General features: G+C 36.8%; 17 protein-coding genes and 1 long non-coding RNA gene across 77 annotated transcripts in view; 10 read left to right on the top strand and 8 right to left on the bottom strand.

The window, feature by feature from the left end:
- The window catches only part of snrnp40 (small nuclear ribonucleoprotein 40 (U5)), an 8,935-nt gene extending 2,946 nt beyond the window's left edge, over positions 1-5,989 (bottom strand). The window contains exons 1-4 of the mRNA XM_048201714.1: positions 5,734-5,989; positions 2,666-2,795; positions 2,473-2,566; positions 1,127-1,292 (exon numbers count right to left, since the gene is read on the bottom strand). Of these exons, the coding sequence (XP_048057671.1) occupies positions 1,127-1,292; positions 2,473-2,566; positions 2,666-2,795; positions 5,734-5,844 (501 nt within the window). The 5' untranslated portion in view covers positions 5,845-5,989. The remainder of the gene's footprint in view (positions 1-1,126; positions 1,293-2,472; positions 2,567-2,665; positions 2,796-5,733) is intronic.
- Positions 5,990-6,062: 73 nt separating this feature from the next.
- zcchc17 (zinc finger, CCHC domain containing 17) lies at positions 6,063-11,421 on the top strand. Of its 2 annotated transcripts, none has more exons than XM_048201715.1 (8): positions 6,063-6,272; positions 6,373-6,499; positions 8,655-8,712; positions 8,802-8,902; positions 9,054-9,145; positions 9,232-9,332; positions 10,846-10,967; positions 11,134-11,421. In XM_048201715.1, the coding sequence occupies exons 2-8, from the start codon at positions 6,374-6,376 to the stop codon at positions 11,290-11,292; spliced, it is 759 nt and encodes a 252-aa protein (XP_048057672.1). In that variant the 5' UTR covers positions 6,063-6,272; position 6,373; the 3' UTR covers positions 11,293-11,421. The 2 variants fall into 2 exon arrangements, with proteins under 2 accessions (XP_048057672.1, XP_048057673.1); XM_048201716.1 differs by having other exon boundaries at positions 6,065-6,272; positions 6,420-6,499.
- A 250-nt stretch (positions 11,422-11,671) lies between these two features.
- Positions 11,672-23,293, bottom strand: fabp3 (fatty acid binding protein 3, muscle and heart). Of its 3 annotated transcripts, XM_048201718.1 has the most exons (6): positions 23,226-23,293; positions 21,962-22,014; positions 19,904-19,945; positions 12,523-12,695; positions 12,138-12,239; positions 11,672-11,958 (listed from the first exon to the last, which is right to left on the bottom strand). In XM_048201718.1, the coding sequence occupies exons 1-6, from the start codon at positions 23,276-23,278 to the stop codon at positions 11,905-11,907; spliced, it is 477 nt and encodes a 158-aa protein (XP_048057675.1). In that variant the 5' UTR covers positions 23,279-23,293; the 3' UTR covers positions 11,672-11,904. The 3 variants fall into 3 exon arrangements, with proteins under 3 accessions (XP_048057675.1, XP_048057676.1, XP_048057674.1); XM_048201719.1 differs by lacking the exon at positions 19,904-19,945; XM_048201717.1 differs by lacking the exons at positions 19,904-19,945; positions 21,962-22,014; positions 23,226-23,293 and adding an exon at positions 14,365-14,549.
- On the top strand, positions 21,999-32,810 carry dclk3 (doublecortin-like kinase 3). Of its 2 annotated transcripts, XM_048201709.1 has the most exons (6): positions 21,999-22,117; positions 24,275-24,420; positions 27,871-29,342; positions 31,016-31,148; positions 31,275-31,442; positions 31,686-32,810. In XM_048201709.1, the coding sequence occupies exons 2-6, from the start codon at positions 24,357-24,359 to the stop codon at positions 32,141-32,143; spliced, it is 2,295 nt and encodes a 764-aa protein (XP_048057666.1). In that variant the 5' UTR covers positions 21,999-22,117; positions 24,275-24,356; the 3' UTR covers positions 32,144-32,810. The 2 variants fall into 2 exon arrangements, with proteins under 2 accessions (XP_048057666.1, XP_048057665.1); XM_048201708.1 differs by lacking the exon at positions 21,999-22,117 and having other exon boundaries at positions 23,350-24,420.
- A 2,900-nt stretch (positions 32,811-35,710) lies between these two features.
- cyhr1 (cysteine/histidine-rich 1) lies at positions 35,711-47,281 on the top strand. Its single transcript, XM_048201713.1, has 4 exons — positions 35,711-36,702; positions 39,582-39,820; positions 42,003-42,214; positions 45,554-47,281. The coding sequence occupies exons 1-4, from the start codon at positions 36,397-36,399 to the stop codon at positions 45,943-45,945; spliced, it is 1,149 nt and encodes a 382-aa protein (XP_048057670.1). The 5' UTR covers positions 35,711-36,396; the 3' UTR covers positions 45,946-47,281.
- An 812-nt stretch (positions 47,282-48,093) lies between these two features.
- arpp21 (cAMP-regulated phosphoprotein, 21) lies at positions 48,094-66,710 on the bottom strand. Of its 3 annotated transcripts, none has more exons than XM_048201710.1 (20): positions 66,569-66,710; positions 61,122-61,376; positions 60,979-61,014; positions 59,399-59,467; positions 59,031-59,136; positions 57,802-57,880; positions 57,666-57,725; positions 57,443-57,580; positions 57,272-57,371; positions 57,049-57,147; positions 56,280-56,317; positions 55,450-55,506; positions 54,738-54,910; positions 53,923-54,033; positions 53,642-53,790; positions 51,325-51,405; positions 50,396-50,623; positions 50,228-50,306; positions 49,783-49,898; positions 48,094-48,776 (listed from the first exon to the last, which is right to left on the bottom strand). In XM_048201710.1, exons 2-20 carry the CDS (start codon positions 61,251-61,253, stop codon positions 48,549-48,551), a joined length of 2,079 nt encoding a protein of 692 aa, XP_048057667.1. In that variant the 5' UTR covers positions 61,254-61,376; positions 66,569-66,710; the 3' UTR covers positions 48,094-48,548. The 3 variants fall into 3 exon arrangements, with proteins under 3 accessions (XP_048057667.1, XP_048057669.1, XP_048057668.1); XM_048201712.1 differs by having other exon boundaries at positions 61,122-61,382; positions 66,569-66,669; XM_048201711.1 differs by lacking the exon at positions 51,325-51,405.
- Positions 66,711-75,803: 9,093 nt separating this feature from the next.
- Positions 75,804-93,563, bottom strand: LOC125275048 (programmed cell death 6 interacting protein). 2 transcript variants are annotated; one of them, XM_048201706.1, is made up of 18 exons: positions 93,266-93,563; positions 90,934-90,982; positions 90,782-90,851; positions 88,478-88,605; positions 88,238-88,391; positions 88,059-88,159; positions 85,832-85,963; positions 85,486-85,708; positions 85,231-85,354; positions 84,095-84,272; positions 83,526-83,637; positions 83,143-83,312; positions 80,831-81,079; positions 80,529-80,663; positions 80,351-80,445; positions 80,144-80,264; positions 78,680-78,876; positions 75,804-76,541 (listed from the first exon to the last, which is right to left on the bottom strand). In XM_048201706.1, the coding sequence occupies exons 1-18, from the start codon at positions 93,469-93,471 to the stop codon at positions 76,367-76,369; spliced, it is 2,619 nt and encodes an 872-aa protein (XP_048057663.1). In that variant the 5' UTR covers positions 93,472-93,563; the 3' UTR covers positions 75,804-76,366. The 2 variants fall into 2 exon arrangements, with proteins under 2 accessions (XP_048057663.1, XP_048057664.1); XM_048201707.1 differs by having other exon boundaries at positions 85,832-85,948.
- Positions 93,564-96,669: 3,106 nt separating this feature from the next.
- Positions 96,670-124,607, bottom strand: ubp1 (upstream binding protein 1). Of its 2 annotated transcripts, none has more exons than XM_048201704.1 (16): positions 123,816-124,607; positions 114,422-114,573; positions 114,264-114,340; positions 111,365-111,470; positions 111,111-111,217; positions 106,367-106,585; positions 106,126-106,236; positions 104,518-104,631; positions 103,479-103,585; positions 103,342-103,396; positions 102,529-102,622; positions 101,953-102,043; positions 101,720-101,841; positions 99,505-99,647; positions 98,375-98,426; positions 96,670-98,280 (listed from the first exon to the last, which is right to left on the bottom strand). In XM_048201704.1, exons 1-16 carry the CDS (start codon positions 123,929-123,931, stop codon positions 98,243-98,245), a joined length of 1,704 nt encoding a protein of 567 aa, XP_048057661.1. In that variant the 5' UTR covers positions 123,932-124,607; the 3' UTR covers positions 96,670-98,242. The 2 variants fall into 2 exon arrangements, with proteins under 2 accessions (XP_048057661.1, XP_048057662.1); XM_048201705.1 differs by having other exon boundaries at positions 106,433-106,585; positions 123,816-124,571.
- Positions 124,608-127,557: 2,950 nt separating this feature from the next.
- clasp2 (cytoplasmic linker associated protein 2) lies at positions 127,558-192,301 on the bottom strand. Of its 50 annotated transcripts, none has more exons than XM_048201653.1 (44): positions 191,433-192,301; positions 188,517-188,595; positions 186,748-186,851; positions 186,401-186,492; positions 185,291-185,366; positions 181,783-181,880; positions 171,697-171,767; positions 165,354-165,494; positions 162,173-162,249; positions 161,919-162,011; positions 159,287-159,432; positions 158,937-159,072; positions 158,782-158,852; positions 156,941-157,000; positions 156,774-156,851; positions 156,529-156,696; positions 156,401-156,438; positions 154,928-155,092; positions 154,122-154,142; positions 153,406-153,510; positions 151,866-151,892; positions 151,274-151,300; positions 150,023-150,190; positions 149,773-149,814; positions 148,970-149,077; positions 146,534-146,596; positions 145,931-146,037; positions 144,398-144,421; positions 144,037-144,284; positions 143,846-143,909; positions 143,035-143,091; positions 141,084-141,086; positions 138,905-139,068; positions 138,465-138,543; positions 135,530-135,673; positions 135,249-135,392; positions 133,550-133,656; positions 133,259-133,418; positions 132,653-132,854; positions 132,372-132,565; positions 132,149-132,277; positions 129,525-129,731; positions 128,703-128,819; positions 127,558-128,622 (listed from the first exon to the last, which is right to left on the bottom strand). In XM_048201653.1, exons 1-44 carry the CDS (start codon positions 191,628-191,630, stop codon positions 128,536-128,538), a joined length of 4,689 nt encoding a protein of 1,562 aa, XP_048057610.1. In that variant the 5' UTR covers positions 191,631-192,301; the 3' UTR covers positions 127,558-128,535. The 50 variants fall into 50 exon arrangements, with proteins under 50 accessions (XP_048057610.1, XP_048057611.1, XP_048057613.1 ...); XM_048201654.1 differs by having other exon boundaries at positions 144,037-144,281; XM_048201656.1 differs by having other exon boundaries at positions 133,268-133,418; positions 191,433-192,300.
- Positions 192,302-193,861: 1,560 nt separating this feature from the next.
- On the bottom strand, positions 193,862-209,701 carry fbxl2 (F-box and leucine-rich repeat protein 2). The gene is made up of 14 exons (XM_048201652.1): positions 209,335-209,701; positions 208,681-208,742; positions 205,995-206,049; positions 205,822-205,896; positions 205,490-205,584; positions 204,217-204,381; positions 202,718-202,844; positions 201,422-201,496; positions 201,182-201,312; positions 201,035-201,095; positions 200,876-200,920; positions 199,145-199,201; positions 198,782-198,994; positions 193,862-196,044 (listed from the first exon to the last, which is right to left on the bottom strand). The coding sequence occupies exons 1-14, from the start codon at positions 209,608-209,610 to the stop codon at positions 195,937-195,939; spliced, it is 1,545 nt and encodes a 514-aa protein (XP_048057609.1). The 5' UTR covers positions 209,611-209,701; the 3' UTR covers positions 193,862-195,936.
- On the top strand, positions 209,654-211,306 carry LOC125275040. The gene is made up of 3 exons (XR_007186373.1): positions 209,654-209,845; positions 210,692-210,735; positions 210,948-211,306. It is a non-coding gene; the product is annotated as an uncharacterized LOC125275040 (long non-coding RNA).
- Positions 211,307-215,151: 3,845 nt separating this feature from the next.
- Positions 215,152-231,213, top strand: susd5 (sushi domain containing 5). The gene is made up of 5 exons (XM_048201651.1): positions 215,152-215,279; positions 218,927-219,125; positions 227,811-227,920; positions 229,172-229,360; positions 229,515-231,213. The coding sequence occupies exons 1-5, from the start codon at positions 215,204-215,206 to the stop codon at positions 230,966-230,968; spliced, it is 2,028 nt and encodes a 675-aa protein (XP_048057608.1). The 5' UTR covers positions 215,152-215,203; the 3' UTR covers positions 230,969-231,213.
- A 5,497-nt stretch (positions 231,214-236,710) lies between these two features.
- Positions 236,711-242,831, bottom strand: LOC125275037 (cartilage associated protein). The gene is made up of 7 exons (XM_048201650.1): positions 242,067-242,831; positions 240,598-240,747; positions 238,882-239,053; positions 238,658-238,786; positions 238,259-238,404; positions 238,081-238,164; positions 236,711-237,204 (listed from the first exon to the last, which is right to left on the bottom strand). The coding sequence occupies exons 1-7, from the start codon at positions 242,523-242,525 to the stop codon at positions 237,154-237,156; spliced, it is 1,191 nt and encodes a 396-aa protein (XP_048057607.1). The 5' UTR covers positions 242,526-242,831; the 3' UTR covers positions 236,711-237,153.
- Positions 242,832-244,578: 1,747 nt separating this feature from the next.
- fkbp9 (FKBP prolyl isomerase 9) lies at positions 244,579-255,638 on the top strand. 2 transcript variants are annotated; one of them, XM_048201648.1, is made up of 11 exons: positions 244,579-245,006; positions 245,685-245,830; positions 247,627-247,816; positions 250,081-250,110; positions 250,214-250,359; positions 250,439-250,628; positions 250,703-250,848; positions 251,580-251,766; positions 251,934-252,079; positions 254,911-255,074; positions 255,173-255,638. In XM_048201648.1, the coding sequence occupies exons 1-11, from the start codon at positions 244,804-244,806 to the stop codon at positions 255,347-255,349; spliced, it is 1,725 nt and encodes a 574-aa protein (XP_048057605.1). In that variant the 5' UTR covers positions 244,579-244,803; the 3' UTR covers positions 255,350-255,638. The 2 variants fall into 2 exon arrangements, with proteins under 2 accessions (XP_048057605.1, XP_048057606.1); XM_048201649.1 differs by lacking the exon at positions 250,081-250,110 and having other exon boundaries at positions 244,581-245,006.
- Positions 255,639-257,655: 2,017 nt separating this feature from the next.
- On the top strand, positions 257,656-267,930 carry sytl1 (synaptotagmin-like 1). The gene is given in 17 exon segments (XM_048201647.1): positions 257,656-258,278; positions 259,374-259,516; positions 259,601-259,719; positions 259,722-259,742; positions 259,830-259,995; positions 262,710-262,764; positions 262,854-262,884; positions 262,971-263,035; positions 263,115-263,204; positions 263,289-263,455; positions 264,565-264,667; positions 264,783-264,846; positions 264,849-264,943; positions 265,023-265,101; positions 266,162-266,261; positions 266,341-266,540; positions 267,107-267,930. Coding segments are annotated over 16 exon segments (1,614 nt in total). The 5' UTR covers positions 257,656-258,278; positions 259,374-259,400; the 3' UTR covers positions 267,250-267,930.
- A 1,159-nt stretch (positions 267,931-269,089) lies between these two features.
- Positions 269,090-271,370, top strand: LOC125275033 (counting factor associated protein D-like). Of its 2 annotated transcripts, none has more exons than XM_048201646.1 (7): positions 269,090-269,126; positions 269,602-269,649; positions 269,732-269,830; positions 269,921-270,093; positions 270,262-270,511; positions 270,604-270,799; positions 270,892-271,370. In XM_048201646.1, the coding sequence occupies exons 1-7, from the start codon at positions 269,105-269,107 to the stop codon at positions 271,016-271,018; spliced, it is 915 nt and encodes a 304-aa protein (XP_048057603.1). In that variant the 5' UTR covers positions 269,090-269,104; the 3' UTR covers positions 271,019-271,370. The 2 variants fall into 2 exon arrangements, with proteins under 2 accessions (XP_048057603.1, XP_048057602.1); XM_048201645.1 differs by having other exon boundaries at positions 269,090-269,129.
- A 3,895-nt stretch (positions 271,371-275,265) lies between these two features.
- On the top strand, positions 275,266-279,584 carry LOC125275030 (counting factor associated protein D-like). The gene is made up of 7 exons (XM_048201642.1): positions 275,266-275,311; positions 275,761-275,808; positions 275,891-275,992; positions 276,083-276,252; positions 276,329-276,578; positions 276,671-276,866; positions 278,387-279,584. The coding sequence occupies exons 1-7, from the start codon at positions 275,287-275,289 to the stop codon at positions 278,502-278,504; spliced, it is 909 nt and encodes a 302-aa protein (XP_048057599.1). The 5' UTR covers positions 275,266-275,286; the 3' UTR covers positions 278,505-279,584.
- A 1,757-nt stretch (positions 279,585-281,341) lies between these two features.
- On the top strand, positions 281,342-285,063 carry LOC125275031 (counting factor associated protein D-like). Its single transcript, XM_048201643.1, has 8 exons — positions 281,342-281,360; positions 282,174-282,220; positions 282,625-282,684; positions 282,767-282,868; positions 282,959-283,119; positions 283,418-283,667; positions 283,760-283,955; positions 284,376-285,063. The coding sequence occupies exons 2-8, from the start codon at positions 282,196-282,198 to the stop codon at positions 284,470-284,472; spliced, it is 891 nt and encodes a 296-aa protein (XP_048057600.1). The 5' UTR covers positions 281,342-281,360; positions 282,174-282,195; the 3' UTR covers positions 284,473-285,063.
- Positions 285,064-288,358: the final 3,295 nt, after the last annotated feature.

Here is a 288,358-nt window from a genome sequence, read left to right as displayed (position 1 = left end):
GTATACTGGTTAAAAGATCTAGGCCAAAATCTGGGGCAAAGGTACAGAAAACCTCATAGGGATGATACAGGATTATAGCTGAAGTGCAGTTATCGTACCACACAAACAAAAACTCTTTGCCTGTGGTAAACCAATCTGCAACTGCCAAATGGGTGATTCTGTCATCATTTGCTCACCCTCATGTCATTCCAAACCCGTAAGACCCGTCAGAACACAAATGCAGGTTGTTCTCGTGTCACACAAGCACATTTGAGCTTCTGTGTTGATCATATTTGATGTGCTCTATGTATGTGCGTTGATCAATTACAGTATATAAAAGTGTAAATTAAATCAGTTCATCATGAAAAGCAATCATTTCTCTTCAGAAGACTTGGAATTAAACCGCTTGATTCATATGGATCACTTTTACCATGTTTTTTGTACTTTTTAAAGCATGAAAATATTGGTTGCAAGGACTTTCATTGGATGGAGATTATTTAAAGTGCCCCTATTATGCTTTTTCGGATATTACCTTTTATGTAGTGTGTGATATAGCTATTTGTGAATTTAAAGGCTCTGCAAAGTTTCAAAGAAAACATTGTATCACTGTATCAAGAGCTGCGGAAGATCCAGAGCTGACATTCAGATAAGCGCTGTAAGCAATGGACCAATCACAACAGACTGGGTTGTATGACCAATCAGAGAAGAGGAAGCTCTCAGATAGGCGGAGTTTAGAGAGACCAAATCCTTTATCAAATAATTTCAGACACTGACAGAAAAGAGCTTATGCTGCAATGTGTTATGAGAAAATTAAAGTGTTTTAGACATTGGATGCATGTAAACCTAATGTAGGAGACCTTCAAAACTAAATAAAATAAACATAGTATAAAAGGGGCACTTTAAAATATCTTACCCCAAATTTGGACAACTTATGGAGCTTGAGGGTGAGTAATTGATGACTTTAATAATATAGCCATGTCGTGTTTACTTTTGATATATTTAATGCTGCAAATCATTGTCCACTATATCCTGAGCCAGACTGAAAAACGTATTGGAGATTGTTTAAGATTCATAAGGTCGAGACGTGTCGCAGACGTCTAACGGGTTTCCAGTCTAGACTTGGTGGGTTGAATGGTGTCATGTTTACCTTTACAGTTCCATCATCGCTGCCCGTGCAGGCCAGCTGTGGGCCACGCCGCGCCGGAAAACATGAGTTCACAAAGGACGTGTGACCTTTCAGACGCTTCACACGCTCCCCTGTCTCACTGTCCCACACGCATACGGTCTTGTCCGTACTGGCTGAGAACAGCAGACTGGAAGACACAAACACACACTTAGTATGTGATATATACTATATGCATTATTCTTGCAAGTCTAAAATAACAGTGTACACTCTTAAAAATAAAGCTGCTTTATTTGCATCTTTGGTTCCATGAAGTGCATTAATCGGGTTCCCGGTGCATCTATCAACCCAGAAAATGTGAAAAAGGGCAACCTAGTAACTTTGTTTTGGCAAACCTTTCTCTGCAAGCATGTGAAAAACCGAGCCGCTCAGATTTCGCTTCCCTTGTGACGTAGAAAGGGGATCTTATTATAATATCACCGCCCCTTAATCTGCACGTTTTGACCCACGGCGCCACCATTTTGTTTTCCCAGTTCTAAGGCCATGGCAAAAATTCGAGCCAAGCATGCTAACTGTTCTGTCATTGGCCGTACAGACGAGCACTGAACAATATTTAGAGTCTCGTTAGCTTGGATAGCCTGCATGTTGACCCTGGCAAGCTCGATTGCTAAAAAAGAGCATTTTTGTCCGAACGATATTTTAGAAAAATATTACAGCATTTGATAGCAATCATAAACGTTAGCCTGGTGTGTATGGCTCTGTTTGGCAAACAGGAACACTATGTATAGTGGGCGTCCATATGGGTTTTTGCACAAAAGATTAACATGACGGCACATGCTAGTGGATGAGTTGAATCAACTCCACAGCAACTACATAAATTTATCCACTAACCGTTCAGAAACATCCAGTTTCATTCTAAAAGTTGTAACTTCTTCCTGAGTCTCTCCATCAGTGTCGACTCCGGTTTGAACAATGTAAGGCTGAACACCGTTACTGACAATCCTGATTTTGGCTGTGTGAGATTCTCCAGCTTTGTTGTTGTTGAGCTGTTAAAGCTCCGCCCTCTTCTGGAAAGGGGGCCGGGAGCAGAAGCTCATTTGCATTTAAAGGGACACACACAAAAACTGAGTGTTTTTGCTCACACCCAAATAGAGGCAAATTTGGCAAGCTATAATAAATTATCTGTGGGGTATTTTGAGCTGAAACTTCACAGACACATTCTGGGGACTTATATTACATCTTGTAAAAGGGTCCACTTTAACATCCATGGAATCTTTCCATTGCACAAAAGGTTCTTTGGAACCTTTATTTTTAAGAGTGTAAATGCTACAGGAAGCTTTTTTAGAATATTATCTGTTACACAAACTCACCTGCCATCCGTATTATAATGAAGCTCCATCACAGCTCCACTGTGGCCTTTAAGCGTGGCATAATTCTCACATTCTCCATAGACATTCCACATCACTACAAGATAATCAGACATCAACAAATGCAAATCAATACTTCGACACATAAGCTACACATCAAAAAATTATATAAAACAGTAAATGTCATGTGACTCACAGATGAGGCGGTCGTATCCAGAAGAGGCTAGTGTGGCTCCATTGGGGTGAAACTTGCAGCAGTAAACTTCACCTTCATGACCGGAGAGCAGCATTATGGGAGCCTGCAGACTGGAGCTGCGTGGGGGGCCCTGATATTCACACAAACAGATTATTGTTTATTCAGGTGCTGTTAGAAATACTCATAGATGATGAAGACCTTTGACTGTAATCTGTTTTGAATTCTGAAATCAACCTTTCAAGTGAACGAATCCTTCTCGTTCGCTTACAAGCACTAATTTAGTTCACTGTAGTCTCTGCTTGTTGAAGCATGTGACGGTTCTTTATTGTTGTTGTTATCTGTGAGGAAAGTGTGTATGATTCTTAAACGCATGGTAGATTTGTATACACACAGATTGCAAAGCAGTGTTGGGTAAGTTTCTCTAAAAAAAGTATTTAATTACTAGCTACTAATTACATCTTCATATTACTAATTACTCTCTATAAAAAGTATTAGATTACTAATTACTTTACAAATCCAATAATAACTTCAACCAGTTGAACAATACAAGGATAGACATGAAACTGCACTTTTGATTCCTTAAAATAAATAATATAAAATTGCATAAATTATTCTTGAACTGACCAAAGCATTTAAAGGGAGAAGGACATAAAATTTGATGTCAAATCCACCGTTTTATATAGAATTGTTCTATTGTCTATACAGTATTTAATGCAATTACATCAAACGTAACTGTAATTAAAGGGACAGTTCACCCAATATATGAATATTCTAAAGAGATGAAATTGCTTTCATTTAATTTGTTTACTTATATTTTTGACCAAATTTCACATTCATGAATTAAAAAAAACAATTTTATGGTTTTGTTGACTAAAGTAATATCATAGACAGTATTAGAGACTCTTTGAATAAGAACATTTCAACATTTGTTAGCTTTACAAAATATTTGTTTGATATTTTTATACAGGCTTATAATAAAGGATTAGTTCACTTTCAAATTAAAATTTCCTGATAATTTACTCACCCCCATGTCATCCAAGATGTTCATGTCTTTCTTTCTTCAGTTGAAAAGAAATTAAGGTTTTTGATGAAAACATTCCAGGATTTTTCTCCATTATAATGGACTTTCAATGGAGCCCAAACGTTTGAAGGTCAAAATTACAGTTTCAGTGCAGTTTCAAAGGGCTCTACATGATCCCAGACAAGAAATAAGGGTCTTATCTAGAGAAACCATCATTCATTTTCAAAAAAAAAAATAGTTTTAACCATAAATGCTCATTTTGAACTAGCTCTCTTCTTCTTCTCTATTTGAATTCCAGCAGTGTAGACACTGATAAGTGTATTACTGCCCTTCACAGGTTAAAGTTTGAACTAATTGTTATATACTTGCACTAGCATATTGTATGGCCCTGTCCCAAATGGTGCACTTGATGTGGACTTTCGGTCTCGTGGACTTAAATTGCGCATGCTCGCCGAGTCTACGAGTCCGTAGGCCGTCCCATTCAGCATTTTAACGCTCTGAAGTGTGCTCAGCAGCGCCCCCTTTGTACCCTTGAAGCGGTCTTCGGCAAAGCCCGCATAGATGCAGGCTCCGCACACTTTAACTACCCAGGAATCCTTGCGAAATGCCAATCAGACAACGGATGGGAGGAGATTTCGCTCAAGAGCAATTGATGACATGGCTGAGAAGAAAATATTTAAGTGTAGGTATCATTATGGTTTTTATGACCTAGGTGTACATTTTACCAGTTGTTACCTACAGTTTATACAAACATTATGGTAATCGACCAGTGGTTGATATCTCAAACATAATAACAGCGCGTTGAATAATAATACGTATGCATTATGATTCATTAAATAAATAGAACCGTCAGGGGTTAGAATGTCAGGGCTTTACTGAGTCATATGTAAACCTAGTATTTATGTTTAAACCTGTAAATTCATCTGAAACTCACGCACATGTTTATTATGTGTATTATTTACTTAATGCACTAACGACTTTTGACAGGTTATAACGTTTAGCTACAAAGTCAATAACTTTTATTTCCTTACCCTTTCCACCGAGCATAACATCAGCATTTGTATGCACGAAAAATAATCTCGTCTTCTACTACGACGTCGGAGCGCAAAAATATGATTTCTCTGCATGGCAAGCCATCTTGCAAACACAATGGTAAAAACAACAACAACAATAGGCAGCATATTCCCCGAACCTGCAGCTCCTGTCAAAAAACGTTATTTCCAGCGTGACGATCGATTCTGTCCCAAAAATACCTCTCAATGCGCCCTCATGGACTCGCGCCAAGGGCCCTATAGGTCTGCGCTACATGACGTCAAAGTGTGGACTCTGAGGAAGTCCACGAGTCCGGAGTGTGCCATTTGGGACAGGGCCTATATGACAATTAAGTTCAAACTTTAACCTGTGGAGGGCAGTAATACACTTAGCAGTGTCTACACTGCTGGAATTCAAATAGAGAAGAAGAAGAGAGCTAGTTCAAGATGAGCATTTATGGTTAAAACATATAAAATTTTTCTTTTTTTTTTTTTTTAGAAAATGAGCGATGGTTTCTCTAGATAAGACCCTTATTGATCTGAGATCGCTGTAAACTGTAATTTTGACCTTCAACCGTTTGGGCTCCATTGAAGTCTACTATATGGAGAAAAATCCTGGAATGTTTTCATTAAAAACCTTAATTTCTTTTCAACTGAAGAAAGAAAGACATGAGCATCTTGGATGACATGGGGGTGAGTAAATTATCAGGAAATTTTATTTTGAAAGTGAACTAATCCGTTAATACAATCCCTGGTACTTCTTATTTCTTTGTACCTGTAGTAGATATTTGCTCTAGAACGAAAGTTAATGTATAATGTCAATGTTTATTCAATAACAAAACACTGTAACGTTGTAACCTGCAGAAAGATTCACTGAACGAATCACCTTGTTAAATTGATTCAAAAGATTCGAATCAGTGGGATGAATCAAAACCCCGCTACCACAACATATGCAGCATATATATTCATTTATGAGCAACATCTAGTGTTTTTATCTAATTCAGCTCTCAGTTTACCATAGCAGAGAGTTGTTGGGACTGCGCTGCAGCCACCAGCTCTGTCCGGGGCCGCTTCACACCGACGGGAACGACTGCCATGTCTGCAACGCGCTTCTTCGGTTCGATCATTGTTGCGAAAAATACTCAAATCCCCAAAATAAATGAAAAAGTCTCAAAACTACGAGCTCTTGTTCAAAATGAATGAGTTTTCAAGACTTCCCACCACCATCGAGCGACACACGTTCGACAAGTAAAACACATCCGGTAACACGAAGCCTTCTGATTGGCTGGCTCGGTTACTGTTAAATCTCTGAACCGGAAGAAAATACCCTCACGGAACTCACACGCATGTTTCACCCAAATAAGATGTGTTTACGTTTTGCGATGTGATGTTTTGCAGTGCTTTATGTCTGTCAGTATTTACATTTCACCCTATTTTTTTATCGAATTAAGATTTTTGGAATTTAAACTGTGACAGTGTTAGCGCGTGCATATTGCAGTTTTCTTATAGATTACTTTCAAATTACAGTAAAGTGTCCTCGACCTGATCCCATCTGGTAAGTTCATTCATTTCGGCATTTACTCATTTGGAAAGCGTTGCACTAAAATGCGTCTTCAGATGCAGCAGTCAAAGACTGGATTTGTTTTATTCTTCAGCATGAGCAGTGACAGACAGATGGCTAACCATATGTGTACCTCTGCAGGTGTGATGGACGAGGAGATGATGAGAGAGCCAGCTGGTCTGGATGGACTGCCACCAATGTACAGCATTCTGAAGGGAGAGGTCAGATCTGAAATCACTTAGAAATACAGTTGCAGGAAAAAGTATGTGAACCACTTGCAGAATCTGTGAAAATGTGCAAAATTTAAACAAAATAAGAGAGATCATACAAAATGCATGTTATTTTTTATTTAGTACTGTCCTGAGTAAGATATTTTACATAAAAGATGTTTACATATAATCCATAAGACAAAAAATGGTTTGTGAACCATTGATTCTCAATACTGTGTGTAGGTTACCTGATGATCCACGACTGTTTTTTTGTTTTGTGATGGTTGTTCATGAGTCTCTTGTTTGTCCTGAACAGTTAAACTGAGCTCTGTTCTTCAGAAAATTCCTCCAGGTCCCAAAAATTCTTCATTTTTCCAGCATCTTTTGCATATTTGTACCCTTTCCAGCAGTGACTGGATGATTTTGAGATCCGTCTTTTCACACTGAGGACAATTGAGGGACTCAAACACAACTATTAAAAAAGGTTCAAACATTCACTGATGCTCCAGAAGGAAACACGATGCATTAAGAGTCGGGGGTGAAAACTTTTGAACAGGATGAAGATGTCAATTTTTTTCTTATTTCGTTTAAATATCATTGTTTTTCATTTAGTACTGCCCTTCGGAAGCAACAGAAGATACTTGCACGTTTCCCGGAAGAAACATTAAGTACAATTTACCTTGATATTTGAATTCAAAAGTTTTCACCCCCCGGCTCTTAATGCGTCTTGTTTTCTTCTGGAGCATCAGTGAATGTTTGAACCTTTTTTAATAGTTGTGTTTGAGTCCCTCAATTGTCCTCAGTGTGAAAAGATGAATCTCAAATCATACAGCCACTGCTGGAAAGGGTTCAAATATGCAAAAATGCTTGAAAACTGATGAATCTGCAGGAGCTGGAGGATTTTTCTGAAGAACAGAGCTCAGTTTAACTGCTTAGGACAAACAAGAGACTCATGAACAACCATCACAAAACATAAAAACAGTCGTGGATCATCAGGTAACCACACACAGTATTAAGAATCAATGGTTCACATACTTATGAATGGGGTTATTTTAATAAATTCAGCAATTTTTTTCTCTTGTGGATTATATGTAAACATCTTTTATGTAAAATATCTTACTCAGGACAGTACTAATTAAAAAATAACATGCATTTTGAATGATCTCTCATTTTGTTAAAATTATTCACATTTTCACAGATTCTGCAAGTGGTTCACATACTGTATCTGTGATTTTTATTGCTGTATTTGGGTCATTGATGAATAAGGTTTTTTAAAAGTGTAAAAAAACAAGTTTTATTAAGTGTTAACAATGAAATTATATGGTTTTTATAATCATTTAACACTGCTTTTGTCATTTTTCAAAAGATTGTTACCAAAAAAGTCATTTGGTTTAACTAAAATTTCGGTTTTACCAAATGACACTTTTGGTTATACCGAATGACGATATTTTTAAACAATTCTAACAGGCTGATATCTAGCTAGCTAGCAAACATTTTATATTTAGTAAAGTTTTTAAAATATTACAACATTTTCCATATTTTATAACAGTTGCACCAAATGACCTGATGTTTCGGGACATGCGTATGAGTGAAAACATGAATTTTTCGAATAGTTTAGAGAGAGTTAGTTACTTTGCTTCATGACCATGTGGTCCTTTGCAGGTGTCTGAATGATGTCACATCCTATCACATGATACTGACTGTATGACTTGATCCAAAATGGTCCCTTTATATCGGTTACTCCGATTGACATCAATTAAATTCATTTTTCCGGACATTCTTTCTCATAACAAAGCAACGACTTCTAAACATAATTTTAATACTATTTTGCACTATACTATTGATATATGATGTTATAAAATCATGCCAGAATAAAAAAAATATACATTTATTACATTTTAAGATATTTTAATCACAAATGAAATGGCTGTATTGGCCTTTGTACGGTTAAACCGAATGACCTTTTGACACTTCAAAATCTTTAAAATACCTTTATATGAAGCAAAATATAATTAAAACCATTGGATTCAGTAAAAGAGTTCTAGTTGTACTACCTCACATACTTTAGATGTCATATCTTTGTTTTTTATTATTATTAAGGCTTTTAGACAAAAAAATGACCTGTCACGTCATTGACCCATTTACATTCTTCTTCTTATTTACTCAGGTAGTGTCCGTTACAACATACGGCGCTTTCGTTAAGATTGCAGGATACAGAAAACAAGGTGAAGTTGGAGAGTTATCGAGATCTGTGTTCTCATTTAAAAATATGCAGATCAATATACACATATAATAACTTTGTTTATATCATCAGGTCTGGTTCATAAGAGTGAGATGTCAGCCTGTCGGGTGGATAACCCGTCTGAAATAGTTGATGTAGGGGAGCAAGTGTGGATAAAAGTCATTGGCAAAGAGGTACATTCCATTTGCATGTATGCTTGTCATTGTATACTGATTTACCAACACTAAAAGTGACATTTATACTATAATTTTACATGCAACAGTGTCTTTTATAATACAGTTACATTATTTTAATATTCCATTTTGATTTCCATCCACTGTCCAGATGAAAGATGATAAAGTCAAACTGTCCTTCTCTATGAAATCTGTCAATCAAGGCACTGGCCGGGACTTAGACCCCAACAACGTCATGGCAGAGTAAGTGGGTTTATTGTGCAAGAGTGCTGTACTTATAGTAGGCTAAATTAAGTAATAACTATATGCTTAAATAAATGTTCACTCAGACAAGACGAACGTCGCCGGAGACAGTTCAGAGATCACACCGGGCAGAAGATCACATTGGAGGCTGTGCTCAACACCACATGCAAAAAGTGTGGCTGCATTGGTATGAAACTCCAGGTTGTGTCAACCTGACCCAATTCTAGTGCACATTAGACCTTTGAACCCTTTACAGACTGTCGAATTTTATCACAAGCTCAACTGAGATGCTATTTCAACAAGATTCAGCAAATGAAAATCATCAACATACTTTGACTTAAGTACATGTTTGGGTAAAATAAAGATAAATCTACTGAAAAACTACTATAGTTTAGATTATATGAAGGACGATGTTAGTCGTGATGTGACTTTAAAGGGTAAGTTCACCCAAAAATGAAAATTCTGTCATTAATTACTCACCCTCATGTCGTTCCACCAGTAAGACCTTCATTCATCTTCAGAACACAAATTAAGATATTTTTGATGAAATCTGAGAGGTATTTGACTCGTCCATAGAGAGCAATATAATCACCACTTTCAAGGTCCAGAAAGGTACTAAAGACATCGTTAAAACAGTCATGTGACTGCTGTGGTTCAACCTTGATGTTATGAAGAGACGAGAATACTTTTTGTGTGCAAAAATAACGACTTTATTCAACAATCTCTTCTCTTCCCTTGCATTATCTTTAATGAAGTAATGAAGGCTTCCATGTTTATGTCCGAATGCCAGCTCAGTATTGGTTAAAGCTGATCACGTGATCAGCACAACACATGCGTGTGATGCTGATGCAGGCGCCGGCCAATAATGAGTCAGCGTTCTGACGTAGAACCTGGAAGCGCTGGATGTAAACAACGTATGAGAATAACACAGAAGATTAGATATTGTTGAATAAAATCGTTATTTTTGTTTTGTTTTTGCGCCCAAAAAGTATTCTCGTCGCTTCATAACATTAAGGTTGAAACACTGCAGTCACATGACTGTTTTAGCGATGTCTTTAGCACCTTTCTGGACCTTGAAAGTGGTGATTATATTGCTGTCTATGGATGATTCATGTACCTCTCGGATTTCATCAAAAATATCTTAATTTGTATCGAAGATGAACGAAGGTCTTGTGGAACGACATGAGGGTGAGTAATTAATGACAGAAATTTCATTTTTGGGTGAACTAACCCTTTAAAAGTTTGTGGTCTGCAAGAGTTTTTGAAAGAAGTCTCTTCTGCTCCCCAAGGCTGATTTATTTGATCAAAAATACAGTAAAATTTGAATATATTTTAAAATGTAATTTATTCCTGTGATGCAAAGCTGAATTTTCAGCGTCTTCAGTGTCGCATGATCCTTCAGAAATCATTCTAATATGCTTATTTGCTGCTAAGGAAACATTATCAATGTAGAAAACAGTTGTGTTAATTGTGATAAATTTGTTCAGGACTCTTTAAAGCATTTATTTGAAATATAGAAATTTTGTCTAAGTGTAACTAGTGTGTATTTCAGCAAACACTTTTAATTGGATTTCATACACAATCATTGAGTGACATTTTCAACTGTCTTCATTTGCAGATTGTATGTTTAATCCTGTTAACACCTGTTATGACTGTGTTTAGTTTCTAAATAATGACATGTATGCATGTTTGCATGTAAGGTCACTTTGCAAAGGACTGCTTCTCTCAGGCTGGACTGCAGTACAGTTTAGTTCCAGAAGAGGAGGAGGAGCCGCCGACCAGCAACCAGAACACCCAGTCAGAGCCTCAGAAGCGTAAAAAGGTACAGACACACCCCTTCGACGCCAAAATGATTGCGCCAGATGACAAATTGCCTGCAAGTGGTTGTGCAACCTTGCTCACTTGTTGCCAAATTCTGCAATAGTGCCCTACTCTTACAGACAAATTTATCTTTCATTTGCATGCTCACAATGCCTATTTTTCTGCAGGAAAAGAAGGCAAAGAAAGAAAAGAAGAAAAAGAGAGAGAGGAAGAGAGAGAGCTCTTCATCTGATAGCAACGATGAAGATGCAAAACGGCCCCGGCATTCTCACACACACTCAGACAAGAAGAAAAAACACAAGAAACACAAACACAAGGCGAAGTGATTTTGGTTTGCAAAACTTGTGCATGTCGTTGCATGCGTTGGCAGGTTTATCCAGATTAAATGCATCTTATCAGTTTTGGCTTGTATTTTTTTGTTCATATTAAAGTTGAATTTAATTTAACCACTAAAAGTGACTGGCTTCATGTGTGAAGGTTAAAAGGTTCACTGCACAACCTCTGAATGGCCCTTCACCCAGAAACACACAGACCCGTGCGCTCGATTTAGAACACAAGCACGTCAGCCAGCAGACACTGGAACATGCTTAAATTAGAAAGACCTCACGGAAATATAGGCGTCATGCGGAGTTCTTCTGAAAAATCAAAACACACACACACTGTACAGCACTTGAAATGTTGACAAAATAAATTGCACAAGGTGAATTTGGAGCAAATGTCATATTTATTGTAATCCAAAGGCATATGACGTAACACTGACTGCTGAAGCATATCACACACCCAGAATGTGATATCACATACAGATAGCTGGAGGTATGAAGTTGGAATTTTATTCAGTGTTTGAGGACCGGTGCAAATGAAGAGGATGAACACCACAGAAAACACTTCGGAAATGTACATAACCATTGATGAGGACGGGCTGCGATTGAGTTTTCCCTTTATTCCGCCTTGATATAGTGCCGTGTGGAGACAACATCGCCAAGTGTCAATGTCTGTTAATAAAAGAAAGAGGTTGGTCTGTTGATATATTCATTCATGCAGTCAAACACCCATAAATATTGGCATAAGTAATCACTAAATGGGCAGCAGAACCTGTTATGCTTTTGCTGACTGTTCTTATAACTCTGTTCTCAGCCAAAGAGGCACTTACTATAGTACACACAATACTGACCAGAGTGAGGCTGTTGTCACTGACTTCTCGGACCAGGGTCGTCTCTTTACCGTCCCATTTCTGAACATGAACCAGTTTGTCTCCATCTAAAGTTATCAAGGACTGAACACAAACAGAGTAATAAGACAAACAGTCCTTGCTTGGGAAAACAATCTCATTTTTTCTCTCGCTACCGAATGACTGGCATTTCTAAGCCTACATTAATGATTGACCCGATGAAGGTCACGGGACAGGTCAATCTCTCATTGGGGCTTCTAAGAAGCCCTTGTTTGCCATCAACAAGACCCTATTGTGTTATCCAAGACATTCAATTCACAATGTGTCTGTTGTGAAATTATAGCAGTCTCAAAGCACAGGACTACTGAAAGTGTGCAGATTTTATCACCTTGACTTTACGGTCATCTGCAGTGGTCTCGTCGAACTCCTCTCCCAGTTTGAAGTTGATTTCTGTGCTTTTGAAAGTGCTGACAGTCTTAAGTGTGATGACATCTCCCTCCTTGGAGATGATGGTTGTAGGTTTGGTCATACTGCCAACCTGACGCGTGGCAAAGCCAACACCTGATGAGTAAACAAACTTTGATAAAGAGGTATGAAGCCATTTCAACAATACTCATGCAGAAGAATTCATATGAACAACATCAAGAGCCTAAGATACTTTTAAAGATTGTAATGTGCTCTACAGAAGCTAATATCTGTATATAGAATTACAAGCAGTTGAATAAATTGCTCTGAAGACATTACAGCTCAATTAAAGTCCGTCAATATGAATTTTTTAAAAACATTTTTATTTTGAAAAAAAAAAAAAAAAATCTAAATGGCTTAATTACATCTCTTAAATATATTTTAAGAAATAAAGTTACTTTTAAAAATGGCTATGTACTCAAAAGAAGCTGAAAACAAAATGTTGTAATTTAAAAAAAAACGTTTTTTAAAAATAATTTAAAGTCTAAAGGGCTTAAATAAAGTCCTTATATATAAATATAAATAATTTTAAAACAAAGAAAAAAACATTTTAATAGGGCTTAAATAAAGTCCTTAAATATAAAAATATTTTAAAAATAATTTTAAAACAGAGAAAAAAAATTCTAAAGGCCTTAAAGTCCTTAAATATAAAAATATTTAAAAAAAAATTTAAATAAAGAAAAAAAAGGGCTTAAGTAAAGTCCTTAAATCTAAAAATGTTTTTTAAAAAAAAAATAATTTTAAAACAAAGAAAAAAATTCTTAAATGTATTTTTTTTTAAATATTACAATTAAAAATATTTCTAAAAGGCCACAATTTATTTGCAAAAAATGCTAATGAGGAAAGATCATCTGCATAGCTTAAGGGCATTACAGTAATAATTAAACAAAGATTGCATATATATATATTCAGTGGTTAGTCACGATTGAACACATCTCTGCAAATAACCAAACTCTGGAACGGTCAAAATGGTCAAATCAGCAGCACACGTACGGTTTTGGGAGAATGCAGCAATAACTATCGATCTGTTCAGCAAATACTGAGAGTGAATAAACGCAGACGTGGTCTTCTTTGACCACAGATAAAGAGCTGAACATCAAGGTTCATTGCAGTTCACTTGAGAGTAGCGAATTTGAAACAAGTTGAACGGAAGGAAGAGAGAAAAAAAAAAAGAAAAATCAGAAAAATCACCCTTGGTCTCACCCACACTTTCCTCCCTCTATTCCTTTAATACAGATGCACATGAATTGATTTTACCCCATCTTCCTCTTTTAAGCCACAACTTGCTCAACACTACTTTATAAGTTACAAAATACCATGTCTGACAAGCATCTAAAACATTCTGTTTTGGAATAGTTCACATACATCAGGCAGTATGCACTAAATGAGTTCGATGGCAAAATAAAGGGCTCATTGTGTTTTCTACAAGACAACAGCAGTCGTTCTATATAGTCACACGTGGTCATGGCATGAATGTGGTTGTGCATGTGAGAGCACGTGTGTGCGAGGTTCAACGCGAGAGACCCTCCCTGCACCACATGCACTCCACCTTAAACACACCCATACACACACACACACACACACACACACACACACACACACACACACACACACACACATGCACCTTGCAAAGTAAACACGTCTCAAATCACCTTTCCTACAATCAGAAACACACACCCAAATTACATGTGCTTACTTGCATCAAAAGGCACACCCCACATTAGCTGTAAAGCATACACACACCGCACATCCACATCACACTCACCGAGGGCTTTCATGTAGTCATCGAAATTCTTGCTCTCCTTTAAGTTCCATGTGCCAACAAAAACGTCAACCATGTTTGGAGCTGAGTGAGAGAATAAGAGCAAGAGCAAGAGCAAGAGCAAGAGATGGTGAAAGAAGGAAAGCGTGAGTGAGAGAGAGAGGAGGGTAAGACAAGCACCACTGAGCTTCTGCAATCTTACTGGCTGATTTATAACTGCTGTTTGTGATGTCATCACTAGCAGCTTGGGGGGTGGAGGAGGGAGGAGCAATGCCAGGAGAGGAGATGAGAGATGACTGACAGGCGGGAGGGGGGCCAGAGAGATGGGGAGATGGGAATTGTAGGACAATGAATTAGGAGCAATAGAATAAAGAAAGGCAAGGAAGTCGAGGAACTATGCAAGATTAATGCAAGAAAGACACTGACCCCCAATTTGGACACTAAAGAAATGTAAATTTTGGGATGCACTGATAATAATCACAGATTAGCCAGTACTTATGTTAAAATCAATAAATGCATGATTTTAAAATTCTATGCTATTTTGTGTAAATAAATTAAAAATAATTTTAAATACTACGAGTGAATTAAGGCATCACAACATTATAATGTACAAAATTTAAAATGGATGTTCATTTTGAGATTTGCTAAAAAATTACATTTAACGCCGTTGAAATTTTTAAAAATTAAATTTTTAGTGTTTTAAAGATTAACTTTAAGTGACGGCAGATGTAATCTAAATGTAAAAATAGAGGAAATATGCATGTATATACAATTAAATATCCAAAATTGACCCATATTGTTAGCTTAAAGGGATAGTTAACCCAAAAATGAACATTTTGTCATCATTTACTCAACCTCAAGTTGTTCCAAACCTGTATGAATTTTTAAGATATTGAAGATATTTTGAAGAATATGGGTAACCAAACATTTGATGAACCCCATTGACTTCCATAGTATGGAAACAAAATGGGGTCCATCACCTATTTGGTTACTGATATTCCTCAAAATATCTTCAATATCTTATAAATTCATACAGGTTTGGAACAACTTGAGGGCAAATAAATGATGACAGAATTTTCATTTTTGGGTGAACTAACCCTTTAAAAAATGTCTAATATCATCCGATACCTATTATGATTGTGCATCCCTAATCTACTTAAAAGTGTATTTAGTTCATTTTTAGTGGTGTCTTTAATTTTAAACAACATATTGCTTGCTTTGTAATTTAAAACCAAATAAATGTCTTTTTGAGAAATATTTTGATTGAAAAATGTGGTTTGGTTTGATATTTTGATAGTTACATTTAGTATTCATTCATTTAGCAGATGCTTTTATCCAAAGAAACTTACAAATGTGGAACATCACAAGTCTTATCTAGTGGAAAGACATTCATTCATTTGCTTGGAGAGTGAGAGAAAGAGAGAGAGCGCAATGAGGAGGGGCGAAGGAGTGATTGATATGGGGACTGGGGTCAGGCCATATTCTCTCTCTCTTTTACAAGCCACTGAGGACATGACCCTATGTCAGAGGACTCGTTCTTCCCACCCTCTACACTCTTTGACTGATTGTGTTTGGCCGTTCTGCTCAGTAAGAGGCAGTGAAGATCTAGTCGTGTCATCTGCTGTTTGTACAATAATCACTAAATCGTTGCACCAGTATCGCTAACATTTTCCCCGGCTCATCCTCTGAGCTGCAAATGTTTGCAAGAAAGGTCTGAAACGGATGATTGTTCAGGATTTGCACGCAATAAGGTCTAGGGTTAATGCTGAACTCTTGAATTTTTTATAGTTTGTAACGTGAGCAGCTGTTTTATAGTTCATGAACATTAGACATCTGGTGCACACAGATTCTTCTGATAAAGAGCTTTTAAGAAAAAGCCAGAGAATTCATATTGTATAGTGAGAAACATTAAATTCATGTTACGGAGCCCCTAAAGGGACATGGTGATGGGAAAAAATGAGATGGGAGGAAAAATTATATGTTAATGCTTTGTGTTCACATGCAAAACTTTAGAGTTCTTTGCCAGCGAATGCAAAGTTTCTCAGGGAACGCAAAAGCATTGAAATGTTTTTTTTTTCTCCCATCCAATATTTTTTTTCCACCACTATGTCCCTTTAGGGACTCCATAACACCTTTCAATAAAACTCAAAGAAAAATTTTAGACTGATTAGATTTACAGAAATTATTTTCAGTAGCTGAAATAAAACTGAAATGAAAAATATTGGATAAAAATTTTTTTTTTAGAAAGGTTTCCTTTGCAAATAAACGAAATAAATATTTTGAAGTTGAAGTGCATAAACTAAAACAATATATTAAAGCTAAATAATTTAATGATTAAGGGTACGTTTACACGACAACGATGTAGTTTTTTTTTTGTACAATTGACAACGTTATCAAAACTCTCCCTGCTCACACGGATCCACGCACACGGCTAAAAACGCTGTATTACGCATGCCAGACAAGTAGTTGCCGATGTCACTTTGTAAAGAAAGACTACGCGCCTGCGCATACGCATTCTTTTACAAAGCACTCGCGCCAAACGTGCATGCCTATCCACCTTATTTTTTACAGTTTACTGCACTTTGATATTCTTCTCGTTATTTCCCAATAGCAACTAATAAATCAGGAGACTCGCACATTCACAGAAAACACTTTATTTCTGCATTGAAAAATAAGGTGGATAGACTAAACACGTAATATGCATGTGCATGCCATCACCGTTTTCACAGATTCGCTTTTTTTTTTGCAGTTTACATGGAGATAATAACGGTACCGTTTTCAAAAACTTGAAACTTTGAAACCCGTTTTCAAAAGTTTGCGTTTTCAGGCCACCAAATCGCCGTTGTCATGTAAATGAACAACCAAAAAGCATAAAAAGTTTTCCGTTTTTAGTTGAAAACGGTGTTGTGTAAACAGCCCCTGAACTGTTTTCAACTAAAAATGGAAAACTTTTTATGCATTTTAGCTAACTACTCGTCTGGCATGCGTAATACAGCATTTTTAGTAGTTTGCGTGGATCTGTGTGAACAAACGGGGATAGTTTTGATAACGTTGTCATCTGTACAAAGAAAAAACTTTTCCGTTTTTACTACATCATTGTCGATGTACGTTACCCTTAAAAATAAAGGTTCTTTATTGATGCCCCGTTTACACTAGTGCGTTTCCGTTTTAAAACACATAAGTTTTGCTATGGTAACGGCTGTCATTTACACTACGCCGGCATTTTCAAACCTCGAAAACTGAGACTTTTCAAAACGCTGCAGACTCCATTTTAGTTTGAAAACACTTGGGGTTGCATTTCAGTATAAACAGACCAAAACTGAGACTTTTAAAAACGATGGCATTTTTGTCATTTTTAGCAGCCATTGTGCAGTTAAACTCTGCATTTTTTTAAATATTGTAGCTGCCTACATGCGCAAGAGGCAACCGTTTACACTTGTACGCGCATGCCCAGTGTGCATGAACGGTCATGTGACATGCGTTTTCGGCTGTGTGGTGTAGACGGAGATCGTTTCTGAAACACTGTGGAAACGCCAGTGTAGAGAAGGATCGTTTTCGTTTTAAAACAAAAATGCACTATTGTAAATGGGGCCTGAATCTATGGTTCCATGCAGAACCTTTAAAGGTGATAGAGAGGATTTTTTCGTCGACTGAGAATCCAAAGACTGTTACTGAGTTTTTGAAATGAGCGCATGCGTAAGAACAGCCCCCCTCCTTCACAGCTCATTTCAAGAGAACGCCTCCCAAAACTCGTGCACAAGTATTGGAACACGAGTGTTTACCACCGGCATTCGCTGTGTCGTGTTAGTGGATTCATTATGTCGGACTCACAGTCAAAGACAGTTTCAAGTAATATTGCAAAAATGTATAAAACAAAACATCCTCTTTAGCACCTTTAACATCCATGGAATCTTTCAATTGCACAAGTTTCTTTATAGTGGAAAAAGATTTTTTAGATTATTAAAATGTGCTTCACACTAAGAAAAAATGGTTCTTTTAAGAACTGTTCACAGAAAGGTTCTTTAGGGAACCAAAAATGGTTCTTCTATGGCATTGCTGCGAAAATTCTTTTAGAACCTTTATTTTTAAGAGTGTAACAAAATGAATAAAACTTCTTAAACCAAAAACTAAAATGAAAATGGAAAATATAAATATAAAAGGTCATTCAGTATAAATAGTATTCACCTAAAATAACACTGGATTTCTTGACAATTCACTAACAACAACCTCTACAATTGACAGAACCCAGTTCATTTCTTTAGAGGATTATTTGCAGGAAATGTTCCAGGATTTCTCCATTTGTCCTCATCATTCTCCTGTGGGAACATGATGTGATGTACGCACACATATTCTTTGAAACATGCACCTGTTTGAGCATGTACAAATACACACAGACAAACACACACCCTTCGCTGTCACCTCTCCCAGATATTTGCATTTATATTTCATTATCTTTATAGCTATCATAAAATAATCTAATCTCCACATTATTATCAACTGATCAATTACAGCTGAATTGTATTATAACTGCTAGATAAATCTCCCATAAGTGTAGGTGTGTCCTGTGGTGAATGATATTATTCAGATGGTGTGTGTTATAAATATCCTCTAAAAAATATTTGTGATAAGAAATTTGGTAATTTATAGTTTAAATCCCAGATAAAATACTCAATACAGTGAGAGTATATTATAGTGATCTAAATGCATTACTGAAATTAATTATTTGGTGGTTAATTGTGCTATTATAAGTACTCTATTCCTGCTCTCCCAGATTTTCCCGTTGACTTTGGAAGCTTGTATTAACCATGTAAACCACATGTTGTGAAATACAGTCCAGTTCTTTTAAAAGGATTGATGATATAACCTTGTGTTGTATAACGCCTCTTCTGGGATGATTTATAATATGTGGGATTTTCACCTTTATATGCTTGGTATTTGAACACACACTCACACTGCCATGTGTCTAACTCAACACAAATGTGTGACTAAACTTGGTATGCAGAGTGCATGTGTTTGACGTTTAACACGAACAGGTGGTGGAGAGAGACAGGGAAAGAGAGCGAGTGAGAGAGCAGATTTAGAGAAAGAGGTGAGATGTCAAACCCCTTTTTACTCAGATCATGAACTCAAAGTCCAAGTTTTAAACACACAAAACACGGGTCAGAAATCCAAATTCTGTTACTGCATGCATGTTGTAAGTACAAACGTGTCTTGTTGGCATGTCTGTTAGATTCTAGTCAGGAGCATTCGTGTAGTCGTCAATAATCAGTCATGTGTTCAATACGGGGGCTTTTAATTGTTAATAACTATTTTTAATGAAAAACAAAAACATGCATTAAACGAAAATACAATGATTTTCAACGTTTTAAAAGATCTGTCGTGTCGAGGTTTGTCACGTCACGGGTGTCATAAATGTCGTGTGGCGCACAGCACACTTAGCTAAATGGTCTAATATCTTGTTTTAAACAAAACAAAATGTTTTTGTTATGTATTTATGATATGTAAATCTATAATAAAGTGATACAAAAAAGATAGTACTTACTGTGCGATGCTGAATGGAAATCGCTCGCGCAGCATACTGTTGCTAGGGTTACACCGGCAGACGAAGGGAAAATTACAAACATCGTCATTGGCGCGGTATCCTTTTTTTTTTTTTTTTTTAATCATCTTTGTACCTTATTTAGCCCTAAAGAGTGCCTATTAGCACCTGAAGTGTACGAATTATTACCTAAATGGTACTTAACAGTATCTTTTGAAATGGAGTGACGACTTTTGTTCCATTCAGTGTATTTATCAAGCGGCAACCTCCCCCAGTTTCTCTCAGGGATGACGCGTTTTTGTAGGCCAACCCGGAAGTTAGCGGCGCACGGGTTCCCTCGGTTGAAAGCCTATGCATTTTTCCCATAGACTTTTGGAAAATCGCAGAAAATAAGCTCTGTGTTTAACAAAGGGTTATGACACTTACACGTTTTGTCTATCAAGATAATCTTTACAAGTTAAAACTACATAAATATATTTTGAAGCCTTAATAAAGTCGTCAGATATAAAAAGCTAACAGTAGGCTATAAACGGACTACAGCACACCATTGTCGCGGATCAACGTCGTCACCACCAAGCTTCTTTAAACTGTATTTAAAAAACAATGTTATTTAAAAACATGTTCACTGATTATGATCTGTCCTGTGTATGAATACTTATACACTTTTTCATGAGAAATGCTGTCCAAATGTCCTGTTTATCATGATGACATCTAAAGTCCCCGCCAAAGGAAGTAGTCCCTTTTAGCAATTTGTTAGCAACCGCCGTTTTTAAGACACAGTAAAGGTTTAAAAAATCACAAGCGGGTTATAACTGGTGTGTTTTATGTCATAGATCAAAACGTGAAAATATTTAGAGGCTTTGTTAACCACAGACATATTTCAGGCGATTTAGCAAAAACCCATTCAAAAAAACCCATAGACTTTACAGCGTTGGAACCGGAAGCCCTAAAATGCTAACTCGCTTCCGGGTTTTGCCTACAAAAATGCGTCATCCCTGAGGTACTTTATACGGAAGTGACTTGAACTGCGATTCATCGACTGGCCGCTAGGGACAGGCTGCAAAAGAGAGCAGAATCTCATTGACCTCCATGTTAAAACGGCCAAGTTTACAGCAGAAAAAAAACATGTTTACAGCCTGGTTCAAATTGTGGTTTTGGTCTTTATAGCTAATTTTGCCCTTCATGACAACTCTGAGGGGGGTAAATTTTTTTATAACTCATCCGTTTAAATTATATTAATCCTTAAAGTACACATGAAATCAAAATTGACCTTATGTATTTTATCTCAAATTGCTAGTTTTGTGGTGAACAATTAATCCGTGCAAGTCAATCCACGCAAAAAAATTGTTTGGCTTCCTAATATTTAATCAAAATCTGAAAATGCTCCTCCCCTCTGCAACGGTGCCCCTTCTCTAATGACATCAGTTTGACGGCTTGGGTTGAAAATGCGTAAACCACTCCCCTCCAACCGTTAGTCTGCTATGAGCTGGTGATGGAGAGGAGGAGCGCTGAAATAAAACTCTGCCCTCTATTCAATATTCCGTTTCACTTGGAAATACGCCACAACACTGGAGAAAACTTGTTTGCAACTTCCGGTTCATGGGGACTTTAAAGTTCTGCCTAATTAAGGGCGTGGTCACTTGAGTGACAGGTATGCAGTTGCTGTCTGTGAGCCCTCATGTTACCTCAGCAGCTAATTTCAACCACTGAATTTGGCATCTCAGCTGTATTTGCGCTTTTTTCTGGATTATTTTATAAAATTATCAAATATGGCTTGCTGCATTAATATTTTTATAAAAACATTATATTTAATATTTTTTTTACAGTCTATGGTATTTATGTGTAATTTAATAACGTAAATTTAATCTAATTAATTATCTAACATTCTGCTTAATATTTCATTATTGTCCATCCAACATTAAAACGCATTATGTAGATTTAATTGAAGCACACAAGTACAATATCGTCTAATATCTTGTTTTAAACAAAACAAAATGTTTTTATTATGTATTTATGAAGTGTAAATCTATAATAAAGTGATACAAAAAAGATAGTACTTACTGTGCGATGCTGAATGGAAATCATTCGCGTGGTGTACTGTTGCTATGGTTACCCTGGCAGACAAAGCGGAAAAAATACAAAAATTGTCACTGGCCGGTATCCTTTCAAAAAAATCATCTTATTTAGCCCTAAAGAGTGCCTGTTAGCACCTGAAGTGTACGAATTATTACCTAAATGGTGTTTATTTGTATCTTTTGAAATGGAGTGATGACTTTTGTTCCATTTTTTCCGAGTGTATTTATGCACGTAAATTTCATCTAATTAATTAACGTTCTGCTAAATATTTCATTATTGTCCATCCAACATTAAAACGCATTATGTAGATTTAATTGAAGCGAACGAGTATGCGATATGTCAGCATCATAGAAAAATAAGTAAATACGTTTTATAAAACGGATAGTTCAGGTCCTTGATTCTGATTGGTTGAGCCGCGTTCGAAGCCGTTGTACATGTGACCTCATTACATCAGTATTACTGCGCCACTGCGTCTAAATGTTATGTTTTTATTGACTAACCGTTTATTATTATTTTTTTATTTTATTTTTTTAAAAGCAATCCGGTTGTTAAGTCTGACGTCACGCGGCAGCACTTCCGGGTCCAAACGCTCTATCTCATACCACAAGAAAACAACAAATGGTGCTAATATACACACGTAATACTACAAAAACATATATAATCATAACCTTTATCTCCATACCAATATTCCAGATGGCCAGACAATGATTCATCTTTTATAAATCGTTAAAATATTAATAACTTTGACGCTGTGAGCACGGAGACTGTTGTGTAGACTGTAAGTATTTAAAATGTTTAACTTTTTAAAATGATTGATGTTTAATTTGAATAAATATCGCTCATAAACGGCCGTCGATGGCATTTGCCAGTTAAACGAGTTGAGGCTTGGACCCGGAAACGGCGTTCCTTACGTCACGACTTAACAAGCGGATAGGCTAGCCCCGAGAAGCCGCGTGTGCTTAACATAATTTAATCATTTAGCTTTTTATCCAAGCGACTTACATATGAGCATGAGCAATGCTGTGACTAGTCCCAGTTAGCCTAGCACAGTACACGCGAGAAGGATTTTTGTAAATAAAAAAGAAATAGATATACAAAATTGAATTGTAAGTGTTAGTATTAATGGGTCAAGTGTCTAACACCCCTTAGTCGTTCTAAATTCACTGTAAACCACGGCTTTTTGGGGCTTATTGCTTTAATCTTGGTACTTTACGCATGTTTTGTCACTGTGTCTGTCATGAAAACCTACCTAATGAACCGAATCCGCCTGCATATCACCCCAAGGCAAGCTCCTCCATCCATGCCCCTCTACCGTCTAACACACACTGCCCTCTAATGGACATGTTTATGCAACACTTTTACAGCTGCACAAACAACACACACACACACACACACACACAGCCAAACGTAAACATAGACACAAAGCTGGACTGCTGTGTTAACAGTAACCATGGTAATACAGCCATACTGAGAGACCTGCGAAGACAAAGTAAAAAGTCTCTAGGAAGTTTAATTATATCTTAAACCACGGTAAGGAAGGCAACAAATAAAGGGCTGAGTGGGTGTGAAATAATGAGGCAGAAAATAGGGAGAGAGAAAAAAAAAATACATCATGTGATGTGGGAATAGCTGTTTGGCTTTTATTGAATTCATCAGAATTTCTTTCTTTCATTGCATCAAATTCACCACTGAAATATTTACAAAGAGATGCTGCGATCAGCATCATACTCACTATAAACATCACTACTCTGTTATGTCTTAATCTCATTCAAAAAAAAGTACAAAATAAAGGTGCCTGTAATGCCAATAAAAATATATAGGCCTATATTAAAACTATAATTTGTTAAATATAAATTTAATAAAACAATAAATACATTTTCTTTTATAAAATGCCTATTTTATTTATTTTAAAATTAGTTTTTTAAAAATAATAATTGTGTGAGTGTTCAGGTTTTGCTATTCTTCTGAGATTCAAGTGTGTGTGTGTGTGTGTGTGTGTGTGTGTGTGTGTGTGTGTGTGTGTGTGTGTGTGTCAGATCTCTGTGTGTTACCGGGGAGACGCGCTTGCAGCAGGATGCGGAGTATCCGGTAACGCGCTCGTAGCTTTTCCAAAAGATGCGGTTTCTCAATATCCCCATGTTACCTCATGTCTGATTGAAAACTCTCTGTGTGCGCACTGTCCGATTCACTGTCCTGTAAATTTAGCGCTGTTTTAAACTTTCATGATTCCTCAAGGGCTTGTTTAGAGGTGCGCGTTGATTTCATCATGGTTATAGACTTTTTTACTCTTTTGTGAAGCCGCCGGACATCTCTGGGACAATATGGCCAGTGAATCAGACTCACGGGTTTATACTGATGATACTGCGAGCAGTGGAACAGAATGACACCGGTGTGGAACCAGCGACCGGGGCGAGAGCCACCGAGACCCAGATGGGGACTGACAGGTGAGTTCGGATGATTAATAAATAAATGCATTGAGAGAAATAGGGCAGTGACTAAAAGTTTAACTAGGTAAATTTAACCAGTCCACATTTGCAGAATCTTACCGTAACGAGTAGCCTATCAGGTTATTTCGCTATGATTGTGTGCCATTACATCTATTCTTATGTTGAATAAACAAACTAAATAATATTATAGAATTATTATTACTTGGATAAATAACATTAGTTATATGATATTCTAATATGTCATTAATAAATGTATATTTTTCAAAGCATAAAAGACATTTTTCACAATTCAAACTTAATTAAATTTAAAAATAGTTTACTCCCAGTTTTAAAACTAAAATACAAGTTTGAGCTGTTTTAACTGAAAGCAACTTGCACTGACATATCTTAAAATATTTCAGTGCCATTGTTTTGTCTCAAGATGTACACCAGTCATGTTTTTTTTTTTTTTTCTTCTAAGGCTCTAAAAATAACATTCTAAAAAATCTTGGGTTATTTTTTTCTACCCAAGTCCTGGGTTGAGCCTTTTGGGTCATTTTTTGGGTTATTTTTCCAGTGTTTGGGTAGTTTTTGTGTTGCCCAGCTCCTGGGTCAGACGTAACTCATTGTTTGGGTAGTTTTTGTGTTACCCAGATCCTGGGTCAGACATAACAACCCAGTGTTTGGGTAGTTTTTGTGTTACCAGATCCTGGGTCAGACGTAATAACCCAGTGTTTGGGTAGTTTTTGTGTTACCCAGATCCTGGGTCAGATGTAATAACCCAGTGATTGGGTAGTTTTTGTGTTACCCAGATTCTGGGTCAGATGTAATAACCCAGTGTTTGGGTAGTTTTTGTGTTACCAGATCCTGGGTCAGACGTAATAACCCAGTGTTTGGGTAGTTTTTGTGTTACCCAGACGTAACAAACCAGTGTTTGGGTAGTTTTTGTGTTACCCAGATTCTGGGTCAGATGTAATAACCCAGTGTTTGGGTAGTTTCTGTGTTACCCAGATCCTGGGTCAGACGTAACTCATTGTTTTGGGTAGTTTTTGTGTAACCCAGATCCTGGGTCAGACATAACAACCCAGTGTTTGGGTAGTTTTTGTGTTACCCAGATCCTGGGTCAGATGTAATAACCCAGTGTTTGGGTAGTTTTTGTGTTACCCAGATCCTGGGTCAGATGTAATAACCCAGTGTTTGGGTAGTTTTTGTGTTACCCAGATCCTGGGTCAGATGTAATAACCCAGTGTTTGGGTAGTTTTTGTGTTACCCAGATCCTGGGTCAGACGTAACTCATTGTTTGGGTAGTTTTTGTGTTACCCAGATCCTGGGTCAGATGTAATAACCCAGTGTTTGGGTAGTTTTTGTGTTACCCAGATCCTGGGTCAGATGTAATAACCCAGTGTTTGGGTAGTTTTTGTGTTACCCAGATCCTGGGTCAGACGTAATAACCCAGTGTTTGGGTAGTTTTTGTGTTACCCAGATCCTGGGTCAGACGTAATAACCCAGTGTTTGGGTAGTTTTTGTGTTACCCAGATCCTGGGTCAGTCAGACGTAACAACCCAGTGTTTGGGTAGTTTTTGTGTTACCCAGATCCTGGGTCAGATGTAATAACCCAGTGTTTGGGTAGTTTTTGTGTTACCCAGATCCTGGGTCAGACGTAACTCATTGTTTGGGTAGTTTTTGTGTTACCCAGATCCTGAGGTCAGACGTAACAACCCAGTGTTTGGGTAGTTTTTGTGTTACCCTGATCCTGGGTCAGATGTAATAACCCAGTGTTTGGGTAGTTTTTGTGTTACCCAGATCCTGGGTCAGATGTAATAACCCAGTGTTTGGGTAGTTTTTGTGTTACCCAGATCCTGGGTCAGACGTGTTTGGGTAGTTTTTGTGTTACCCAGATCCTGGGTCAATAATAACCCAGTGTTTGGGTAGTTTTTGTGTTACCCAGATCCTGGGTCAGATGTAATAACCCAGTGTTTGGGTAGTTTTTGTGTTACTCCAGATCCTGGGTCAGATGTAACAACCCAGTGTTTGGGTAGTTTTTGTGTTACCCAGATCCTGGGTCAGATGTAATAACCCAGTGTTTGGGTAGTTTTTGTGTTACCCAGCCCAGCTCCTGGGTCAGACGTAACTCATTGTTTGGGTAGTTTTTGTGTTACCCAGATCCTGGGTCAGATGTAACAACCCAGTGTTTGGGTAGTTTTTGTGTTACCCAGATCCTGGGTCAGATGTAATAACCCAGTGTTTGGGTAGTTTTTGTGTTACCCAGATCCTGTCAGTCAGATGTAACAACCCAGTGTTTGGGTAGTTGTTTGTGTTACCCAGATCCTGGGTCAGACGTAATAACCCAGTGTTTGGGTAGTTTTTGTGTTACCCAGATCCTGGGTCAGACGTAACAACCCAGTGTTTGGGTAGTTTTTGTGTTACCCAGATCCTGAGTCAGACGTAACAACCCAGTGTTTGGGTAGTTTTTGTGTTACCCTGATCCTGGGTCAGATGTAATAACCCAGTGTTTGGGTAGTTTTTGTGTTACCCAGATCCTGGGTCAGACATAAATCATTGTTTGGGTAGTTTTTGTGTTACCCAGATCCTGAGTCAGACGTAACAACCCAGTGTTTGGGTAGTTTTTGTGTTACCCTGATCCTGGGTCAGATGTAATAACCCAGTGTTTGGGTAGTTTTTGTGTTACCCAGATCCTGGGTCAGATGTAATAACCCAGTGTTTGGGTAGTTTTTGTGTTACCCTGATCCTGGGTCAGATGTAATAACCCAGTGTTTGGGTAGTTTTTGTGTTACCCAGATCCTGGGTCAGATGTAATAACCCAGTGTTTGGGTAGTTTTTGTGTTACTCAGATCCTGGGTCAGATGTAACAACCCAGTGTTTGGGTAGTTTTTGTGTTACTCAGATCCTGGGTCAGATGTAACAACCCAGGGGTTGAGTTATTTATTGCTGGCTTTTTGTAGCTTTGTCTTATAACATTAGGTTTATGACTTCATATACATAGTTCACAATAGCTTTGCTTTGGTAATAGCTCTTTCAAAAGATCTTTCTTAAGTGACTTAAAAGTGAAACAGCATCTTTGACTGCTTTTGGTGCTCAATTTCTTAATGCCTCCTGCATCCTTCCACTTAAAGACGTTTGTTTAGGGCGTGCATGGAAAGAAAGAAAGACAGAGAGAAAGAAAACAAGCTGCGCAAGCTGAGTAAAGTGATCCGACATGATCAGATTTGATCCCTTTCCGTTACCCCTGGAGCATGAGGTGCAATTTGAGAATCTGCATGTCTCGGCATTGCTCCTCAATACACACCTGCTCTTAATTATTAATGTTGCACACTTCCTCTTTAATTCGCCTGTATAAGCTTCCCCCCTCCAAAATCTGATCAAGCAATTTTACATGCTGCGCTCTTGATGAACAAAGCATTTCTTTGGACAAGTTGCTCTACTAACAAAAAAATATGTGTGTTTCAGATCAAAGGATTAAACTGCCAAAATGCCCAAATGCTGCCCCTCGGCAACCTCTTCCCTCTTACCTGCACAGATCAAGACTCCGAAGGCCGCCCACAGACTTCGGACCTTCAGAAAGCCCCGTGTGTCATTGGGAGGAAGCAGGAGTTCCCAAGGCGAGTGGCTACCATGCCAGGCACGCAGAATCAAGCCCAGTGCGGCCACGAATCGTGACCGTGGTGCGACCGTGTGGAAAGGACAGCGTGCGGAAGATCTCGCTGCTGTTAAACCGCCGTGCAGTGCAGACGTTCGAGCAGCTCATGGCAGATGTGTCCGAAGCGCTTGGCTTCCCCTGCTGGAACAACGCTCGAATACGCCGCCTCTTTAGCCCTTCCGGCCGGGAGATCCACAGCCTTGCTGACTTCTTCCGCTTTGATCATGCCTTCATGGCCTTTGGAAACAGCCGACCGTCGCTTGATGATGTAAGTGCAGCACTGGATGAGCTGTATCCGGAAAACCCCGGACACTGCGAACACCTGCTGAGGGTATGGGAGCGTATCCTTAGGCCCAAGGCCACTAAGGCGGATAGTGGTTTCCATGATGATGATCCTGGGGCTGAGGTGTCCTTACCTGCGGTACATGATCAACAGGTAAACCAACCACCTGTCAACAACCTGCAGCCTGTTGGAAGGCAAAAAGAAAAGGTGAGGAGAGAAAGGCAAAGAGAACTGTGGAGGAGGAAAGCTGACCTGCAGAAAGAAGATGAGAAGGAGGCGAAGAAGGAGGAAAGAAAGAGAGATGCTGTTTACTGCCGGAGCTGCCGAGGATGCGGTCCTCCTATACCTCCAATCAGAAGCAGTCGATGTTCGGACAAGCCAAATAACCCCAGTAATAAAAGTACTTCTTCTCAAAACAACATGGTTTCTTTAGAAAAAGCACACTGTAGACCGCTGAAAGCCAATGCAAAATCTGTTCCTCAAAACGCTCTTAATTTAGAGACGATAACTGAGTGGGACATTAATAAGCAGGAAACAGTGGAGCAGAAAGACTTGCAGGGTAACATACCACCTGATGGTGCAGAACTATCGTTGGAGGACATCGAGCGCTGCTACGACATGGGCCGCGTGGTAGGAGATGGGAACTTTGCGGTGGTCAGGGAGTGCCGTGTGAGAGGCCTGGCCGAAACCTTCGCCATGAAGATTGTGGACAGCGCAAAGCTCCAGGGACGCGGTCACATGATCCAGAACGAGATCGCTCTGCTGCGTAGTCTGGAACATCCTCGGCTAATCCAGCTGTTTCGTTCTCATCACACGGACACACATGTTTACCTGCTGATGGAGCTGGTCACCGGTGGAGACCTGTTTGATGCTATCACTCAGAGCGGAAGGTTTACTGAGCCAAGTGCTGCATGCATGATCACAGACATCAGTCAGGCTCTGGAGTACATCCACAACAAGAGCATTGCACACCGAGACATCAAACCTGAAAACCTACTGGTAATGTTACTCAAATTCAGTCTTAAAGGGATAGTTCACCCAGAAATGAAAATTCTGATGCCATTTACGCACCCTCAAGTTGTTCCAAACCTGTATACATTTCTTTGTTCTGCTGAACACAAAGGAAGATATTTGGAAGAATGTTTGTAACCAAACAGATCTCACCCCCATTGACTACCATAGCAGGAAAAAAATACTATAGTAGTCAATGGGGGTGAGATCTGCTTGGTTACAAACATTCTTCCAAATATCTTCCTTTTTGTACAGCAGAACAAAGAAATGTATACGGGTTTGGAACAACTTGAGGGTGCGTAAATGGTGTCAGAATTGTCATTTTTGGGTGAATATCCCTTTAAGGCCCGTTCACACCAAGGACAATGACTCTAAGGATAAAGATATAGTTCTAAAAATCATTCTACAGAAGAATAGCAGAGTCCACACTATAACTATAACAGCACAGAAACAATAGCGGTGGAATCACTTTCAGAACAATCTTTCTTTCCAGCCAATAAATGATAAAAACATTGACAGCCAATCAGAATCCATCCTGCTTTAAAGAGCTTGAGCATTTAAAGTGGCAGACCACAAAACTGTATTGCGCGATTAAAGTAAACAGTGCATAATTGACCCTTCGCAAAATTTTGTTTTAGCTTATTTCAATTACCGAAATGTTTTTAAATAGTTTTAGTTAACACTAAAATACAATATGTTAAACAAAATATTAAGCATAATTCCATACACTGCCAACATTGTTTTAAATTATAATAGAATCAAATAATATAAAATTACTACTAAATACAAGAACATTTACATAGGTGAATATCTGTTTATTTACATAAAATATTTACATACATATTTACATCAATAGAATGAATCGGATTTCCAATACTACAAATGAGGACCGTTTAAGACGAACCGATCTTAAAGGGTTAGTTCACCCAAAAATGAAAATAATGTCATTTATTACTCACCCTCATGCCGTTCCACACCCATAAGACCTTCGTTCATCTTCAGAACACAAATTAAGATAGTTTTGTTGAAATCCGATGGCTCAGTGAGGACCTGCATAGCCGCCAGCAATGACATTTCCTCTCTCAAGATCCATTAATGTACTAAAAACATATTTAAATCAGTTAATGTGAGTACAGTGATTCAATATTAATATTATAAAGCCACGAGAATTTTTTTGGTGCGCCAAAGTGATGGCCGATTTCAAAACACTGTTCATGAAGCTTCGGAGTGTTATGAATCTTTTGTGTCGAATCATGATTCGGATCGCGTGTCAAACTGCCAAACTGCTGAAATCACGTGACTTTGACTGCTGATTCGACACAAAAGATTCATTACGCTCCGAAGCTTCATGAAGCAGTGTTTTGAAATTGGCCATCACTATACTTTGGTGCAATGACATTATTTTCATTTTTGAGTGAACAAACCCTTTAAACAGCATTTTAAATCGCACTTTTTAACGCTACGGGACCGTTAGATGAGCACGTGCCATTATTCCCTCATCTCGCTCAATAGCGCCACTCGTTGGAAAAAGTAACTCATTACATGAAACAAGCTGCAGTAGGCTACTATGCAACCACTTTTGTATTGCATTGGACATGCATTTAAAACAGTGAACAATACAACATCCATCTGATGGCATCTCTTTTTTTACTGATTCTAAGGTACAGCGGCATGGCAATGGAAGTTTGAATCTGAAGTTGGCGGATTTTGGATTAGCCATGGTGGTAACGGAGCCAGTGTTCACAGTTTGTGGCACACCTACATATGTTGCTCCAGAGATACTTGCTGAGACAGGTAAAGTCTGAACTCACTCAGATTAGCTGAGCAAAATCTCAAACAAGAAGTACACTGATTAAAATACATGATTGGTGTCAGATATTTCCAATGATCAGCTATGCATGTCTGTCTATATATGAATAGGTTACGGTGTTGGAGTGGACGTTTGGGCGATGGGTGTTATACTGTTTGTGCTGCTCAGTGGGTTTCCTCCGTTCCGCAGTCCAGATCGTAATCAAGAGGAACTATTCCGTCTCATCCAGAAGGGAGAAGTCCACTTTCTGTCCCCTTACTGGGATAATGTGTCCGAGGGTGAGATCTTTAACTCCAACATTTTACCCTGTGCAAAAGGGTTAGTTCACACCAAAATGGAAATGCTGTCATCATTTACTCAACCTCATGTAGTTTCTTTCCTCCAAGATGCTCCATTCGTGCACTACATTCTCAGGTGGAGTAAAATGAGAGAATTTTCATTTTTGGTTGAGCTGTTCTTGTAAACCCTTCAGATCTACTGTAATTTAGATGCTGTGAAGTGTTGATGTCTGTGTTTTCCAGGGGCTAAAGCTCTAGTCAGGGCTCTGCTGGAGATCAACCCGAAAAGGCGTTTGACAGCTAGTCAAACCCTGCAGCATGACTGGCTTCAACATACAACAGCACAAAAAGACCATAAGGGGGCGACAAAGGCCACAGCTGAGAGGCACAGCCAGCAGAAACTAAGCAGACAGTTGGAAATTAATAAGAGAGATTCTCACAAACCAGAGATGCTGGCAGAAAAATTTCATGCTGCACAAATTCACGAGAACATACTGAACAATAACTATGAACTAGATATTAACGCACATGCCAGAGACCAGCAGATTGAAGAGATTCATAACGTGATAAGCAACCAACAAACTTCATCCCATGCTGAAGACACCACAACAAATACGCAAAATACCACAGATCAGCATGTACCTGAGAAACCAGCACAGCAAGAAGACACGGACACAAAACAAGAGTTACCTGCTGACTAATGAGTTAGTGAAGGCTGAAGAAGCCAGCATAAACAAGAAGAAACCAATGATATATGACAAGACCAAAAGAGTCAGGACAACACAGGCAAAAAAGAGGGGCAGTACAACTGACTGAGGCAAAATTGAACACTATGATACAATGTAGAACCTACACATATACTCTAAGCACTGATACTGACTGATTTTGCACTGATTTTAACATTCCTGTACTCATTTTTGATGGTTATATGAGTGCACTCTTCTTTCTAGCTTAAGGTATAATCAATATTTAATAAACAAATACGAATTCAGTGTAAATTCCGTGCGAGCCTACAGGTCACTAAATGAAATGACCCAGGACACTGAAATAACTATTATTATTATTATTATGGGATTATTTACTGACTAGAGGAACAAGGGCCATTTATGTTGTATTATATAATGTTGTTTTTTTAGCTTCTAATTATATATTTTCTTCTTTATCTGTATTTAAAAAGAAAGACTGCAAAAAGACACATTGGTAACACTTTATTTTAAGGTGACGTAGTTAAACGTTACTACATGTAGTAATAACAGTAAATTAATTATGCATAATTACAAGTAACAAACCATAACCATACATGTAGTTTACAAGATGTAATATAAGTCTCTGGTGTCTCCAGAATGTGTCTGTGAAATTTCCACTCAAAATACCCCACAGATCATTTATTATAGCTTGTCAAATTTGCCCCTATTTGGGTGTGAACAAAAACACAGTTTTTGTGTGTGTCCCTTTAAATGCAAATGAGCTGCTGCTCCCGCCCCCTTTCCAGAAGAGGGTGGAGCTTTAATCAGTGTCCGACTCCGGTTTGAACAATGTAAGGCTGAACACCGTTACTGACAATCCTCATTTTGGCTGCGTGAGATTCTCCAGCTTTGTTGTTGTTGAGCAACCGAAGCTATTCATCAACAACAAAGCTGGAGAATCTCACGCAGCCAAAATGAGTATTGTCAGTAACGGTGTTCAGCCTTACATTGTTCAAACCGGAGTCGACACTGATGGAGAGACTCAGGAAGAAGTTACAACTTTTAGAATGAAACTGGACGTTTCTGAATGGTTAGTGGATAAATTTATGTAGTTGCTGTGGAGTTGATTCAACTCATCCACTAGCATGTGCCGTCATGTTAATCTTTTGTGCAAATCCAGCGTTGAATTGACCCTCGTTTGTGAAGCAGTCTGGCGTAAAATGACGGCGTGACAACAACACTACTACAACAACTCTTCCTCTTCTCTAAAGCAGCCCAACATGGCCTCACCCCCTTTGTTGTGTGTTCTTGGGGGCGGGGTTTATGTAATTTTAGGGTTAGTGATGTCACCAACCTGGGAAGAAGCTCATTATAGTCCCTATCAGCCGTTTCTTATAATCCTTACACAGAGAAAATATCTCCCTTTGCATTGAACTTTGAGCGTCGTAACTTTGCAGATGTTGTTTATGCTCAAACAGCAACTTCTCACACTAACTAAAGTTAAAAAAAGTGAAATCATAATCAACCACCCCTTTAATATCACTCAGTAGTACTAAGTGCAATGTAACTACGTCACCTTAAAATAAAGTATAACCAAAACATTAAGGAAGCACTAGTTTTGTTTTTTAAGAAGCATCAAAAATGAATCGGTCCAGCTCGGCCTCTATAACTTGAGTGCCAATGTGTGTGGGAATGTTAGTTGGGTATACTAGCCTAGCAATAAGCTAAAAGTATTTAGTATTATTTGTCTTCCTTTGTTTCATTTCATAGCACATTTGTTGTAGTCTTTTTCAGCCTTTTTATTAAAGTTATTTAGCCTCTTTGAAACATTATGAGTACTGTGTAAATGTTTTAGACTGTAAGATAACACAATTAAACTTTATTAGCTGTTCGGATACACGTTTCTATAATTTGGTGAGTAAAATAATGTTTTTATGATGATAAAATGTCTATTAATCTTTGTTCAATTCACATTTCAATTACAAAATTACACACTTTTATAACACATATAAGGAATTTAAAGGGTTAGTCCACCCAAAAATGAAAATAATGTCATTTATTAATCACCCTCATGCCGTTCCACACCCGTAAGACCTTCATTAATCTTCAGAACACAAATTGAGATATTTTTGTTGAAATCCGATGGCTCAGTGAGCCCTGCATAGGGAGCAATGACATTTCCTCTCTCAAGATCCATTAATGTACTAAAAACATATTTAAATCAGTTCATGTGAGTACAGTGGTTCAATATTAATATTATAAAGCGACGAGAATATTTTTGGTGCTCCAAAAAAAACAAAATAATAACTTATATAGTGATGGCCGATTTCAAAACACTGCTTCATGAAGCTTCAGAGCATTATGAATCTTTTGTGTCAAATCAATATTCAGATTGCATGTCAAACCACAAATCATTGAACTGATTTAAATATGTTTTTAGTACATTAATAGATCTTGAGAGAGGAAATGTCATTGCTCCCTATGCAGGCCTCACTGAGCCATCGGATTTCATCAAAAATATCTTAATTTGTGTTCTGAAGATGAACGAAGGCCTTACGGGTGTGGAACAACAAGGGTGAGTAATAAATGAATTATTTTCATTTTTGGGTGAACTAACCCTTTAAAGTATCGCCAAAACAAGAACAGTTTGAGTTATTGGTAACTCCAATTTTTAAAGATTAATGCATACAAATAATCATATTTTTGTTGACGGTATAGTATAATAATCATATAAATACATTTTCATAATCGTTAAAATATCTGAAATACCAAGAGGTTCAGAGGTAATAATTAATGAAGAAAGCCTTTGTCCTTGTCAGGTGACTTTATTCCTTCAACCTTCATTGTAAATGTGGTATTTTAAGTGTACTGTTGTAATGTGCATACAAACGCTGCTTTAATCTCAGCATCATTACTAATACCTTCTGTATTACATTGCTATATGCTTATTATTAATATATATTTTAATCTATAATCAGGAAACACTCCCATCCCCCCCATGCAACACACAAAGCTTATTCAGGTTGGGCAAGCTGGACTGACAGCTGTCTTGCCCAAACTAGTCCATCATAGACCATGTTATTTGATTGGCTGAGACCATTTCCCCTCCCCCTCAGGGGTCTCTCTGGTTTCGGGTCAAAAAAATAAATAAAAAAACTTGAAAAGGTGACAAAAATAATAAATTATATTTTAAAGTAGCTTAAAATGTATATTTATCCAATCAAAAAAATAAAGTATTCTTCCATTCATCATTCTGTCAAATATAATAATTTACATGAATGACAATCCAAGATGACGTTGCCATTTTGTCGCATATGAGGAGTGTTATGGGGATTTTGACCATAGTATGCAAAGGTTTGGTCACCTTTTTACTCTTTCAATTTACAATAATACGACAAACTAGCACAATAAAATATAACAAACAAAAACCAAGCATCACACTATCCAAATTACAAAAGTTTTTAATCACCTTTCTCTTAAAAAAAGCTTCAGCCATGACCCGCAGGAGGCCGGTGCGCATGCGCAAGACATCGCTCTTTAAATATCCCCAGTCATCTGATGAAGCACAACATTTGTTGCAGCCAATCAGGGCGCGCGAAAGAGAAGGGCAGAGCGGCCATCTTTACTACTGGCAGCGCGTTCGCTGACAGTTCAATAACGCATAACAGTATTCGCTGGTTCGTCACCTCGCGCTGAGTAAACCGTCCTCGGATTGGCTGAATCGGAAACGGACAAGCGGACAGGGGGAGAGGAGGAGACAGACAGGAAAAAAACAAAGATGGCAGTGTAGATTAAGGGAAGGACTATCGAAGAGACTCTGCAGCAAACTGATAACTTTTAAGCTTTCGGGCGAATCCGGATCGTGTCGGAGTGGCTCGGTTGGAATCGGAAGGTGAACCGGAGGGAAAGAGCCCGGTCAGGTCGCGGAGAGTCGCCGTGCGCGTGCTGTCACGGCGGATAACGGCTCTAAACAACAGCCTGTTGTTTTGTTGAGTCTTAGCTGTTTTTTCTCTCTCTTTACAATACCTGAGATATATCCAGAAATTACGGTCCAACCCGCAGTAAAACACAGATGAAATTATATTCACTGTCCCATAACCTAGTATCATATTACCCTAAATTAACCTATTTGAACTGACGCTTGATGGTTTAAAACTGAGAGCTTTGTTGGCTGTCCAGACCCCCATTATTAAAGGCCAACTAGCTTGAAAATCTCACCCTGACATCCAGCGGATCCTGCGCCCAAATATCCCCCGTGACTCAGTCGGATGTCTTCGATGGAAGAGCGGATGGAATTAGGCGTCGCGGCCGCCCCGGGCTCCTCATCATCGGGTCTGGGTGTCGGTCCTGTGGGGGGCGCCCTGGATGCTGGTCCGGGGAGCGCCGGACTGGCAGGTATCCAGGAGGAGTCCGGTGTGCGGAGAGACGGTTCGGCTACCGAGGCCGACCCGGACGCGCCGCCCAAGAAGCGAGTGAGGCAGCAGGAGGGAGAAGCGGGGAAGCTCGAGGAGCGCCTGTACTCGGTGCTGTGCTGCACGGTGTGTCTGGACCTGCCTAAAGCCTCGGTGTACCAGGTAAACAAAGCCATTATGGAGCTTACAGTGCAGAAAATCCTTACGCATGATATGGGCCTACATAACCTAGCAGCATCCTGTTGGAATGCAAACAGATATGTTATTATAGTTATGACACAAAGGGGGTTATCTTTTTGTCATTGTGATTGTATTTACTGATTACACACTGTCTTGTGACTCTAATAAAATGCTTGCGTTCACATTTGCCATTGCAGGTACATGTTTTTTTTATTTTTTTTTTTATTTTTTGAAGGTTTCAGATGTTACAACGTCATGTGATGCAGACCTGAGCAGCTGTTTTTTGCCTTCAAAGGCTAACATGACAATCAGGTGGTCACATGACCTGTTTAACCCAATCACTGCTGGGCTCTTCTGATCACCCCTCCCCCAAATATGCACCCCATATAATCCCTCTGAAGCCACAGGCTGAACCAGCAGTAAAAGAACTTCCTCTCATGTTTTCACACTTTGTCCACACGTTTGGCGTGTGATTTAGATGTGCATGCATATCCTCTTTTATATTTTCACAGGTGTCCGTTTAATGACATAATGATGTTTGGATAAATCCACACTAGAGTGCTCATTTTTTTTTTTTTGATGTGATGTCTGTTGTGCTGTATTAAAACTAGAGAGGAAATATTAGACACAGAGCATGAGAAAACAATGACATCCTCTCACACTGACCCCTAAATGTATCATGTGATTCGGGGAGGAGGTGTCGGAGCGCATCAGTGCTATTAAGCTCATGCCGTGTAATCCGTTTATTACAGAATCAGGGTTTGAATCCTATCAAATGAGACGAACATCTGCAAGTCCTGAAGCAAAACAAACAAGCCAGGATGAAAATCAACTGCCCACTGAATTAATCAAAAGCAGACTCTACAGACTTTACCTCCTCTGAAATAGATCAGCTGGTGAATTAGTAAACCAGTAACAGAATTATTCAAATGAAACCTAGAACTAATCATAAAGTTAGAATATTGCATCAGTGTTATTATTGTTGCTAACTAAAACTATTAGAATAATTTCTGTTAATTCAGATAAGCTGAAATAAAATATACATTTTATATGAAACATTTTAAATTAAAAACTAAAAAAAAAATAGAAATGTTGCTTTGGCAACTAACCGATATACAATAAGTTGAAGTGCTAAAATGATTAAAGCTTATATATATATATATATATATATATATATATATATATATATATATATATATATATATATATATACTAATAGCTAAAACTAAAAAGGAAATACATGACTGAAGTACATAACAAAAATTACTCAACTTTAAAACTGAAAATATAAAAATAAAAGGTAATTCAAAATAAAATATTAAAACAAAGCTTTTTTTTGTCATAGAATTATTTTTTAACATAGTTTTAAAATCACATTTTTATGTTACATGTATTTGTGACCATAAATTTGGGTAACACTTTTATTTGGTAACACTTTATTTTAAGATGACGTAGTTACTTGTTACTACATGTACTTATGAAAATAACAGTTTATTTGTACTATGAAATAACAGTAAATTATGCATAATTGCAAATAACTAACCCTAAACCAAGCCCTAACTGTAACTCTATAGTAAGTACATGTAGTAAATGTAGTAATTTGAGTAAGTACAATATAACTACATCACCTTAAAATATAATGTAACCCTTTATTTTGCAGTGTCCTTGTTACACATATTTAATATATATGAATGTAATGCATAATTACATGCAACTAACCTTTACCCTATAGTAAGTTCATGTTAATTAATATTACTCAGTACTTCAGTGTATATTTGTGATAAGTGAGATGAAAGAAAAGACAAATTGAGTACATTTTTATACGAGGAATGAAATTACAGGTTTTTTAACACCCCTTTCTTACTATAAAGGAGTCATATATTTTTTATTATTAATAATTATTATTCTTTTTCCCCATTAATATCCACTTACAAATCAAAAACTGAAACTTACTTTGCATATGAAATGAGGATTTTTTCTCCCATTTTCTTTGCGCTGAAATGCTTTGCACATACTGTTCAGACTGAAATGATCAGGGTTCTTGTTATAAACAAACTTCAGCTACCTAATCTTGGGATCAGGTTTGGGTTGCCAGGTTTTCACAACAAAACCCATGCAATTGCTACTCTAACCCAAAATTATCGCATTTCAGGGGGTTTCCCCCAGTAAAAATCATGTTCCGGTTAGTAAATTCCATGTTTTTGGCAGGGTTCCCCTGGTAAAATTCACATTCCAGAAGCTAAATATCATATAATTTTGGTGTCGCTTCAACCCGCGGACATGAAAAACAATCCGCGGCAACAGTGTTAAAGTAGCCCGATTCCACGGGAAAATTACGGACTTGGCAACACTGCTTGGGATCCTTATAAAAAGGATAAGTATGAAAAGGAATTTATACCTGTAAGATATTATGCTGTACCCACATTGGACCAGCGGTTTGGAAAACAGATGGATGGATGATTCAGCTGCAGGCGCCATCTTCTGGCGAGACGCTCGCAGTGCGTCTATTCTCTAGTCATCAGTTGTGAACTCGTTATTGAGGTGCATTATGGGATTGAATGAGTGCACTCGATAATGTCCACTATGGCTTCGGACACCACTACAAATGGCTGTCCCCTCAAACAGTGCCTTATTTTAGGGTATAGAGGGTGATTTCGGACACAGCCCTTATTTAACCTCATAATTGAGCTTACTTATTTCCCCTTAAATCATTCAGGAAACTACCGCTCTGTCTCATTTTGAGGAAAATGAGGAAACACCACCCTGCATCCTTGTGTTTTGCATAAGAATCCCTGTGAGATGGTTTGAGCTCTTGTTGTGCTCTGCGCCGTGGGCTGAAGATGTGTGCTCTCATTTCACAGTGTACAAACGGGCACCTGATGTGCGCAGGCTGCTTCATCCACCTGCTTGCTGATGCGCGTCTAAAAGAGGAGCAGGCCACGTGTCCTAACTGCCGCTGTGAGATAAGTAAGAGTCTGTGTTGCAGGAACCTGGCGGTGGAGAAAGCCGTGAGTGAACTGCCCTCTGAGTGCAGCTACTGCCTCAAACAGTTCCCTCGCTCCAGCCTCGACCGCCATCGAACAGAGGAGTGCCAGGACAGGTACTGCTGCACCAATTCACAAAACAGACACCTGAATGAGCAAGATTACGCTCAACACGTATGTAAAGCCATGGGGGGGATTTCACTAAACACTTCTGCCACTCCACTTGTATTCTTCTGCACAATTGCTATTTAAATTCGTTATGATTCTTTTCAGCACAAAACGCCACCTTTGTAAATGGAGTGCATTAGAGCCTGCCCACTTTTTCAGCAGCCTCAGTATTTTTTCCATTCATTTTTCCCATTGGGATTGTTAGTGTTATAAGCCGTGATTCAAACGAGGAGCATCACAACATTACAAACTTTGATTTGAAGCAAAAAATGTATTTGAAAATACATTTAAGACCTTTGTTCATCTGCAGAACACAAATTAAAATATTTTTGATGAAATCCGAGAGGAACATGACTCGTCCATAGACAGCAATTTAACGACACTTTCAAGGTCCAGAAAGGTACTAAAGACATCGTTAAAACAGTCATGTGACTGCAGTGGTGCAACATCTTCTCTTCTGTGTCATTCTCATACGTTGTTCATGTCCAGCGCTTCCAGGTTGTATGTCAGAATGCCGACTCATTATTGGCCGGCTCCTGTGTCTGCATCACATGCTTGTGTTGTGCTGATCACGTGATCAGCTTTGGCCAATACTGAGCCGGCATTCGGACGTAAACACGGAAGCCTTCACTGTGCTTAATGCGTCAGCTGCGTATGGATAATGACAGGGAAGAGAAGAGATTGTTATACATATATTTGCTTGTTGCACTCTGATTAGTGGAATTTTCTATACAGAATCATGGGTTTCACCATTAATTTCCACTGTTTAACATGATTATTTTAGAAATAAGTTGAAATAATGTGGACTGACGACTTCAACAAAAGCATATAGTATTGATTAACTACCACATAGTGCACAGTAGGTCTGTTTTTAATGGTTTATAAATTGTCATTAAAAATCAATTTCCATGTGGATAAAATGAATGGACTTTTTAATTATTGCACTGTGTTGGGCTTTTTATGGATTGTGCCATATTCAAAGTCTTTTTTTCTTTTTTTAAATAGCCCAGTGCAATTAAAGTCATCCAAATATGGAAATCACAACCGTCTTATTGCTTAGATGGTTGTCGTTTACTAATCGCTACGATCGTTTCCTGTGAGTGACAGGTTGCTGGAGGGGAAGAATTGAAACTGGCAGTTGGACAACCTTATTTCCCAGCCCTCATCAGAGAAGAGACGACTTTACGAGGCAACGAGAATGTTACTGTTTTTGATTAAATACTATGAGGGCATATGTTTTTTTTAAAGAAATATTGATGTGCACAGATTATTCTTTTATAATAAATACTGCAATATTCCATTAAAAAATAAGAATTGTCAATTTTGATTTCATGGTGACTTTAATGTTGGGCTATTACAACAACAAAAAAAGTTGGATGTTTTTGTCCATTTTCTTGTGAGAATTTATTGTAACCGGGCACAAATCCAGGCGTGTAGATGAACATGATGATTTTTAGTCTTTACTTCAGTGCTTTAGCATCACATATAAGGCCACTGTGATCAAATGTGTCTTGTGGGTCAGTGGGCGCAATTTGTGTTTGTGAATCCTCCCTATTCTCTCATCTTATTCTAGTCTATAAACATAGACATTTGGCTTGGACTATACATGCATTCACTCACAAAAAATAAGTCTCTTCAAATTTTATATAATTTTACATTCAATCAGCCAGCAAACTGAGATACAATGCAAATGATTCAAGTAAATTTTATTTGTATAGCGCTTTTCAAAATAAACATTGTTTCAAGGCAGCTTTGCATACTAGAGCTGGACAGTAGTATAGTTTACATTTTGCAAAGATGTATACAATCAAGCAGTATAGATTTGCTATTTACTAGTTGCTTATTATCATGCATATTATTAGGATATTGGCTGTTTATTAGTACTTATAAAAGCACATATTAATGCCTTATTCTGCATGACCATATTCTACATCCCATAATCCTACCCAATACCTAAACGTAACAACTACCTTACTAACTTAATAAGCAGTAATTAGGAGTTTATTGAGGCAAAAATCATAGTTAATAGTGTCTCGTCTAGTATGGATGCAGGTAAAGTATATGCTGTGTGATGATACAGTTTTTGTTGGTCATTTCTTTCAAATCTTTATTTTGTACTTTTGGAAATAGAGTGACGCAGTGCAAGTACAAGCGGATTGGCTGCCCATGGCAGGGGCCGTTCCATGAGCTCAGCGCTCATGAGGCAGAGTGTTCCCACCCATCCAAGACCGGCATGGAGCTGATGGGCATCCTGGATGAGATGGACCAGAGCCATCGCAGAGAGCTACAGCTCTACAACAGCATCTTCAGCCTGCTGTGCTTTGAGAAGATCGGTTTTACAGGTACATAGAAACCTTGAGTCTCATTTCATTGCATATTTAGACCCTTCATATGACTCTTCAAATGAAGCTTGGCTTATTTTGGTTCTTTGACATATGGAACTTGAATACTACGGCCATTTACTTACCCTTCCAAACCCATAAGATTTTCATTCATCTTTGGAACACAAAGATATTTTTAATGAAATCTGAGAGATTTCTGACCCTCCATCAAAAGTCTATTTACCCAAATCTCTGATGCTTTAAAACGTTCATAAAGGGATCAAAAAATAAATCCATATGAATTGAGCTGTTTAATCCAAGTCTTCTGAAGAGACACAATCGCTTTGCCAGTTCACACTGCACCGACAGACGGCAACAGACAACATGATGAATCAGCGTTTGTTGGGTCATGGAATGTCTGAGAAGTGACAGGTCTGTAATCTGGCGATTGTCTGCGTCTGTCAGTGCAGTTTGAATTGTTCTTTATATGATGAACAGATTTAATTTAGGCTTTTATTCACATATAAACATTGATCAGCTAACATAAACAGAAGCTCAATTGCATTTGCTTGACATGCGAGAACAAACCTCTTACAGAAGATCAAATGTGCCGTGTGATACACGAGAATGAACCTCATTGGTTCTCACGTGTCAAGCAAACATTCTTGAGCTTTGTTTGCTAAAACTGATAATCTCTTGTGTTCTGAAGAAGAACGAAAGTCATATGGGTTTGTAATGACATGAGAATGATGACAGAATTTCCATTTTTGAGTGAAATCCCTAAATGCTGTAGATGTATTGTTCATTGTTAGTTCATGTTAACCTATGTAGTTAACCAATGTTAACATATGAAACCTTATCGTAAATGTTACCCCTCTGGTCCTATTCGCCCCGCTCTGAGCGGGACTCGAACCAGCATCTCCGGCATGGGAGGCGGGTGCGCTAACAAGGACGCTAAGGACCGCAGTCTCTAGTTGGCCTCTGTCACATACACCCCCTAAATCTTACTCCCATCCAGGTCACGGCACCAGTGTAACCCCTCCGGTCCTATTCACCCTGCTACGAGCTGGACTCAAACCAGTATCTCTGGCATGGGAGGCAGGTGCGCTAACAAGGGTGCCAAAGACCCCGCAGTCTCTAGCGTTAGTCCACCTCTTGAGATCAAGGGAGTGAGATTTATCTGCACAGCTCTCTCTAGCTGGCCTCCGTTACACTCACACCCCCTAAACCTCACTCCCATCCGGGTCACAGCACCAATGTAACTCCTCTGGTCCTATTTGCCCCACTCTGAGTGGGATTCGAACCAGCATCTCCAGCATGGGAGGCGGCTGCGCTAACAAGGACACTAAAGACCGCAGTTTCTAGCTGGCCTCCGTTACACTCACAGCCCTAAACCTCACTCCCATCCGGGTCACGGCACCATTGTAACCCCTCCAGTCCTATTCGCCCCACTCAGAGTTGGCATCTCTGGCATGGGAGGTGGGCGCGCTAACAAGGGTGCCAAAGACCCCGCAGTCTCTAGCGTCAGTCGTTAGTGCACCTCTTGAGATCAGGGGAGTGAGGTTTACCTCCTGCACAGCTATCACTAGCTGGACCCTGTTACACTCACCCCCCTAAAACTCATTCCCATATGGGTCATGGCACCAATGTAACCCCTCTGGTCCTAATCGCCCCGCTCTGAGCAGGATCTGAACCGGCGTCTCCAGCATGGGAGGCGGGTGCACTAACAAGGACGTTAAAGACTGCAGTCTCTAGCTGGCCTCCGTTACACTCACCCCCTAAACCTCACTCCCATCCGGGTCACAGCACCAATGTAACCCCTCCGGTCCTATTCACCCCACTCAGAGTTGGCGTCTCTGGCATGGGAGGTGGGCACACTAACAAGGGTGCCAAAGACCCCGCAGTCTCTAGTGTCAGTCGTTAGTGCACCTATTGAGATCAGGGGAGTGAGATTTACCACCTGCACAGCTCTCACTAGCTGGGCTCTGTTACACTCATCCCCCTAAGGGTCATGGCACCAATGTAACTCCTCTGGTCCTAATCGCCTCGCTCTGAGCAGGATCTGAACCGGCGTCTCCAGCATGGGAGGTGGGTGCGCTAACAAGGACGCTAAAGACAGCAGTCTCTAGCTGGCCTCCGTTACACCTACCCCCTAAACCTCACTCCCATCCGGGTCACGGCACCAATGTAACCCCTCCGGTCCTATTCACCCCACTCAGAGTTGGCGTCTCTGGCATAGGAGGTGGGCACGCTAACAAGGTTGCCAAAGACCCCGCAGTCTCTAGCGTCAGTAGTTAGTGCACCTCTTGAGATCAGGGGAGTGAGATTTACCTCCTGCACAGCTCTCACTAGCTGGACTCTGTTACACTCATCCCCCTAAGGGTCACTGCACCAATGTAACCCCTCTGGTCCTAATCGCTCCGCTCTGAGCAGGATCTGAACCGGCGTCTCCAGCATGGGAGGCGGGTGCGCTAACAAGGACGCTAAAGACCGCAGTCTCTAGCTGGCCTCCGTTACACCTACCCCCTAAACCTCACTCCCATCCGGGTCACGGCACCAATGTAACCCCTCCGGTCCTATTCACCCCACTCAGAGTTGGCGTCTCTGGCATAGGAGGTGGGCACGCTAACAAGGGTGCCAAAGACCCCGCAGTCTCTAACGTCAGTAGTTAGTGCACCTCTTGAGATCAGGGGAGTGAGATTTACCTCCAGCACAGCTCTCACTAGCTGGACTCTGTTACACTCATCCCCCTAAGGGTCACGGCACCAGTGTAACCCCTCTGGTCCTAATCGCTCCGCTCTGAGCAGGATCTGAACCGGCGTCTCCAGCATGGGAGGCGGGTGCGCTAACAAGGACGCTAAAGACTGCAGTCTCTAGCTGGCCTCTGTTACATTCACCCCCTAAACCTCACTCCCATCCGGGTCACGGCACCAATGTAACTCCTCCGGTCCTATTCACCCCACTCAGAGTTGGCGTCTCCAGCATGGGAGGCGGGTGCGCTAACAAGGACGCTAAAGACTGCAGTCTCTAGCTGGCCTCTGTTACATTCACCCCTTAAACCTCACTCCCATCCGGGTCACGGCACCAATGTAACCCCTCTGGTCCTACTCGCATCGCTTCAAGCTGGACTCGAATCGGCGTTTCTGGCATCGGAGACGGGGCGCGCTTACAAGGATGCTAAATACCGCAGTCTCTAGCATCAGTTGTTAGTCCACCTTTTGATCAGGGGAGTGAGGTTTACTTGCACAGCTCTCACTAACTGGCCTCCATTACATATAGTGTTACCTAAAATCACTTAAAGCACCAAAATGTGTTGTGAAGTAAGTTGATAGCCTGAAATCTCATGTGTCTTCTCTCCAGAGGTGCAGTTCCGGCCATACCGCACCGACGACTTCATCACGCGACTGTACTATGAGACGCCGCGCTTCACCGTGCTCAACCAGACCTGGGTGCTGAAGGCGCGGGTCAACGACTCGGAGCGCAACCCCAACCTGTCCTGCAAGCGCACGCTCTCCTTCCAGCTCATCCTGAAGAGCAAAGTGAACTCTGCACTGGAGTGCTCCTTCCTGCTCCTGAAGGGCCCGTATGACGACGTGAAAATCAAACCCGTCATCCAGCACCACGTCTTCTCCAATGACGCCAACGAAACCGAGTACGCCCTGCTGCCCATCAGCGACAGCGTGGAGTGCAACAAGCTGCTGGCTGCCAAAAACATCAACCTCCGCCTCTTCATCTTTCAGATCCAGAAATAGAGGCACGGGACGACGGGGGGTGGAAGAAACAGATCAGACGACGGGAAGAGGAGGAGGGGATGGCGTGAACAAAGGTGAAGCGAAGAGGGGAGACGAGCACCACTGAAACACAGATACCTCTACGGGAGCAAAAGAAGGATGAATACGGCCCATCAGTACTGCAGTAGATTGTTTGTTTGTGTGTGAGTGTGTGTTGTTGCTGGTAAGCTTTCAGACCCTCTACAGCCAAAAAAAAAGTCAACAATTTCACCCAACACCCTGCTGATCTCTCATTGGCAGAGCAGGACGGGCCTGAATGAACAACACCAAGAGTCTGGGACTGTATTTGTGTGTTTTTGGGCCTGTTTGAATGGATATCAGTCAATGATGACCAATAAGAAGAGTGTTTTAAGGATTGAGATTGAATGAGTGCTAGAGATAGAGACAGGTGTAGTACAACCCATCATTCAGGCAGCGTTCAACTCTGTGTTTGTGTGTTTTCACGCGGTTTTCAGACCTTCCTCTCGAGGTTTACACACACAGACGCTGCGGCCGCAACTGCTTTAAGTGTATTTTTGTATGTGAAGGTGGCCATTTTCATTAAAGCGCAGCAGTACAGTCAGGCTGAACAAAATGGCTGCCGATCCCACAACCTGAAAGATGCGATTTGCATGTTTTTAGTTTTTCCGTGTGCTCTCTGGAACGCACACCTTTAGTTGCATAGCATCATAGCCTTGTAATCTAACTTAAGTTTGACCTTATTAACACGTTTATTTAAGAACCTGTGAATCTTGCCCTTTTTTTCCTCGCATATCTTGTCCTCTTTTAACTCCCTCATTTTGTGAACACAGGTACATTTCTCACGTCATGATGTCATTGGGTCAAAGATATTTATATTTATTGCTTTTATTTAACCTCCATTAAGGTAACAGACTTTTCACACTCACTCAACACTGCTAAACTGGAAAGATCTGATTGTGAGCCAGTGTTACCGACCCCTTCCCTTCTTCCACCCTCATCCACCTACACGAACACAAACACACACACAAATGACCTTCTTTCATACCTTCATTAAAAACGCATGGGCACGCACACACACATACACACACACACACAAAGCTGGGGGTACAATAGAGCCAATGGGGTAATCGGATCTCAGTTCAGATGAACGCGGCTGTGACTTAGTTTTGACATACTTGAATTCATGAACGACAGAACAAGCAGTTGAGCTGATCCAGCAGAGACTGTCACTTCTGATTAGAGGAGTTTAGTTTAAAACTGTTTCTGCATTTAAAAGCTTTTAATTCTCACATTCTGGCTGTATATGTGCCTTTCTATTAAAGCTCATTTAAACTTGTGGCACTGCATTCTTTCTTGTCTAGATGAGTTGACAAGCGCATATTTTATACTAAAAACCTCATTATTCTCCGATAAATGCATGCTTGAAACAGTAATTTACATTGTGATGTTCCACCTGTTCATGAGGAACAAAAAATTTGGCAGTCTGAATGAATCAAACTGAATCTTGAACAATTTCAGCCCTTTTTGGCTCTTGATTCGAAACAGCTGATAGAAAACACATGACATGATTGCCAACATTATCAAGGAAAATGATTCTCACGTCGGTAATTGGAGATTATTGACCTGAGAATAATTTTCCATGATAGTAACTAATTAAAATATTATCAATATTAAGTATTATTAACTGATTAAAAGGATTATAAGGATTAATAAGTAATGTTTCAGTGGGGTGAGGTTCGTTCTGCAGTACATGTTGTCTATCGACGCACTGGCAATTCACGTTAAAATCTCAAGGTGAATTCAAAATTCATGGACAAATCGTTATTTTGAGTCGTATCTTTTTTTAATGAAGCGATTCATTCAGTCTGAATGATTCGTTCATGAATCTAAAATCCTAAACCTAAAGAAATTAATGCTTTGTTATTGTAATTCTCTTTTATAGCCAACAGAGGGCGTTTTATTGTTTTCTTATCTGCATCTTGATCATAATCTAAACTAAATCAAAATAATTTAAAGGTCCAATAATGAAATATATAAATAATGAAAAGGCCAACACCAACGTGAAATGTTTGCAAAACCTTAAAAACGTCCATGAGAACATTGACTGAACCTGTTATGAATGCAAGTAAAACATACAAGTAGCCATCAAACAGTTTACCAATTAAAAGGCCATATATATTTAAGAAATGCCACTTAGATATATTCCAAATCTGGTCAAATGTTACATCCTAATAAAATATAGTAAAACAAACAAACAAACAAAAAACATAACAATTTTAAAACGGTTCTACATTGACATACTTTGTTGAATCTAGTTTCATTCTTCACTCATGTAATATAGCCGTCTATAAACAAGATAAATATAGTATCATATACTATTCAAATATATTTTATGGATATTAAGCAAAAACACAATAATATAAATAGTATAAATTATGCTCTAACAGCAATTTAAACATGATGCTATCAATCTCCATGTAAAATAAAATTCAAAACAAGTTTCTGACAAAGTAGAAAAGGATGCTACCAGACTCGAGTTAGCTACAAATACTGAATATGCATAAGGGTTTATAACAACACTATGTGTGAATACATAGCGTCCTTTAGTACCAGCACTGGTTCTGATTAACGTTACAGCCATTTTTGCAGCTACTTGACTGGAAGGAGACCCCCATCATGTTGAGTGGTGGAGGGGGAGAAGAGGCCAAAGAGTTGCAGTATACTTGAAGTCCAGCAGGGGGCACCAAACACTGTGTCTGCCCGCCTTGTCCTGACACCAGCATTGCAGATGGATAAGACTGATGTTGTTGCTGTTGCTGCTGCTGTGGTACCTTGTTAGGAGAGACAAAGCACATGTACATACATTTTATTAAAAATTATTATTTTTATATTTCATATATTATATATATATATATATATATATATATATATATATATATATATATATATATAAAATGTGTGTGTATATGTGTATAGTAAATATAATAGAAATTAAAATAATAATTATAGATGTATTTTACAATATGTTATTATAATTGTTATTATTTTAATATTTCTATGAATATGAACTTTATATATTTTATTTATAAATAAAATGAAAAATATTCACATATTAATAAAAATATTAAATTAATTAGATATATTTTTTAGAATGTTATTATAATTGTTATTCATTATTTTTATATTTCTATTAATAAATTAATATTTTACATATATTTTATATATGTATATTTTAATATTTTTATAAATTAATAAAATAAAAATATTCAGATTAATATAAATATTAATAATTAACAATAATAATTATATATATACACACATTTTTAGAATATTATTATTACTTTATTAGTTTTATTTAATATATTAATATTTTAAGTTTATACATTTGTATATTTTTTAATATTTTATATTTGTATATTATTGTATCATTTATATTATATATTAAAAAATATTTTTAATTTTTAAATATATTATTATTATTATATATATTTTTATTATTTTTTTAAACATTTATTTTAATTTAATATATTATGTTTTTAGTATATTAGAAATATTTGGATAACATAATATTGAGAAAAATAATACATTTTTAAAACAGTATTATTATTTGTATTATTAATAATTATTGTAACATTTCTTAATATGATTTAAATATTACAAATTATGATTTGTTTATTATAATAATTTTATTATTATTTAAATTCTATTTATTTATTTTTTACATTAACCTATCAATAAAATTATGTGCATGGACTGGATTTCAAAACTACATTTCAAAACTGGATTTCAAAACTACAACTACAAAACTCAGTGTAGCTTGTTTATTTGCATCAGTACCTGATAGGAGGAAACGGATGGGTAAGGTCCCATAATGCCTTGCTGTGTTTGGGGTAGAATCTGATTTCCCATCATGCCTGGGCAGCTTTGTTGGTTAGATATCACAGGTGTGTATCCTGTTGAGAGAAATGTTGACAAGTATGTGTGAGATTTTATTAACTGTATAGTGATTGCAGACTCAAAATGACAGCCAAATCAAAGATGGAGTAAATTTAATGTTTTTTCTTTCTTTCTTTCTTTATTTATAAATGTTTTTTTTTTATGCATGTATACAGAACACAAGAATCTTGAACGTCTATTTCTCTGTCATTTGAGAGCTGATATGAATAGCAGGAAAAGAGACCGGTTCACTGTGAGACCAGCGACACCATCTCTTACAGTGTAACGGCCCCCTCTCCGACTACTGTGAGACTCGGGCGTAAGAGACGCAGGCCTTCATGTGTACCTGTTTGTGTGCTGTAACTGCCCGCTGCGTATTGTTGAGATGCACTGGGACACTGAACAGGGTAACTGTACACTGAAACCTAAGAGGACAGACCAGAGTTGACTCATAATTAGACATACAGTATGACATTACATCGTATCTCATGACTCATTGATGATGATGAAGTACCTGGCCGCTCTGCTGAGTCTGAGGGGGTGGGACTGTGGGAGGAGCCAGTGTCATTCCAGGACTCATGTAACTGTCTGAATGGTGACACGGAGCGTAACTCTGGTGAGGCGGAGCATAGCTGTGTGTGGGCGGAGCTCCTTGCATGTAGAATGACGACATATCTGGAAGATCTGCTGATGACTGGCGACTCAAAGTCATGTGACCAAACTTAGCGCTAATGTCTTCCCTCTAAGAAGAAAAAAATAAGTAAGTTTGTCATGTTCTGTTATCTATACTACTGATAAAGCTGTAATATTGAGCAATATTAATGTTTTTTATTTTAACATATTTGAAAATGTATGGCTGCTGAAAATTCAGATTTTATTATTATATTTCTATTAATATGAATATTTTTAATATATACACACATAATTATTCATATATTAACAGAAATATTAAATAATTAATTATATATACACATTTTTAGGATGTTATTATAATTATTATTTTATTATTTTTAGTTTCTATTAATATATTAATATTTTAATTCTATATATTTGTATATTATTTTATATTTATATATTATTGTATAATTTATATACTAAAAATAATATATTGAGAAAAATAATACTTATAATATTGCATTTTAAAAATGTATATGTATTATTAATAATTATTGTAACATTTAATAATAATATTAATTTAAATATTACAAATTATGTACATAATTTTACTGATAGGTCAATATATTGTGTGCATGGACTGGAATTCAAATATATATTCTCTGTAGTTTGTTTATTTGCATCAGTACCTGATGGGAGGATATATATATATATATATATATATATATATATATATATATATATATATATATATATATGTGTATGTATGTATGTATATATATATATATATATATATATATATATATATATATATAAAATCTCACTTACAGTCTGTTCTATTGGGTGTTGCTGAGAGGTAGAGATGTTTAGCTGCTGAGGAGGAAGGTACGTCACCGAGGAGTACTGAACCTAAACCAGAAATGAGAGCACAGCTTGTACATTTTGCTGATTTTATATATTAAAAAAAGGGGAAAATGTTCTCTGTGACTGTATTACAGAAACCTAGTATCTTAATTCTATACTTGAAGAGTTCATTTGCAAAAAACGATAAATGCCACTGCTGTGCCTTATTCTCCACATATAGCAAGTTCCGAACCCTAAGTACGTTTTGTAAGAAAAGCTGGTATTGTCCACTGTCAAGGCATCACGAGTTCACGTTTTACATCAGAAACTGACAAGCACCCTTGTTGTTTGTGTACATAAGTCTGTTTAATTTTGTAAGTTACCTGTATTTTTGGAGTTATAATTACAACTGCAGTTTGATTGATATTACTTGGAATGCACAATAAAAAAAAAATGATTTGTGAGAATGAATAAAAACAGAGTTATCTGTTTTTGCAAATGAACTCTTCACTTAAGATTTGAAAAAAAATATATATACATTTTCAGAGTGAAATCCCTATGGTTTCTAAACAGACATGATAGGATGTTTCTGTTACAGTCTCAGAACATTATAATGTACAGCATGAGAAATGGATGGTCATTTTGAGATTTGCTAAATATTACATTTAACTGTTATTAAACTATTAGTGTTTTTTTAAAGATGACTTTAAGTGAGCATTAGTTGAACGCAAAGGTATGGTGGCCCAGTAGTGCACAACACAACAAAATTAAAAAAAGCAAACACAAGTTCACAACACAACGAAATAAAGCCACAACACAACAGAAATGCTCCCGACCACTAGGGGGCTCTCAGAGCTCGTTAATATTAGCATTATGTTCTATAAAGTCGACAGTTTTACAAAGATATCAATACCATGATTAGTTTTAAGTATGTAAATGTTGTATATCGACATGAAATATTAATTCAAAATCACTTGAGTGCACAATAGCTTCATATTTATACCTGTGAATGATTTGACGCTCTACCACGGATGAAGGGAACGTCTAACAATTCCACCAAGTGGTTAAAACGTATAATTTGTATTCATTAAAATTACTTTTAACATTTAAAAACAGACATGTTCAAATTCCAAAGCTTGTTACTTCCTGTTGGTAAGACTGACAAGCTTTGTAATTTGAAAATGTCTGTTTTTAAATGTTAAAAGGTATATCACAGGTATAAATATGAAGCTATTGTGCACTCAAGTGATTTTGAATTAATATTTCATGTCGATATACAGTGGTTATATACTGTTGAAACTAATCGTGGTATTCATATCACTGCCGACTCTATAAAACATTGGCAAGGAATACTAACAATACCGAGCTCTGAGAGCCCCCTAGTGGTCAGGGAGCATTTCCGTTGTGTTGTGTATTGAGTCAAATTAATGCCTTAAAGTTTTGCACAAAAATAAAGTTTTGCAAAACACAAAAAAGAATTGAGCAATAAAAAAATGTTTTGCAAACAAAAATAAAGAATTGCAAAGGAAAAATAAAGTATTGAGCGGAAAAAAATACGTTTTGCAAACAAAAATAATAAATTGCAAAAGTAGTGCAAAAATATAATCAATTACAAAAATCAATGACAGCTGTAATCCTATTTTATCTTTGCCACATATTTTTCATGCTCAAACCTACTAAATCATTTGCAACGCTCATTTTATTCTGCGTTTCAGTCAAGCGTGCGCTCACGATACCGGTTTTCTTTTGTGCTGCACTTTTCTGTGCGGTTCTCTTTATGGCACTGGTTTGACGTGGGGGTGGAGTCAAGAAACGGGGGCACGCCCCCACGAAATTCATTGGAGGGGAACGTAATCGGCGACAGGTGAAATAATTCTTTGACATGGTTAAAAATAATGAATGGTTTGTTTTTGTTGGTTTGCAATTTATTATTTTTGTTTGCAAAACTTATTTTTTTCCACTCAATACTTTATTTTTCCTTTGCAATTCTTTATTTTTGTTTGCAAAACATTTTTTTATTGCTCAATTCTTTTTTGTAAAACTTTATTTTTGTGCAAAACTTTAAGGCATTAATTTGACTCCATAGTTGTGGCTCGATTTCGTTGTGTTGTGAACTTATGTTTGCTTTTTTAATTTCGTTGTGTTGTGCACTACTGGGCCACCGTACAAAGGTAATCAAAATCTAAAAACAGGACAAATGAGCATAAACAATAAATTATACAATATCAACCAACAAAATCAGACAACCATTATGGTACCGATATAATGTACACCACTAGTCTCCAATATATGTTTGACTTACCTGTGGGACACCATGGCTTGCTATTGGCTGCTGCTGAGGTGGAGGGGGCGGGGCTTGTGACTGTACTGGGTTAAGCTGGTTACTGGGCTTCTGACTTACTGGTGGATTGTAAACAGCTGGAGTTCCATCAGGATTCAGAAATGGCTGCCCTAAAGGACATATTCATTGTATTCATTAATGAGAGAGATTATTTGCTGTGTACACTTACAGGCAGTTTGAACTGATGAGTCATCTTCGACTTAGTGGATTGTGGGTGTGTATTGTTGTGTGTGTGTGCGTACCTGTATGTGGATTCAATAAGATGCTCCCAGGAGGTATTGATGACTCAGCAGGAACGATAATGTAAGCCGGGCTGTTGTTGGGTGGAGCGTATGATAGAGATGACTCAGACACTGTTTGATTGATCAGACAGAAACAACAGCAGAAACATTATGAGGGATTCTGCACTATTTCTAGGTCACTATTCAAATAAGGACATTTGTGACACTGATCATGTGACTCTTTGTGCAGCACAAAGATGCTCTTTGGATCATCTCAAATAATGCTGAAGAACATGATCATCAGGTTTCATACATAAAGTTCATGCAGCTTGTGTGCTACTGTAATTAAAGGCATTCACATAGAATCTTTCAATGCTCTACTAATAATATACATCGGCATAAAGACACATATAAAAGTGCATTATTAACTAATGTTATAGGTACAGTACAGTGTCACATGATTTCTGAAGGATCATGTGACACTGAAGACTGGAGTAATGATGCTGAAAATTCAGCTTTGCATCACAGGAATAAATTACTTTGTCAAATATATTCAAATAGAAAATAGTTATTTTAAATTGTAATAATATTTCACAATATTACTGTTTTTTACTGTATTTTTAATTAAATAAATGTAGCCTTGGTGAGCAGACGAATCTTCTTTTAAAAACATTAAAAATCTTAGTGGTTCCAAACTTTTGGACTGTACTGTACATCTTTTGCTCCTAAAAATTTATTAGTAAATGTAAATTAGATTAACTCATTATTAATAAATGCTGTAGAAGTACTTTTCATTGTTAGTTCATGTTAACTAATGGCTGATATTATTTTTGCACCTGGTTTGCAGAGTTTGGAGCTGCTGTCTGAACGAGTGTGTGCAGATTTCGATGTCCATGTTGGGCTGTCTGAATCTGTGCTGCTCCAAGGTCGAGGGTCATTCCAATGAGAGTCCAGCTCAAAGCTGCTCTGCCTGCTGCCGGACAGCCAACCTGAACCATCCCTGTTACCCCTTATCGTAATAAATTGAAGAAAGAGGTTTGAGTTACATTTCCTCAGTTCAAGATTAGGTTAAGAAAAGCATTAAAGAGGATCTATTATGCCCTTGACTTTGATTTTCACTACTAACTCACTCAACCAGGCCCCGCCCCTTTATTTAGCATATGCCTTGGGTGGGAATTATTTAAATGAGGAATATTGTGACGTGTAGAAAACTCAAGACTACAATGGAGGTGTTTCAGGGAGTTCAGTGACACTGATAGAGAGAATAACTCCTGCTGGAGGGACTTTGCAGACATTTTTCATGCTCAAACAGCAACATTACACACTAAAGAAAGATGAACATGTAAAAAAGCATAATAGGACCCCTTTAAAGATGTTGAAAGTGATTTTCTTTGGAATACCACACATAAATTGTTTATGAAATACTGTAACTGAAATAACACCTGTATGTGTGACAACATTTGAGTCAGAGGAGCAGCTTTTTTAGCCAATCAGACAAGCTTAGCCTATCAGAGAACACTCAAATTATAAAGAAAAATAATTTCTCACCTAAAGAGCTGGCGTCTTCTCTGGGTCTCACTGACAATACTGCTGTCATCTAGACCTCTAAAAACAGATATACAAATATAAATGAATGAAGAGAATAGTTGAAGTGCAGCCAATTGATTTATTCAATTGATATTCATAAAAAATTACATATTTTTTTGAAATAGTTACATGGTTTTCAAAATACTGATAACTTTGTTTTGCTTTACACTACCGTTCAAAAGTTTAAAGAGTCGATAAGGTTTTTTAAAGAAATTAATACTTTAATTCAGCAAGAATGCATTTATAAAGAAAAGCATTTATAATGTTGCTAAACATTTTTATTTAAAATAAATGCGGTTCTTTTGAAAATTCTATTTATCACAGAATTCCAAAAAAAAAAATAGAGAGAAAATGTTTCTTGAGCAGCAAATCATCATATTCAAATAATTTCTGAAGGATCATGTGACACTGAAGACTTGAGTGATGATGCTGAAAATTCAGCTTTGATCACAGGAATAGTTATAATATTGCTGTTCATACTGTTATTTTTAATCAAATAAATGCAGAATTGATGAACATAGACTTTCAAAACATTTTCAAAAACATTCTCATACAAACAAACCTCATATTTTTGAACGGTATTACATTATTATTATTATTATTATTATACTAAAATCATTTAATTTAATTAATAGAATTATATAAAAATAATATTATATTTATTTAAATATTTATTTCTATAAATAATTATATTTATTGTGTCTGTCTATATATATATTTTTTTTTTCTTTTTTTTTTTTAATGCAACATTTCATACATTTTTTTAATATTGACTATTAAGAGAGATTTACCTGGTCTCAATATAAACACTCTGCGAAAGACAAGTGGACTGAAAAATAAAAGAGCACAAAATCAAACTTTAATATACTACCAAAGACAGTGTACTCATATTACTATAGGTGCATCCCGATTTGCATACTTATGTACTATTCTATGACATTTTGTAGTATAATTAGTGCGACTAGTGTGTTCAAATTGAAAAAGTGCACTTAATTACCCGGATGATGCACTTAATTAACCAAAAAATTAAGTGTGGAATGTTGGACACTTCATGCACTCAACTGTTGCAGCTTTAATAGGCTTATAAAATTCATACAATACACAGTACATAGTACATAGTGTATAAGTACATAGTTTATAGTGCGTCATTCGGGACACAACTCATGAATGGTAGAATGTGCAACAGTATGGTGGAATAAGTCCCGCCTTTTAAATAAAAGAGCCAATCGCTGATTGGTAAAGTCATTGCATCACTGCAGCCGCCTTTAGAAGCTCTGATTGCTAAAGAACATGTGCATTGGCTGATCCATCCTGAAAAAGGCAGATTTTTATCATGATTTGAGCGTTTAGAAACAAAATTTATGAGACAGCTGTTGTCAGATTTCATTGGTGATTTCAAATATGAAATTTTAATCATAAGCTTGGTGAACAGCATTGGAGAATTTGATGTTTCCCCATTCAAAGTGATAGGAGCTGTACACTGCAGGACTGAATAGCTGCCAGAGAGGTGTTTCAAAGATGGCCCTAAAGGGAATGTGTGCATTTTCAGTGTTTTCTTACATCCTGTGAGAATATGCGTTCTCGGACTCTCTGATACTCCTCCTCTCTCTCCTCTATTGACTTGCTTCTCATCTGCTCTTTGAGAGATGGAACTCTCAGCTATAAAAAACAACAGCAGACGTGCAGACACAAGTCAACCAGCCGCAAAGATCAGAGCTATTAGAAGAGCCATTCTTAGCTCTTTTGTACCCAAGTGGTCAGTGAAGTGTGCATTTGTCCAAACCTGACTGTCTTCCTTCTCTTGGCTGGTGTCTCTTTTCAGTATTAATCTTCTTTCCTCTGTCTTTTCCTCCTGAACATGTTCAGCAAACCGATGTTCTGGTCTGAAAAACATTATGTTATTACACCCAAATCCATTCGTTCATAAATGCACATAGATAACACACACACATACATCCTGGAATTGCAGGTTTTGTTGATGATAACTGCTTTTCCACTGTGATCCACATTGTGTTCCAGACCGAAATAAGCTGCGACCCTGTGGACCAGCATTCTGTGATACGAGGACATCTGAGGGAACTTTTTATAGGAACTACAGAGAGAAAAAAAGAGACACATTATATCATATTACAAATGTGTCTATCTCTAGACCATGAAAGACATGCATGGAACCGTACCTGTTGTCTGTCATAAAGTCAGTCATGTCTTGCTCGAGTTTAAAGAGCATCAGTCGGTCCCTGCAAGCCAAAAATAAACAGATTCAGCTCGAATGGAAGGAGGAGAATGAAGGGATATTTTCAAAAATTTACCCACCTGGGACTGCTCTTCAAAGTAGTGATTAAAAACTCCTCCAGATCAATGCCGGTGGAGTCGGTATACTCCAGACTGGGCTCTAAAAGATACACGTATGCACAGAATTACATTTTAGATATGCAAGGGATTGGAAGAATGTCAAAAATCGATTGAACATAAATTAGTCAGCATTTTCTGCAATTAACTGCACATAATGTTAAAATCTTTAGTAAGAAACATAATAGTAATCAGTAAGTTTTTCTTTTAAAGAAATTAATACTTTTGTTTAACAAGGATGCAATTAAATTGATTGAAAGTGTCAGTAAAGACATTTAAAATGTTACAACTGATTTCTATTTCAAATAAATGCTGGTATTTTGAACTTTCTATTCATCAAAGAATCCTTAAAAAAAAAAATGTATCATGGTTTCCACAAAAATATTAAGACATTGATACAACATTGATAATAATCAGAAATGTTTCTTGAGCAGCAAATCATCATATTAGAATGATTTCTGAAGGATCATGTGACACTGAAGACTGGAGTAATGATGCTGAAAATTCAGCTTTGATCACAGGAATAAATTACATTTTACAATATATTATAACAGAAAACAGTTCTTTTAAATTGCAATAATATTTCACAATATTACTGTTTTTAAATAAAAAAAATAATGGAGACTTGATGAGCATAAAAGACATCTTTCAAAAATATTAACAAATCTTACCCACCCAAACATTTGAATGGTAGTGTATGTATTCTCAAATTAATTTAGAATCAACAAAAAGGAAGTATATTTTAATTCTATGTTTTTATATTTTATATATATATTTTTTAAATCTGTTCACTCTGAAGCTTGCTTTTTTCTTTTTTTAAATGGATGCTGCATTAAAGTGCTATATATATTTTTAACACTTTAAACATCCCATATTAATTGCAGAAATGAATGCATTATTTTTCACAGCCCTACACTGTAAAAAATAAATCTGTAAAATAACAGAAAAAGTACTGGCAGCTTATTACCCGGACATTATCCAGTAATTTTACAAACACAATGCAATGAAGTTCAAAATACAAGTAAAACATCAGTAAAAAATAAATATGGAAAATTCCGTCAATAATAATACAGTACATTGTGTCCTACTTTTTGAGGATTTTTTTTTTTAGAGTTTAGTTAAAATATGTTCGTATTTCATGTGCACAGATTTTGTAAACATGATACACAATACATACACGCTAGGTAAATTACCTTTGGATAAACCTTTTTTAGATGTGATGCTCTTCACCTCTTCCTCCTCATCGCACTCAGGACTGTCATCATGATTATTAGATATAGCCGTCTTGCTCTCGTTTTCCTAAGTCCAGACAGAACAGAGTTCCTTCACAAACTATATCATTCATGTAATGGATGTAACTGCATATTCAGGACTGGGAGACCAAATGCAATATACCATTAAAAACCTCTTATTGTTGGAACACTAATGAGAGACACTAACAGTCTTGATTCACTTACATATGTCCTATCCATCAGACTATCAAAATTAACTTTAATGCTGGATGTAAGATTGTAAATGTGTTTTAGTTTATAGAGAGAAAAGAAAGATGAATGATCCTTACCTTGCTGTTCTCCTCAGCGGATAAAGACTCATCACATACAGCTGTGCTCCGAACTAATTTCCCTTTGGCCTGTAACACACGCACAGTCATTCAATAACCCCGTTCCCCACATCACAAAGGAAAAGAAATATTTTTACTACAGAGGGCTGTTCTCAGTGCACATTATTACTGCATTTGTTATTTCAACCATATTTTAGATTGGACACAAAAGGAAGGGGAGATTTTTTATTCATACTGTCTTTTTATGGTTGTTGCATTATAAACTTAAACAGAACTTAAAGGATTAGTCCACTTTCAAAAAAATTTTTCCTGATAATTTACTCAAAACGAACGCAACACCAGTTCTGTTTTTCCCGTAAGTAGAATAGGGAAGGTGTAGGACATACAGCGTAAGCGTTTTGAAGAATACAGAAGTGCGGTTTTGGCAGAAGCACGTGCAAGACGATCATTTGTTTATAGAAAGCATATACGATTGTATTTTTTTTTTAATGACCGATTGTTTTGCTAGATAAGAGTCTTATTCCTCGTCTGGTATCGTTTAAAGCCCTTTGAAGCTGCACTGAAACTGCAATTTTGACCTTCAACCATTTGGAGTCCATTGTAGTCCACTATAAGGAGAATAATCCTGGAATGTTTTCATCAAAAACCTTCATTTCTTTTCGACTGAAGAAAGAAAGACATGAACATCTTGGATGACATGGGGGTGAGTAAATTATCAGGAAAAGTTTATTTGAAAGTGAACTAATCCTTTAACGTTCTGGAAAGGTTTTCTCAAAGTTATGAGCAAATGTTCCTCTAATAACATTAATAGAATGTTCATTCAAAGTTCTTAAAATGTTCACTGAACATTCCAAAGTAACGTTCCCATAATGTTTGCAAAATGATAAAATGGAACATTCTAACAAGAAAAAAAACTGGATTTTTAAATGTTCAGAACATTAAAAAAAAAATGTTTCCATAATGACATTTTATTTAAATTTTTACACATTTTACAATATGACGTAATGCCAAATCTAAAATGCAAGTATATAAATAGCAATTCCAACTTAGTTTAAAAATTTGCCCATTTAAAAACAAAAGAAAAGGTGGAGCTAAAATTTCTGACCTTTATATTGTTAAGCATAGATATTACATTTCACCATTTTCATTAAGCAAATGCAGCAGAAAGGCAGTGATGCACCAGTGATTGTATTTCTTGATCATTGAATCAACAATACAGGGTGAAAAGTGTAACTACGCTATTTTTAAAGTATTTGGAGCTGCTCCCAGACTGACTGAGAACTGCTGATGTGATTTATTTTATGAAGTTGGGTAACTTTGTACTATCATGGGAGTGAATGCAATGTTTACTAATGGCATTCTGACTGAAGCACATAACCGTTGAGGTTAAACAGTCAGTAGCAAATGACATTTACCCACTGAGGAGAGAGAGAATGATTCAAAAAGCAATATTCTGCCGAGTATAGCCCCATCAATCTAACATAAACGTCTGGGAAGCTAGAAAGGTAAATAAACTCATAAATGAAATGAATGCTCGACAGGGAGGGTGTTTTAATGATTAGATTCATTTGTAATCCTACCTTTAGTTTCTTTTTAAGTTGTCCATCTGATGTTGGCTGCTCAAAGAAAACAAAACATGATTAAAGGAAAATGACAGGAGGAAATGAAACAAGGGAGAAGCTAAAGAGTAAAATGATCGAACGTAATGGATCTGGATTATCACCTGGCTGGATTTATGACAATCCTCAGCATCTGTGGTACAACATGGAGGTGGAGTCCCCTCCATAATGCATTCTGGGAGATTTTTAGATTCTCCTGTTTCTGACATCTTGAAATTTGCAGATCCAGAGGTCATGTCAGTTATAGGCCACCATATGCGCCATGACCGTCCAAGCCAATTAGTACAGAGACAAGATGTCTTCTTTTTTCTCTTTTTTTCTTGCTCTTCTCTTCTCTTGCCAGAACAGATGGCTAGATTCTTATTCAGCAAAAGGAGAGAAAAAAAAACCCCATCTCAGAACAAAAATCCTTTTCAGATCTGTAAATATTTATTTATTCTGAGCACAATTCCAGGTATATTTTTCTACTCTTTCACTGAATCGCCTTAAAACTGTTTTTGGTATTTCCAACAACTTAAAATGGTTTCGATCCTATTTGACCGGGCGCAGATTTAGGGGAATACAGATCTGATTTTGGGTCAGTTTCTACTGGCATCCCTCAGGGCTCAATATTAGGACCCTTACTTTTTAGTCGTTATTTATTATTTTTTCTTAAAAGCATTAAATTGTAATCCTCCTGTGTTCTTGGTTTGATTTATTTTGTATTTTGTTTATTATTTTATATGTATTTTTATTATTACTGTAAAGCTCTTTGAGAAGCTCCTTTAAAGGCGCTATAGAAAATAAAGTTATTATTATTTTTATTATTACATACAAAATACTGAGCTGAGAGTCAGAGTCATAGAAGCTTAAATAGGTGATTAATTAAGCTTCCAACCAAGTATCAATAGTAATTAAATATTTTAATGAACTGATTTGCCTGAGCTCAAATTAAAAAGAAATTAAACTAATCACATAATTGTGCACAGTCAGGACAGCTAAACAAAATAGGTTTATTAATGTTTAATAAAAAGAGGAAAATAATTCCTATGCGTTTTGTTGTTGATGTCAAATTTTGAGCTTCCGTTACACAATCAAACACCATAAATTTATCTGTCATTTGGAAGAAAGCTAGACAAATTAGACATGCCAACATGGACAGATTATGTAACATCTTCAAAAGTTATGAAAAAGACAACACAGGGTAAAAGGAAATATTCATTCTCAACAAGGACAACAATATGTCATGTGGCAAATTAATGACTGAAACATCAAAATTCAAGAGATGGAAAGAAAAAAAGGTCTCAACCTTTAAAAAAAACAAGCAAATTAAAAGGTCAGTTTTCCCAATTCTTTCTGTAATGTTAACAGTTTTGGGCATATTCAGTTCAATGTTTTATTAATACATTTATGACTGATTTTAAAGACAATTTTGTTTACTTTTGTATGATATCTGATTCTGGTACTTATTATTTAAAGGTGCAGTATGTAAGAATTCTGTCCGCTAGAGGTCGCTAGAGGCCTATTCAAAACAAAGGCATAGCTTGATGACACCAAGCTTTCAGCGCGGAATCTTGGGACATGTGGTCTCCATCTCAACAGACGGTGCAAAAGAATAGGGATAGGACTTGAGAAGAAATCATGTTCATGGATGCGATTATTAACATTACTGTAGTATGAAGCAGAGCAGGGCCGAGTGTTGTGGAGCTGAACGAGGAGCTGGAGCGATTGTGAAACACACGCCTCACGAGCAGCGGGACTTTTATTATGCCACAGTCGCAGGCTCAGCTTCCGCTGTTCCGGTCATGAGTATGAGGTAACGCAGCTCTGTTTATCATATTAGAGACATTTGAGTGTGTTGAAAATTATGTTATAACGTTACTCTGTGCGTTCGCTCGGCGGCTGCTGTGAGACACTGCAGTAAGATAGATCGATTTTAGAATATCATATTAAACACTGAATGGCTTGTGTTGATAAATGGCATGCAATTAATTTTAAAACATACTGTATGATGGAAAAAAATTCTGTATTACTGTTACTAAAAATAAAGCTGCATCTGATTATGCTATGTTAGCTACTTGACAAAATAGTGTTTTTCTCTGAGGCATGGTGAAGCATGGTACTCGCAAAAAAACAAAAACAAAAAAAAAATCAAGAAAATTTATTTAAACTATATAGCAATAATTAGTTTTCTGTCTATAAATATATCAAAACAGTTGTTCCCTTGCCTATTAAAACATATAATATATTAAAGCGTCTTTGGTGTTTCCATGGTTTCTACAAAATAAAACCGGAAACTGAGGGTAACGCGGGTATGACGCAATTGACAGGCGACTCCTCACACGTCCCAGAGCCTTGGTTAAAATAGCAATTTTCCTCATGATTTACAAATAGTTGCAAACATTTGAGATATTGTAAGTACTCAAGTGAACAAAATATATAACACTGGCCTAGTGGTTTTCGGATATTTTACTGCAAAATTCTTACATATTGCACCTTTAATGTAAAATCTTGAAGCAAAGCCAGTTGAGAAGCTCTCCAGCAATATGTACGGTATGCTGATTTGGATAAAAATACCTATGCATGCAAGATGTCTGCAGTGACTGCAAACATGGATTTGTTTGCGTGTATTATGTGCAGCTCCTTTCATAGCATTGGCAGGTGCTGTAAATTATATTCCCTGAATGGAAAGCACACACACACATGCACAAGGACTGCATCCTTCATTCTTATGTCATCACTCTCATCATGTTTTAACTCGTCTTCATGTCTGACCACTGAGTCACTGAGTTACTTTCACCAGCGTTAAGCCATACGCCTCCACACACACGCAGATGCCACGGTAGCTCTTGGCTCTTTCATCAGGTGTTCTCTGGGTTAGCTAACAGGTGGCTTCAAACTTGGATGCAGAATAATTGTATGATAGAGATGCCATCTAACATCTGATGGGCGGCAGCAGCACATTGGTCTGGGTTTTTGGCCACTGACCAGCCCTTACATAAGTTCACCATGATAACCACAGTTTCTGCAGAAATCAAAGATAGAGTTACTAAAGTAAATATGGTATATTGGGTTAAAAACAACCCAAGTTGGGTAGAAAATGTACAAACCCAGCAATTGGGTTGTTTTAACCCAATAAATGGGTTAAATGTTTGCCCAACTTGCTAGGTAGTTTTATTTAATTCAACTATTATTTAAAAATGACTGTATTGCTTGCTTAAAATGAACCCAAAATAGGTTGGAAATGAACATTTATTAATTTAAGTTTAAGTTTAATGAATAATAATTAAACAATAAACATTTATTTAAATTGCTTATTAATAAATGTTCAACTTTTTGATTATTCTTGTTGCCTCTAGTAATTATGCATCTGATTTTTAATTTCCAACATATTTTGTGTTCATTTTAAGCCAGCCATATAGTAAATTATTAACAATTGTTGGGTTAAATAACACTGCCCAGTACGTTGGACTAACATTTAACCCAATCGCTGGGTTTGTCTATTTTCAACCCAACTTGGGTTGTTTTTAACCCAACATTTTTTAGTATAATTATCCATGAATATCATCCAAATAAATTAATAATAATAAAAGGATTGTTCGGAGCGGTTTTCTTTCTGTGTGCAGAGCAGGAAATACAAAACCCGGCCTGGAGCTACAACACTTACGGAACGCTATAAGCAGAAAAGGAAAAAGCGCTCCGCTCCACTCATACGCAGTTCCAGTCCGTCTTTTAGTATGTTATTTGCAGTCAAAGCGTGATGCTTTGGCTTCTTGTGGAAATGTTTTTGTTTTGTTTTTTTCGGTGGAGAAAACTAATTTATGTCAGAAATGTACGTTACTCGATATTAATTACTAATTATATCGATTATAATTACTTAATTACTAATTATATCGACCAATTATACTTGTGAGCAACACACATCGAACAGTACTGCAATACTGCATAAAGGATTAGTTCACTTTCAAATTAAACTTTCCTGATTAATTTACTCACCCCCATGTCATCCAAGATGTTCATGTCTTTCTTTCTTCAGTCGAAAAGAAATTAAGGTTTTTGATTAAAATATTCCAGGATTATTCTCCTTATAGTGGACTTCAATGGACCCCAAACGGTTGAAAGGTCAAAATTACAGTTTCAGTGCAGCTTCAAAGGTCTTTAAATGATACCAGATGAGGAATAAGGGTCTTATCTAGTGAAACGATTGGTCATTTAAAAAAAAAAAAAAAAAAAAAAAAAGTAAAAATGTCAATGCTTAATGTATAAACACAAACAATCAAGTGCTTCTGCCAGATCGCCTTCCGTATTCTTCAAAAAGCTTACGCTGTATGTCCTACGCCTTCCCTATTCAACCTACGGAACTAACGTGGTGCCAGTTTACAGAAACAAACGGAACTGGCGCCATGTTAGTTCCGTAAGTTGAATAGGGAAGGCATAGGACATACAGCGTAAGCTTTTTTAAAGAATACATAAGGCAATCTGGCAGAAGCACTTGATTGTTTGTGTTTATAAAGCATATACATTTTTATTTTTTGACTGATCGTTTCGCTAGATAAGACCCTTATTCCTCATCTGGTATCATTTTAAGCTGCACTGAAACTGTAATTTTGATCTTCAACCATTTGGGCTCCATTGAACTCCATTATAAGAAGAATAATCCAGGAATGTTTTTCTCAAAAACCTTAATTTCTTTTCGACTGAAGAGAGAATGACATGAACATCTTGGATGGCATGGGGGTGAGTAAATTATCAGGAAATTTTAATTTGAAAGTGAACTAATCCTTTAAAGGGATAATTCACAACTTGTATGAATTTGGAACAACTTGAAGGTGATTAAATTATGACAGATTTTTCCTTTTTCGGGTAAAAAAAAATAATAAACTGATTTTTGATGACAGTAGTCGCTAATATTAAGCCAACTCAGTAACAATAAATTAAGTTAATATAGCATTTTGGCTGACGTTATGGTTAGTTGGTTCCCATATAATTCTTCTTGCGAAGGTAGCGCGTAAAAGCATGTGTGAAAGTTGTGCGCGCATACAAACAGGCACGCGCTCTGCAGAATATGGTTCAGCGATCCAATCTGTCTGCCTGCCTGCCAGCATGAAGGTGCAGCAGCCGAGATGGGGTTCGGTTTCGACCACTACGTCGCACGACGCATTCCGGGTACAGTCTGACTGGCACGGGTTATATTTGGAGCGGCTGTTTGGGATCTCAGACTGTCACTGACGCACACGGAGACGACGTAGGGAGCAGCTGTGCTTTCTAAAAACGAACCCAGACCTCGCTCTACTGTTACTCTTTTGTTAAACGACCCTAACACAGAACAATTCGCCATAAAAATAAGGTGTTTTTGTCAACAAACTTGTTTGAACTCAATAAAACTACTGTCAGTATCAGAATGAATTTGACACGAGAGCCCTTACAGTGTGATATGATTGTGTTTATGATTACTAAAGTAAGGTTACACATAACTCTTTAACAACACGCCACAGTATAAAAGCGCGCGCCTCCGGTAACTAAATGCTTCTAATTAAGAGCAAAAACATGACAGACAACCAACTTTGCTTACCTGTATGTAACGCGACAGGAACAAACAACTGAAATCGTCAAAAATGAGCGCTTGTGCCGCCGGTGAGCTTGTCAAACATCTTCTGTTTCTGACAGCAGAGCGCGTGCAGACTCACGCTTTCAACAGACCCAATTAAATACGCGCGCGCACTCGTGCGCTCAGCCTCTTCCTGGCACTCACGCTGCGCGCTCACATGCAGCAAGCCGGTAAACAAGAATGCAAGCATTAACACCAACATTAGTTAAGTATATGTTAAACCACGCTTAAAAATAACACGTTTGACACATTGAGACGATGGCACATTGTCAGATTGCCTTTATCCTAAGCAAAAATGCCCCATGGTAACAATATTTTTGGCCAAAATACCACAGTTAGGCTATTACAATTAATAGAAGAGCTGTGAAATCATAATATATGGGTCTCCAGTCCACACAGTGTAAGCAGCTTTTTAATTTTCATAGTTTAAGAATCATTTTTCTATGGTAAATGTTTAAAGGGTTAATTCACCCTCATTTATTACTCACCCTCATGCCGTTCCACACCCGTAAGACCTTCATTAATCTTCGGAACGCAAAATTAAGATAGTTTTGTTGAAATCCGATGGCTCCGTGAGGCCATAGCCAGGATTGACATTTCCTCTCTCAAGATCCATTAATGTACTAAAAACATATTTAAATCAGGTCATGTGAGTACAGTGGTTCAATATTAATATTATAAAGCGACGAGAATATTTTTGGTGCGCCAAAAACAAAAACAAAATAACGACTTATATAGTGATGGCCGATTTCAAAACACTGCTTCATGAAGATTCGGAGCGTTAGGAATCAGTGTGTCGAATCAGCGGTTCGGAGCGCCAAAGTCACGTGATTTCAGCCGTTGTCAGTTTGAAACGCGATCCGAATCATGATTCGACACAAAAGATTCATAACGCTCCAAAGCTTCATGAATATCTTAATTAAATATCTTAATTTGTGTTCTGAAGATGAATGAAGGTCTTACGGATGTGGAACGACATGAGCGTGAGTAATAAATTACATTATTTTCATTTTTGGGTGAACTAACCCTTTAAGGATATTATGTAGAAAATATATCTATGTTTTAACATGCCTATCTAAGATACTAAGCTGTTTAATTGTCTCATCTACAGATAATGTGAATTTGTGCAAAAGCACACAAAGAGAACCCACCAAATACTGCAACCAGCACCTGTTAGATGAAAAGATTATGCGACACTCAGAATGACACACACACACACACACACACACATATGAGTGCATATACCGCAACTAGACTTCACAGCTGCAGAATGACTCTCTTTCTGCCATATGGCTTTAACGTTTCAGAGAATCGGAGCTATGTTCTTCTGTAAAGAAGGATTTTAGAAAGAGTGTGAAACTGATAACACCTGACGCTGTCTCCTTAATTAAATGAATACACATTTATGTGTGCAGCTCTGGCCAAAACAGAAGAACATTATGTTTCTTGAGGTGTGTTATGAGTGTTGTACCTGTAATCTCAGCCCAGAGGCTCGGTCTATTGCTCTCTAACACACACACACACAAACACACACAGGGTAATTAGTCTTTATATGTGTATGAGGAAGTTTAAGCAATGCAGTATAGGATATTATTTCCCCTCAGTGACAGTTGGATGTGTTTATTTTGTGTGGGATGGAGGGCAGAGCAGCTGCTTTTGTGTAGTAGTTGACAGGACTGAGTGAGAGACGGTGGGCAGGAGTGAAGAGCTTCAAAGACTCTACAGAAACATCTATATTTTTGTATTTGTCTTGTATAAGAGCGGATTTTGTACTAGCTATTATCAGCATCCAGTATTCAGTCAGTTCATTAATCATTATTGATGTCATACCTGTATGTTTGTACCTTACATTTGAATTTTAAAGTCCTCCTGTGGTGAAAATCAAGTTTTTAATGTTGTATATATGTCTATGTGGTGTTTTTAATATACTTTAAGATGAACCATTAATCAACACCATTGCTGAGTATTTTCTCTTTAAAACTGCAGTGATCTAAAGAAAGTTTCAAAAACAAGATTTGAAATCGCTGGTGTTTATTACAATCATGTAAACGTGTCTGCGGGCTTTAGCATATCATTAACTATGACCGCTCTAAAGCAAGGGAGTCACGTAACATTAGCAGCACATCATTAGCTGTTTGATAAAGTCAAGCAAAAGGCTAATCATAGTAATTACCGTTTTGTGTCCGACGTTGTAAAGAGCGAAAGAGTAAGTTGACCGAGTGGATCTCTGAGTTCGTGCAAGTGAGTGGAGGCGGGGCTAATTAGCATATTCATTGATCTGTGCATACTAAATGAAGCAAGTGTGTAGAGTTACATTCAAGCTATTTTAAGGCATGAAGAATGTTTTTTCTCACTGGAAAATGTCATTTGGGTGATCAAAGATGAGTTTTAAGGGATACAATTATTGACTCCAGGGGGACTTCAAGTAAGGAATAATCAAGGGCTAGCTGTGCATGAAATGATTTTAATGCACAACATGTAGGCAAAGACCACCCGATGCGAATCGTTTATTGCACATATAGCTATGGATTTTTACGCACACACACACACATAAAAATATTATCTGAAATGTTGAAATAATAATTACTGGACCCCCTGTTGAAGACCCTCGAATAAGAATGCAGGAATGCAAAAACATGTGATGTATGTAATTATATTCATCAATCTGTCTGAATAATTCTGCAAAACTTTTTCAAGAAAAAATAATTCAGGCACTGTAAAACTATTTTTTCTTTTTTTTTTTTCTTTTTTTGTAAATAAAACAGATTATTGATGTATGTTTTAAAAGAAAATACTATTTCAGTATTTCAACTCTAATTCAATGTGTAACTTGCCATTTCTTTGTAGTTATTTGAGAAATTTACTAACAATTTCTGAGTGAAAAGAAAACAAGTTTCAAAGCAAATCCTACACTATTTTTTTAGTACAGTGCATAAACAATGCAAGGTCAGTAACTGAGAAAATATTAATAACTTAGAAATTCACATGAAGAATCAATATAGACTACAGTAGTGGCCAATATTAACCGATTATGTTATAGTCAATATTCCTGAACTTTTCTACACATTTTGTTGTATAGTAAAATAAAACCTGTAGCTGTAGTTTTCCTTTTTTGCCAAATAATTTTGTCAAGATAAATATCTTAAAGGGTTAGTTCACCCAAAAATGAAAATAATGTCATTTATTACTCACCCTCATGCCGTTCTACACCCGTAAGACCTTCATTCATCTTCGGGACGCAAATTAAGATTTTTGATGAAATCCAATGGCTCAGTGAGGCCTGCATAGGGAGCAATGACATTTCCTCTCTCAAGATCCATTAATGTACTAAAAACATATTTAAATCAGTTCATGTGAGTACAGTGGTTCAATAATAATATTATATAGTGAGGAGAATATTTTTATAGATTATAGATATTTTTATAGCGTTATGAATCTTTTGTGTCGAATCAGCGGTTCGGAGCGCCATAGTCACGTGATTTCAGCCGTTGTCAGTTTGACACGCGATCTGAATCATGATTCGACACAAAAGATTCATAACGCTCAGAAGCTTCATGAAACAGTGTTTTGAAATCGGCCCTCGTATAGTCGTTATTTAGTTTTTTTGGTGCACCAAAAATATTCTCGTCGCTTTATAATATTAATATTGAACCGTTGTACTCACATGAACTGATTTAAATATGTTTTTAGTACATTAATGGATCTTGAGAGAGGAAATGTCATTGCTGGCTATGCAGGCCTCACTGAGTCATCGGATTTCATCAAAAATATCTTAATTTGTGTTCCGAAGATGAATGAAGGTCTTATGGGTGTGGAACGACATGAGGGTGAGTAATTAATGACATTATTTTCATTTTTGGGTGAACTAACCCTTTAGCCAAGTTTTGTGTTTTGTTCCTCCCTCATATTTAAAGGGGACATATCATGAAAACCTGACTTTTTCTATGCTTAACTGCTATAATCAGGTCCCCGGTGCATCTACCAACCCAGAAAACGTGAAAAATGACCACCCAGTAACTTTGTTTTGTCAAACCTTTCTCTGCAAGCATGTGAAAAAACGAGCCGCTCAGATTTAGCTCCCCTTGTAATGGAGGAAGGGGATCTTATTATAATATCACCGCCCCTTAATCTGCACGTTTCCACCTACGGCGCCCCCATTTTGTTTTCGCAAACGAGGCACTTCTTCCTGAATCGTTTTGAACAGTGTAAGGCTGAACACCGTTACTGACAATCCTCATTTTGGCTGCGTGAGATTCTCCAGCTTTGTTGTTGTTGAGCTGTTAAAGCTCCGCCCTCTTCTGGAAAGGGAGCAGCAGCTCATTTGCATTTAAAGGGACACACACAAAAATGTCATGTTTTTGCTCACACCCAAATAGGGGCAAATTTGACAAGCTATGATAAATGATCTGTGGGGTATTTTGAGCTGAAACTTCACAGACACATTCTGGAGACACCAGAGACTTATATTACATCTTGTGAAAAGGAGCATAATAGGTCCCCTATAAAATTTTTAAATATGTTCCTCATATTATGATGGTTTCATCGAATTTGTAGGGTCATTAATAAAAACATGACTTTTAGCCACTGTGATTTTATAAAGTTCATTGAGTTTCTTGTGCACAACAGTCTGTTCCTTATATGAATATTCTGCTTTCTAGTATGGGCTATTATATTACATAAACAAAGATGTTTAAATAACTCAGCCATACTCACTGCACAAGAATCTTTGACTCGGGCTCCTGAGGATGAGATGTCCTGACGTGCACCTGCTGGGAAGGGCCGCCATACACTTGTTCATAATGTCCCGGTATGTCTGAGGTCAATCAATGCCGAGGGACATCAAAGCATTCCTCCTTACTTAACTCGAAAGACATAAAGACATACATGCAAATAGACCCACCTCATCACTCTCAGCTTTCTCCAAAGACACTTTCTCTTGCGTCATCAGCAATGGATTCATCTCTACAGGTCACAGGTCAGAAGATTTGGCAGCACGTCAACAATGCAGCTACTGACGACTCTTCTAAATACACTGATATTTATATACTTATATACACACACCTGTCTCGCTCAATAAATCTCTCATCATCGTCATATAACATTTCTCTTACGGTAAACACTCACAGGGAGAATTTCACACCTGCTTTTTGTCTGTGTTTGATTGGTTGAGGTCAAAAGAGTTTGGGAAACGAAGCGTTAACAGGAAATGAGCTTTCAGCAGGTTGATCATGAATACAATGAATAGCCATGATCCATCTTAAGTTATTTTTGTCCCCTTCAAATATATGTAAACTCAACAGCAGAAATGTTAACAATCTGACTTACAAAATGCTTGCTGAATGAGATGTGGCTATAGTTCTCATGTGTGGGATGAGAAAAAACTTAATAGTAAAATATAACTTTTTTTTTTTTGCTGATTAATCACATCCTTAATTGAATGATATCTATCTCACCCGAGTTTACAGTCCAAATTTAATTTAATATTGGGTTTAATTTGATTTAGTAGTGGCCAAAAGTGATGTCCGGAGGGGATATTTGTTTTTAATGACCCAACAAGAACCATCAAAATATGAGGAAAGTATTTTATATTTTTGAAATCTTTTTAAAATAAAGGAAGAACAAAACACTACACTTGGTTAAGATATTTATCTGACAAAATTATTTGGCAGAGGAAAAAGGATAAATATTGACTACAGCATAATCAGTTATTAATATTTAACTGGTTCTCTCAGTTTTGGATGTTTTCATAATTTTTTTTTTTTTGTATGACAGCCTGGACAAAAATTATGTCTGCACAATTTGACATGTTTCATTGTGTTATCACAAATAAAACTATTGATTCCAAGCACAACTAGCAATATGACTACAAAATCTTTAATGAATTTTAATAATATATGAATAAAGTTCAGTCAGTTTTCCTAGACCAAACATCACTTTTATCCACTATATTAATTTATATCACCAAGTTAGAAGGTTGACTGTATAATTTACAGCATTAGCTGAGAGAGAATTTCTTTCATATGTAATTAAAATGGACATTATAACTGTAACATTCCCAAATAACATAAGATCACATCAAATCGAAATAAGAGCTAATAAGGAAATCTCTATCAATCCCCATCCCTATTATCAAACTAGACTGTAATGCAGGAGTATTTCCTGATGTGAAGGGCATCTGAATGCTTGTCAGTAAGAGGCAACAGCTGAGGAATGGTGACAGTGTTTTTAATTACATTATCTAATACGTGCATGAGGATTTTAGACCATTTTAAACGTCATTTACCGCTCATATAGCTGTGACTGTAGTTACAGTGATGCATACACCACACAACATGCTTTTGCAGTTATAATGAAGATATTCATTGTCCTAAAATGAAGTGTTGAAGACACAAGACTGTAAAAACAACTAGATGAGTACAGTCTGATGACAAACTCTGAAGTTGGCTTGAGAAAGCCAGACCAGAAAGTTTGAAAAAAGTTTTAAAAGCTTGAAGGTTTTACGTCTGAAGTAGTTTGAAGTTTAAAGTTTGAAGATTTTGAACACAATAAAATCAGAAACACATAGATGATTTAACATGTTGTTAACATGTTTTAATATGCTTTTATAATGCTAGCACGAATTAGCATGTTGCTAAAGTGATTTAGCATTTTGCTAACATGAATTAACATGTTTTAACATTGCTAACATGATTTAACATTTTGTAAGCATGATTTATCATGTTGCTAACATGTTGTTAGCATGAATTAGCATATTGCTAGCATGACTTTCCATGTAGCTAACATGTATTAACATGTTGTTAGCATGACTTAACATTGCTAGCATGTTTTAACACATTGCTAACATGATTTAACATTTTGCTGTTAAATCATGTTGTTAACATAAATTAACATGTTGCTACCATGTTTTACCATGTAACTAACATGAATTAACATGTTTCTAAGATGTTTTCAACATGTTAGCATGAATTAACGTTGTTAACATGAGTTAACATTTTGCTCACATGAATTAACATTGTTAACATGTTTTAATATTACTAACATGATTGACCATGTTGCTAACATGCTGTTAAGATGTTTTAACATGTTAGCATTAATTAACATGTTGTTAACATGAGTTAACATTTGGCTCACATGAATTAACATTGCTAACATGTTTTAACATTACTAGCATGATTTAAACATGTTGCTACCATGTTGTTAACATGAATTAACATGTTAACTTTTGCTGACATGAATTAACTTTACTAACATGTTTTAACACATTGCTAACAATATTTTAGCATGTTGCTATCATGTTAACATGAATTAATCAGTCAATATCATGATTTAACATGTGAGCATGAATTAACATGTTTCTAACGTTTTACCATGTTGCTACCATGATTTAACGTTTTAGCATGTTGCTAGCATGAATTAACATGTTGCCAACATGTTTTAGTATTTTATTAGCATGAATTAACGTTGCTACCATGATTTAACATTTTAGCATGTTGCTAACATGAATTAACATGTTGCTAACATGTTTTAGCATGTTATTATCATGAATTAACATGTTGCTACCATGATTTAACATTGCTAGCATGTTTAACACATTGCTAACATGATTTAACATTTTGCTGTTAATTCATGTTGTTAACAAATTAACATGTTGCTACCATGTTTTACCATGTAACTAACATGAATTAGCATGTTTACTAAGATGTTTTAAACATGTTAGCATGAATTAACGTTAACATTAGTTAACATGTTGCTACCATGATTTAACATTAACATGTTGCTAACATGAATTATGATGTTGCTAACATGTTTTAACATGTTATTAGCATAAATGAACATGTTGCTACCATGATTTAACGTTTTAGCATGTTGCTAGCATGAATTAGCATGTTGCTAACATGTTATTAGCATGGATTGACATGTTGCTACCATAATTTAACGTTAACATGTTGCTAGCATGAATTAGCATGTTGTTAACATGTTTTAGCATTTTATTAACGTGGATTAACATGTTGCTACCATAATTTAATGTTTTAACATTTTGCTAGCATGAATTAACATTTTGCTAACATGTTTTAACATGTTATTAACATGGATTTACATGTTGCTACCATAATTTAACGTTTTAACATGTTGCTAGCATGAATTAGCATGTTGCTAACATGTTTTAGCATGTTATTAATGTGGATTAACATGTTGCTACCATAATTTAACGTTTTAACATGTTGCTAGCATGAATTAGCATGTTATTAGCGTAAATTAACATGTTGCTACCATGATTTAACATTTTAACGTTGCTAGCATGAATTAGCATTTTTTGCTAACATGTTTTAGCATGTTATTAGCATGGATTTACATGTTGCTACCATAATTTAACGTTTTAACATGTTGCTAGCATGAATTACCATTTTGCTAACATGTTTTAACATGTTATTAGCATGGATATACATGTTGCTACCATAATTTAATGTTTTAACATGTTGCTAACATTACATTTTCATGCTGATAACATGTTTTAACACGTTGCTAACATGTCCTAAACTAGTTGCTAGATTTTGCTAGTGATAGATACATAGTGGATGAAGCTTAAATACGCCATTAGAGCTAGTGTATAAAAGTTCTGACGCCCTCAATGAAAGCGAATGGGACTTTTTGTAGTTCTGATCATCCTTTTAACCCCGTTGACCTCAGTTTGGTGTTTGTAGCTCTAAAGCTTCAAGAGGAGATACTGTTTACATTCTGGCTCAGAAGAATAATAATAATCTTAAATAGGAGATCAGTAATTTGGATTTCTCAAGTCAACTCAACAATGCACAGCTCAAGTGTATGTGCACAGAGTTTGTGCTAAGGGCGAAAGAAAACATCCTTACATAATCAAAACACTTTGATACCTCGATAAACATTCATCTATCCACAAACTCAAAAAAAAAAAAAAAAATCCTCTTCCCTCTGTATCCATGGAGACAGTCGGTTCAGGCTCTTTCAAGACAAAAATAGCATGGGAATAATTATCGAACAAACACACTTGAATTCATGTGTGGTGACACTCAGACTTGCAGCCTGTTAATCTGAACTCAATCTGCTCAGCTGTTGGATTTGGCACCGGATGATCACAAAACAATGCGGAGGAGAGTAATCGACAGTGACCAAAAATGCTGACCAAGTACGCCCACCAGTTTAGAGAAGAAATAAAAACACAGCCTTTAATATCAGACCTGTTTTAATAACATGAAAACAATAGAAACACAAAAATGAATTATTTTTAGTGACAAATCCATTCTCTAGTCTGTATAACTGTTCCTTTCCCCAAGCGATGATTGTAGACTGAACAGAAGGAGGTACAACAAGGGTTACAGTAAGACCGCGGACTTTCTCCCAGCAATTAAATGATCATCATCATCAAGGTAAGAAATCAACAGCCTTTGCATTAGATTATATGTCAGTATTCATTACAAAAATAAGATATAAGCAGTGGCAGGCAGCCAGCAGCTTCACTTTGGGCTAGAGGGTGAGACAGACAGAGAGAGACAGAGATCAGATCTTCCCTCGACCAGCACACCTGCTTTATGAACCCTGGCCTTAAAAGTCCACCCACAAAGAAGGGGCGGGGCCTGTGTTCTAAACCCCGCCCAGATCAAACCAGATGTTAAGTACGGAGCGAGTGTGAGTGCAGGGAGTGTTAATAGTTAAGTGCAGTAAGAGTGCTAGTTTACAGGAATGAGTGTGGCTGTAGTAGCGGGAGCTGTTGCCGGGTGTGACGGCGCTCTACTGTTGGGGGTAATAGGGCTGTTGCTGTGGTGGTTGTTGAGGGTAGGGGTAGGCCTGCTGTGTAGGAGGGGCTCCGGGGTATCCAGCCTGCCCCTGGGCTTGATAGGGCATGTAGGGCATATTAAACTGCCCATATGCATAGGGGTTATAGGCCACAGGCATCTGGTAGTACCTAAAAGAGGCAAAATAACAACATTATGTTTCAAGCTTCTCTAATATGTGCACATATGAGCTTTCTTGCAGTGTTAATTTCGTTAATTTCATTTTTTTCACGGACGAAAATGAGACGATGACTAAATAAAAATGCTTTTTGAATGACTAAAATCTACTCTCATTTTCGTCAACGAATAAAAAGGAAACGAAAATGATAGAGAGGGATGATTTGGGAAGATATCTAGTCAGGACTGCTGTCCTGTGTGGAAGATGCACACATTTAAAGTGTAACGTGCTGATCTAACCGCGGGAAAACACAATAAGGTAATATGTTTTAGACGGTTGTAAGAATGCATATTTTATCTTCCTCGTCTGAACTTAAATGAGCAGCCTGCTACAGTGCAGACTGTAGACATTTCAGAATAAGAGTCACGGTTTATACGGGATAGTTTATAATTATTTTTTCCTGGTCATTATTGTTATTTTGTTTACACAACAAACTGTATTTAACTTCATTTAATTTCTATTTAATTCATAGTAAACTACTGTATCTTCCGTCACAGGAAGGAAAGACTAAGAATATTATTTGACACATTATTCAATATATTTTACAAGTATATTATAGTTAAACCTAAAACAAACCTTCATTAGTTGAAATAAAAAATAAAAATATAAAAAATGTAAACTTATTTTATTTCATATAGATTCCAAGCTTTGGCTTAACCTGATGTACTAAAATAACTAAAACAGAAATAAATGAACTATAATGACGTTTAAATGCAAAAACGAAAAGACAAACAAAAAAAACTTTTAACTAAAATTACAATGAAAGCAAAAAAAAAAAAAAATCTAAATCTAATCTTTTTTTTTAAACAAACTGTAATACTACCTCAATGATAAGAGTGTGTCAATCCCTGAAAAGCACTGAATTTAGCTCTCTTTCGTGTCTTTTTGCACTTAAACGGTCAAAAAATGCCCGTTTTGGCAAGTAAAATACAGCTGGTTGTCTTAAGTGAACAAACAGTTTGGAGAATATTAGATGTGTATCAGTGTATTGGATCTGAGTATCATTAGAGAAATGCTTACTTAATGCATTACAATTTAAATAAATTAGATTTTAGTCGACTAAGTCTACTGTAGATTTAGTCGACTAAAACTAGACTAAAACAAACAATTTCCGATGACTAAAATATGACAAACTAAATGGCATTTTAATCAAAAGACTACGACTAAAACTAAATCAAAATTTTCTGTCAAGATTAACACTGCTTTCTTGTATAATTTCTTACATAAATCAGGCGATTTATAGATAAACAAACCCCTCTGTGGCAAAAACCACCAGAATATATAGGAATAAAACTGTAAAGTTTGGTGTATGTTAAGTGCTGAAGAAATGGAGACTGGCACAGTGCAGGAGAAAAAAAAACTCATTTTGAGAAAACGGGCCTTTAAAGATATGGACTTCAACTTAAATGCACAAATGCAAATGCCGATTTCAGAATGGAAAAGTTTGAGAAAGAGAACATTTTCTGGGCTCTTTTTTGAGAGCAAGATTTAACATTTTGCCAGCATGTTTAACATGACTTAGCATGTTGCTAACATGATTTAGCATGTTTTAACACGTTATTAGCATGTTGCTAGCATAATTTCACGTGGCGGTGTGCACGGCATTTTTTGTAACTTTGTGCGCAGCTCCACTTCTGAAGATGCATGACTTCGAGCCGATTCTGGCCGAGCAGGTACATCTGTACCGGCAACTCACAGGCACAGTTTGCGTATGTCCAAATGAATTGCTTACATTTACAAATTGAGCCTAGAATAGCAGTAATAAGCCTTATGAAATTTAATATAAATGTTTAATGAAATTATTTAAGAGATTGTTGTTTAATTTAGTTTTATACTTATATTCTCATATCCATATATTTTGTTGTAATATCACAAGTAGTAATCTCAAGGTTTACTGGATTTTACATGATTCTTTGGTTCTTTTGTATCGTGGGTTTGGTGAAGTGTATAAAAAGACATTGTCACATGTGTACTTTACTTCTCACCGCTGCTTCTTGATGGTTTAGAGAACAATTACTCACAGTTGCCCCCTGTCGTTTCAAATAATAGTACAACGCCGAGCGCGTCAAGTATGTGAATGTCTTTATTTACCCTGGGTAGCCTTGATAACTGGGGTAGGGTGGTCCTTGAGCCTGTGAGGGTCCAGTGGGTGCAACAGGTGGAGGATTAGTGCCGCTGGGAGCCATCGGATTACTGACTGGAGCTGCAGTACTGGCTGCCTGAGGAGTGATGCTAGGGGGCGGCGGTCTCGCGGGGGGCTGAGGCTTAGCCTGAGGCTGCTGCTGGTTCTGGAACAGAAATGTAAATAAGACTATTTCCTGCAATCAACATCTTTATCTCTAAGCCTAACGTACATCTCATTTTTATATGCGTACATTAGCGCAAGTAAAACGCACAGCCTTTCAAACTCTACTCCATTTGATAGCATGCGTGAACACAGGCACTAGAAAGAGTCATCCTTGTCCAGTGTCTGTGCTTTTTCTCTCCAAAAGTTATGAGTGATAAAAATGTCTTTGTACTCGTTTAAACTAGATTTACGGGAATCTTTTAATCCCCTCGCACAAGTGCTTGGGTGTCTATTGTTTTTGCCATCTTCAGTAGTTGGTTTTTCTTATTCTGTCTCTTCTGTTTCTTTTCTGACTGTGAAACAACGGCTTGGGCCAGTGTCGCCACCTTGTGGACAAACAAATTGGTGCAAAAAATTCAAAGAGCACGTGCAAAGCTCAGCATACATCGGTTAGAAAAATGGACAAAATTCTGAAGTTCACATCACATGCACTTTATGCATATCCTGGCATACAACATGTAAAAAAACAGAAGTATACAGTACCAGACAAAAGTTTGGTCACATTACATTTTTTTTCTGTTTGGATGTTTTCGAAAGAAGTCTCATCAAGCATGCATTTATTTGATCAAACATACAGAAAAAAAAAAAAAACAGTAATATTCTGAAATATTATTACAATTTAATAAATTAAATGTTTATTTATTTTAATATACTTTAAAATATAATTTATTCCTCTGATGTCAAAGCTGAATTTTCAGCTCTTCAGTGTCACATGATCCTTCAGAAATCATTCTAATATGATGATTTGATACTCAGTTATTATCAATGTTGTAAACAGTTGTGCTGCTTAATAATTTTTTTTTTGGAACTTGTGATACTTTTTTCAGGATTCATTGATAAATAAAAAGTTAGAAAGAACAGCATTTATTCAAAATAGAAATCTTTTTTAACAAGTCTTGTCATCCTTGCTGAAAGTTAATAAATCAGCATATTAGAATGATTTCTGAAGGATCATGTGACACTGAAGACTGGAGTAATGATGCTGAAAATTCAGCTTTGCATCACAGAAATAAATTATATTTGAAAGTATATTAAAATAGAAAACCATTATTTTAAATTGTAATAATATTTCACAATATTATATTTTTTCTGTATTTTTGATCAAATAAATGCATGCTTGATAAGCATAAGAGACCTCTTTCGAAAACATCCAAACTTTTCACTGCGCTGTACTTTAGGCTTTAGAACTCATGAGTCTGGGAACTCACAAACATGGTCCTGGGTGCAGGGGTTGGGCCTCCTGGGACAGGTGCAGGGGTGTTAGACTGGTATGATGGGACGTTGAATGAAGGAGCGCTCGGCTCACGAGCAATGCTCTGCTGCAAATCCCTGTCAATCAAACAGAATATAAGCCAATCACAGTCCTTCAGAAACCTAAGAAAAAAAGGCCTTGATGATTTGTTAGTGTGACATACTTAAGCAGTTCATCCCTCTCAGTTTTGCGAGCGAAGACGATGTCGCTACACTTATTTTGAAACTTCAGCAAGATTTCTGTCAGATCGTTGTAGAACTGAAAGAAGAGAGAGACAGCTGAGTGACATTGTACAGATTGTGCATGTGTACGGAACTAATATTAGTGCATGTGATAGTTACTTTAGTGCCCTCTTTGATATTGGAGCTGATCTCTATGTAGCTATCATGGGCTGCGGCGAGCTTCTTTAACACATCCTCTCTGCTATTAGCCTCAGAGTTGGACTGCTTCAATGCTGAAAACTCCTGGTGAGACACCTGACACGAGAAGGAAAGCAATTTTAAAATGAAAAAGAACTCACCACAGTTGCAGCAGCAACTGCTACATTAAATTTCAATTTAAAGTGCCCCTATTGTGCTTTGTTTTGGAGGTCTTGCTGAAATATTGGTGGAAATATTGCTCATGCGTGAGTGCATGTGTGCACCTGTATCTGTGACAGCAGTTCCTCCTGTCTGCGTAAATTCTGCTGGACACGTTGTGTGTGAGAGCCGTAGCGTGCGTCCAGCTCACTGGTGGTCAGGGCCTCCTCGTTAATGGCGCCATCTTGAGCTAGTGCGGTAAGGAACTTTGTGGTCAAGTCAAAGGTCACCGCCTTCACCTCTCCCTCCAGAACTTCCCGTTCCCTCTTCACCTCTTCCAGCTGTGCCAGCTGAGCTCTCAGCACGTTTACCACCTGCACAGAAGGATAGTATTGGGGTTTGGTCAGGGTTAAAGCCCGTTCACACCAGGAAGGCTAACAATATTAGCGTCCGCACCAGCGGACGATATCGTTCTGTTTATTCTAAGTGTGCACTGCAGTTTTGTCATCTGCCACTTCAAATGCTTAATCTATTTAAAGCAGGATGGATTCTGATTGGCTCTCAATGTTTTTAAATCGCTCATCAGCTGGTAAAAATTCGATCTGAAAGTGATTTCAACCATTCTCCAAGTTTCTCTGTGCCGTTATCGCTATAGATGTGGTGTGAACTCTGCTATTCTTAACAAATTTATTAGACCACCACTCAAATGTAAGGTTTGTGCCCTAAACTAACAGTATTGATGATTACCAAAATCATTTTTATGTTTCTGTAATGGTTAATCCACACCAGTATGTGTAAGCTCTTTACTCACAGTAGTGTTTCTAATGATAAAACATAATTATTGTTGTGATTCAATTGATTCAAAGATAGATCACACAAAAGTTTCATCTAAAGCAAGCCTTTGGGAACAGCTAGAAATTATTTGGAAGTCAATAACAGCAGAGACTGTGAAAAGTACATAAAAACAAAGCCAAAATGCAAGCTGTTATCAAGGCCAAAGGAGGCCATACAAAATAAAAATAATATTATATAGGATATTATGTGTGAATAAAAACTATTTAGTTGTTTCAGTTTGTTGTTATTTGCCTAATAAATGACAATAGATTTTTTAGGTTTAAACAAGTTTTTGACAAATATTCCTAAAATATTTGTGTTTTCTCTTTATTATGACAGGTGGTCTAATATATTTGTTAAGCACTATTATATATATATATATATATATATATATATATATATATATATATATATATATATATATATACAGTACAGTCCAAAAGTTGAACCACTAAGATTTTTAATGTTTTTAAAAGAAGTTTCGTCTGCTCACCAAGGCTACGTTTATTTAATTAAAAATACAGTAAAAAACAGTAATATTGTGAAATATTATTACAATTTAAAATAACTGTTTTCTATTTGAATATATTTCACAAAGTAATTTATTCCTGTGATGGCAAAGCTGAATTTTCAGCATCATTACTCCAGTCTTCAGTGTCACATGATCCTTCAGAAATCATTCTAATAAGCTGATCTGCTGCTCAAGAAACATTTAATGTGTACAATTGTACAAAATATTTGTGTACAATATTTTTTTTCAGGATTTATTTGATGAATAGAAAGTTCAAAAGAACAGTGTTTATCTGAAATCTAATCTTTTGTAACATTATAAATGTCTTTACTGCCACTTTTGATTGATTTAATGCATCCTTGCTGAATAAAAGTATTCATTTCTTTAATTTCTTTTCAAAAAAATAAAAATAAAAATTCTTACTGACCCCAAACTTTTGAACGGTAGTGTATAATGCTACAGAAGCTTTGTATTTCAGATAAATGCTGTTCTTTTGAACTTTCTATTCATCAAGGAATCCTGAAAAAAAAAGTAAGTTTTTCAACATTGAAAATAATCATAAATGTTTCTTGAGCAGCAAATCAGCATATTAGAATGATTTCTGAAGGATCATGTGACACTGAAGGCTGGAGTAACGATGCTGAAAATTCAGCTTTGCATCACAGGAATAAATTACTTTGTCAAATATATTTAAATAGTACACAGTTATTTTAAATTGTAATAATATTTCACAATATTACTGTTTTTTACTGTATTTTTAATTAAATAAATGTAGCCTTGGTGAGCAGACGAAACTTCTTTTAAAAACATTAAAAATCTTAGTGGTTCCAAACTTTTGGACTGTACTGATATATATATATATATATATATATATATATATATATATATATATATATATATATATATATATATATATCATTTTATTATGTTATTTTTATTAGTTTTTAAACATAGTATAGTAGTTTAGTATCTTTCTAATTTTCAAAGCTTTCATCAGCTATTTATAGTTTATTTCACCATTTTTTCAATTAACACTTTTTTTTACATTTTTTTTAAAATAGTTTTCGTTAATGATAACAGAACTGAGCTCACCTCACTGCCCTGCAGAGTCTTGGCAGGGTTGGCAGACGGTATGGCGGCACTGAGCTCATTCTCTGGCTTGCAGAGCAAAGCAATCATCTCACAATGTGCAGTGTAACGCTCTTTCACCACCTGATCAGCCTGCACGGCCTTGTCCAGTATATTGCGAAAATTATTTCCCTCTGCATGAGATAAAAAGAGAGAGATAGAGAGAGTAAATCCTCATGAGCAAGTGATTGTCAAGTTGGGTTCCTATAGTTCTACTGGTAGACCATGACACTAGGAATACCAAGGTCATGAGCAGGAAACACACAAACTGATAATGTGTTTACCTAGAATGCACTGTAAGACTCATTTGGTAAAAGCATCTGCTAAATGCATAAAAGGGGGTGTACCTGCTCTGAGTGATTTATACAGATCTCCAGAGGGAGTTCTGTTCCAGCGCTGATTGAATTTGGTTCTGAGTTCATTGTCTGTCGTTTCCTCATCATCTAATATCTTCAAGGACTGTAACACCAACACACAAAATTTTTGTTCATGATACAAATTGGCATGAAGTGCAAGCACATACAGTTAGATGGTGTCATACACATTCAATGGGTTTTTTACCCCATTTAAACCTGGAAATAAACCATTTTAGAATTTTGAAAAATCAGGACGATAAAAAGAAAGAAATATTTATGGTTCTGTGATATTTGCAGGTCACTATACAAATGTACACAAATTTGTGACACTGATCATGTGAACTCCTTTGTACAGATGGTCAGTGGTTTTTGCTTTCATCAAAGCACAAGATTCTCTTTGGTACTTTTCACTCAAATTGTTATACTGATAATGTTAATAGGTATTAAATAACGTACATTTAAAAAGAAAAAAAATACAGAAACAGAAGCATTTTCACTAGTGGTCTTGGATATTTCTGTATATAAAAGGGCATGAAACAAATGGTGAATGTGTGCATCACCTCATCCAGGATCTCACGGTTCCTCTGCAGTAGTTCAGGGAGATCTCTAATCAGCTGTTCGATGCTCTGCAGGCCGCCCTGCTGAACAACAGCACGGCTCTTCTCCAGGATGGACTGAGGGACGGCGTCTCCCGACAGATCTTCTAGTGCGGCCGGCAAGTTCAAAGACGCCAACACCCTAAACGATCATAAGCAACCAATCAATCACCTCTAAAACCGTTATTTATCCACCTAAAACACTGTCTAAATGTGTTTAAAATTAGACAGCATATTCAGGTTTAATGAAAGGCGTTATGTGCATTATTTCATTAGTGAGTAGTGCCTTAAAACAATTAAATACAGAGGATTAAGAGTCAGGGATGCAAACTCATCTGGGGTGAAAAGGTTACAAAGATGCGGGAAGACGACCTTTAAAATATCAGCTTTAACATGTGGATTTACAGTCGATCTTATATGAGGATATAGAGAACCCAACCTTGGCTATTTATAGTTTTTTTTTTTTTTGTCACATTCACACTATAGTTTTTTTATGGAATATCAGTATCGGCCGATATATGTTCATTTTTAATGTAATCTTTATCAGCCTGATAAGACAATTTGGCCGATATATTAAAGCTTATAAATAATGGATTATTTCCCTCAGCTGAGACAAGTTAGATGTGCACTGTCATCCATTATGGTTTTGAATTGCTTGAAATATGATTGAAATCACTTCAATAAGGAAAATACAGTTAAGTGCAACATGCAGCGCAGGTATGTCATTAAGGCTACATAATATTATAATGAGAACATTACAATTGTGTGCTTGGGACATGGCTTTGTTTTTGTAATCAGGCTCTCAAAAGTCATAAAAAAAAATTCTGATTTAGATTTATCGGTCAATATATCGGTTATCGGCTTTCAAGAAAACAAGAATTTCATAAAGAATTATCGATTATCCATATCGGCCAAAATTTTCATATCAATGCATCCCTACTGTATCCCTACCAATTCTAGTTCAAAATGTTGTGGGCGGGGCAAAGTTCGGCTGGCATCCAGGCTATCCCTACTGAATAGTTCTCAATGTACATGTTAATGGAGTTTTAATGGAGTTTAAATGCACTCATGTCAAAGCAAATATATGCACAAACACTGACCCATTGCAGAGATTTGTTGCTTCTCTCATGCTGCCAATCAGTCTGTTGACTGTGTCAGCCTTCCTGGAATTGGCTGCGCTCACTGACTGCTGCACTGCCATCGGCACCATCTTCTCAAAAAGATCTAAACAAAAAAATTTATTATTTGCATTATTTATTTCATTGGATTTTTCAACATAAGAAAGGGGGAAATAACCACCCCAAAAAATGAAAGAAATGAAAGTGAACTGAATGTCATGTGTGCATCATTCTGACCTGTGAACTTCTGGCTGAGTGGTGTCTGCACTGCAGTTGCTTTGACCAGAGATGCTTTGCCAATGTGCTCCAGGTCTTTGACCTCCGGCACACGGTCATGGTAAATGAAGTCGTTGTCCTTCTTTGCAGCGGCGAGCGCACGACTGATCTTATCCGACAGATCCTTTACGTTAACATACTCGTCGTATCGGGAAGCTGCCGTCTTCACCAGCTCTGTGGCATGCTGCAAAACACGCACGAGAAAGCTTAACGTCAACGTCCAATTAATGAAGTTCAAAACTGAATTAATAAATCAAGCAACCGGGCAGCCAAAAAGAAACAGTCTGTCGCACGCAGACCAACACACCTGCAGCCGAGCAATCTCCTCTCCGAATTTTTTCTTCTGATTGGCCAAGGCTGACTGGTGCATCTCCGCGGTGGCCTGCATCATACAGTGCTTGGCGGCGAGGACAGGAAGCACTTCCTGGAAATAAAAATACTGACCAGGGAAAGGCAACCACAGCAATCACAAACGCCACGGCAACCACGAACCAACACCACGGGCAACCACAAACGAGCACAGACACACAGCACAGGGTGCAGGAAGAGAAAACAGAACAGCAAATCAGCACGCATCCTTCAGCGAACCCCAACCAAATCCTCACACAACGCTCATGCAGCGTTCACTCACAGATCAGTAGGAGAAGAAACAAAAGCTGGAGGCTTTGGGAGTGTGTGTGTGTATGTGGGAGTGACTAGCAGTCATAACTCAAATCTATAGACGCACGCATACAGGCAGTTAAGGGTGCTCCGATTGATCGGGTGCTGATCGGTATCAGCCGATAATCCTTTTATATAATTTGATCAGTGGTCTCTACAAAGGCCGATCAGTACAGACGATCAGATGACGCAAAATTGCTTTACATTCACTGGTCTAGTCTGTTGCTAAACCGCAGGCCGTGCTCGATAATAAAAAGAGTTATGAAAACTGTATTAAGCTGCGAAAGAAGTACTTTCTGAACTTTGAGTTCAAGCCTTAACTGTTCGGTATACACAGAAATATGTAAAAATGCCAGATTTGGCGTGTATTCGCTTAAACACAGTTGTTTATGTCTTAAGTGAACGGTTGGGAAATAAATCGCATGTGTAACAGTATATTGGATCCGTGCATTCTGTATTAAAGTGACAGCATTACATTACAATTAACATTAATCAAACAACAAAAGACAAAGAAAATTACTCACTGCTCTTTAGTAGATTTAGTAGGATTAAACTATATTTTATTTATACAGTAAAGACTATGCAGCGTTGTTTTACATTTGATTAGCCTACTACCTATTAAAGACACAATATGTAAGATTTTTGGATTAAAATATCAAATATTAAAAAAACCACTAGAACAATGTTATATATTTTGTTGACTTGTGTACTCACATTATCGCAAATGATCCCAAGAATGTTTAGATCCGGAGACATAAGCAATTTTAACCAGGACACGGATCGTGTCCGTGCGTTGCCTATCAATGACATAATACTAGTGTTACCCTCGATTTTGGGTTTTATTTTGTAGAAACCATGGAAGACTCTTTAATATATTATGAGTTTTATTAGACAGGTGAGCAACTGTTTGGATACATTCATCGACAGAAAACTAATCATGTTATATAGCTCAACCCAGTAACTCTTATTGTTTAAATCTCGTTTTCTTGATTTACCGTGAGCGCCACGTTTTACTATGCCTAATATCAATCTAGCTTACTGCAGTGTGCAAAAATTGTCTCATAGCAGCTGCCGAATGAAAGCACAGAGAACACTATAACAACTTTTAACACTCAAATGTATCTAATATGATAAACAGCGCTGCGTTACCCCACATACACTTGACCAGAAGAAGCGGAAGCGGCGACTGTGGCATAATAAAAGTCCCTCTGCTCTCAAGATGTGTGTCATGCTCGTCTCATTAGCAATCGCTCCAACAATAGCATTAGCTCATTCATTAATATGATTTCTGCCCAAGTCTCGTTGGATTCTTTTCCACTGGCTGTAGATATGAAGACAACACCTCCCATGATTCAGCGAAATCAAGGCATCATCAAGCTATGCCTTTGTTTTTAATAAGCGACCTCTAGTGGTGAAAATTACATATTGTGCCTTTAATAAAGACTTTTTATTATTATTATTATTATCATTTCACAGGAAAGCTATATTTGTTAAACTCTAAGCTGTTACTAATCTCCTCTAAGAGAGGAAATGTAATATGTTGTTACATGTTGCTTGCCAATAAATAAAGAGTTGTCAATTCATTATACGTTCTCATCTTTTAATTTTAATACTTAACATACCTTTTTATTGTTAAGAATAGTTAAATAACCCTGTGGGTCTATTTGAAGTCTTCTGTTTCTCATGTAGTATTATTTATTTCAGTGAACGGTATCATACGATACTGCTTTTAGTGATCCTGATCGTAGCACCCTTACAGACAGTGATTGCTGCATGCAGTTTGTGTGGATTTTTGACTAACTGTCTCTAGTGACCCCTAGTGGACCACTTCAACCACTTATGTGTCTGTCATGTGTAATGGCAGCTGCACATACCTTGGGCAGATTCTCTTTGTATTGACATTGCTTAAAAGCGTCCCCGTAGTAATCTGCCGCCTGGTTGGCAAGTTTAGCAACAATGGCGTCCTTCATCTTATCTGTGAGACGAAACCAAGGACAATTAATATTGTGTCAACTACAAGCAAAAAAATGCACAAACATAAACACAGACGCACCAGCAGTGGCCTTGAGAACGAAGACCTCCTGTGCCTGGCTGAGCATGATCTGACTGAGCGTGCCCACCGTCTCGGGGGAGATGTCCATGGTGGGCTCTCGATTCAGTGCAGACAGCACCGTATCCTTTATATGAGCAAATGCACCACTCGCCAGCTGGAAAGAGACCCACAATGCTCAAAACATTTTTCTCTCTCTCTCGAATGTCTGTGTTGTTGGAGGATTTAAGGTCAAACTCAAACCTGGTAGAACTTGGCGGCAGTCTTCAGTCCCTCGTCATTGTCGAGATTCTGCTCAGAAGCGATCTGACTGGCCAGCGCACCCACATTAAACAACACGCACGTCTTCTCATAGCCCACACTTGCCAATGCTGAAACACACACACAGGATAAACCACACAAAGGATTAAGCTGTTATGTTCTTTTATGCAAACCTAGATTTCATTTCTTTTTATTAAAGAGGACCTATTATGCTTTTTTACATGTTCATCTTTCTTTAGTGTGTAATGTTGCTGTTTGAGCATGAAAAAGGTTTGCAAAGTCCCTCCAGCAGGAGTTGTTCTCTATATCAGTGTCACTGTTTCTGAACTCCTTCCATTGTAGTCTTGAGTTTTCTTCCGGGAATGGACAACACAATATTCCTCATTTAAATAATTACCGCTCAAGGCATATGCAAATAAAGAGGTGGGGCCTGGTTGAGTTAGTAGTGTGTTGAAACTTGCGGTTATGCTAAGCGGCGTGAGATTTCCCAAACATGCTCAAAGCGGTTGACCAAACACAACACACTGCTCCAGCCAATCAGAAAACATTGTGCTTTTCAGAAGGAGGGGCTTCATAGAGACAGGAACTAAACAGAGCGTTACTGACAGACTGGGAAGAGAGGAGCTGCAACAATGACAAATATCTGAAAAATAAGGTGTTTTTTGAACATTTAAGCATGAAAACCTATTCTAGTAGAGTGCAAAAACAATCAAGACTTTGTAAAAGGGTATAATATGGCCTCTTTAAGCTTTTTAAGTTAATTGACTTTTAGGTTGCATAAGCAAATATGTGTGTAATTCTGCAATATAAATCAACTTGGCTACATTGATCAACGCTTCAAAAACGTTGCAAATAGTCATCAATGACGCTTATCACCGAGTGCTTACACAGATACTAGGGCTGTGCAATATGGACAAAATAATCATATTGCGATTTTTTTTAATGAATATTGCAATTGCGATTGCGATTTTATTTGCGATTTTGCCTATTGTTTTTGCTTTTTCAAATATGCTACATTCTAAATGTATTCATTCGAAACATTTCACAATTAAATAACAGTATTAGCAGCTTGATAAACAGAGATGGCATCTTTTGTCGAGTGTTTGTAGTCTTCGGAAGCCGTCTTTACTGAGGATGTCCGCAGGCACCATGTCTTTGCATATATATGCCATTTTGATCCTTTCTCATTAGACATGATGCTTGCAAATGCTTGAACGATGGATACTTGTTCAGTCGGTTCAGGCTAGCTTTGAGGTGCGCTTTTGTTAGTTTCGATGGACTTTGTCGATATGCATTGATCATACAGTTTTTTTTATGATGCTGTTTCAAGTGCTGGAACATGTTTGTTGTATTGCCCTGTTTCGTTGCAATAATCTCACAGTTCTTGCAAATAACCTTGCTCTCTTGACACATCCTCTCTCCTGAATCCAAAATATTCTGAATTAAAATATAAATAAATGAATAAATAATATTGCAGTCTTATGTGATTTAGAAATTGCATGTGCTCAAATCTCGATTGCAATTAATTGCACAGCCCTAACAGATACACACGGGTCCGTTTGAAAGCAGGCGTCTATCGTGGACCAGTCCGCTGATAGACACCTGCTTGACACCTGCTTTCAAACGCTCCAGCTCCCGCTTTCAAATTCAAATTCTCCCGTGCGTTGATCATTGTAGACAATCACAGACATATCCGATGAGCACGTGAACACAAAGGCCAATCAGAGGTGTTTACGAATCAACAGCCCTCAAAGCTTCACATTTTTAAAATTTCAGTAACGACAGGTACTTTTGACAACTCTACCCTCTATATTGAAAAAAGGTGCACATTTGAAAAATGAGAAGTAACATGTAGTAAGGAGATATGCAATAGTAAAAAAAGTGTGCAATGGGTCATGTGAAATAAGAGTAATGTTAGTAGTGGAGATAACATTATTTATGTGCAAAGATCAATTATTATTTTATTAAGGGATCCCAAGCTTTTCTTTCCTGGATTAGGTGCCTGTCTCTATTTCTAATGGGTCGACATTTTCCTTGAATATGGATGACAGAGATATGATATTTATTGATGCATACTCCAAAAACACTTACACAATCTTTTAAACACTATATACAATTTCTTTCAAGTGATATCTGAATCTGCCCACAGCTTAAATTCCTTAAAAAGAATTTACCCATAATGCACTTTTGCCATGTAATCGAAAGTACAAGTATCTAACAATATACAGCACAAACAAATTCTTTTCACCTGGCATGCATTTGTTTGGAAATCATGTATCAACTCACCAAGCTTGACTGAGCCTCCAAAAAGTGATCCTTTATCAAAAGCATCTTTCCATGTGAATGTCAGACATAACTGGAAAAAAAAAACATTAATTACGTTATATGCTCAAATTACTCAATAATATAATATCTGATTGTGAAGTTATAAATGATACCTCTGGAAAAGGAAATTTGGGTTCAATTGCACAGAGTTGATCATAATATCTAGAGGGAAGAGAATGAGAAAAGAACTGTTAAAATACAAAGTGTGGAGAAAAACAATGTTGTTTCTTTAGATGGAACAATAAAAAAATGGTGTTGATTGGCCAACAATAAACAATTTTTATTCAACAATAAGAAACAATTATTATTCAGAAATTGCTAGTAAGTTTCACCAATAATTACAGCAAGTAGCATTGAAGTTTTGAAGTAGAAAGACTGTAATAGTATTTTCCTGTAAAAACATACTCCAATAGTCTTTGTTTTATTTACAATGATAATGTATAACAATAATGACACAAATAATTTAGCCATGACAGCATTCTCATGTGACCGTGTCAATCTGAACACAAGAACCAACTGACGTAACTGAAGTTACTCAACCTCATTGTTACAGAACTATCTACTGACACTTATCACAACAACATTTCCTTCCTGGAAGGAAAGAGGAGCATTTCCCCACATCAATGCTGGTCCATATTTATTATTATATCTGATATTTCTTGCCTCTCGGCACTATAAAAAGAACATGTCTGTTGACTCAAGAGGGGGAATACCTCTGAAGGGTGTCGTCACATACACCAAACACCAGTCTAACTAGGAGCTACAAAGCAGGCCATTCATCTCGACCATTCACACGGCTACAAAACAGCAAACAAAAACCTGATTCCTATAGCAACACATGGCTCATTCACTTCCCAGATGGCGTAAGTCCCAGCCGCTACATTAACTCAACTACATTAAACCACAAAGTATGTGCAGAACGTAACCACAGACTGGAGAAATAAGGTCTATTTTTAATATGAAGACCAGGGTATTCCAGAAAGCAAGGTTACATTATATAGAAAATGGCCCATTGCAAAAAAGATGTGAGATGACAATATAATAAATATAATAAGCATTGCTTTATGTTATAATAGTGCTTATATATATATATATATATATATATATATATATATATATATATATATATATATATATATTCTTTTTTTATAACTATAAAATAAAATGACACTGACAGAATTGTCTCCACATAAAATACATTGTTCATAGTAAAATTATTTTTGACAACTTCCCAATTCCTTTGCATTAAAAAGTTCAGTATAGGCCCCAAAAAAGTGGATTTAGACGGGAGAAATAATGTGCTGAAAGCATGAGACAGCAAATCTGGCTTTGTTTAACAAATTAACCAGCCATTTCCTAATCTCTTCCAAAGCTCCAACGTTCAACTTCTGGTTAACAGATAAAGTAATAAAGCATGTAACCCTGTTATAAATATTTCCCAAAATAATACTTCTACGTCACTCACACACCTGTATCCACCCCAGACAAATACATGACGTAATGGAGTCTCGAGGTCGAAGATAACTGCTTAAACAACTAGGAAAATATAGTATAAACAACTCAAAAGTATTTTCTTCTTTATTTCAGTCATTTGCGTCGAATTATATATTATTAATTTAGTCAGTCTGAATGACACACCTGAGTCACGCAGAACCAGGAAGCCGGTGACGTATGATAAATGGGCAGTTGACGCACGCATATAACGTGTTTATGGACTTTTTATATTCATCATTAAAATTTATATTAATGTAATATTTTAGATACTGTAATTTGTCATCGCTTTGTGTTTTTCACAATTTCAATAACCTTTTTGGGACAACTAGTTAATTTTGAATGGTCATTGGGTGTGACAAATGAATTTTAAAAGTATTAATTTTAAAACAATATCAGTATGCAAAATAATAGTTATTTATATATATATATATATATATATATATATATATATATATATATATATATATATATATATGTATGTATGTATGTCTAAAATGTCTACTTTTAGAGAGTAACGATAGCATGTCACACCACAGGATGTCAACTTCCCCAAAAGAACTGAATCTCTGCCCAAACTGCGTAAACCACATACCACCTTAAACACATATGTACACTAAAACACTAAAATGATGAAACATACTAACAGTAGACGTCAAAAAACAACCGATTAAAGCAACAACAACGAACAACACCACCAGTTTACGTTTTATATTTCTATAAAGCAAATAAAAACAGATAATGTAGTGATTTTAAGTCACCAACGGTAGTCATCAGTCTTGACTAAACTATTTTTGCTATTAAACGACGTTAGCTAGCTTCATGTCGACAGCTTCTGCTATACGCTAAAGGAAAACAATCAGCAAATTATATAGATTAATTAACAATCTACGACACAGGCAGCAGAAATGAACACCCAGTGAAACTTCGCAATCAAGTTGTCTTGTCTCTTACCGCAGCAGGATTTCCAGCGAGCTCTCGTGTTTGTCCAGCGGCCTCCCAAGAGCACTTTTACGGAGCTTATTGAGCTCTTCCACGGCACGGACATACTCCGCTTGCTCCTCACCGGGAGGATACGTGGCCGTTACAAATTTCAGCAACGGTTTCGCCAAGTCCACCTCTGAGGACTTTTTCAACGGGACAGAAATAAACGTCGCCATTTGGGCCCGCGGGAACGACACAGTTCTAGTGGAAAATGAGAACACTGCAGACGGACAAAAACAAAGGCAGAGCACTTCCTGGTTGTCTTGAGTGCGTCATCGCGTCAGATGTACTGTCAAAAAGTGACGCATGCGCATTCGAAAACAGTTCCTGCACTCGCGGGTGTAATCGTTACATTAATTCTGTAACGATTCCTTACATGTAACGCGCTAAATATGTAAATAGCGTTTTATTTCCATGTTCTTTCACAGGTGGCTCGTGTGGAACTATATTTTATAGAGAGATTATTCAGAGTAATATCTGCTGATACCGATAGTTTGCCTTTTATACCTTCTTTTAAATGAATGATAGGCTACTTTTATTGTAATCAAAGATAGAATAACACAAGACGTGTCACTCGTATTATTATGAATGGGAGAAAGTGCAACGCGCAATATGGCGGAATAAGTCCCGCCTTCTAAATAAGAGCCAATCGCCGATTGGTAAGTCATCGCGTCACTGCAGCGGCTGTTAGAAGCTCCGGTTTCTATAGAAACAGTCAACACAAACTCCGAAATGAGGCACAAGAGACGCGCATTTAGGACTGCGCATGCGCATTAGGCCTGAAAAATACCGTTGTTTTTTTTTTGTCATATTCGAGCGTTTATAAACAAATTTTATGAGACAGTTGTTGTCAGATTTCATTGGTGATTTCAAATATGAAATTTAATCTAAAGCTTGGTGAACAGCTTTAGAGAATTTGAAGTTTCCCCATTCGAAGAGATAGGAGCTGCACTTGGATGCCCGTGAGGCGTTTCAAATATGGCCGCCGAGTGAAATGACTTGTCTTAAAGGGGCTTTGTTATAATTGACCCTTCACTGGGAGTTTGATTGACAATCGATCTAACCAATCATAACACCAAATCCACCATTTTGTCCGACAAAGCAGTCAGGAGTTAGAACCTAATTAACCTCGGTGGACTTGAACTTGAAAAATGGTGTGCACTGACGTCTTTCCGCATTTTAAACAACATTCCTTCTGATGTTCATTCATGTTTATTTGATGCTATAAATTAACCAGTAGGAAGAGATGATCGGTTCACGAGCCGTTTGAGCTGAGGCGCTACAGCGATCTGTCATGACACATTAAAGAGCCACAAAACATTTTTTATTGTTTTAATTTCTTTAAAAAAAGATACACAATTTGAAAGCTGGGACTTTGTTTAATATCATATGTAACCTGCTGTCTTGTCTGTCGATGTATTGTCAGTGTCCCCTTTGCTCCACGATGTATTTTTCACTCTGTGTGGCGTGACAGCGCCATGGCTTGTCAGACAAAGCAACAGTAACTAAGGGGCGCGGGTCTTTGCGAAGGGTCAATTAATAATTAATCATTATATTTTGAAAGAAATCCAAATAAAAACTTTATTTTCTCCATTTCATCAACTTGTTTCAGAGTAACTGGTGTCAGTTATAAACAAACACATTACTCAAATTAATATTAACACACTTTAACTAAATTCTGAAGATTAAATTAATATTTCATAACTTTATGAATGTTATTCATATAATTACTATTAATATTGAACATCAAAGTGGTTTCTTAGCATTTTCTTTAAACAAAGCACAAATGCAGTGCATTTTCCCGCCTTCTTTTGATTGATAGCATATATCGGCCCTGACTATCATCTGTTTTTAAACTATCTATAGAATTGATCCAATGCTAAAATATTAGAGATGGGGTAAGATGTGTCATTGTAAACTTACCTACTCTATAGCTAAAGCCTTGAACTATTGAATTCCTATATGGATCAAACTGGGAATTTCTCTTTTTGTCCATTGTCCAATTGCTGGATAATTTTTAAATAAATTTAAATAAACATAGTAACAGTAGACGTTTTTATTTTTAAATAAAAACTAAAAAGTGATTCATAGGTTTCAAAGCTAAAGAATTTATCCAATGCTAAAATATTAGAGATGCACTAATATATTGGCCGATAGTGTGATAATTTGCTTTTATCAGCCGATACAGATTATTGGCCGATATATTGGTGCATCTCTAATATTTTAGATTGGATAAATTCTATAGATGTGGCAAAAATTAAAATTTTTGCATTTAAATCATGTTTTTGCTGGGTCTACCAAAGCCTTTGGTCTAAACAGGTGCATGACAAGACTTGAGCTTTGAAAACCTATGAATCACTTTTTAGTTTTTATTTAAAAATTCTCTAGCAATTGGACAATGATCTCAGAAATTAAGAGAAATTCCCAGTTTGATCCATATAGGAATTCTGGTTCAATGCTTTAGCTATAGGGGAAAGAGTAGGTAAGTTTACACTGACACACTTACCCATGACTTACCCATTTAGTCATATTTATGGCCTATTACATACAGTTACCTGTAATTCAGAAGCTTTGATAAAGTGATAAGCATCTTTTTATTGTGACAAATCAAATATGTTCTACATAGGTGTTGATTCGATTCTACAGAGGCGGTTTTTAGTCGCACAATTATATCATAAATGCAACAAAATTCCAAACAAGTCATTTTCTGATTTAATAAAAGCTGTTTTTGGACTAACGAGGAAGTTTTCAGTTCTGAAACTTACAGGATGTTTTTACAATGACCTCTTACATGTCAAAAGATCAAGAAAATTTTGATTTCTCGATTCATGACCCCTTTAAAGTCACGTGCAACGAAGTTAATATGTCTTTTCTTTCCTATTGTGACGTACATATCCCAATGAAACAGCTTCTGGAACAAGGAAATAAATTGTAGGGCAGGGCTTGATTTTATCCATGGGAAATTGATTGACAGGTTGCTCCGCCCTCACGCCAGTAAACGCATCATCAGAGAAGACGCTGCAAGAGGGAGGGGAAGTTATTTTGATTAAAGATTACAAAGGCACATGAATTAAAAATAAAGATGTGCATAAATAGATCTCATAATAAATACTGCAATATTTCATTGATTACATGGCGACTAAATGCATACTATCACAAAATGGGATTTTGCATTATTAACTTTCTTGTCTCATTCATGTTTATATTTTTTTTTTGACATATTTCTGAGCCCATGTTATAAATGTCATTTTACATATGTAAAAATGTAATTAGGAGTATTATTTTTACCACTCATTTCTCCTTGCACATAAAACAGCTAATAAATATCACAATTATTACCACTTCCGATTATAGTAAATACTCCAGAGACAATGTATGAAAATTATTTTTATTTTGGTACAGGCATTAATTGTGTACATCTCAGCACCCCCTATGGAAGAGAGGCTTCTTTAGACAGACAGTGACATGAGGGCACCATGATCATCATCACGGAAACGCAGAGGACAGTCCGACGATCTGAGGAAGAGAACAACACACCTCTCTGTGTATTTAGACTTTGATCATTTGTTCAACCTGGAAACATCACGTACACCAGAAGTCTAAGTGAGCATCCAACGACAGCAAGGTATCAAACGGCGTGACATTTTATTGTGGTTTCGGTTTCAGTGCAGACTTGGTCATTCCTTTTTCATTTTTTTTGTTTTGTTTGTTTTTTGTGGAGAGTTAAAAGGAGTCAACATTCTTACAACCATGCTCCTCTATATAAAGTGGCAATAATAAGCACAGTACATGCCAAAGCACAGCTGCCCGATACATGACTACTGAGTCAGTCTCTATTCAGGAAAGAGGAAAAAAAGAAGAAGAAAAAAAAAAAGGCCGGCTGACCACAGCCATGACGGCTAGCTCTAACTGGAGCAGCTGACGGTAAACCACATGTGCATTGAAAAAAGCACCAGTCAACATCATATCCTAGGCCAAAAAGTTACAAGATAAAAGAATGCAAAGGCATTAAGGGAAACGTAATTAATGGAGGCTCGTGATTGTGCTCGTTTATCAATAATCGTGTTATAATCCGTGCCAGGAGCTACTATAAAGGGCAGTAATAGTTCCCAGGCACAGAAAATATGAAGCACAACCATCACAATCTAAAAAAAATCCCATTATTTAATTCTATTTTTCTGACACTTAATTCAACTGGATTAGCACAAAGTAAAATATAGTCAACAGAAATGATGGCACCAGAAACGATTGGTCTTGAGAGAGGAATTGGAAAACGATATCAGCACTGACGAGAGTAGGATACAACCAAAACGTCTCACAAGTCTCACAACCGAACTCAAACTCAAGGAATTATTTCATCCAGACAGACATAAAGACGTCCTGCGCATGCCTAAGTCAGGACGCGTTTCCCCACAACTGAAAGAGAGGTCGTTACTATCTACCGAGGGGTTCCGATGGCGTCCGAAGGGGCAGGCAGTGAAACGGTTGACAACTCACAGATAAAAGGCGAACAAACTCAAGTAGGTACTGTACGTTCAAAACTAGCAAAGCGAGGACAGAGTCTGAGCGCAGCCGTATCGTGGCGCCGGATGCTCGGATTCTTCCACGCTTAAGTAAAAGTGGTCACGATTCTCCTCACTTCCTTGCGGTTTCCGCTCACCTCCATCCCCTCCCGATTCAACCTTTAAAAACTCACTCGCACACATACGTAAAAGCCCACCGCTTGCACACACTGGCATCAGTTTAAGTGTTTTCAATATGAAACAATTTACACACTGAAGTCAGATTCTAACAGTTAGGAGGCCCTGCCCAACCCCGGCTATATCGCTCTCTCTGTCTCTCTCCGAAGAACGAGAGAGAGATTAGGAAAGGAAGAGAGAGGAGGATGGAGGGAACATGCTCGACGCTCGAAGAGCGGCAGTATGGAGCCTTGTGATGTCAGCAGCTCTACTTCAGAACGAGGTGAAATCCATCAGTGGTGTCATCTGAGGAAGAGCAAAAGTCGGAGAGATGATGTGGAGAACGAGAAAAGCATTTTTAATTAAACTTTTTTTTTGGTGTCGTTTGAAAATGATTCACCTTGTATTGTGCTGATGATGAAACTGCTCTCGTCGGGGAAGTTATAAACCATCTGTGAGCGAAAAAAGATTATTAGGATATATTTAAGTTACTAAGGTCTTGTTCATGGTACAAAGTTCATCAGAACTTTTGTAAGTGATTCAATTATATTAATTTGTTCAAACAATGTAGTCAATATCATTATTGCTATAGCAATTAGTAATTACTTTTATATTAAAATATAATACAGTAGCTGACATTGGCTTCGTAAGAATGTATTTTTTTGTTATTAGCAAAAATAAAGAAAGAAATTGCAGCCTGTCTTAATAAATCCTATTATTTATATGATGTACACTACTGTTCAAAAGTCTGGGATCAGAAATTAATACTTTTATTCAGCGAGGACACATTAAATTGATCAAAAGTGACATTAAAAGCATTTATAATGTTACAAAAGATTTTATTTCAAATAAATGCTGCTCTTTTGAACTTAATATTCATCAAAGAATCTTGAAAAAAAAATGTTTTTCACAAAAATATTAAGCAGCACAACTGTTTTCAACATTGATAATAATCAGAAATGTTTCTTAAGCAGCAAATCATCATATTAGAATGATTTCTGAAGGATCATGTGACACTGAAGACTGGAGTAATGAAGCTGAAAATTCAACTTTGATCACAGGAATAAATGACATTTTAAAATAGAAAACAGTTATTTTAAATTGTAATAATATCTCACAATATCACACTTTTTACTTTATTTTTTTCAAATAAATGCAGCCATATATATATATATATATATATATATATATATATATATATATATATATATATATATATATATATATATATATATATATATATATTACTTTCTATTGGTTCATGCTGTTCCAACAATACATGATGTTACCATTCACAAGACAAATCAGTCACATGATGTTTCTCACTGATATGACCCACTTACTCATGGCAAATGATAACAGAACAAAAAAAAGTCCACAGTGAAGTGTGTTTTATCTGGGGCATGATGCAAAACATTATTCAAACGAGGAGACATGGTTGGCCAACTTATTAGCGCCACCTGATACCAGGAAGAGAGAAGAGATTGTTTCAGGCTGCTGTCAGAATCTCTGAAGCAGGTCAGTGTTTACCTGGTCACTGAGTAGTATGTGTATCCCTGTCGGCCCCTGTTTGTAGACTTGGTTGATGTGGACCAGCGGCAGCGCCAAGACACTGGAGATTTTCCTAGTAAGCTCACAAGCGGTCATCTCCTCAAGGTAAAGAGCATGGTAAACTAAACACAAACACAGACACGCTTTAAAACAATACCAATGATGACAGAGGATTGAACACTTCACAGGACAAAACCTAAATTATTATTACTGTGTAACAAGGACACTAAAATAAAGTGTTGCCCAATTTTACATCAGGCTGTGATGCTATGTGATACAACGGTAGTAAAAGTATTTTTCGAATTAACTGTGAATGTCTGCAGAATTCATACTTTTAGACTTACAGTAATTAGGTAACCTGATTATTTTCTTGGTAAATGAGTTTTGGTCTGACCACAGAGGTTAAACTGTGCTACATAAGTCTTATTAGCAGTGGCTGTAGAGAGAACGGTGTCGGATGTGAGTTGTGGTCTTGTTGCCGTCAAGCCACATTTATTTATATAGTACTTTATACAATACATCAGGGTTAGTTAACCCAAAAAAACGAAAATTCTGTCATTTATTACTCACCCTCATGTCGTTCCACACCTGTAAGACCTTCATTCATCTTCAGAACACAAATTAAGATATTTTTGATAAAATCCGATGGCTCAGTGACAGCAAGATAATTTACACTTTCAGATGCCCAGAAAGCTACTAAAAACATATTTAAAACAGTGCATGTGACTACAGTGGTTCAACCTTAATGCTTTACGAATCTTTTGTTTCGAATCAGTGGTTCGGAACGTGTATCAAACTGTGTATCAAGTCACGCCCCCCAGTGGTGAACCACTGAAATTTCCAAACACTTGACATAATGGAGCTTCTTTTACTGAAATCACGTGACTTTGGCAGTTTGATACGTGCTCCGAACCACTGATTCGAAACAAAAGATTCATAAAGCTTCATGAAGCAGTGTTTTGAAATCGCCCATCACTAGATACTGTTGAATAAAGTCGTTATTTTGTTTTTTTTGGTGCACAAAAAGTATTCTTGTCACTTCATAACATTAAGGTTGAACCACTGTAGTCACATGAACTTTTTAAATACGTCTTTAGTAGCTTTCTGGGCATTTGAAAGTGTAAATTATCTTGCTGTCACTGAGCCATTGGATTTTATCAAAAATATCTTAATTTGTGTTCTGAAGATGAACGAAGGTCTTACGGGTGTAGAATGACATGAGGGAGAGTAATAAATGACAGAATTTTCATTTTTGGGTGAACTAACCCTTTAAACATGATGTATTGTATGAAGTACTACATAAATAAATGACGAATATATTGTTTTTTCTCATTGTGGCTTTTACTGCATGTTTATCATTTAATAGTTTGGGTTTGGTAAGATTTTTTAAATGTTTATTCAATTCTTTTAAAGTCTCACCAGTTCACTGACTTGTGCTCATCATGCATTTATTGAACCAAAAATACAGTAAAACTGTAATACTGTGAAATCTTATTACAATTTAAAATAATTTTTAAAATGACATAAAATGTAATTTATTCCTGTGATCAAGCATCATTACTCCAGTCTTCAGTGTCACATGATCCTTCAGAAATCATTCTAATATGATGATTTGCTGCTCAAGAAGCATTTCTGATTATTATCAATGTTGAAAACAGTTGTGCTGCTCAATATTTTTGTGGAAACTGACTTTTTTCAGGATTCTTTAATGAATAGAAAGTTCAAAAGAACAGCATTTATTAGATTTAGATTTTTTTTTTGTAATTTAGTGCATGCTTGCTGAATAAAAAAAAAAAAAAAAATCCCCAAACTAGTTTGTCTCTCATGTCTGTCCAACAATTTTCAAATAGTTTAAGTACTGTAATATAATAGCCAAATGTGTAACACTTATGCTCAAATTCCTATGAATTCAGTAATCATTAGAATAAGGTTCATTAATGTTAATTAGTTTAACATTCCCAACTGTCATCAGTGTAATAAATGAATAAATAAATAAAGTGTCAGCTTATGGTTTTCACATCATGTGGTATATAGTGCATCAGGAAAAGGAAGTGAGCACATTTTGGTTCATCAATATTATTGATCAAGCAATTCTGTGTTGCTGAATGATGCTGCACTGCAAAACAACAGATGCTCTGTGATTCTGGCATGTTAGGAATGGATGTGTAAGTTTCCATGATTGATATTTACATACCAGGTATGGATGTGGGACTGCTGTGTTCGCCGTTTTTGCAGTGGCCCCGTTTCCCCAGCAGAGGGCTCTCGCTCTGAGACGCCTCCAGAGACACGTAGACTGTGAGTCTGGGACGCACCGCTCTGTACAGGAACATAAACACACACAATGTAAACAAAATTCTTCAGTTTACTCTTTCATAATTGTAAGAAAACACATCAATTATATTTAGCATCACTCTTTTTTTATCGTACCTTGATTTAAGTGCATTGTAGAGTCTGATTCCGTCGGCTGCTCCACAAATTTGGACTAAATCCTCACGAGTTAATTTCAGTAGATCAGAACCTAAGACGGGAAAACACTCATATTAAATCAATCAATCTCAATATTAACTACTTTCAGTATAATGTTGAGTGTCTGTTAAGGCTGAGTATAGACATTTCACTATAGTGATTCAATTCTGATTCAGAAACTCCCAATGCCACTAAATTCCAATTCTGATTCAGTTTGATTTCATATTTCTCTTGTAATGTCCACTTTGTTTACGTTTGGAAGAGATTCTGTCTGTTAATTATACAGGCAAGTGTTTCAGACTGATTCCATCTGGAAACTCATCTTTTTGAAGCATTCATTAAAAGATCCAGTTCATAAGAGTCATTTGTTTGTGAATCAGAATATTGTTGTACGTTTGTTTTTACGTACAGCTCATTTAAAATAAAAATTCAATTAAAAATCGATATCAGGATCACAAAAGGAGACCGATATTTTTACCCAGCCCTGGTGTAGTTTCATTTTTGCAACAAAAACTGTTCATGTGCATGTGTAAATACCTGAGAAATGGGTGAAAATACGACTGTATGAGTTGAATCTGTTCTTAAGGAGCCACTTCTGTGTGTCCTGTATAGAGGCTGTGGGACTCAGAGACTGCAAAAAAGTTCAAAGATTTAATTATTTTCATTTTAAAAGTGTAATTGCAAATTTAAGGTGCAATTTAATATGTAGTAATATGTAGTACTTTTTTTTAACAATTATGCACATCCATATCAGATTTAGAGCCAGATTTACTAACAGCTTGCACAAACCCTCATTTATCAGCTGCAGAACTATCCACTTCCATCTAGGGCTGCAACGATTAATCGCGATTAATCGTTTGCAAAATAAAAGTCTGTGTTTATGTAATATATGTGTGTGTTCTGTGTATAATAATTATGTATATATAAATACACACACATACAGGTATAAAGTTTAGAAATATATGCATGTATTATAAATATATATTACATATAAACATAAATATTTTATATATAAATATAACATTTTTTCTTAAATATATACATGAATGTGTGTGTATTTATATATACATAATTATTATACACAGAACACACACACATATATATTACGTAAACACAGACTTTTATTTTGCAAACGATTAATCGCGATTAATCGTTGCAGCCCTACTTCCATCAATGCTTTTATGGGATTGCGGTCTCATGTTAATTTGCCCTGTTTATTTAATCTTGCACAAAACCTTTAGCTACATCAGTAGCCTAATAAAAGCTGATTTAGCTCTGGTCAGATGCAACATAAAAAAGTGCATCTTTAAGGCAAAATAGTAAAAATATGATATACAAACATATGCTAACCTCCACAGACATGAGGCTACCAAGATCCCCTTGGTGGTTAGGTGAAGAGGACTCACTAAAAACAAAAAGTAAAAGCCTTAGACAATGCATAACCGTGGTTGATGGCATTTTGTAAAGGAAACACAGAGATGCTTCACCTGTCTGGTACTGTGCTGCTAGTGCTGTAGGTGTTTGTGCTGGAGGTGAAGGTCGGTGTAGCTGCTGTATTGGGGTTGACGTACGCATTATCTGGCCATGGAGAGCACTACAATGGGAGAAAGAGAGATATGAGAGAAGTCAAAAGTGCTCCTAAATAAAAATGTTAGTGTAGAGCTCTGATGTTAGACGACCTGGATAGGGCTGCCCCCAACAAAAGACTGGTGTTTGTTCATTTAAGCCATTAGTCGCATGTTTATAATATTAATGCATGTGTAATATTATATATTATATGTAACATTGAGCCTTTAAAATATCAATTCTGTGTCAGAAAAAAACCGAAAGGAGACATTTTAATAATGTATTAATAAACTACTGTTTTCTGAAGTTGAAGTTGACGATGCTGACTCTCATCTCTGCAATATAGTGGATGTGTTTATAGACACACGAACACTTGGATAGTGCACATTTATCTAGGTGGTGCATCTCAATCAGCTCCCTAGGTCGTGAATCAGTATATAATGTACACAAATTTCGGCACTGGTAAGTACAGTAGGGACCCTGGCTCAATCCACATTGGGATACTGATAGTGACATGACAATGTCCTTGTTAAGATTGCACCGGCTGATGGAGACCAGAAGTGATGAGGGAAACCGCCGAGTAAGATTTGAGGGTGATTTATTGGTGCCACACGGGGAAAGTCCCACAATAAATGTGCAATAAAAAGTAAAATAAACAAAAACTGTACAATATTTACAATGTATAACAAGATCAGCTAAATCCAAAAATCTCAAACACCACATACTACAAATAGCACTCCTCCCGTACCATTCTAAAGGCATGTATACTTCACATACACACACACATACCGGCCGTGGTAATGGAGTATTTTTTCTGCAATCAACCCAACTCATCAATTAACATTTGGTCGACTATTAGGGGGCAGCCCTAGACCCAGCACACAATGATCTACAAACAAATATGGACAAAGTTTTGGAGTCTAGCATGAGTGAACTGAACAGAGATGAGTGGGCGCTTACACTTCCTCTCTTGCTTTTGGCGATGGAATCTCCACAGTCTGCAGGAAGTGTCCGCTTGCTGGATTTCTTTAGCTCATGTTCCACAGCCTCCTCAATCACAGGCTCCAATCGAGTCTACGCAAACACACCCAAGTGAACACGTTAGTCAAACAGACACGCATGTATATCTGAATCAAGTTAAAAGAGCACAAAGGCTGCGTCCGAAATCGCATACTCTCTTTGCATACTTCACGACCGCTAACAAGTATGTTACGAGTGCGAGTAGTATGAATGTAATCCGGACGTCATTCTCATGTGACTTACCAGCGTCAGTTACGTCGCTTCACTGTCATTCACAAATCCTCTCCCGTTGCCTCATGGGATAGTAAAGTGTCCATTGTATGCACATTTCAGAAGAAGTAGGTCACCCGGGTATTATTTTGCCAACTCTTTTATGAGTACTGTGAATTCAGACATGCTTCTTTTGTGACATACTGTTTTTCGTCTACTATATAGCAGGGAAGTATGCGATTTCGGATGCAGCCGAAGTCTTTTTTAAAATTAAATACCTAAAAAAAAAACAGTTTGTGTTTTGGCATTTTTCCTACTGAAACAGGAAGTTCAGGAAAAGCACATTTAAGGGCTCGTCCCTTCTTTTTTTTTTTTACAACCAATTTATGCGTCACAGCCATGAACCGTGATTTGTTACTTGCTAGATACAGGTTATGTAAGTGGTATATATTCTTACTCTAAAAAGTTTCAATCCTATAGAAATGAATAGTATTTAAACTATGTTTAAAAAGATGTACTTTGACATTAGGGATGCCACAGTGAGGAAATTGTCACACCGCTAAATAAACCGGTATTACCGATAACACTGAGGGATTGGGGGGGTGGAGCTATTGTATATAATTTGCATGCATCAGTATAAGGGGATTTGAAATCGCTTTTGGATACGCATTCGCTTTCGAATTCGCGATTACACGTACTCTGGCGGTACTGACCGCATATTTTACAAGATAAGATATTTGTCAATGACGCTCAGGATCTGTTACGCACCAAATCCTCTGTCCATCGTCCTGTCAGTCATCTCTTCTTACTCTCATCGTGTGAAATCTGACTCCTGCTGCACTGTGCTGCGACTCTGCAGCTCGTGCTGTATATGGAGCAGAGATGCTTTCAGTTTATAATTGTAGTGTCGATTGAACTGAACTTTATGATTTTTATTTCTATTAAAAAGCAAAACGGCACTAGTGGCGATGGGCAAATAATGCAATCGGTGTACGAACACCATGTAACACTGACTACCGCAGCAAGCCTTTTTGACACAAGATGAAGACTCCAGTCAGTTTATTTTAGGCCTGAGATATTAAATTCGACATAAGGTGATTCCTGCCATATGCTGACTGTAACATGACCAGCTGAATACTTTTAACTTTATCTCAGCAACCCCTTATTATCAGACAGGTGAAACATCTATGAATAGGCTATTCGTACAATCAGTAGCCAACACTTTTTATGCGATTCTACATCCACACCAATAGGTGTCAGTGTAAAGATCAAGATCACTGTCGTATAATTGTGTAGGGAAACAAAAAAGCCAACAAAATGTTACTTAAATATTCTTGCCTCTGACAAAATAGTGGTATCATAAGAGGGCTGGTATTTCTCTTTCTCTTGCGCAGTCCGTTTCTCCATCTTCTCTCTGTCCGTTTTTTGTTTTCTGTCTGCTCCCTTTGGCTGTTTAAAGCAAGATATGAAACACTTTAGTGCATCCTGAAGACTTCAATGTCACATTAATGATTTAAAACAAGCTTTCTAACAACATAATCATTCAGTATAGTAAAAATAAGGGGGTATGAATTCAAACCTGAGGTCTGTAACCAAATATACATTTCCTTGTATTTGATGCATGCTTGCATGCATGTGACGTCACCTTAAAGACTTTGATCTGGCAGCTGGCAGAGTGCAGGTGCTCAGTATATTCTCCGCTTTCATTTTGTTTAAAGGTGTCGATCTGGATCCGGAACGGAACTCCTTTCTCTCCGCCGTGTTTCCGTGGGGTGAACTCTGTACTGATGCAATGAACCTTCAATGAGAGAAGGAAGGAAAGAAAGATAATTAATGTGGAGCACATGATCGCTTCCTGGAGCAGCTTTGAGATTATCCTTGGCATGCATTGCATTATTTCTGCACAGATCTGTTTTTAATCAACTTGAATGATATTCATATGTTTGAAACTTGATCAGACCCTTCCAAGGTCAAGAGATAATGTCAGCGGCCCAAATCAGACACTCTCCAACATGTCTGGGACATTAAGATCATCTCAAACATGCCTGACTCTGTTGGCACAACATCTGCGTAGCTCCTTTGAATGAGAGAGAGATTTCTGGCCAATGAGATTGTGCGCCAGGCATGCTCTATTCATTAGCTACACCAAACAGCTGTGGGTATCTTGACAGCGAGCACTAAAATTGACCTCAAACAATATGCACCAGTAAATGTCTAACTGTATATTTATGTGCTCACACTTAGTAATATTATACAGGTGCATCTTGCATAAGAAAGTCACGCAGACAGCGAATGGATATTATTCAACCAATAGCATTTAATGTCCAGAATATGACTGCAACATTACCAAATCAGTCTAGATATCAATGTCAGTTAAAATTTCACAATTCTGAATACTAATTTCCACCACCGCAAAAAAATAACACTGATATAGAATAATAATAAGTAATTTTTTGTTTAACTTGTGGTATTGTTTTTTGATTAATACTATAATTAGGGCTGTCGATTTATAATTTTTAACGCATTTAACGCACTTGCCCCGCCCCAGTTGATATGATGCAGGGCAACAACTCAATATGTGAAGGAGCCTATAAAATGCAGTCAAAAAATTCTCTAAAATTCAAGATATTGGGGTAAAAATGCCCGTTGAGTTTTTGTCTCATATTAGATCATATGAGTTAAGAAATATCACACGAGTAACGAGTGCAATATTACACAAGTGCTGTTTTTGTCCCAAATATAATGAGTGCAAACGCGATAGCATTTTATACAACCGTTCAGTAAATAATAAGTTAATATTGTGTTATTTTAGACTCAATATTGTCTGTTTTGTCCAATTTTGCCAACGAAACCGAACGAACCGAGTGAAACCAATGATTCAGAGGACCATTCATAAGACTTCTTGGACTTGAAGCAGCGCTACACAGATCGCAAACAGAGCCATCTGATCTCTACTTTGCTGTCATACACTGATCATTCTGTGTAGCGCCGCTTCAAGTCCAACAAACCTGAACCATTTACTTCACTTCTGAATGAATCAGCCGTTTGAATGAATGACTTAATCATTAAGACATTTACCGCCACCTACTGGCAGTTTTAGTTTATTATTTAGAGTGTAATTTTATTTAAAAATTAATTTCATATTTCCATATTAATTAAAAAAAATTAAAGGTATAGTTCACCCAAAAATGAAATTTCAGTCATCATTTACTCAACCTCATGGTCCAAAAGTTCATGTGTAATAACAATGTTGAAATAAAATATTTCTTTCTGAAGCTACTTTTGTAAGGTCTATTTGATGCTTTACACAATAATGACTTAAATCTACTGAGGTTAATTTCTCAGCCAAAATCGATGTGCAATTAAATTGTGATTAATGAGATTCAATTTACAAGTCCTAAAATGTGTCCAACTGGCTGTAAAATAGGGTTGTTTTCAGCTGTTGATTTCCTTGTTGATTATCTACAGGTCTATGCAGAAAAATATTATGTACAATGTTGCAAGTTGCAACAAGCAAGATATAAATCATTTTGTCCTCTGCCTCAAAGTATTGGGTAACGACATTTCAAACTGAAACACTGTAATGTTTCTTTAAAGTCACCATAATTGATTTTTATGGTGACTTTAAAGAAACAATTCTTGTTTTTTTTGTGTTTTTTTTATGGAATATTGCAGTATTTATTATAAATGATTTATCCATGCACATATTTTTTTTTAAATTATTTGCCCTCATTTAATCAAAATAATCTTCTCTTCTCTGATGACATGTTTACTGGCGCGAGGGCGGGGCAAGCTGTCACTCAAATGACATCCACCAATAGCAAACCACAACCATCCAACAATGCAATCAATAGAGTGCTGCAGGGATGATGTCAAAACCCGGAAGGTGAATGGTTCCCTAAAGATTTTCCCATGGGGTTTTATAATTTATGAGTAAAATAACGTCTGTGGTAAACATAAGTTGACGATACTTGAACGTTTTGCTCTAAAGCGTAAATTACACACCCATATCAAAAATGAGAATTTTGAAGCTGTTATTTTTAAGTGACTAGATTAGAACGTTTAAGGAGTGAGTGTGTGCAGTTTACGCTGTAGAACAAAACGTTCAAGTATCATCAACTTATGTTGACAACATTCCTTATTTTACTCATAAATTGAAAACCCCCCCATTATAAAACCTCATAGGAAAATCTTGAGGGAACCAGTGGCGAACTAATCTTCTGGATTTTGATGTCATCCCAGCAGCACTCTATAGAGTACCCCAGGGATGACGTGTTTTTGTAGGCCAACCCGGAAGTTATCTGCGCACGGGTTCCCTCGATCGAAAGCCTATGCATTTTTCCCATAGACTTTTGGAAAATCGTAGAAAATAAGCTCTGTGTTTAACAAAGGGTTATGACACTTACACGTTTTGTCTGTCAAGATAATCTTTACAAGTTAACACAACATTTATAGATTTTGAAGCCTAAATAAAGTCCGTCAGATATAAAAGGCTAACAGTAGGCTATAAACGGACTACAGCACACCAGCAAACTTCCTCAAACTTTATTTAAAAAACAACTTTATTTAAAAACATGCTCGCTGATTATGATCTGTGCTGTTATGAATACTTTTCCACTTTTTCATGAGAAATGCTGTCCAAATGTCCTGTTTGTCATGATGACGTCTCAAAGTGCCCGCCAAAGGAAGTAGTCCTTTGTCCTAGCTAATTTGTTAGCAACCGCCGATTTTAAGACACAGTAAAAGTTTTAAAAAAAAAAATCACAAGCGGGTTATAACTGGTGTGTTTTATGTCATAGATCAAAACGTGAAAGTATTTAGAGGCTTTGTTAACCACAGACCTTATTTCAGGCGATTTAGCAAAAACCCATAGACTTGACGGCGTTGGAACCGGAAGTCCTAAAATGCTAACTCGCTTCCGGGTTTTGCCTACAAAAATGCGCCATCCCTGAGGCACTCTATTCCCCACAGACAAAATCAAGTCCCTCCCTACATTTTTTATTGTTCAAGAAGCCATTTAAAGGGGCTCTGTGTAGGAATGACACCCAGTGTTCAAAATAGGTACTGCAGTCCAAATTCAAAATATTGTTTGGCCCGCCCCCTCGTTCAAAGACGCGGGTTGCCAGCTTTTACAGCATATGGTTGCCGGCAACAATAGGGAGCGCAATTGACAATGAAAGCTGAGGAGACTTAAACACTGTAAGCTGATGAGTTGATTTATCTGTTTTGATATGCTGTTGTTCATAGAGATATTTAGATGGATTCAGAGGCTTTTTAGTAGAGATGCACATTGTGTTATTTTGCATTGGTTACCTTAATTTCTGTAGTCTTTATTGCAAATAATTCTTACCATTAAAGTTATAAAACGTATTCAGTCAAGAGCAGAACGTGATTTTCTTTGTCTTTTGTTCTTTGATTAACATGACAGACAGCAGCAGGAATATTGGACTGCTGTCCCTTTAAGAGTCAACGGACCCAATACTGTTACACATGACATGGGTTCACTTTCTTAGCTATTTAACGATTCAAAACTGACTGTGTTTATCTGTATACTCGCCAAGATTGCCTGTGCCGCTGGTTTTGACATACTTTTGTATGTATTTGACAGTTTAAGCGCAGGAAGGCGCTTATTTTTGGTACTTGTGACTCTGTTTGATTTCTGTCTCTGTTTGAGACCGAGCTTGGCTTGTTCGCTTCACTAATATAGATCAGTGGTGCGCGCGCTTTTGGTGTGAGCGCGAAACCTGTGGAAATGACTAAAATTATGCACAATACAAGCATTACTTAACCGGAGCGAATGAGACGAGAGAGAGAGAGAGAGGAGGCACCCGCGCGGGTGTGTCTCACTTCACCGTGACAGAGAAGAGAGCGAGAACGCGCAGCTGACGTTTTTGCCTGACTCTCTGACCCAGTTTGTTTGCTGGTTTCCATGGCTGCAATATGCGGTGTTTTCCGCCAACTGGCAACTTGTGATGCTGAAATACTATTGGATAAACTGCAGCACACGGTTTCACAGAGACCAAAACAAAAACAGACATTCTGACACGGAACGCACATTTTCAAAGTAGAATATCTGGCTGTAGCATTGTGTTTCTGAGAAACAAGTAGGTGAACTTAGCATGTTTCCTAAATATCTGCAAACATATTATGGTATTTTTATGCTTTATTAAAGTAAAAATCTTACATGGAGCCCCTTTAAGTTGGATACGAGTCATAATAGGGAAGAAAAGACTATCGTTTAAACTACCACAACATGACAGCGCGTTTGTGGTTTGATCTTAAATTCGGGGCAAAGGAGAAATTTTGCGAGTGCTTTTACGTACCTGAACAAACACAGATGCTCGCTTGGAAAGATCCCACAGGAACTCTGCGGCGTTTAGCTGTGACGCGTGTGTGTGGGGCTCGGTGATGCCAACTGACATGGGGATATCTGTAACAGACACAAGACGCACAGTAAAAACTCGCTCTCCCGAGGCTTTATGTTGCTTTGAAACGCTTATCCTGATGAAACAAAAAGAAAAAAAGATTGAACAAAATGATGGAAGCAAACTAATGTAATCACACAACAAGCTCTCACCGATGTCGAGGAGGCGGTCGCCAGGCCGATTCCATTTCCAACCCTCCAGCTGCTGATGCTCCATGTACTGAAGCCTTCGGTCATGGAAAACCACCCTAACTAAACTCTATAATTCACCCCAAACCAAACACACACAAACACAAAACCATCAGGACAAGCAGCACTCTTAAAGAGCCATACACCACACCAGTCCTTCCTGCACCGCTGAAGCTACGGCACCACGGCAAAACACTGTAGACTGATTTTGATGTTATAAGATGTAAAAACGTCCATTGCATCTTCACATGCTGCACTCAAAAACAAACATACACCAAGACTTGTGGTTGATTCAGTGAAGGATTCCTCAGACTGATTCAAAACAGTAATTTGTGATGTGATTCATTAAAAGAACTGACTCTAAGAGTCATTTGTTCATGAATCAGACTTGCTGTATGCTTGTTTATGTAGGAGGCAAGCAAAGGCAACGCAAGAGAAATATTGTCTATTTACTGTTCAAAATTTGGGCTGAGTAAGATTTCTGTTTTGAAAGAAAATATTTTAATTAGAATTAATGCATTAAAGGGTTAGTTCGCACAAAAATGAAAGTTTATGGGTTTGGAAAGACATGAGGGTGAGTAATTAATGACAGAATTTTACATTTTTGGGTGAACTAACTCTTAATTAATTGCATAAATTGTTGACAGTAATGTTACAAAATATTTCTATTTCCAATAAATGCTGTTCTTTTGAACTTTCAACATTGATAATAATCATAATAAATTATTTCTGAAGGATCATGTGACACTGACGACTGGAGTAATGATGCTGAAAATTCAGCTTTGATCACAGGAATAAATGACATTTTAGAAAACAGTTACTTTAAATATTAATAATATTTCACAAAATTACTGTTTTTCATCAAAAAATGCAGCCTTGGTGAGTAGAAGAGACAAGAGTGTATTTTTTTCCTATTCCCATTTTACTTAATTGGTTAGCCATTTTTAATTATCATATTTACAGATAAATGACATCCAACAATGCCATGACACAACTGTGCCAGTGAACAACACTGTTCACAAGTGGAGTATTGTAATGTGTTGCTTCCATAAACGTTTTTTTTAATGCAATATTAGTCTCAAAACGCAGCCATTCACTTTCAGAGATTTGTGATCAACCATTTAGCTATTATAAACAGAAATAATATCAAACATTTATGAATAATAAAAAAAAACACATAAATCTAAAAATAATCAACATCATATTGGTCATAAACATATTGGTTAATTTTTACTTGCATTATTCAGCAAAACACTTTTTTTTTCTAACCAAATTCAATTGAGACTGCAAACTCTCAACCTGAGATAATGTTGCTGTCTGGAAGAATGTTCGTAATTTTTATTTTTTTCTCCATAAATCATTACTAATGAACACCCTTTACATCAGTCTGTGGGTTTAGCAAATATTTAACCAATGAAAAGTATTAAAAAGAACTTGAGACTAAAGTATATCCATTGGATCCTCAAACTGTCAGTCAAACCTCATAACTCCACCTACCTCTATAGTGAATTAAGTGCCACACACATTTTGGAGCATCTTTGCTTGTTTGCAATGCAATTATGCAAGGGTAAATTAAAAAAAAAACTGGTTGACTAAATAAACAGTATTTTCTTTACTCTAGAAACACTATATATACAGTATAAGGTTGATGTTTCATGTATCTGAGGAGCGGAGAAGAGTGTCTAGCATTTGTCGTCAAGTCACAGCCAATACTGTCTTAAAGGAATAGTTCACCCAAAAATGAAAATTTGATGTTTATCTGCTTACCCCCAGCGCATCCAAGATGTAGGTGACTTTCTTCAGAAGAACACAAATTATGATTTTTAACTCCAACCGTTGCCGTCTGTCAGTCAAATAATGGGAGTGAATGGGAACACAATCTGTAAGAGTCAAAAAAAAACATGCACAGACAAATCCAAATTATACCCTGCGGCTCGTTCAGCACTCGCTTAGTGAGGTCTGATTGCGCTCTGACAACGGCAGTAATGTCTAGCACTCATTGAAGTATAAGCGCGAGACATCACTGCCGTTGTCAGAGCGCGATCAGACCTCACTAAGCGAATGCTGAACGCAGTTGGACATAGTGGTGTATTAGAGGTAAAAAATTATATAAATACTGTTCGGTTTCTCGCACAAACCGATCGTTTCGTGTCTTAGGACATCAATGTGCCGTCACGAGCCGCAGGGTTTAATTTGGATTTGTCTGTGCATGTTTTATTTACTCTTATAGTAGAAGTTCCCATCCACTAGCATTATTTGACTGACAGACGGCAGCGGTTGGAGTTAAAAATCATCATTTGTGTTCTACTGAAGAAACAAAGTCACCTACATCATGGATGCGCTGGGGGTAAGCAGATAAACATCAAATTTTCATTTTTGGGTGAACTATCCCTTTAAACAGCCTGTGTGAAGCACTTCATCTTTTATAACATGAAATTATGGTTAAATGACAGAAAAAAACTGAGTGCCCACATAGCTATGATAAACTTCATAACCTGTAAGATGAAGAAAATGTAATGCTAATGTCATTCTAATGATGGCCAAAACACGCATGTCTGACATCTGCTGGTCAAAAACCTTGTAACTCCATTTGAGCTTGATTTTGGTGAAATGTTAATAATACGTAATGTTAATACGTGCAAGTGTCTGAACATGTATAAAGCCACAATATTAACTTAAGATTGTTTATTCAAAAAATACAATGCTTTTTTCATTTCCTGAAAAGCAGCGGTTTTGGACATATAAGGCCTCCGCCCAACAGCGATAATCTATTTAACCACAGCGCTGTAGATTCACTGGTGCAGGAGACGCCACACCACACAAAACCACAAGCACACTGCACTGGCAGAGCTCAATCTCTCACCTTCACAGTTTTGTTGTTGAGTTCGGGCATCTCCCCTATTTTCCTGTTATCAAGCAATCGGATCTCATAAGACTGGCCTACATGGGAGGAGAAAGTGCGTTATGGAAGACCTTCTCTGTGTGTTCTTGTCTAGAAACGTCAGGTCCTGAAAACCATACCTTGGTTTAGGTAGGTGAGCGTCTCCTCGTGCAGTTTCACAGCAGGGGAGGTGGCGGCACACAGCACATACTGAAACGGAGGATTCTTGGTGTCAGACTCCACAGGGACGCTAACATCTTCCTGCTTAAAGATGGGCAGAGCCAACACATCACTGAGAAACAAAGACAGACACACAGAGAAACAGAAGTTATGAAACGGTGAATTATATCGGTTAGGACCACAGAACCTCTCTAGTCAGCATGGTTGTCATGGAAACAGGTATATGGGGAGCCCCCCCACCTGTTTTCACCTATAGACACTTTAAAAACCACACTGACACACATGATCGCTGAACCACAAACAGAGCAAATGTTCTCATCAGACTACTGGGAAAATGAAAGTAAAAAAGGGAGGTCACAAATCTATGGATTTACAAACATATATTAATACAGCACTGTTCAAATGTTTGGGTTTTAAAAAAAAATGAATACCTGTATTCAGCAAGTACGCATTAATTATGACAAGTAAAGACATGTATAACAAAATATTCCTATTTCAAATAAATGCAGTTTCTATTCATCAAAGAATCACAGTTTCCACAAAAATATTAACTGTTTTCAACATTGATAATAAATAATAAGCTTATTAGAATGATTTCTGAAGGATCATGTGACTCTGAAGACTGGAGTAAGGATGCTGAAAGTTAAAATTACATGTTAAAATATAGTAAACAGTTGTTTTAAACGGTAATAATATTTCAAGATACTGCTGTTTTTACTGTATTTTTGATTAAATAAACGCAGCCTTGGAGAGCGAAAGAGACTTCAAAAAATCTTCCCGACCACAAACTGGGTAAAAAAAAAATTAAAGTGTCCCTATTACGCCATTTTTAAAAGTTCCTAATTTTGTTTTGGAGTCTTCTACAATAGGTTTACATGGATCCAAGGTCAAAAACACTTTCATTTTCTGCATAATGTACATTGCAATAGGGCTGTGAAACGATTAATCGCGATTAATCGTTTACAAAATAAAAGTTTGAGTTTGCATAATATATGTGGGTGTACTGTGTAATTATTGTGTATATATAAATACACACAAAATGTATATATTTAAGAGAAATATGTTATTTATGTACAAAATATTTTTATTTATATATAATAAAAATTATATAAAAATATAAATAAATACATATACTTGTAAATATTTCTCAAATATATACATGAATGTGTTTGTATTTATATGTACATAATAATTACACACAGTACACCCACATATATTAGGCAAACTCAAACTTTTATTTTGTATGCGATTAATCGTTTGACAGCCCTACATTGCAAATCACCTCATTTCTCAGAGTCTGAAAATGGTTTGTTCGAAGATTCAGTCTTTCTAAACCCCTCCTTTTTGAGAGCCTGCTCTGCTCTGATTGGTCAGATGGCCGAGCCTGTTGTAATTGGTCAACAACTTACAGCGTGAGTAAGAAACGAAACGCCTATTGCTGTATCTGAATTTCAGCTCCGGAGGGTTCCTCAGCACTTGATGCACAGTGAAACGATATCAACAGGAACATTAGCGTTGGTTTTCCGTATCAATTCCAGCCTGAGTCCAACTCCTCATCCACTGGAAGTGCATCAAAGTGGACTTGCAGCACAGAAATCAGCGTCTTCTCAACATGCCGACAACACGAACCAAACTCTTCTTCCAGTGGACAACAACTACAGTGTTTGAGGGCGGGTCAAAGTAGACGTTGTTCATGAGCAGCCAATGAATACAATAGGCTGGCATTATGCAAATTTGTTAGTTACATTGTTACATGGGTATGTAACAGGAATTGAGAATTGTATCGCTGATGACTCATTTTGTCAGTTCAGAATCGATTCTTTCTTTTAGGAGAAAATAACTTTATTTGTCGTGCACTTTGATCTTTAAAACTTTGCATTCACAAACAGTTAAATTACACACTGCATGAAAGGAAATATTCGAAGCAGCATAACTGGGGCACTTTAACAATAAACAGTTATTTTACACAAAAATTAGAGGGTAAATAAATTCTGCCATGACTCCAGGCTTAAGACTTCTCTCTCACACTCACACATGTACGGGCGGTATCAGGCCGGTGCAGCGACATCTAAAGACGCTGAGTCAGTTAGCTGGCAGCATGCTTGACATGACGTGACGTTTGTAACCGTGCGGCCCGCAGGATCCCTCCTGCCCACCAATCTGCAAGTGTTTTCTGAAATATGAGCAGCTAGACTGTAACATTCCGTTCCACAGCTGCTCATTCCACACGATCGCAAGTTAATCAGCATCTCACAACCTCATTCACCTCAACACAAAACATCACATTAGTGGCCTGTCGCAGCACTGGCTTACAGATACTGTGAGAAAATGATAAGCATATCTTCCATGATATCTGGATATTGAACCCTGTTCATTGAAAACAGCCTGCAAATGCAGGAGATGATGAAATCATGACTGCAAGTAACATTCCTGTCCATATTTCCTAAAATTTCAATGGCTTATGCCATCAAAAGTAATATAAATGGCAGCTGACATGAAAATTGTCACAACCTGCAGTGTAATATGCTATAGTTCATTTACAGAATTAGTTCACTTCAGAACTCAAAGTTCCTGATAATTTACTCACTCCCATGTCATCCAAGATGTTCATGTCTTTCTTTCTTCAGTCAAAAAGAAATTAAGGTTTTTGAGGAAAACAATTCCAGGATTTTCCTCCATATAGTGGACTTCAATGGGCACCAAACGGTTGAAGGTCCAAATTACAGTTTCAGTGCAGCTTCAAAGGGCTTTACATGAGGAATAAGGGTCTTATCTAGTGAAATGATCTGTCATTTTCTAAAAAAAAAAAAAAAAAAATTAAATTTATATACTTTTTAACCACAAATACCCATCTTATATGGAGTCAAATTAATGCCTTAAAGTTTTGCACAAAAATAAAGTTTTGCAAAACAAAACAAAAAGAATTGAGCAATAAAAATAAAATGTTTTGCAAACAAAAATAAAGAATTGCTGTAATCCTATTTTATCTTTGCCACATATTTTTCATGCTCAAACCTACTAAATCATTTGCAATGCTCATTTTATTGCTCATTTCAAGTGTGCGATCACGATACCGGTTTTCCTTTGTGCTGCACTTTTCTGCACGGTTCTCTTTATGGCACTGGTTTGACGTGGGGGTGGAGTCAAGAAACGGGGGCACGCCCCCACGAAACACGCCATCGACAGGAGATGCAGATCGCAACAGAACAGATCAAGCATAGAGACAGAGCGCATTTATTATAATCTGAAAACCACGCCCACCGGGGGGAAAAACAATCCAACCGTCTCCATTGACTTTGTATTGCGTGAGGCTGCCTTCTTGTCTTTTCTGACTCATTACAAAAAAACAGAACAATGCCTAAAAGCTGCTGTGTGACAAGGTGCACAACTAACAAGCTAAAAAACCCAGAAATAAGTTTTTATAAGCTGTCGACCCCAAAAAAATGAATGTTTAAGGACACAAAAGTGGATACAGGCAGTAAGACAGAGAGCAACGGGTCATATTACAATAAGAAATGCATTGGAGGGGGTCGTAATCGGCGACAACATATGCTAAACAAACCAACAAAAACAAACCATTCATTATTTTTAACCATGTCAAAGAATTATTTCACCTGTCGCCGATTACGTTCCCCTCCAATGCATTTCTGTTTGTTTGTTTGCAAAATTTATTTTTTTCTGCTCAATACTTTATTTTTCCTTTGCAATTCTTTATTTTTTGTTTGAAAAACATTTTTTTATTGCTCAATTCTTTTTTTTGTTTTGCAAAATTTTATTTTTGTGCAAAACTTTAAGGCATTAATTTGACTCAAACTTACACTAGCCCTGTGATGCGCCACGCATTACATAATCACGTTGGAAAGCTCACGCGTGACGTAGGCAGAAGTACCGAGCAAGTGTATACAAAGCAAACGTGCAAAGATTAAGTCAAACATCCTCTACAAAAAAAAAAAAGGTAAAACAACGATGTCGGACGATTTTGAAGTTGGAGGAAAAAATGAGATCTTTTCGAGTTTTTCGCCCTGCCGTGGTACTTCTGCCTACGGCACGCGTGACCTTTCCAACGTGATTATGTAATGCGTGGCGCATCGCAGAGCAGTGCAAGACGAGCATTTGTAGTTAAAAACTGTATCTTTTTTTTCTAAGAAAATTACCGATTTGCTAGATAAGATTCTTATTCCTCGTCTGGGATCATGTAGAGCTCTTTGAAGCTGCACTGAAACTGACATGTGGACCTTCAACCTGTTGGTCCCTGTTGAAGTCCACTATATGGAGAAAAATCCTGGAATGTTTTCCTCAAAAACCTTCATTTCTTTTTGGCTGAAGAAAAAAAGACAAACATCTTGGATGACATGGGGGTGAGTAAATTATCAGGAAATTTTAATGCTGAAGTGAACTAATCCTTTAAAATGTCTGAAAATTAATAAATAGCAGCCACTTTCCCTTATACTATTCCCTTTTCATGTAGGCTTTAACCTAAAAGTCTGTGGACAGGTTGTGCCTCAACTACCCATAAACACTGGTCTGGTCGACGACCCTAATGCCAATAGAGCACAGTGTCAACTGCAAATCTGCAGTGGTGCTGGAAGAGCAGCAAGAAACTTGATATCACAGGGGGAGAGCATGTGAACAGCCTTCTTCCTCCAGTCTCACACTACAGCACTCCCACCAACACCCAACAAAACCTCCACAGAATGTGAACTCAGCCACTGACGCTACCGTCTCGCACAGAGGATTTCAGACACTTGCACATGCACACTTGCAGAACAACAGAGCGCTCCAGGGAAAACGCTGATGTTGCTCTTTCCACCACAACCTCCAGAAGGCCGCCACATCCCAGAGAAACTGTTCCATGGAACCTGACCTCAGGCGCATAATGTGTATTCCTATCACACAGTGACCGTTTTTCAAACTCCTCAGGGCCGAATGGGAATAGCTAGTGATTTGGAAAAGCTACAGTTTAAATATGCTGCAAAATGATCATTAATATGCCAATGAAGCTGATGTATGCAGGGGGACTGTGGTTTGCCTCTTCCAAAGCTGTGGATGCTGAAGCACTGTATTTTTTTCATATATATTTTTTGAGTTTGACAGTAAAAGTGAACCATTTTTTAAGCAGTGTTCCGGAAGAAATTTTCACAATATTTTTATTTTTCCTATAGAGAATTTAAAAAAAAAGTCTTATAAAAGGCACAAACCAAACCAACCAGCAACAAGGTGAATCACAATCTTTGATTTGAAGCAGAAAAATACTAGAAAATCTGTGCACCTAACAGCTTTAACAAAGGAAAGAAAGATCTAAAATCCCATGAAGCAATGCAAACGACAAATGTAATTAAAAACAATGGATATATGGATATATATATATATATATATATATATATATATATATATATATTAGGGCTGGACGATTATGGCCTAAAATCAAAACCTTGATTAATTGAACATTTTACCTCGATTACGATTAATGAACGATTATTTTATTTCTGATTTTTTTTTTTTTTTTTTGCCCTCATAGTTCACTGACAAGGTTTGCACTGTAAATAGCCTATGATTGACTATTAAGGTGGGATATTTTTTTTCCTGTTGAAAGAGTGATCTGACATCAACAGCTCACTATCAGCAGTTATTTTATCTATGGTTTGTAACATTTCTTACAGGTTTTTGCTCGTTGTAAATCAGATAAAGATAAATTAGCACAGTACCAGTAGTGATTGCGTGTGTGATTTAGTCATACCGTCTCTCTATTAATTGTGAAGCTGTGGGTTGTAAATAGTTCCTTCAAAAGTAGAAAAAATAGATGCTATAACTTTTGAGTTTCTAAGCTATTTTAGTGATAAATCACAGGACAGCGCTGACAACAAGTTTCTGCGTTCCTCTGTGTGTGCGCGATCTTCACATTTTGCGCAGCTGTTTGTATGAGTGTTCGTGCCACATGCAGCTGCGCGAGCGCGGCATAGATATTTGTATATATCACAGACTGCGAGCGCGGTAGCTCAATATAATAATACACATCCGACCGTCTAATCGCTTGAATGTCCAAACCATAAAACAAATACAACTGACAAAGTTTAGTGAAGACGCAAGACGCAAAGCTCACCGGCTCGCGCGCCATCACTATGTGTTGAACGGCGTTCACCTCCGTGTTTTGCTTTTATGCCACTGACTGGACGGGGCGGAGTCACGTGGCTACACACGCAGTTATGTTTTTAAGGGGGAAGGTATTAACAGGATTAAAAAACCGAAATAACCGATATGGGAAAATTACCTCGGTTAGAGGTTCTGAATTTCGGTTTCGATTACTTTTCGATTAATCGTCCAGCCCTTTTATATATATATATATATATATATAAACAAAAAGTTTTTTTTAACAAATTATTGATACAAATATGTAACCTCCAGTGCTCTTCAGTCTTTTTTTTTTTACGGAAAAAGTTTGTTTCTTTTTCTTTTTTTTTTAGAATTTATTTCATCGGAATGGTATGAAACTTGGTGAAGGTTTTGGCACTTGCTTTGTGAACACACACACACACACACACACACACACAAAAAAAAAATCATGGACATGATTCAAAAAGGTTAAATGATCCTGAAAAAAAGTCACTGTGGTGCTCTTCGCAGTCAAAAATGATGAATTTCATCCAGTGTAAACTTTTGGTACTGCGGCCAAACAAAATCTTACTGAAAGCTCATTTTTTGAGATATCAAGCTCAAATTTGTTTAGATTTCTGGCTTTGACTTTTCTTGCAGTTTTACAGTAAAATGTGTTTTTGAAAATATATATTTCATATAAAAATTGAAAATGGTATTTTTGTGCATTTTTCATAATAAATGTAAAGTTCTGTAAGTTTTTAAAACTTTTTTTCCCTTCAGCGATAATTTGCCAAGTATCGTCTTTAAAAAGAGACCAAAGTTAAGTCTGTGCTCTAAAGCATTCAGAATTTATGACAGTTTAAGTTGGAAATTTCATTTTCAGGTCCATGCGCAAAAAGTGAATAAATGGATTATAACTACAGCATAAAATACATAAAATGCCCTAAAAATACAAAATTAATTAAAAATACAAAAATAAAAAAATTATCAAACTAAAATATAGTACATTCATTTCATTTAAATAAAAAACAAGAATTTTGGTCATTTTTGACATGCGAAGAGCACCAGAGGGTTACGTACATCATTTGCAGAGATTCATGGGAGTGGGCGGATTTGCTTGTTTTGATTTGATTGGTGACAATTTCTTTGCAGAATCATGGGTAATGTAGTTTTTCACCAGGAATTCTTGCTGTTAAATACAATTATATTAAAAAGTTGAAATAATGGGTGCTGATGGCTTCAACAAAAGCATATACCACAGCCTCGTAGCTCACGTCTGTCTTTAATGCTTTATAAGTTGTCATTCAAAATCAATTCCCCTTTGGAGAAAATTTGTGGGATTTTTACTTCCGGAACCCAACTGTCACACACTATAGACCTTATTCGCCAGAGAAACAAGCACACAGCCATCTTTAGAACTTTGTTTTTGCGGTAACTCCGAATATTTCTATGGCATCGCTGCCGAAGAGTAATTAGCTCACACCATTTTCAACTAAAAATTTTGGCCATTCATTTAAAGCTGATTTATACTTCTGCCTCGAAACAACGGCCGTAGCTACATTGTAGGCTGAGTGTAGCACACGTAGCCTACTTCGCAGCCTGACATGGACCTCTCCAAAAATGTAAAAACACGTCAATTCTACGCAGACCGCAAGCGCTGTGATTGGTCTTCTAGAATCCCTCCCTCAGGTAAAAAAAAAAAAAAAAAGATGCAGAAATAGAAAATAAAACCAACGCGTAGTATACGCCGTAGAGTCCAAATTTAAACCAATTTCACGTTTCATCAGTTAGTTTCTTATCTCGGAACTGAATTCAAAGAACACCCTGTTCCAGGAAGTAACACTTACTTCAAAAGCGCTTGTGTTTTACCTCAGGTAAAAAAGAAAAATCAAAGTAGAAGTATAAATGAAAACCTGACGCGTAGCATATGGCGTAGTCTGCGGCGTAGGTCCGATGCAGAAGTATAAATCAGCCTTTACACAACAACGACATTTTGCGGGCCTGAAATCGCAGTGTTTTGAAAACGGTATCAAAATGCAAGTTTTTGAAAACGATACCATTATTGTCACCATGTAAACAACAAAAACGTGAATGTGAAAATGGTGGCGTTTCAGTCTATAGGCACGTAGTATTTCTTTACAAAGTGACATCGCCATCTACTGGTCTGGCATGAATAATACAACGTTTTTAATTGTTTTCGCGGATCCGTATGAACGGGGATCATTTTGACAACGTTGTCGTCTGTACACGACAAACACAAACGTAACATATACACGTAATATAGATAAAACGTGTCCTTAGAATAGCGATTTAATGACCACAAACCGAACATTATCACCATAATGATTTTCTTCGAACAGGTTTCCTGAACCACTCCCCCCTGCGCCATCGGTCAATAAAACAAATAATCCAGCCCCCAGACTCATGCCATTGGTTAGGCCAGTGTTGTTGCTGGTATTGAGCCACAATGTTTACATTTTTCGAAGAAAATGTACTGTTCAACTGTTGAATGACTCGCCTTACTCAACTGGCATATGAATATTCGATCCAAGGAAATATTACACACTTCCTTATTTTAAAAGGCACATAGCAAAACATGCAGACAGAGACAAACTATCTCCAGGATATGACGTATGATCCTAAATACTGAATCGACTGTTTTAGAGTATCCCTAACAGTTCAATGACGTCATCATAGACGGTTTGCTTCTATGCAGTATCATATGACGTAATGGAGTTCAACGTTCGCCTCAATTTCTTCAACTAAAAACGTTTTAACGTTTAAACCAATTTCACGTTTCATCAGTTAGTTTCGTATCTCGGAACTGAATTCAAAGAACACCCTGTTCCAGGAAGTAGCACTTACTTCAAAAGCGCTTGTTGTCGTTTCGGCATAACCACGTTATGGCTGTTCAGAGGATATTTATTAATACTCTACAAGCAGTTTAAAACTATTATCAAGCCTAGTTAGCGCTCAAGATGGTCAGACAGCATTAAAATGCAACTCGTTGTCTATTGTTTTGAGCTAGCTATTGCTACTCTCATATATATATATAAAGACATAATTCACCCACCAGACGACAAAAACAATCTCAAGAATCGTTAATTAATGAATAAGGGTGAATTTTTGAACCTCAAACCGGTTGGAATCCCGAGGTTCGCAATGTAAACATTGAGAGCGAGACAGCTAGCCAACTAACGTTAGCTCGCCGTCTTAGGTGCATCGCCCCCGGCTTAAAGACTCTTGGAAAGCTGCTCTAACCTCATGCTGTACGCGCCAGCCCCGAGCTCCTGCCCGATGCCCGACAAACTGGCATCGAAGTCGTGAACGAGCCCGGACTCGATGGTCGCATCGTCCATCTTCAGCACCCACGCCATGGCGCCCAGATCCTTCTCCTCCGACTCTAACCGGAGCGCCGCCAGCTTCTCCTCGTACAGACAGCACCTGCGCGGAGCTCGCGTTGCCGCAGTTAGTCCTACTAGAGTCGGTTCGGTGGCCACCCGCGGAAGGCTAGCTGTTGAAAGCAGGGCAAACGGCTCTAGCCCGGACTGCCGTGTACCTCGCCATTGCTTCAGTTTCACAGTACCAGAGGCGAGAAATAACAGTCTCGGGATGAGCTGAGGCGTCGCGAAGTCAACTCAACCCGTATGATCCGTTTCCAACTCCCGTATGTTATCCCGTATGCATCAGAACATCATATCTGTATGCGATCTTCCATTATATAAAAGCAGGGTGGGAGGACGCTGTTGACTGTCACCGCATTCACACGCAATGTCCGCTCGAGTAACTGGGCTGGTAGAGCTCGCGCGCGCTCATCTAATCCTAAACGCAGCACGATGTCTTCACGCTCGCTGTCCTCCGAAAGCGTTCCCCTAATTTCATCGTGCTGACCCGCCTTGATCTTTCGGAAGACGCCAAAGATCACAACACATCGACGCGGCCCTCCGTCTGCCACCATTCAAACGCGAGATCGCTTCAGCCGCAGCAGGGATCCGGGACTGGAATCTGACAGCCAATCACATTGCTCTGCGAGACGCGATCAGCCAATCGGCTTCCGAGGATCTGTCGTCATCGTCTCCCTGGCTCAAACCGTAGTCAGCTTCCAAACAAAATATAACCTTTAACTTAAAGGATTAGTTCACTTTCAAATTAAAATTTCCTGATAATTTACTCACCCCCATGTCATCAAAGATGTTCGTGTCTTTCTTTCTTCAGTCGAAAAGAAATTAAGGTTTTTGATGGATTTTCTCCATATAGTGGACTTCAATGGACTCCAAAGGGTTGAAGGTCAAAATTACAGTTTCATTGCAGCTTCAAAGCTTTCTACGAGATGCCAGATGAGGAATAAGAGTCTTATCTAGAGAAACCATCACTCATTTTCTAAAAAAAATTAAAATTGTATACATTTAACCATAAATGCTCATCTTGAACTAGCTCTCTTCTTCTTCTCTATTAGAAGTCCGGCAGTGTAGGCACTGCTAAGTGTATTACTGCCCTCCACAGGTCAAAGTTTGAACTAAATTCTCATATACAATATGCTAGTGCAAGTATATAACAATTAGTTCAAACTTTGTCCTGTGGAGGGCAGTAATACACTTACAATGACCTATGGCTTCAAAGTACAGCGAGAGCAATTCGAGATCAGCCATCAGTTTCTCAAGAGGAGCTGCACAAGCTCTGATGACGACACAGCTGGTTCATGATTCACCACATGACAACGATCACGTGTGTCTCCTGTTTACTGTCACGCCTTCAGTTCCACTAATGCTGTATTTTTATAACAGTTAAAGCTCTTTTCATGTAGTCGTGATGTTATTTTGTGTCATGTTTATCAAAATAAAACTGATAAACGTAGACCCCTCTACATTGGTATTTAAATAACATATGCTTATGTTGATGTTTTATGTTTTTACATAAGGTATTGAATGAAAATGTCTCTGAAACATTAGTGTATTAGTCAAATATTGCATTTATTTAACTTCAGCTGTGATAAAGTCTGCAAACGCAGCACGAGCGTCACTACAGGAAGCAGAAAGTGTTCAAATTCACATCTCCGTTTTCAGCTCCTCCCCGCCTGCACGCGGCTACTCTCGCTGATTGGTTACATCCAGCCGCAGCCGATGTCAAACACACCAATGGACTGTTCATGGATTTGGAGGCGGAGCTATAAAGATGGGGGTGTGATTTTTTTTGGGTTGGGGACTGTTTATTTTGATGACTTCAAATATCATCAGCATTTCTCAGAAATCACTTACTGCACCTTTAAGAACTAGTATGACCAACTTACAGTTAGTTAGGGGTAATGAGTCCTACTTTTTGGTATCAAAATAGACCACTGTACTTTTTTTTATGTAACTGACTTAAAGTTATGAAGGGTCTTAAATAAACAAATTTGACTAGGTTGTAAGACTAATATTAGCAGTTTATGCAACCGGCCCCTGGGCTCTTTTGCTGTGAAATTCCATTCTGAAACAGGGATGGCCACTCAAGGACACATTCAGGGTGTTTTTAGGCTGATGTTGTTGTGCCGGTGGACTGGACAGGAAGTCACACAGGCCTTTGAACATGATTAGGTTCTCTTAAACAGACCATCATCTTACGAACAAAGCAACTTGAGTGTTTATGTATTAGCAGCATTGTGAAACCGCTGGGAAACACTTGATTTATTTTGTTCACTGAGGGCATTAGTGTCCTTGAGAATTAAATATCTAATGCAAAGCAAACAATCTTGGAAACTTATAGATAATTCTATGATGGCAATTAAGTAGCAAGTTTATTTTTAGCGAGAGAAACAGGAAATAACAGAATAGTGTGACACCCAGTCATATTTGGAAAAAATAAGTACATAATTAAAATAATGGCCAAATAAAACCATCAAAGGTTCAAAGGATTACATGCCATTTTTCATTGCTGTTGACCTTACTACACTTTTATTGCTCGTTTCAGACAACTAGAACAATAAGTTATTTTAAGCATGTGCTAAAAGCATTTTCACATATTGCAAATTGTTACAGTAACTAATGCTTTGAGTCAAAAGTTGTGTTTCAAAAATGTGTTTGCTCTAGCAGTGGTTTTGTGTGTTGGTTTCAAACAGTTCATTATCATACTTTTACTGTAGCTGTTGAGTAATAAGTGAACATAATAAAACACACTGGTCTACAACTATATAATGAGGGTACATTTTATCAGAAATGTTGAACTGTGTCATGTCAGGTCAGGGCAGGCTGTCAATTATCTTTTAAACATTAATAAATCTATATAATTTATTAGTATAATATTTTTGCCGTTTCTTGAATAATTGTTTTGTTTACATTTTGCGGAACGGTTACCGTTTCTTACTTCAGAAATTGACTTTATAAAACGCTATATATTATTATTATATAAACTTATATAAAATGTTATATAACTTTATATAATAAATTATATATTATTTGAAATTTAACCCAGAAAATGTATTCAAATAGAAAACTGTTCTTTTAAATTGTAATAATATTTTACAATTGTATTGTTTTTACTGTATTTTGATCAAATAAATGCAGCCTGGGTGAGCAGAAGAGACTTCTTCCAAAAACATAAAAAGAAATTCTTACCAACCTTTATGAAAAAAATAAATAAATAAAAACTTAATTTTCTTTAAACAGCCCATATTAACCAAGTAGCATAAAAAGAAGATATTTTGAAAAATGTCTCAATATTTATTTTTTTTGTCCATACAAAGAAAGTCAATGATGTCAAATGTTGTTCGGATCCCACTGAGTTTCATTATGTACAAAAAGTGGAAACGTTATTCAAAATATCTTCTTTTAAAGGATTAGGTCATTTCAGTATTAAAATTTCCAGATAATTTACTCACCCTCATGTCATCCAAGATCTTCAGTTGAAAAGAAATTAAGGTATTAAAAATGCATTTTACCTTTATACATTTGTTGTATTTAGTTTCAAGGGACAGAGAGAGAGAGAGAGAGAGAGAGAGAGAGAAAAAAAGTAAAAGTGAGACAATTAGTTCATTACTGTACATTTTCTTTATTTTAATTTCATCGTTAGCACAGTACTAGAAATGCAGCGGGAAGAAAGAGAACTTCCTCACGGGGGAGAAAGACCGACACTACAGGAAAGAAGTGACGAGACAGTTGCGGGATTTAGATGCGTAAATGCATTTCTACAAATTTCCCATCAGAGAAGAATGACACTATGCTACTTAAAAGAATCCACACGCCCTCAGGACATCACAAGATATTCTTGAATATTCCTTTGTTAAGGTATATATAGATACATATTGCCTATGCGGTGTGGCCTCGCCGTGACGAGAATCTCGGGTGTGTGGGGCGGCTGACGCGTGGCCCGGTAAGCCATGTATGCGACCAGATAAAAAGGTTCAGTTTAATTCATGACATGCATATAGCCAAGCAAAGTATGCCTTATAATAGAGCAAGCTGGACAAACTGCTCACTGTTATGAACTGATATGACCATTAATAATCAATAGTGAGCAATTAGGAACGTTAATGACACGTCGCTCAGACCAAGAAGTTTTGAACTTCATCTTAAAAATCTGAGTTTCTCAAAAGCTCTTTGATAAAAAGAAATGATCTCCATGTTGCACAAAATGACACCCACAACTCTCTCTGCCTGGTTTCCGCCCTCCCCCGATGTTTTGCCTCTGACACACACACACACACACGTACACACGATCTTCTCATTGACAAGGTGACAAAACTACAGAAGACCACCATCCGGTCTCTCAGACGTGAACACGGAGCGGTGGTGATCCTAGCTGGGAAGAAGAGTTTCAATCCGAGGGCACTCCCACTGGAAGGTGACGTGGGGCCGGAGGAGGGTGTCCAGCGGTGTAGGTGCATGCGGCTTTGTGTATCTGTAGGCAAGCGGGTGTAGGTGTTTGTTTGTGTATGCATGTGAGTTAAAAAGCCAGCTAGGGTCCCCTGCACTAAGAGAGTGCTGTAGTTCTGAAGAGTGACGGTAGGCTACAGGCCCTGCCCTCCCACATCTGAAGACTGGTCACCGCTGGAGCCGCTCTGCGCTCGCTTTATGTACAAATTCAACAGTTTCAGCTGTGAAGAGAGAGAGAATGTGTAAGTTGAGGAATAAGGAGGAAAACAAAACAGACATTTTGCAAGAAGAAAGGGCTCACCTTGCTGCCGGACAGCTGGCTGAGGTGAGGTTTCAGATCCTCTCCGATGACGGCATAGATGGCCACAAGGCAAAATACACACGCTTTTCGTACACTGCTCTCAGAGTTATCATAACCCTGCAAAGGAGAGAAAATTATAATCAAATTAAAGTGCCCCTTTTATGCTTTTAAGGTTCTCCTACAATAGGTTTACATGCATCAAAGAACAAAAACACTTATCATAATATACATTGCAGCATCAGCTCTTTTCTCTTAGTGTCTGAAACGGTTCAGTAAAGGATTTGATCTCTCTAAACCCCTCCTTTCTGAGAGCCTACTCTGCTCTGATTGGTCAGATGGCCCAGTCTGTTGTGATTGGTCGATCAGCGTTACAGTGCGTGGCTGAAAACAAATGCTCATACCATATTTCAGCTCCGGAGGCTTCCTCAGCACTTGATACGCAGTGAAACGAACAGTAACAGTGGCGCCAGTTTTACCGTATCAGCGTGAGTTTCATCCTTCGGAAGTGCAGCAAAGTTGATTTGCATTCGCAGCACAGAAAACACGTCGACAACACAAACCAAACTCTTCCAGGCCTCGGCTATAACTACAATGGTTGAGGGCGGGGCAAAGTAGACGTTCGCCGGCAGCCATTGAAGATTATTCAAATTTGTTACAAACCTATGTAGCTTCATGCAGGATTTTTTTTTTGTCGGATTCTTTCAAAAGAACAGCATTTATTTGCAAATGTCTTTGTCACTTTTGATCAATTTAATGCATTCTTGATGAATAAAAGTATCAATTTCTTCTTTCGAACGGTAGTATATGAAATACAGTATTTACCTGAATGAGCCCAGGGACAATCTCAGGGAGCATCTGAACGAGACCCTCTTTGGGCAGCCGGTCGATGACTTTGGTGAGCATCTTGATGGCAGCCAGGTTGATGGGGTAGTCTGCCGACTGGATGATGGGGCACAGCACCTTGATGCACTGATCGGGACTTATTGAGGTCGCCAACATAGATGCCGCCTCTTCTGCAGCCCGTACCACCTGATACAGAGAGAACAGGACATTTTGTGCTTCGGTTTAGGTTGTCAGTTTTTCGTGCTTCACGTCTGTGTGGATTGTGATCATGTGCATGTTTAAAGGTATATTTGACCCAAAAATGAATCTATCCTCATTTACCTACCTTCATGTCGTTTCAAACTCAAAAGACTCTTCGGAAAACAAATTAAGGTATTTTTAGTCAAATCTGAGAGATTTCTGTCCCTCCATTGAAAGTCTATTCACTCAAAACTCTGATGCTTCAAAACGTTCATAAAATTATTTTTAATCCATGTCTTCTAAAGAGGCAAGATCATTTACATGATAATTTAGGCTTATAAACACTGATCAGAGAACATAAACAGATGCTCAAATGTACTTGTTTGACACATGAGAATGAACCTCTTTGGTTCTTGAGCTTCCATTTACCATATTTGAGTACTTTATGTACGTTCGCTGATCATTGTTCATACAGTAGTGGCCAAAAGTGATGTCCGGAGAGGATATTTGTTTTTAATGACCATACAAGTTAGATTGAACAATCAAAATATGAGGAAAACATTTTAAATATGAGGAAGGAAAAAAAAAAAAATCACTATCTGATGAAATTATTTGGCAAAAAAAGGCAAACTACAGCTACAGGTCTTATTTACTATGAAAAATAAAAGCAAAGAAAAACAAAAAGCTCACAGAAAAAAAGCATACACTGACTAAACATAATCAGTTATTAATGGCTTTCTTTGGCTCTCTCTTGTTTTTGCATGCGTTCATAATTTCTTTGTATCACAGCCTAGACCAAAATGATGTCCGTACAATCTGGCATGTTTCATTGCATTATCACAAATAAAACTATTGACTCCAAGCACAACAGGGTTCCCACTATTTTTCAGCGATCATTTTCCAGGAATTTTCCAGGACATTTTCAATTTTACAACAATGGGAATAAAAGACTGGGATTACGCCTTAAAGTAATATATTGCTCTCTAAGTCTTTAAAAGGTTTATTGCCATGACTTAACTATAAGTTTTTTAATATGAGCTCTTAATCATACATTATGACTATGGAAGAATGTTTCCGTTAAAAAAAAAAAAGCTAATTGCAACTTACATTTACTTTTTATCTCGCTATTCTGACTTTTTTTTTCTTGCAATTGCGAGTTTACATAATTGTGATTTGATATTCGCAATTGCAAGATATAAAGTCAGAATTGCGTGATAACTTTTTCTCTCAATTGCAAGTTTATATCTAAGAAAAGAAGAATCGCAAGATATAAACTGTCAAATGCCAGAAAAAAGTAATAATTGCGAGAAAAAGGTAAGAATAGCGTGATATAAACTCGCAATTCTGACTTTTTTCCCCTCACAATTGCGAGCTTATATCACAATTATGTAAACTCGCAATTGTAAGAAAAATATTGACTTGTGAGATAAAAAGTTGCAATTAGGCTAACCTTTTTATTTATTATTTATTTATTTATCATTACTTAACTACTGATGCACACTTCTATTTTTTGGCAGTAAGTTTTGGAGATCATTATCTTTGCAAGGTGGACTTTTCAGGATAAGAGATGAACTAAAAATAAACACCTTAAAGCTAGATTCCGGAAGATAAATTCTTCAAACAGTGGTACAAGAGGATGTTGTGCTGGTCCTTCAAGAGTCACTCTCAATCTGTCTGTCTATAAAGCCTATATAAAAATCTGTCTTGTATTTTACTATAATGCAAACCTTTAACCTAAGTCTCTGAGATCCTGACACCTCGCACTCCTGGAGAATCCAGGTAGGTTGAAGTTCTGGAAAATGGTGGCGCTCAAGACTAAAGGGTTTCTGATGGTTTCACACTTAATTCTTGACTAAACTTCATGACTAAATACAAAATTAATAGTAGGTATTAAGATTGATTGGTTTGGAATTGGTAAAATGTGCTTGGGAAAAATATGATCAGAAAATCAACTTGCATAATAATTAAGCAAAAGATTATGCATTTAAGCAGTTAATAACATGTTATAACAATATAATAATAACTGCTGCAAGTGGCAACACAAGACTTAACATCATCATTGAAAAAAATACAACGCTCACGTGTCAATAATATTTGAATAAAGGGTAAAGATGGCAAAAAGTGATGAAATTTGACTCTACTGTATGTGAATAAAAGCCTAAATTAAATCTGTGCATCATATAAAGCAATCACGTCTTCTCAGAAGACTTGTATTCATACGCTTGATTCATTTGGATTTATTTTAAGAACATTTTAAACCAGAGTTTTGGGTGAACAGACCTTCAACAGAGGGACAGAAATCTCTCAAACTTCATTAAAAATATCTTCATTTGCGTTCTGAAGATGAACAAAAGTCTCATGTGTTTGAGACGACATGAGTGAGAGTAAAGGATGACAGAATGTTCTCTTCAGGGACGCCTAACCTCTTTGTGTGGGTCCTTATGTGCTTCCAGGGTCTTCATAATAGTGAGTTCTGCGTAGTTTTTAAAGCGCCACGGCTGCCTGTTAAGGATTTCCTTCAACACTCGCAGTGCTAATGCCCGAATGACATGCTGGGAGAGAAAAGTAAAGATCAGCAAGTAAGTTTAGTCGTCCTCATTACTCACATTAGTGTGTTTACAGCAGTGAGTGTATGTTTGCAATCACCTCTCCATCCCCAAGTGTTTCCAGCAGCAGCAGGAGGATGGTTTTGAAGTGCTCGTCCCAAACATGTAGTTGCGTTTCTCTGATCAGCCGCATTAGCTCACACAGCGCAGCTTTCCTCTCTTCCACACGCTCGCTGTGATTCGAGAGCTCCTTTAGGAGCTCAGCAACCACCTCAGACTGGTCCACACCACTGTCTGTAACACCATCAGCAGAAAGGAAGTCAGTCCCACACATGTGTTTACATGCATACACTTTACCAAACGGTTACGGAAGTGAATTACCATCAGTGAGGCACTCGCCATCCTGGTCTGCATCTTTCAGGCTTTTATTAAAAGGGGAGGAGCTGAAGGAGGAGTCAGAGTAGCTGACTGGCTGGTATTCCTTTGTTGGGCGGGGACTCGAGGAGAGGAGCGGCATAGTATTTAGCAGAGATGTCTTGTTATCCAGTGCTGTCCGACCAGAGTCTGTGGTTTGCTCACAACCCTGTAAAGAGACACATTCACACATCAAAGGATATTCTTTTAGATTTCTGTGTATTTTATAATCTTATTACACGGCTTGATTCTAACTGGCCAATCACAACAGAGAAAAGTCAAACGGTTTTATATAATGAGATTGAGAATAAGATTTCTATTTAGCTTGATTTTTTTGTTCATTCCCGGAAGAAAACTCAAGACTACAATGGAGGCTTTTCAGGGAGTTCAGAAACAGTGACACTGATATAGAGAATAACTCCTGCTGGAGGGACTTTGTATCTTTGCAGAGCTTTTTCATGCTCAACCAGCAACATTACACACTAAAGAATGGTGAACATGTTAAAAAAGCATAACAGGTGCTCTTTCACCTGCTCACCATTGGCTGACAACATCATCTCTTTCTTGACTTGCCTTTCTTACCTCTTCTCCACCATCTCCGTCTCTTTTCCGTGGTGGCTCTGTCATGTCCTCTTGGCTGCGGACACTGAAGTTCTGGATGGCCTGACTGACTCCTCTCAGGGAGCTGTAGATCTCCTCAGAGTTCATGTTCTCGGTATCGTAATCAAATGCACTGTAAAATGACACACACATAAATGACATAAGATGTTTAGTTACGTAGAAATGATGAACAAACAACTACATAACCAAAATTACAGCATTTATGGAGTGAATCTATGTCAATGTTTGTAGTTTATGATGTACCTTGGTGAAGGTGTGTTTTGTGATGTGTTGGTAGGGGATGTTAAAGGGCTCGACCAACTAGCTGGTGATCTTGGGGTGTGTCGGGTGAGTGGGCTTCCCATTGTAGCCTGCAAGGAAAAGAAATTACATCTTAGTGCTGACAGAACAGTGGTTTAAGTGATTCTTAAAGGATTTGTCCAATTCTGAATTAAAATTTCCTGATAATTAACTCACCCCCATGTCATCCAAGATGTTTGTCTTTCTTTCTTCAGTTGAAAAGAAAGTGAGGAAAACATTCCAGGATTTTTCTCCATATATTGGACTTCAACAGGGACCAACGGGTTGAAGGTCCAAATTACAGTTTCAGTGCAGCTTCAAAGAGCTCTACATGATCCCAGACGAGGAATAAGAGTCTTATCTAGAGAAACGATGTCATTTTCAAAAAAAATAATATACTTTTTAACCAAAAATGCTCATCTTGCATGCGATGCACCACATATAGAGTGCCCCAGGGATGACGCGTTTTTGTAGGCCAACCCGGAAGTTAGCGGCGCACGGGTTCCCTCGATCGAAAGCCTATGCATTTTTCCCATAGACTTTTGGAAAATCGCAGAAAATAAGCTCTGTGTTTAACAAAGGGTTATGACACTTACACGTTTTGTCTGTCAAGATAATCTTTACAAGTTAACACAACATTTATACATTTTGAAGCCTAAATAAAGTCGTCAAGATATAAAAGGCTAACAGTAGGCTATAAACGGACTACAGCACACCATGGTCGCGGATCAACGTCACCACCAAGCTTCCTCAAACTGTATTTAAAAAACAACTTCATTTAAAAACATGCTCGCTGATTATGATCTGTGCTGTTATGAATACTTATCCACTTTTTCATGAGAAATGCTGTCCAAATGTCCTTTTTAATGATGACGTCTAAAGTCCCCGCCAAAGGAAGTCGTCCCTTTTAGCAATTTGTTAGCAACCGCCGATTTTAAGACACAGTAAAAGTTTAAAAAAAAATCACAAGTGGGTTATACCTGGTGTGTTTTATGTCATAGATCAAAACGTGAAAATATTTAGAAGCTTTGTTAACCACAGACCTTATTTCAGGCGATTTAGCAAAAACCCCTTCAAAAAACCCGCAGAATTTACAACGTTGGAACCGGAAGTCCTAAAATGCTAACTCGCTTCCGGATTTTGCCTACAAAAACGCGTCATCCCTGGGGCACTCTATTATGTTGCAAAGGTCACGTGTGATGTAGGTGGAAGGTGAAAGTGCATCTCATTTTCTCCTCCAACTTCAAAATCGTCCGACATCATTGTTTTACCTTTTTTTGTAAAGACCGTTTGACTTAGTCTTTGCACGTTCGCTTTGTAAACACTGGGTGCAAGACGAGCATTTGTGGTTAAAAAGTATATAAATTAAATTTTTTTTGAAAATGACTGATGGTTTCTCTAGATAAGACCCTTATTCCTTGTCTGGGATCATGTAGAGCTCTTTGAAGCTGCACTGAAACTGTAATTTGGACCTTCAACCCGTTGAACCCCAGTGAAGTCCACTATAAGGAGAAAAATCCTGGAATGTTTTCCTCAAAAACCTTAAATTTCTTTTCGAATGAAGAAAGACAGACAAACATCTTGGATAACATGGGGGTGAGTAAATTATCGGGAAATTTAATTGTGAAGTGAACGAATCCTTTAAAGAGTTAAGGTAAATCACCTGGGCTGTGTTGCCTGTGTTCCGTAGGTGGTTCTGCAACAGTTTGGTGGCTCCATCCTGAAAGGTTTTAGGTAGTGCAGCAAGCAGCATTGTGAACTCTGGTGTGTTCAGCTGGAACAGCGAGATCAACACAGACTGCGCTGCCTGTAATCAAAGCACATAATTACACCTTCAAACCAATCAACTCCACCAGTGGAGATCTAAAAACAAACTACTGTAAAGCTGAAAATGCAGAAACATTTGAAATATCGTTAATGTAATAAGCACACATTGTCTTGTACCTTTCTGACGTCAGAGCTCTTGGGTTCGGTGGTCCACGTAATGATACGCGACACTGCCAGTCTGGTTTCACTTGAGTTGACAAAATCCTGCGGCTCCATTTGTAGTGTCAGTGTTTCTATGTACTTCAAAATGGCCACCTTCACCTGAAACATTATTTTTATATTACAACTCTGCAACAAAATCATTTAAGGCATATTATGTCATCCAAGAAAACAGTAACATTCACTCAAATACATTTGATTTCAATCACAAACCCTCCTTCAATTAATCTTCTTCACATAAAGATCAATCTGAATCAAATGTTTCCACACATCAAGGCAGCAGTCCATCAGTTTCAGACAAGCACACAAACTCACATATTCACAGCTATTCTTAAATCCATGAAATGAAGCAAGACAGCAGGGGGAAGTTGGAGTGAGACGGGTGTGATTGGGTACAGCGTTTCAAAGGCAAAAAGCTTGTGTATTTGTGTTGCGCCCTGCTCTCGTTCACTGACGTCCCCCTCTCTCAAACATCAACCTGCTTCTGTCAAGACTGACTGATAAAGGCAATAACTAGGCCACAAAAAAAGCCTTTTCTCCCCACTTTTTCTACACTATCTTTCAAATGTTTGTGGTCGGTGAGATATTTAAAATGTTTTTGAAAATGTCTTCTCTTCCGCATTTATTTAATCAAAAATACAGTAAAATTGTGAAATATTATTACAATTTAAAATAGCTGTTTTCTATTTGAATTTAAATCTAATTTATTCCTGTGATCAAAGCTGAATTTTCAGCATCATTACTCCAGTCTTCAGTGTCACATGATCCTTCAGAAATCATTCTAATATGCTGATTTGCTGCTCGAGAAACATTCCTTATCAAGTTGTGCTGGTGAAGTTGTGAATTATGCACGGAATTCTGTGTATGAAGATTCCGTGAGTAACTTCTCTCACTGTCGGTTACTTTTGAAACTGGATTTGGCGGGATATAAGTCGAGCTTAGCTGAGGGGTTTAGGTTATGGGAGCTGCGCGTTACAGAATTGCTTCCCCTGTGTCTCACTGACCTGTACTGCTTGGTTCCACACTTGGATATTTTCCTGCAGTGTGCAAGCATGCCGTCGCTTTCTGAGGGGAAGCAATTCTATAGCCCCGCCCCCGTACCAGCAACAGCGCCTTTTCCCCGGCTTCAGAGAGAGAGAGGGAGAGCAAATCAATGAAGGGAGCCCCAGACAGACACGCAGATAAAGGGGACAGGGGGCGCTATTAAGTAATACTGCTGAAAAAAGATGCCGAATATGAGGTAGATGAAAGGGAGATGGTTTTGTTAGAGGGGTGTTGGGCAAATGTGGTTATGGGATTGGTGTAAGGCAGTGTATCCTACAGGATTTTATTGTTGCATCCGGAGATGTTGATTCAAAAGTTGCTAATTAATAACAATACAATTTTTGGTAACACTTTATTTTACAGTGTCCTTGCTACATGTAGTTATTGTACACTGCTGGGTTAAAAACAACCCAAGTTGGGTTGAAAATGGACAAACCCAGCGAATGGGTTGTTTTAACCCAGTGGTTGGGTTAAATGTTTGACCAACATGCTGGGCAGTTTTATTTAACTCAACTATTGTTTAAAAATTACTATATGGCTGGCTTAAAATGAACTCAAAATAGGTTGGAAATTAAAAATCAGACACATAATTACTAGAGGCAACAATAATAATCAAAAGATGAACATTTATTAATAAGCAATTTAATAAATGTTTATTGTTTATCATTTATTAAACGTTAATGTTAATTTCCAACATATTTTGGGTTCATTTTAAGCAAGCAATATAGTAATTTTTAAACAGCAGTTGAGTTAAATTAAACTACCCAGCAGGTTAGGCAAACATTTAACCCAACCGCTGGTTTAAAACAACCGAATCGCTGTGTTTGTCCATTTTCAACCCAACTTGGGTTGTTTTTAACCCAGCATTTTTAGAGTGTAGTATTAACTATAAATTATGAATAATTACATGCAATTAACCCTAAACCCAACCCTCATCCTAACCCTAAAGTACATACATGTAGTTAATTAATATTACTCAGTACGTAAAAGTATAATTACACTGTAACACGGACACCTTAAAATAAAATGTAACCCATTTTTTTCCCCACATATATTTTTTTTTAAATTTAAATAAAATTAATTAAACTCTGAAACACAGATATGCAATTTTTAAAGATTTTTTTTTCACATTTATCAATAGATTGTCATGTAACGCTCCCTGTTGGTTTTGTAAATTAAAACTATAAAAAATTGTTTTTGGGAATTAAAATAATGCTGAAATAAGATGAAAAACCAAAACCAAAAACTAGAAATTTTGCCTTGGCAACAAACTGAAATAAATAAGCTTTAGTAAAACTACTAAAATTAAAACTGAAATAAAAATAAATCTATATAGAAATATAAAAAAAAAAAACTATTAAAAAATGACAAACGAATAGATAAAAGCTAATACAAGATATTAATAAATACTATTAAAATAACTTTGGGACCCTATCAATTGTGCAGTTTTAGCATTGTAAAAAAAAAAAAAAAAAAATCTTTCAAAATAAGAACATGTTAATTGGGTGATTGGTTTATAAATTCGACAATACAATAGCAATACAACAACTAAAACAGTGGCTCTTCATATTCAGCTGCGGTGCAGGAAACACTGAGGTAGAGGTTGGAGATTCTTATGCAAAACAATGTCCTTGTGGTTTGCATGAGCTTTTATGGAGGGGTAATAACAACCTGAGTACATTGAGCCAGCACATGACATCCTGTTGAAACTCCAAAGCAAGACCTGACAGCCACGATCAGTGTTACTTTTACATTCTCTGACACCAGCATGTTGCACACTGTCAGTCTTAGCCGCTCATCCACACAGTGAGAAGATACAATGTCACTTAAAAAAAAAAAAAGCACTTACCTTTAAGTTTGGTGTTTGTGTTTGGTCAACTGTGAATCTCATTAGGATAGTGAACTGCAGATCATTCGGGAAAGATTCTCTGAAGAAGGATACAAGAGAAAAAAACTTAATTATTCTTGAATGCCGATACCCTTGATATCAGAGCATTGCAGAAATAATAGCTTTCAGGGTTACACTTTATTTCAATAGTCCACTTTAGACATTCAACCAGTCATTAGACTGTTAGATTAGAGTTAGTAGAATAAGTTGACATGTAGTTGCAAAGTTATTTATAGTTAGTAGAATGTCTGGGAGCATCAAAATAAAGTGTTAGCAGATATTAAGCATACAGTCTACTAATACTCTAATGACTGCTAGTTGACATGTTGTTGCAAAGTTACTAATAGTTAGTAGAATGTCTAAAGTGGACCATCGAAATAGCAGCTTTCCATGTAACACACCTTGTGACGTCTAGGGCTTTCTGTACTTTGGCTTGTACTGAGCCGAGCAGGTCCGCTCCCATTTTCTTCAGCAGTTGTGTGAGCAGCACAAAGAGCCAGTCCTGCAGATCCTCCTTATGAACCGCAATGAAGTCCACAAGTGTCTCCAGAAACATGCTGAACACCTGTACAAACAGCATCAGCAAAACAGACATCAGAAGTATACAATAAATGAACAAAAACGCATGAACATGTTACAAAAGGAATCAGAGTTGATTCATGCATTCATCTTGTTCAGTCAGAGGACATTCGTTGTTTATTTGTTAGAGATAGTTATGGCAAATATTAATGTTGCAATGATTTTTATCTCCAAGTAGGAAAATGTATAAGCAGTGCCAATGTCATCTTCCACCTTCATCTGAAACTGTAAGCAAGATATACAATTAAAAAAACATCTCCAAATGGATAGCATCAGAGCGTAAAGTAACTAAAGCCACGTTTTCACCGCAGGAACTAGGGTCTTCGGGGTGGTACTCGATGTGTTTTGACTGCAGGAACCAGGGTCTAAATGAAGTTTAGGGTAAAAATTTCCCCCGTCAGAAAGTCCCTGCTCACGAGGTAGTACTTTTTCAAAGTTCAGGAACTTTCGGGGGTGGGACTTGGGCACTGAACATGCTGATTGGTTAAGTTCACGCAGCATTTTATTTCAACCACCATTTTAAAAGTCTGTTGCGGTGCGTGTAATAAGAGTTATTTGCTATTTGAATCAACAACGCAGTTTAAAAAATACAACCGATGGACTGACGATGAGGTTCAGGCTTTAATTAAGCTTATATGCGGAGGACGAAATCCACCAGGAACTGGAAAGTCGTGCGCAGTCCTACGTCACTGGACTATAATTTGCCTAATCTTCACGTACTTTAGACGGCGATGGAAATGCAGACAGCAACAGGTCTAAGGGTAAAAAAATTCCAGGAACAAATTGTCCTAGGTAATTTCAGTGAAAACACGGCTTTAAAAAAAACAAACAAACCACTTTTTGTATAAAGGCAATGGAAAAGGCTCAAATTATATTTCATTACGACGGTCTTTAGAGCTGTGTAATTCTGGATAAATTGAGAATCACAATTTTTTTGTTTAAAATCAAAATCACGATTCTCCCATGATTCGGAACAGACAACTAAACAAAATAACGTAATTTACTAGAGGATCTGACAAAATGTTAATTGCTGCAGTCTAATTAATATTTCATTTATTTATTCATTTTAAATCTGAATGAATGATTCAGTGACAAATATTGCCACCTACTGGTGTAACGATGTAATTGACAATCTTTATTTGAAGCGTCAAGTTACTTTCAAAAGGTGATTTACTCCATTTTTGACAATCGGATTTGAATTTTCGCTGTTATTGTACTTGTCAAAGTTTTAATAGACAAATCATCAGTTAGGAATTAGGATGTGTGGCTGTTTGAATCAACATTGTGATCTTTGATATGATTAATTGTGAAGCTCTAATGGTCTCTGTATAATTACTAATAGTGATATGGGGAAATATAAAATACATAAATATGGGGAAACTAAAAGTTAACATTTATACATTTGGAATATATGAGAATTCTCTGTGATCTGATATTCAAACTTTTGTTTCAATTTATATGAGAAAGAATCAAATGATTTCAAATGGCACACTATGATTTAACCAGCAGTTTATTTAGATGATAAAAGGCACTACTTAGTTATTTACCTGCTTGGGAAAAAAATCCAGATTTGTCTCTTTAAAAACATTAATACAACAAAAAATTAAAGAAACTTCATGCTAATTGTTAAATTAAAACCAATATTTTGAAACATCAAATATTCAGATTACTGATTATTGGGATATTGATGGTTACACTTTTTAGATGTACTTGATTAGTTAACAGCAAAGCCACAGATTAATAGCAGGATCAACAACATCTGTGTCATCTGTTAGACATCACATTTCATCATCCTCTTTTGTTACTGATTAGTATATTAGTAAAGTAGATTGTCCTGTTAGTGCTCAGTCCCAAACACACAGCCAAAAACTGAATAAATGCTTTCCAGCTATTTATTAGAGCAGCATCTCAGTTTCTGGATAGAGACACGGCACAAAAACAAACAAGCAGTCAAATAAAATGAAGGGGGGAAAAATGTACACAAAAGTTAACCAAACTTACTCTCTACAGTTCCACCACAGGGAAAGGCATGAAAAGAAACAAACACACTGGTGAATTTCCGTAAAAACATATAAAAAGATAAATATTTACCATTTGTGGGACCATTTTTGGAACAACATAAAAAAATGAACAAGTAAATTAAATTAAATTTAAATGAAAGGTACACTATGTAACTTTTTTTTGTTGTTGTTTAAAATTCACAAAATTTAAATAATACGTCAATACGTCATCAATCTTTTTCCAAAACATGTTTTTGTCTTACCCTGATTCACTACGGTAAGCCTATTATAAGTGTTTTAGACCTGTATTTATTTTCAAGGACATATGTCTATTAATGGGTAAAGCTACAGTAATGTCTTCAGCTAGTCAGCTTGAGATCCTTTCCATCTAAACCGGTTATATCTGTTAAGCCTAGTAGTGAATGTCTTATGAGCAGAAGGATAACCATATTTATCCGCACAGTCACGCAGAGCCAAAGCGCAACCAAAAAAAAAGTTCTTCCGCAAAATGCATGCAGTTTTGTTTTTTAACCACTAGAGGGGCAAAAGTTACATAGTGTACCTTTAAAATTAGAAAATAATAATGTTATTGTACCGTGCTATGGAAATTATTTTGGAAAAACACTAGAAATTTAAAAGAAATATACAGGGTTCATACACATTTCTACCAAAAAATTTCTTTTCCATGACTTTTAGGCAAATATTTATGATCGAATTTTCCATGAAACGTCTGTATATATGTAAAATAAGCATAAAAATGAATGTTCAAATGTCAAATCACAGCATATCTAAGATGATTTAAAAACAGCTGTGCCTCCTAGTCCCATTTACCACTAATCTCATTGAAAACCATCAGTCATCAACAAGAGAACATCCCTATTAAAATCCCAGAACAGAAGCTGCACCTGAAATAGCATAAATGTTTATTTGCACTGTGTAATGTTACTCAAATTATAAAATTAACAGGAACTCTTTACAGTGTCATTTTTGTCAATTAATGCTTTTTCAATTAATTATTGTAATAATTATTAATGTCGATTAATAGATGCATAAAATGTTTTTGTGTTTGGGGAAACTGAACGTCATATTCTGGCTACAAAGATAAAACAATCTTAGAACCAGTTATGAATTATTTTAATGCTTTTTAGGCATTAGAAAATGAAGACTTCATTTGATCTTACCAGCATGATGAATAAATGATATTAACTGGAATAAACTGTATACAGAGGGAGCAGAGATCGGGACTGATTAACGCGAGTTAAGCGCCCTCACAAACACTCCTGTAAAAATCACGGAAGCTGATGACACTGCGACATGAATCTCTTACATCCATCTGCACTGTTGTTGTTTATTATGGGAAAATTTGCGAGTTTGTCAGAATTCCGACAGAGCACACGCACTGAACGAAACTTCATTTCAGCGATGACTAATCTGAACGCTTCTGATTGGCCATCGTGCTCGACAGAAACGCGTGTGATTGGCTATATGCGGCAGTCGGGTGGATCGAATAAACTAAGCACGTTTATGAAGTTTCAAAATTTGTTTAACCAATATTATCAGTTAAACGTATTCTATTACATAAATATTTTAAAACAAATTTCCATGACTTTTCCAAAACTTTCTGGTTTATTTATTTTTCCAAAACTTTTCCAGGCCTGGAAATCGCGGTTTTAAAATTCCATGACTTTTCCAGGTTTTTCATGACCGTACGAACCCTGTAAATAATGCACTCTATTAAAACAACACCATAAAACACCAATATAATCAGGGGGAAAAGGGTAAAATAAATAAGCATAAGCATATTTTGTCATTTATATATCCATAGTTTTACATCCCAAAAAAATAAATAAATAAATAAATAAAATCCAGGGTTTTCCAGACCCTTGAAGAACAGATCTGGTGGTTGTAGAATATAATCATGTTGGACAGGAGTTTGAGAATGACTTTTGTACCTTAAAAGAGGCAGAACTGATACCGGATTCTGCCGTGCCGAAGCCTCTGGAGTCTCGCTGCAAATCAGAAAGAGGGGCGGGCCATGAGCCCACCAATCAGATATATGGGGCGGAGCTACGACCTACCCGACAAGATAGAGAATGCCAGAAGGAGGTTCCAGGAAAACGTTATAAGCGAGAAGAGAGAGAGACACCTCAAACGCGGGTTAGTCTGTGTGCGTGTGGGACTGGGCTGTCAAAGTTTCCTGATGCTGATTTTTTTTTTTTTTTTTTTTTTTTTAAAGACGAAATAATTAACATGTATATAAAAAAAGACACCTGATGCCAACTCAAATGGCAATGCTTATATTGAAATAATGCTATATTGAACTCTCATTTCTCAGGTCTTTCCTAATGTCCAACGATTTGCATGAAATTTATTTATTTATTTATTTTTTATTATTTATTTTTTTTTGGAATTGTGACAGTCCCAGTATGTATATGCGTGAGTGCAAGCATGAAAGAGAGGAAAGCTACGGAGGAAGTTTGGGCCAGCGTTGCAGTGGTTGAAAAAAGACGAGCTTTTAATTTTTTCTGAAATCAGAAATCCACTCAAACCAAACCATGCGATTAGCCACGGTCCTCAACCCGAGAGTTAGTGTACACTGCACATGCCCGAGAGTGTGGATCTGTGAGTCTGTGGCGAGAATATGGGCTGTGGGTGAGGCAGAATCCGATACAGTCAAGCAGTTTTGTGTGATGCAAGAGTTCATGCTGGTTTATGTCCGTAGAAGTGTGTGTGTCTGTGTTTGAAAGCGGCATGCGAAGGTACCTTGCTGTGTGGGTCTGCAAACATCCTGGTGAAAATTTCACATAACCTCTTCAGCTCAACACGGCTGAAACAGACAGAAAGAACAAATTAAACACAAACTTGCATTGAACATGAGGGAGTTTATTTACATATGAAACAAAAATCAGCCAATTTAGCAAAGCTGGAATATGAGAAACATGAGAATGTCTCACCTGAGAGTTCGCTGGTTTTTCAGCAATGCCTGCAATCCCATCAGCCCCTCTTTTCTCTCAGACCAGTTGGCAGAGGCACATCGATTGAGCACTTCGGCCACGTCCTCAGTCTGCCGCATATACGTCGGAATGCTGCCATTCCGGGAGCTGTACGAACGCTCCGAACATGCGCTGGAGGCGTCGCTATTTGCATCATCGTCCGAGTACATCCCATAGGTGTCATACCGCCGCCGAGCTGGTTTCTTCTGCTTAGAAAAATGTAAAATGAAATCCGAATGATCATTTTACGTTTGAATTAAACACTTTAAATTTAAGTTTAACTTTAATGCAGAGAGACAGACAGAAAGCCAGACAGACTAACCTTGCCCCGCATATCTCCTAATAGCTGGCAGCATTAATAAAGCCAAAGTTAAAGTTAAAGCATGATAGATGAGTTAGAGACAGACATTTAGCGCACGATAAAATGGTTATGTGAATCTGTTATGTTAATTTTGAGAGTACAGTTCTTTTCGTAAGTTTGCAGAATGTGTATGTATATAGTAAAAAACAAAATTGGCATGGATATACCAGTACTTTTGACATAGCTACACAAGAGCATGTATATAAACTAACATTCAAAAGTTTGGGGTTGGTAATTTTTTTTCATATTTTTGACTGAAGTTTCTTATGATCACCAAGGCTGCATTTATTTAATTTAAAATTTCAGAATTTCAGAACAAAATTTAATTTACAGCAGCCATTACTTCAGTCTTCAGCGTCACATGATCCTTCAGAAATTATAATAATAATAGTGCTTATTTGGTGGTCAAGAAACATTTCTTATTATTATGATCAATGTTCTTTGATTAACAGAAAGTTCAAAATAACAGAAACAGAATTTTTCTGTAAAAATGTAAAAGTCCTTACTGTCATTTTTGACCAATTTAATATCTAGTGCTGTCAAATGATTAATTACATCCAAAATAAAAGTTTGTGTTTACATAATATATGTGTGTGTACTATATATATATATATATATATATATATATATATATATATATATATATATATATATATATATATATATGAGATTTACATATATAATTTTATGTAAATATTAATATTTTATATATAAATATAATATATATTAGTTAAATACATGAGTGTGTGTATTTATATATACATAATAAATATACACAATACACACACATATATTATGTAAACAAACTTTTATTTTGGATGCGATTAATCGCGATTAATCGTTTGCAAAATAAAAGTCTGTGTTTACGTAATATATGCGTGTGTTCTGTGTATAATCAATTATGTATATATAAATACACACACATACATGTATAAATTTAAGAAATATATGCATGTTTAAATAAATAAATATATTTATATACATTTCATATTACATAAATATATTTTATATATAAATCTAACATTTTTATTTAATATTTAAATGTATGTGTCTGTATTTATATATACATAATTATTATACACAGAACACACACATATTACGTAAACACAGACTTTTATTTTGCAAACGATTAATCGTGATTAATCGTTGCACATCCCTAATCGTGATTAATTGTTTGACAGCACTATTAATATCCTTGCTGAATAAAGGTAATAATCTCTTTTAAAAACAAAAACCTTACTCAACTCAAACTTTTGAATGCTATATAAACAAAACAATGATGTATCTTTTTTAAATGGCTAAACTTGAGATTCTGGGTATGCAAATGTCTGATAAAAAGGGCGTGTAAACTTATGTATGAGTGAGGTGTAAGCAGAGTTTCTGTGTGTGACTGTATATATATATATATATATATATATATATATATATATATATATATATATATATATATATATATATATATATATATATATATATATATATATATATATTTACCAGAGCATCGGCCAGGGCTTCCTCCACATCTGATCCTGTGTTCAGCACTCTCATGGCACTAACTGAAGATGAGAGACGACTGGACTGAGACATACCCAACCCAGAACCTACAACACACATCATATATTTTACACACACACATAAGCATAAATACAAATAAAACACCAATATGTCCAAACAAAAAACGCATGCAGTGATCTCATCAATATTGTGCAATCAATTAAAATAATTCAACAATAAGACATTGAGACTAGAGAACCAAAAACAAATTATCACAATATAAAACATTTATGAAAAATAACCACAAATGCCCAACCAACAACAACAAAAAACAATTCAAAAAACAAGGACACACGGAAAAAACTGGTTAAATTCAGGAAAAATAATAAGTGACACTGTGAAAGATGTTCCACGCGAATCTATGGTTGTTATTGATGGGAGGAACAGTTGTTATGACTAAAACTAAACTTAGCATGCAGGTCCGATGGAGGCTAAACTGAAAGAAGCAGAAGGATGAGATGAAAAACTAAAATTCAAAAAGTGACAATGACAAAAAAAAAAAAGTTTTGAAAAGAGTCCTGTGCCGCTGGGGTGACAGTTCACCTGCTGCCCCGAAGGCATCTGGGGCATGAAGAGCACCAGTTGAGCGCGAATAATGCCGGGATGCTGCAACACACACACACAAGAATGCAAACAAGCGCACACGCGTAAATAACCAGGCCAGTGTTAGAGCTCACCAGAGAAACTCCCAATTAGCAGTAATGTGAGAATGTGCCATCACCAACCACACACACATGCCTTGCTGTGACACACACATTCACACACTTCAAGTGTCAGTGCTGAAGGATATTAGTCCAGTTCTGCATAACAGCAGGAATCAGTTACCCCTCAAAAAAACCTTTTTAAATGCGTCATACCTAACATTAAAAATATCACTGGAAGTGAACAGTCTATCTTAAATATTCTTATCCACTTTGAGCCACTCAAAATAAATGTGAAGTGAAAATGTTGATTATCAAAAAACAAACAAACAAAAAAATACATGATCTCTGATTTAAGTATGTACAAAGTAGCATTACAAAGTTTTGGCACACTGAGGACTATGGCCATTTGTCAGAAAGGTTGCACATATTTATGTAACTGTACTATAAACTTATGTAATTGTCAACAAGAAATGGCATTCACAAACCATTTTTCTTCTTTAAAGGAATAGTTCACCCAAAAATTAAATTATCCCATAATTTATTCACCCTCAAGCCATCCTAGGTGTATATGACTTTCATCTTTCAGCCAAACACAATCAGAGTTATATAATAAAATATCCTGGTTCTTCAAAGCTTTATAATGGGAGTGAATGGTACCTTAGATTTTAAAGTCCAAAAAGTGCATCCATCCATCATAAAAGTAATCCATACGGCTCCAGGGGGTTAATAAAGGCCTTCTGAAGCAAAATCAGGTAGGTTTCCGATATTTCTCTTTAAACATTCTCATTTTAGACTTCTAATTCGAGAACGGTGTTTTGTTTTGCTCTATCCTTTGCGCTTCCTCGTTCCTCAATACATCATCCATCGGGTCAGAGGTCACTCTTCCACCGGAACTAGACTTGTGTATGGCCGTTACGTTACCGGAAGCTAGTGATTATAGTTTATAAAGTTATAAATATGGATATTTTTCTTTACAAAAACACATTGCTTCACTTCAGAAGGCCTCCATTAAAGGTGATAGAGAGGATTTTTTCGTCGACTGAGAATCCAAAGACTGTTACTGAGTTTTTGAAATGAGCGCATGCATAAGAACAGCCCCCCTCCTTCACAGCTCATTTCAAAGGAACACCTCCCAAAACTCGTGCAGGAGTATTGGAACACGAGTGTTTACCACCGGCATTCGCTGTGTCGTGTTAGTGGATTCATTATGTCGGACTCACCGCAGGTAACTCATAATCTGCAGTTGTTACTCCTGTCTCCTGACAAAAACATTGCATGCAGGCGCCTGTAGAGTGTGGAAAGTTACTGGAGCGCGCAGCCGCGCTCGTCTCTCACAAGGAACGTCACGGCAGTGATTGACAAGCCAGAGGGCCGATTGGCTGATGTTTTTAAGGCCCTACCTCGTGCACAGATGATGTATATTAATATTATTACTTTCAGTGCACCTAATAAATAGTCTTTTATCAGTTAGCAAAGACAGTTTCAAGTAATATTGCAAAAATGTATAAAACAAAACATCCTCTTTAGCACCTTTAACCCCGTGGAGCTGTATGGATTACTTTTATGATGGATGGATGCATTTTTTTAATGTACCATTCACTCCCATTATAAAGCTTGGAAGAGCCAGGATATTTTATAATATAACTCTGATTGTGTTTGGCTGAAAAAAGAAAGTCATATACACCTAGGATGGCTTGAAGGTGGGTAAATTATGGGATAATTTTCATTTTTTGAGTGAACTATTCCTTTAATGACATTTTTGTGCAAAACAGAATATGCAACAAGAGATAAAAGTATGGCAGGTATTAATGAGGAATGTGCATTAAAAAGTAAATTTTTAAATTTAAATTTTTTTTTTTAATTTCATGTTGACTATTAAGGTTATTCCTAATGATTCCTGTCTGAGGTTTTACAATTAAGATTATTTTTCTCTGGTGTGCTGCATTTATGGACCATCTCAGATGAAACTTGTGTCAGCATCCATCAGTAGATGAGGCGGGGAAAAAAAGAAAAAGGCCAGGAGAAAACTGCTTCCTGATCAAGCTGAACCATGTGGGGATTTTTAACCCCAAAGATATTCTTAACGCAATGTGTGCCAGCATTGCTGCTGCATTGCTATACAAACACTTGTGTTTGTCAGCTGCAAAAAGTTTAAAGCAAACAGAGTCCAGCAGAGAGCAAAAAGTGCAAATGTGCAAAAGCTTGACTTCCAGTTTCAAATGAAGCAAATCACTTGATGTTTCAACATAACATGTTCTTGTCTAATCGTTTAGGTCCCTTGCTGTGTCGAAGCTGATTGGTCCTGGTAGATGAAATGGTTGCCGTGGTTACTCACCGAGTGGCGTGAAGGAGCGCACAGGGCTGGTGTCTCTGCTGCTCTCTCGACTGGCCTCACGACTGCAGCCCTGACTCACGCTAGGCCGTGGTATACGACTACCCCTCGCTGACCCACCCCCAAGAAAACACCAAGAAAAGAGGAGAGAGAAAAAAGATAAAGAAGAACAGAGACATTGGAGAGTATAACAGACAAACAAAGTAGGAGAAATATAGACGGAATAGCTGTAACAATTACACAGAGTATTGTTAAGCAATGAAATGACAATGAACTTTGAGGAAAAAAGAGGGCCCAATACAGAGCCCTGAGGAACCTCACATTAAAATAAGCAGGAAGACAACAAAAAAACATCAATATTTGAATTATTTTCTAGAGTCCATGCACAGATTACAGGAAAAGATAAGAAATGAGCAGACATTCACTGACAGGAAGAACAATTAAAAGATTAGGAATAAAAGGGTGAATGTTATTATGTGGGAGGTGGCTAGTCTGGATGTTTGCTTTTATATCCTGTCTCTTAACCAGTGTTCAACGTTCATCTGCATTCATGAGATGGACTTTATTCATTCATTCATTTTGCAAAGATCAGCACCAAGCTGTGGGGTTTAACAAGGGAAGACCCAGCAGGTTAATGAGACGGCATGTTCCGCTTTCTCAAAGCAGCGTGTTACACGCAACACAGCACAACCTCCAGCATGAAACACCATTAGGATGTCAGCCCCAGCTCAGACAGGCAGAAGGATTATCATTATGGGATGGCTGGCGGAAACCAAGGCAAAAAAAAAACAAAAAAAAAATCATACCTCCTTTCGATCCATTGTAGATGTGGCTGATGTTTGAAGGAGCTTTGATTGAAAGAAAACATTTCAGTTTTGGTAAGAACTTAAAGTCACCCCTTTATGTGAAGACCTACAGAAGTCTTGGGGCCAATTGCAACACTTATGTGCCAACAGATTCAAATGGACACTCGTTGATAAAGAAGATCTTTTATTTATCAGAGAGAAAACATAACTGAGGAGATCATCACGGTCAGAGACAGAAACCAGTTCTTACCAACAGACAGACGGGTGGGGCTGGAGTCTCGACTGCAGCCTTGACTGCGTGGGATCCGGCTGCGGCGGTGGGAGCCCGGAGCAGCACTCACACGCTGAGCTCCCGTACTGAGCGTGCTCAGAGCTGTACTAGCCAAAACACGGCCTGGGGAACCCGAGCGAGAACCCGCTGCAAATATACAGAAAATGAAAAAAGAACCGTGAGACTGACAGACCACTGAAAATGTACTTCAGCCTAACAATAACTGTTTTTATATGAATACACAAACACAAACAGTTATGTAATAAACAGCAAAAATTACTTTACTGTCCACCAAAGCCAAACCCAAACATCACCAACAACTTATCCTCATAGCTATGCTGAAATTTTTGTTGTTTATCCAGACATCAATAATTCACACCACAATACCAATCACAGAAACAGATGACAGTTTGACATAAAAGTGCTAGTGCTGTGATTCTGATTGTGTCAAGACCAAAAGGGAAGAATGAGGTTTACCTAGTGAACAAGTGAAAATGTTTCTATGACTACAGAGACTACACAAACACAAATGAACATGCTCACGCTGCACTTTGACACACCAATTACCAAATCTTTAAATTTCCCCACACAGTGACATGTAAAGTAGGGGTGGGCGATATGACCAAATTCTTAAATCTTGTTAATGGTATAAATCTGACAATAGTTATTGTTGATGGAAATTAAAGCAAATATATTTTAAAATGTTACACAACTATGAACTAATATCTATTTTATCATCATTTAGAGGCTTACATGCTTTCATAGTAAATGCATCTCAAACCAAAAAAGGTAAGATGATTCATGACAGATGAAAGAACCTGAACTGAAACAGCTTCATATTACATAAACATGAGTTAAAACAAAGCCTCCACTTTGAAATTTATTTTTAAAATCGCACCCTAGATATAGAGGAATCTGTGTAGCAGATTCACAGCAAAAGCAGAAACGGTATAAACGAACACCATATAACGTCATACCGCCCAGCCTTAATGTAAGGTTCAAGTTATTCACAGGTTTGAAAAGAGAGAAAGAGGAAAAAAAAAAAAACACCATCCAAAGTGAGCCAAGCGACACACCCTCCATGCAGTGAAGAGAGTGGGGGCTGATGGTAAAACCCATGTTTTTCCGTGAATCAGGACAAGGGAAGATGTAATACTAGTGGAGGCCCACAGGATGGGAGTGACTGGACTAAGTGAATAAATGACAGGTGAAATACGTTGAAAATCTTACCACCAACAGGGGTAGCAGACTGTGATCCTGAGCCAATGAGGGGGAAGGATTAGGGAGCGGGGATGGGTCCAAGAGACCCATTGAGTGGGAGGAGGAACAGCATATTAAACGTATACAAATGCATTATGGGGTAACACAACATGCTGTCAATGTGTTGTTTTGACACACACATCGTACAAATGAATAAAGCCTGCAAATGAAAACATCGGTATGAGACGCGCACATAGATTTAAGAAGCCCTGCGACAGCGTTGCAACTGACGTTACTTCACGACACCACCATGAAGGCACACAAAAGATGAAAAACATCATGGTTGTGTTTGCCACTGCTTTAGTTCCATCAACACTCTCAAAATGTTTAGGCAGCCTAGGCCGCCCAACATACACTGCTAAACCGATGTGTCTGAGAGTTTGTGTTTCTACACGCCTGCAGGCAGAAATGGACTGATACCGTCACACCCAAGTGAAGACCACACAGCATGCAGGCCACACAAGGGACATACAAACATTCGTTCGCTCACGCACGCACGCTCACACACACACACACGTTTGCATGGACTAAACACACTCGCCCACATGTCAGACGAGGGTACCTGGCGTGCAATCAGAATCGTCGGAACCTAGAGGCACAGAAACAGTTGGAGGAGCTGTGGGTTACATCCTTAGAGCAGGATGACTCCTGATAATCTCTCACATACACACTGGCATGCAGATGACAATGTGTGTTACAGCACGTGGTATGAGGGAAGACTGTTTACAGTCATGTTTCACCACATGCTTATGTCGTGTATAAAATAAGCACAAGCACTGGGTCATTTTGTAAAAATTAATCAAAGGGTTAATTCGCCCAAAAATTAAATTTGTGTCATTAATTTTCCAAACCCGTAAGACTTTTGTTCATCTTCGGAACACAAATTAAGATATTTTGATGAAATCCGAGGGTTTTTTTTTATCCTTAAACAACGAAATGACTAAATCCAAGGTGCAGAAAAGTAGTAAAAACATTGTTAAAACAGTCAACGTGACTACAGTGGTTCAACTTTAATGTTATGAAGTGACGAGAATACTTTTTGTGTGCAAAAACAAAACAAAAATAATGACTTTATTCAACAATTTCTTCTCTTCTGCGTCATTCTCCTACACTATTTACATTCAGCGCTTCCATGTTCTATGTCAGAACGCCTACTTTTCTGGGCCTTGAATGTGGTAATTTTGTTGCTTACTATTAAGCATAAAAAAACTCTTGGATTTCATCAAAAATATCTTAATTTGTGTTCCGAAGATGAACGAAGGTCTTGCGGGTTTCGAAAGACATGAGGGTGAGTAATTAATGACAGAAATTTCATTTTTGGGTGAACTAACCCTTTAATGCTTTTATTCAGCAAGGATGCTTTAAATTGATCAAAAGCGACAGTAAATATATTTAGAACGTTACAAAAGATTTTAAAATAAAACGCTGTTCTTTTGAACTTTCAATTAAATCAAAGAATTCTGAAAAATCCTTTATCGGATTCCACAAAAATATTAAACTGTTTTCTGCATTGATAATGATAAATATTTCTTGAACACCAGATATAAATTACAGGAATACATTTCTATTTAAGTATATTTTAAAACATTATTTTAAATTGTAATAACATTTATTATTGTTTTTGTTTCTTGTTTTTTTGCAGCCTTGATAAGCAATAAAATTAAATATTTTTTATAGTACTTCCTAAATATTAAAAATACATGTATAAATAAACAACTTTGTATATATACATAATATATATTTTATTTAAATAGTCAAAGTGTAAGTGTCTGAGCTGAAATTCTGGTATAGCCTTTCACAGAAATACCTTCTTAAATTGTAACTTCAAAAAAATTAAAATGCTTGTGTTCAAACGTACTGCATAACAGCAATGACTAAGTATAAAATTAGTGTATGGATCATTTTTGTGAGTTTGCACTCAGTACATTCCTCTATTGGCAGACATTTACTGACTACTAATTTACATGAGAGCTGTGTTACATTGATACGGTTTAAGGTGCGAGAGCAAAATGACAACATAAGACGTATGAGTAAATGTATATAATATTCATCTAGAATATTTGTGCAGACGTTGAATGAGTATGAACATTGTAGGTACTTACGTTGTGACTGAGATGCCATCTTTGATCTGGTCCGCCCTCTCGAGTCGACCTGACTGCTGCCCATACTAGCTGCTGTTGATAAAGTCTGCTTAGTCCGTAGTCGCCCTGGAGAGCAACAAACATGCTGTAAATCATCAGACCAAATCATAACACATCAACAACTGAATAATAAATCAAAGAGATTTCCAGAGTGTCTCGCTGGCCCTCCACAACCACCCACTGGCCAGTCCTGTGATTGAGGTAACTTATTAATGATTGCGTTACAGGAAAGACGATGGGACAGAATGGACAGAATAAGAGGAGAGCTTCAGATCAGTACGGGAGATTTTTAATAAAGCAATTCAACTTGGCACAACCACAAGCTGAAAAGCAGATGAGTCATATTCTTGCAATACCACACGCCACCAGCAGACAGCAGCAGCACTACATCACACACAATGAGCTCCACCCACTATGCGTGAGAGGATCGGGTTTCCCTATTATACCTACAAAGCATTGAAATGACTACAACAAAAAGCAACTTTCTTCCTAGCATAATTAAATATAGATCAGATACACATATATAAAAATCATCAAAATCCTGATCAACGATTCAGAGTCTTACAGTAGGAAAGCATGAGCTATATGAGCAGGAAGGAAGGCCAATAGAAAGGGGAAGGGGCAAGTAAGAAAAGGAGAAGATGAAGAAGGGATGAGCAAACGGCAGATGATCTTACCATCTTTATCAGAGGCATCATCTTAAGCCAAAGAAGAGAGAGAGGAGCACAGCAAACCAGTTAGAACAAAAAACACAAACACACGTCAACAACCGCACAGACACACACATGTAACCTTTAAGAATTAAAGGGGTAATTTACTGCTCGCAAAAAGGGATTTCGATGAAACTTGGCTGCCTATGCAGTAGAAAGGCAAAAAAAGTGAAATCGTTGATACCTGACTAGAGAAAACAGAAAAAAGGCTGTTGTCTTCCCTTTTAGCAAATAGGTAGGAAAACTTCAACACCCATAATGCACTGGGCATGTTGTCAACCAAGGCCACTCCCAGTCTGCTTCTACTGGATAGGCTTGACCAGAGTCAAATACCGCCTTGCTTTAGTAGGAAATACTTCTTAGCAAACTTTGTCATAATGGTGTCAACTTGTATTCTTCCAGGGTGCAAGAATTCAAAGAGTAAATGTTTATTTTCGGTTTCCAGTGAAGGATCCAGCGTGTTGTAGGAAGTGGCTAAAGGCTGCAAAGAATCGTAAATATGAAGAGAACACCGCGACAGGGAACTCTAGTTTTCATGAAAGCTTTAGAGCTGTCAAAAGTCTTTTGCTGACAATCTCTCTGTCCAGATAACACTGAGAACGAATAAACATTGTTCATTTACATATACTACCAATATTGTAACAATACAAGAGTTTAAGTTACACTTTAAGACAATTCTTCACATCAGTTTCTATTGCGTATGAGGAGAGTGTGACCTCTTCTGTCTGTTCAAGCATTGATAAAACTGTGCATGAACTTTATGTGGCTCCTACCGAGAGATGCGTATGATCCGGGGGTCAGGCCTGCCGTTACTCGGCCGGCCCCTCCAGCCTGTCCGCTGTGTCTGACTTTAGCACCGGCGGCTGCATTAACATCCACATCACTGCGGGAACGCTGTAATGAGCCTGGAGATCCTGATGATTTTGAACTCGCAGGCACTAAAGTAACAAAAAAAACAAACAAATACAATGTGTTTTACATGCATATACATTTTTAAATGAAGCATGGAAGGTCATGGCAACTAAAAACAAAAAAATCTTTATATTTTTATAAAATTTTGTTTTATATTTTATTATTAAAATTATTTTTATATTGTCCAGTTTTCATTTAAATTTTAGTTTTAGTAAATGTTATATTTTTATTATTCCTAATTAGCTTTAATTTATTTTATTTCAGTTTTAGTCATTTCAGTACTTCATTTCTAATTTTAATTTAAAAGATTAAATAAAAGATTTTTGAGTTTAAAAGGTGCTACAGAGGATGTTTTGTTTTATACATTTTTGCAATATTACTTGAAACTGTCTTTACTAACTGACTATTTATTAGGTGCACTGAAAGGAATAATATCAATATACATCATCTGTGCACGAGGTAGGGCCTTAAAAACATCAGCCAATCGTTTGTGTGATCATCGCATAAACGATTGGCCCTCTGGCTTGTCAATCACTGCCATGGTTGGCCAAGAGGGCCAATCCGCGCACGTCTCTCACAAGGAATGTAATGGCAGTGATTGACAAGCCAGAGGGCCAATCGTTTACGTGATGATCACACAAATGATTGGCTGATGTTTTTAAGGCCCTACCTTGTGCACAGATGATGTATATTGATATTATTACCTTTCAGTGCACCTAATAAATAGTCTTTTATCAGTTAGTAAAGACAGTTTCAAGTAATATTGCAAAAATTTATAAAACAAAACATCCTCAATAGCACCTTTAAGTTTCCCCATCTAATAATGATATTTTATTATTTCAACTTTATTTCAATTAACAAAAATGACTTCAATAGTTTTAGTTAACAATAACAAACCCTGCTATGAAAACATGACTTACATGGGTACTTATACTTTGGAAAGTTAACATCCTGCAGTCTCACACCCAAACCTATACAGCATTTTGATAATTATGCATGAAATGTTTAAACTATATGGAATATAAGTGTCCTGGGGACAACGGATGGAAATTAGCCTTTGGCTACAATCCGGTGTGTTTACATCCATGTATTATCAATGTTTGTTCATTAACACACACTGTCCCTATTAAATAAAATAAATAAGTACTTTTAAAAAGCATTTTATGTGATCTAGTAAAGGCAAAAAGGTGTTTAGCCTATTTGTCAGGCCTTAAAATATTCCTAATGCATTTATATACACTTTAACCAAAATAGTGAGTGATGAAAGAACATGACAGGCGTCAATTACCAATACACATATTCCAACATGAACACACACACACTGAGGATCTCACCTCTGCCTGGAGCAGCTGACCACTTTGACAGCGGCCGACTGAAAAAGAAAAGAGAAAAAATACAGAGCTCTTATTCAATTTCATTGTTTACTGGTGTAGTCGGACGCGGGTGAGTGAGATATTCTTACTTAAGGCTTTCTTGCGAGCTGGAGGACGAGCGATCCGACTGCGGGAGGGACGCCACGCTGCCCGAACTCTTTAGATGCGGCTGAAGCGTCTTCTGATAGGACGGTTCTAATGAGTTATACAGAGACTCCGCCTCCCCGGGGAAATGAGCCCGCAACCCACAGTATGCCCTGAGAGAGAGCAACATAAATATAAAACACAACAGGAAACAGCAAAATACATGAAGTAATTTGAGGACACCACTCACTTCCTGGCCTCGACTCGAGCCTCTGAGTCTGCATCTCTGATTCCCTTTTTAATACTCTCCACCAACACCGCCGCATGCCTGAGACACAGAGGAAAGAGAGGTCATGTTGTGCAGTGCTGGCCTTTCAACACCAGTAGGCACTAGTTTAGCCTGTGCTGTGGTGGTACCTCTCCAGAGAGTGAGTCTGCCATTCCTGCAGCAGAAGATCCAAGAACTCATAACAGCGCCTGTCAGATGGAGAGAGGAAGAAAGAGAATTCAGTGATGAACTCACACAGGTCTGTAAACTTGGTAAGTGCTCAAGAGGGTTGGGAGATAAACTGAATAGTTACAAAATATATTCATGAAGACTGCTGAAATATAAAATTAAATAACATCTTAAGATGCTTATTTATTTATTTAGCCAGTTATGCTCTTAAAGACTGCACCAGCAGACTAAATTCCTGACTCATCGCAAGCATAAACGTGTTGAGACAGTTATTTTTAATAGGGTGTCTGGTTTTATCCTTATTGTCTAAAGAGTTTCCACGAATCAGTTCTTTCAAACTGGCCATATCAATTAATCGAGCCGAACACTGGTTTAGATATTGGTTTGTCATCACTCTCAAGGGATTTACGCTGTACCGGGACACATTTTATAATGTTTAGTAACAAATTTCAAAAAAAAAAAAAAAAAAAAAAAAAAAAAAAAAAAAAAAGGAAAAACATTTTTTTTTGCTCTATTTGTACATATAAATAATTTAAGCAAGTAGTCAGAAACAATCACTGGAAAAAAAGATTATAGATTATGTTTTTACTGAGTTTTACTTCTTGTATTAAATGTCTACATTAAAGGATTAGTCCACTTTTAAATAAACTTTTCCTGATAATTTACTCACCCCCATGTCATCCAAGATGTCCATGTCTTTCTTTCTTCAGTCGAAAAGAAATTAAAGTTTTTGATGAAAAATTCCAGGATTTTTTTTCCATATAGTAGACTTCAATGGGCACCAAACAGTTGAAGGTCAAAATTAGGTTATGATTATGGTTAAAACTTTTCAATTTTTTTTTTTCAGAAAATGAGGGATGATTTCACTAGATAAGACCCTTATTTCTCATCTGGGATCGTGTAGAACAATTTGAAGCTGCACTGAAACTAATTTTGACCTTCAACTGTTTGGTGCCCATTGAAGTCCACTATATGTATAAAAAAAAAAAAAAAAAAAAAATCCTGGAATGTTTTCATCAAAAACTTTAATTTCTTTTCGACTGAAGAAAGACAGACATGAACATCTTGGATGACATGGGGGTAAGTAAATTATCAGGAAAAGTTTATTTAAAAGTGGACTAATCCTTTAACACTTGTTTTGTCCAAATTGTGATAGATAAATAGAACGGCAGATAGAATGATAGAATGACAGATAGATAGAATGATGGATAGAGAGAACGATAGTACAAACGAACAAACGAAAGAACGAACGAACGACAGATAGAATGATAGTACAAACGAATGGTAGAATGAACGAAAGAACGAATGATAGATAGAACAAACGATAGATAGAACGATAGACAGAACAAACGAACGATAGGACAATAGATAGGACAATAGATAGGAAGAACGAACTAAAGATAGAACGAATGAAAGAACAACAGATAGAACAACAGATAGATAGATAGAACAAATGAAAGAACGAATGAAAGAACGATAGAATGAAAGAACGAACAATAGATAGAACGAACGAAAGAACGAACGAAAGAACGATCGATAGAAAACAAATATATAATATTCGGTTACACTATTTTAAAGTGTCCTTGTTACAGTGTAATTCTATATTTAAGTACTGAGCAATATTAATTAACTATATGTACTTACTATAAAGTTAGGATTAGGGATGGGTTTAGGGTTAGTTGCACATAATTATGCATAATTTACATAACTGTAGCATGTAAAAAGGACACTATAAATTAGTGTTACCTAATATTCTTGCCGTGTTCAGCTATAGTGTGTAGAAGCAGTTTTAACATCTCACCTCCGGACGGCCACAGACTTTGACGTGCAGTTACTAGCGATGAGAGGAATTAGTCGTGGGACATGAGTGTGCTGAAAATACAAAAACAAACAGTCAAAATACACAGACACAGTGCAATCAAACAGAATGAACTCCTGCACACCACCGTTTCTCACCCGTATGATGATGCGTATAGCTGCTGTTCCAGATGTAGCCATCACTTTGGCACAGTTAGGGATGAGATTGAAGAGCACTGGAACGATTCCCTCTGCTCCATGATCAAACTTATTCCCTAATAGTGTGGAAAGATACCTGTACAAACACAATAAATTGGTGCTCTTTACAATGAACACAAAACAACTGCAAGAACACACAAATCAAAATTCAGTAGACTGAAAATAGGAATTGCTTCGCTCTAATAGCTTGTCGACTCATCTCCAGCCACTAATTAAGCAGTTGATGGAAAACAAATCTCAATAATACTTGCTTAGCTTAACATTGTTCAAGATGTCAATCAGACACTTACGCCACCGTGATGCAAGCCTCCCGCACCACCTGAGAGCGCAGGTCTTTTGCCGAAAGCTTAAATGAGCCATCCAATAGGCGCAGGTGCTGGTAGAAACAATCGTAGTCTGTTGCCCCGGCAACCAGCAGAGATCGGATTTTCTTCAGCTGTGGAGGGAGAGGGAGGGGAAAACAAGACCACATCAAAGAGGGTTTGTCACAAATGAATGGAAATGCATAGGGAAAACTACATAAAAGCCAGGAAACTCCTTACGTTTTCACAAATACATGTTGAAGAGAGTTTATTTAAAAAAAAAAGTGTAAACAAACCCTATGTATGGTCACAAAGAAAACTCTAGGTCTAGTGCATCCCAATGCATCTCTTCTTGAATGTGGACAGATTCTCACGGGAAACACTATTACTACCACATTTCGCCAAATAATTATTCAGCAAACAAGTTCAGCCACTTTTAAATGAAATATGGAGACGTGGTGATTTTAAGTCGGCATGAAATGAAAATTCATCCTATGTACTTTTGTGAATGCATTGTTAATGAATGATTCATTCATGCATGTGTTTCAATTTTTTTATTGTGGTCTAATGTTCAATCAAAATGTCATAACTCAGTCTTCTGGTAAAACAACAGACTTCTCTCTGGTGACTAATGCAGGACTTCTCCAACCATTTAGTCTGCTTAAACCCCACCCCTACAGTATTGACTTTAGGGGTGTAAAAGGACATGTATTCGTCCCGAAATGTCACGGTGCATACAGTAAGACTACGAATATAGGTGGTCCACCATCCAATCCAGAAGGGGGCGCTGTTTGCTAACTGCCACAACAGGGAAAAGCGCAGAAGAAGAAGAACAGACAGATAGATATACGTGTAATCTCTCAACTAGTGTTTCAACCGCACAACGTCAAAAAAACAGCTTGAGAATAATCTCTCACGTAGCATTACATTCATCACAGGCAAGTCATTTAGTGTCCAAAGCCTGTTAGTTCACTAGAGAAATGAGCATTTCACTAAATATATGCACTATATTAGCTTATATATTCAATTATATTTACTTTACCTGTTAGTAATGTCTTAATTATTTAATATATATATTAAATTGTCATGAAAACAAGTTATGACAGTAACTATAAATTTCAAAAATGTATATATTGGTATAATTTTATACAATACAGTTTATGTCGATACACAGTAGATTGATATTATGAGTGCATCTGAAAAATAGTGGACAGCAGTGAGCTGCTGCAGGGAAGTGCATAATCCAATTTGTCCTAAACTTGAGACATGCTTCAAAATAACTTGTAAGACATAGTTAAGGCGTATAGTTCAACACAGCTTACGCCGTCAGATGCTCTGACGGATACTTATGTACTTATGAAATGTGGCGTTTTCCCTCAGTGCATAACAGGTATATTCTCCATCTGTAAATGTTAAAAGGTCGTGCATTTTGCTGTCAGGAGTGGACGAGCCTTATGCAAGCGAGTCTCCGTTAAACTTCACAGACTTCAGTGAACGAGCGCCGCAGCACGCCAAACGAATGCAAAAGAATAGGAGTGCAATAAATTTGAATAAAATATACATTTTGATAAAATATTTGTTGTTGAACATTAAATGTGCCATATTTAGAATTTTAAACCTACAAGCTAGTTTATTTTTATGATAGCAGATAGCATAAGAAACGCTTTTATTGCTTGTTTCTGCTGTTTTTTGGGCTGTGTTTTGATCCACAGGTTCTGTACTCATTCAAAATATGCGTAATAGCGCCCCCCTACTGTATAACAGTGAAAACACAAAAAGATGGTAATTTGGTCAATGGCGGGGAAAGAGTTGAAACCCTGATATGCTCTCAGCGAAGTTCTTTTTCATTCTTCGCTTAGGGGTAAAACTAAGTTTGAAATACGTGTCCAACGATATACTGTAAGCGAACATCTGACACCGCACACACCGCTCAGAGAGATGGTTAGATGAATATGTAAATATGTGCTGCAAGCTTTCCTCTCAGTAACAAAAACACAAAATTTGGAAAACAGCAAGCATTTTTTAGCATAAAAAGCATCCGATCATAGCAACGTAGATATGTTTGCACAAGCTCTGTGCAATTCAGCACTCTACTAAAGTCATGTCATGTTTATTTATATAGCACTTTATACAACAGAATGCTTAAAATCAAGCAGCTTTACCATATTAAACATGAAAAACAGTGTCAGTGTCTTGTTTCATCAGACGTACAAATTAATTTTCTACTATAAAAGCGGCTCTTCGGCATGTTCATGTTTTTAATCGCACCTGACTTTGACGGACTGAACTGGAAAAGATTTTAGAGTGAAGGAAGTCGGAGCCTCAGCGCACACATACCTATTACGAATACCGAATCGAATCAGCAACCATGTTGAGATCACATGACCAGTCGAGCTGACTTCGACTGGTCATGTTAGTTCACTTGATCAATTAATTATGGCTGACTGTAAATAGTGCATTTTTAAACAGTGGCATTAGTAACTGAAAACATGGTTTTGCACAATGCTGCATCCACACCACCAGGTGTCCGTGTCCAAGTCCAAGGCAACTGTCATATCAACAAGCGTAACTTCGACAAAATTGCCTGCATGAGTATTTAAATCGTGCATGTTGAACTCACCGCACTTGTTCTATGGTCCCAGTCGTGTTTATCGTCAGATAGAACCTCACGGATCTTGTTCAGATTATCCTCCAGGTCCCGTGAGGAGTAGATCTATGCAAGCAGAGAGACTTGAGTTTTAGATCAAACACTTCCAAGCCTTTGATCAAACATCATAACGTGAATGTTATGAAAGCCACAGGTGGATTTGTAACTAGGTTCTGAGGGAATTCAGTAACACTTTCCTCATTTACATGCAAGTGTGTGTGTCTCACCTGAACCGTGGGGACGTCTGTGAACGCTTTGATAAAATCCTCCTCATCCACAGCTCCTGCCACTTCCTTAGAGGCTCCTGAAACACACATGATCGACATCCATTAAAACACAAACTCAAGACAACTATGAAGTTTAGGATGCATCTGCCTAATGATGTTTGAGACCTTTCTAATCTCAATCACGCTAGGAGACAACTGACAGTTCCAGCCGCTACCATAGAAACTGAGCACAATGAGGTGTTACTATGGCAATTGTTGTTATACTAGGCAAAAGGGAGGGTATTCTTTGTGTACTAAGCATGTGATTATGTATTATGTTTATGTGTGATAGAAATAGGTGGGGGAGGAAGTTGTAAACCACATTATATTTTAAAATGTATACCAAATTCAGTGAAATAGCCCTTTGCAACCTATTACAGGAGGGAGGAAACTCATCCGACACATTAAAAGCTCTCAATCCTAATGGGCTTCCTGTCTGTCTTCCTGTAACTGAATGATCAATCATGAGGGGGTGTGGCCTGTAAGAACTCCCAACAGGGGGGAGGAACTGATGAGAGTCTAATAAACACATCAGCATCAGCGAGCTGTCAGTCAGCCTTCAGGAAACCCCATTTTGGGTGGACCTTTTTTAAAACCCAAAAGCTCTGTATGAGCCTCAGCAGAAATGTCAATCTATTGTGAACTGCTTATACAAACCAAAAAAAGGTAATTGTGCAAACTTCTCATTCTGTAAAAGCATCACTGCATGCAGCTATACAAATTACATGAATTATATATGTGTGCTAGTAGTGTTGCATTAGAGCTGCATGATTCTGGATCATGATTTTTTGTTTCAAACTGATTCTCACATGATTCTGAACAGACAACTAAACAAAATAACAAGTAATTCACTAGAGGTTCTGGAAAAAGGTTAATTGCTGCAGTCTATGTACAAAGAAACTACTTAAAAATGGTTTGAATGAATGATTCAATGACTCACTCATAAATACTTAACGTGTTTCATTATTGGATAAATCAGCATTTTTGAATGAATCTCTTGAATGAATGACTCAATGACAAATACATTTTTAACAGTCACTTGTCGCCACCTACTGGCATAACGATGTAATCGATACAATCAATTTTTGAAGCGCCAAGTTACTTTCAAAAGGTGTTTTTCTCTATTTTGATCGCTTCCGTAGGAATCAGTGTTTATACTGACCTATAAACTTTTATCCTAGTTCTTCTGTTATAATATGAATACTTGTTAACAGAAATAATGATACTGTGTGGTTGAAAAGATTGTTTGTGAAGCCGTTTTCATACCTTCACATGACAACTGCTTTCTCTGGCTAAGCGGAAGCACAAATGCAGATTTGAATGTTCCGGTGTGATTTTGTCAAAGGTTTAACAGACAGAATAATTGACAATAATATCGCATGGGTGTTTGAATCGAGGTTGCGACCTTTTAACGATTAATCGTGCAGCTCTAACTTGCATTGAAATAATAAACAAACTAAATACTCATCATTTCTCAACTTCTTTCCTCTTAAGAGCCTCTTTTCTAACTTTCCTTCAATGATATTCAAGCTTGTAGAACTGGGTGGTAAGACAGTACATGATAAGAGATTCTTTTTATGACTGCACAAAAATAGCGTCTAAACTAATAGTAGGTATTTTGTACATAAACAATGCAAAAACATAAAAAGTAGAGTAATAAAAAATAAAGCAGAATGTGTCCCAAACAAGTCAAGACAGAGAAAAACTGATTAAGTTATTAATCATAATGCAAAGCTCAATAAATTTAAGGCTACCAAGCAATATCGCAACTTGCTGTAGAATTTAACTGATGAACAGGTACAAGTGTTTGTATATCCACTATTTTACAACTGCTTTGAATGTCACTCACCAAACCAAAATTTAAGAGCAGAATGATCCATTTTATAATATTAGTTGAGTCCTTTGTTCTAACTGTTATGTAACGTGAAGCTGCTTTTGCCCTGATGCCAGCCTGAATCATTTGATATCAGAAAATATTTTAGTTTGTGTCGATCAAGTTCCAAATAACAAAGTACCTTTCATTTGTGAATTATTTAATTCACTGGATGGTCTAAAATAGGATTTACCACATGGTTATTTAATAAATAAACCATTTTTCATTTCATTTCCAACCAATACATATGACCAGGGCCTGACATTAATTTTTTGCTCACCAGCCACTGTGGCTAGTGTTTTTCCAAAGTTACAGCCACTCAGCATTTTTACTGGCCACAACTTTGACATCAATACAACTGCCATATTAGATTTTTTTTATATTATCTCATAATTTGGCAGCAGGTATATTAGGCTGCTGTCACTTTAAGACCTGACACAATTATCGATTATACATGTATTTCCTTTCTCAACCATTTACATTCACTAAACACAACTGACGGTGTTTACGCGAATCCTCGCCAAGACTGGCATTTTGACATTATTTTGTGTGTATTTGACTGTTTAAGCGCAATAAACAGTGAAAAAGAACTAAATTTAGTACTGAGAGACAGCTTTATGTGCACGCACTTTGGGTGTGATGACAAAATGAGTAAAATTATGCACAATACCACGCCGAAATTCAAGCCTGTCACACCAACAATATTCATTCGGAGCGAATGAAACAAGTGAGTGAAGGGAGGCTGGTTTGTGTGTCAACTTGCTGTCAGAGAGATGAGAGAGTGAGAAAGAGCAGCTGGAATTGTGTATCTATTCTGCAGAAAATAATATTGGAAGCGTTTCGGATATTTCAGTATCAATATGTTTCAAAAAATCTATATTTTTGACAACACTGCATTGCACTTAGTTTATTATTTCAGGTGCCTTTTTAAAAGACTACAATTAAAAAAAATTATAAATTATGAATAAATTCTACCCGCCAAAGTGGCCAGTAGGAGTGACTGCGTTACATGCCACTGCTGAAATCCACCTGCATTTGGCAGGTGTTAATGTCAAGCCCTGCATATATATACAATTATTCACACCATAACATTGCTTTTTCTTTTCTTTTCTTTTTCTTTTTTTTAGGCATAACGCCCAGCCCATAAGCTTATAATACCTTCCTGACAGCACAGACTAATTGGGTCTGTCATCAGTGATTAGTGGAATATTTTGAATTTAAACTTTTTAAAGTTCAGGATATATGAATGCAATCTCACACGTGTCTCACCTGTCTTGGCAGTGGCACTGGGTCGTCTGGAACTGCTGGCAGAGTCTGCAGGTTTCTTGGGGACTTTGGGTACTTTGAACGCAGCCTGAGCCGATGACGGCCTGCTTCCATCCACAGAGTCATCATCGTCAAAACTACGATCTGAGAGAAGCAACGAGAAGATGAATCAATTGGTTATCAAAGTCAAGACATGCAGGCAGCATAATAATAGACTCCACACAAATTTTGCTCCAGATTAGACTTACTGCACAAAGATAAGCAAAAACCACCTATTTCTGTGCCAACTTGCATAGTCTCAAATTCTCGTTCCAATGCAGTTGGTTCAGTAAAAAGGAAATCTGTCAGAATATATCAACAAACAATTCCATTTCCTCTGAAACCCAATAGGTCTTTGGATTATATCATCAAGTATGGCAAGTACAGGTCTGATTTCCTCCCCACCACAATATCAGCTTAAGTAATCAATGACCAGCCCAGAACCAGGACCTATTAGGGGCCTATCAATCACTAAAAAGCAAAAACAGGAAGTATAGGCACCGTTAATCACTCGCACACAAAGAGAAATGCCTTCAAAACTCAAATACTCCACACAGCCACCCACACGCAAGAACAGATTGGGCGCTTCCAGTAAAGAGCAAGGCTTGAAGAACACAAATGGTCTTTCGTTTCATCTACCAGCTACTAAAAACACCCAAATCTCCACGGCACCTGGGTGACACCCAATTTCTGCACGTATTCAGATGTCAACGTTCATTTGAGACACCAGCAACATTTCAAACAGGTACATCTTGAGAAGACACTCACAGTCACAGATGCGTTTGCAGATGAGACGCCTCATGCCTGAAGGCGGGCGTGGCTCTCTCTCGTATCCGAGGCAACGCCCTAGTTGCCTCTCACATGACAGTGGTTCTCACGGTGACAAAATATCCCCAGACGGATCGGCAAGGCAGGTACCACAGTTCGCAGAAACCACCACCCAAAAGCTGGTCGGCATCTTCTCTCTCAATTACTCTCCCGCTCCATCCCCCCTCGTCTCCTGCTCCATCACTCCCTCGCACTTTGCTGCGCACCGTGCCCCCTCCTTCCCAGCACCCGAAGAGCCAATCAGGAGAGTGATGACATCATCTTTAACCAGCCAGTGAGCTTTGAGATTTGAGGATGCTGCTTGCATGTCAATGTGGCTCATTTTGTCTGGAGCTCAAGCTAAGCTAATTAGCATCACGTCGCTGCATGATCATCTTGGTTTAAACACATTCACGGTCAAATGCTCACAGGGGAATTGTGGCTGAATAAAATGCATAAATACAGATGAGAAAGAAGGCCACACCCCTACAGCTGAGACTTGGTCTTTGTTTGCATATGAAAGTGTGTGTGTGAGTGTGTGTGGGCAATCAGCATTGTGACCCTGTTACTAAGCCAAGAGCTGATTGCACTGACACATTATGGATGCTGACCCCACTAGCGGGGCTGAAAGGGCTCTGTGTGCCTGCCTATGTGTGTAGCATTATTAGCATAGTAGCATAACCCGCCCTTTGTTCAGACAGGAGGGCGTGAGCAACAATTCAACAAGGACGGGCCAATGACGACCATAGAGAGCTAGATCAATCGAGAATGAGGCTGGCCAAAAGGAACAAAACAGCAACAGGAAGCGAAGGAGAGAAAGAGAAAAAGTGGGGACAAGCTGAAGGGAAAAGGGGGAAAAAGGGAGAAAAGGCAAGGATGGAGCAAAAGAGAGAGAGAGAGAGCTGGCTGCTTGCAAAAGGCTGTTGCCATGACGACAAGATCAGCCCACATCAGTGGATTTGAAAGATTGAAAAAAATAAATAAAAAAGGCTGAATCACATTGGTTTGAATTTTTGGACAGTCAAAAATGGCTTGCTGAAATCATTAAACTAAAACTTTTATCTTTTATATTTTTTGTTAAGAATTATGAGTTGAAATATTTTTCAAAGCAATATTTGCTTCAAAGCAAGATATTGCTTCTATACTTATGATAGTTAGGTTGCATTTTTTTTGTGATTATTTTGGGGGGCCGCCCATCATAAAAGTCTGAGACGTCAATGAAATGTAGCGTACGATCATACACTAAAAGATAACTGTAAAAAAATGAAAACTTTACACCGTAAAATAACATTATCCATTGCAACAGTAATATACCATAACTGTAAAACACTGCATTCTGGGTAATATTATTAGTCTTTTTCGAGAAAGTAACCTATAGGCTACTTTCTCAAATGACAAATATTACCCGGAATTAATTGTTTTACAATATATTACTTCTGTATATTACAATGCATTCTGGGTAATATTATTTGTCATTTTTGAGAAAGTAGCCTATAGGTTACTTTCCCGAAAATGACTAACATCACCCAGAACGCACTGTTTTTATGGTATATTACTGTTTCAAAGGAAAACGGTTTTGTTTTTTTTAAACAGTCATTTTTAGAGTGCAAGTCAATGCACATTTATATATATATATCAATCAAAATTTGAATGATGAATAAGCTAAAAATAAGATTTCAATACATAACTTTTATTATATTGTGACGCAGTTATCAATATAAAAAAAAAAAAAGGATCACCGACATATTGCCAGTTATGACGAATAGCAGTATGTAACACAGCAGAGGTCATTTAAAAATAAAACCAACTAACTACACACTAGTATACGACACATTTCTCAGTCAAAACTGACCTGGAAACACAGTCTAACTGCCGTTAACACCATATTGCTTATTGCTGGGTGACTAAGTGAGTGTTGATGTCTGAGTCCTCACTGGTCTGTCCGTAACTTAACTGGCTATTTAATCTGGTTACCAGGATTACGAAGAGAAGGACATGAAGCCATTTACCCTGAAACAAACAAACAGAGAGCAGCCTTTGTAGTGTGCCCACCAAAACGTACAGCGAACAGAAGTACTCTAAAGCTTTAAAGGTTCATTTATAGTCAAGAGACACACAGCATCTCATAGAGTACTTCAATTTCCAGGGCAAGAACTGAAGAGTCTAATAATGGGTAGCGGTGGCAACAAAATGCCCTAGAAACCAGGTCACACTTGAACTCCCAAGTGATAAAACCCACTGATGCAGAAACCAATATAACTAGTATATCAGAGAGTATATAATGCCGTATATCATGATCAAACTCCATTGCTTTTATAGTTGGCGACTTTAAAGACAAGTAGGTACAAACTCTTTTCTAAAGTGCAGATTATAAACTGAAAGAATTCCCATAGGAGAGAGTATTTTCTGGACAACAGCGCCTTGTTTTTTTGCAAAAAACTGACTGACTTGTATCCAATTCAGCTTAACAGAGCATAATGCATACCTAATGTACACAAACAACAACACAACAGCTTACCAGTAATTTCTATACTAAATAGATAAACGCACTCACCGTCTCCATCGTCACCCACAGACATGGCTTTAATGCTTCTGAGAGAAGAGGCTCTTTCACTCTCTCCTTCTCTCGTCCTTCTCTCTCTCTGTCACGCTGTGTCAGAGTAATGCTGTGACAGGCGCAGCTCTCTCTATAACCCTCTCCTCACAGCGGCTCCATTGGCAATGCCATTGGACAGAAAAAAACTCTTTGAATGTCGTCCACTTTGTCTTATGCCAAATTTAAAAATGACTGGTGAGGAAGTTGGCTGCATGGTGATCGACCCCCTTCCTGTTCTTATACTGAAATCTGGCAAGATCTCAAGGTGCATGGCCAAGTAAAATCAGTTTAACACTTTTGGACATTGACCAATACATTTGAGGAGACATGTTGAAATGTGTTGGGTCTGTGAGATCAATATGAATCTGATTTTATCCATTTAAATGCCTGTAGCAGCAGAGGAAAAGTCTGAATCTGTTTTCCAGATTATAGGCAATGGGTTTGCTTTGGTGCTGTATTAAACAAAGAGCAGTTACTACTTTAAGCTGAGATATTAACAAATTCAAGAGACACTAATTAGATTAATGGGTAATCCATAGTTAGTCTCAAAACTCACTTATGTCCAAGGTCATGAAATATGGCTAATTGCTTCAAAACACACAATAATAAATAATTCAGGTAAGGCAGCAGGACAAAGTAAGTGGTGACTGGAAAAGAGTTGAACCAGCACGAAACACAGATGCATATACTCAACGATTATACTGTTAAACTACGCATTTAACTAAATATTCAAGATCATTGCAAACAAAGGTAAAAATCAGAGATGCACAGTAATAAAACGTTATCAAATTTGATACTGATAAGCCAACAAAAAACCACTAAGTGCTGCTATTAAAAATAAATGTATTTTTTAGTATTTCATTTTATTATTTTACTACTAATATTATTTTAAAATAACCTAAAAAAATAAAACACTAAAAACTACAATTATTTTTTTAAATGCTACAAGTGAGCAGCAAAACATATGAACAGCATGAAAAAAAAGATATTTCTTACATTTGCATTTAGTTATTTTTCACTGGTAAAGAAGTAACATTTAATTGAGCTTTTAATAAATAAGTGAGCATTAGATTACAGCAAACAATCTAAAATGTAAAAAATAGGGGGAAAGGGCACAATTAAATATCCCTCCAAAAAAAACTTTAAAAAAAAGTATCATCAGCCGGTAACCAATATGGTACAGATTAGGGATGTCAATTTACATAAACTCCCATAATCGATCATCGATTAAACCCATTGATGCAGAAACCAATGTAACTAATTTATCAGAGAGATATAATGCAATATATTCTGATCAAACTCCATTGCTTTAATGATTGGCGACTTTAAAGACAAGTAGGTACAAACTCTTTTTAACAGACAATTGCGAATAATAAACTGAAAGAATAGCAATAGGAGAGAGTAGCTAGCTTCTGGACAATAATGGTACAGATCAGGGATGTCAGTTTACATTAATTCCCATAATAGATCATCGAATAATCGTTAACCTTAAACTCTTAAATCCGAAGTGTGTGGTTATCACACTAAGTTATCATGTTACTTAACCACTTGCTTCACAAACACAAAATATGTGTTGTTTTAAAGCTCAGAAGCTTGACTTTACAGTGAAATAGGGAATATGACCATCACTTAACAAGTGCTTTTAAATTTGCCGAAATATTCGAAGTGCTATATTTTCATAGCGTGAAAATGAACTGTAAAATCATCATACATAACAGACATTACGTACGACAACAGTGTCATATATCGTAGAACAGGTCTCAACTAGCAGAATCCAACAAGCATAACTGTTTCATTCAGAAACCAAACTATACCAAGTATTTGTATGAAAAAGCGCCACCGACGTACGTGTAAACAGTATAAACACGATGCTTTTGCACCACAGTTATGTTTGCAAAACATTAGTAAACCATAGTAGATCACATATCTTTATTCAGAGCAGGTGGATTCGAACAAGCCCAAACACAACATAAGACAATGCGTAGATCACAGAGTGACATGACATGCTGTTTTGCTAAAGCTATAGGACTTCTGGGTTTTGATCGCATCGCGATCCAACATCATTTGAAAGTTCAACCAATGGAAACTGGATCTCAGGTGTGGTAGGTGGGTATAGTGAGTAGGGACTATGTGTAGAGACCAACCCGACACTGTTTTACAGCTGAAGTGCGATTGGATTGGTTTGATCGCTCAGATTGACAGGTCTTGATTTACCATGAGCCAGAGAATTGTTTTTTTTTTTTTGAGCCCTTGGTTAATTATGTTTCGAAATAAATGGCTAGCCTAGTATCTCTGGTAAGAACTGTCCCTCCACCCATGTCAAAGACATTGCTGAACACAAGAACCCATAAACACATGTATAAACACGTTTACCCCAGCTGCAACTATGAAAAAAAGCAATCATGGAATACCTTGTTAAGTCAATGTAAAACACATTACTGCACCACAACAACTCTACACCACAAGCAAATGTGAGCAGCATGAGAGCAGCACAGTGTGATCCATCTGGAGATCCAGCTCTGCCATCACATGACATATGCCAAATACATCATGGAGATTTCCAAGGCCGTGGAAGTCTGACACCGTCTCCCCTTTTTAGATGCTAGCACTCACGTTAAAGCTAACTTACTGGAGACCGAAGGGGCACGCAGAAATCCAGCATTAAGTCGTAGCCAATCACTTTATGTTGATGTTAACCCTCTAGTAATGCTAATGCTAATGAAAAACACGAGGATTAGCATTTAGATTAAAGTAGCATTGCGGTTAAAGCTGCGGCTCAGATGTCAAAGCTTATGTTCAGGACTGTGGTCAAAGACACTGACAAAGACTAATATTAGCATTGTAACTGAAGCTAATGGAGACAAGTGTTGCAAACAAGATTTAGCTAGTTAAAAGCTAACTTACCATGACTCGGGCTGAGAGCCATGTTGCCCGAATTCAGCACTTCATCAAAACGGTTCAGAATGGTCTGTAACCTGAAACAAACAGAACAGAGATGATTTGAGATTGATATTAAAATGATCGTACAAAAAAGCACACAACAATAGCATGAATATTATTAGTCACATTTTGACTATCCTATACAAGAAAACAATCACAAAACAAGGCATTATCAAGGCAATATTAAATAGTCACAATAATTTTGCTGGCAACATGCGCTACTGTTCAAGATTTTGGGGTCGATAAGATTTTCTAATGTTTTTGAAAGAAGTCTCTTATGCTCAGCAAGGCTGCATTTATTGAACCAAAAATACAGTAAAAAAAACAGCAACTGAATGCATCCTGAAATCAAAACAAACTGACCCCAATTTTATGATTTTAACACGCTTATTATTTTGCCATCAAGTTTACTAAAACCGTGTCATTAGTTTCACGACCCCTCTTTTTCCTGCAAGTATAAAAAGCTATAAAAACAGATAAGTTCATTTTCATGAATCTGTTCATGCATTAAAATATTTGACTAAAAAGACATACATAGGTAAATATTACTATTTTTTTTTTTTTACCAAGTATGAATAGATTGTTGCATATGAATAAAAATGATAAATATTCTTCCTTGTCGATTTAGCAAAAAAGCAGTCTTGAAAGCATGCCTATTTTAAATATTTTTAATTAGATTTTTACTGTTTTTTTACTTCTGCATTAAATAATTTTATTCTACTTTGCCCCAATGGCTTTTTGGTTGAAATTGTGGATTCACTGAGTAGAAAAAAAAAAAAGAATATCAACAAAAGGCTGAAAAATACAGAGATTTCCATTTGTTTTTAGCAATATCGCCCAGCCATAAAGTGATGGTATGGTGCAATGAAAATGCAATAAACATATTTCTTTCTGTCTCACTGCATAACAAAAAAGCCTTCTGAAGTAAAACACATCTTGCATACTTCTGTTGCAACAGCATCAAAGGCCTTAATCTGTCATTCACAATAATGCTTTTTCTGATAAAAACAAACAGATACAGACAAGTCTGCCTTTCTGCACATTCATGCACTGCTGTCAGAACCCGACCAACATCACTCACAGAAAATGTTCAGTAGCTTTAAAGGACTTTAATTAGGGATGCATGATATATCGGCCACCATATCCTTAACGGCTGATATATTTTCATTTTTAATGTTACTGTTATCAGCCTGATAACGGTAACATTGTGCACTGTCATCCATTATGGTTTTAGATTGCTTGAAATCACTTGAAAAAGCAAAATACACTTAATTGCAATGTGCAGTTCTCATTATAATATTATAATGAGAACATTATAACTGTGTGCTTGGGACATGGCTTTTAATGGTGAAACGTTTGTTTTTGTAATCAGGCTCTAAAAAATATTTTGATTTAGATTTATCTGCCAATATATCAGTTATCGGCTTTCAAATATAAAGAATAATCAGTTATCAGTATCGGCCAAAATGTTCATATCGGTGAATCCCTACCTTTAACTTTTTTCCTTAACTTGAAAAATGTTTCAGCCATAAAATATGTAAATATTAATATGCAATTATGATGCAAAGCCAAACATAATACGACACAGACAAACCACACAGTGATAACCACTGTAACAAATGGGATCATTACAAAAAATATATAATACCTTATTTAAAACAAAGCACATCTGCAGAGTGCACTTACAAGTCAATGCTTAATTACTAGTCTTGAAGTGCCTGCCAAACACAACAAGACTATTTTCAGCACAAGGAACAATTAAGAAGACACCAAAGCACAATTACTGTCCTTCACTGGCCCAATGTATAGCAGATCGAATATTAAAGTACAGCTTCAAAATATCAAGAAAGATGGTTAAACCCTGCATGAGACAAAACGATATTTGGATGAATTTGCTGGCCCCGCAGTCCTACAGCCATAAAACAATAAGGTGCGCATTTACTTTCTCACATGTAATATGCATGTAAATGCACAGTCAAGGCCACATGTGAGATGTTGCATGTCTGTGTGTGTCCTTAACACAGTGCTTGCAGTCCAGACGAATCAGGCATGTTCTTACACATGTACAAACACACACACACAGATCATCAATCCCTATTAACGCAACCGATTTAGGATCTCTGCTCTTTCTAACCAAAATGGTGCCTCTGCAGAAGACACGAGGAGCTAAAATGCAACAAGACAGAGAGAAAGTGAATAAACAGTCAAGAACGAGAAGAAAAAAAGAACATGCGACGAGATGAAGAAAGGGAAAAGGGTAAAAGAGGACAGCATGCGAGGTCCCACCCACCTGCTCAGACATACTGCCCTTCATATATAGCCAAGGATCGCTGAAAAGCCTCCACTGCCGTGTGTCTGTCGCAGAAAACTAAGAAACTGTTCACCGGTTTGTGTGTGTGTGTGTGAGAGAGATAGACAGCGCAAAGATTCTATTCCCCTTTACATAACCTCCTGTCTGGAACACACACCAGTGGGAGGGGCTAAAGCTGTGGAGCTCTGAGACAGGGCTCCCACCCCTCCCCCCTCCAGGCATGGACACACACACACACACACACACACTTAAGCACCGCTCGCATTCCCCCTCTCTTCAGTGTTGCCCCCCGCGTCTTGCCTTGGCTCAGTCGGTTCCGACTGCCCTCTCGCGCTCCTTCCTTCCTGTTTTGACTGACACAGTCCCCAGCTCACAGCCCTGTCCTTTCAAACCGTATTCATGTCAACAACACACATGTCCTTTCTTGTACCCGCTATCTCTTGGTCAGATGAGGGCAGTGCAGACACTGAATTACAGTATTTGTATGTACAGTTGCTTAGAGTGATTTTCGGCATGTGTGCCCAACCCTCGGGTGTGAGGGATCAGATCAGATCACATCAATATGATGTGATGCAACAGGATTCCAAAGGCAAAGTGTAAGAGACAAACAACATCGGCCCTCAAAATTATACAAGAGAGAAAAGTGTGAACTCAAAAAATCTCTACCAACTATTTTTTATTGGCCAATATTAGCGATTATTTTTTATTTAACTGGTCAATATTGGATATATACTGTTTACAATTGGATATTTAATACAATCTGTCAAAATAATGTGTGTCTTTGGTGATAAATGCTAAATAATTCAAATTCTATACCAACTTATCCAAATAAATTAATGATACAGATTTTTCTATTAAAGATACTAATATATCACGCAAAGCTAATATTCAAGGATGCATTATATGCATAAATAGCGTTTTTTAGCATTTTAGACTAGTTCTGAAGATTTTTAACATTTAAAAAGTGTTCTAATATAATTTTTCAAAATGTGTGTGTATATATAACTTTTGGGGTGTGACAATGCACTTAGCTCATGAGACGATACATGATATTGGGTTTATGAGAAGGCGATATTTTAACTATTTTAAGAAATGAAGATATATGACTGGAAAAATAGTCTTATTCAACAAAGTCAAAAATGCAAAACAATGCAGGTGCATTTTGAAATGTTTTAACAGATTTGGGCTGTCACTAATGATTATTTTGGTAATCAAGTGATAATTTTAACAGTTAATTAAATAATCGCTAATATTGTTTTTGTGGTAATAAAAATAGATCTAAGTGAACAATAGCCTTTAAAATGACTTAAAATACATATTTAAAAACAATGAGGCAATAATAAATGGTTCAAATAATGTACCAAAAGAAATTTTATGGTTTTACTGAATAACACTGTTAAAATACATGCAATATTCATAATAAAAAACATAATTAAAACGCAATATACATAATATAAACAATCAATTTATAACAAATCCCTGCAGAGTGTGCCAATGTCCTGGTCACTGTTGTTGTTACACTTTACAGCATGATCAAATCTTTGTTTAATATTGGCCAAACAACATTTAATTCAAATGTCCACTTAAATCTTTAATATTTGGCCACTTCTTTATGATAGAAATGCTACAGCCACTGCAATTTCATGAACAAGAACATGTGGACATGCAAACTCAAGCAAGGGTTTAAACTTATTTAGAAATCATGATGAACCTGCAACGCATATTTATTTAATTGAATCGCAGCCTTTGTGATTTCACAATAGCACTATGCTATATTATGATTTTTAAATGGTTTTAATATATCGAGCAGCCTTAGCAGACTAATAACTAGTCTAATAATGCTGATATTGCGAGACTTTTTACCTTGCCAAGAAATATCGTCACATTTTAATATCGTGAAGCACGAGATCTCATCACACCCCTAATAAACTACTTTTTTTTTTTTCAGCCAGAAAAGTATGATGCATCCTTACACCGTGTCCTAACTAGACGTGATGCGATCAAATTCCAGAGACAAGCAATTAGACTAACCACACCAGACGTGACATGACTATGAGATGAGACAAAATCACAGCCAATCAGATGAGCGTGTGGGCGGAGTTCCTCTGCAAGTGAATTGCACCAAAGTCCCTTTAAGGCAAGTCATTTCACTCGGCGGCCATCTTTAAAAAACCTCTCAGACAGCTGCTTCAGTGATGCAAGTACAGCTATCTCTTTAAACGGTGAAACATCAAATTCTCCAAAACAGATCACCAAGCTTACGATTCAATTTCATATTTGAAATCACCAATGAAATCTGACAACAACCATCTAAAAAATTTTTTAAACTCTCAAATCTTGTCAAATCACATGCGTCTCAAAACACTGACTGTTTCTATTGCAACCGGAGCTTCTAACAGCAGCTGCAGTGATGCAATGACTTTATCAACTGGCGATTAGGGTTGCAAAGGGGCTTTCCACAGGAACTTAACCTGGGGAATTTTGGAAATGTTGCGATTAGGAAACTTAACAGGAATTTATGGGAATTTAAGGGAATTTATTGGAAATTTTGGGAAGTTTATACAGATTTATAATATTTATATAAAATGTTTCATATAAAAACAAATATAAACATTTTGTTTGGTCATAACATGAAATAACAGTTATTTATTTTTCGCATTTAATTAATTTTAATTTAGTAAATATGTAAATATATTTTTATTGCAGCAATTGTTATGTGTTATTTATTTCAGTGTCACATGATCCTTCAGAAATCAGTCTAATTTTGCTGATTTGATATTTGTTATTATCATTGTTGGAAACAGTTGTATTGGCATGTTAAAATGATTTCTGAAGGATCATGTGACACTGAAGGATGGAGAAATGATGCTGAAAATTCAGCTTTGATCACAGAAATAAATTATATTTTTATGTATATCAATTATTATACCATTATTTTAAATTGTACTTATGTTTCATAATATTACAATTTTTTCTGTATTTTGATTAAATGTGCATGTTATGGACTGGGGGAAGCACAGTGCATGCAGGGGGTGTGGCCTCAATAGCCCTGCAGTAAGTAGTGTGCCATGTGAGGAATGTGAATGGTAAAAAATTAAACTAAAATTGCATTAAATATGGTTGTTTTAACCAAAATTATGTTGCAAGATGTTTTTTTCAACTACATTTAAGTACCCTGTTATAGGCTAACCTGCAATTCTGCAAATTCCCTGTTTATTCCCATTAATTCCCGTTAATTCCCATATATTCCCGTTAATTCCCATTTATTCCCGTTAATTCCCATTTATTCCCATTAAATCCCATGGAAAGTTTCCAGCTTTGAAAATTCACAGAATTTTGCAACCCTATTGGCAATTGGCTCTTTTATTTAGAAGGCGGGACTTATTCCATTGCACTTTCTCCCATTCATAGTAATGAGTGCACCATCTTTGTCTTTGACTGCACTCACAACAAAATAGGCAAGTATATAATGAAATTCTTAAATATTAAACATGTTTAAAAATACATACCGAGTGTCTGAAACAATCTGTCATAGAATACACTTCTTTGTTCACATTGATTAGACAGTTCATTCTTGTTTTATTTATTAATTTTCAAGATATGAGGTGAATTAACCAAATGTCGCCTTCAGTATGCCTTAAAAGTCACACAAAATGATATTCAAACTCACATTAAATTCTTTTAACATTAAAGCACATAATCAGTACCTGAGATTATCATTGTCATACTTTGCATGTTTTTCCAACCGCAACATCGCAGAAATAGAAACTGTTTCTAAAACAGAACAAAAACCCCGATTAACATGGAAAAGATACCTTTTATCGCGTGTTGTGGCGTAGAAAAGCAATGAAATGCACAAAATAACAAACTGCCTTGAACATATCCTTCACCAATGCAGACACAAGCACCTTTGTGTTTCTGACCAGAGGTATTGTCTGAGATAACGATGTGTCAGAGTCATAACCATGTCACACACCAGACAATCTGACACATCTCACCGTTGCTATGGGCTGAACATACACAGCATGTGGGTCATTCCAGACCCCATATAGTTCAGTTTATATTAAAACATCTGGACTACACTAAACATGAATCACTCTGAACTTTAAATCTGAATCCTGGAAGAAGTATTATAGACTAACAGTGCCAAAATTTAGGACCATAAAACCATAAGAGGAAAAAAAAGACAACAACACAGATTCCTCCAGAAATGAATCCATTATGTACAGAAAAAAATTTGATTCAACATCATTCACTGGCATTAGTAAAGTGATCATGAAATGTTCAAGATGCGGCCAATGGAGTCTGTCCAAGCGCCTGAAGCCTCTTACATCAGACAGAGAGGAATGCAGGAGTATTAGACAGTCTTCAAAAACTCAATTTATCACAGATCAACAGCGCACACTGATGTCAGCCTGCAAGATTTTATCAGATTACAAGGAATCCTTTTTTAAACACAATGTAAATAGATTTTCACCATTCAGTAATAGGAGACCCATGAAGTAATTTCTTAGTAAGTTTACAGTACACACAATCACAAACACCCTCCTTTGAATCTACAGACTTTAATGCAGTGCAAGTACTGAAATACTCAATAGAACTGCAATGATAGACTAATAAATAGAGTTGATATGATAATCTAATGCTGTTTCAGTGCTCTTTGGTTTTTATTAAATCAATAGGCAGATCTCAAGAGAAAATGGTCAAGTAATCCCTCCAAGGGCTTCTGTGTATATAGAAAATTAATATGCTCATAAGACACAAAAATGTTCACAATGATCTATTAATGTAGCCTGACGTGGTCATACTCAATTCTAGTTCGAATATGAGTCTGATACTGCTCCATTGGGCTTTGATTATGGGGGCGTATTTCATCCGATCCAGGAAAGACCTCAATTGGATAGACCTACAACCAATCAGAGCTACAGAGTAAGTGACGTATGTTGAGCGACGCATAGTTGTCAACAGAACTCTTCTTAGCGACCATCGGGGCCAGCTGATAAATCAAACTTTTGCCGAATCCCGTAGGAAGGACGGCAAAGACATCTTTCCCATCGACAAATGCCTTGATCGCGGTCCTCTGTTCCTCTTTTAAAATTAATGCGCTGTCGATATCTTCTATAACGGACGCGATGGCGGAATCTACACATCTCAGTTCTTCAACAACAGCCATCATTGTTGTAAACTAATTGACCTTTCGCAAGACTCGCCCCCCTTAGTTACTGTTGCTTTGTCCGACAAGCCGTGGCGCTGTCACGACACACAGAGTGGAAAATACATCGCGGAGCAAAGCGGAAACTGACAACACGTCGACAGACAAGACAGGACAGGTTACTTATGATATTAAACAGAGCCCCAACTTTCAAACTGTGTAGTTAATAAAAACCGTTTTGTGGCTCTTTAATGTGTTGTGACCATGATCGTGACAGATTGCTGTAGCGCCTCAGCTCAAGAGGCTCGTGAACCGATCATCTCTTCCTACTAGTCCATTTATAGCATCAAATAAACATGAATGAACATGAGAATGAATGTTGTTTCAAACGCGGAAAGACGTCAATATGCACAATTTTTCAAGTTTAACTCCACCGATGTTAAGGTGCGTTCAGTTTCGAGATTCTTGCTTGTAAAAAGCGGTCACGTCCTCGTAGAGCTCGTAATTACAGCTTGTAAGCTGGGAGTTTTCTGAAAGCTCCCAGATGTACCACGTGGATGCTGTACCACCTGACTGCTGTAGATTCATTTAGGCATTGATAGTGGTGCCATGGAAACGCTTAATTCCCAGTTCAAGGACCAAAAGGACGTGAACAGCTCCGAATATAACGTCACGTGTTGTTATCTCAAGATTCCGGTAAATACTATGTGACGTGAACGCAGCATAAATCTTCTAACTCCTGACTGCTTTGTCGGACAAAATAGTGGATGCGGCGTTCTGATTGGTTAGATCGCTTGTCAATCAAACTCCCCAAGCGCTCTTTGATGACGTGGCTGATTACGTTTCTGGTGATAATCTGTCAATCATCGCCCTGACAATGTGATTGGTCCGAACAGTTTCTGTTCGGGCATAATTACTCCTCTACGGATCAAGTCCAGACCGAACTCCCCGACCTCAACATTTTGTGGGCGGGGCTAAATTCGGCTGGCATCCAGGCTACTATTAATGTAGTCTACCAAAGATTGAGCAAAAAATATACGCGTGCAAAATACAGGTCAGTATGGATGCAAATTGCACCCGCAAAATGTTTTATCATTAAACAGTGTGCATACAAATTGAAGATTCAAAGATGTTCAAAATTCTTTTTATACAGTCTAAATCCATGTTGCAATGACTTAAGTGTAATGATGTGTTTTCGGTAACACTTTAGTATAGGGAACACAAACTATACTATGACTTTTCCCCTCAATAAACTCTTAATTTACTGTTTATTAATAGTCAGTAAGGTTGTTGTTAAGTTTAGGTATTGGGTAGGATTAAGAATGTAGAATAACATCATGCAGAATAAGGCATTAATATGTGCTTAATAAGTACTAATAAATAGCCAATATACTAGTAATATGCATACTAATAAGCAACTAGATAGACTAAAATAAAGCGTTACCGTGTTTTCTTTTTTACTTGTGAATTCTGTTATTTCGATAGTCCTATATATGGAGACGTAGTTTGCAACTACACGTCAACAAAGTGATTAATTCGCAACTAGGAGTCAACTAACTAATTTAGAGTATAAGTAGATTGTTAGGTTATGGTTAGGGTTAGTAGAATAAGTTGACATGTACTTGCAAAGTTACTTATAGTAGAATGTCTGATTGGGAGAATCAAAATAAAGTGTTAGCAGACAGTCAACTAATACGCTAATGAAAGTTAGTTGACATGTAGTTGCAAAGTTACTAATAGTTAGTAGAATGTCTAAAGTGGACTATCAAAATAAAGTGTAAACATGAATTCAAGTGAAATCACTTTCATTCCAATATATTTCAAATCTGGTAAAATACACATAAATTAATAGGCTATACTCTACATGCATATGCTATATAGTCATATTTAATTGGTCATACCTGAAAAAGGCTGGTATTCAATAAGAGCCACAAATGAGTCGCAAAAAGCTCCTTTAAATACGGGTGTGTCCAACCGGTGTGCATGTGCTACTATTTGTACAATTATAAATCACCCACAATTAGGGCTGCACGATTAATCGCATGCTATTCTCACGCGCATTTCGTCAGTAAAGCCGGTTCCCTGATTACCGCTAAATCGCCATCACCTGTTTTTAAACGCAGCGCCTTTTAATAGACGGAGCCGTAGTTCACGGACAAGCCACGCAATATCGCGTTCATTATCGCAGGCGATTCATCTGCGATATGAACGCGATATTGCGTGGCTTTTCAGTGACCTACGGCTCTGTCTATTAAATGCCGCTTCATTTGAAAGCAGGTGATGGCGATTTAGCGGTAATCAGGGAACCGGCTTTACTGACGAAATGCGCGTGAGAATAGCATGCGATTAATCGTGCAGCCCTACCCACAATACACCCACAAACAATCTGCTAGATTGAAGTCATGAAAACTGACTCATATCAGAGTAATTATACCAATCCAGAAACTGTCAACACAACCGTGGTGTAGGCAAAACACATGATTGGGTTTGGGACAGAATGATGCTCGTTGGCTTAGCGCAGTATCATTAAGTTGATAAGATAAATATTTCTAGAAAGCTTGTGGGTTCAACAGTAAATCATACTAACCGTGCAGATGGTAGATCTCTTTTGTTGAGGTCCACTCGCACTTTCTCTCCTACATGCCGATACACCTCCACTAGAGTTGATATAGCAGCCTCCCGTACCTGTGGAACACACGACACACAATTAACCTAGAAACAAAACTACAGATTGATCCTTTAACAATCCCATTCACACTGACAGTGACTGAAATTATTTAATTTTCAATGAGAGTTGGTGACGAGATTAAAGGGGACATATCATGAAAATCTGACTTTTTCCATGTTTAACTGCTATAATCGGGTTCCCAGCATCTACCAACCCAAAAAAATGTGAAAAAGGACATAGCAGTAACTTTGTTTTGTCAAGCCTGTGAACAAACGAGTTTTGTCAAGCATGTGAACAAACGAGGCGCTCAGATTTCACTCCTCTTGTGGCATTGGAAGGGGATCTTATAATAATATTATCGCTCCTTAATCTGATCGTTTCCACCCACGGCGCCACCATTTTGTTTTCGCAAGCGAAAATGGTATACCAGTTATAACGCCATGGCAAAAGTTTGAGCAAAGCATGCTAACTGTTCTGTCGTTGGCTGCACAGACGAGCACAGAACACTATTTAGTCTCGTTAGCTTGGATACCCTGCAAGCTGACCCTGGCGATTGCTAAAAAAATGGAGCGTTTCTGTCTGAGCGATATTTCTGGAAAAAATATTAGACCATTCACAGCATTTGATAGCAATCATAAACGTTAGCCTGGTGTGTATGGCTCTGTTTGGAAAACAGGTACGCTATAGTGGGCCGTCCATGTGGGTTTGGCACAAAAGATTAACATGACGGCACATGCTAGTGGATGAGTTGAATCAACTCCACAGCAACTACATAAATTTATCCACTAACCATTCAGAAACATCTAGTTTCATTCTAAAAGTTGTAACTTCTTCCTGAGTCTCTCCATCAGTGTGGACTCCGGTTTGAACAACGTAAGGCTGAACACTGTTACTGACAATCCTCATTTTCGCTGTGTGAGATTCTCCAGCTTTGTTGTTGTTGTTGAGCAACTGAAGCTGTTAAAGCTCCGCCCTCTTTTGGAAAGTGGGCCAAGAGCAGCAGCTCATTTGCATTTAAAGTGACACAAAAAAAATGGTTTGTTTTTGCTCACACCCAAATAGGGGCAAATTTGACAAGATATAATAAATGATCTGTGGGGTATTTTGAGCTGAAACTTCAGACACATTCTGGGGACACCAGAAGAAAAGTGAAAGGGGCATTATAGGTCTCCTTTAAATCGCTTTCTGTGTAAATGCTGATTCATAAATATTTTTTTTTATAGTTTGGGATCGGTATGATTGTAAAAAAAAAAAAAAAAAAAAAAAAAAAAAAAAGTATGTTTTTAAAGGTGCCCTAGATTCAAAAATTGAATTTACCTCAGCATAGTTGAATAACAAGAAGTTCAGTACATGGAAATGACATACAGTGAGTCTCAAACTCCATTGTTTCCTCCTTATGTAAATTTGATTTGTTTGAAAGACCTCTGAAGAACAGGCGAATCTCAACATAACACCGACTGTTACGTAACAGTCGGGATCATTAATATGTACGCCCCCAATATTTGCATATGCCAGCTCATGTTCAAGGCATTAGACAAGGGCAGCCAGTATTAACGTCTGGATCTGTGCACAGCTGAATCATCAGACTAGGTAAGCAAGCAAGAACAACAGCGAAAAATGGCAGATGGAGCAATAATAACTGACATGATTCATGATAACATGATATTTTTAGTGATATTTGTAAACTGTCTTTCTAAATGTTTCGTTAGCATGTTGCTAATGTACTGTTAAATGTGGTTAAAGTTACCATCGTTTCTTACTGTATTCACGGAGACAAGAGCCGTTGCTATTTTCATTTTTAAACACTTGCAGTCTGTATAATTCATAAACACAACTTCATTCTTTATAAATCTCTCCAACAGTGTAGCATTAGCCGTTAGCCACAGAGCACTATCAAACTCATTCAGAATCAAATGTAAACATCCAAATAAATACCATACTTACGCGATTAGACATGCTGCATGACGAACATTTTGTAAAGATCCATTTTGAGGGTTATATTAGCTGTGTGAACTTTGTTTATGCAATGATAGAGTCGCGAGCTTGATGGGCAGGGAGCGCGCGATTTAAAGGGGCCGCAGCCTGAATCGGCGCATTTCTAATTATGCTCCGAAATAGGCAGTTAAAAATAAATTTATTTAAAAAAAATCTATGCGGTATTTTGAGCTGGAACTTCACAGACACATTCAGGGGACACCTTAGACTTATATTACATCTTGTAAAAAAACGATCGATGGCACCTTTAACATGACGGGACATGCTAGTGGATGAGTTGAATCAACTCCACAGCAACTACATAAATTTATCCACTATCCATTCAGAAACGTTCAGTTTCATTCTAAAAGTTGTAACTTCTTCCTGAGTCTCTCCATCAGTGTGGACTCCGGTTTGAACAACGGTAAGGCTGAACACCGTTACTGACAATCCTCATTTTCGCTGTGTGAGATTCTCCAGCTTTTTTGTTGTTGAGCAACTGAAGCTGTTAAAGCTCCGCCCTCTTTTGGAAAGTGGGTCGAGAGCAGCAGCTCATTTGCATTTAAAGTGACACACAAAAAAAAGGCTTGTTTTTGCTCACACACAAACAGGGGCAAATTTGACAAGATAAAATAAATGATTAGCGGGGTATTTTGAGCTGAAACTTCACAGACACATTCTGGGGACACCAGAGACAAGTGAAAAGGGGCATTATAGGTCTCCTTTAAATCACTTTCTGTGTAAATGCTGATTCATAAAAAAAATTTATAGTTTGGGATCAGTATGATTTTTTTTTTAAATAGTTTTTAAAAGAAGTCTCTTATTGCTCACTAAGACTGTATTTATTTAATCAAATATACAGTAATTTTGTAAAATATTCTTAAAATTTAAAATAACCGTTTTCTATTTGAATATATTTTATAATGTATTTTATTCCTGTGATGCAAAGCTGAATTTTCAGCATCATTACTCCAGTCTTCAGTCACATGATCCTTCAGAAATCATTCTAATATGCTGATTTGCTGCTGAAGAAAGATTTGTTATTATTATTATTATCAATGTTGGAAACAGATGTACTGCTTAATATTTTTCTGGAAACTGTGGTACATATTTTTCAGGATTTTTGGATGAATAGACTTCAAAAGAACAGAATTTGTTTAGTGGAACCATGAGATTGATCAGCCCATTTTCTAGACTTCCCTTTTCAAGATCTCTAAAAGATCTTTTTCCCATTCTTCCATCTCAACCTCCAAATCTAATGCTTATCTCTGTGAGTGGTCCATTCGCTCAGCAGGAGCTTGAATTCAGCTGTTCATGTTTAGAAGCCTAACATTAGCGCGGACTGCCTCCCTCCCTCACACACAAAGGACAGAAACAGAGAATGAGTCCAACTCACTTTACTTTTTCACACACATTCCGAGCATTACATACATACACAGACACAGATTCATACCTGGGGGTTTTGGTCTCCTGTTAGCGAACAGAGATGTGGAACGAATTTACTCAAACTCAAGGGCTGAGCGCCGTAACTAAGAGAAAGAGAGAAACAAAGAAATACTGAGTGCGAGTCAGTTTAGACTAAACAGTTCACAACAAGTTCAAATTCTACATGCATGTACACTGACAAAAAAAAAAAATGGGTGTAGGATTTACTTTGAAACAATTTTCATTTAAAAATCGCTAGTAAATTTCAAAATTACTTAGAAACGGCAAGTAAGACATTGAATTAAAAGCGAAATTTTGAAGTAGTAGAACTGAAATAAAACGTCCTCCAATAATCTTTGTTTTATTTATAACTTTGAAAAATCATTTTATACAGTGTATACATACACAGTTGTATTCATTTTGCATTTTCCTTCTGTGGAACACAAAAGAAGATATTTTGAAGAATGCTGTCAATGAGACACCATTGACTTTCATTGTATGGACAAGACATTTCTCAAAATAAGTCCAAAAGGACATAAGGGTGAGTGAATGATGACAGAATTTTCATTTCAGGGTGAACTATCCCTTTAATGTAATACAAAACCAAAACAGCAGCAATGTCAAACTTGCTTGTAATTAAAGCAAACTTTATGGTACATAACATCTTATTATTATAATAACAGTGTAGCATAAGGCTGAGTGTATACAGCGTGAATTATGTGACAGCTCTTTTGTCAACAATGAGGAGTAAAGTTACTGAGAAACTAGTTTTGTTTGTGTATAGGCGTTTATGTAGCACTTCAGTGAGAATTGTCTGTTAATCTGACCTTCTTGGAATCGATACAGGCAGGTAAGCGGATTACCTCATGGGGCAGAGTTTGTTTACAGAGTGAGACAGACAAGGAGCTTGTATGGTGTGAACGTCTGTAGATTACATTTAAATATCCGTGAATTTAGATGTCAATTCTGCGATGCTGAACTAATATATTTCAGTCCTATTTGTGATAAACCGAGGGGATATGATCGCATCAAAATATTGTGAAATGGAAGAACGGCGCCACCTGTTGGACAAGATTGCCAGTACAAATGTGGAAGTGTTTGCAAAGGGAGAACGTATGGGATTGTATGAAGGACTTACGCATTTAGTGTGGCAACCAAGCACAAGCAGACTCCCTCTCGACTGCGGAAGTTTTTGTGTTTGAAGCCAGGAATCAACCTCTCCCAAACGTTCTGCACAAAGACACAGGAAAAGAATCAGTGTAACTGATTTGTTACATCTCCATTACTGCGAAAGCAGGAGAGAGAGAGAGAGATGATGTGCTCTGAAGGAAATGATGAATCACTGGCAGTAGTAACTAGCAAACATGATCCAATGTGGTTTTATTCACCCAGCAGCTAAAACTAGACAGATTTATGATTATTTTTTATTTGTCAGTATGAATGGGTGTAATAGTGATGATTATTTCCGCCATATGGTTAGCTCACCATGGGTGTTGTCGTCTGCTCCATCAGCTTCAAAATGAGCCCTTGAGCCTGTTCTCGAACCTGATCCTTTGCATCACCCAGACGGTCAACTAACGCAGGCATCACTGAGGAAAAAAGTGAAAGAGAGATTTAAAAGATGATGTAATGATGTAGGGCTGCACAAGCTGGAAAAACATTAATTTTTCTAATAAAAACTGTGATTGCCATTTAAAATAAAATGTTTGTGTGCGTGAAAATGTGATTTTTTTTTTTTTTTAATAAAAACTCCAGGTTGGCTATGCTTGTTTGTAGAGCTGCACAATTTGGCTCAAATTGTTGTAATTATATATCAATATTACTATAATAATAATAATAATCATTATTATTATAATAAAGGCATAAAAAAATATTAATATTGTAATGTTTCATTGTAAAGTAAAATATTAAGTATTTAAGAAAATAATAATAATAATTATTATTATTATTATTATTATTATATTTTACTTTACAGTACAAATGTAAAATTACAACACATTTATGGCTGTCTTAATTCTTCATTTTCAAACGTTAAACCGTCAAGCTTTTATTTTGGCGGAAAACCTCAGGGAGACCTTAAAGGGTTAGTTCACCCAAAAATGAAATTTCTGTCATTAATCACTCACCCTCATGTCATTTCACACCTGTAAGACCTTTGTTCATATTTGGAAAAGATATTTTTGATGAAATCCAAGGTTTTTTATCCCCCATAGAAAGCAACGTAATTACCGTTAAAACAGTCGACGCGAATGCAGTGGTTCAACCTTAATGTTATGAAGCGACGAGAATACTTTGTGCGCAAAAACAAAATGCGACTCATTAATGGCCGGCTCCTGCGTAAGCATCACATGCATGCATCATGCTGCTCACGTGATCAGCTTGGGCCAATACTGAGCCGGCGTTCGAACGTAAACACAGAAGCTCTGCACTGCGTTCACTATGTCAACTGTGTATGATGACAGTTTTGTTTTTGCGCACAAAAAGTATTCTCGTCACTTCATACATTAAGGTCGAACCACTGTAGTCACATGGACTATTTTAATGATGACTTTAATACCTTTCTGGACCCCAAAGGGTGCAATGACATTGCTGCCTATGTATGATTCAGAAACCCTCAGATTTCATCAAAAATACCTTAATTTGTTTTCCAAAGATGAACGAAGGTCTTACAGGTTTGGGACAACACAAAGGTGAGTAATTAATGACAGAAAATTTCATGTTTGGGTGAACTAGCTGTTAGACCTACCTGAAAAGCACCGTTTATTTCATTTGTATCGTTGTTCTACTGTATTTATTTGTGCTACTGCTTGTAATTTGAGCAGTTCTTATTTATTGTCTCAGGCCCTGGGTTGGACTATCTGTTTGGAAGACCAATGACAGACATTCCTTTTATCAATACTAGCAGCCCAGAAATGACCCTTTAACTTCCAACATTTTTTGTATGCCAGGCAGACTCAAACAGACTCTTTGTGTGAAGTCATCTCATTCCTTTCTCTCTACTCCGTTTGTTCCATGTTTTCAGATGAATGAGGTATGATGAGCGAGGGGGGTCATCTGTTACAATCATAACAACCCATCTCCGTGGTAACATGAGAAGGCGGGGCTCAAACAGCTGAGAGACAAGCACTGAGATTGTGTCATATACATGGCAAGTCCCCCGGCATTCCCCTTTCTGCTGATTATGTCATGGAAAAGATCTTTAGCTAATGCTGCCTTACTGATGTTGTGAATTTAGCGCAACAATCACCGCTTACCTGTGCCAATATAACCTCTGAAGCGATCAGTCAGCCGATCCACGAATGCGCTGACAATATCGATCCCCAGCAATGCAACCTGACACCAAACAAGAAAGAGACAAATCAGCTGAAAACATCAAACCTCACTTTTCCTCTCACGACAGCAAACTGTAGGACAGCATTTTTAAACACATGACTCTGCTAATTCAGTATCTGACACAGAGCTTTGCGTCTTTAAGAATGACTATTGTTATTGCATGTGAGTGGGTGAATGAAAATAAGAGATTGTGAGACGGACTATATTTAAGGATTGCGGTGGGATCGCTGCAGTGTGTTTCTTGGCAGTGCAGGATGGAAGTTCACATTCCAGAGAAACAATCAAATATTCACTACATCCCAGAAGCTCCAGTTATGACCTATTTTAGGCAAAGCAGCCAGAGAGAGTCCTGAGTAAAGACAACAGTGTGTGTGTGTTTGTGTGTGTTTGTGTGTGCACGCACCTGAAAGGCAAAACTGGAGAACACCTGGTAATTTCATTTTGGAAATCATTTAAATGTTTCAATTGGACAGCATTTATCTACACAATTCAGCAAAGGGTTCAGCCACACTTTAAAGGACTTATCCCCATGTCATCCAAGATGTTTATGTCTTTCTTTCTTCAGTCGAAAAAAATTAAGGTTTTTGAGGAAAACATTCCAGGATTTTTCTCCTTATAGTGGACTTCAATGGGGTTCAACGGGTTGAAGGTCCAAATGTCAGTTTCAGTGCAGCTTCAAAGCGCTCTACATGATCCCAGACGAGGAATAAGAGTCTCCTCCAACTTCAAAATCGTCAGACATCACTTTTTTTTTTTTGTAAAGGCTGTTTGACTTAGTCTTTGCATGATTGCTTTGTAAACAATTGCTCTGTACTTCCGCCTACGTCACACATGACCTTTCCAACATGATTACGTAATGCGTGGAGCATCACAGAGCAGTGCAAGAAGAGCATTTGTGGTTAAAAAGAATATAATTTTTATTTTGTTTTTAGAAAATGACTGATCGATTTGCTAGATAAGACCCTTATTCCTTGTCTGGGATCATGTAGAGCTCTTTGAAGCTGCACTGAAACTGTAATTCGGACCCGTTGAACCCCAGTGAAGTCCACTATATGGAGAAAAATCCTGGAACGTTTTCCTCAAAAACCTTAATTTCTTTTCGACTGAAGAAAGAAAGATCTTGGATGACATGGGGGTGATTAAATTATCAGGAAATTTTAATTCTGAACTAATCCTTAAAGGATTAACCTCATTTCTTCAAGTTAATTCAATCAGCAAGCATTTCTGGTTTCTTCCTTGTGCGACTTATGGAGAAAAAATTGTGTGTAAATCATGTCCATTCTTAGATCATTTCTCTTTGTCAGCACTTCCTTTTTTATAAGCACTGCTTCTTTTGTCTGAAGAGTCAAACTGTTCTCTTTCTCTCCCTCTATATATTATAATAATAATAATAATAATAATAATATTAATAAGTATTATTATTTAACAGCTGTAATATATATTATGGTTCAAAAGTTTGGGGATGTATTTTTTTCATTTTAAATGAGTCTCTCGTGTTCTACAAGGCAGCATTTATTTGATTTAAAATTCAATAAAAACATTAATATTGTGAAAAAGCTGTTTTCTATTTTAATATATTTTAAAGTGTAATTTATTCCTGTGTCGCAAAGCTGAATTTTCAGCATCATTACTCCAGTCTGATTTGCTGCTCAAGAAACATTTCTTATAATTATCACGTTGAAAACAGTTGTGCTGCTTAATATTTTTTCAGGACGCTTTTATTAATAAGAAAAATTCAAAAGAACAGCATTTATTTGAAAAATAAAAATTATTTATAAATGTCTTTACAGTCACTTTTGATCAATTTAATGCATCCTTGCTAAAAATGTATATATATATATATATATATATATATATATATATATATATATATATATATATATAATATTAATTTCCTTCAAATAAAAAAAAATCTGACCCCAAACTTTTTAATAGTACTGTATATTAAATAGTAAAAGAAAATTTATATATATATTAAAATTATTTACAAAAAAAAAAAAAATATTAGTGGAGAGATGAAAACGGTCTACCAGATCTTTAACCAATGGGCCTAAGAACCAGACACCCTACATTTATCAAACCACATATATTTGTAGAAGTCTACAGCTGTGTCTTCAATCTATGAATCACCCCCATCTTTTCTAAAATCCAACCTCAATGAGTCTGATGTCATAGCCATCCATTAACATCCGTCCCTGAAGATCTCAACTATCAGCTAGATGAACATCTAATGCTGCTTTTAAAACATCCTTACTCAATCATGTTTCGATCCATGCAAACAGTGACTCTGAAACGGGAAGTGAAGCATAAGTCACCATTTTTGAAAATCAGCAGCAGTATGAGCCAGCATAAAAGCCTCTGCTTGCATTTCCAGGGCATTTAAATGTGACAATATCACAAAAAAAGCATATGTAAAAGGATTAATCATATGCATTGCAATGACATGTGCCTTTACAGCATCAATGTAACAGAACAATACCCAAGCCACCCTCCCCCATCCTCACAACACCCCCCACCAGCAAATCCACTCTCTCATAGACACAAATGAATATGTATAATGTATGCACATTGATATTAATATATCATATGAGCACTTTTACCTTAAGAATGAAGCCTCTCACAATTTTTCTGACAGAATGAATGCACAACAAGCCTAATGCATTTGGAGATGTGCATGCAAATAATAGATTATATTAAAATAAACTGCTGGGTTTGTCACTCCAGAACAATGCAGGCATCCTTCATAACAACATACGTTCCATGTGACCTTAAAACACACCTTCCATGACACTTAATTTAAATATGCACCCCCCCAAAGCAAGTCACAAGCCATATACCTTGTAATTGCTGGAATTGACCCATCCGGTCAGCTCATCTATGGTTTTATCCAGGCGGGGTTTGTCCTGGTCAACGTCCCAGGACCTCTGCGGGTCGCTCAGGTAGTCGATGAGATCCGGGCCGACCTGCAGCCGCCGGGTCACGTCCTTCTGCAAAACCTGCTGGTAAAAATAGTCCATGTTGTCATTTTCCTCCATCGGGACGCTTTGTGGTCAGTCCTCAGGTTGCGGCGAAACAATAACAACGGCAGAATGACGGTCAAGAGTCGCGTAAACAACGCGAGACACTGAAATGTGTACAAAGAGGAAGTCCAATACTGCGTTTAAAGACACTCTGAGGTCTGTTGTTAGTGCATTAGCAGTGCAGTAACGGAAAATAAACAACTTCAACAAAAAGTTTCCCAGAAACGAAACGGTTGATCCCCCGAAAAAGTGTGTTTTCACTCAATAATAAAGTGTGGGCGACCACAGGCGCGAGGAAATGTAAAAGAAACACGCGTATAAAAACAGTGGAAATGTATCAGACCGAGTGCAGGTAGTCTAGGCTAACAATGTTAGCTTTAACCCTTAAGGTCGAGGATCCTGGGGCCTGCCGCCGGGGCTCTCTTCCCTCCTGGCCACCATTTCAGAAAAGCCCGCTTCAAGCCGCTAGCGGAGATGAGTGGATAAACTGCCGGCACGCGCGCCGCTCTCACAGCTCTCTTGTTTGCACTTAATCCAAAAATAATCCGCAGTTTGACAGCTGCCTTCTGAGTTCAGGACTCTCGCTTCGACCACGGCTGCTGGACCGCCGGTAGCCGCAATACTGGAGTGTTGAATGGCAAACGAAGCCGAGGAAGAGTGATTGGGCCGAGGCCTTGAGGTCCTTCAACGCCGCACAGATGTCCAGCATGATGCCTGAATGAAAAGATGCCCATTCTGTACCTGTACAGTGTACACAATTCATTATGCATTAGTGCAGGATTAGTGTATGACAGGATAGAAAAAAGGTACGTTTATTACATAGTATCAGGAGAAACACTATACATCTTTATTATTATTATTATATTTATATTTATTATTATTATAATTTATTATTATTGGTTGTTGTTGTTGTTGTTGTTGTTGTTGTTGTTGATGATGTATCCTCCCTAATTCCACGAGAGTACATTTCTGTTTGTAATTCTGGTTATTCCAGTGTGTTGACATTTTTCCTTAAGGACTGAAAGATTGTTGAAGATTTGAATATATTATTAAACTATTATTATTTCTAAATTATAATATACCTCGTATTATTATTATATCTCATAAACGCACACAGACACTTTGAGTTTCAAATAACCTTTTTGTGCATTTATCAGCACCAAGCAGATTATACCTGCTTTTAAATATTTGTACATGCTTGTATACATATAAATTGTGTTTTCAAGATGCTCTTGTTCTTTGTCTTCATCTCCCCCTGGTGGTATTTGAATGTATTTCAAACTAAAATATGTGTGCACTTGTAAATATTTATGTGCATGTATGTAGTATATGCATATCTATAAATGTGTGTGTGTGTGTATATATATATATATATATATATATATATATATATACACACACACACAAACACATATGCATACTATACAAGTATGTACAAGTATAAATAAATATATATATATATATATATATATATATATATATATATATATATATATATGCATATATATGCATATATATATATAGCCTATATATGCTATAATGCAAAACCATCATTAATTTTAAATGAAATAAATGTTTTGGTTATTTGGTTATTTTAGTATAGCTTACATGTATATGTTCCATTTTAAATTGAGATCCTGATAGTCTTTGCTTTTCTTTTTTGTATCAATTTTTTATTATAAAATATCAAAAAGGTCAAATGTAGCTAATATCTTGTAACTCTTTTATCAAAAGTGGCTTTCCGACTTTAAGTAGCTTGGTAAGCTATGTTTTATAAAAATAAATGTCTACCACGTGTTAGTTTAGTTTCAGGCCATTATATATACACAAAGCATTCATGAAAGAGCCAACATTAGTTGTAGTACACAATGCCAGGTTTATTAGACAACTAGACTGTGTGTGTGTGTGTGTGTGTGTGTGGTGGTTAAGTGCCTGCAGAAGAGGTGCGTCTTCAGCTGCTTCTAAACAGATTGTTCTCAGCAATTCGGGTGGAGGTTGACAGCTCATTCCACCAGAGAGGAACAGAGAGAGTGAAGGTTTTGGAAAGTGACTTTCTGCCTCGAGGTAACAACTAAACGTTGCTCATTCAGTGACCTAAGCTGGTGGGAGGGAGCGTACATCTGTGGTAGTGGCTTGAGGTAGGGAGGAATAAATCATGTATTATTATAACCACAGGTCAATAAACAAATGATTCACATCAACAATGAATGGAGTATAATATAAAGTAACCAATCCGGAATGTGACACACTGCTCAGATCTTTTATTTAAAGAAATGTCACATTAACAACCAGAACACAAGGACATTCAGGTAACTTGTTTCATCTTTGTCAAAAAAATATGGGAGAGAAGGAGGGGAACCGATTAGCTGTTACAGAACAATTCTAAACAAACTTCACTTTCGCTGACAGGTTTAGCATTGCCTTCTAAAGTGGTCGAGATAAAGAATACTGGAATCACTGGTGTATGCATTGACAGGAAATGATGACACTTCATCATCATCATCATCATCATCATCATATCCAGTGGTAAAAACCAACTAAATAGGAGGAATACAAGAGAAAAAAAAGTGATGAACTACACCGCAGCCCTGAGTCAAGCATTTCTGTGGCTGTAACCCACCCGTCCCTCCAGTTGCAAAATCAAAGGCACTCACACCGACACAAAACTCTTCCATCGATTACATGATCAACTCTGTTTTCATTAACATGTTTTTTAAATATGCAATGTTATGCATCAAACCCACTGTTGAACATCAGTTTTATGCATGAGACAGTTCACCCAAAAATAACATTTTTGTCATCATTCACGTATGACTTTCCTCGTATGACTTTCAGGCAGAATGAAATGAGAATTTTCATGCAACTTGATCCATATAATGAAAGTGAATGTTGACTGAGACTAAGACATAAAAAAGTCATTTTTTTTTTTAGCAAAATGAGGGTGAGCAGATAACATTAAATTACATTTTTGGCTGAACTGTCCCTTTAAATCACGGATTGCATGGGTTAAGTTTGATTTATTTGCCTTGACGTATTCCTACTGTCGATTTTTGCATCATATTATGCTCAGATCTGATCTAGTTCAAACACAAAATTGAAAAATTCTGTCATCATTTACTCATCCTCATGTTGTTTCAAACATGTGAACTACAACAGAAGATATTTTGAAGAACAAGGTCCAAACAACATTGGATGGACACAGAGACATTTTTCAAAATAACTTCTTTTGTGTTCCACATACAAAAAAAGAAAGTCATACAGATTTGGAACAACACGTGGGTGAGTAAATGATAACAGAATGTTCATTTTGGGTGGACGATCCCTTTAATTACATGTAATTGGCAGTGAATATACAGAAAGGATGAGGAAATGCCTGAATAAGGAGTGTTCTGAATCCTGTCACATACCACAGTTGTATACGCCTGGGCTTTCAATATTGCACTGAAACACTGTGAAACTCAAATATTCCTGATGTACCACCCTTAGCACATGTATATTGTCTAAATTTGAACATTCACATCAATCATGACGTACTGTAACTCCAAAATCGACTTTATCTCGCATGCACAATCTCAGTCCTTCTCTTCCCCTCGCTCGCTCACATGATTTTAACTGCGATTTTTTTTTTTTGTCCTCTCCAAATTAGGGTGAGCACAAACAGAAAATAAAGAACATTTTACTCCAGTTTTAATATGGGTTGATTTGTTGTAGTGTTATATTTCGTTTTCTATATTTAAACATTCTCACACACACACGCGCGCGCAAAACCAGACAGAAACGCTCAAAGCTTCCTGCTCTCAGGTTCGAGAAAGTCACATGATCGATCGGCGGGAGGAGTATCCTACAAAACTCCAGACTTGCATCCTGCTGCTTCTGTTTTGTTCTCATCATTAATAGAACGCATTCCTATTGGTTGATGAAAAGGAGCAGGACGTAAACACTGTGTAGTCGTCGTAACGGCATCAAAATGCCTCCAACAAGTTCCTTCTATATTCAGTAGTTCCATAATGCTTTAAGTACTTTGTTTTCTATATATCCAAATATGAAATATTTTACATGGTAGCTCCTTGATTTTTCTTGTACATCCAAGTAGGTGGTATTTGTATGTACGTAGTATTTGTCACGTTGCATTGTATTTATTTTGCGTTACATGTTCATGTCCATCCTGCTGCCAGGCAACCGCTCAGTGAACAAGCCATGCCTCCCGTAGCCACAACCCTACACAGCGCCTCGTAGTGGTGTGGAGCAGGGGCAGGGCGGAGTTTAGAGGTTGACTGACAGCTTGACTTTCTATGGCATCTCTCAGAGACCCCTCCTTCTGTCAGAGTATGACGCAGCAGCGGCAGAGACGCTGGCCTCCTCCGTGCACTGACGGAGGGGGTGTGACCGGGGCAAAGTAAGCGTGGACTTTGATCTCAGGAAGGTGAGCCTACAGGAGAAACAACAGCAGAATGAGCCACAATGCAGTAGGTGACATCATAACACATTTCACTTTTCTCTACATGGTGTGAAAAAAATAAATAAAATAAATAAATAAATATTTAATGACATTTTTAATTTATTTATTCTTTGTTTTTATTATATTTTTTATTTATATATATATATATATATATATATATATATATATATATATATATATATATATATATATATATATATATATATATATATATATATATATATATATATATATACAAAGAATAAATAAATTAAAAATGTCATTAAATATAAATAAATAATAAATAAAATAATAAAATTAATTAAATAAAAATAAAACAAAAATTCAATAAAATAAAAATAAAATAAATGAAAAATAAATAAAGAGAAATTCACAGCCAATCTGAACATATTTGATCAACATACAGCTATGTGGAGCAATGAGAGTTTTGTTTAGGTGGGGCTACTGACAAAAATAGAAACCAAATGACCATAATGCCCTATTACACACATAGGTTAGGACCAAAACTCAAGTTTAACACAGACTTTGATTGCAAGTCACACTGTAATACAGTAAAACACAGAGCAATATTGTTTTTATAATGACCAATTTTAAAGAGTCTGATCATCAATATGTGAACAGTTTTTATATATGTACACACACACACACACACACACTTTGGGCTTAATGGATTAATCGCATCCAAAATAAAAATTATATATATATATATATATATATATATATATATATATATTTGGTAAATAAATATAATATATTTTGGACAAACTTTTAACATATATATATATAATTATTATAATATAAAAATATTTTATATATAAATATAATTTTGGTTAGATATATACATGCATGTGTGTGTATTTATATATACATCAGAAAAATACACTGTGCAAAGCTCATTAATATGCAAAATGGATTTAAAAATTTTTGAATTTTAGGATTTTTTATTTTACAATAAAAATAAATAAGACTGCTAAAATAAAGCACATGAATTATGGGTTTATTAATAGTATTATTATAATAATATATATGGTATATATATTTACATAATTATATACATATATATATATATATATATATATATATATATATATACTTAATAAATTAATCATAATTATATATTATTTATGAAAACAATTTAAGTTTTAAAATGCATATTTTTCAAATAAGAATGCATGGTTGTGACAAAAAATGTTGAAAAATTATATTGTATTAAAGTAATTCATGATTGAGGGGACGGCTTTTATAGGTAGACCCTGTATTTAATAACTTCTAACTGATTTACAAGGAAAGTGCAAAATTGTGCAAAAAATAGCAGCAAAACCAATTTTCAGTCTATCCTCTAGTCCAGTGGTCGCCAACCCGTCGATCGCGATCGACTGGTCGATCTTTATCACTGTTCCAGTAGCTCGCGAAAATAACAGAAATATGAGTACAAAAATACATTACATTTCTCCAGTCTTTGTACTGTATTTTTGTATTTATTTTTATGTTATTTTCTGGAGCTACTGGGACAGACAGATAAAGGTAAATAGCCCACATCATGTCCGAGTCTGTAAACGGCCGTTAACAAGAGGCCAGAGACGCTGAAGACGGACGCGAAGAGGAGAAAATTCTGTAGCAGGCAGAGCAGCTCACTGTTCACGATGCTCGAAATATAGGGAAAAAATATATAAATACTGAATTGGGGGTGAGAGATTATGAATTCATCTCTAAAAGGAGATCAGTCTTCAGGAAGATTTCGATGGCAATGGTATTTTATTTTCCTCTTACCTCCGAATAAAGTAGCTAATTATTAGCGCATTTCAGCTTTGTTTACAGCGGTAACCAAGGAAACGCTGTATCACTGCTGCTCCATAAGCGCCACCTGCTGTCAGAGAGTAAATTTGCGTCTCATTCAGCATGCTGTTTTTGTTTCATGCTTTTTTTGTGTGTGGCATTTATAATTTCACAAAGATAAAGTCAGACCGTTCTGTTTTTGCTTTAAATCTTGAAATTAAATCTAATTCAAATAAAAAACAACTGCTCATGCAACGTGCGTAGCATCTTTGTTTGGATTGTGATTAAAAAGCATTCCTTCCTCTAATTTGAAATGGCTATGTATTTTTGTTTATTATAATAATATTAATAATAAATATCTGCAACCAGTATCAGAATCTGCCAATTTGCTTGTAAAAATAAATAAATAAATAAGAATCTACATTGACCACGAAAAAAATACTAAATACAATCTGGGCTGTCTTTTTCTATCAAGTAGATCTTGTCTTTCAAAAAGGTCGAGGTCAGGGATCTTGGGCTTAAAAAGGTTGGTGACCACTGCTCTAGTCTATAGTGAGAAGAATGAGTCCTATATGAACGCCCCCAAAACCTCTCCAGTATTTGACGCTGACCCGGACTACGAGTCGCCATGATTGCTGTTGACACAAATTTCTGGCCACTTTACCCCTAATGACACTGTAACCAAGGACAAATTAAATGAGGCCCATTTTGACATGTTTGTTAATAGATGTTACAGATGAAAATAGAATTGTGTTTTCGTGATTGTTCATTGCTCAGGTACTCCAGCCCATTTTTAGAATTTAATGCACTGTCTTGCTGGCAATGCAAACAGACACTGCACATTTGAATTTTGCAAATAAATCATTTTAGTCTATACATGGTTGTTAAAGCTGAGACTATGTGTGGGAGTTGCGATTGTTTTTCCACAGACCCGGATTCGTTTGATGCCTGCGCGGGAGACCTGCTGGCAGTCATAGAGCTCAATGCGTTCCAGACGCTGGCAACTCTTGAGGTGCTCCAGTGTGATGTCTGTGATCAAGGGGCAGTTGTCCAACTCCACGACCTGCAGACGCTCCTGACCACACACACTGCTGCTCAGATGTCTGATTCCATCATCTGTTATCAACTCACAGTGTGACAGGCTCTGGAAAACACACACACACACACACACAGAAGTGAGCAGGCAAAAACAAATGTAGGTGCTCTATAATTCCTTTACAGAAAAGCCATAAATAACAAGCATGGAAGCAATACTCCCACACATTCTCTGTCTTAAACACTTCTTGGCACTCACCAGCGCCTGCAGCCGAGGGCAGTGGATTGAGAGCTGAACCAGGGTGTTATCAGTCACCTGAATTGGACGTACAGACACAGAACATTAATTTTAGCATGCCGACTAACCAGGATAAACTGCTGCGTGGAAACAGACACAGCTACAGCTCTAAAGCAGTAAAAAGAAAAACCTCAGGATTTCTTTAAAAATGCACAAAAATTAAAGTATAATAAATCAAAACAGAACGATGAACAGCATTTAAAAAAAAAAAAAAAATCAGTCAATGACAAACCATATATTCTATTGCATATGTATATCACATTTGAGGACAACATTTTTATGTGTTTTTTTTTAATATACACTATTTAGGGTCATTTTTTTAAAAGAAATTAATACTTTTATTCAGCATGTATGCGTTAAACTGATCAAAAGTGAAATATATTTATAATGTTACAAAAGATTTATATCTGAAATACATTTAAACTGTCTATTTATCAAATAATACTGAACAAATACAAGACAGTTATGAAGCATAAAAATATGAAGCAGCACAACTTGATTAACATTGATTATAATCAGAAATGTTTCTTGAGCAGCAAATCATCATATTAGAATGATTTCTGAAGGATCATGTGAGACTGAAGACTGGAGTAATGATGCTGAAAATTCAACCTGGCCAAAGGAATAAATTACATTTCAATAAATACTTAGAAAAAAAGAAGAAAAAAAAAAAAATATATATATATATATATATATATATATATATATATATATATTTTTTTATGTGAATTTATATATTAATTTCTATTAATATATACATTAATATAAAATAATATATAATATTTAATTATATATCCATTTTTTTATTAGTTTATATTAATTTATATTAATATTTTTTATAATATTATTAGCTATAATAATTTTTTGTATTATATATATATATATATATATATATATATATATATATATATATATATATATATATATATATATACTTTATTTATTATTTATATTAATTTATATATGAATTCATATATTACTTTACATTAATATATTATTATTTAAAATATTATTAGCTATAATAATTTGAATTTGTATATTATATATAAATTAATATAAAATTATAAAAAAATTCTTTATTATTTTATATTAATTTATAAATGAATAATATATGACTTTTATATGATATATATATATATATATATATATATATATATATATATATATATATATATATATATATATATATATATATATATATATATATATATATATTACATTATTATCACATTATTACATTATATTATATATTACATTTATTATATTAGCTATAATAAATGTAAAACACATTATGATACTAACAAAAAATAAATATATGCACAAAAGTGAAACTTGCCTATGATGACTAGGCCATATACAGGTGCTGGTCATATAATTAGAATACCATCAAAAAGTTGATTTATTTCACTAATTCCATTCAGAAAGTGAAACTTGTATATTATATTCATTCATTACACACAGACTGATATATTTCAAATGTTTATTTCTTTTAATTTTGAAGATTATAACTGACAACTAAGGAAAATCAATTTGGGATTTTCCTTAGTTGTCAGTTATAATCATCAAAATGAAAAGAAATAAACATTTGAAATATATCAGTCTGTGTGTAATGAATGACTATAATATACAAGTTTATGTGACCAGCACCTGTACATATATCTTTTCTGAATTATGGATTTAATATAAACTCACCAAAATACATTCCTCTAAATCCATCTTCTCCAATTCATGACAATTCTAAAACAGAAGGAATAGCTTGTTTAAGAATCCTGTCACATCAGCGAAGTCATCCAGCTCAAAGCATGCTCTCCGAATCCTGGGTTGTTTTGGGGTGTTTGTGTGATTACTCACTCTGGCAAGAACAGTAAAACCAGCATCAGTCACATGTGAGCAGCGAGCAGCCTCCAGGATCCTGAGGAAAACACACGCAATGTGAGTGAATGACTCTGTGTGGGTGTGTGTGTGTGCTTGTCTGCATACAGATGAAGAAAGCTTTACTTGAGCCATTGGCAGTTGAGGCCGAGGGCAGTCAGAGAAGCGTCTGTGATGTTGCTGCAGCCAGACACACAAACCATCTGCAGTTTGTGACAACCCCGGCACAAACTCACAAAGCCGTCATCTGTGATTTGCTGCAAGATGGATAAACCGTCTCAGTGTTCTGACGTGTATTGTGCATTTGTTTGTTTGTTTTTGATATGCAATAATTAACTCCAGTATTGTAACAAGTCAAAGTCTTACTGTGCATGATTGCATGTTGATTGTCATGAGCTCAGGACAGTGCTTTTGAAGGTGCTTCAGTGCAGTATCATCAAGCTGAAATGACACATTTAAAGAAGATCTATTAGTTTAATAGGTGTTTGAACACCGACGTGTGTCCACAGTGTGTGAGAACAACCAGCCTACAATGGTAAAAATCCACTCGCTCATTTTTATAATTCCCATAAATCAAAAGTAGTCTCTTCAAATGAGCCGATTCAGATTCCCCCCTAAGATAACCCGCCCACAGCCAATGACAATCTGCGTCAGCATTATAACCGTTATAATAAGTTATAGCCGTAATTAAACTAAATTATACCCGTTCTATTTCCATGCAGCATATATTCTCTGGCTCTGTAGGCATCTTACAACAGTTCCCATACAAGCACCTGTACAGCTATTTATAGATGACGGAACATTGCTAATCGATGACTTAAAGATCCACATCAACTCCATAAATTCTTCAAGTAACCATTCAGAAACATCCTGTTGCATTCTTGTCACTTCTTCTTGAGTCTCCGGTTCAAACCTATAAGGCTGAACAACGCTACTGAGAGTTTCTGACATTTTCAGTGCGTGAGATTGTCCTGTTTTGTTGTTGCCAGTATGCTGGAGCATGAGCTCTTGAAGCTCCGCCCTCTTCTTGAAAGGGGGCCGGGAGCAGCAGCTCATTTGCATTTAAAGGGACACACACAAAAACTGAGTTTTTTTGCTCACCCCAAAAAAGTGGCAATTTTAACATGCTATAAAAATGATCTGTGGGGTATTTTTAGCTGAGATTTCACAGACACATTCTGGGGATACCAGAGACTTATATTACAATAGGTCCCCTTTAAAGTCACCATTAAATCAAAATGAACAATTCTTGTTTTTTAATTGGAATATTGCAGTATTTATTATGAATAATAGTTTATCCGTGCACATTTTTTTTTTTTATTCATGTGCTCTCATAATCTCATACCCCCCCACCACCACCCTTTGCAGTGACATCTCTTCTGTTCTCTAATGACGCATTTAGTGGTGTGAGGGTGGGGCAAACTGTCACTTACATGAGATCGACCAATAGCAAACCACAACCATCCAATCAATTCCCAATTGCCAAAATCAAGTCCCGCCCTACATTTTTTCGTTCAAGAAGCGTTTCACTTGGATATACATCACAATAGGGAAGAAAACACTATCGCAGTTTCCGTTTCATGTCGTCTTCAACAATAATCATGTGACAACATCAATGCTTTAGTGTTTTGTGTGAGTGTGTGTTTGTATATATGTGTGTACCTGTGTGCAACCTCTCAGAAACAGAGCTCTGAGACCTATGCAGCCACGGCTGAGAGCCTCGATGCCATCACTCGTGATCTGATCACACCAGGACAGGTTCAGATTCTCCAACATCCGACAGCCCTCACTAGTAGACAGAAAGAGCAAATACAGAGGGTATGAAGCAACCAAAATATTTAAAAATAACTCAAACCCCACTGCACTATCCAAAAATGTACAATACCGTTCAAAAGTTTGGGGTCACTAAGAATAAAATTAACCTTTATTCAGCAAAGATGCATTAAATTGATCAAAAGTGACAGTAAAGACATTTATAATGTTACAAAAGATTTCAAATTGATGCTGTTCTTTCTTAATATCTTTTTATTCATCAAAAGATCCTGAAAAAATGTATCATGGTTTCCACAAAAATATGAAGCAGCACAACTGTTTTCAACATTTATAATTATAATAAGAAATGTTTTTGAGCAGCAAATCAGCCTATTAGAATTATTTCTGAAGGATCATGTGACACTGAAGACTGGAGAAATGATGCTGAAAATTCAGCTTTACATCACAGAAATAAATTACATTTTAAAATATACAGAAATAGAAAACAGTTATCTTAAATTGTAATAATATTTCACAATATTACAGTTTTTACTGTATTTTGTTTAATCAAATTAATGCAGCCTTGGTGAGCATTAGAGACTTCTTTCTAAAACATAAAAAAAAAAAAAAAAAATCTTACCAACCCCAAACTTCTGAATGGTAGTGTAGTAATTTAAAATATGAATAAACTTTTGAACAGCTAACCAATAGAATAAAAAAACAAAACAATAATTCAACAGAAAACACAATAAATTAAATTATTAAAATATTATAAATTTTCATTTTCAGGTGATAATAAACCCTGTTATGAGGATCAATATAAACCATCCAAAATTTCTTTTAAAATAATAACATTATTTTATTTTCAAAATATGTTTTCTGTATTTCAAACCGTACTACGTGCTGTTAAGGTGTGGGAATGTAAACACTAATTTTCTGAAATGTCTAACAAAGAGTTAATAATTGTTCCTAAGTCACCGTTTAAATATTCACTCTCAGAATTTCCTGTTTCACCAGCTCATACAGTATAATCTACCGCAGCTGTGGAAAAGATTCATTAAAGAAAGCTGACAGAGGTGACAGACTTTACAATCATTAACAAAGTCACCCTCTCGACACAATGAAATCCAATCTGAGCTTTAATTTAACACTTCCTGGTTTAGTTTTAAAGACTCTTTAATGTCAAGTGTTAGCTTTGAGGTCATCTATATGCCAGTGTATTCCTTAAAAATGAAAATTTTGCAGACACAGGAGTTTAAAAAAACATACAAGTGCCTTTCACTCATGGCAAAAGCAATCAAAAACACTGATGACCTGTTTTGCGCTAAATATTTATGGCTTAACGACCAAAACAAAACAAATCACCCAGCTTAAATTTTGACCCTCTAGCCCTTATAACTTCCCCCCACCTTAAGGCCTTAAGTGCATGATTGGTGATGGACACGCAGGAGGTCAGGTCAAGGTGACGGAGTTTGGAGCAGAACTTGCTAAGGCTGATGCAGGTGGAGTCCGTGATCTTGGTACAGCCGTTGAGGTTCAGATGTTCAATGTTGCGACAGTTCTGAGCAAAGGTCCTGTCAAATCAAATTAAACCTCTCATGTTAAACTGAAAAACTACACACTAAAAAAAAAAAAAAAAAAAAAAATCAAAACAACAACAGCAACAAATGATCCTTTAAATCATGTCCGAAACAGCCGCAATATGACAGGTTTCCAACGACAAGCCATTTGTCACAGTGAAAGCTAAACTGCTGCACAATCCAATCGGATATTCAGAAGATATGTGATATATAAATGTACAATTGTATTAAAAGGGATGTAGGACCAATGAGATTTCACAGTGGGCGGGGTCAATGAGAAATAGAAACCACTAAAATTCCATTCAAAACCAAGTGTTCAACAAAATGCCCAATCGTGCTTCACAAATCACAGCCAGTGAGAACAAAAACTGATTTACTGAAAAAACTTAGGGTTAGTTTACCCAAAAATGAAAATTCTATCATCATTTCCAAACCTGTATGAATTTCTTTCTTGTGTTGAACTAAAAAGAAGATATTTTAAAGAATGTTGGTAACCAAACAGTTGACGGTAGCCATTTCCTACGATGTCAATAGTCAATGGCTCCCATCAAATGTCTGGTTACACATATTCTTCAAAATATCTTCTTTTTACAACACAAGAAAGAAATTCATACAGGTTTGGAACATCTTGAGGGTGAGTAAATGATGACAGAATTTTCATTTATGGGTGGACTATCCCAAAAATGCCTTTATGTATAATGCATTATTCATAATGTACTTTTGAATACATTATATCTGTTCATAAATAATTTTAACCAAAGTTAAAATGCATTATAATTTTTGCAGATTGGTTGTTTTCCATGTGTTTTAATGCATTCTACTTTCTAAAATATAAATAGATAAGTATTATAATGTATTATAACAATTATTCATGAGACCATTCAATGCATTATAAGGTGCATTACAAGGAATAATTAATGCATTAAAAATACTTTTATAATGCATAATATATAAAGGCTTTAAGTAAAGTGTTACTGAAATAACTTTTATCACTTGCCACGTTGAGTTGCTTAAATGCACCCAAGTGCTGATAGAACAGGTTCATTAACTGCATGTACTGTGCAATCCTTAATTTAATTAACAAAAAAGTACTGTGGCTCACTTCATGGATGCATCTCCAACACTGAGGCAACCCCGAAGACTGAGCTGCCTCAAAAAACCCCCACATCGCTTCGAGATGTTCTCCACCACACGTCCCTGACACAGAGAGAGAGAGAGAGAGCTCAGGCACAGAGGATCAGGGATGACGTTACAGTCTATGGATTCAGTAGGAAAGCCTACTGACCCAGTGTTAATCCCACACACAGACAATTTACAGCACATAGCAACATATTACAGATGAAATACTGGGACATACAAAGCAAAAGCCAATAACACACAAGATTGTATCTGCAAACACAAACCAAAACATTTACTTTAGACATGCTTTTTCACCTCAATATCCGTCTGAAAGTTGAAGAGATCAATCTTCTGCCAGTTGCTTCCATCTAATGCGAGAACATTCCAAGCCTGTTCATCCGCAGAGAAAAGGAGGAAACATTGTTAGCAAACTACCTTCATTCTTGACCGTTTTGTTTAATTTTAACTAAACAAGCAGTTGAACACACCTTAGATACTTGAGCACACCTGCACAATGTGACTACATCCAGGTAGGAGAAAATCCTGAAATGAAGAGAGATTTTTGATTACTTGTTGATTAATGTCTTTTTCCTCTCTAGCCACTTCCTGTAATGCTTTGGCAGAACGTACAATACAGAAAATATGTAATGCAATCTGAATTTGAAAAAAAAGAAAAAAAAAAAAAAAGAAAAAATTGAGAGAGAACGATAAATAGAACAATACATAGAAAGATAGAACAACAATAGATAGATAGATAAACAACAGACAGAATGATAGAACAATATATAGAATGACAGAGAAAGACAGAACGATAGATAGATAGAATGATAGAATGCTGATAGAACTATAAATAGAACGATCGATAGATAAAAGGATAGATAGAATGATAGATCAATAGAGATAGAAAGATAGAACGATAGAGATAGAAAGATAGAATGATAGAGATAGAAAGATAGAATGATATAGAACAATAGATAGAATGATAGATAGAATGATAGAACAATAGAGATTGATTGATTGATTGAACAATAGAACAATAGATAGAAAAATAGAACGATAGATAGAAGGATAGATAGAATGATAGATAGAACAATAGAGACAGAAAGATAAGAACGACAGAGATAAAAAGATAGAATGATAGATAGAACGATAGAATGATAGAACGATAGATAGATAGAATGATAGCTAGAGAGGATGGATAGAGAGAATGATAGATATATAGAACGACAGATAGAACAATAGATAGAAGGATGGATAGATAGAAAGATAGAATGATAGAAAGAATGATAGATAGATAGATAGATAGATAGATACGAGAAATAGAAAGATAGAAGGATAGATAGAAGGATAGAAAGATAGAACGAAAGAACAACAGAACGATAGCTAGATAGTTAGAATGACAGAACGATAGATAGATAGATAGATAGATAGATAGATAGATAGATAGATAGATAGATAGATAGATAGCAGACAGAATAAATAGAACAATAGATAGAATGATAGATAGAATGATAGAATGATAGATAGAACGATGGATAGATAGAAAGATAGAATGATAGAAAGAATGATAGATAGATAGAACGAGAAATAGAAAGATAGAAGGATAGATTAGAAGGATAGAAAGAATGATAGATAGAACGAAAGAACGATAGAATGAAAGAACGATAGACAGATAAATAGACAATGCTAGAACGCTAGAACGATAGAACAATATATAGATAGATGAGACAGAATATAGAACGATAAGTAGGTAGAACGATAGAATGATAGAAAGATAGAATGAAAGAACAACAGAACGATAGCTAGATAGTTAGAATGACAGAACGACAGATAGATATAGATAGATAGATAGATAGATAGATAGATAGATAACAGACAGAATAAATAGAACGATAGATAGAATGATAGATAGAACGATAGAATGATAGATAGAACGATAGGACAGATAGAATGATAGATATATAGAATGACAGATAGAACAATAGATAGAATGATGGATAGAAAGATAGAATGATAGAATGACAGAAAGAATGATAGACAGACAGATAGACAGATAGATAGATAGATAGATAGATAGATAGATAGATAGAATGAGAAATAGAAAGATAGAGGATAGATAGATAGAATGAAAGAACGATAGATAGAACGAAAGAACGATAGATAGAATGAAAGAACGATAGATAAATAGACAACGTTAGAATGCTAGAACAATAGATAGATGGCAGACAGAATATAGAACAATAAGTAGGTAGAACGATAGAATGATAGAAAGATAGATAGAATGAAAGAACGATAGCTAGATAGAATGACAGAACGATAGATAGATAGATAGATGATAGAATGAGAAATAGAAAGATAGAGGATAGATAGAAGGATAGAAAGAATGATAGATAGAACGAAAGAACGACAGATAAATAGACAACGTTAGAATGCTAGAACAATAGATAGATGACAGACAGAATATAGAATAAGTAGGTAGAACGATAGAATGATAGAAAGATAGATAGAATGAAAGAACGATAGCTAGATAGTTAGAATGACAGAACGACAGATAGATAGATAGATAGATAGATAGATAGATAGATAGATAGATAACAGACAGAATAAATAGAACGATAGATAGAATGATAGATAGAACGATAGAATGATAGATAGAACGATAGACAGATAGAATGATAGATATATAGAATGACAGATAGAACAATAGATAGAATGATGGATAGAAAGATAGAATGATAGAATGACAGAAAGAATGATAGACAGACAGATAGATAGATAGATAGATAGATAGATAGAATGAGAAATAGAAAGATAGAGGATAGATAGATAGAATGAAAGAACGATAGATAGAACGAAAGAACGATAGATAGAATGAAAGAACGATAGATAAATAGACAACGTTAGAATGCTAGAACAATAGATAGATGACAGACAGAATATAGAACAATAAGTAGGTAGAACGATAGAATGATAGAAAGATAGATAGAATGAAAGAACGATAGCTAGATAGAATGACAGAATGATAGATAGATAGATAGATAGATAGATAGAATAAATAGAATGATAGATAGAACGATAGATAGAATGATAGATAGAACGATAGATAGATAGATAACTTATTACAATGTAACGTGACATCCATCACAACAGAGTCATTCATCATGGCCGGCTCACCTGAGCAGAAGCTCTTTGGGGAGTTTTTTGTTGATAAGGGCCTCATCACTGTTTGAGAACACCTGGACAGAATGAAATGAAGCAGATGGTTATATAAAGCTCATACAGCAGCAGTTATGCTCATACACAATCAATATGCTGAAAGCTGGTTCAGACACGCCTCGCCCTGGTGCAACTTAACGCTTACAGGACAAATAACACCAGCGAGTGTCTTAGATAACACTGCTGCTTTGTGAGATCTTCTCAAGCCCTCGCATTCAGGGCACGTAAGCAAACCAATCAGCTTGATCTAAACTCCAAGAACAGCAGCCAACTCTAACGTTAAACGGATTCATGCGCAACGCCCGTAGCTGACACGGTCAGCTGGTGCCGTTGTGTTAGAACGGGATTACCCTTGACGAACAAAAGCCTAAACATGGCACGTAAAAATAGAGCCCTGCTCGGTCCAAAACACACACAGTACCCTTGCAGACATACACGCGCGGGCACGCACGCAGTCAGTCAGTCACTCACGCGCGCGCGCGCCCACCAACACAAACATACGCTTAAACACACTGTCATCGCTCAGACAGCCTGCCACCGCCCGTTTTCGTTTCATCAGGCAAACTATCACAGTTCAACGCTCACGTCCACGGCTCGCTCGATATGAGTTACCTCAAATCTGCTCTTGGTGATGCCGTTCATGTCTGTTGCAGTGTCAATAATAAAGACAGTCCTCGGCGAGCGCTGCGCAGAGCGACGTTTGCGCGTTTTGTCAACGCTGGCGATCAAACTGTCGTGAGACAGACGCGCAGCTGTAACGTGTGGCCTGCTAGCCGTTCGTGTCTGCGCTGGTAACCGGAGAAATCCCGGGCTGGCCGCCGTCCGTGAACCATCACACAGCCAAAATAACAATAATAACATGGACGGAGCAGACTGCTGCTCTAACATCACTTCCGCCTCCCGAGCTGCCTCTCAGACTACATTTCCGCTCGAGTGCAAATTCCTGCCTGAAGTGTGTGCTGCTTAATCTTTAAACGACGCCCATAAAATGCGAGAACTGTCTGGGAAATAAGCTTAAAGAATAATCGTTTTCATTTGCACTGGAGTTAAGACGCGCTCGTGCGCTCTAGGGGTTCAAAAGAGTGGCTGCCGTGACGTCACTTTTGCGGGAAAAACACGCGTGGTGGGTTTGTTTTGGTAATGATGTATGAGGTTGCGAAGTGTAGGGAATGGAGAATTTGGCGTATTATTCATACAGATTGTTCTGGCATCGACAATATATTTTTAAATAAGACTCTATTGACAACATCAGATGTTAAAACTGAAGCCAGTTACCTGAGATTGTTAAACATTAAATTCAGCCACAGCTTTTATAGTTGTTTGACATTTGAATAGTTTATAGACAGATTCCTGTCTGTGTTTACACAAGTTTGTCCATCTTCAGCAATGCTGTAGGTCAAAGATTATGATGACTAATGAAATATTTAAAGGGACAGTTCACCCAAAAATGAAAATTCTGTTATCATTTACTCACCCTCACGCTTCATTCTTCTGATGGGCACAAAATAAGATATTTTGAAGAATGTCATTAACCAAAAATGTGATGGACCCCATTGACTTCCATAGTATTTTTTTTTCCATACTATGGAAGTCAATGGGGTCCATCAACTGTTTGGCTACCCATATTCTTCAAAATATCTTCTTTTGTGTTCAGCAGAAAAAAGAAATTCAAACAGGTTTGGAACAACTTGAGGGTGAGTAAATGATGACAGGATTTTAATTTTTGGGTGAACTATCCCTTTAAGTCATGATGACCTATGTACTTCAGAGATCTAAATGATATTGCAAAATATATATCATTTTGTCTGAAATAAAATGCAACAGAGTAAAAGTCCAAGTTCAGTAATACTTAAGTGAAGTAAGTTATTCTAAACACAATCTGATTGTTATAAAATGCTATTTCTGAGCATGAACAGGTTAGTTATTTTGAGAACCAACACACAAGTCTCTATTTGTTTCTGCACTGCAGTATTCCTGCATAACAGCAGAGGGCGAAAGAGAGCCGCATTGCAGGTGAGCTTTGATCTTGGTTTTCAGTATGAATGGTCTTAAATATTTTCCTGTTACAGTCATTATTCAATATCAGAGCATGACGTGTTTAGTAGACCAGACTATACTAAAGAATCAAATTAAAACACTGTCATGCTTGCCAGGCTGAAAAATGTTACAGTTTGGCCGATAGTGTCCAAATGGAAGACATTTAACACAACTGTTACTCTTCCTAGGTGTGGCCATCCAACAAAAGTCACTCCAAGAGCACGATGTATTCCAGAAGGTTGCAAAGAACCCCAGAGTAATCTCAGAATCTGCATTGGCTAAAGTAGTGTCCACCATCAGGGACTGAACAAGAATGGTGTGCATGGCAGGACAACAAGATGGAAGCCAGGAACATTTGCCAAAACCATGTGAATGAGCCAGAAGACTATGAAAAGAATGTTTTGTCGAAATGAGTCTGAAATAGATCTGAATGTTTTAAAGGGGTGGTTGATTATGCTTTCACTTTTTTAGCTTTAGTTAGTGTGTAATGTTGCTGTTTGAGCATAAACAACATCTGCAAAGTTACGACGCTCAAAGTTCAATGCAAAGTGAGATATTTTCTTTTACAGAAATAGCTTTTTAAGGACTACAACAAACGGCTGGTAGGGACTACAACGAGCTTCTTCCCGGTTGGGTGACATCACAAACCCTAAAATTTACATAAACCCCGCCCCCGAGAACATGCAACAAAGGGGGTGAGGCCATGTTGGGCTGCTTTAGAGAAGAGGAAGAGTTGTTGTAGTAGAGTGTTGTTGTCATGCCGTCATTTTAAGCCGGACTGCACAAAAGATTAGCATGACGGCACATGCTAGTGGATGAGTTGAATCAACTCCACAGCAACTACATACATTTATCCACTAACGTCCAGTTTCATTCTAAAAGTTTTAACTTCTTCCTGAGTCTCTCCATCAGTGTCCGACTCCGGTTTGAACAATGTAAGGCTGAACACCGTTACTGACAATCCTCATTTTGGCTGCGTGAGATTCTCCAGCTTTGTTGTTGTTGAGCTGTTAAAGCCCCACCCTCTTTTGGAAAGCGGGCGGGAGCAGCAGCTCATTTGCGTTTAAAGGGACACACACAAAAACTGTGTGTTTTTGCTCACACTCAAATAGGAGCAAATTTGGCAAGCTATAATAAATGATCTGTGGGGTATTTTGAGCTGAAACTTCACAGACACATTCTGGGGACACCAGAGACTTATATTACATCTTGCAAAAGGGGCATAATAGGTCCCCTTTAAGTGCGAAGTGTTAAATTTAACAAAAAAAGAACCTAAAAGGGAACTTTGGCTAACATTCTGGCAATGTTCTCTTGAAGTTATATACAAATGTTCTTCCAGTAACATTAATAGAATGTTCATTCAAAGTTACCTGGTGTTTAAAAACATTAGCACAAAAACATTCTATATGCATCATTCATGGAATGTTTTTTTTTTAGAACTACTACTTACTACTTGTTTCAAAATGTTCAGAGAACATTCCAAAGTAACGTTCCCATAATGTTTGTAAAATGATAAAATGGAATGTTCCCTTAAAGCCACGATACGTAAATTTTCACCACTAGAAGTTGCTAATTCAAAACAAAGGCGTAGCTTGATGACACCTTGTTTTTCGCAGAATCATGGGAGGTGTTGTCTTAACGTCTACAGCCGGTGGAAAAGAATCCGATGGGAAATCATGTTCATCAGTTCATGGATGAGATTATTAATGATTCTCTATTATGAAGCAGAGCAGGACCGAGTGCTGTGGGAGCTGAACGGGGCAGCTGGAGCGATTGCTAATGAGAGACGAGCACGACACACATCTCGAGAGCAGAGGGACTTTTAATATGCCACAGTCGTCGCTTCCGCTTCTTCTGGTCAAGTGTATGAGGGATAACGCAGCGCTGTTTATCATATTAGATGCATTTGAGTGTGAAAAGTTGTTATAGTGCTTCTCTGTGCGTTCATTCGGCAGCTGCTATGAGACACTTGTTGCACACTGCAGTAAGCTAGATCGATATTAGGCATGGTGCTCACGGTAAATCAAGAAAACAAGATTTAAATAATAAGACTTACTGTGTTGAGCTATATAACATGATTAGTTTTCTGTCGATGAATTAATCCAAACAGTTGCTCACCTGTCTAATAAAACTCATAATATATTAAAGTGTCTTTGGTGTTTCTATGATTTCTACAAAATAAAAAATCGAGGGTAATGCAGATATGATGTCGGACACACTGGTTAAAATGGCTTATTTCTCTGGATTTTAACATTCTCGGAAACATTTGGGATAATGTACGTACACAAGTCAACAAAATATATAACATTATTCTAGTGGTTTTTGGATATTTTAAAGGTGCCCTAGAACCCTTTTTCACAAGATGTAATACAAGTCTAAGGTGTCCCCTGAATGTGTCTGTGAAGTTTCAGCTCAAAATATCCCATAGATTTATTATTATTACATTTTTTAACTGTCTATTTTGGGGCATAATTAAATATGCGTGATTCCCCTTTAAATGCTCGCGCTCCCCGCCCCCAAGCTCGCAACTCTATAATACATTGCATAAACAAAGTTCACACAGCTAATATAACCCTCAAAATGGATCTTTACAAAGTGTTTGTCATGCAGCATATCAGATCATGTAAGTATAGTATTTATTTGGATGTTTACATTTGATTCTGAATGAGTTTGAGGCTATGCTCCGTGGCTAACGGCTAATGCTAACATTACACACTGTTGGAGAGATTTATAAAGAATGAAGTTGTGTTTATGAATTATACAGACTGCAAGTGTTTAATAATGAAAATAACGACATGGCTTAGTCTCCGTGAATACAGTAAGTAACGTTAACCACATTTAACAGTACATTAGCAACATGCTAACGAAACATTTAGAAAGACAATTTACAAATATCACAAAAAATATCACAATATCATGGATCATGTCAGTTATTATCACTCCATCTGCCATCGCTATTTTCCTTGCTTGCTTATCTAGTCTGATGATTCAGCTCTGTGCTGCTCCAGACGTTAATACCGGCTTGTCTAATGCCTTGAACATGAGCTGGCATATGCAAATATTGGGGGCGTACATATTAATGATCCTGACTGTTGCGTCACAGTCTGTGTTATGTTGAGATTCGCCTGTTCTTCAGAAGTCTTTTGCAAAAATCAAATTTACATAAGAAGGAGGAAACAATGGTGTTTGAGACTCACTATATGTCATTTCCATATACAGAACTCTAATTATTTAACTATGCCAAGGTAAATTCAATTTTCAATTCTAGGGCACCTTTAAAATCCAAAAATCCTACATGTTGTGCCTTTAATGTTTTCTCTAATGTTCAAATAAACGTGGACTGGATGTTCTGAGAACATTCAGAAAGTTCTTCATAACTTAATAGGATCATGATCAAAACGTTCTTAGGATGTTTTGCCATCACTGTTGAAGCTATGATCATTTTGCGCAAGTGAAAATATACAAAGTCTTTTTGTTTTGTTTAACTTTTTCTAGTTATAAGGAATTTGATAAAGGACTGATCTCAGTGTAGGTCAAACTTACGCAGGCTCACAGGTTTATATGTGTGTGCCGGCTTTAAGCTGTAATTGTTTGGCTAAAGCCTTGACTAAATAATAAGGTAAGGAATTTAGGATCACACACAGCTCTGTTATTGAAGGAAAATAACATTAGAAGCTGTTCCGACACACTCAGCCTGCGCTGGCCACAATCCTGCCACTTACTCACTAAAAAACAAACATACTTGCTACCTCACACTCACTATCACTTTCTCCAGCACAGACTTATTTAAAAGCCTTACAATTGACTGAATGTGAGTGGGAGTGTGTGTTTGTGGGTGGTGGGCGAAAACACCCATTATGCTTTCGCGTCACATATTGCCCAGCAGCAGCTTCATCAAAGTTACTGTGTCCTGAGGTTGGCCCCAAGAATTTAGGACACAGGCACAGTTGGTTTTGTCCTGCTTGTTCTGAACTGACATGCAGCCAGGCGCGCTATGGTGACAAGACGCACCAAAATTAAGGGTCCGGTCCTAAAAAAGAAGAAGAGGGGGAAAAACGCATTACACGGTGGCAAAGTTTCCTCTGTGCCAGGGAAGCACAGACCATAATGCGCCCGACTCCCTAGGGCACTGGAACAATCCCAGTGCTTAGAGCCTCTGTTCTCATGCGGTACTGCACAGGTTCTGAGTCATGACGTATTTACTGACAACGCCGTGCGAGTTTTCGCACGAGAGCACCAGCAGCTCGGTAATGTACTTCTTGGTCAGATAAACCTCCCCTTGCACCTCTGTCACTGCGTCTATTAGTTCTTTTCTCTCAGCTATCGGAATCATCGGACCTGTCCGTTTGGAGTGCGCAATTCAATTGGGATTTTTTCACCTTTCCTGTCAGATTTGGAAAAGTTTTACCTCCGTTTTCCAGCAACTCCAGTTCAGCTTTTCAGAATGAGGCGAGCCTGTCACCGCGAGCTCGCGCTCCTGCCGCTGCTGGGATACCTGGCTTGCCTGACGCGCGCGGAAGGTGGGTTTCTCTTGATGATCTGTGTGGGGTAATTTGTTTCACGCGCCTCTGCAATACGCATTTACGCGAGGTGATGAATGGACGCATGCGTGTGTCCAGCTTCCAAACGGTTAGACAGTGTTATATTTGTTCTCGGTGTGTGTTTGGATACATGTTTGTGTGTGAAAGGGAGGGAAAAGCTGTAATTATAGCCGCTTAAAGCTGCACTCCATCAACTAATTCCTCTAAATAACAATTTAGTCTGGGTCAATGACGTGACGCACATTTGGGTGTGCGCGCGAGTACTATTAAGTTATTTAAAGTTAAATAAATTCAAGTATTTAATTTTTTTTTCAATGCAGTTTAAGTTAAAAACGTCTAGATTTTGTCTGGAGGCTCATTCAAAGGCTGAATCTTTTGAGAAAAATGAAATCTCGGTAAGTGATAAGTGTTATTTATTAGGATAATCACGTGACGTAGGCATTTGTTTGTAAAATAATATATTAATATAACCTATTTAAAAAAAAAAAAAAAGTCAGTCAAATTCAAAATCAGTCTGGTTTATCCAACATGCAAGAAGCCATTTTGTTTTCTTGTGACAATAAAACCATAAACCAGATAAATGCTTAAAATTGTGTAATTTGAGTGTTTTTAAGAAAAATTACATATTCTCACTTTTTAATGAAAGGTTTAGTTCAGGTCAAATGGAATAAATGTAAGAAAACTTGATATTTATGACTCAAACTTAATGGTATGAGAAAATGGTATTTGTTGGTTTGGTTTAGTGTTGTAGTTTTTTCCCATAAAGATTTCTATTTCTAGTATACAGCAACCCAAACACAAAATAAAGCCTCCGTCCTGCTTTGTCCCATGGTTTTGGAGTGAAAGATGCTCTTTGTAATGCATATTTCACATTTGTTTCACCCTTCTCACAGTGTATTCATGTTTACCTTTCCTTTTAGATGTTTGAAGAGTTAAAATCCTTGAACTACAGATCTAATTCACTTAATGAATTTCATGTTCATCCACCACAAACCCCTGATATCTTCACATCAGCATAACAGACTCATCAATATGACACTAATGAATTTGTAACAAACGATTGATAGATGACAGGTTGTTTGTGGTTGGGTCAGCTTGATTAATCAGACTTCTGAACATGACTCAGACTGGATTTACCTCACTGACACCAACCTGCTAACCTTAACTGTTCCAGTTCAGATTCATCCCAAATGATGATGTTGACTGATGTGCATTTATTAGTCATGGAAGTACGAGACAAAAAGCTGCACGTTTTGGTGATGTGATCATATAACCTCAGTTATAACACAAAGCTGAATCAGAGGCTCTGTGTAAGTTCAGAGAGTTTACACAGGAATTGACTCAGTCAAGCTATTTTATTTCCTCCGTGTGAAACTGTGACAAACTAATGATGTAATGAAGAAGTTTCCTTATGAGAGTTTTATTAGGATTTTGCCTGTGATGTGTGTGTGTACATCATATATGTGTGCGTGTGTGTAATATATCCAGGGTGGGGCTTGTGATAAAAATGTGTGGATTTATGTGTGTACACTATTAAAAATAAATATTCCAAAAGGGTTTTTATAGTGATGCATTAGAAGAATCTTTTTTTGGTCCTACAGAGAACCTTTCAGTGAACAGTTCTTAAAACAACCATTTTTAATTCACATTTTAATCATCTAAAGAACTTTTTTTTCCACAATAAAGAAAATTTTGTGCATTGTAAAGATTTCATGGCAATTTAAAAAGACATTAGATTAAGAGTGTGCACTAGTGGCCAAAAGTGATGTCTGGCCTAGAAAAATTGATATTTTCACCCTTTATTCAAATATTGTTAAAAAATTGTCATAGATTTTATATGCATCTTTCATAGTTGTGCCTGGAGTTGATTATTTTATTTGTGATAATGCAATGAAAAATGCCAAATATCATTTTTGGCGAGGCTGTTATGCAAAGAAAATGAACACATGCAAAAACAAGAGATAACCAACGAAATTTTAATAACTGATTATATTGCAGTCAGTGTAAAGGCCCGTTCACACCAAGAAAGATAACAATAAAGATATAGCTCTAAAAATCATTCTAAATATAAAAGAGCAGCACTGTCCACACCACAGCTATAATGATAACGACATAGAGAAATGATATCGGGATCACTTTCAGAACGATTTTTTTTACAGCTGTTTAATGATTAAACACTGACAGCCAATCAGAATTCATTCTAATATAAGGGCTCACGCGTTTAAAATGGCAGACGACATTGCAGAGAAATTAAATGCCGAGGTCCAGAAAAAGACACCATTTTTTGACAAGTCAACCCCTCTTTTACTATTTTAAAGTGAATGAATATAGGAAAAACAATCGGTCATACCCTTGGAATAAATGATGAGAGGTACACTATATTGCCAAAAGTTTTGGGACGCCTGCCTTTACGTGCACATGAACTTTAATGACATCCCATTCTTAATCCGTAGGGTTTAATATTGAGTTGGCCCACCCTTTGCAGCTATAACAGCTTCAACTCTTCTGGGAAGGCTTTCCGCAAGGTTTAGGAGTGTGTTTATAGGAATTTTTGACCATACTTCAAGAAGCGCATTTGTGAGTTTAGGAACTGATGTTGGCAAGAAGGCCTGGCTCACAGTCTCCGCTCTAATTCATCCCAAAGGTGTTCTATTAGTGCAGGCCAGTCAAGTTCCTCCACACCAAACTCGCTCATCCATGTCTTTATGGACCTTGCTTTGTGCACTGGGTGCAGTCATGTTGGAACAGGAATGGGGCCATCCCCAAACTGTTCCCACAAATTTGGGAGCATGAAATTGTCCAAAATGTCTTGGTATGCTGAAGCATTAAGAGTTCCTTTCATTGGAACTAAGGGGTCAAGCCCATCCCCCTGAAAATCAACCCCACACCATAATCCCCCTCCACCAAACTTTACACTTGGCACAATGCAGTCAGGCAAGTACCGTTCTCCTGGCAACCGCAAAACCCAGACTCGTCCATCGGATTGCCAGACAGAGAAGCGTGATTGGTCACTCCAGAGAACACGTCTCCACTGCTCTAGAGTCCAGTGGTGGCGTGCTTTACACCACTGCATCCGATGCTTTGCATTGCACTTTCAGACATCACGTTTGGCCACTACTGTACACTAAACAAATATTGTGTTTTCTCAGCGATGCCATAGAAGAACCATTTTTGCTTCCCCAAAGAATCTTTCAGTGATCATTTCTTAAAAGAACCATTTTTTCTTAGTGTGAAACTTTTGTGAAATGGAAAGATTCCATGGATGTTAAAGGTTCTTTATGGACCATCAATGCCAATAAGAGTGTATGTAAATTAATTTTGAAACCAGTTGGTATAGTTTTAAATTGCCACAATGCCCAAAACAATACTTCCCTCACTTGACCCTATTCAGGTTGTATCCGTCTCTTTAAGATTGCCTTTTGACATACAAAGTTCTTTGGTGATGTAATTCATGCCATTCATAGTCATTCCACCTGTAGATATCATAACAACAATTTGCTGTGGTTATATCCTTGAATGCTCCAAATTTCTTGATGTCCTTCTCATTTCCAGTGTTTGAGGTAATGTATTCTCAAATGTGCATTCTAGGAGTAACACGCTATTTAAACTGGTTTGTTTTGTCCCAGTCTCTCCATTAGGACGTGTATTCTTACTGGATTTGGAGAGTTTTTCAAAAGCTGGACAGGAGGAAGGGTTCGAGGCAGCGACACATGCCTGCATCGCTCAAGGGGCCCAGGTGGCATCTGGGGCCGACCTGCATCACGCAGTGTTGGAATGTGCCTTCTCAGCCTGCTCGCGTGGTTGGCTCTCCGGACCGAGCGTGGGGTAAGAACATTAATTACCTGAAGAACAGAGCTTATGCTGTAGGTCAAAAGTGCTACTTTGTTGAACGGGCAGTGCATTATAAGCAGGGCTTGACATTAACTTTTTTGCTCACTAGCCACTGTGGCTAGTGGTTTTCCAAAGTTACTAGCCACTCAGCATTTTCACTGGCCACAATTTTGACATCGATACCATGGGGAAAAACTGTCTTATAGAAATTTTTAATATTATCTCATAATTTGACAGCAGGTATATTAGGCTGCTGTCACTTTAAGACCTGATGCACGGATCCATTATACTGTTACACATACGTTTTCTTTCTCAACTGTTTACGTTCACTTAAAACATAACTGACCGTGTTTAGCTGAATACTCACCAAAGCTGGCATTTTGACATTATTTTGTGTGTATTTGACTGTTTATGTGCAAAAAGTAGTGAAAAATAACTCAATTTAGTACTGAGAGGTGGCTTTATGTGTGCGCACTTTGGGTGTGAGCACAAAATCTGTGGGAATGAGTAAAATTATGTGCAATAAGCACAATTCAAGCCTTGTGACACCAACAACATTCATCCGGAGCGAATGAAACAAGTGAGTGAGGGGAAGAGGGTTTGTGTGTGACTCGCTGTTGGAGAGATGAGAAAGCGAGAAAGCACAGCTGGTGTTGTGTATCTATTCTGCGGAAAATGAGTATTGGAAGCCTTTCAGATATTTCAGTAACGATATGTATCGAAAAAAACAATATTTCTGACAACACTACATTGCACTTAGTTTATTATTTCAGATGCCTTTTTAAAAGACTACAATTGAAAAATGTATACATTATATATAAAATTGAACCCGCCAAAGTGGCTAGTAGGATTGACTGCGTTACACGCCACTGCTGAAATCCATCGGGTCGGCGGGTGTTAATGTCAAGCCCTGATTATAACGTCAGTTACGTAATCAGATTACAGTGACTGACACCTCTTCTGTCCCCATGTTGAGAGAAATCAGGAGTAAGTGCAGAGGTGTTGTGTGCGCTGTGTAAACATTATGGTTTTGTAGTTCTAGACTAGACAGAAACAGATTCAGTCTTCCTCAGAATGAATAATGCAAACACAGAATATTATGTTAAACTGCATAATTAAATATGTTAAAGGTGCCCTTGAGTGATTTGAAAAAACATTTTAAATTGTTCCCTGATATCTACATAGAGGGTATGTGGCTTTTTTATGGCCGAAAATTGTCCAGATATGGTTTTACAGCTCCATTTATAACCCCACAAATAGCCCCTAGAATGAAAAGGTCTGTTTTTGCCTTATTTGGAAGGCTCATGAATAGTAATATGGTGCTCCGCTCTGATTGGCTGTTTCACTGTTCGGCTCCTTCCAGTAGCTCACACTGATAGCGAACAAATCTGTACTGTACGGCGTGAACGATGGAGAGTTTTGGTATTCAACCTTATATGTTTGAGCCTGTTTCTGACGAAGATGCAGATGTAGAGGAACAACCAATTTTGTTGCGATTGGCCATAGACGTTTCTGAGTGGTAAGTTAGTCTTTATTTTCAGTATGCACCTGCAAAACGTAACTGTTACGTCAATGGAACTAGCATATAGCGTTAACTTTACACTATAACTCATAACGTCAGTATTTGCAACTTTGTTTTTAGCATTGTAAAAAAAAAAAATTGTAATAATGTGTCGCTGTATGGTTTTACAATGATAGCTTCTTCACTTTGCAATAACAACTCTAAACAACGAACGAAAATTTGTTTCTAATATATTGACATTACCGATATGATTTTAAATTTGATTTATTTAGCCAACCAAAGTAAAGCATAGAAGACATTCCAAAAAAGCAGTGTCATGTTTACTACTCAGCTGCCGTAGTGTGATTACGATTTAGCTATTAGTAACAAAAACTTACATCGTCTATAAATATCTTTTTCCACAGGTGTACGCATACAAGTCATACAAGTTCTCAAAAATAAAAATATTTGAAAAAAAGTGACTAAATGTCTTGTCAAATGACTATCGTTTCAGTTTGAACGGTGTAGAAAGTTAGCTAGAAGGATCGAGTATCTGTAGCTATCTGTAAGCAAATAAACTAACATAGTTAGCTTCGGTGTAATGTGTTGTTGGTTAAATATAGGTCAAATTATAATTATATCCGACAAAAGAGAATTGGCATATGTATCTACGGTTATGTTATAGATTTATATAACAAAGACAGTAATAAATTTTAACCTCACCGTTAATAGTAGTTACGTAAACTTTGCTATTTGTTACTGTACTAGCATCTTGCATTAGATCTAGACAACACTGGGTACATGGTCGTTAATGTTGTTAGCTCACTAAGAAACTTTACATTTAATCAGAAATAGTTTCTACAGCCAAGATGTGGATAAAAGCACTACTTACTGCTTGCGGGAATATAGTTGGAATTACCCCTTTCTTCAGTGTCAAACGCTGAGCGAAGCCTGCTTGATATTGTCCCAGGTTAGAAAAGCTGTCCGTGGTGAAATGGGCAGAGCAAACTAACAACTTTGAGTTAAATTGTTCCGGTATCCGGTTATAGATAAACATCAGCCATGCCTTTTGACAGTTTTTTTCTGGAGGAAGACTATGAAAAGTTTTCACATCCCCTTCACAGCCTGGAACATAACATTTATTTCCATGATCTGCCATTTTCGCTGTTATCCTCGCTTGGCTTGTTTCTTCACTCTGCTTGCAGAACTTCCGATGATTCCGCTGGGCGGTTCCGCCTGGCCTGGATCATGAGCATATGCAAATATTGGGGGCGGAGTCCCCGACTGTTACGTAACAGTCGGTGTTATGTTGAGATTCGCCTGTTCTCCGGATGTATTTTAAACAAATGAGGTTTATATAAGAAGGAGGAAACAATGGGGTTTGAAACTCAGTGCATGTCTTTTCCATGTACTGAACTCTTGTTATTCAACTATGCTAAGGAAAATTCAATTTTTGATTCGAGGGCACCTTTAAATAATACAAATATACTTTATGCATTTAATCTCACTTTATTAACCAATGTCTTTGCTGCTGAACTTCAAGGATCCAATTCAACCATACTAAGCAAAAATGACTAAACATCACATTTGTGTTTAATTTTTTTGTTTTTATTGCTTACACTCTAAAAAATGCTGGGTTAAAAACAACCCAAGTTGGGTTGAAAATGGACAAACCCAGCAATTGGGTTGTTTTAACCCAGCGGTAGGGTTAAATGTTTGCCCAACTGCTGGGTAGTTTTATTTAACTCAACTATTGTTTAAAAATTACTGTATTGCTTAATTAAAATTAACCCAAAGTATGTTGGAAATGAACATTTATTAATGTTCAATGAATAATTATTAAACAATAAACATTTATTAAATTGCTTATTAATAAATTTATATTAATAAACTATTAAAGTATTACATTTATATTAATAAAATATTAAAGCTTATTAATAAACATTCACCTTTTGTCTATTATTGTTGCCTCTAATTGCATCTGGTTTTTAATTTCCCAACTATTTTGGGTTCATTTTAAGCTAGCCATATAGCAATTTTTAAACAATAGTTGGTTTAAATAAAACTACCCAGCAGGTTGGGCAAACATTTAACCCAACCGCTGGGTTAAAACAACCCAATCGCTGGGTTAAAACAACTCAATCGCTGGGTTTGTCCATTTTCAACCCAACTTGGGTTGTTTTTAACCCAGCATTTTTTAGAGTGTAAGTAAGAGTTTTGGGCTGCGTCCAAAATCGCATACTCTCTTGAGTACGTACTTATTTTGAATAAGTAATTGCTTCACACCAGCTAAAAAAGTACATATGTAGTACGAGTGTGTGTAGTATGAATGTAATCTGGATGTACTACATTCGCCATGTTGCCCTTATCACATGACCTACCTGCATCAGTTGCACCCCGTCACTGCTCACAAATCCTCTCCCGTGGCCTCATGAGATAGTAAAGTGTCCATCATATGCACACTTCAGAATCACACCAGAAGATGTAGGTCATCCAGGTACATTTTGCCTACGCTTTCATGCATACTCTGAATTCGGACATATGTAACATACTGTTTTCGCCTACTATATAGTATATAAGTATGCGGATGCAGCCTGTAACTTTCTTCTCATTCGTCCTATTCTTCTGCAATCCAGAATGGCAGCACAGCTGAAAGGTTTGTTTGAGCTGCGCCCTCTACTGCACAGGCATGAATTTGCTTTTCATTCAGCTTGAGGCTTATTCATTTCACTTTTGGTGTGAAAGGGCCTTTACGTTTGCCAAAAACAGAACTTTTTCCTTAGTTATTAAAAAACGAACATGCAAGCCCAGCCCAGATAGGAAAAAGTAACGCAAAGTAACATATCGCATTACTTTTCAAAAAGTAAGTAACACAATTAGTTAATTTTTAGGGAGTAACACAATATTGTAACGCATTACTTTTAAAAGCAACACTGTGAACAGGCATTGTGCATTTTTGAGGCATGATAATGAGATCCGTTGCAGAATGTGATTGCAAGAGAGAGAGAATACTACCTGTGAATTCAGCCAGAACATTCCTATTTACACCTTAGGGCCTGAGAGAAATGGACCTGAGCTGCTGTGAGGAAACATATCAGCACCTTCCATGTGTTCATTTTCTGTGCAGCTCCATTGGCGAGGTGTATTACTTTACCACTGAGCACAAATCCCAAAATAATTCTCACATTGAAAATGTGGTTCAAAACGACTTATTCTTTTTAAACGAAACATAGACAGTGGGCCCAAAAAGTACTTGGACATATCAAACAGAATGGCATCTGAATATTAATTTGTATATATATATATATATATATATATATATATATATATATATATATATATATATATATATATATACATACAGTTAAAATATGTTATAAATAACTGGTAATTTTATTTGCTATTATATTTTTATATTTTATTTCTTTATTCTTAAATAAGGTCAGAAGTTTGGGGTCAGTAAAATTTTCTCATATTTTTGAAAGTCTCTTATGGTCATGCATTATTTAAAATACAGTAAAAACAGCAATATTCTGAAACATTATTACGATTTAACTGTCTTTTTTTTTTCCTGTGATCAAAGTTGAATTTTCAGCATCATTACTCCAGTCTTCAGTGTCACATGATGCTTCAGAAATCATTCTAATATGATGATTTGCTGCTCAAGAAACTTTTCTGATTATTATCAATGTTGAAAACAGTTGTGCTGCTTCATATTTTTGTGGAAACCATGGTATGTTTTTTCAGGACATAGAAAGTTCAAAAGAACAGTGGTAAAAATGCATCCTTGCTGAGTAAAAGTATTATTGACCCCAAATTTTTAACAAAACTATATCTATAAATCTAACTATATTTAGTTCAATTTATGCTTACAAGAAAACAATAGCAATGGTGTAAGAAAAATAAGCTTAATTCAATACTGTTTGTTCTAAGCTTTACACTTCTGTCTGGTCTGGACTACAAAATTCAGAGCATTCTGTTGTTATCAAGTATGATTTTATGCATGTCTGAGGCCTTTGTTGAATATCACTTGCATCTGTGAGTTTCGCCAAAAGGAGTGGCCTTCCCTTCAGAACAACCTATAGATTACACACGGATTTTTTGGATGTGACGCATACATTTCACATAAATGACATACACATGGATATCTCCTTGCAATCTAACCTCAAGAAAATCTACCTCAGTTCAGTCTTCATCAATAAACGTTGACACAGGGTGTTTCCTAGTAACTTAACACTGTCCCAAGAGGGTCTAGTCTCATAAGGACTCAGGCAGTCTGGTTGTGGTTTGAGCCTCCCTCCGCGCTCACTCAGACATACCCACATGCTCATAATTCTGATTAAGACTTCACAGCCGAGTGTTAAAAGGTGAGGTAAGCAACTTACTTCCCTCACAAACATTTGGAGGAATGTCTCTAAAAGAATTGGGACAAAAGAGACAGACATTCTTGGCTGTAGATATACACAGTATATTCAGAAACCTTAACTGAACTCTTAAATAAAGGTTCAATGGGGTTCTATACAGACAAAGTCTATTTTAAAGAACCCTTTATGCCAAAAAGGTTCTATATAAGGAGTCTTAAATGATTGCATCATACTTTCATGTTTAATAAGTTATTTCATTTTTTTCTTGTAATCAGATATGTTTATGATTAGGTTTAATTCATAAAATTCAAATTAAAACAAAATTAATTAATTAAAGTGCCCCTTTTATGCTATTTTAAAGGCTCCTACTTTTGTTTTGGAGTCTCCTACAATAGGTTCACATGCATCCAAGGTCAAAAAACACTTTAATTTTCTCATAATATACATTGCACATCAGCAAGAGTCTGAAAATGGTTTGTTCAATGATTCAGTCTCTCTAAACCCCTTTTTTCTGAGAGCCTACTCTGCTTTAATTGGTCAGATAGCCCAGTCGGTTGTGAATGGTCGACTGCTTAGAGCACGAGAAACCTATTCCTATATCTGAATTTCAGCTCAAGAAGCTTCCTCAGCACTTGATACCATAGACTGTAAAAATATGGATGAATTATGAAATATGCAGAATTGGTTAGTGCACTTTACTGCAGAACAACTCATTATGCAGAAATTTAAGTTAAATGAAATGTAGAAATTAAAGTTAAAGCTCCAATCTCGTCATGAAAATCCTGAAAAAGTCTGTTGGTGCCTCAGTGACTACTTCGCTCAGAGAAGCTGTCAATCACAGCTGTCAATCATGATGTCAGACATTTTTATAGCATCACATAACTAACTAAAACCAAACTTATTTAAAAAAAAAACTAACACCAGCATGATAAAAAAACTGCCTAAAATGACAGAAACCATCTTTGGAAAAAATTCTATGAAGTGTAATTTAATTGTTTAGTTTGTCTCACGTCCTATTAAATTACATGGGGAGGGCAGGGTTTAGGACCAACCACCTGGGGCGATCAAGATGCTTTGGCTTCACTTTTCAGGACTTGTGCAGCACGTTTGCTTGATACACAGTGATATGAACGATGGTGTTGGTTTTCCATATCAATTCCAGTACGAGTCCTCATCCTTTTAAAGTGCATCAAAGCGATTCGCAGTGCAGAAAACAGCATCTCTTCAAACTCTTCAAGGCCTCAGCTAAACTACAGTGTTTGAGGGAAGGTTAAAATAGACGCTGTTCAGGCTGGCATTATGCAAATTTGTTACATTACTATGTAGGTAACAGGAAGTGAGACCGGAATTGCTGACGACTCATTTCAGGCAGTTCAGAATTGATTTTTATTTTAGGAGAAAATAACTTTATTTGTCGTGCACTTTGATCTTTAAAATTTTACAAACCTTTTAAATTCACATTCACTATATTACACACTACATGAAAGGTAATATCTGAAAAAAATATAATAGGGGCACATTGAAAGTAAATCCATAAAATGATCCCATGATGGGCACCCTGCCTGACAGAACCTTCTATATACAGCTTTTACTTCTTGAAGTCAAGTTTCATAACCTTGATTGTTCTGTTTGGATACAAACTATTGTAAAATGACCGCACTCTAAAAAATCCTGTGTTAAAAACAACCTAAGTTGGGTTGAAAATGGTCAAACCCAGCGATTGGGTTAAATGTTTGCCCAACGTACTGGTCAGTTTTATTTAACCCAACTATTTTTTAACATGACTATATGGCTGTCTTATTTCAAATAAAAATCAGACACATAATTACTAGAGGCAACAATAATAATCAAAAGGAGAACATTTATTAATAAGCAATTTAATAAATGTTTATTGTTTAAATATTATTTATTAAACTTACTAATAAATCTTCATTTATTAAACATATTAATAAATTTCCAACATACTTTGGGTTAATTTAAGCAAGTAATATAGTCAATTTCAAACAATAGTTGAGTTAAATAAAACTACCTAGCAGGTTGGCCAAACATTTAACCCAACGGCTGGGTTAAAACAACCCAATTGCTGGGTTTGTCCATTTTCAATTCAACCTGGGTTGTTTTTGACCCAGCATTTTTTAGAGTGCATTAACACAAATGCCACATTCTATATTAATGTGGCACATCACTACTATTTCAGTCTTTCTACCTCAAAACATCATGTTTACTTGCAGTTTTTTTGTATTTATTTGTGAAATTTATAAGCAATTTCTGAGTGAATTGTTCCAAAGTTTTAACCCAAACAATTAACCCAATCTCTGAGTTAAAACAACCCAATTGCTGAGTTTGTCCATTTTTAACCCAACCTAGGTTGTATTTAACCCAGCATTTTTTAGAGTGTAAACAATTTTTTTCCAGTGCATGTAATGCACGGGTTTTCCAACTTTTTAATGCCAAGGACCTCCAAATATTATGAGTTTCTCATGGCTTATTGCCTTTTTAATCACTTTTTTGACAGACACACTCAGAAAATGGTGAGAGACAAAAGCTTTGAAAAAATGCACACATGATAGAAAACAGACCTGTGATGTGAATTTATACAAACACTGGAGACATTAGCAATGTGACGGGGATTTACGGCATAAGGTGTGTGTGTGTGTGTTTGTGTATGCATGTTGAAATAGTTCATGAGCTGCATATGTAAGCAGAATTTAACAGTGACATCACGTCTGTTGCCTTTATAAGGAAGAGGACAAAAAAAAAATGAGAGAAAGAATTCTTCTAATTTGCTTCCAACTTGCCAATGTGTGATTTCAGGACCACAGTGTGCAGCGACGTCCCGGGGAGTTTGAGGCCAGTTGACGTTCAGCTGGAGAATTTAACTGCGAACGCTGAGAGTCTGGGCGTGTTCTGTGTGAAAGATAGTGGTAAGTTTTAAATCACTGAAACTGAGGAACTGTAGAAGGGGGCTGTGTTTTTTCACTTATGAGGGATCATGAGGGAATATTTCATGTAACTCATACCTAAACACTTGGGCCTGTTTCATATACCGCATGTGAAAGAAGCAGAACAAAAGCATGCGAGTAGAGCGGTTTTCAAACTTTTTATGCCAAGGATCCTAAGTGTGATGATTCTTTTCAGAGAGACTTTTTTTTTCATAAAAAGTAAAAGTAGTGATTTATTTTTTGTAATATAAGTCTCTGGTGTCCCTAGAATGTGTCTGTGAAGTTTCAGCTCAAAATACCCCACAGATCATTTATTATAGCTTGTCAAATTTGCCCTTATTTGGGTGTGAGCGAAAACACGCCATTTTTGTGTGTCCCTTTAAATGCAAATGAGCTGCTGTCCTGGTCCGCTTTCCAGAAGAGGGCGGAGCTTTAACAGCTCACGCCTCAGTTGCTCAACAACAATAAAGCTGGAGAATCTCACGCAGCCAAAATGAGGATTGTCAGTAACGGTGTTCAGCCTTACATTGTTCAATCGGACACTGATGGAGAGACTAAGGAAGAAGTTACAGCTTTTAGAATGCATCTGAACGTTTCTGAATGGTTAGTGGATAAATTTATGTAGTTTCTGTGGAGTTGATTCAACTCATCGGCTAGCATGTGCCGTCATGTTAATCTTTTGTGCAAATCCAGCATTGAATTGACCCTCGTTTGTGAAGCAATTTGGCGTAAAATGACGGCATGTCAAAAACACTCTTCCTCTTCTCTAAAGCAGCCCAACATGGCCTCACCCCCTTTGTTGTGTGTTCTCGGGGGCGGGGTTTATGTAAAATTTAGGGTTAGTGATGTCACTAACCCGGGAAGAAGCTCGTTGTAGTCCCTACCAGCCATTTGTTGTAGTCCTTAAACCACGAAAATATCTCACTTTGCATTGAACTTTGAGCATCGTAACTTTGCAGATGTTGTTTATGCTCTAACAGCAATATTACACACTAACTAAAGTTAAAAAAGTGAAATCATAATCAACCACCCCTTTAAGGTGTCTACACACAATCCGATTACTAACAGTTTATTTGGTTGCGTGTAAACATAGCCACTGTGAGCCTGATAATTCAGTATGCAGTGTGAAACAGGCCTTGCTCTATATGTAATTCATCCTTTTCACTTTATTAATTTTTGACAAACTCTTCTCCTTCATGACTGACCCTGTTCCACTTCCCCTTCATCCATCAGATGCTCCATGTGGGCAGCCTCCTTCATTTCCACACTCACATCTGCAGGGGAAAACTGGGCTGGATCTGGGGGATGAACTCCTGTACGCCTGTGACCCAGGATACAAACTGCCCAATGGAGAAACGGCCTTCAGCCTGCTTTGCGACAGCTGTGGAGAATGGTACGGCCTGGTGCAGCACTGCGTCAAAGGTGAGCTGCAAACTCATTGGTGAGGTTTAAAAACTAAAAGAGCCATGCAGAACATGAGAAAGAAGCTCCAAGATGCTCAATTCTTGAGGTTCAAAGGGTTTGTTTGGCTTTCGGGTGTAGCTGCGTAGTCTTCAATATGTTTTATTTGTTGCAGATGATCCTGAAGGCCACATCGACTATGAAGATAAGTTAACAGAAGGCCATCTGAGGGAGGAGCATCATATTTCCTTGATTCCAGGAGGAACGCAGTCAACTGATCATGAAGTAGAAGAATTTACTCCTGAGCCTGAGCCTGAGCCTGATCGGACAGTCGTGTCAGAGGAGGAGGAGGAGGAGGAGGAGGAGAATGATGAAGATTCAAAAGTATCAGTCACTGAACCTCCAGTGTCAGTGCTCAGTCAGAAGCACATGTTCTGGTTCCCTTCAGAGGCTTTCCAGGATGAGAAGAAGCATCCGGGTATCACTACGGATACCTCCTCTATTAAAAGCTCCAGTGAAGATGAGAATCACATGAAGGTCAAAACAACCGACAGCCAGTCTGATCCCGACACGATCACAGAGGAACATGACCATCCGACTGATCCTCCCACTGATGAACCTGCCAGCCCCAGTGCCGGTGGCACGGATGAATCCTGGCTAGATGGATATCCTGTTACTCATGATGAAGATAAAGCTGGAGGTGAGTCCACAGGGGAGGTGGGACCAGAACAGGGGGTGGAGACAGAGAGCGTGACTGGACACTCAGAAGTGGAGGTGTTTGAGGATGTAAACCAAAACCCTGTGGAAGAAGAGACCGGAGGTTTGAGTTACAGTCCTGAGGAGGAAGAAGATGGAGAAATGAAAAATCCTGAGGACAAGATCCACAGAAAAGGAGACGAGGAGGAGCTTGGCAAAGGGACAAGCATACTTGAAAAGGAAGAGTCTGTTGTATCACATTATGAGGAAACGACTGAAGGACTTGCAGAAGATGAAATGGAGAAAGAGACGCACACTCCAGAGGAAACTCTGGACTCTGATGGATCCGAAACATTGGGGTTTGATGGTGTTACTGACAGTCCAAATGGTGTGGAGATGAAAACCACCACCTTCATTACTCAGACTACACCCAGTCCAGATGATATTGCTCTCCACAAGGCGTACACACCAGCTTCCGCTCCTGAAAATGTGAGCACCAGTCAAGAAGGTCTAGGCCCCGAGAACACGTCCACCCCTTCGGGGATGGTAAGCCTGGATGATGAAATCACCAGCATGCCCACTCCCGTCATTAAGGATCCATGGGAAACCATTGATAATGGCCACTTACTGGAGCACATCCCTGGTCACATCCCGACTGAAATCCCTGAAAATCGGAGCGTGATGGAACGAGGTGGAGATCCCAGCCTGGACCAGCAGGAGCGGGCTGGGGAGGGTTCTTGTGTGGAAGACCCCTGTCACGGTTCAGGCCGCGGGCCGATGATCGCGGCCATTATCATTGGCGTGGTAGCGGCAGTGGTGGGCGTGGTCTTAGGGGTGTGGTGTTATAAAAAGAGGCAACTAAAGAGCTCGCACTATCAGCTCAATGGAACTAACAGGCAAACGCAGTGCATTGAATTACAACAGACTGTGTGAGAGTCGTGCAGATCCTCACAGCTTACACAAGCATCCATACAAAGCCATTCATGTGTGAACATTACAGTCTGCGTCCACCAGGGCTGAGCAAAATCTAGAATTGAATTATTGGCTCTCTTTTGATTCAGAAATGTGAATTTGAAATCAATCAATCTATCTATCTATCTGTCTATTGTTCGTTCACTATCTATCTATCTATCTATCTATCTATCTATCTATCTATCTATCTATCTATCTATCTATCTATCTATCTATCTATCTATCTATCTATCTATCTATCTATCTATCTATCTATCTATCTTTTGTTCATTCTATCTTTATCTATCTATCTATCTATCTATCAATCTATCGTTTGTTCATTCTATCTTTATCTATCTATCTATCTATCTATCTATCTATCTATCTATCTATCAATCTATCGTTTGTTCGTTCTCTATTTATCTATCTATCTATTTATCATCTATCTTATCTGTCTCTATCTATTGTTCTATCTATTATTCTAATGTTCTATCTATCTATCTATCTATCTATCTATCTATCTATCTATCTATCGTCCATCCATCCATCCATCCATCCATCCATCTATCTATCTATTGGTCATTCTATCAAACAAAGCTTTCTTTGTTGACAAACTTTGCTTTTCATTTTTTTTGTAGTAAAATTACAGTTATATGAATTTCTTTGAATTTTAATGAACCTAAATTTGCCTCATATTGCATTGCAATTCAAAAACAAATTCTCAATTCTGAATGGCACACAAAACAACACTATGTTCCTTTACCACGCAGTCTTTTGGATAGGACTGTTTAGTGCTTATTTCTGTTTTGCCATGCTTTCTTTTTCTTTATTTTTTCATTGCATTGTGGATAATTGGTGTGTCATGAATCTGATGTCCTCTCTTACTTTGGACGGACTGCATTGGACTGCGGGTCGGTGCATGTGTGTACATGGTGCCCGTCTGTCCTAGTCAACAGATTTGTATGTGTTTATTGCTTTGTCCATTAGTGAGTAAGCGTGTGAGAAAGAATCATTGTGACTTTAGCCTATTTTACTGTGTGTGTGAGAGAGAGAAAAAACAACAGAAAGAAAGAAAGAGAGCAGTCAGTCAGAAGAGAGTGTGGTTGAACTTAGCATTCTGTGTGCGCTATTGAAAGTTTCTAGCTCACAGACAGGTGAGACATTCTGGTCAGAGGAACTGAGGGTGAATTCTGATTGGCTCAGAATAAATAGCTTTCTTCCCTAAATTTAGAATACAATGAGCATTTGTTCGTTTTAGGCCTTTTTCCTTTAAATAGGTGAGTTTCTTGGGGTTGAGCTCAGGACTCAGAAAGATTCACACTCACAGACAGGTGAGACATTCTGCGATGGCGGATTCTGATTGGCTTTCAACACATTTACGGCTTGCCGAGTTTTAGTTTCTTTCAGTTATGTAGTGCTATTAAAGTTGAATTACAGCAGACTATAATTCAACAGATTTTCAACAGAATGTACGATTTCCTAAATGTCTCATTGATGTTCAGTGCAAACCTTTTTGGCCTCGTTTTTTTCTTTTCTTTTTTTTCTTAAGTCATTTATCATCTCCAGCTACGTTTAGGCATATTTATATCACCTGTATTATAAATGTAAAAACTTTATTTTAGAACTAGTTAATTAAAACAACAATCACAAATCAGATACATATACATTAACTTTTTATTTCAGTTGTCTTACTTAAGTCAAACATATATATAGTATGCTGTATGCTATTTTTTTCCTTTTGCCACTTCTCTTTTAGATAATAATAAAGTGTAGCAAAGCCATTTATTCCTAGATTTTGTTAGAGCAAGAGTAGCATTTTTTGTTTGTTTGTTTGTTTGTTTTTACAATGATTTGATTATAAATGAAGAAAAGTGGAGTAAAGGCCCGTTCGCACCAAGAACGATAATCTTTTTCACTGCAACTTCAAAGGAAGTAAAACAATGTTGTCGAAACTAGTGCTGGATACCTGATGTAATTTTATGTTACACTGTTTGCTAGCCTGGCATAATGATCTCATCGTTAATAATACTTCTCACCATTTATTCCGAGGGTATGACCAATTGTTTTCCATATATCCTCGTAGACCTCTGCGATGAACTTCTCCGCGATGTCGTCCGCCATTTTAAATGCGCAAGTGCTTAAATTAGAATGGATTCTGATTGGCTGTCAGTGTTCAATCTTTCAACAGCTGGGAAAAAAATCATTCTGGAAGTGATCCCAATGATAGCTGTGATGTGGACAGTGCTATCCTTTTATATTTAAAATGATTTTTAGAACTATATATCTTTATTGTTATGTTTATTATAGTTATCGTTCTTGATGTGAATGGGCCTTAAATCTTTATTTGAACTTTGCAGGGTCATTTGCAAGTATCTGTTAATGATCGGCTGTCAAAATTAACATTATCTAACTGGTATTTTTGAATGTTGATTGTTACTTTTTTAAAATTTTCTTTCAGCTAACGTTAGCTTTTATTGTAGAATATACCCTCTCATCTCTGTTCAGTAAAGAATCTAGCAGTCTTTACAGTCATTTAGCGGATGCTTTTATCCAAAGATACTTTTAAATGATGAAAATCACAGCAGTTTCTCATTCAGGAGCCAAAAACACTTGCAAAATGGTGATTCCCTTCTCATCCCTTTTCCAGTCTTGATGCAATGAATGTAAAAACAGATCAATTTTAGACCAAGAAAATTAGCTGCAATTGGCTTACTGTGCTGGTTTTTACTTTTAGTTGAACCCAGATATATTTAAATCTATACAGTGGGAAAAGACCTGAACTGCTTATCAAATTTGAAGGGCAAATGTGGCCACTGGAACTATTTTATTTGCTCGGATGTTGTTTTTCTGAACTGTAAAGTGTTTTTATTGTGATATATGGAGCCGTGAGATTTCATAATCTTTGTTCTGTTACTCTGTGATCATTTCAATTCCATTGGAAGCTAAAACGGCTTGGTAATATCAACATTACTCTGCAACAAATAGATGTGACATGAAGGTATCTGACTAAACATAGCTGTGGAAAACTAACTGAACATTAACCAATAAATTACTTTGGGGGAAATGTCCGCTTTAGTGTTCCTTGGTGTCAACATTGCTGTGGGAGCTTAAAAAACATTTACTTCCTAAAATAAGACTGCAAACATTTGCATAGTGTTGCCAGGTGTCTCTGTATGTGTGTAAGAGCAGCGGGGCTAAATCTGATATCACAAAAGAGTGACGTTTTCTCTGTCTTTTCTGTTGTTTTTAGACCACGAAACACTCCTGCATACAAACACTTACACAGCGGGAGAACAGAGACTTGTTTAAATGTGTTTGAACATGGAGTATCTGTGCAGTTTATCACACCATAGTAGGAAAAACCCACAGAGAAAAGGAAAGAAGGGGTGGGGGATGAGGAACGAGAGATGTGGAGCGAGGTTGGATTTAAAAAATGCACTATTAAAATAGTGTTTTGCTTAAGGCCCAGTGTTTAGTCTTTTGCTATTAAATTGAGTCTGAATGTTTACAACACTTGAGGGCAGGCATTACTGGTTCAGCCTTTAAAAACAGACAAGTTTTGTTTGATTTCTTCACAACACCATTTTACACATATTTTGAAAAATAGCCAAGTGAACATTTGTGAAGATATCAACTATTAGTGTTAACATTTGGTACAGATTGTGTGAGGCTTGGCATAACCAAAAAATTGTTAAGCTCAAGATCTTAAAGTCAGTTCTTCCGAAAAACCGAAAACAAAGGATGAGAACTGCATTAAAATAGTGTAGCCTAACACTTGAGGTACTCAACTTTTTTGTTCAAAATTAACATTTAAATAAATTAATATCCCACTTCAGACCTCAGTGTGTTTCAGTCAATCATGCCACGATGACACAAGGAGAGCATATCGTGTTTTTGGGTCAATTGTTGCAAAAACAGAATAAAAAAATTAACATAATCGCTTTGAAAACAGCTGATGAAAGGCAAAAACGAAGGTATCATTACATAAACTTAATGTCTAATGTTAAAGGTGCCATCGAACGTTTTTTTACAAGATGTAATATAAGTCTAAGGTGTCCCCTGAATGTGTCTGTGAAGTTGCAGCTCAAAATATCCCATAGATTTTTTTAAATTCATTTTTTATCTGCCTATTTTGAGGCATAATTAGAAATGTGCCGATTCATGCTGCTGCCCCTTTAAATCACGTGCTCCCCGCCCCCTCCCGAGCTCTTGACTCTATCACAGCATAAACAAAGTTCACACAGCTAATATAACCCTCAAAATGGATCTTTACAAAGTGTTCGTCATGTAGCATGTCTAATCGCGTAAGTATTGTGTTTATTTGGATGTTTACATTTGATTCTGAATGAGTTTGATAGTGCTCCGTGGCTAACGGCTAATGCTACACTGTTGGAGAGATTTATAAAGAATGAAGTTGTGTTTATGAATTATACAGACTGCAAGTGTTTAAAACATGAAAACAGCGACGGCTCTTGTCTCCGTGAATACAGTAAGAAACGATGGTAACTTTAACCACATTTAACAGTACATTAGCAACATGCTAACGAAACATTTAGAAAGACAATTTACAAATATCACTAAAAATATAATGTTATCATGGATCATGTCAGTTATTATTGCTCCATCTGCCATTTTTCGCTATTGTCCTTGCTTGCTTACCTAGTCTGATGATTCAGCTGTGCAGATCCAGACGTTTTGCCCTTGTGTAATGCCTCGATCATGGGCTGGCATATGCAAATATTGGGGGCGTGCATATTAATGATCCCGACTGTTACGTAACAGTCAGTGTTATGTTGAGATTCGCCTGTTCTTCGTTAAATGACGCGTCTCGCTGAGGTCGGGGTTGATCGATGTACCTCGAGTTCAGAAGTCGAATGTCCCACTTTGAGTGGCGTTCCAGATGTTATTTCTAAGAAGGAGGTAGGAAAAAATCCTAATTCCCATCTGTCTGGAATGCAGCATAGGCTTAAGTGTTTTAGACCTGATGGGATGGTTTTCGCTGGTACATCACTAGCCCGTGCGTGCCTCGTCATATCCGTAAATAGAGAACAGTTGCTCCAGCAACTATGACGCGTGAGTGGCATAGATTTGTTGTCAAAAGAAGCTTGAAAGGTTGACATGGAACTCCAGGGAATCACCCGTTTTAAACAAACGCAGAAAGAAGAGTCTGCTGGCAAAAAGAGAATGCGCCAAAAAAACAGAATCAACATTGTCTTGGTTTTTCGGAGATGGCGAAAACTAAGGGGTTTCAAATGTTGTACAAGTGACGCGGATATGTTTTTTTTTTATTACTTAACAGGTAAGGTATATTGTTGAACAAATAAATTGCCTTATGTAGCTCTCTAACAGAGTTCATTGTAAAGCATTATTGTGATTTGTGAAGGGTCATTTCATTATAGGCTGTTGTAGCGCTGTGCTGGAATTTATTTTCAAGGAAGTATTGTCTATTAATGGATAAAGATACAGTAACGTCTTCAGCTAGACAGCTTGAGATCCTTTCCATCTAAACTGGTTATAGCTCTTTAAGCCTAGTAGAGAATGTTTTATAAGCAGTAGAATAACCATATTCATCCGCAGTCACCGAAGCACAACCAAAACAATTTCCTTCCGCAAAATGCACGGTTTGTGCATTTTTTTATGCACGCAAAATGCTAGAGAATATAGATATAGAAAATGATTGATAAATTAACCATTATTGCAAGGCATTCCAAAAAATTGAGTGCATTTTCTTCCACATTATTTATTACGATAACATCTGCATCTGTAATAATCAGCCAAAAAATACAACATTTTCAGTGTCTAACTGGTTTTTGTGGCTCACGTCTGCCTGAATGTCTTCAATTGACATGGTATTCCAACTGGATCAGATCAATATAAAACAATCTTTATTAAAACAATCCAACCAACAAAATAAAAACACAACATTGCTTTCTCTGATATACAGTAAGTTGACAGGGACTGAGATTCAGATTCATTCTCTTTTGGCTTGTGGTGCATGTGTAAAATCTGTACTTACATGTTATATATAAGTACATATTTTAGTATAAAGTACAGTAAAAAAAAAAAAAAATCAACACTTCCAATCACCAACCCCTAAATAAATACAAGAATCAAAATGGTACAGGATGGAGAATACCTTTATGGCCTATTCAGTGCAATTACAATCTTTATTCATTCTCAGCATCAAGATATTCATCCAGAAACTCTAAGACTTCACCCTGAAAGAAAGAAAAATGGTTGGAGGAAGAGTTAGAGAGAGAATGGTGTTAATATCTAAAGTTAAATTCTAATCTGCTTCTTATTCGGCAATCAATGCATTCGTTATTAAAGTTTTATTCGTTTACATAAAGCCTTTATGTATAGTGCATTATAAAGATATTCATAAAGTACTTTATAATGCATTATATATTTTAATAAATAATTAAAATGCATTATAATTTTTGAAAATTGGTTGTTTGCCATGTGTTTTAGTGAATTATACTTCCTAAAGGTGTAACAATATATAGATAAGTATTATAATGTATTATAACTGTGGTTACAATTATTCATGACACCATACAATACATTATAAGGTGAATTACAAGGCATAATTAATGCATTAAAAATAATTTTATAATGCATTATATATAAAAGCTTTAAGTAAAGTGTTACCAATTTTTTTAGCTTGTTGCTAAAAATTTTTATTTAGCCTGATGTACTAAAATAGCTAAATCTAAATTTTAAATAAAAATGAATAAAAACATATTAAAAAGTAACTAATAAAAATGACAAAAATATACAAAACAAATCCTAAAACTTTAACTGAAATTTAAATGAAAACGGAAAAAATATATTTTTAAGTATTTTAAACAAAAAAACAGTATCTGGATACTAAAATAACACTGCACTCCAATTAAATACGCATTTAAACACTTCCAGTGATCAGCCACTAGAGGGCGGAGTGTCGCTGCTCAGTGAATCAGTAGGCATAGTGCGCACCCAAGTGGCCAAAACTAGCACTACATGCAATCAGCACTACTATGAATATTTATAAAACAGCTATTTATGCATGTGAATATCCAACAAGCCAATCAAATATCACTCTCAGCTCTCACCTCATCATCCGGCAAGAACTTCTGTTTGGCAAATTCCAGCATCTGCAGCTGTAGCGTCGTCTGATTGTGGTACCGTACTGCTTCCTGTCATGTGAGTGTGCATTATGAGTACAACTTCAAACAATATAAGGTAAATACATGCGTTTATTCATTAATTATCATGATGTGAGACACCTACCGCTCTAGGCAAGAAGTCCTCATCAGTGAGGCCAAATTTTTCTCTGTGGTAACGATAATAATCCACATTATTCCTCATCACCTCATCACTGGGATCAAAGAGCATATAGCTGGCCACACACGGTACAGCGTTCTTCAGATCGTTCACTGAATGAGAATTAAGGAGAAAAACGCAGGTTTTATATATATGCACTTTGTGCTCAGTAAGGTTTTATTAAAAGAATCTAATCCCTTTATTCAGCAAATTCAAGTGATCATAAATGACAGTAAAGACGTTTATAATGCATTTATAATGTTACAAAAACGTTCACTACTCCTGTCTCGTGTGCTTTATTGCTGCTTACTAACTCCTGTTAGACATCACACATATGTAGCTTAAATAGAGGATTTTCAGACTTACATTTATAATAAGCAAACTGCAGATAGTGGTACATGGTTGCCACAAATTTCTCAACAACAAATCCACCTACAACCGGCGTGAGCTCGCTCTCACAGCGAACCTTCCTCTCCAGAACCTCGGTGTAATGATCTAAAGAAAGAGAAACAGGCATTTTAATACGTTTCAACTGAAGTTGCAAAGGATTGCAAGGGCAGACATGACAAGAGCAATAGGTTAATGCTGACCAGCGATGGACGGGTAGAAGTCTTTGAAGTCTTTGATCTGTCTGGATCCCTCTGATGCTGCGATGCACTCGTCATACACCTTGAAGAAGTCTCTCATTGCCAGCTCCATATCTGACACTGATGTTCTGAAGTTATCTCCATTATACGCCCGGACGGCCCTGATGAACAGCGACTGGATAAGAAGAACCACCGTGAACCATGAGTGCAACTGCAACACTTATTACATGTATCACAATGGATTGCACATATATGTATGTAGACATATATTATTATAGATATGCATAATATATACGCTACTGTTTAAAAGTATGGGGTTGGTGAGATTTTTTAATGTTTTTGATAGTCTCTTATGCTCACAAAGGCTGCATTTATCTGATAAAACTACTGTAAAAACAGTAATACTGTGATATATTATTACAATTTTAAAAAATATTGTGAAATATACAGAAGAGGATTAGGGACAAGCAATAATAAAAAAATAAAACCATCTTGAGATTAAAGTTGTTAAATTACGAATTTGTTCTCATAATTTAATGACTTTTTCTCGTAATTTAATGAGTTTATTCTCAACATTTTATTTCAACTTTTTTCTCGTAATTTAATGAGTTTTTTCTCGAAATTTAACAACTTTAATCTCGAGATGGTTTCATTTTTTTATTATTGCTTGGCCCTAATCCTCTTCCGTAGAAATAACATTTATTACTGATGCAAAGCTTAGTTTTCAGCATCATTACTCCAGTCTTCAGTGTCACATGATCCTTCAGAAATCATACTAATATGCTGATTTGCTGCTCCAGAAACATTTCTGATTATTACCAATTTTGATAATCAATATTTTTGTGGAAACCTGATACTTTTTTTTTTTCAGGATTCTTTAATGAAGATAAAGTTTACATTTTTGTTAAACAGAAAACTTCTGTAACATTATTTGTCTTTATTGTCAATTTTGATACATTTAATGCATCCTTGCTGAATAAAAGTATTAATTAATCTTACTGACCCTAAACCTTTCAACGGAAGTGTTCTTCGGTTTTGCATATTTCTAAGTTAATGCATTTTTTTCCCATTATGAATAATATTATCAGCATATTTGAATGAAAAGTTGAATTTGAAAATGAACATGATTTTTAGTATTTCTTAGTATTTGGTTTAACAACCTTTTGCTTTAATGGAATCAGCTCTTAAATTGCAGTACCAAGTGGATTAAAGTCACCATGAAATCAAAACAAACAATTCTTATTATTTTTTGGAATGTTGCAGTATTTATTATAAATGATTTATCTGTGCACATCTTTTTTTATGCATGTTCCTTGTAATCGTTAATCAAAATAACTTCCTTCTTCAGCAACATCTCTACTCTAATGATGCGTTTACTGGGGCAACCTTTCACTCCTTGTGGGTGTTTTCAAACTGGTGGGTGTTTATATATCATGCAATAAAAATGATCCCCTTCACCTGACCCCACCCCTAAACCAGACCACCCCCCGCTCCCAAAAACGCCCCTCTGTTTATGGCCTCGCCCATCAATCATTAATGTCCTGCAGAGACCTGTACTTGAATCAATTCCCCATGGACAAAATCAAGCCCCGCCTTACATTTGTTCTTGTTTGACAAGCAATTTCACTCAAATATACGTCACCATAGAAAAGAAAGGTCTATCGCAACTTCCGTTTCATGCCGACTTTAATATGAGGACTTGATCTGTGTAGGCCTCACCTCATATGATTTGGTCTCCAGGTCTTTCATATGTTCCTCAGCTCCAGGTAAGCTCTTGTAATAGTTCATGTTCCTCTGCATCATCTCATCGTCAGGATGCTTCAGCAGGAATGTGTGCGCTGCAGATACAGCTTTGGCCAAATTATCACTCTGGAATAATTCATAATAAATTTTGTCAGACAGAATATTCATAGTAGTGTAGGCCTACTATTCCTTTGTGTGCTTTGGAATACCACGTACTTTGAAAATTTACCATGGTACATAAGGTAAACATTAAAGGATTAGTTCACTTTCAAGTTAAAAATTTCCTGATAATTTACTCACCCCCATGTCATCCAAGATGTTCATGTCTTTGTTTCTTCAGTTGAAAAGAAATTAAGGTTTTTGATGAAAACATTCCAGGATTTTTCTCCATATAGTGGATGTCAATGGACTCCAAACTGTTGAAGGTAAAAATTACAGTTTCAGTGCAGCTTCAAAGCGTTCTACATGATCCCAGACGAGAAATAAGGGTCTTATCTAGAGAAACCATCACTCATTTTCTAAAAAAAATTACAATTTTATACGTTTTAACCATAAATGCTCATCTTGAACTAGCTCTCTTCTTCTTCTCTATTTGAAATCCAACAGTGTAGACGCTGCTAAGTGTATTACTGCCCTCCACAGGTCAAAGTTTGAACTAAATTGTCATATTCAATTTGCTAGTGCAAGTATATAACAATTAGTTCAAACTTTGACCTGTGGAGGGCAGTAATACACTTAGCAGTGTCTACACTGCTGGAATTCAAATAGAGAAGAAGAAGAGAGCTAGTTCAAGATGAGCATTTATGGTTAAAACATATAATTTGTATTTTTTTTTAGAAAATGAGCGATGGTTTCTCTAGATAAGACTCTTATTTCTCATCTGGGATCATGTAGAAAGCTTTGAAGCTGCACTGAAACTGTAATTTTGACCTTCAACCGTTTGGAGTCCATTGAAGTCCACTATATGGACCAAAATCCTGGAATGTTTTCATCAAAAACCTTAATTTCTTTTCAGCTGAAGAAAGAAGGACATGGACATCTTGGATGACATGGGGGTGAGTAAATTATCAGGAAATTTTAATTTGAAAGTGTACTAATCCTTTAAGTACCATGGTATTACTATGTTATACCATCTACACTACAAAAAAAGTATTATAGATTCAATAGTAATACCATGTTTTTGCACTTGGTATCATGGTAATGGATGTTTGCTCATGTACCATGATAGTATTCTTTGAAGTACTTTGATTATATATTCTTTGGTACATGATTCAGTACTATGGTATTACCATCTGATATTACCTACACAACAAAGAATTACAAAAATGCCATGGTGGCCTTCTTTTGAATATTATCATTGTACAGTATTACAATACACCCACTTTTAGCCTCATACTCGCATTATTAATGAATACAGATGCACTGAGTGAAAGTTAATGACTTACTTTGAAGTAAGCAAACTGCAGGTACTTGTAGGGTTCCCGTTTCTCAAACTCCTCGATGGTTTCACGGCTGGGGAGCGTCTGTCTGAAGGCAGGTAAACCCTGTTTGCATCGCTTCAGACACTGAGCTCGCTTCATCACGTTACCGAATGCGTGCAGCTCGGGGAAGTCGCTGAAGCGCGTCTCGTCGTCGAGGCGCACCGTGCTGCAGTTGAGGTTGCAGAAGGCCTCGCTGTCCCTGAGCAGCCGGTACAGCCGGAGACTCACCTCCAGAAACTCCACGCTCTCGGGCCACTTTTCCTCACTGTACTGGTCTAAAGCGTGTCGGTACGCCGAGTCCAGGGGCATGAGCTCGTGCCGTGGGAAACTGCGAAAGTTGTATTTCTCATACTGCGCAAGAACGCAAAAAGAAAAACTGAATAAAAGAAATGCGAGCCTCAGACAGTGCGATGAGGAAGCCATGGTCCCGTACAGGAATCCCAAATTACGCAGGAGTCGGAGAGAACAAGATCCGCCCGCAGCCTCTCCACGTCCCCAAAGTCAGTCAGCTCGCTCCCTTCCCCCATGCAGCTAAAAAAACACTACAGTGATTTACTAACACACATTTATTCATCAAAACCCTTCGGTAACATCTGTGGCCAACATTTACTTTTAAGTTTGAAGGGTCTGAAATAGTTTACTGTGTACTACTGTAATAGCGTCTTGATTTCATGAGAACATTTTTACATGGCTGCTGTAAATAGTTACATAACCTGTTGAATTCCAGTTTTCCTTCTGAAAGATGTCTGTGGCCAAGAAGCATGCATAATATATCATAATATAGATGCAAAAGTATCTTGTGTATATATATCACACACACACACACACACACACACACACACACACACACACACACACACACACACACACACACAGGTTTCCATGTTTTCTGGGGACTTTCCATAGACTTAATGGTTTTATACTGTACAAACTGTATATTCTATCCCCTTACATTAACCCTACCCCTAAACCTACGCATCACAGAAAACTTTCTGCTTTTTTACATTTTCAAAACACTAAATTTAGTATGATTTATAAGCTGTTTTCCTCATGGGGACCAAGAAAAAGTCCCCATAAGGTCAAAATTTACTGGTATTACTGTCCTTGTGGGGACATTAGGTCCCCATAACTTATGGAATACCAGGATCACACACACACACACACACACTGGTTTCCATGTTTTATTGGGACATAATCTATCCCCCTGCACTGAACCTTCCCAAATCACAGAAAACTTTCATCATTTTTACATTTTCAAAACACTTCATTCGGTATGATTTATATTATACAGCGTTTTCCTCATGGAGGACCAAAAAAACATCCTCCATAAGGTCAAAATTTATTTTATTGGTATTACGATCCTTGTGGGGACATTTGGTCCCCATTAAGTAGGAAATGCCAGGGACCACACACACACACACACACACACACACACACACACACACACACACACACACAAACACACACGTTTACTTGGCTATCTAAATAGGGACATTCCATAGACGTAATGGTTTTTATACTGTATAATCTATCCCCCTACACTAAACCTACCCAAATCACAGAAAACTTCATGCATTTTTACATTTTCAAAACACTTTATTTAGTGTGATTTACATTATAAGCTGTTTTCCTCATGGGGGACCAAAAAAACCATCCCCCATTAGGTACAAATTTATTTTACTGGTATTACTATCCTTGTGGGGACATTTGGTCCCCATAACATAGGGAATACCAGGACCACACACACACATGCACACGCGCACACACACACAAACATGTTTACTTGGCTATCTAAATAGGGACATTCCATAGATGTAATGGTTTTTATACTGTATAATCTATCCCCCTACACTAAACCTACCCAAATCACAGAAAACTTCATGCATTTTTACATTTTCAAAACACTTCATTTAGTGTGATTTATATTATAAGCCGTTTTCCTCATGGGGACCCAAAAAAAAAAAAACATCCCCCATAAGGTCAACATTTATTTTACTGGTATTACAATCCTTGTGGGGACATTTGGTCCCCATTAAGTAGGAAATACCAGGACCACACACACATTATTGTTTGCAACTTCTATTTGGTCTTATTGGGCAAATTTAGGCAATATTTGGATTCCCAGCAGATACAGAATATAACTTTTGCAATACTTGGAAAAAGTAATGCAGTTTGTTTCATTGTTCTGTACAAATGATGTGCCTACTTAGTTTTGGGGAGAGAAAAATTGGATAAAAATGGGTTAAACAAGTGAAACCCCCTTAAAATGAAGGGAATAGATGCGTTGTATCTGGTATTTTATAACATATGCATTTATAAAAAATGACTTTACTATACAAGAATCTGATCTAAAACGCCTGTTGCACTGCATTGTGATTCCTCTATAATTACACCCTCCTAAACCCCCATCATAAAGCGCGAGCCGCCCATCTCTGTGCCACGTAGAAAACATTCCACCCTCTAGGCCTGCGTTTCCGCTTTTCCCCAGCAAAACGGAGCCCTTTCCTGCGCGTTCTCCATGTAAAGTGACACCGGAGGCAAAGGAAGAAGAAGTTAGAGGGAGTTTGAGGATCCGTCCAGCGCAGGCCACCACGTCTACACACTCCCGTTTCATCTCCAGTGCGCGAGAGGGATCGAGCAAGCTCTGCTGCAGCGCACGAAAGCAGCAACCGACCAGCCTTTCGCGAAACACATTCGGAAGATGATACGATTAACGGTGCAAATGATTCTCCTGGCTTTCCTGGTGACATTCGTGGCGTGCAACGCGCCGCCGGTACCGTTAGATGACATCGTCATAGAGAAGACGTTCACTCCGGAGCGCTGTGATCGGATGGTCAAGTCGGGAGACTTTGTTCGCTATCATTACATCGGCATGTTTCCTGATGGAAAGAAGTTTGACTCTAGGTTAGTGAGAAATGCGTGTTTGTCCTCCATTGTTCATCTTCTCACCTGGCCTGAAGCCATCTGCGTTTGTAAGGTTTACAGTCTGTTGAGATTCAGCCACGCAGGCAGATCTTGCTCTTTTACTACAGTAAACATTTACTTCTGCAAAGCACATTCTGCACATTTACAATTGATTTAAATCAAGTTTACATTTGCAAATTGTAATAGCTATAGAATGAATGCATGAGTGAGTGAATGAATACATGAATGAGTAAGTGAATGAATGAATGAATGAATGAATGAAGTATGGGCAAGAGAAAGGTGAATATATATATATATATATATATATATATATATATATATATATATATATATATATATATATATATGATGCATTTACATGAAAACAAATTGTGCTGTGAGATAAAACTTTTTAGAGAATATATCTTTAATAAGTTGATTGTTAGCACACATAGTTGAATTAAATATACTGTTTTTTAAGCATAAACCTCAATAGATTTTGTTAGATACATGTTTAATGCAAAGAAATACAATTTGCCAACTGATTAAGATATATAAACTCTCTAAAAACAAGTTTTAAAATTTTATAAAATTCATAAAAGGATGTTTTTACTGAAAAATATCACTAAAATGATTACTAAGAAAATTATTTGTTTGTTTATGTGTGCATTTTTGCAGTTATGATCGTGGCACCACCTATAATGTGTTTGTTGGCCAGAAGAAGCTGATCGCTGGGATGGACAAAGCTTTAGTGGGCATGTGTGTAAATGAACGATGGATGATCAAGATCCCTCCACAGCTCGCCTACGGAAAGGACGGTTATGGTAAACACGCTTTTTAAAATCACAGCTCTCTGTTTGTTTACCGTTTCATGCATGAATGCAGTTATTTGCCAGTCCGTGTAGATGCCATCAGCACATTTACATGTGAATAGGCACAGACCACTAGGGAATATGTGAAACTTACTGAGGCCTACAATACCCATGATTCTCTTGCACTCCTGCTGAGTCACAGGAGCATGAGCTCTCGAGGTGGGGAGAGAGAGAAAGGGGGGAAGTTGAATGGATGGGGGTGTGAATTCCCAGGGGAGTGATCCGAAGAAGAATGTTGAGCCATGTGTGCTTGTCAGAACTAGTTGTGGAGATGGTGTGTGTCTGGACAATTCAGCTGCATGAAACACAAACAGATTACCGGAGTTGATGATGTGTTCTTTTTTTTTTTTTTTCTTTTTTTTTTTTGTGATAACAATTTTTGATGCTTAATTTTTTCCCTGGCTGTCATACAAATAAATTCTGAACACATGCATATACAAGAGAGAACCAACGAATTATTAATAGCTAATAATGTTATAGTCAATGTATGCATTTTCCTGTGTTTTTATGCTTTTTTTTGCATAGTAAAATAAAACCTGTAGCCTTTTTTCCTAAATAATTTAGTCCAATAAAATCCTTAAAGGATTAGTTCACTTTCAAATTAAAATTTCCTGATAATTTACTCACCCCCATGTCATCCAAGATGTTCATGTCTTTCATTCTTCAGTCGAAAAGAAATTAAGGTGTTTGATGAAAACATTCCAGGATTTTTCTCCTTATAGTGGACTTCAATGGAGCCCAAACTGTTGAAGGTCAAAATTACAGTTTCAGTGCAGCTTCAAAGCGTTCTACACGATCCCAGACGAGAAATAAGGGTCTTATCTTGAGAAACCATTGCTCATTTTCTAAAAGAAATTTTAAAATTTTAGACGTTTTAACCATAAATGCTCATCTTGAACTAGCTCTCTTCTTCTTCTTCTCTATTTGAATTCCAGCAGTGTAGACACTGCTAAGTGTATTACTGCCCTCTACAGGTCAAAGTTAGAACTAAATTGTCATGCAAGCATATAACAATTAGTTCAAACTTTGACCTGTGGAGGGCAGTAATACACTTAGCAGTGTCTACACTGCCAGAAGAAAATGAGCAATGGTTTCTCTAGATAAGACCCTTATTTCTCGCCTAGGATCGTGTAGAACGCTTTGAAGCTGCACTGAAACTGTAATTTTGACCTTCAACCGTTTGGGCTCCATTGAAGTCCACTATATGGAGAAAAATCCTGGAATGTTTTCATCAAACACCTTAATTTCTTTTCGACTGAAGAATGAAAGACATGAACATCTTGGATGACATGGGAGTGAGTAAATTATCAGGAAATTTTAATTTGAAAGTGAACTAATCCTTTAACCAAGTTTAGTGTTTTGTTCTTTCTTCATATTTCAAATATTTAAAAAAATATATAATATTTTCCTCATATTTTGATGATTTAATTGAACTTGTAGGGTAATTAAAAACAAATATCCCCCCTGACATCACTTTTGGCCCCTATTGTATTTCAAAATATAATTTAACAAAGCTGAATTTTCAGCACTCATTCATTGTCACATGATCCTTTAGAAATCTCATGTTTCACAAAAGCTCCAGTGAAACATACACAATACGCAGGGTGGAACACTTCCCCTTGCAAAAGACAACTAATAATGCAGTCTTTATAGTTAACACAAAGACTAAGCAGACTAAAGAGTGTGGGCAGGTTTCAAAGCTGGTTTGATTTTATTCCTCAAAGTATTTTTGTGTTATTCCATGTCAGGTGACATCATCCCCCCAGATTCCATCCTTCACTTTGATGTGTTGTTGTTAGACGTTTGGAACACAGAGGACAAGGTGCAGATAAAGACCTACCATAAGCCAGCGAGCTGTGAACGCACGGTGCAAGTGTCTGATTATGTCCGTTACCACTACAATGGTACTCTGCTCGATGGCACGCTGTTCGACTCCAGGTGAGTCATGTGGACCTCAAAAAAAAAGAAAAAATGTTAAATGAGCAATATCACACGATTAGCCCATAGGTAATCACAGCCGTGCTGAGATACAGCCATATTGCACAGCTACGAGTGTGATATTGCGTTTATACAAGTTTGACAGCATGAGTGTGTGAATAAATAAGAAATAACAATGGATTATTTTTAAAAACCCTCTTTTGTGAGGAACTACTGTTTGAATGTCCGCTGAGAAAAGTGATGTATTTGCCCTTGTCCTTTTAACATTTATGTCATTCCCATAACAGTGCTAGTCAATGCATTGTCAGTTGTGTCTCGTAATATGTTGTTTAAAGTAAAAACAACATCCTTGTTTCAGTCCATTTCAGTATAAAAGTCTTTGCGACTGGCTGACTCGCTCATAAAGACAGTCTTTGCCGCCATCTAATGGCATATTAATGTAACTTTCACTGAAGTCGAAATCACTAACTCTCTTAATACCAAAAATAATGTATGTTATTTATATAAAATATCCTTTATTCCTTTATTATCCTTTATCCATTAAATTGATTCCATTGAATTGATTCCATTGAATTGATTCCATTGAACTGATTCCATTGAATCCTTTCATCTGTCGGCGTTGGTAATGCACTTTTACGTTGCCGTGGTTGTTTTTGGCGATTAGGACATCCACGACATTTTGAAGCATTGAAAATACATTTTGGTCCAAAAATAACAAAAACTACGACTTTATTCAGCATTGTATTCTCTTCCGGAATCCTTTCCATTGAATTGATTCCATTGAATTGATTCCATTGAATCCTTTCATCTGTCGGCGTTGGTAATGCACTTTTACAGTCTGAGGGAGACGCACGCTGTATTCAAGCTATTCTACATTGTTTGTATTTTGGTATTGCTATATTTTTTTTAAATGGTCACGGATGTCCTAATCACCAAAAACAACCACGGCGACGTAAAAGTGCATTACCAACGCCGACAGATGAAAGGATTCAATGGAATCAATTCAATGGAAAGGATTCCGGAAGAGAAGACAATGCTGAATAAAGTCATAGTTTTTGTTATTTTTGGACCAAAATGTATTTTCGATGCTTCAACAAATTCTAACTAACCCACTGATGTCACATGGACTACTTTGATGATGTTTTTATTACCTTTCTGAACATGGACAGTCTACCGTATATACATTTTCAATGGAGGGACAGAAAGCTCTCGGACTAAATCTAAAATATCTTAAACTGTGTTCCGAAGATGAACGGAGGTCTTACGGGTTTGGAACGACATGAGGGCGAGTCATTAATGACATAATTTTCATTTTTGGGTGAACTAACCCTCTAAATGAACAACAATAGCCATTATAACAGTATAAGAAGTAAAATAGTTCAGCAAACAGTTCAGTCAAACGTACAAAAGCAGCGCTCTAGTTAGTGCAGGATTTAATTTGAATGTAAATATAAAGTTATGAAACTTAATATAGCCCTTAAGCCAAATCTGTTAGCTCTGGAACAAGTAATAGATTAATAAGACCAAAGATGGCCCGTTTGATATACCCAAAACGAATTATACCTCATGTCTAAACACTATCTACATAAGAGCCAGCAGCAAATTCCAGAATGAGATAAAGCTGTTTTTGATTAACTTACATTTTATACACAAACAAGATTGAGCAAATGTTCCTGAATGATTCAGTGTTTTGAACAAATCGGTTAATGATTCAATAGGTGTGTTTGACTTGAAATAGCGCTGCACTGACTGATCGGTGTCTGACATCAAAGTACCGTGAGAGCGATTAGAGAGTGGGCGGTTTCGTATGCTTTCGAATCACTCTCGTGGTACTTTGATGTCAGACAATGATCAGTCAGTGCAGCGCCGTTTCAAGTCAAACACACCTATTGACTCTTTTATTCATCGCCGAGCGTTTTTGAATGAATCGGTGGAGTGAAGGAGTCAAATGACTCACTCATACAGACAGTCACATGTCGCCACCTATTGATGTAATCATGTAACATGCAGAAAGAGCCGCTGAAAAATCCCAGTCACTAATGACAATCTGCCTATAACAAGGGTTTATTTGAATAAATAAATTAATATTAGATTAAATAAATAATAAAATGATTAGATTATTAATAAAATAAATAAACAATACATATAACAGTACAAAAAAATTAAATGTAAGTTAAAAGAAACAAAATATTTATAATATCAGTTTTTTCTGTATAAATTGGGTCTTTATACATGTAACTATATAGCTGCCTTTTAAATTTTAGAATGGGGGTTAAAACCATCTTCAACAACAGGTTAAAACAATCTTCATCCTATTTCTATTTATTGTTTATTCAATTTAATAAATATCAATTATGGAAAAGATTGGTCAGTTTTTTCCTGATTCTTCATTTGCAGTCACACACGTATGCGCACCTATGACACTTACGTGGGGATTGGCTGGCTCATTGCCGGAATGGACCAGGGGCTTTTGGGAATGTGTGTGGGAGAAAAACGCATCATCACCATACCACCTTTCCTGGGCTATGGAGAGAATGGAGATGGTGAGAGTCATTTTATATACTAACAGTATTTGTGCATGCAAAATAAGCACTTGCAGCATCAAGTTATCTCCTCTTACAGGAAGTGACATCCCCGGTCAAGCCTCTCTGGTGTTTGATGTGGTTCTGCTGGACCTTCATAACCCCAAAGATGAAATCACAGTACAGGTGGAAAACCTCCCAGATCCTTGTCCACGCAAGAGTGAAGTTGGAGACTTCATGCGTTATCATTATAACGGATCCCTGCTGGACGGCACATTCTTTGACTCCAGGTAAAAACCCTAGAAACTGTTTTTTTAAAGTGATATACAGTGCACATATGCCAACATTGGTGTTTTTGTTTCAGTTACTCAAGGAATCGGACATATGACACTTACATCGGTAAAGGCTATGTGATCGCAGGAATGGACCAAGGACTCCTGGGTGTGTGTGTTGGAGAACGCAGGAGGATAGTTATCCCACCTCACTTGGGATATGGAGAAGAGGGCACAGGTGTGTGTTTTTATATGCTTTTTCGGAAATTACCTTTCATTTAGTGTGTGATATAGCTGTTTGTGAATGTAACAGGTCTGCAAAGTTTTGAAGATCAAAGCGCACGATAAATGGAGTTATAGTCTCCCAAAAGAACCGATTCTGCTTGAAATGAATCATAAGTAATTCCAGATTCACTTCCTGCACAAACCTACATATGTTTGTAACAGATTTGCATAATGCCAGCCTATGGTCTTCATTGGCTGCCTGCAAACAACATCTACTTTGCCCCGCCATCAAACACTGTAGTTGTAGCTGAGGCCTGGAAGAGTTTGGTTCGTGTTGTCGACATGTCGAGAAGACACTGTTTTCTGCGCAAATCCACTTTGATACACTTCCAAAAGAGGAGGATCAAGTGCTGAGGAAGATCCGGAGCTGAAATTCACATATGGTAATGGCCGTTTCATTCCGACATCCTCTGTAAGCAGTCCACCAATCACAACATACTGGGCCAATCAGAGCAGAGTAGGCTCTCAGAAAGGCGGGGTTTGGAGAGATTGAATCCTTTATTGAACCGCTTCAGACACTGTGAGAAAAGAGATGCTGCTGCAATGTATATTATGAGAAAATTAAAGTGTTTTTTGATCTTGTTTGCATGTAAACATACTGTTGGAGACCTCCAAAACAAAATCAAGAACAGAGATGAGGTTAACATTTACCTTTGTATGAATCTCTTTTATTCCCTCAAACAGGAACTACGATCCCTGGCTCAGCTGTGCTGGTGTTTGATGTCCACATTATTGATTTCCACAACCCATCTGATAAAGTCGAGATCAGCAGTGTGAAGCCAGAGAACTGCACCTACAATGCAAAACGTGGTGATTTTGTCAAATACCACTACAACGCCACTCTCATGGACGGCACTAACATCAGCTCCACGTGCGTTGCAACTATACATTTGCTTGGCATTTTGTTTTGATGTGTCTAACTAAGTATTTGATCATCTTATTGCTTATAAATGGGAATCAAAAAGAATGTTTTATATTTTAAAAATGTTTTTTTTTTTTTTATTGAAACTGATGTTTTCCACTTGTGTGTAAATGCAGGCACACCTATGGCAAGACATATAATGTGGTTCTGGGGGCCGGACAGGTGGTTTTAGGCATGGAACAAGGGCTAATAGGAATGTGTGTTGGAGAGAAGCGCAAGCTAGTCATTCCACCTCACCTTGCCTATGGAGAGAGGGGAGTTGGTAAGACTCTCATTTATATTATTATTATTATATATTACAATAAGTATATATTAAGATAAGATATATATACAGTACAGTCCAAAAGTTTGGAACCACTAAGATTTTTAATGTTTTTAAAAGAAGTTTCGTCTGCTCACCAAGGCTACATTTATTTAATTAAAAATACAGTAAAAACAGTAATATTGTGAAATATTATTACAATTTAAAATAACTGTTTTCTATTTGAATATATTTCACAGAGTAATTTATTCCTGTGATCAAAGCTGAATTTTCAGCATCATTACTCCAGTCTTCAGTGTCACATGATCCTTCAGAAATCATTCTAATATGCTGATCTGCTGCTCAAGAAACATTTAATGTGTACAATTGTACAAAATATTTGTGTACAATATTTTTTTTCAGGATTATTTGATGAATAGAAAGTTCAAAAGAACAGTGTTTATCTGAAATCTAATCTTTTGTAACATTATAAATGTCTTTACTGCCACTTTTGATTGATTTAATGCATCCTTGCTGAATAAAAGTATTCATTTCTTTAATTTCTTTTCAAAAAAATAAAAATAAATTCTTACTGACCCCAAACTTTTGAACGGTAGTGTATAATGCTACAGAAGCTTTGTATTTCAGATAAATGCTGTTCTTTTGAACTTTCTATTCATCAAGGAATCCTGAAAAAAAAAGTACACAACTGTTTTCAACATTGAAAATAATCATAAATGTTTATTGAGCAGCAAATCAGCATATTAGAATGATTTCTGAAGGATCATGTGACACTGAAGACTGGAGTAACGATGCTGAAAATTCAGCTTTGCATCACAGGAATAAATTACTTTGTCAAATATATTTAAATAGTACACAGTTATTTTAAATTGTAATAATATTTCACAATATTACTGTTTTTTACTGTATTTTTAATTAAATAAATGTAGCCTTGGTGAGCAGACGAAACTTCTTTTAAAAACATTAAAAATCTTAGTGGTTCCAAACTTTTGGACTGTACTGTATATATATATGATTATAAAATAATTATAATGCATTAATATTATACAGCTTGCTTTATTTTAAGATGGATTTTGCTAAAAGTGATCATTTGCAGTTTATTATGTGGGTCAGATGTTGATTTCCACTAAGGTCATTCTGAATTCATTCAGTGAAAGACTCGTCCGACTGATTCAAACCGTTACTAGTAGGTTTGTGAGGCTTTTTAACGATTCATTAAGAGTCATTTCTTTGTGAATTGGGCTACTCTGTTTAAGTTGAATGTATTTGATTAACTAAAAAGAACCCAAAAAATCATTTACTTAAAGGGATAGTTCACCCAAAAATGAAAATTCTGTCATTAATTGCTCACACACCTGTAAGACCTTCGTTCATCTTCAAAACACAAATGTAAATATTTGTGATAAAATCTGATGGCTCAGTGAGGCCTGCATTGACAGCAGAATAATTAACACTTTCAGATGCCCAGAAAGCTACTAAAGACATATTTAAATCAGCTCATGTGACTACAGTGGTTCAACCTTAATGTCATGAAGTGACGAGAATACTTTTTGTGCGCCAAAAAAATTAAAACAACGACTTTATTCAACAATATTTAGTGATGGGCGATTTCAAAACACTGCTTCATGAAGCTTTACGAATCTTTTGTTTCGCTTCAGTGGTTCGGAGTATGTATCAAACTGCCAAAGTTACATGAACCATTGAAATTTCGAAACATTTCAAAACACTTATGTCATAACGAAGCCTTGTTTACTGAAATCACATGACTTTGGCAGTTTGATACACTCCGAACCACTGATTCGAAACTGTTTTAAATATGTCTTTAGTAGCTTTCTGGGCATTTGACAGTGTTAATTGTTGTCAATGGAGGCCTTTTGATTTCATCAAAAATATCTTAATTTGTGTTCTGAAGATGAACAAAGGTCTTATGGGTGTGGAACGACCCATAAGTGAGTAATTAATGATAGTATTTTCATGTTTGGGTGAATTAACCCTTTAAATGTAGGGCAGGCAGTTTCGGAAAGGCTAGCAATAGCAAGTTAGCTTTGAAAACATGAGATCCTATCCCTTCAGAGCGTCTCCAAAGCCACGCCTCTTTCAAAAAACATGAACGCAGGCCAAGTGTTTATCTATTTCGACATAAAACAAAAACAAATTATTATAATAGTTCAAGTATTGCATTCATCCAATCATTGCTTTCGGACTGACTGCAATGATTGGACGAACATTTTTTGGTCCTGAGACTTCCACAAAAGATATATGTAAATTTTTTTAATATTTAGACCGCTTCTATTATTGATTGCTATCAGGATGTGAAGAGGGTTTCAACCAGAATAACAAAAATTGCCTACTCTACCTTTAAGAATCGGACTAAACTGATCACGACTCACGCTGTGTGTTTGTGCATGAAAACAGTTCCTTAGAGCAAAATTTCAGAAGCCTTTTTTTGTTAAATAAAAATGATATGTTACTTGGTAATGTTAAACATGTAGCTGTAGCTGCTGGCTTCCTGATTTTTTTTTATTGCAATTTGTGATGGACCCACCAGAGGGAGCCAACACACACCAGCAAAGTAAATGATTTATGTGCGGATATACTGGTTTTGTCTTATCAAAAAGCATCAGCTGTAATTCAGTGAGTCCACTAATGTTATTTTAATGTTTTAATTATGTAATGTTGAGAGGGATAGGACACAGATGGTACATAAAAAACTATACTAACGTGTATAAACACAGTTCAAACTTTATATTCCCAGAATATTAAATATAGAATATATATAAAATAGTCAATTTTGATTTCATAGTGACTTTAAGTACCATTTCTTTGCTCAGATGGAGAGGTCCCTGGCAGCGCTGTGCTGGTGTTTGATGTTGAGATGGTGGAAATGGAGGAGGGTCTTCCTGACGGCTACATGTTCGTGTGGAACAACGACGTATCTCCTGACCTTTTCAGTGAGATGGACAAGAACAAAGACGCACAAGTGGACTCCACTGAGGTATACTGCTTTTGACTGTGTGTTTGTCTGTACATTGCCAATTCATCAACAAAATGTTAATTAAGTTCATTTCATCATTGTCTGTCCCTTCCATACAGTTTTCAGATTACATCCTCCAGCAAGTAGAAGAGGGCAAAGGTCGCCTGGCACCAGGTTTCGAACCGCAGCGCATCATAGAGAACATGTACGACAACCAGGACCGCAACAAGGATGGACGAATCACAGAGGATGAGTTTAAACTCAAGGCAGATGAACCCACTCATGATGAGTTATGAGGCTGGACTCAGGGATGGAGGGTTGTGATTGGTTGTGTGGTTTAATATTATAATAAGTGGGAGGGGTTTAAAGATACTGGATTTCCCAGTGAAATGTCACGCACAGTGATGTTGATGACTTTAGATGTTTGTCTGAGAGGTGTGTGCATGTATGAGTGTGCATAATTGTGTTTATATATGATTTTTGTACATGTCTTTTAAATGTTTCTAAGAGTCTGGAGTGATACAAATGTGCAAAACATTACTTTGTAAAAAAATCCCTTTAATAAACACATTCCAACCCCCAAAATGTTATTTAAGTATTCATAAGTCACCAACAGAAGTTAGGTAAAAGATAAGCAGCTTCAAAATAACTTTCGTTACATAATTTAGGGGTTTAGCTTGTGGACTGACATGCTGAAATGCAATATGCTGAAATGGAAATATTTAATCTAAGGAAAAATATTTGCAAACTTTTGAACTTTGAATGTTTTCTACATTATTGATCATGTCCTTTCTGATTTGTTCCTTCAGTCTAAGCAAATAAGAGTAGCACTAAAACAGTCACAACACGGCTCAATGAACAATTAAGTATAATTAGTATACTCATGAGCGTCTAAGTGTCTGTCTGGTGTTTTTATAATCCTCTGAACGTGTGTCATGTGTGTGTTTAGTAGGTGTGGCAGTTAGAGACTCCAAACCGGAACTGAATGTAACAGACATGAGTACAATGATACATATACAAACTTCTCTGTCCCCTAGAATGAAAAAAAGGGGAAAGCATTAGTAAATTGTTCAGAAATTATTTTGTTTTTACATATACAATGTATTTTTTATTACAAAGAACTGCTTTCCCCAATCATTCTGTCATTACCATCATGTCAAGCATTTAGAAAAGCTTTCTTCAAATAAAAAGTTCAAAGTTAATTAACTGCTAACTAACTAATGTGTTAGAAAGTCCTAGGCTTATGGGTCAAAGATGAAAAAGGGTTTTCAAGCATCAAAACAATTAGTGTAATACAGCTTTGAATTGTTGAAAAAATTAAATATCATACATTTTTACCATGATTACAAAAGACACCCACTAAAATGTCACTCAGTGTAACAATCTTTTCAGGGATATTTACTATAAAAATCTATTTATGCCATATTAAAGACTAATTACTTTACCTCAAATGCTACTTGTAGTTTTACATTTTTTAAAACTTTGCCACTATCCTAGGTTTTGCCCATTTATCAGCAAGAATTTTTTACTAATTTAAAATGCAATAAAATGTAGTATGCTCACTTATTATTTTATGTATTTTAAAGGGTTAATTCACCCAAAAATGAAAATTCTGTCATTAATTACTCACCCTCATGTCGTTCCACACCCATAAGACCTTCGTCCATCTTCAGAACACAAATTAAGATATTTTTGATAAAATCCAATGGCTCAGTGAGGCCTGCATTGACAGCAGGATAATTAACACTTTCAGATGCCCAGAAAGCTACTAAAGGCATATTTAAAACAGTGCATGTGACTACAGTAGTTCAACTTTAATGTTATGAAGTGATGAGAATACTTTTTGTGCGCCAAAAAAACAAAATAATGACTTTATTCAACAATATCTAGTGATGGGCGATTTCAAAACACTGCTTCATGAAGCTTTATGAATCTTTTGTTTCGAATCAGTGGTTCGGAGCGTGTATCAAACTGACAAAGTCACGCCCCCCAGTGGTGAACCATTGAAATTTCGAAAAATGTATGAAATAACGAAGCCTCGTTTACCGAAATCACGTGACTTTGTCAGTTTGATACATGCTCCGAACCACTGATTCGAAACAAAAGATTCGTAAAGCTTCGAAGCAGTGTTTTAAAATAAAATAAAGTCATTATTTTGTTTTTTTGGCACAAAAGTATTCTCCTCGCTTCATAACATGAAGGTTGAACCACTGTAGTCACATGAACTGTTTTAAATATGCCTTTAGTAGCTTTCTGGGCATCTGAAAGTGTTAATTATCTTGCTCTCAATGGAGGCCTCACACTGAGCCATCAGATTTTATCAAAAATATCTTAATTTTTTTGTTCTGAAGATGAACAAAGGTCTTACGGGTCTGGAACGACACGAGGGTGAATAATTAATGATAGTATTTTCATTTTTGTGTGAACTAACCCTTTAATACAGGTCAGAATATGTTGTTTAAATTTTTACATAAATATAAGTTTTACACTGAATGATAATGGAACATTATTTCACCCACATTTTGACATTTTATTCTCCCCAAACTTTTTGAAACCTTAAAAGGAGAAGTTTTACTTGCATTTAATGTGCTTTCTATGTTTATAAAATCACTTTTGTAAATTTCTATTTGTCTAAATGTCTTTGACCCTTATACGGATTTTTCTACATAAAGCGAGAAACATCATTACCATCACATCATTTTACTCAATTCAATTCAAGTGTGCTTTATAGGCATGACAAAAACTATACATTTGTATTGCCAAAGCAATTGCAGCTGTGCTGCTTACAAATAGTGCATATATGTATTAACAGAAAAAAAAAAAATAATAATAATAGTAATAATAATAATATAAAAGTATTAAGCATGTAATGCAAAATGAATTACTAATGTATGTAAGTATATAAACTAGGGGGAAAAATATGAGGGATTAGACAGATTTACAGAAGCAAAATGTACAATGTATCATTTTACTCACTATTAGCACAATAATGACGACCTAAGCGAGAGAGAGAGGTACATAACACGCGGTGTGAACGTGAAGTGATTAGTAAAATAAGTGCATACTCGGTGATGTGTGAGAATCCGGTTCGCGTTTTGCTCTGTGCCCGAGCGCTATTGTGAGAGTGCCAGTCCTGCCAAAACCAGACACAAGCGAGTGTGTGTTTAGAAACTACCGACAACTAAACAACTACGAGAATGAACGACCCAGAGGACGTTAGATGAGGTAAATATATTACATTTTGTTGTTTAAGTCAGCATTAATTGCCTTTCTCATTCTTCTTCACCTTTGAGTTGGGTTCAAGTGAGAGAGTTTGACAGGTGCGACTCCATCTGTTAATTTATCCTCGAGTGTTGGATATTTAACTTACCGAAAGTCTTTAGTAGTTTGATCTAGAGTTCATTATAATAGTTTGTTTTTGTTATATGTATTGTGTAAGTAGATAAACACTTCGCCTCAGCGCAGTAGTAAGAAATTTGTTTACTTTTGCCTTGTTTGTCACTGTTTGTTTTGCGCGTGCGCGATACGAGCATCGCTTTGTCTCAGATAATTATATTGGAAATCATTTCCTGCAGCAGGATTTTTTTCTCTTTATTTGGCAGTATAGTTTGGGACAAAGCAGGGAAATTGTTTTTATATCAGTATAAAGAAATGGGGGTGAATTCGGGTTGATTGGGACACTTTTTTTCCCAGTCATCTCAATGGCAAAAAGTGTCCCAATTACCCTGAATTCACCCAATATAAAGCAAATTTATACATAAACACTGTTGCATAGGAGTTGAATATGTATTCTTGTGAATTTAGTGGTTTGGAAAACAAATCTCGGTTTACCGTTGATTGTTACTGAAGGATATATAAAAAATAATATTTTTAAAATTCATTTTGGGCTGTAAAGAAATATTATTTATTGGGTAAAAAGCAAACCGAATTTTCAATTTATTAAATAACATGTAAAAAAAATGCATTGAAAATATAATCTCTGAGGAAGTTGATGTTATTAATGTAGCTGTGTACATATTTAAATAAATAAAAATGAGATATCAATAGTGATCTATTCACATGCCTATGTAGTTTTTCCTTGTTTTAGGGAACTTGAAAGTCCCTTTATTGCATCTGGAGGACATTAATAAACATTAATGCAGGTTGGAGCTTAAAATGAATTTTTGCAATTGAAAAATGCTTCTTCTGATACAAGAATCTTTATTGTTTTTAATTGTTTATTTGTATTCTCTCATTTGTGCATTCATGTTCCCACATTTCCATCTGCAGCTCTTGGGTGTGGTTTCTCATAAATCTAATCTAAATCATCTCAATAACCAGGTGTGAACACTGTAAAGTGTGCCTGTAATGGAAGGGGAACCTACATTAGATCTGTGTCACCTGACTGAGGTGGAGCAAACTGTAATTCTCAATGTTCTGCTGAGAGATGCTGAACTACGCAGCAAAGAGGAAGGGAGAGTACGGTCAGTCTGTGTACAATACTGGATGTATTTGGCTCATATAAGTCATAATAAGAGCAATAAAAGATGAAGTACTTGTGTTTTCAGAAAGCTTCAGCAGACGGTGTCAGACCCCGTCCGCCTGCGCTCTCTCTCGGGCGCGTGGTTTCAGGAAGAGCGCGCTAAGAGATATGAGAAGGGAGGAGCTGATGTCGTGCATTCCTCAATGCGCGTAAACGACGTGAAAAAGGTCACATGATCTCCTACTCGTCCCTGTAGAGTAGTATTTGTGTGCATATACATGTGTTGACAATATTGTGTTTTTTGTTTAATGTAGATATACCCTTAACGGCAATATTTGGTGAAGAAAAAGGGCATAACTGTTCTCAATTACATGAGCAGAGAGAGGAAGAAAAGAGTACAGAATTGCAGGAAAATATAAGTGTAAGAGAGGATGACAAGGGTCAGGAAGAGAAGGAAAGAGAAAAAGAAGATGGAGAAAGGTTGGTGCAACTTTTGGTGTCATCTCTCTACTTTAACTTTCGACTGAATGAATTGAATGCATCTAAAAATCTTTATATTAATATGAAGATGCATAGAAATCCATTAAATGCAGTGTGCTTGATCAGATTTCATGTGCATCAGATGTTTAAAATGATGTCTAAACATTGTAATATGATTGAAAACTCATTGGGCCTCATTCACAAGCTTCAGAAATTTTGAATGAGAATATTTTCTGTGCAGATATTTTGATCACTTCATCTCATGTCATCTTCATTTATCTACCGCTTTATACAATGCAATGTAGATTGTTTCGAAGCAGCTTTACAGTAATAAATGGGGAAGTAACTATCAACGATGCAAACTTCATCAAATATAAGACATTCAAATTCTGCTGGAAAGCACACAATAACTGTGTACATTTCAGCAATTATGAAATTCAGCTGTTGTAATTCAGTTCAGTGTTGATTCAGTTCAATAACGGTGTCGATGTTGCGAAGTTCATTATTATGAAGTTGAATCAAGTATAAAGCAGCTCTGCAGAAAACACTGGTATCATCATCGTTCAGGTTTTGTTCTCGTTCAATATTGTCAGTGCAGACAAATCAATATTACTGAATATTAAAGGGTTAGTTCACCCAAAAAATGAAAATTCTAATTACATTAAATTTCATTAATTACTCACCCTCATGTCATTCTAAACCCGTAAGACATTCGTTCATCTTCAGAACACAAATAAAGATCTTTTTGATGAAATCTGAGAGGTTTCTGTCCCTCCATACAGATCCAACGCAACTACCATTTTCAAGGTTCAGAAAGGTTGTAAAGACCTTTGGGTGAACTAACCCTTTAAAGGATTAGTTCACTTCAGAATGAAAATTTCCTGATAATTTACTCACCCCCATGTCATCCAAGATGTTCATGTCTTTCTTTCTTCAGTCAAAAAGAAATAAACATTCCAGGATTTTTATTCATATAGTGGACTTCAACAGGGACCAACAGGTTGAAGGTCCAAATTACAGTTTCAGTGCAGCTTCAAAGAGCTCTACATGATCCCAGACGATTAATAAGAGCCTTATCGTTTGGCCATTTTCTAAAAAAAAAAAAAAAAAAAAAAAAAAAAAAAAAAAAAAATATATATATATATATATATATATATATATATATATATACATACAGTACAGTCCAAAAGTTTGGAACCACTAAGATTTTTAATGTTTTTAAAAGAAGTTTCGTCTGCTCACCAAGGCTACATTTATTTAATAAAAATACAGTAAAAACAGTAATATTGTGAAATATTATCACAATTTAAAATAAACTGTTTTCTATTTGAATATATTTCACAAAGTAATTTATTACTGTGATCAAAGCTGAATTTTCAGCATCATTACTCCAGTCTTCAGTGTCACATGATCCTTCAGAAATCATTCTAATATGCTGATCTGCTGCTCAAGAAACATTTAATGTGTACAATTGTACAAAATATTTGTGTACAATATTTTTTTTCAGGATTATTTGATGAATAGAAAGTTCAAAAGAACAGTGTTTATCTGAAATCTAATCTTTTGTAACATTATAAATGTCTTTACTGCCACTTTTGATTGATTTAATGCATTCTTGCTGAATAAAAGTATTCATTTCTTTAATTTCTTTTCAAAAAAATAAAAATAAATTCTTACTGACCCCAAACTTTTGAACGGTAGTGTATAATGCTACAGAAGCTTTGTATTTCAGATAAATGCTGTTCTTTTGAACTTTCTATTCATCAAGGAATCCTGAAAAAAAAAGTACACAACTGTTTTCAACATTGAAAATAATCACAAATGTTTATTGAGCAGCAAATCAGCATATTAGAATGATTTCTGAAGGATCATGTGACACTGAAGACTGGAGTAACGATGCTGAAAATTCAGCTTTGATCACAGGAATAAATTACTTTGTCAAATATATTCAAATAGGAAACAGTTATTTTAAATTGTAATAATATTTCACAATATTACTGTTTTTTACTGTATTTTTAATTAAATAAATGTAGCCTTGGTGAGCAGACGAAACTTCTTTTAAAAACATTAAAAATCTTAGTGGTTCCAAACTTTTGGACTGTACTGTATATATATACTTTTTAACCACAGATGCTTCTTGCACTTATAGATGCTTCTTGCATCTTGCACTGCTCTGTGATGCGCCACGCATTACGTAATCATGTTGGAGAAAATGAGATGTTTTCCACCCTACTGTGGTCCTTCTGCCTACATCATGCGTGTGACCTTTCCGATGTGATTACATAATGCGTGGCGCATCGCAGAGCTAGTGCAAGATGAGCATTTGTGGTTAAAAAGTATATAAATTTTATATATTTTTTTAGAAAATTACCAATTGTTTCATTAGATAAGACCCTTATTCCTCATGTAGAGCCCTTTGAAGCTGCACTGAAACTGATATTTTGACCTTCTGTTGGTCCCTTTGAAGTCCACTATATGGAGAAAAATCCTGGAATGTTTTCCTCGAAAACCTTAATTTCTTTTCGACTGAAGAAATTAAGACATGAACATATTGGATGACATGAGGGTTAGTAAATTACCAGGAAATTTTAATTCAGAAGTGAACTAATCCTTTAAATGGATTAGTTCCCCAACTAAGCAGGCCAAAAACGACAGATGCAAGGGTGTGAACCAATATTCAGTTACTGTCTTATATTGTGGTACTTTCTTTTTAGTGTCATTCCTAAGCTAACCCCTGAACCACAATCCAGGACAAGACACATCACAAAGGTCAGTTTACATTTAAGATTATATTATAATGTGTGTGAAATATGTGCTACTGCATGTGAGATTTTACATTATGTTCTTGCTTTGAACAGAAGAACGCAGCGATAGGAAATGGTCTTGAAGGTAAAATACACTATACATACAGTCAAATCATATGATGCATTTATAAATCCATCAAAGCTCACCTTCTCTTTCCCCTCATGCCTCAGGAAGTTTTGGAGAGCCAGCAGACAAAGAAAGGAGAATTTTGCCAAGTGCATCACCATCTCTGCAGGTCTGTTCAGCAAGGCCTGTTGTACAGATACACACATTTGTGAGAACCTGTTGTATAATGTGTATCTGTGTTTCTGTAGATCGACTCAGAGGGGGACATTGACTCTGGCAGCACTGAACTAGACTACACTAGGTTTGGCTCAGTTAGCAGCTTGACCTCCCATCATATGGTAAGACACACTCTCTCAAACACATGATCGTCTCCACCAGCTGAAGCTTTGAAGGTGTGAACAGTGCTGTTTCTGTGTGAGTAGATGAATGGCAGTTTGATGAGCCTGTACAGTGTGGGCGATTTCGGGGATGTTGTCGTATCAGGGCGGATCCAGTTCTCTTTGCAGTATGACGTCAAGAAGGAGGAGCTTCATGTGCACATAATGCGCTGCCAAGACCTTGCGTCGGCCCGCAAAAATCGATCGGACCCGTAAGTGTACAATGGCATGATTTTCATTCAGTCATAACTATTATCTATTTATGAAACGGGAAAGTAGTCGTGCTATTTTGATATTTTTAGTATTTTATTTATTTTAATATTTTTGAAAGAAGTCTCACCAGGGTTGATCAAAAATACAGTAGAAACAGTAATATTGTGAAATATTATTACATTTTTAAAAGGATGTTGTTGTTTTTTTAAAAATGAAATTTATTCCTGTGATCAAAGCTGAATTTTCAGCATCATTACTCCAGTCTTCAGTGTCACATGATCCTTCAGAAATCATTCTAATATAATGATTTGCTGCTCAAGAAACATTTCTTATTATTATCAATGTTGAAAACAGTTGTGCTGCTTCATGTTTTTGTGGAAAATATCATTTTTTTTCAGGATTCTTTGATTAATTGAAAGATGTAACCTTATAAATGTCTTTACTTTTGATCAATTTAATGCATCTTTGCTGAATAAAAGTAATAATAATAATATTTTTAAATCTTCACTTAAAACTTATTTTTTTAAGTTAGCATACAAGTGATTTCTTTTTTAATGCATCTTTCTCTCTTAAATTTGCTCTAATGTATAGTTTCTATTTTTTTCAATGTATTTTATCTATGTTTCTGTGAAACACTTTGAGATGCAACTTTTAAAGGCACTATATAAAATAGTTTATTATTATTATTAAAAGTATTATTAGTAACACTACTTAAAGCCTTTATATATATTTTATAATGAATTATAAAAGTATAATTAATGTATTAATTATGTCTTGTAATGCACCTTATAATGCATGTAAGATTTCATGAATAATTGTAACCAGTTATAATACATTATAGTACTTATTTATTTATTGTTAAAACTTTAGAAAGTATAATGCATTAAAAAACAGGACAAAGAACCAATTTCAGATATAACAATGAATCTGCAAATATTATAATGCATTTTAACTTTGGTTACAATTATTTATGAACAGATATAATGCACTATAATGTACATTATGAATAATGCATAAAAGCTTTAAGTGTTACCATATTAAAAAAAAAAAAAACTTTTCAAGGGTAGAGTATGTAATTAATGGTCCTCTATCTTTCTCTCATACACAGATATGTTAAAGTTTACCTTCTCCCCGACAACACCTCCCGCAGTAAGAAAAAAACTGCAGTGAGGAGGAAAACATTAAATCCAGTCTATGATGAAACCATGAAAGTCAGTTCTCTTTTATTTATTATTTTACAAATTACTCCTATGGATTTAAAACACATTACTGAACTCATTGTACTATTTATTTCTCCACTCAACTACAAAATGTTGCCTTTAACAGTACAAAGTGCGCAGACTGGACCTCCAGGCTCGTGTGTTGAGTGTGTCAGTCTGGCACATGGAAGAATGAGGAGAAACCTCTTCCTGGGCGAGGTGGAAGTGAGGCTGGGTCAGTGGAACTGGAGCCAGAGCCAACCAACCTGGCACAACCTCCAGCCAAGAGTGAGCCAAATTCAGAAAGGGTTTGATATCTGTAATGAAATAAACCGGTCTCATCAGGAGACTCTCTTTCTTGATGTAGGTTCAGTTAAGTCCAGATGCCATCATCAGCAGAGGAACCATTCTGTTCTCAATTAAGTTTGTTCCTCCGGGTTCAGAAGGTGAGTCTGAACAGATATTTAAAACTTTTTATCCACATTTATATGTAGGGCCATTGCTAAAATTAACTTTTTAAATTAAACTTTTTTGTCAGCCGAACGCCTTTGATATAAAATATTCCAGCCGCTGGAATTTATTATGCTACAGTCGTCTAATAAAACGGGGTAATGATGTCATTGATAGGCGACGCACAGACACGGTCTGTATCCTAGTTAAAATAGCTTATTTCTCTGGATTTAAACATTCTTGGATACATTTGGGATAATGTAAATACAGTTCTAGTGGTTTTTGGATATTTTTAATCCAAAAATCTTACATATTGTGCCTTTAACAAGATATTCGGAAGTTCATAGTTCTCTGATATTGGATAATGGTCACATGTCATGCAGGTGAACAAATAAAATAAAGTGTTTAATTTTTTAATTTCATCAATTATTTTGACATTTTTATATTATTATTGTTATTACTATCATTAAAATGAAGCCAGAAATATATTATTATTGTAAAAATGCAATTGTACTTTCAAATAAATAAATTAATATTTGATAATTATAAAATAATTTTATTTTACACTTTGTTACAATACTAATATGTCTTAAATTATTCTAATCATCAAGCTTTTATTTTGGTGTTTAGTTGACAACAGGTTTATTACCACAAATCTGATAAAATGTTGAAAACTTCTGTCCAAAAAATGTTGAAATGCATCAAAATATTTTATTTTTAAATTAATTGATCACACTAAGCCATATTGTTTTTTTGTTTTTTTTTTCAATTAATTGTGCAGTCCTATTTATTTATTTTAAATGAATTTTTATGATTTAATTTTTATGATTTGATTAATTATTTATTATAAATAATTAATTATTATTAATAAATAATTATTAGCTTTCATCCACTTACAAACCCATTGTTTGGGAAACCCTGCTGAAGAGGACCTTATTGCCCCCCTCTCATTACTGATTGGTCCTGGGACAGTAGTGCCCCCCTGTGGTTTATACAGGTACAGCATGTTAGTCATCTTCATGTCAATGTCTTGTTTTGTGTGTTCTGTGGCTGTAGGAAATGGATATCCACTGACTGGTGAGCTCCATATATGGTTGAGAGAGATTGTTGGTCTACTTCCCACAAAGCGTGGCGCACCCAATACATATGTGAAAAGGTGTGTGTGCACATTCATGACAGAGTGGTTTAATTTTTTATTATGTATGAGTGCATAAATATGATGTGTATTTGTACAGTGTGGTGTTACCAGATGAAAGTGGCATCAGTGGCCAGCAGACTCGGCCGGTGCGAGGTTCTGTCAATCCGGTGTTCAATCACACCATGGTTTATGACGGGTTTCAGTCCAGTGACCTCATTCAGGCGTGTGCAGAGATAACGGTCTGGAATCTACATCCCTCCAGCTGTCTGGGTGGAGTACGACTCAGCACAGGCTCAGGTAATACAGATCTGAACATACTGCAATAAAAAATAAAACAGCTGAGAGTTAAAGATGACCTATTATGTCATTTTTCAAAGTTTTGATTTCATGCTTGAATGTTCAAAAAACTTATTTTTCACATTTGACATTGTTGCGGCACCTCTCTTCCCAGTCTGTCAGTAACACTCTGTTTAGTTCCTGCCCCTCCTTCTGAAAGCACAATGCACTCTGATTGGTCGGCTGGAGCAGTATGTTGTGATTGGTCAACCTCTTCAAGCGTGATTGGGAAATGTCCCGCCCGTTATCATAAACCGCCAGTTTTAACACACTACTAACTAACTGAACCAGGCCCCACCCCTTATTTTGCATATGCCTTCGGCGGGAATTATTTAAATTAGTAATATGGTGACACATTTGTTCCTGGAAGAAAACGCAAGCTCCCTTTGGATTGACTTTGTGCCTTGTCACTTTGCAGACATTTTTCATGCTCAAACAGCAACATTACACACTAAAGAAAGTTGAAAATGTAAAAAAGCATAATAGGTCCTCTTTAAGACTGTGTTTTTTGTGTGTGTGTGTTGCAGGAGTGAGTTACGGTCAGTCAGTTTGCTGGATGGATTCTACAGAAGATGAGATCAGTGTGTGGTCAAGTGTGATTCAGAGCCCCAGCAGCTGGGTGGACACTAGTCTGCCAATCAGAACCAACTTACAGCTCTGCTCTGAGTGAACTTTGTTTAACATATGCAGATTCACCATGTGACTTTGGTTGCAAGACATTTTGAGTAAAGACTGGAATACACTACACAGATTTTTGATCTGATTTGCTGTCTGGACGAGTTGACACTAGCTGCCAAAAGTCAGAGCCAGTCTTCAGATTATAGGCAGTCGGAGTTGACAGATTTCATCATGTACGATGGGCACAGATTTTTAGCTTTAGACTAGGATACCATCCAGTTGGAGGATATCAACCATGTTTCATTTAAACACGTCATGGTGCATCACATCCTTATCTGACTTATGTAAGCAATTCACCTCCAAATACTGTAGCAATCTGTAGAACATCCTCCACTACATACAATTCTAAAAGGGAATAGAAACAATCAAACATAATTTGCATATGTAGTGGATTTGTTACAAAACAGTCCTCACACATTTCTTTGAGTATGTTGCCAACATATATGATGAGTTTGTCATGCAGATCTGAGGGAGAAAAATGAGAATTCATTGTCTTAACAAATAGTTCAACTAACTTAAACTGTTTTCTTGTGAGAATAGTGGTATTTTCATCTTTTGAATAATTACATTAATGAATGGAGTATCTGCATTTTTAAAGGGTTAGTTCACCCAAAAATGAAAATTCGGTCATTTATTACTCACCCTTCATGTCATTCCACAACCGTAAGACCTTTGTTCATCTTCAGAACACAAATTAAGATATTTTAGTTGAAATCCGATGGCTCCGTGAGCCCTTCATAGGGAGCAATGACATTTCCTCTGTCAAGATCCATTAATGTACTAAAAACATATTTAAATCAGTTCATGTGAGTACAGTGGTTCAATATTAATATTATAAAGTGACGAGAATATTTTGGTGCGCCAAAAAAACAAAATACGACTTATATTGTGATGGCCGATTTCAAAACACTGCTTCAGGAAGCATCGGATCATAAATAAATCTGTGTGTCGAATCTGTTGTTCGGAGCGCCAAAGTCACGTGATTTTAGCAGTTTGACCCGCGATCCGATTCATGATTCGAAACACTGATTCATTTATGATCCGATGCTTCCTGAAGCAGTGTTTTGAAATCGGCCTTCACTAAGTAAGTCGTTATTTTGTTTTTTTGGCGCACCAAAAATATTCTCATCGCTTTATAATATTAATATTGAACCACTGTACTCACATGAACCGATTTAAATATGTTTTTAGTACCTTTATGTATCTTGAGAGAGGAAATGTCATTGCTCCCTATGAAGGCCTCACGGAGCCATCGGATTTCAGCTAAAATATCTTAATTTGTGTTCTGAAGATGAACGAAGGGTGCGTGAAACGACATGGGGGTAAGTAATAAATGACAGAATTTTCATTTTTGGGTGAATTAACCCTTTAAGATATTTTGTGAAATGTATCATTTTCAGTGTATTATTTGTAGCTGGTCTGTTTATAAAGTGCTCATTGCTGGTCAAACCCCAAATGTAATGAAATAACGATTAAAACCACACTTTTTCTTTAATTAAATGTACATTGCATCAGTTTTCACAAAATGACTACTGTCTATATATCAAGTCAAGTTCTGATATTGTATATTCTTTTTTTTTCGTCAGATTATTATTCAGTAATCTGTTAAAATCAGTGTTTATTTTTTGCTTGCAATAGGATGATGAATAAAAAAAAATGACAGACATTCTGTATAGTTGTAACATGTAAAATTTTATACATTTAATTGCATATTTAACTTGGTCTACATTTTTCCACAGTGGCAGTAGCTCGAGTCACTTCTCATTTGTGGTTTATCTGCTGATTTCGCAAATAATTCTTGCACGAGTCTCTCATTTCAGGTCAGGGTGTGTCTGTAAACTTCAAACATGGCGGAGGAGAGAACGACTGGTGGTTAAGTTTTATCCTTTTTACCCACATCATCTTCATTGCTTTCTCTTGTGTTTACAGTAGTGTATATTCACGTATATAAATAACCATTCGATGTTTGTTGTGTGCATATACAGCGAAAACTGCATTTATTTGACGGGAATTCCTGAACGTTTCGATTCCCAACAAATGTGACGCTGCATTTTATTCACAGTCCGATGGATATTTACTAAATATCTTCTATACTTTTGGGCTTTAATATGTTCGATAAATAGTTGTCTGCCTCCCAATGGACCCTCATGACATGACGTTATAATACATTATAATAGTTGATCTCGTGATGTAATAACAGTGGCAGTAAACACTAAACCTGCTGCAACCTGACAAGTGTGCGATAAAATAAGTTTCTATTCTGTTCTTAGTTATAGAAAAGTATATATAATGAATTGTGATCTCTCTCTCTCTCTGTGTTTTCATCCCCAAATTGCCACACCAGCTGGTGGCAGAACAGTTCCTGATTTTGGAAAGAAGTATCATGTCAAAGGTACATTTCTGCCTAATTACACAGAACATCCCAGTACAGTACACTTGTTTTTCAGTATGTCACATGTGCCTCTTTTCTGTAGGTGAGCTGAATTTGCCTTATTCTGGTGATTCTGATCCAGAACCGTTTGAAGTTTGGTACGACCTCGAGGGGAACAGAAGTCGCATCGACTATCACAATAGTCAGTGATCTTCTCATGATAAAGTTACATAGTGTTAAAATCTAAATATATTATGTATGTAGTTTCTCTTCATTGCTGATCTCTATACAGGTACAGTGCGCACTTTTCTGATTGGAAACGACTTGGATTATGGCGTCATTTACCAAGTCACACCAGTCACCAATGACACCGAAATTCAAGCTATTAAATATTTCCAGCTTAAAGGAACAAAGGAGGATCCAATACGGCCACAGGCGGCACTGCCTGATCTGCAGGGCTTTGAAGTATGTACTACTTAAAGTGCTTTTTTTTTATTTTCACCTTTCTCTTGTGTGTAATGTTGCTGTTTGAGCATGTCACTCCAGCGGGAGTTTTATTCTCTATATCAGTGTCACTGTTTCTGAACTTCTGAAACGTGTGAATATGTGAATAAAATCATTGTTTTCGTCCAGTTTGAGAAGATGGAGGATTACGCAGGCGTTCAGTGTGAGGTCTGGAAGAAGGTCACACAGGCTGGTCATAAGAAGAACACATATCGTCTGTGGGTCAAACGTCCAGAGGGAAGTGATTCCCCAGCCGTCCCGTACCACTTTGAGATGGAGGGCTTCAACACTCTTTTGGAGTCCCACAATGACAAATACATGATTGACTACAGTGACTTCAGCTCACAAACTGAATCGGACATTTTCACACCCCCTGGAGGTAACTGGAGAACACACATTCAGTGACACGCCTCTTTTACACTTACAGACCATCTGATCAAAAGCTCACTGAGGTATTATGTGTTTAATTAGGAATGACCTATGAGGAGTTTCCGGATCCTCCTGAGGAGCATCAAATATTGGCCAATCCCCTTCAAGACTATGTCAGCACCTCCCCTGTTAGCCACGCCCACCGATTGTTCGGCCCCTTTAAGGAGAAGTTTGAGCGTCAGTATGAAAGTGAGAAGGAGCACGAGGAGCGCGAGAACTACTTCATACATACTCTTCGGTGAGAAAAAACAACAAACATTACATTGCAGAAGGAGTAAGTCTATGAATCTGTCTGATTTAAGATATTTTTAACATCCTCTTTCTCCTCAGGCATGTGCACTCTATGAACAGAGCTGGTCTGACATTCAGCTGCGGTATCAATCACTTCGCTGATAGGTCAAAGGCAGAGAAGGCCAGGATGACAGGAGGTTTAATAATTCCAGGCCTTTTAGGATGATACAAAATAATCCTCACACATTTATTTGAGTCTCTTGCCAACGTATATGTTACAGTTGAATAAACTAAAGGGGAAATCTAAAGGTGAAAAAAAGAGAATTCACTGTTTAAACAAGTAGCTCAGCTACTGTCCTCTCATGAGATTAGAGTAATTTAATCTTTTTCTAAATTTTTATTTGAATAATTACATTTGGTTAAATTGAGTATCTGCATCTTCAAGCTATTTTGGCAAAATGTGTCATTTTCAGTTTATGGTTTGTAGCTGATCTGTTTATAAAGTGATCATGGTGACATTGTTTTTTCGAACCCCAGATATATTAAAAAGCTAATGATTAAAATACTCATTAAAACCATATGTTTTGTCTTTGATTAAATGTACACAACATCAGTACAGATAAAAAATGACTGTCACATCAATAAGTTCTAATTTTGCAAAACCTCTTTCTATTCAAAAATGTGTTTTAAAACCAGTGTTCACTATTAACTACATTGGGTTAATTTAAAAATAAATAAATAAAATGAACATTCTGTATAATTGCAATATATAATTTTTTAAAAATATTACATTTATATGCTTATTTAAGTTGGTCTAAATTTTGTTCACAGTGGCAGTAGCTCATCTCATGTTAAATTTTAGTTTGAGCTTCAGCCAATGAGGTTGATTCTTGTGTGTTACACACCACGTTTGAGCTTTAGCAAGAACCAATGAGGTTCATTCTCATGTTAACGTTGCTAATCAATGTTTACATGTGAATAAAAGTCTAAATTCAATCTGTTCATAATATAAAGCGATCAAGTCTCTTCAGACTAAACCGCTAAATTCATATGGATTCATTTTACGATCTCTATGAACTTTTTGAAACGTCAAAGTGGTAGTTGTGTAGACTGTCAATGGAGGGACAGAAATCTCTCAGATTTCATTAAAAAATATCTTCATTTGTGTTCTGAAGATATGGCATAAAAATATGGCAGAATTCTAAATATTACAGATATTTATGTTTAAAACTATTATATAAATAATACTTTGTTTTATGTCAAATAAAGCTGAAAAGTGACATTAATAAGTACACGTTAGTCTTAAACAGTTTAAGTTGTTACAGTTATAATCACAGAGCTTTATCTGCTTCATTAATGAAATTCACAATTAATAATTCTATTGATTAAAGGTTACACTTTATTTTAAGGTGCTGTACAATTATACTGTCACAGACACGTCAGGTTCCACCTCACTCCCTTACCCACGCACCCAATCACCGGAGTACTGATCACCGCCACCTGCAACTCATTATCACCATGATCACCTCACTACTTAAGCCCCACACTCACACACACACATTGTCCGGTCTCGTTCGTTATACACAAGTTGTATGCTTACCTCAAGGACTCCCAAAACGATACTTACCTGTCTCCATCGTCTCCATCGTCTCCATCGTCTCCATCGTCTCCATCGTCTCCATCGTCTCCATCGTCTCCATCGTCTCCATCGTCTCCATCGTCTCCATCGTCTCCATCGTCTCCATCGTCTCCATCGTCTCCATCGTCTCCATCGTCTCCATCGTCTCCATCGTCTCCTGGTCTCCTCGTGTCTCTACCTACCTGTATGTGTGAGTGTTCCCGTCTGCCAGCTCCAACGCCTTCATCTGCAACATAAACAAAGGACAGTATTACCTCTCTTTCATCTCCAAGTTCATCTTATCCATCATTGCATTTACCTGTTGCTCTGCTGATTGTCTCAATAAAACCCCAAACTGCTTCTACATCTGTCTCCGGTGTCTATACTGTAACATATACATTTACTGAGCAATAATAATAATTAACTACTTGTACTTACTATAAGGTTAAGATTAGGGTTAAGGGTTAGTCGCATGTAATTATGCATAATTTATAGTTATTACAGTAACAAGAACACTAAAATAAAGTGTTACCTTAGTTAACATGAATAAATTATTGTAACTATAATGAATTACATTTTAATTGTGAACAATTATTTTTTTTATTGATGATCATTTATAATAAAAAAGGATATTTAAAAAAAGGCTTATTTTTGTGTATCTTAAACATAATTTGGGCCTGAAAGGGTTAAACAAGGGTTAAACAATCCCCATATAGTCGTTGTAGTTCCTCTAAAGAAAATAAAAGGAAAGTAAGGCAGAAAGGAAAATAAAAGTAAAAGGAAACAGTGAAACAGTCTATATGGGAGCTGAAGCATAAAATAGTGAATGGAAAAGCAAAATTTTAAATTGATGTTTTTTATTATTATTATTATTACCCTATTATTATTATTATTATTATTACCACCCTATTATTAACATTACCCAGTTCAAAGGTCAAATGTTGAATGTCAAGATGACGTCCAAGTTGGGTCATGGTTGGACGTCCAAATAGTGGACCTAGTTTGGACGTCGAATAGATGTTCAGAAATGGTCATGGACCGACGGACCTAATATAGACATGATCTGCACATCTATCCGACGTCCAGTGTTTAGTGGGTAAATGCACCCTCACGTCTTTTTCTGAATCATCTTTTGAACAAGTGCATTTGGTTAAAATGGAGTATCTTCATTTCAAAATTATTTTGCAAAATGTATCATTGTCAATGTATGGCTTGAAGTCTGTTTGCTTGACATTTCAACTGATTAAAACAACACTATGCAATAGTTTTGATATTGATAACCGTTTGTGTCAGACCATTCCAATTTGTTTTAAAATCAGTGTTTATACTTACTCACATTAGAATGAAATAAAAAATAGACATCCTTATTTTTTGCCTTTTTTTTATTTAACTTTATCTACATTTTTTTCACAGTATCAGTAGCTCACCTCAAGTTTCAAGCATTTCTTTTAAGTTACTTTCCATCTCTCATTAGACTACACTGACGAGAAATTAAACCTGTTCCTAGGTTTCCTCTTATAGGAAATTACAAGATACTCTTGAAAGGTGTACGTGACTAGAACAAATTAAAAACAGGAAAAGATAACAATGAGAAAGGGTACAAAACAGCCTTCGTCTTAATAATAAGCTTAAGAGGAAAAATAATCTGGTTTATTAAAGGGACAGTTCACCAAAAATGAAAATTCTCTCATCATTTACTCACCCTCAATTTGTTCCAAACCTGTTAATTTCTTTGTTCTGCTGAAAACAGAAGAAGATATTTTTGAAGAATGTCAGTAACACAGTTTCTGGTTCCCTTTGACTTCCATATTATTATTTTTTCCTTACTATGGAAATCAGTGGGTCTGTCCATCAACTGTTTGGTTACCCATATTCTTTGGAACAATTTGAGGGTGAATAAATGATGACAGAATTTTAATTTTTGGTTGAACAATACCAGGAACAGGAAGATTGGATTACGCAGGATGATGACTAATATTGACTGAGAATTTCTCAAAAAAGTGGAAGGCTATAAAACAGTCTGAGGAGAGACCTTTCTCCTCAGATTCTGCCTGCGTTAGATGAACAAAGAAACCTGATTTTAACTTTTATTTTGCATTAACTGCATTGGATTGTAACCAATAAAATAAGTGTTTTTATTGCTGCCTCCTTTGAGACTTAACTACAAACTGAGCCTCAGAAAAGAACATCTGCAACTTCTTCATCATTCCTGAAGGACTTCAACCTGCTGCTGGGTGAGTTACTTTACGGTTTACACTAGATTTAACTATCCTTACCCTACCTGAATAAAGGTGTAAGATAAAAGGTCACACAAACTAACACTATACAGGACAGAGATGAGATCCCCTCCTCTACGTACAGTTCAACAAAGGGAATGGAAACAAAAATTTTGCAAATGGATTTGTTACAAAACAGTCCATTTCTTTGAGTAGTTGCCAACATATATGATAGTGTTTTTGCAAGAGTTTGTCATGCAGATCTGAGGGAGAAAAATGAGAATTCATTGTCTTAAATACTTCAACTTACTTTTCTTTTTTTTTTAATTAAATGTACATTGCATCAGTTTTCACAAAATTACTATATTAATCAAATCAAGTTCTGATATCGTATATTCTTATTTTGTCGGATAATTCAATAATCTGTTAAAACCAGTGTTCATTTCAGTTCAGTGTTTATTGCTTGCATTAGTATGAAAAAAAAAAAGACAGACATTCTGTAATATATATATATATAATATACATTTATTTGCATACTTAACTTGGTCTACATTTTTCCACAGTGGCTGTAGCTCATCTCATGGTTCAAGCATTTCTGCTGATTTCGCATTTGATTCTTGCTGTCTCTCTCATTTCAGGGTGTGACTTTAAACTTCAAACATGGCGGAGGAGAGAACGACTGATGGTTAATTTTTATCCTTTTTACCCACATCATCTTCATTGCTTTCTCTTGTGTTTACAGTAGTGTATATTCATGTATTTAAATAACCATTCGATGTTTGTTGTATGCATTTTATACAGCGAAAACAGCATTTATTTGACGGAAATTCCTGAACGGTTTGATTGCCAACAAATGTGACGCTGCATTTTATTCAAATAAATGCATTTTATTGCATTTTATTTACTGAATAAGTTCGATAAATAGTTGTCTGCCTCCCAATGGACCCTCATGACATATGGCGTTAATACAGTATGATAGTTGATCTCGTGATGTAATAACAGCGGCAGTAAACAGTAAACCTGCTCTGCAACCTGACAAGTGTGCGATAAATTAAGTTTTTATTCTAGAAAAGTTGATATAATGAATTGTGATATCTCTTTCTCTCTCTGTTTCCTCCTCACATGTCACACCAGTTGGTGGCAGAACAGTTCCTGATTTTGGAAAGATGTATCATGTCAAAGGTACATTTCTGCCTAATTACACAGAACATCCCAGTACAGTACACTTGTTTTTCAGTATGTCACATGTGCCTCTTTTCTGTAGGTGAGCTGAATTTGCCTTATTCTGGAGATTCTGATATAAAGGAACCGTTTGAAGTTTGGTACGACCTCGAGGGGAACAGAAGTCGCATCGACTATTATGATAGTAAGTGATCTTCTCATGATAAAGTCACACAGTGTTAAAATCTAAATATATTATGTATATAGTTTCTCTTCATTGCTGTTCTCTATACAGGTACAGTGCGCACTTTTCTGATTGGAAACGACTTGGATTATGGCGTCATTTACACATCGGTCATCCCTGACACCGAAATAAAGGATACTATTAAGTATTTCCAGCTTAAAGGAACAAAGGAGGATCCAATACATCCACAGGCGGCACTGCCTGATCTGCAGGGCTTTGAAGTATGTACTACTTAAAGGGACAGTTCACCCAAAAAGTCATTCAAAGTCATTTAAAATATTTATTTTTTTTGTCCAGTTTGAGAAGATGGAGGATTACTCAGGCGTTCAGTGTGAGGTCTGGAAGAAGGTCACACAGGCTGGTCATAAGAAGAACACATATCGTCTGTGGGTCAAACGTCCAGAGGGAAGTGATTCCCCAGCCGTCCCGTACCACTTTGAGATGGAGGGCTTCAACACTCTTTTGGAGTCCCACAATGACAAATACATGATTGACTACAGTGACTTCAGCTCACAAACTGAATCGGACATTTTCACACCCCCTGGAGGTAACTGGAGAACACACATTCAGTGACACGCCTCTTTTACACTTACAGACCATCTGATCAAATGCTCACTGAGGTATTATGTGTTTAATTAGGAATGACCTATGAGGAGTTTCCGGATCCTCCTGAGGAGCATCAAATATTGGCCAATCCCCTTCAAGACTATGTCAGCACCTCCCCTGTTAGCCACGCCCACCGATTATTCGGCCCCTTTAAGGAGAAGTTTGAGCGTCAGTATGAAAGTGAGAAGGAGCACGAGGAGCGCGAGAACAACTTTGTACATAATCTTCGGTGAGAAAAAACAACAAACTGTAGATATTTAGTTATGTATAATGACAAATTTTATTATTTACATAATCTATTAAATAAGCAATACAGTATGAGAGTCTATGCTATATTGTGAATATAGTCATGGCTAAAAAACTTTGGAAATTACAACTTGAAAACCAAGCAGAGTTCATTGCCAAATAAACACACAAGTGGTAAAAGGTAATCCCACATGTATGTCCTTCAGCAGGTTAATTATAGTAACTGCTGACAAAGAAATTTACTAAATAACAACCAAAAAGAAGTTTGTCTTGAACAAAAATGTTCTTAGTTGTCAAAACAGTAGCCGCTTTTCCACTGTCAGGCCGAACAGTTCTAAGAATGGTAAGGAAATGTTCCAGTTATTTTCCACTTGAGCTTTAAAGGTGCCCTAGAATTAAAAATTGAATTTACCTCGGCATAGTTGAATAACAAGAGTTCAGTACATGGAAATGACATACAGTGAGTCTCAAACTCCATTGCTTCCTCCTTCTTATGTAAATCTCATTTGTTTAAAAGACCTCCGAAGAACAGGTGAATCTCAACATAACACCGACTGTTATGTAACAGTCGGGATCATTAATATGTACGCCCCCAATATTTGCATATGCCAGTCCATGTTCAAGGCATTACACAAGGACAGCCAGTATTAACGTCTGGATCTGTGCACAGCTGAATCATCAGACTAGGTAAGCAAGCAAGCAAGAACAATAGCGAAAAATGGCAGATGGAGCAATAATAACTGACATGATCCATGATATCATGATATTTTTAGTGATATTTGTAAATGGTCTTTCTAAATGTTTTGTTAGCATGTTGCTAATGTACTGTTAAATGTGGTTAAAGTTACCATCGTTTCTTACTGTATTCACGGAGATAAGACTGTCGTTATTTTCATTTTTTAAACACTTGCAGTCTGTATAATACATAAACACAACTTCATTCTTTATAAATCTCTCCAACAGTGTGTAATGTTAGCTTTAGCCACGGACCACTATCAAACTCATTCAGAATCAAATGTAAACATCCAAATAAATACCATACTTATGCGATTAGACATGCTGCATGACGAACACTTTGTAAAAATAAATTTTGAGGGTTATATTAGCTGTGTGAACGTTGTTTATGCTGTTTAAGGCAGTCGCGAGCTCGGGGGCGGGGAGCACGAGAATTTAAAGGGGCCGCAGCCTGAATCGGTGCATATTTAATGATGCCCCAAAATAGGCAGTTAAAAAAATGAATTAAAAAAAATCTATTGGGTATTTTGAGCTGAAATTTCACAGACACATTCAGGGGACACCTTAGACTTATATTACATCTTTTAAAAAGACGTTCTACGGCACCTTTAAAATGCTGGGACGGTTAAGCAAAGAGAACAGTTTGGCCTGACTGGAAAAGCAGCTAAATTTTATGCAATTTTTTTTAACAAGTAGTACTAGTAAGCTGTCTTAGAACTTGCCTTATTTAAGATACTTATGCTTTCTTTTTCACATCTTCCTCCTCAGGCTTGTGCACTCTGAAAACAGATCCGGTCTTTCATACGGCCTCGGTATCAATGACTTCGCTGATTGGTCAAAGGCAGAGATGGGCATGATGAGAGGAGGTTTATGTGTTCCAGAATAGATAAAGGCTGTTACAATATAGTCCTCACACATTTCTTTGAGTCTGTTGCCAGTGTATGTATTAACAAGTAGCTCAACTAACTTAAACTGTCCGCTGATGAGAAAAGTGGTATTTTCATCTTTTCAGAACTACAACACTGAATCAGTAATGTGCATGGAAAGCATCCACCAACCAGTGAATAACTCTTTTCTATGAACAGTACGCATCTAAAACATCAAAAACACAGAATTAGCTGCTGCGGGAAAAGTGCACATCCCAAGGTGTCATAGACAAAATAATGCTTTTTATTAATTTGTGTTTATATAAGTATCTGTAAATGTTAGAAAGCCACGCGAGTATTTCCATTTTGCATAAGGCTTGTCATGACAGCAAGCGAGTGTCCGTTAAACTTCACAGACTTCACTGAAGGAGCGTCAAACAACTGAGTGCAACAATAGAAGTGCAATAATTCTGATGAAAATATATATTTTGCTGCTTTAAATATGCATTTTGTTGGACATTAAATGTATGTTTGAAATGTTACATGTAACAATACTAACTTTTTTATGAGAGCAGTTGCTGTAGGGAATGGAGTATAAATATAGTGTAGGCCTACTACTCCTATTACTATGATCATATGAATGAGTGTGTGTTTAATCTGTGCTTTTGTTTTTCTTCATTACTGCAAGTTTTGGAATGTAATGTTTATCTTTGAACCTCTTTTGCACAATGTATCGCATAGCCTAAATTTTTCTGTTATAGCCTTAAATTTATTGTTTTAAGGACAACATTGAGTAAGATGTGGAATAACTTTTTTGTTTTAATTAAAACACTGAAAATAAAATGTAGCTTTATTTAAATCCAATTATTTGAAGACATAATAAACAGATTAATCATTTATCAAAATCATTGTTAAATGCAGCCCCACATCTTTTTCTAAATCATCTTTTGAATAAGTGCATTTGGTTAAAATGGAGATTCTTCATTTTCAAGTTATTTTGCAAAATGTATCATTGTCAATGTATGGCTTGAAGTCTGTTTGCTTGACATTTCAACTGATTAAAACAACACTGTGCAATAAATAAGTTTTGATACTGATAACCGTTTGTGTCAGACTTGTCAATAATTTGTTTTAAAATCAGTGTTTATTTTTACTTACATTAGAATGAATTATAAAAAATTAGACATCCTTATAATTGTATTTTATTTTAAATTTTATTACATTTGCTTTTTTTACAGTATCAGTAGCTCATCTCAAGTTTCAAGCATTTCTCTAAAGTTACTTTCCATCTCTCATTACACTTCACTGGTGAGAAATTAAACCTGTTTCGTCTTTGAACTTGATTCTGATTTACAGTTATATGTTTAGACAAAACATTGATTTTTAGCAGTTGGCTCTATTGGAAAAAATAAAGATGTCTCTCCCTTTAACGCTCTGTTTAGTTCTTGTCTCTATGAAGCAACTTATTCTCAAAAGCACAATGTGCTCTGATTGGTCGGCTGGACCAGTGTGTTGTGATTGGTCAAGCGCTTTGAGCGTGTTTCAGAAATGTCACGCCCCTTACCATAACAATGAGTTTCACTATGGTTTCAACACACTAACTAACTCAATCAGTCCCTTAATTTAGCATATGCCTTGGGCAGAGATTGTTTAAATGAGAAATATTGTGGTGTGTTCATTCCTGGAAGAAAACTCAAGACTACAATGGAGGCGTTTCAGGGAGTTCAGAAACAGTGACACTGATATAGAGAATAACTCCCACTGGAGGGACATTGTGCTTTGAAACTTTGCAGACATTTTTCATGCTCAAACAACAACATTAGACACTAAAGAAAGATGAAAATGTAAGAAAGCATAATAGGTCCTCTTTAACACTGTGCATATATGTGTTTCAGGAGTGAGTTACGGTCAGTCAGTTTGCTGGATGGATTCTACAGAAGATGAGATCAGTGTGTGATTCAGAGCCCCAGCAGCCGGGTGGACACTAGAACCGACTTACAGCTCTGAGTGAACTTTGTTTAACCTGCAGATTCACCATGTGACCTTGGTTGCAATGCATTTTGAGTACCAACTGGAATGCACTACACAGATTTTGTGATCTGATTTTTAAAATCTGGACAAAAGTCAGAGCCAGTCTTCAGATTTTAGTCAATCGGAGTTGACAGATTTCATCATGTAGTTGTGTACGATGGGCACAGACTCACAGATTTTTAGCTTTAGACTAGGATTCCTTCCAGTTGGAGGATTTCAAACATGTTTCATGTTTTAAACACACCATGTTTCATGACGTGCCTTAACTGACTAATGTAAGCCATTCACCTCCAAATACTGTAGCAATCTGTTGTTTTATATATTGATTATTTATTCAATGTTAGGTTATTTGCTTGATTTTAAGTTAATGCCATATATGCTTGAATGCTCGAATGATTATGAAATTGGAAAGTACCTGCAATACTCACCCTCAAGTTGTTCCAAACCTGTTAATTTCTTTAGATATTTTTGAAGAATGTCAGTAACCAAACAGTTTCTGGTCCCCATTGACTTCCATATTATTTTCCCCCCTCCATACTATGGAAGTGACTGGGGTCCATCAACTGTTTGGTTACCCATTCTTCAAAATATCTTCTTTTGTGTTCAGCAGAACAAAGAAATTGACACAGGCTTGGAACAACTTGAGGGTGAGTAAATGATGACAGACTTTTCATTTTTGGGTGAACTATCCCTTTAAGCATGAGAGATTACAACTAGAAGATTGGATCACATGGGATGGTGACTAATATTGAGTGGGATTTTATAGCTGCAAACCGAGCCTCAGAAAAGAACAACTACAAAGGAGTCTTCTTCGTCATTCCTGAAGGACTTTAACCTGCTGTCGGGTGAGTACTTTACGGTTTACGCTAGATTTGACTATCCTTACCCTACCTGAATAATCATAGGGTTAAAGGTGATAGATAAAAGGTCACACCAACTAACACTATACAGGACAGATGAGATCCCCTCCTCTACATACAGTTCTACAAAGGGAATGGAAAAAAAAATTTTGCAAAACAATCCTCACACATTTCTTTGAGTAGTTGCCAACATATATGATAGAGTGTTTTTGCATGAGTTTGTCATGCAGATCTGAAGGAGAAAAATTAGAATTCATTGTCTTAACAAATAGTTCAACTAACTTATACTGTTTTCTTATGAGAATAGTGGTATTTTCATCTTTTGAATAATTATATTGTGATAAATGGAGTATCTTCATCTTTAAGATATTTTGTGAAATGTATCATTTTCAGTGTATTATTTGTAGCTGGTCTGTTTATAAAGTGCTCATTGCTGGTCAAACCCCAAATGTAATGAAATAATGATTAATACCACACTTTTCTTTAATTAAATGTACATTGCATCAGTTTCCACAAAATGACAGTCTATATATCAAATCAAGTTCTGATATTGTATATTCTTTTTTGTCAGATTATTTATTATCTGTTAAAATCAGTGTTTATTTTTGCTTGCATTAGGATGATGAATAAAAAAAAAAAAAAAAAAAAAAAAGACAGACATTCTGTATAGTTGTAATCTGTTTATACATTTATTTGCTTATTTAACTTGGTCTACATTTTTCCACAGTGGCTGTAGCTCATCTCATGGTTCAAGCATTTCTGCTAAATTTCGCACATGATTGTTGTCTCTCATTCCAGGGTGTGTCTGTAAACTTCGAACATGGCGGAGGAGAGAACGACTGATGGTTAAGTTTTATCCTTTTTACCCACTTCATCTGCATTGCTTTCTCTTGTGTTTACAGTTTACAGTGCATTTATTTGACAAATTCCTGAACGATCGCAGTGAATGTTTGATTGCCAACAAATGTGACGCTACATTTTATGTCCGATCATAAAGTCCGATGGATATTTACTACATATCGTCTATGCATTTTGGCTTTAATAAGTTCAATAATATTTGTCTGCCCCCAATGGACCCTCATGACATATGATGTTAACACAGTATGATAAGATCTCGTGATTTAATAACAGCGGCAGTAAACACTAAACCTAAACCTAGTATGCGATAAAATAAGTTTTTGTTCTATTATTTGTTATAGAAAAGTTGATATAATGAATTTTGTTATCTCTCTCTCTGTTTCTTCCTCAGATGCCGCACCAGTTGGTGACAGAACAGTTCCTGATTTTGGAAAGAAGTATCATGTCAAAGGTACATTTCTGCCTAATTACACAGAACATCCCAGTACAGTACACTTGTTTTTCAGTATGTCACATGTGCCTCTTTTCTGTAGGTGAGCTGAATTTGCCTTATTCTGGTGATTCTGGTATAAAGGAACTGTTTGAAGTTTGGTACGACCTCGAGGGGAACAGAAGTCGCATCGACTATTATGATAGTAAGTGATCTTCTCATGATAAAGTTACACAGTGTTAAAATCTAAATATATTTTGTATGTAGTTTCTCTTCATTGCTGCTCTCTATACAGGTACAGTGCGCACTTTTCTGATTGGAAACGACTTGGATTATGGCGTCATTTACAAGATCACACCAGTGCCAGTTAAAGAAATTAAATATTTCCAGCTTAAAGGAACAAAGGAGGATCCAATACGTCCACAGGCGGCACTGCCTGATCTGCAGGGCTTTGAAGTATGTACTACTGGAACACAAAAGATATTTTGAAAAATGTCTCAGTGTTGTGTTTTTGTCCATGAGATGAAAGTCAATGGGGTTCAGTGTTGTTTTGGACTCCAGTGACTTTCATTGTATAGACAAAAACTGTTGAAACTTTATCCAAAATGTTGTCTTGTGCTGTTTAGAAGAAAGTCATACAGGTTTAGAAAGATACGAATGACATTAAATCCCACAGATTCAATTAACTGTAATGCAAACCAAATCAAAATTGAGTCTGAAATGTTTTTGGACATTTTTTTCTTTTTTTGTCCAGTTTGAGAAGATGGAGGATTACGCAGGCGTTCAGTGTGAGGTCTGGAAGAAGGTCACACAGGCTAGTCATAAGAAGAACACATATCGTCTGTGGGTCAAACGTCCAGAGGGAAGTGATTCCCCAGCCGTCCCGTACCACTTTGAGATGGAGGGCTTCAACACTCTTTTGGAGTCCCACAATGACAAATACATGATTGACTACAGTGACTTCAGCTCACAAACTGAATTGGACATTTTCACACCCCCTGGAGGTAACTGGAGAACACACATTCAGTGACACGCCTCTTTTACACTTACAGACCATCTGATCAAAAGCTCACTGAGGTATTATGTGTTTAATTAGGAATGACCTATGAGGAGTTTCCGGATCCTCCCGAGGAGCATCAAATATTGGCCAATCCCCTTCAAGACTATGTCAGCACCTCCCCTGTTAGCCACGCCCACCGATTGTTCGGCCCCTTTAAGGAGAAGTTTGAGCGCCAGTATGAAAGTGAGAAAGAGCACGAGGAGCGTGAGAACAACTTTGTACATACTTTTCGGTGAGAAAAAAACATTACTTGATATTTATTTATATATAATAAGATTGTGAAATCACTGACATATTTTAAAATGTTCCTTTCCATTATCAAGTGGGGGAGAAGTACATTAACATATTCTACTCAAAGCAACAGTACTTAGATTGTATTAAGAACACAATCACAATTCAGTTCAGTTTATAAGATGTCAGATGATTTCATTTGAAATTTCATTTCATTCATTTGAAATTTCATTTCATTCATTTGAAATTTCAACTTTGATTTTCAGCCAGATTCTCTTGGTTACAGTAAACAGACATGCCAACTGCCTAGATAAAAGAAGTTAAACTGTATGATTACAAAATGTAAAGGTATCAAGCAGTCTGTGAAGTTGCCTTATTTAAGATACATATGCTTTCTTTTTTATATCCTCTTCCTCCTCAGGAGTGTGCACTCTACAAACAGAGCCGGTCTTACATACAGCGCTGGTATCAATCACTTCGCTGACTGGTCAAAGGAAGAGTGGAGGAAGTACTGTTAAAATTGATTAGTTGACTTAATAATCTGTGACTGAGCAATGAAGTAAATAAACACCTCTCTTAATTAGAGGAAAAATGTGTGAGAAATTGAAGTTGCACTAACTAAATGCATTGTTTTTCTACTAGTTTACTTCATTAGATTAAGAAAATTTAGTTGTAGTTAAATTAAGAAAAGCAGAATTAGAAGTTACACCCAGAATTTATCATGTAGTGGCTTTAAGTCACCAGAAACCACTTCATCCTTGTAAAGAAGACACAAAAAATCCTGCTTATTCAGAGGCTGAAGAAAGTCCATGTGACATATGGCATCAAAGTAACACGAGAGATTCGAGAGCAACTGATTGGAGACAGCTTCTCCAGAGCGACTGCACGAGCTGTGATGACGACAGCTATTTCCTGATTGGCCAGAATTAACAATGATGTGCTTTTTGTGTTTATGACACTATAAAAACTCTATTCATGTTTGTTATTGAAACTGTATGGATTGTTACTCTGTTCAATAATAATAATAAAAAGGTTTAAAAAACTCTTTTCGTGTAATTTCATGTTATATTGGTTTATGTTTATCAAAATAAAACCCATAAAAATATAAAGTTTATATAAAGTGTCCGACTTGTTTTCGAATTTTCTGATCAGTAAGGGAAGGTCCATCCCAACTCAAACCACTGGAGTTGTTTAGATTACTTGAACATGACCTTCATGTCCTTTTTGGAGCTGGGATTGTTAGATCCATTGGATGTCATAGGATGAGAAATGGCACAACGTATGATTTCACCCTGAGGCATCAATTTATTCATCAACTTTCTTAATCTCGAAACTCAATTTCTCCAAAAGGGAACATTTTTTGGGGGTTCTAAAACAGATAACATTCAGTGGAGGAAAACATGGTTATTACCATATAAATACTGTATATATTATTATTTTTCTAGCATGTTATATGTTTGGCAGCAGTTCTTTTAACCCTAAATGATGGAGTGTGTATCTTTTCATTTCTTAAACAACCATGTAGGAAGACACATCATGGCCATATTCCAGGATGACAAAGCCAAGATTCATCAGGCTCAAACTGAAAGAATGGTTGGGAGGGAGCATGAAGAATCATTTTCACATATGAATGTGCACCTCTGAGTCCAGACCTTAAATTCACTGAAAGTCTTTGGGATGTGCTGGAGTAGACTTTACAGAGTGCTCGACTCTTGCATTGTCAGTACAAGATCTTGACCAAAAATTGATGCACCTCTTTGATGGAAATAAATGTTGTTAATTTTTGGTCTGGGAACATTTAGTCCTGGGCTTAGATTAAGCCAGGATTCAGCCTTAGTTCAATTAGGACATTTAAGTAGCTTTTATAAGCGTGTCCTAGAAAGTATTTATTTGGTAAATATATGTGTTATAGCAGTAAAATGTAATAAGGTTAACTTTATCGAGGGAGAAAAAACAAAGTCAAGATAGAATTAGATTTATATTTAAAATTATAAAGTTTATGTAGCATAACCATTTTTCCAAAATAAGATCTGGCCTCACAGTGAATCTCTTTACCTTATCCGCTTGTCGTGACGTAAGGAACGCCGTTTCCGGGTCCAAGCTTCGACTCGTTTCACTTGAGAATGCCATCGACGGCCGTTTATGAGCGCTATTTATTAATTTTAAACATCAATCATTTTAAAAAGTTAAACATTTTAAATACTTACAGTCTACACAACAGTCTCCGTGCTTGCAGCGTCACAGATATTAATATTTTAACGATTTATAAAAGATGAATCATTGTCTGGCCATCTGGAATTTTGGTATGGAGATAAAGGTTATAATTATATATTTTTTTGTAGTATTACACCACATCGTGTATGTATATTAGCACCATTTGTTGTTTTCTTGTGGTATGAGATAGAGCATTAGGACCCGGAAGCGCTGCCGCGTGACGTCAGACTTAACAACCGGATAGAGGGTATGCATCGACGTCACTTTCCCGCCGAAAACGCGCTCCCTCAGCTGGACTGAGTGGCAAAAGAACCTGCTGTGTAACTGGATTAATAGGAGAAATGGCGAAAACGCGAGTAAAACTAACAAATTACCCTAAAGGTTGGACTCTAAAGTGTTTCTTACAACTTGTCAAATAAACCTAATCCATGGATATTGACATGCAGCCAGGAGTCGTGTTTCCTGACATTTATATGTGCCTGATTTGACGCCGGGGAAATACATAAAGCAAATCTGGCTGTGAATATTTTATATAACTCCAATATCGGTAGGTTTAAATCTGCTTAATCAATGTTATATCGTCATATTGTCCAGCCCTAAAACATATATAGTTTTATAGTATAGTTTTTGACAGTGTTGTTTATTTAAAAACACCCAATTATGATATAAGATGGAAAATATTTAATTGATGAGTCGTCAACATAATATATAACAATACAATATATAAGGTATGATTTTACCTCAAATCCAACAATTCGACACAAAATGATAACTGCAAATCCATGTTTCTTTGCCTGGAGTCCAGCTGTTTCTGTGACTTGCAGTGATCCATTTGCTTCTTTTTCTGTTGCTTTCTCTAGTTTTTAAATATATACCTCAGGGTTTGTGTCAAATCTACTTGTACAGTCAGCCGCAAAGCTCTTTCCCGTTTTGAATGTGTTTTGTGTGTTTTTCGCGACATTCACGCTGAAAACCAATGCTGCTGCTCAGTCTTTTGCCACTCAGCGTGCGTAACCGCAGTCCTAACGGTCGACGGTGACGTCACGTGCATACCCTCTATAGACATGTAGCCCCGCCCCTTTTCAGCGCTGCGCTCGTTGTCTTTTGACTTCCGGCTTGTATTTCCACAGTGATCTTATGTATTTATGAATGAACTGCTCATTTTAAAATCTTCCCGTTCCACTGACATTTGTTTAGACACCCGCTTTAAACATTACAATGCTCATGATAACTTTTGTTAACTCTATAACACGTAAATCCACTTCACCAGCTAATTATTTTTCAACAGCTACCACGAAAACGGAAGTTCAAAGACAATATTCTAAAAATGGCGGCGCGCATGTTTCTCTGGAAAATAAGGTCTATAGGCCTACAGGTGAAAACTGAAGAAGAGTCTGAACAAATAACCGTCCTATTAGGCCTCACATCCTCTACCCATCAATCTCATAAATAGCTAAAGAGTATATAAAGAGTTTAATTTACTATTTATTTACACATCAGCTATAAATTTTGAAACTGATCTATGTTCTTACTGTAAATCAATGTTTAACACAGTGAACTTCAGCCCATTGTAAACAGTGCTTCATCTAACACTCAAACAACCACTTAAGAGCTGGCTGATCTTCAATTTGAGCTTATTCTAGTAATTTAAAGCTGCAGTGCGTAAGTTTTGCCTCTTTATCGCCAACTCTGTTTAAAACCTGCAATTGCAGTTATTTGTGGAATTATCATTTTTATGTAGGTTGTGCATTGGCATGGCTCCTCAGCGCGGATGAATCTAATGTTGGCTGTCAGTCATCATACCGGTGAATACTGAACTTTGTTCGAAATCACAGATTCTACATCTTGGAAGTATGACCAAAATAAGAATTTTCACCGGAAAATGTCATCTGAACAGATAAGTAACAAATCTGTCACTTTTGTTCTGTCCAACTGAGAAAAAAGCATTACAGTAAATTGTGCTACCAATGATGATTAAATCTAACGTTCGCCTAGCTCATATCACATCAAACGTGCAAATTATTATTATTATTGTTGTACTTTGTTCTCAAATTGTTAATGTTAACAACATCAGCATTGCGTGACTATGTGTATTTAGTGTGTTTTAGTGTTACCTATAGATTTCAATTTCTGTAGCCGCTCAGCAGTCCGAAGTCTTTTGCTTTTGAATCTCCAGTTGTCACTGATGAT

This window comes from Megalobrama amblycephala, linkage group LG9, assembly GCF_018812025.1.
Source record: "Megalobrama amblycephala isolate DHTTF-2021 linkage group LG9, ASM1881202v1, whole genome shotgun sequence".
NCBI lineage: Eukaryota > Metazoa > Chordata > Actinopteri > Cypriniformes > Xenocyprididae > Megalobrama > Megalobrama amblycephala.
Note: the sequence above shows the minus strand (reverse complement) of the source record. Positions and strands in the feature narration are given on the sequence as shown.

What these genes read in the sequence shown, in the direction of transcription:
- zcchc17 (XM_048201715.1), top strand. Translation starts at nt 6,374, where the DNA reads ATGAGCAGTGACAGACAGATGGCTAACCATATGTGTACCTCTGCAGGT. An exon ending in CCCAACAACGTCATGGCAGA is followed by an intron (nt 9,146 to 9,231) that starts GTAAGTGGGTTT and finishes ATGTTCACTCAG; the next exon opens with ACAAGACGAACGTCGCCGGA. An exon ending in AGCCTCAGAAGCGTAAAAAG is followed by an intron (nt 10,968 to 11,133) that starts GTACAGACACAC and finishes ATTTTTCTGCAG; the next exon opens with GAAAAGAAGGCAAAGAAAGA.
- fabp3 (XM_048201718.1), bottom strand. Translation starts at nt 23,278, where the DNA reads ATGGATGGAGGAGCTTGCCTTGGGGTGATATGCAGGCGGATTCGGTTC. An exon ending in AGGCGGATTCGGTTCATTAG is followed by an intron (nt 22,015 to 23,225) that starts GTAGGTTTTCAT and finishes TTTGTCTGCCAG; the next exon opens with GGTAACCATAGCAACAGTAC. An exon ending in GTGACAACAGCCTCACTCTG is followed by an intron (nt 11,959 to 12,137) that starts GTCAGTATTGTG and finishes TTTTATTAACAG; the next exon opens with ACATTGACACTTGGCGATGT.
- dclk3 (XM_048201709.1), top strand. Translation starts at nt 24,357, where the DNA reads ATGACACCGGTGTGGAACCAGCGACCGGGGCGAGAGCCACCGAGACCC. An exon ending in ACCCAGATGGGGACTGACAG is followed by an intron (nt 24,421 to 27,870) that starts GTGAGTTCGGAT and finishes TGTGTGTTTCAG; the next exon opens with ATCAAAGGATTAAACTGCCA. An exon ending in CTGGGATAATGTGTCCGAGG is followed by an intron (nt 31,443 to 31,685) that starts GTGAGATCTTTA and finishes TGTGTTTTCCAG; the next exon opens with GGGCTAAAGCTCTAGTCAGG.
- cyhr1 (XM_048201713.1), top strand. Translation starts at nt 36,397, where the DNA reads ATGTCTTCGATGGAAGAGCGGATGGAATTAGGCGTCGCGGCCGCCCCG. An exon ending in ACAGAGGAGTGCCAGGACAG is followed by an intron (nt 39,821 to 42,002) that starts GTACTGCTGCAC and finishes TTTTGGAAATAG; the next exon opens with AGTGACGCAGTGCAAGTACA. An exon ending in TGAGAAGATCGGTTTTACAG is followed by an intron (nt 42,215 to 45,553) that starts GTACATAGAAAC and finishes TCTTCTCTCCAG; the next exon opens with AGGTGCAGTTCCGGCCATAC.
- arpp21 (XM_048201710.1), bottom strand. Translation starts at nt 61,253, where the DNA reads ATGACCTCTGGATCTGCAAATTTCAAGATGTCAGAAACAGGAGAATCT. An exon ending in TAAAAAAGGTTTATCCAAAG is followed by an intron (nt 57,881 to 59,030) that starts GTAATTTACCTA and finishes TGTATCTTTTAG; the next exon opens with AGCCCAGTCTGGAGTATACC. An exon ending in AAGAGAAGGAAGACAGTCAG is followed by an intron (nt 57,148 to 57,271) that starts GTTTGGACAAAT and finishes TGTTTTTTATAG; the next exon opens with CTGAGAGTTCCATCTCTCAA.
- LOC125275048 (XM_048201706.1), bottom strand. Translation starts at nt 93,471, where the DNA reads ATGGCGACGTTTATTTCTGTCCCGTTGAAAAAGTCCTCAGAGGTGGAC. An exon ending in AGGAGATTGCTCGGCTGCAG is followed by an intron (nt 85,709 to 85,831) that starts GTGTGTTGGTCT and finishes CGTGTTTTGCAG; the next exon opens with CATGCCACAGAGCTGGTGAA. An exon ending in ATATCAAAGAGGGCACTAAA is followed by an intron (nt 80,446 to 80,528) that starts GTAACTATCACA and finishes CTCTTCTTTCAG; the next exon opens with TTCTACAACGATCTGACAGA.
- ubp1 (XM_048201704.1), bottom strand. Translation starts at nt 123,931, where the DNA reads ATGGCGTGGGTGCTGAAGATGGACGATGCGACCATCGAGTCCGGGCTC. An exon ending in CGACCGCCTCCTCGACATCG is followed by an intron (nt 111,218 to 111,364) that starts GTGAGAGCTTGT and finishes TGTCTGTTACAG; the next exon opens with ATATCCCCATGTCAGTTGGC. An exon ending in CAGTCCCACATCCATACCTG is followed by an intron (nt 99,648 to 101,719) that starts GTATGTAAATAT and finishes GTTTGTGTTTAG; the next exon opens with TTTACCATGCTCTTTACCTT.
- clasp2 (XM_048201653.1), bottom strand. Translation starts at nt 191,630, where the DNA reads ATGGAGGAAAATGACAACATGGACTATTTTTACCAGCAGGTTTTGCAG. An exon ending in AGAGATCTACCATCTGCACG is followed by an intron (nt 171,768 to 181,782) that starts GTTAGTATGATT and finishes TGTTTGTTTCAG; the next exon opens with GTTACAGACCATTCTGAACC. An exon ending in ATAAGGACCCACACAAAGAG is followed by an intron (nt 129,732 to 132,148) that starts GTTAGGCGTCCC and finishes TCTCTGTATCAG; the next exon opens with GTGGTACGGGCTGCAGAAGA.
- fbxl2 (XM_048201652.1), bottom strand. Translation starts at nt 209,610, where the DNA reads ATGTTAGAGCAGCAGTCTGCTCCGTCCATGTTATTATTGTTATTTTGG. An exon ending in CTCAACTGCCAATGGCTCAA is followed by an intron (nt 201,096 to 201,181) that starts GTAAAGCTTTCT and finishes TGTTTTCCTCAG; the next exon opens with GATCCTGGAGGCTGCTCGCT. An exon ending in GTTTTACTGTTCTTGCCAGA is followed by an intron (nt 200,921 to 201,034) that starts GTGAGTAATCAC and finishes CTTCTGTTTTAG; the next exon opens with AATTGTCATGAATTGGAGAA.
- susd5 (XM_048201651.1), top strand. Translation starts at nt 215,204, where the DNA reads ATGAGGCGAGCCTGTCACCGCGAGCTCGCGCTCCTGCCGCTGCTGGGA. An exon ending in TTGCCTGACGCGCGCGGAAG is followed by an intron (nt 215,280 to 218,926) that starts GTGGGTTTCTCT and finishes GTTTTGTCCCAG; the next exon opens with TCTCTCCATTAGGACGTGTA. An exon ending in CTCTCCGGACCGAGCGTGGG is followed by an intron (nt 219,126 to 227,810) that starts GTAAGAACATTA and finishes GTGTGATTTCAG; the next exon opens with GACCACAGTGTGCAGCGACG.
- LOC125275037 (XM_048201650.1), bottom strand. Translation starts at nt 242,525, where the DNA reads ATGGCTTCCTCATCGCACTGTCTGAGGCTCGCATTTCTTTTATTCAGT. An exon ending in TGGAGACCAAATCATATGAG is followed by an intron (nt 239,054 to 240,597) that starts GTGAGGCCTACA and finishes CTTCTTATCCAG; the next exon opens with TCGCTGTTCATCAGGGCCGT. An exon ending in GCAGTTTGCTTATTATAAAT is followed by an intron (nt 238,405 to 238,657) that starts GTAAGTCTGAAA and finishes ATTCTCATTCAG; the next exon opens with TGAACGATCTGAAGAACGCT.
- fkbp9 (XM_048201648.1), top strand. Translation starts at nt 244,804, where the DNA reads ATGATACGATTAACGGTGCAAATGATTCTCCTGGCTTTCCTGGTGACA. An exon ending in GGCACATTCTTTGACTCCAG is followed by an intron (nt 250,629 to 250,702) that starts GTAAAAACCCTA and finishes TTTTTGTTTCAG; the next exon opens with TTACTCAAGGAATCGGACAT. An exon ending in CACAAGTGGACTCCACTGAG is followed by an intron (nt 255,075 to 255,172) that starts GTATACTGCTTT and finishes CCTTCCATACAG; the next exon opens with TTTTCAGATTACATCCTCCA.
- LOC125275033 (XM_048201645.1), top strand. Translation starts at nt 269,105, where the DNA reads ATGGCGGAGGAGAGAACGACTGGTG. An exon ending in GGAGGAGAGAACGACTGGTG is followed by an intron (nt 269,130 to 269,601) that starts GTTAAGTTTTAT and finishes TTGCCACACCAG; the next exon opens with CTGGTGGCAGAACAGTTCCT. An exon ending in AAAGAAGTATCATGTCAAAG is followed by an intron (nt 269,650 to 269,731) that starts GTACATTTCTGC and finishes TCTTTTCTGTAG; the next exon opens with GTGAGCTGAATTTGCCTTAT.
- LOC125275030 (XM_048201642.1), top strand. Translation starts at nt 275,287, where the DNA reads ATGGCGGAGGAGAGAACGACTGATG. An exon ending in AAAGATGTATCATGTCAAAG is followed by an intron (nt 275,809 to 275,890) that starts GTACATTTCTGC and finishes TCTTTTCTGTAG; the next exon opens with GTGAGCTGAATTTGCCTTAT. An exon ending in CTGATCTGCAGGGCTTTGAA is followed by an intron (nt 276,253 to 276,328) that starts GTATGTACTACT and finishes TTTTTTGTCCAG; the next exon opens with TTTGAGAAGATGGAGGATTA.
- LOC125275031 (XM_048201643.1), top strand. Translation starts at nt 282,196, where the DNA reads ATGGCGGAGGAGAGAACGACTGATG. An exon ending in TCGCATCGACTATTATGATA is followed by an intron (nt 282,869 to 282,958) that starts GTAAGTGATCTT and finishes CTCTCTATACAG; the next exon opens with GTACAGTGCGCACTTTTCTG. An exon ending in CTGATCTGCAGGGCTTTGAA is followed by an intron (nt 283,120 to 283,417) that starts GTATGTACTACT and finishes TTTTTTGTCCAG; the next exon opens with TTTGAGAAGATGGAGGATTA.